This window comes from Gopherus flavomarginatus, chromosome 1, assembly GCF_025201925.1.
Source record: "Gopherus flavomarginatus isolate rGopFla2 chromosome 1, rGopFla2.mat.asm, whole genome shotgun sequence".
In the NCBI taxonomy this organism is placed as follows: domain Eukaryota; kingdom Metazoa; phylum Chordata; order Testudines; family Testudinidae; genus Gopherus; species Gopherus flavomarginatus.
In genome coordinates, this window is record NC_066617.1 from 50,175,179 (window position 1) to 50,419,011 (window position 243,833).

A 243,833-nucleotide genomic window follows, 5' to 3' on the forward strand; every position below is an offset into this window, starting at 1 on the left:
TTGGCTGAGGTCTGAGCGAGTCAGTAATGTGCACCAGCGCGCCTTTAAATGGCCAAATGCACATTCTACCACCATTCTGCACTTGCTCAGCCTGTAGTTGAACAGCTCCTGACTGCTGTCCAGGCTGCCTGTGTATGGCTTCATGAGCCATGGCATCAAGGGGTAGGCTGGGTCACCCAGGATAACTACAGGCATTTCAACATCCCCAGCTGTTATTTTCTGGTCTGGGAAGTAATTCCCTTGCTGCAGCCATTTAAACAGAGTAGTGTTCCTGAAGACACGAGCATCATGAACCTTTCCTGGCCATCCCACGTGGATGTTGGTGAAACGTCCCTTGTGATCCACCCGTGCTTGCAGCACCATTGAAAAGTACCCCTTGCGGTTTACGTACTGGGTGCCCTGGTGCTCCGGTGCCAAGATAGGGATATGGATTCCATCTATCGCCCCCCCACAGTTAGGGAATCCCATTGCAGCAAAGCCATCCACTATGACCTGCACGTTTCCCAGAGTCACAACCTTTCGTAGCAGCAGCTTAATGCTTGCTTTGGCTACTTGCATCACAGCAGCCCCCACAGTAGATTTTCCCACTCCAAATTGATTCCCAACTGACCGGTAGCTGTCTGGCGTTGCAAGCTTCCAGAGGGCTATTGCCAGTTGTTTCTCAACTGTAAGGGCTGCTCTCATCTTGGTATTCTGGCGTTTCGGGGCAGGGGAAAGCAAGTCACAAAGTTCCATGAAAGTGCCCTTACGCATGCGAAAGTTTCGCAGCCACTGCGAATCGTTCCACACCTGCAAAACTGTGCGGTCCCACCAGTCTGTGCTTGTTTCCCGGGCCCAAAATCGGCGTTCAGTAGCTAGAACCTGCCCCATTACCAGCAGGATCTCCAAAGTGCAGGGGCCCGCGGTTTGAGATAATTCTGTGTCCATGTCCTCATCACTCTCGTTGCCACGCTGCCATAGCTGCCATAGCCGCCTCCTCTTCCTCGCTGGCTTTCCAGGTCCCGGTTCAGCATAGACTGCACGAGAATGCGCGAGGTGTTTACAATGTCCACAATTGCGGTATTGATCTGAGCAGGGTCCATGCTTGCCATGCTATGGCATCTGCACAGTTCACCCAGGAAAAAAATCGCGAAACGGTTGTCTGCTGCTTTCAGGGAGGGAGGGGTGAGGCTGTACCCAGAACCACCCATGACAATGATTTTTGCCCCATCAGGCACTGGGATCTCAACCCAGAATTCCAAGGGACGGGGGAGACTGTGGGAACTATGGGATAGCTACAGGATAGCTACCCACAGTGCAACGCTCCAGAAATTGACTCTAGCCTTGGACCATGGATGCACACCACCGAATTAATGTGCCTAGTGTGGCTGCGTGCACTCGACTTTATACAATCTGTTTTACAAAAACTGGTTTATGTAAAATCGGAATAATCCTGTAGTGTAGACGTACCCAGAGACTAGAAGGGATTTAGGTGCTCCAGTGCCCGAAGCCCCCACAATGGCAGGAAAATGATTACAGGTCTGTCACAATTTACGCACATTTAACATGCGTGATTTCAACTTTACATGTACGGCCAGAGTCGAGGGGCGTGGTCTCAAGCAAGGGGGAGTGTGGCCTCAAGATTTAAAGGTCCTGGGGCACCAGCTGTGGCTGGGAGTCCCAGGGCCTTTAAATCACCCAGGGGCTTCCAGCTGCAGAGGTGGCTGGTAGCCCCTGTGGCGAACTAAAGGGCCCGAGGCTCCAGCCACCGTGGAGCTCCGGCCCTTTAAATGCCAGCCCCAGCTTGTGGCGGGAAGCCCGGCAGAGCCCTTTAAGCCCCGCCCGCAGCTCTGGCGGTGGGGCTAGGGGGGCATTTAAAGGACTTCACCGGGCTTCCCACTGCGGCAGGGAGCCTGTAGGAGCCCTTTAAATGCTGCCCCGGCCCGGCCGCTGGAGCTGCGGGCGGGGTTTAAAGGGCTTGGGAATATAATTTTGACTATATGCAGTTTTCGCTTTACACGATAACCGTGGAACGGAACCCCTGCCTAAGATAAGACTTGCCTGTACATAAGATATATTCAGATAAGCTTGGCAAATGACCACCTGTACATGTGTTGCGGAGGAATGCAAACCCCTGACCTGGGGTATATTTCCTTCCTTACTCCATATATAGCGATCAGTTAGATCCTTAAAGGAGCCTGATTTAGAAAGAGCGGGAGCTCAGCAATGATAATCAGATCTCTTTCAGGTGTCTCAGGTTGGGCACCCTGCAACTGCAGCACCCAAAAATCACTAGACATTTGATAAGCTAGGCCTTTTGCCATAGGTGTTTCTCTTTGGCGGACAAGAACGTGAATGAGCAAAGGAATGAGGACATATACAATGTATTTAAAAATACGTTAATGTCGCCTTCAACAGGTGGATGCCAACAAAGTCCAACTGGCCTGAGTCCCGCAACTTTAGTGTTTGTGCAAATAGGAGGAGGCTCCCATTCACACTGGATGGGCAGGAAAAGAATAAAGTGACATCCTCAATTCAGCTGATCAATGGCTTGTGAATCAATACCAGAAAATGCAGGAACTGTACAGTGAGACTTAGGTAATGCTAAGAAATACAGACTGGGAGTGTCTCTGCTGTCTGAATAACTGTGGTGTAACAGTGCAACTGCTGGTGAGCACTATTGATTACCTGGCTTTCTGCTGAGAGTGAGATGCAAGGGGAAGTTCTTGAAGCTGTTGGAGATTTCTGATATCAGTACTCATCGTTTTCATGTATGAGCAGAAAAGGTGTTTTAGTTCACATGCCAACATGAGATTCTGTTCAGCTGTTTATGACAGTAATTCATTTTTATGGGATGCTTCCAAGATTTTTTTTATTTTAAAATGAGTTAACTATGCTGACAATGGAAATGGGCCAGATTCAAAGCAGGGTTACACCAGTTTCCACTGGATAAATTCAGGCACAGGGTTTCCAAGATAAAAAGCCTGCCAGAGAAGAAATTAGGGCAGCTCAAATCAGCTACAACTTCAACTTCCTTTGTATGAGCCCAAATATTCAAATACATGGGATTTGCAAAGAATCCTAGGATTAGATCTTGTATTTTTATTTCTAAATCAGTCTTGCCTCTCTATTTCTAATATAGAAGCTACCACCATGGCATCAAAGCACTTCCTCTCCGTAATCCAAATATTATGGAAAGGTATGTTCTAGAATTAAGCTCTGTTTCACAGGATCTAGTCAGCAGAGAACATTTAAAGTAGCAATTGGGTATAAAGAAGTTTTCATCATTTTGATTGAGTGCAGCGTGTGAATTAATTACCCTTTGATGTCATTGCAATTGATGCAATATCAACACAGACATCCCCACAAAGAAAGAGATCATTCAAGCCATCAAACCCTTAAAAATGGGAAAGCTCCTGGCAAGGAAAACTTGAATGCAGACTTGTTCAAGGTAAATCCTGAGTTAGCAGCATCTACCCTGACCCCTCTATTTACAACAGTCTGAGAAAGGGAAAAAGTGCCAGATGAGTGGACCAATGGGGTTATAGTGAAGATACCAAAGAAAGGATCTCTCTGTGAGTGTAATAACTGGCGTGGTATCACACTTTTATCTGTGCCAAGCAAAGTATTGTGTTAGATCATAGTCCAGCGTATATCAAAGGCAGTTGATAGATTCTCAGAAAAGAGCAAGCCGGTTTTTGGAAAGGGTGTGGATGCACAAAGCAGATCTTCATGCTACGAAACATAATAGAACAATACAGAGTGGCAACGGCAGCTCTACATAAACTTCATAGACTTTGAGAAGGCTTTTGATAGAATTCACAGGACCAGCCTTTGGCACATTCTTTGGGCATATGGAATCCCTCTCTGTATAATCAACATCATCAAAAGCTTTTATTTCAACTTTACATGCAGTGTTGCTCACAGTGAGCTCAGTTTTGAAGTCAAAATAGGAGTACAGCAGGGATAGGGGCAGGGATAGCTCAGGGGATTGAGCATTGGCCTGCTAAACCTAGGGTTGTAAGTTCAATCCTTAAGGGGGCCATTTAGGAATCTGGGGCAAACCTCTGTCTAGGGATTGGTCCTGCTTTGAGCAGGGGGTTGGACTGGATGACCTCCTGAGGTCCCTTCCAACCCTGAGATTCTATGATGTGTCATGTCTGCAATTCTCTTCAACATTGCTATCGACTGGGTAATGCAGTGTACAACAGAAGACATGCCAAGAGGCATTAAATGGACAACATTCTGATCCCTTGAAGACCCAGACTTCACAGATGCTCTCACTCTCCTATCACATACCCACCATATGCAAGAAAAAACAACTCAATGCATTCAGCCAGCAAATTGGACTGAAAGTCAACCACAATAAGACACATATCATGACCTTTAAAACTGCCTCACCATTACCAGTATGGATAGAAGATTATGTTTTCACCAATGTAGAAACATTCACATACTTGGGTAGCACCATCAGCCTGGATGGTGGAACAAGCCAGGACATCCAGAACAAAATCAATAAAGCCAGAAACACCTTCAGGAGCTTAAATACACTCTGGAAATCATCAAAAACACCAAAACCAAACTCAAAATGTATCAGAGCTGCCTACTTTCAACATTACTTTACAGTGCAGAATGCTGTGGAATGAGAAAGTATGACATGTCCAAACTGTCTTCCTTCCATACCACCTGCCTCAGAAAAATCCTCCATATCTTTTGGCAATCTCAAACCAAAATCTATTGACACAATGCAGCCAAGAGGATCTGAGCACCATCATTGCCAGAAGGCACTGGAGATGGATTGGCCATGTGCTTCGATGGAAACTGATTTGATCACCAGAGTAGTAATAAGATGGACACCTGAAGGCAAGCAAAAATGAGGCCGCCCGAAAACAACATGGCGAAGAGCTGTGGAAGCCGAGCTGAAAAAGGTGGGGGCACAGCTGGGGAACCATTGAAAGACTTGCCAGAAACAGACAGGAGTGGAGGAGATTCGTCGCTGCCCTAAATGCCAGAGGCGTAATGGGAACACAATGATGATGAGGATGCAATTGCAGTAGAACCAGTCCTCTTTCACAAACTTACCTCCAGGCTGGATGGGAAGGTGGTTCTGAAGCATAAAGAAGTTTTAAAGCTTAGGTATCTTTGTTTAGGAGCAACTTCTTGTGATGAAAGTACTATACCTGTCTCTGATTCCTCTGCCTTCCCCCAGTTTTTTTGGCTTTCCAACCACATTTTGCTATTTTTTTCCCCTCTCCCGTGTGGTATGGAGCTTTCCACACAAAGAACAGAGGAAACTGCTTAAGTCCTGGGTCCCGCAACTGCTTCTCTGCAAGTGAGTCCCTGAGCCAGTGTGATGCTCTGTGGTGCAGAGACTGATGCCTATGATGCCTCATGGCACAAGGATCTGCCCAGTGAATGCAGCTGTAGGTCCTAATCTCTATACAGGGGAAGCAGTGAAATTGACTAGTGCATTAAATGCTCAGAATAAACAAACTGAAAAAATAAAGAAAACTTCCTTTTTTCTCTGTTCTCTTTTATTTATTATAAGCTTAGGGGTTACTTGTAACTATATTAGCAATAAAATTTTCAGCATGCATGGGTGAAATTCTGGTGCCACTGATGTCAATGGCAAAACTCTCATTGACTTCAATGGCACAATGATTTCACCAACAGTATTGTGGTTCTTAAATTGAAGGCATCCTAGTGCCTTCAGCCATATGGAAAATGGAGATGATGATACTTTCTATTGCTACCTACTGTGGTAAATTGTTTGTAAAGTGCTTTGAGATCTTTCAGTCTGACTGGCAGTATAGAAGTTCAAAATATTTTTTTAGTGCTTTTGTCCAGAATAAAACTAAAGCTTTATTAGAATTCAAGGAGGAAGGTTTTAGGCAAATGGGCCAGGTGTCTAGGAGATTACACCAAGTTCTTCTTTGAGTGTTTGCCCATGTCTATTCCAATTTAGGTGTGTGCGCACCCTGAGCACAGCTGTGAGAAATTTCCCCCTAGTGGTATCCATTGGTACCCCTTGGTGTCACGCACTCATAGCACTAGTATATGGGGGCCCCGCTGAGCCCGTGCTCCTCAGTTCCTTCTGATCGTCCGTGCGGCTGTTGGAACTTCACCTCTTTGCCTTGAGCAAAGTGTCTTAGTGGTTTCTAGTATTTTTATTGTAAATAGTTTATAGTTCATAGTGTGGTAGTTTTAGTAGTGTTAGCTTGGGACTCCTCTCCATACTCGGAGAGGTGGTCTGTCTGTCCCCTGGAACCAGGGCATCTCTTGGGTGCTGGGGTTTAAGCAGTGTTCTTCATGTGGCAAGCCTGTACTAACTAGTGACCCTCACTTGAGTTTCCTCAGGTGTTTGAGAGAGGGGCATAGAAAAGAACGCTGCCACATTTGTAAGGAATTTAAATGCAGCAGGACAGAGTGGTGAGACAAAGTCCTTATGGAGGCAGCACTGAGATCTGTCTCAGACCCAAGGTTAGACTCAGCACTGAATACTTCAGCATCTGTGCACAGTGCACCGCCAACCACTAAGAGCTCTCAGGGCTATTCCTCCTCTCTGGTGCCAAAGAAGAGACATCGAGGCCACCGGGAGAAGACCGGGCAGAACGGGATAGAGAGAGACCCGAACTGGGCTGCTCTCCCTTCCCGGCACCGCAGCAAATGCCAGTAGAGGCGCCTGCCCCAGCACCACAGAGCCCAGCTGTCCAGCCAGCTGTCCAGCACCGGGCAGACCAGTTTGTGGTACCATCGACCCCAAAGGCCTACACAGCAGTGAAGGACTTATTAACTTTATCTGTACCAAGTCCAGCCAGGAAGCAGGACACAGCACTGCCAGCACCACCTAGCGGCACTGAAGCATCAACCAGCTTCAGACTGGTCTTAAATCCAGCCTCCAGGGGCAAGCCCACTTTCATTGTCTCACTGGAGATGTCTGCATAGCACCAATCACCGGCATTGGGAGGATTGGTGCTGCCATGGTCACCACAGTCCTCCTCCACCTCCAGTTTGGACTCGGGGTCTGATTTTCCAACACACTGGAACCGGCGGGAGGGTCCGCATCAGTCCCTGCGCCCAGCTATACCTTCGGGGGTGCCGGGATCACTGATGTCACAAAATACATGGCTTGTGGGACTGTGGAGTCTGGAACCACTAAAATGGCCCTTTTGGAACCCATGGGGGTTTCTCCAGGGCCAGGGCACCAGCTCACGGCACTCCTACTTGGTGCGCTTGGTGACCACAGTGGCACCATGGGAGCACTGGGAGATTCTGGTACCAATCTCTGGACAATACATCAGCCATGTACTACATCAATAGACAGGGAGGGTCTTGTTTTTCCCTACTGTGTTGAGAAGCAGTACATCTACGGGAATTCTGCATCAAATACTCAATTGAGATCAAGGTCTCATACCTGCCAGGGGTACAGAACCAGCTTGCGGACCGGCTCAGCAGGTCCTTCTTGACTCATCACAAGTGGTCACGATGAGCATCTTCCACAGATGGGTTTTTCCCCACTTAGACCTGTTTACCATACGGCTCAACGGGATGTGCCAGCAGTTCTGCTCCCTGAGGGGCCACAGCCTTTGCTCCATGACAGATGCCTTCCTGAAGAAGTGGTCTCATCACCCGTTCTATGCCTTTGCACCATCCTGCTAATCCACAAGATGCTGACAAAGATCAAGCAGGATCGGGCTCAGGTCATACTGATAGCTCCGGCATGGCCCAGGCAACACTGGTACATCTTGCTCGTCCTTCTCTCCTGCAAGGTTCTGATCGAGCTTCCACTGTGCTCGGGCTTGATCTCACAAGACCATGGTTGGTTACTCCACTTCAATCTCAGCTTCCTGCATTTGATGGCCTGGAATCTGTGTGGCTGAACCCTGAGGAATGGGCTTGTTCAGAACAGGTTTGCAATCTTCTCTTTCGCAGTAGGAAACCTTCCATGAGGTTAGTTTACTATGCAAAATGGAAGAGATTCTTCCTCTGGTCTTCAGCTCATGGAGTCCCACCAACGCAAACGTCGATCCAGCTTATCTTGGACTTCCTTTTATCATTGAAAGAGCAGGACCTGGCCTTCTCCTCTCTAAAGGTCCACTTGGTGGCCATTTCAGCATTCCATCTAAAGGTTGTCAATAGGTCGGTGTTTTCTCATGAAATGGCAATCCGTTTCCTCGAAGGCCTATGTGATGGGGTCTGCCCCATACTGGCCTGAAAGGGGTTAAAGCAACCCTAGAGAGGCTGTGCAACAGGCAGCCAATTGGAGAGGACCCTAGGGAGGCTGTGCAGGAGACATCCTATTGGAGAGGGGCTGCAAGGAGCAGCCAATCAGGGCCAGGCAGGCCCATATAAGAGGACCTGCAGGGCAGAACAGGTCAGTCACTCCCTGGAGCTCGAGGAGGGAGGAGAACTGGCTACCTTGCAGCTAGCACCTTGGACAGAGTAGTGCTAGGCAGGATCAGGTGAGTGAGAGTGAGCTCCCCGCTGACTGCGGCATGTTGGGGCCCTGCAACAAGGGTGGAGGAGGTGCTGGGGCTGCGGGAAAGTGGCCCAGGGAAGTAGACTGGAGGGTTGGAGGGGATGCAGCACATGGCTGCCATCTGCAGGGTCCCTGGGCCTGGACCCGGAGTAATGGGCAGGCCTGGATCTCCTCCCTGCCCACACTGAGGAAGTGGCTGGACAGTGGACTATGTTTCCTCTGGAAGGGGGGAGAACTGAGGGCTGTGTCCTGAAGAGGATACTGTGTTCTTTGGTACAACGTGCTTTCTGGAGCAAATGGGACGGCGACAAGACATCACCAGATGAGGGCACACTGGTGTACTGAGCTAATTCCCAGGACAGCCAGCAGGAGGCACCACAGCGGTGAGTCCACCCTCTCACAGCCTAGAAAAGACTTTTCTGCAGATAAGAGAACCTCTCCTCCATAGGACTTATACCTTGTCCTCGCCAAACTAAAGTTCTCAACACACAGCAGGCTAGAGACGATGCCCACTTTGGCAGAGCAATTCTACAGTTGGCTTGTCCTTAATCTCTGAGCCCACCTAAGGTCATCTAGTCCAGTCCCCTGCACTCATGGCAGGACTAAGTATTATCTAGACCATTCCTGACGGGTGTTTGTCCAACCTGCTCTTAAAAATCCCCACTGATGGAGATTCCACAATCTTCCTAGGCAATTTATTGCACAGTGCTTAACCACTCTGACAGTTAGGAAGTTTTTCCTAATGTCCAACCTAAACCACCCTTGCTGCAATTTAAGCCCATTGCTTCTTGTCCTATCCTCAGAGGCTAAGAAGAACAATTTTTCTCCCTCCTCCTTGTAACAATCTTTTATGTACTTGAAAATTGTTATCATGTCCCTCCTCAGTCTTCTCTTCTCCAGACTAATTGAACCCATTTTTTTCAATCTTCCATCATAGGTCATGTTTTCTAGACCTTTAATCATTTTTGCTGCTCTTCTCTGGTCTTTCTCTAATTTGTCCACATCTTTCCTGAAATGTGGCACCCAGAACTGGACACAATAGTCCAGTACTGAGGCCTAATCAGTGTGGAGTAGAGTGGAAGAAATACTTCTCATGTCTTGCTTACAACACTCCTGCTAATACATCCCAGAATGATGTTTGCTTTTTTTGCAAGAGTGTTACACTGTCGACTGTATTTAGATTGTGATCCACTATGACCCCCAGATCCCTTTCCTTTCTAAGTGGAGTACTTTGCATTTGTCCTTATTGAATTTCATCCTATTTACTTCAGACCATTTCTCCAGTTTGTCCAGATCATTTTGAATTTTAATCCTATCCTCCAAAGCACTTGCAGCCCCTCCCAGCTTGGTATTGTCTGCAAACTTTATAAGTGTACTCCCTATGCCATTACCTAAATCATTGATGAAGATATTGAACAAAACCAGACCCAGAACCGATCCCTGTGGGACTCTACTCATTATGCCCTTCCAGCATGACTGTGAAACACTGGTAAGTACTGTCTGGGAACAATTTTCCAAACAGTTATGCACCCACCTTATAGTAGCTTCATTTAGGTTGTATTTCCCTAGTTTGTTATGAGAAGGTCATGTGAGACAGTATCAAAAGCCTTACTAAAGTCAAGATATACCACATCTACTGCTTCCCCCCATCCACAAGGCTTGTTACCCTGTCAAAGAAAGCTATCAAGTTGGTTTGACATGATTTGTTCTTGACAAATCCATGCTGACTGTTACTTATCACCTCATTATCTTCTAGGTGTTTGCAAATTGATTGCTTAATTATTTGCTCCATTATCTTTCTGGGTACAGAAGTTAAGCTGACTGTCCTGTAATTCCCTGGGTTGTCCTTATTTCCCTTTTTATAGATGGGCACTATATTTTCCCTTTTCCAGTCTTCTGGAATGTCTCCCATCTTCCATGACTTTTCAAAGATAATTGCTAATGACTCAGATATCTCCTCAGTCAGCTAATTGAGTATTCTAGGATGCAGTTCATCAGGCCCTGGTTATTTGAAAACATCTAACTTGTCTAAGTAATTTTTGATTTGTTCTTTCCCTATTTTAGACTCTGATCCTACCTCATTTTCATTGGCATTCACTATATTAGATGTCCAATCGTCACCTTACCCCCTGCTTAGCAACTGAGGTTCAAAGTAGGGTGACCTCAGTCAGGACATGTTAGGTACACTTCTTCTATCATTCAGTAAGATAACATTTTGTTACCCCTGCATTCAATAATAAAAAAAAAATTGTAACCTAAAACTAGCCAAAACTGATCACTTTGGCAAAGCTGCTCTGTCTGTTGAACACCTAGGCAGAGGAGGTGTGTCTATGCAAATACAGTCTCCTCCTGAAGTCTTTTCCCTCCATTTGTCAGAGTAGAGGTTATTCAGACCCTGCTTATAAATAAAAGGCCAGCCGTAATGCCTCCTGCTTCTCTCACTTTCCTCAAGTGGACCCTGCAAAATGGTTCTCCCTTCCCACCCCTCTCCCCAAGTTCTTTGAAACTCATCATTGGGCCCCTGCCCTGCACGCCTCCCCAGCTGCCCCTGACATGCTACTTGAGCCAGCTTCATGACTTCCAACTGGTCTGCTTTCAAACTGCAGCCAGAAAACATCTGTACATGCTCGTGCGTCATACCATTCACTTCCACATCCTTGTGTCCTGCTCTGACACCAAGTGATGGGACCTGCTGCCACCAGAGGTGGGCAAGTAACCCTGGTGAGCCAGCCTGTATTCCACTCTGGTTCCACGCCCTGGTGGGGATATTAGTTGGCAGTTCCTCCACGAAGCTGTGAGCATGAGTGTGTACCTGGTGCAGTTAATGAACTCCCCTGATACCTGCCCCTTTGGAGACGAGCAGGATACTCTGGCACATATCTATGTGTGTTGCATGCAGTGACATCCTCTCTTCCGACTCCTCTTCCCTGCATCTCCTGATCTATGCACACCCCATCTGTGGCCTCACATAGTTGTGGGACCTCTTGTCAACCTGCTTCTGGTGCTGGCCAAGACGACCATCCATCATACCAGGAGGAAGATGGATGAGAGGCTGCTCTGTGACTGTGGGGCCTATTTTCATTCACTTGTATGAATGTCTCCCCTGGGCTGTGTCCACTGACTCCTTAAACACCTTTGAGGAGTGGTGGGCGCTGTCTGGGGTTCTCTGCTCATTGTCCTCTTCTGGTTCCCTGATTTTCAACCTTTGACCTCACTCCCGTTCCTGTTTTTTCATTTGTTGACTCACGTATTCACTTGTGGCCTGGGCTTAGCAGTTCCTGCCCCTGAGCTAATTGGGTAGGCCTTTAGTTTTGGGCAGGCCTAGACTGGTCTTAGATCTGCAAATAACAAAAAAAGGCCAGTTGTAAGAATTGTCCACTCCATGGCTGTACCTCAGTGGTGCTTCAATCTGATTTGTTTTGTAGGTTTTATATTGACAGCTCTTTATTGTTTTTCTTTGTAGCTCTAAAGATATTTCCAATGATGATTATCTATATCAGGACAGTTTTCATTAATATGATAATTCATCCTATAGCCAATGGAACAATTAAAGAAAATAAAAGTGATTTTTTTTTGTCCTGGAAAACTGTGTTGGTATTGTAATCTAAATGTCTCCCTAGCTTCTAAAAGGAATGCAGAGCAATTGACAAAGATCTCATGCAAACCAAGGGGAAATAAATCTCATTACAGTTCAGTCAAGAACATAAGACTTTTGTTAAGGAGGACAAATTGTGTTGGTTTTCCTTCTTTCTCCCTGCTATAAGAATGCACACAGGAACAAGCCTTAATGCTAGTTCTAGCAAGAATCACTGCATTTTTCCTCTTTGAAACCCTATAATAGTTGCACCAGAGACTTTCAACAACTTATTGGACTATCAGACAATATTTGTTTTATTTAACAAATGTCTTATACATCTTGAAAAGGAATGATGTTATCCACAATTACTATAAATTAGTTCCTCAATTCTTTATAACCTTTTGATTTATTTTTTCCTTCTTCTGTGAACCTGTGCTCATCTGAACTCCTGCAGATGATGATATAGTGACATTCCAAGCTTCAGCACTGAATATACCTTGCTAATATCAGAGGGTAGCCGTGTTAGTCTGGATCTGTAAAAGCAGCAAAGAATCCTGTGGCACCTTATAGACTAACAGACGTTTTGGAGCATAAGCTTTCGTGGCTGAATACCCACTTCCTCAGATGCATGTAATGGAAATATCCAGGGGCAGGTATATATATGTGTGCTAGCAAGCAAGCTAGAGATAACGAGGTCAGTTCAATCAGGGAGGATGAGGCCCTGTTCTAGCAGTTGAGGTGTGAAAACCAAGAGAGGAGAAACTGGTTCTGTAATTGGCAAGCCATTCACAGTCTTTGTTCAATCCTGAGCTGATGGTGTCAAATTTGCTAATAGTGATCATTAATCCAAAGTATCTCTCTTTTTCTAACAGAAATTGGTTCAATAAAAGCTACAGAGCTATAACTACACATTTTAGCACCCGGGGTGAACAAGCATATTTGCACCCCCTGCAGATGACACGTGGCGGGGGGCCATGCAAGGTCATGTGTCCCCTCTCCCCCAGTTTTCTGCTTTTTAATTAGCACAGAGGTTTTCAAACTCTGGGGTGCACCTTCCTAAGGGGATGCACCTCATACTTTGAAAACCATCGCTATTCCTGAGGACATTCTGCACCAAAACATTAAAAATTCTGTGCACGATATTTTAAAATTCTGCAATTTTTGTAAAATTAATGTGGAGGCTCCAGCACGGCGTTGGGGAGCACAGGCCCCTGGCTGCAGAGAGATAGGAGATGACTGTTCAACCTGGGACATGGACTCAGCGGTGAGGCTGCGCCCAACCCTGACAGAGCGCAAGGACTGGGCCTGCCCCAGAAACATCCCAGTGCCTTGTCCCTCCATGCCAGGTGCACCACGTGTAGGCAGGCAAGATCCAAGTGTGGGGGGATCCAGTTGGGTTGAGAGGGTTCTATGTGGGGTAATTTGGGTGTGGGCAGCTCAGTGTGTGATCCGGGTGCAGGGAGGATCTGGAAGCAGGGATTGTTGACGGTTCTGGGTACAATGGTAATGGGACTTTGTGGGAGGGTCCAGGTGAAGGTGGTTGGAGCTCAGTGTGTGTGGGATAGAGCTCAGCAGGGGACTCTGGGTGTGGGGGCTCACTGGAGGGTCCAGATGTTGGGGGAATGGGGCTCAGTGGGGGTGGGGATCCAGGTGCAGCTGGTTGGGGCTTGGTGGGGTGGGGATCCAGGTGCAGGTGACTCATCAGGGTAGTTCAGGTGCAGGAGGAGTGGGGCTCATTGGGGGAGGTTCTGAGTGTGTGTGGGGGGCAAGGTTCAGTGGGAGGGTCTTGGTATGAGGGAGTCTGGATGCATGGGGATTGGGTGGATGGGGAGCAGCTCCCTGTACTGAGGAGCGATGGATGCAGGAAGTGGTGTGGGGAGAGAAGAGGTAAGTTTGCAGAGCTTCCTGCAGCCCAGAGAGAAATCTGGGGGTGGATCTAACCCAGCCCCGGACGCCATGAAGGGGATGAGGAAATCCCATGCTCCCCAGCACAGCTAGGACTAGCAACTGAGCTCAGTGCAGAAGAAGCCACCAGCCAGGTCTTCCCCAGTCTCGCTTCCTGTCCCACAGTGATTTATCTCTCTGCCATTTGCTCTGGGCACCCAAAACATACTTCTGGGGAGGGTTGCATGATCACTCTTGTGGCTTCCCTTTGCTTCCCCATCAGAAAGTAATTTTTCTGTGGGGAAGCAAAAAAATCTGCGGGGGTCATAAATTCTGCGCATGTGTAGTGGTGCAGAATTCTCCCAGGAGTAATCACTGGCTGCCAGGAGCCAGGATGTAACGTCAAAACCTTGCACTGACAGGTTTTTGCTACCAGTAGCAGTTACTGACACCCATGGATGCGCTCTTTTGCTGCTATGTCACAATTTGCTACCTCTAACCTTTGTCATCCTCTAGTCCAGGAGTAGCAAGTTGTGGCAGGGCTTCAACCATCCATTGTAATTTGCTACCCATAGACAAAGGATGACAAAGGTGAGAGATAGCAAATTGTGACAGATGGCTGATACATACTCAGGATGCACTGCACTCAATCATTACAAGCACTCCTGGAGAGTACACTCACCACCAACAGAAAGAGCCAAGTAGGCACATGCACAAGTGACATACTAACTGACGTGATTCTATGCTGCCATAATTTGAGTTAACATAAGTAAGGCTAAAATTTTGTCATGGATATTTTTAGTAAAAGTTAGGAACAGGTTACAGGCAATAAAGAAAAATTTGTGGAATCCCGTGACCTGTCCGTGACTTTTACTAAAAATGGTGAGTTCAGCTGCAGGGTCCTCATACTGCCTGCAGCATCTGGGCAGTGCGGGGACCCGCTCCGAGCTCTGGGGTACCTCCACTGTCCTCAGTGGCCAGGAACTTGCGGGGAGGGTGTCTCTGCTGCCCACAGTGGCCAGGAGCTTTGGGGTACTGCCACTACCCACGGCAGCTCAGAGCTCTGGGGGCCCCTGCGGTGGCCAGGAGCTGCAGTCCCACTGCCCCTGGTGGCTCGGAGCTCCAGGTGGCCCCCACCGGGTGGCAGGGGAACTCCACAGCTCCTGGCCATCACGCTTGGTGGGGGGCCCCTGCAGCTCCTGGCCACCTGGGCTGAATTCATGGCAGTCACTGGAACTTATGGATTCTGTGATCTCTGTGAAACAATTGTAGCCTTAAACATAAGTCTGTAGTGTAGACATGGCCTTAGGTATATGAATAATTTGGAAGCAGTAACAGCAAAAGTATGAGACCAAGCCAAGATTCACTCAGGGGGTTAGGCTCCTACTTTTGTGGATCTGGGCCTTCTGCACCATAAAGTCTCAGGAACAAAAAAGTACATAAAAAGAACCCCAAATCATGTATTTCTTTTTTTTTTAAATTTTCATGATTTGGGATGTATAACTCATGCTTTTTGAATTCTTGTAGTTGTCAATCAATCTTGGGGTTGTAAATGTGTGTTCATTATGTTGTGAAGGCCAAAATTATAACTGGTTGAAAAAAGAATTAGGTAAGTTCCTGTAGGATAAGTCCATCAATGGCTATTAGCCAAGATGGTCAGGGATGCAGTCCTAGGTGCTCTGGGTGTCTGTGTCCCTAGTCTTTGACTTCCAGAAGCTGGGAGTGGACGACAGGATCACTTGATGACTGACTGACCTTTGTTCATTTCTTCTGAAGCACCTGGCACTGTGAGAAGACAGGATATTGGGATAGATGGACCATTGGTCTGACCCAGTATAGCTGTTCTTATGTTCAGTAAAAATTACAGTAGATGTTTGCCTTTGAGACTTTTGCCTTTGCGAAGGGTTTACATAAATATGATATAGTATAGTGCCCTTAGTGAATATTTGGGAACCAAGTTCTACACACAGGCAATGACGTGTGAAAAAGTGGTAAGGGCTGGATTGACACGCAAAATAACCGTTGCGAAAGGCAATCCCCATAGGTGGATCAAATGAAAATGAAGAAGTTTTGACAGCAGCCCAGAAAAATCAGTCAGACTAGAAAAGACATAATCCAAGACAATAAACTCATGCAATAAAAAGAAAAAAAAATTTGGAATTAAAAATTCCAGATTAAAAATCACAGTAAAAGTATAGGAAGTGCTATACTAGAATCAGCTGACATTGCTAAAACTACTAGCAACTATTTACTTATAAATATTTTCAGTGATTATTTGCTATTAAAATATAAATTAAATAGCACAATGCCATCCATCTGCACAATGTTGAGACAGGTAAATGATGAAGTGTTAAGAGCAATAAGAATAATAAAAATAGCATTTAAAAAAGTTTAAAGGAGCAAAATAACATTTAAAATGGATGACAAGAAAGGGAGTGCAATTCAAGGAATCAGTAGCAGACAAGGTAAATTTGTGAGCTGCTAGGAAACTTTATGCAAACATGCAAGGGATTCATTTAAACGCTCAAAATCTGACACACATTTTTACATATGCCTCCAAAAACTACTTCACTGAATCATCACCTGTAGCACTTCAGTACGTTATCAGATAAAGAGGAGCTGCTTTGTCTAGGCCTTGGAAAGCCCTGTGCCTTTGGGGACACAGACCAGAGAAGCGCATGCTGAGATGTAATGTCCTGTGCAAGGGGAAATCCAAAAAAAAGAGGCCCTTGGCTTCCCCACACCCTGTTTTTGCAAGCATGGCAGGTGGCTCACTCCATCTGGGGTAACTGTTATCCCTTTTGCTCCTCCCTGTGCTGGGGTTTTGCCTTCTGCCACTGTCTGACAGCACCTCACCCCTGGGGAGAGTGGGGACGCTGAGCATACCTGTTGGTATCAAGAAAGTGGGCGGGCGGAGACCAGGGTGTTGAGCTGGTGCCAGAGCATGGACAGGACTAGCTGATTGAGCACCAGCACCCTCCCTTGGAGGGAAAGGCACTGGAGTAGTCCTGTCCATCTCCAGAGCCACTCTACCACCCTGTCCTCTAAACCTTACTAGTTCTCTGGCGGAGACAGATGTGTAACAGAAAAGTAAACTCCAAGATAGAGCGGTGGACCCGTGCTCCACCGGATGGCCTGAAGCGTGGGTGAGAGGGAGCTCGCCTGCCACCCATCCCTGACCATCAGGCCAGAGCTCTTGACCCAGTTGACCTGGGTGAAGGAGGCCACCAAGTAGATGGCCTGGCAAGCCTCCACCCACACCAAGTCGCCTGGCTCCTAGACCACAAGGAGCATGTCATCAGCGTATGCTGACAGGACCAGCCACAGCTCCGGCTCCTGCAGCACCAACCCCTCAGCCTCTGGTGGAGGAGACAGAGGAAGGGCTTGATCACCAGAGTGTACCACTGGGCCGAGAGGGGGCATCCCTGCCATACTCACTGCCCAAAGCCTGACCAGACACTCCATGGAGGCGTACAGAACCTGGAGAAAACCCACAAACTGCTTTCTGAAGCCGAACGCTTGCAGAGTACCCAGGAGATACCTGTGGTATACCCTGTCAAACACCTTCTCCTGATCCAGGGACAGAAAGCGAACGACAGACCATCCCTACACCAGAGCTCCAAGAGATCCTGGACCAAATGGAGTTTATCAAAGATGGTATGGCCCAGGATGGTGTAAGTCTGGTCTGGATGGACCATGTCCATTAGCACGGACCCAGCTGCAGCGAGATGGCCTTCGCTACGACTTTATAGTCCGTGCTGAGGAGTGAGATGGGACGCCAATTCCGAAGGTTGTGGGGGTCACCCTTCTTTGGGAGCAAGGCGAGCATGGCTCACCTACATGACAGGAGGAGGACCCTGCTCTTCAAGGACTTGGCCCAGACGGTGACAAGGTCTGGGCCGAGGATGTCCTAGAACACGAGGTAGAACTGCATGGTCAGTCTGTCCATGCCCGGAGGTTTATTGCTGGGCATGCGGCAGATGGCTTCCGAGAGCTCGGCCAGAGTGAGAGCCAGCTCTAGCCAGTCTCGGTCGCCCGCACTGACCGTCAGGGGTTTGTCCCAGAACGCTTTGCAAGCATCAGGATCGGTCAGATCCAGAGAGAAAAGGCCTGCGTAGAAGGCCCTGGTCTTCCCGCACATCTCCGCCGGATTCGTGAGGGGGGTGCCATACTCTGCCAGGAGGCAGGTGATGTGCTTCTCAGCCCCCCTCTTCTTCTCCAGGGCATAGAAAAAGTGAGAGCTGTGATCCATCGCTCAAAGGAGGTGGATGTGGGATCGAACAAAGGCACCCTGGGCCCGATGGTCCTTGAGGGCCCGGAGCTCCTCCCACTTCTCCCTGCATGCTCCGCAGAGGGATGGATCCTCGGGGCTGGTGGCCAGATGCCTCTCCAGCTCTAAGACCTCCCGTTTCAACTGCTCTATCGTCGCATCTCTCCGTTGGCTGGCACCCTGGGTGTAGTTGCGGCAGAAGAGCTGGGCGCACACCTTCCCCACGTCCTACCACCACCGCGCTGAGAGAAAGGCATGCCTCTACCCTTGCCAGACCAGCCAGAACTCCCAGAAGGATGCCACGAAGCCCACATCCTCCAACAACCTGTTATTAAAGTGCCAACAGGCCGGCCCCGGCCTCTCCGTGCAAAGAGAGGCCATCACAGTTGCTAGGTGGTGGTCTGAGAAAGGGGCCAGCCAGATGCTAGAGTGGGCCTGTGAAAGGTGGCAGCATGAGAAGTAAATGCAGTTCAACTGGGAGTGGTGCGACCAATGGGCCTCCAACCGGACAAAGGTGAATGTCGAGACGTCATCTGGGTGGTCGTCATGCCAGACATCCACCAGGGAGTGATGACTGACAATCTCGTGGAGGATGTCTGCCGAGGCTGGGCACTGCAGGTTGCAGGTCTGCTCTCTTTCCTGGTCTATCACCAAATGAGCTGTTCCCCTGCCTTTTAACTCTTCCTCTAGTTGGAGCATTTCCTACAGGTATGGCAGGGTGGAGCTGGCTGGGCCCAGAGTAGTTCCTTAGCCCCTTGTTGCCAAGTGTGGGGTTTGTACATCCTATCACAGGCTCTCAGTTTCTCAGGGTCCATCTGGAGTCTCTCAGAAGCTAACAGGTATCTCCTCAGCTTCAGCCTGTCTGCATTCAGCCTAGTATTTGGCTCCTGGCACTTGCTTAGGAATGTCACAGATTGGTGTCATGCTCCTGGATTGCCTCTCCTTTGTCATCTGCTTCTCCTACAATAAGAATGTCATCATCTACATCAGCCTGAGAGTTCCTCTAGTGCCTGGTTCAGTTTACGCTGGAACACCTCTGCAGCCGGGCTGTTGCCCGTAGGCATTTGTACCAGCAGTACCTGATCATTAAGTTCAATATGCCAGAACCCATTTTTGACATTTTGAGTGTGGCAGGGCTAGCAGCTTCTGCCAGAGATGACTGGTGCCTGCTGAGCATGGGTGGGAATACAATTTAAAGGTTTGGGCCCTACCAACAGCTTGAGGGAGGCCCCGCTAGGCAGGACCCCCTCTTACCCTCAGTGGCCCCTGCCTACAACTCCCAGGTGTTAGCTCTGCAGGGAGAGGCTGCAGCAAAAGCAGCAGTTCTCCCTGCAGCTCTCAGCTGTTCGCCGCTGCCTCTCCCCATGGCCGCAGCTCCCAGCTTGCCAGGTCCAGCAGCTGCCATGCATGGAGTGGGGCTCAGAGGCACCATGTGACTGAGCGAGGCCAGCAAACCCTGGAAAAAAATCTGGGGGTGGGGTGGGTCATGTGATCCCATGTACCCCCTCCTACCCCCACTCATTGTCTCTGGCTTCTGCCTAGCTAGGAAGTGGGACTAAGGGCTTCAGGTCTGTGGGACGCACCTGCCGGGGCTCAGGACTTTAGCCCCACTTCTGCTGAAGCCTTGAGTCCCAGCAGGTACGCCTCAACTCTTGAACTTTTGAAGATTGTTGTATGCAGCTCAGAGGGTCGGTAAGTTTGGTCACCCCGATTTATACCTTAAGGTTCTGGAATATCTTTACTTTGCATGCCTAAGCAGTGCCTCACCGTCTACATTGCTAGGCAGGTGTGGAGCATCTGTATTCTATATGCTACCATAAGTGTAGACATAGCCTGAGAGACATAAGGCTTGAGAGACTTGAACTGCAATCTTGCCTAGAGAATAAAATATGAAACCTAAATAATGCACAGTTGACTATTCTTTTTGTCATTTGCCATATACAGCAATATGTTAAATGTCATTTGAGTCTTATCCTACACTATTGCCCCTGGGCGTAAGATTAGTAAAGTCAAGAGGGATGACTAAAAAACACTGTGAAATATGAATCCTCACGGTAGAAAGGAATCTGAGGCAATTGGCATCAAGATTGTAATCTTTCTCTTCCTGTTACAGGATTTACAACCTTTACCTTGGGCTTCTTTTTATGGTACGGTCACTCGAAGTTAACAATAGACAATAAATATATATCTCAGGCTACTGTGAGGCGCCAAATATAATCTCCATGTTGTACTTCATGAGAACTGCAGAACATCAGGAAAGGGAAGCAAAACTAGTGTAGAGTGTTCTTGAAAGGCAGCATTCTTATAATACAGGCCTGCACAACTCGTAAGGCGGCGAGGGCCACATTACTCCAAAGAAAACAGCTGAGGGCCGAAACTCCCTGGCCCTGCAGAAACACCTCCCCCCAGGACCCCCCGCCCACGGAAACACCCTGCCCCAGCACCGCCCAGCCCTGCAGAAACAAACCCTCCTTCCCCAGCGCCGCCCCACCAAAACAGCTGTGGGCCAAAAAGGAAGGTTGGGGGTGGGGAGGTGATACTTGATTTTAAATCAATCAGGGGCTCCCAGCTGAAGAGGTGGCTGGGAGCCCTCAGGGTCAAATGAAAGGGCCCGGGGCTCCAGCGGCTGGGAGAACTCGGAGCTTTGCGGGGCTGGGACAGGGATTTAAAGGGCCCAGAGCTCCTGCTGCTGAGGGGAGCCCGAGCCCATCCGCTGGAGCCTTGGCTGGGATTCAAAGGGCTCTGGGCTGCCTGCACCCCCCCCGGGAGCCCTGAGCCCTTTAAATCTCAGCCGCGGCCGGGAATCTCTGCGGGCAACTCAGAGCCTTTTGAATCCCTGCAGCGGCAGGGATTTAAAGGGCTCTGGGCTCCCCACGGCTGCTGGCAGCCCAGAGCCCTATGAATCCCGGCCGCGGCTGAGATTTAAAGAGCTCTGGGCTTCCCGCTGCTGTGGGCAGCCCAGAACCCTTTGATTCCCCATCGCGGGCCGCACAGTGAGCCTCCGCGGGCCGGCCGTATGTTGTGCAGGCCTGTTATAATAGGAGACACCTTGAATTAGTCATTTCAACAGTGCGTCTTAAATCAAGTATAAAACAAAACAACAGCAAAAGACAAGAGTGCAGTCCTGCTAACCCGTTATTCATGCACGTGGCCTTGACAGGATTCAGTCAATGGGGCTATGCACTGACTAAATGTGGGATCGGTCCCCGTCATTTTTATCAACACTGTTTTGGTTTAACCAAAGTTATTGGGCTCAATTTAGGAGTATCTGGGTGAAATTTAATGGCCTGTGATATACAGGAGTTCAGATTAGATGATATAATGGTCCCTTTGCCTTAAACTCTATGAAATCAACAACATTTCCTTTATATAAAATGAAATCATTTTATTTAATTACTTATTTTTTTCTGATCTAGAATTGGTCCATAAAACCCTCTATGATAATAGCTAGAGAAAAGGATCAAAAGGTAAATCTGTCTAACATATCCCATTATCCACTGAACTACTGATCAGAAAATGTTGCCTTCCTTTCTCCCTTCCTATTTTAACTCCCTGGGATAGCTTCTCAAGATACACATCTCCGTATCATAAGAGTCTTAGTGGGACCCCAGTCATAAAACTCCAAAAGATAGTACTGCAGTGCGGAATAAATAGTTCAGTGTAATATAATTATACTATCTAAAATAGACAACAAGGAGTAGTTCAATTTCAGTTTTCTGTAAAGATGTAATCCAATTGGCTGAAAAGTTATTGTTAATGTAGAGTTAGCTATAGCAGTTATTTAACAGCTGCAGTGATAATCAAATAGACAAGTTGTTATATTTTTATAACAGCTATTATTAATAATACAAAAACAAAGATTTTGTGAGCCTAGAAGCCATTTATTTTATGTTGGAAGGACTTTGCGAGGGGACGGGGACTTTAAGCCCACTGAATCATTTTCATTCATCAGTCATTAGCCATTTCTATTTAGTATTAGGAGCACCATCTGAAATGTAAAATCTAATACACAGAGGTTGGTTATTGTTTAAGAACATGTTGAGGCACTAGATGGCACTGTTGGTTTTAGTTTAACTACTACTTTCTCTTCTGCTAGAAAGAACTGGTCTTTGAAACTTTAATTAGCTTTCTTTGGAAAATAAACATGGTGTTTCAACAAAAGGTCAGTGTACATTGTTCTGGGCGGCTGCTTTTATGTTTATAGTCATGTAATCAATATGTTGGAAGAATAATTAATTTTTAACTCCAGTCCAATTGTAGATCAAATGCCAGTGAAGTCACTGGGTGGAGATGGTTTAATTTCTTTTGAATCAAAGATACTGATTAGCTGAAAAAGGAGTTTGCAATTAGTTGTTTGGGTTACACGAGACCTTGTGCTTTGAAATAGTGGAGCTAAGCTTAAACTAACATTATTAGAACAGATTCAGATTATTGATTGGGTGCTGCAATACTGATAAAGTTACTGTAATACATCTGCTATCAGTCTCCTGCTCTAATCATATTTTCTGGAACAAACAACAACTTTGGTTCCTTTGACTATCATGGTCACTATAGTCATAGGTGCGGACCCTGTGGGTGCTCTGAGGCGGGAAAAAAAAATAGTGTACTCAGCACCCACCAGCCAACCACCGATCAGCTGTTCGGTGGGCCCCGCCTATAAGCTGTTTCACGGTGGGCAGGAGGTGCTGGTGGGAGAAGGTGGAGTGGGGGCAACAAGAGGCGGAGCATGCTTGGGGGAGGGGGTGTGACGGGGGCAGGAAGATGTGGAACGAGGTGGGGCCTTGGGAAAAGTGGCAGAGTGGGAACAGGGCCTCAGGGGACAGCGGGGGTTGCAGGGAGCACCCACTCAGAAAGAAGAAAGTCGGCGCCTGTGAGTATTGTGATGGAATACTATTAAAATACTGTGCCACCCTAACTTAATCAAGCTCCCCCTTCTCCTTTTCACCCATTCTTTCCCAATCTGTCATCCCAGTCCCTATTTTGAGGTATCTTGATTATTCCCTGCTTCCTTCTGTCCCACTTGGACTTTGTCTTGTCCTTTCTGTTGATCTCCCTTGCTCCTATTCTCATTCCCCACTCCTGTCTTCATCCCTAACCTCTTCCAGTGCCCTGGCTCCCTTTCTTCAGCAGTCAGGCATGCTCTAGCATTTCTCATCATCAAACAAACAAAAATCCAGTAATCTGCAACTCCACTTGTTGATCCACTTACCTTTTCTCTCTTTCCCCCTTTATCGCTAAGATCAGTGAAGGGGCCTATGATGGGGTAAAACCCATTATGGGCTCAAAAAGGTTAATAGTTAATGATGGCATAGGTGCAAGAGATGTACCTAATTAGCCATGGGGACTAAGGAAAAGTCAAGTGGGAACTTAAACACCTGGGCCAAATAAAAGGGGAGAGAATTCAGTCTGAAGGGAGCAGACAGACGGGCTGGCTCATGTGAAGTGCTGAAGAGCCAGAGCCAGTTGGAGGCTGGAGGCCTCTGGAAGACTTTGGTTGGGCAGGACAGTGCTTGATGATACCAGAGCCAGGGAAAGGCAGTGGAATGCCAGGAAAGTTCTGAACTCAAGTCCCAGAGGACAGGTTGATTCCTTGGGACTTTGGACTATACCTAGACATTTGTTACCCAAGAAGGCATTTGTTTTAGCTGCTTCTCAGCCAGAGGGCTGATTGGCATGCAAAGGTAGACAGCCTGCAACGGGGGCCAGAGACAAAAAACCCTGCAACATCACACCCTGATGCACCGGCGTGCCCTGGTAGTGAGTAGCTATGTAATACATGATACCAAAAATGGGATTAACCATTCCCTACTCTGGGAAAGGAGGAAAGAGAGAGACAGCCAAATGGAGAAAAATATCCTCACGTTGGCTGCACAACAGGAGCAGACTCATGTTATTATGACTTTCACAGGACAGCAGAGGCCCAACCGCTACAGCAAGAACATTTTCTCCAGTGCCTTGAGATATGGGGACCTGACAGATGGGTGGCTCCATGGAAAGAGGACCCTAGTAGACCAGTCCTGATCCCATCAAAAGTAGGCCTCGGCGATAGGGTGACCAGATGTCTCGATAACATTGGGACTGTCCCGATATTTAGGCATTTGTCCTTCGTCCTGACCAATGTTTGGTCGGGACGCAATTTGTCCTGATATGTCACGGCACTCTGCCTTTTTTTTTTTTTTGCTCCGCTGGCAGCACTCTGCCTTTTTTTCCCTCCCCTGGTGACCCCCACCCCCACCCGTGTCCCGATATTTTCTTCCTCTCATCTGGTCACCCTGCCTGGAGATGACAGGGAGACATTTTTATATGCTTTCAAATGAGTGGCAATAGTGTCAGATTGGGCCTAAATAGTGGGCATCCCTGGTGGCCCTGTGCCCTCTCGGATGAAGAAGCAAAATCATATGTTATCAGAAAGGAGACTAACTGTGGAAGGCCACAAACTATTCCTGAGAGCAGAGCCTTTCCCATGGGTGGCTCAGCACCTACAGAACCTGGCAAAACAGCAGTTATATCCATAAATGAACACATTGGATAAAGTGCTGCATTTTGTAGTCTTAGAACAGTTTTTACAAGTTCTGCCTGTTGCAGAGTAAAGTTGGATCTGAAGGTTTCAACCACAATCCACCAAAGAACTGTAGAGAGGACAAAGGCCTAACTAGAAGCCAGTGGCATAAAACAGCCTGAGCAATGGCCTAAATTAAGGATATTTTACCAAGGGAGGGAGGATGAAGGAGAACTCCAAACTCTAGAAGGTAAGGGAGATGGATGAGGAAAGACACTTCTAGATTTCTAATATTAGGGACAAGAGGTGCTAAAAACACCCCAACAGTTCCCACAGGCCTGCAAGGGACCATCAGAGGGCAATTGGGAACACTACGTGGTCTGTTTCTGCTGTGGTCAGCCTATTCTGCTGCCTTATGGAATACAGCTCTCTGGGGTGCTATTATAGCCATGTTTGTGGATGGGGTGGTCAAACCCCACCATATGTAGTATCCGCTAGACTATGGGACTGAGTAGCAAAGGGCTTGGTGTGATCCAGGAACCTCTCTGTGCCAAAGGTGGCATAGAGTCTTACAGGAATCCCCTGGGCCAAGTATATGCACAACAATTCACCAAAGGGTGGCATGTAAGGTCTCTGCCAAGAGCCCACTGGTCATCATAATAACTGCCAAGTGAATGTACAGATATATAACTTCTTAAACTTTATCTGTAGTGGAAGCTACGTTCGTCATGCCTTGAAGTTAAGGCAGGTTACCAGAAGATGACCTGCCTCGGTCAGGTTCTATTCTGGCAGGGGATAGCAGGCACTTATCTCTCTGTCTGGTCATTGGGTATTGTGTGTCTCACATGTATGCCTGTTTGCACATGGAACCAGATGCTGATTAAAAGTTGCAAAGTCAACAAGAGAGGGAGGCCACAGGAAAAAAAAAATAGCAGCGAGGCTGACCTGTTTACAAAAAAGGGCTGTTCTTATATATCTAAAGGTACCAGAAGACACCCTGGATCTTTCACCTAGGAAGTAAGCTGACATCATGACTTGTGTCATGAATGGAAGATCAGTCAAGCCTGGCTGAAAAACTCTGGATGGATTTTGAGTGAGCTTTTTTTCATTAAGACATGAAAATATCTAGCTAAATAAGTCGAGGGTCTAGAATGTGTGTTATGATTTTACTTTATAAGTAACCATTTGTTTCTAATATTTCTACTTGCTATCATTTGACTCTCTATACTTGGTTGAATAAACTTTTACTTCTTTTCACTATAAACATATTGAGATGTTGTGGGTTAAGTGGGGCTGTGATCTGAGATGTAACAAGTAGGCCGGGGTCTACTGTTCATTTGGGAACAGCCAGTCTGAATACTGTAAGTGTCCAAAGGAACAGGGGCCGGACACTCCAGGGAGCGGTCACGGGTTGGAGTATGCCTATTGCTAACCTGCAAAGGAACCTGCATGTGCTGAGATCGGACTGGTTGTGGGGCTCATGGATGGTGGAGTCAGGGTGCTGATGCAGGCCAGGCACAGACAAGGCTTCCTCATGCTAAGGACGTGTGGTAGTGAGGTGCCTCACTGCCCTCGGAACACTGTAGAAGGGTCACACCTAGTTGACTTGGGCTCTGGACAGACATCAGTCTGGGGGCAATAGCCTTCTATTAATAAAGATGGACAGACACTTGCTGGTACACATTTCTTGTGTGCATGGGAAGAGCCATGTGAACCGGAGAGCAGAGGCAGATATTGAAGTACGAGGTTGGCGGTGCTGGCTGTGGGTGGGGGTGGTAAGGTAGCTCCCCGCCCATGACTGTGGGCTGAGACAGGTAGGGTTTTCCAAACCTGAGGCAACACTCAGTATTTCCTGAGTTGCTAGGTGACAAGTCAGCCCTGGCCCAGGAACCAGGCTTGGGGTCACTTAGCCCTGCTGAACAGAAGGGAAGTGATCAGAGAGACCTGACTGTCCATGCAGGAGATGTTGAAAGGGCCAAAGAGAAAGCTTGAAAGTATGTTCAAAGCCTGGGGGTGAAATGACAAGAGGTGAGGGCCAGAGATGGGATAAGTGAAAGCCTCCCAGCAGAAGATTATGTTCGGAGCAGAGAAATGGGAACAGGAGTTGATACAAACCAAGGTGGAATTGGATCATGAGAAATTTATCCATCAGCGGAAGTGCCAAGACTCAAGAAGTCAGGAACAAGCCTCCATGGGCACTGAAGGGGAAGAAAATTGGGCAGACTTTTGGGAAAAGGACGTTCTCTGTGAGAGGGCAGAGGCGTCTGCACTAACCATAGAACCTGATTCTCAACCTTGGGAGAAATCAGAGAAGGCTGAGGGAAAGGCTCAGGGTACACAGACTGGGAAACTGCAGAAAAGATTGGTGTCTGCCAGTCAGGCCCTACAAAACGTCACACAAGAAAGAGAATGCCTGGAGATATAGCAAGAGATCCTGGAGGAAAAAGACCTATGGTTTATGTGGGTGCATGAACTGGAAGCTGAAACAGTGGTTTGGACCACCTGACGAGGTATCCTGAAGAGTACCCAGTTGGGTACTGTCTAGGGATGGGGGTGGGAGAGAGATGTGTGATGGGGTGAGAGCATCATGGGCTGGAAAAGGGTTAAAAGTTAATTGTGGTGCAGTCGGAGTACTAAAATTAGCCACAGAAATTAAGGAAGGACCAGGTGGTAATTAATGGACGCTTGGGCTCTATCAAAGGGGAGAGAATTCAGAACTCACAGGGAGGAGACAGGCTTGCTTGCTTCTGTGAAAGGCTGAAGAGCCAGAGATGGTTGGAGGCTGTAGATTGCAGGAAGACTTTGGTTGGGCATGACAATTCTTGATACCTGAGCTGGGGAAAGGCAGCAGAAGCCCAGGAAAGTGTTGAGCACAGCGCTCAGATGACAAGATGATTCCTTGGGACTTTGGACTATACCTGGACATTTGTTAGCCTGGAAGGGGTTCAACCAGCTGCTTCTCAGCTAAAGGGTTGAGTGGTGCACAAAGACAGATGGCCTGCATCACAGATGAAAACCCCTGCAACATCACACCCTGACACTGGTGGTAAGTTAACTATGTAACAACGAATGGGCTATTGACTTCTCTTCTAGTTGTCTCTAGATCTTCTCTGAATTATATTGAAACTACTAATGCTATGGGCTCCAACAATCTATTTCCTGTCAGGGTCTGCACTCTGTTCTCATCATCCTTGATCTCTCTTGTATTTAGCTGTGACACTCTGAGTAAGTTTCCTAGACCTGAAGAAGAGCTCTGTGTAAGCTCAGAAGCTTGTCTCTCTCACCAACAGAAGTTGGTCCAGTAAAAGATATTACCTCATCCACCTTGTCTCTCTCATATCCTGGGATTGACAACGCTCCAACAACACTGCATAATTCCCCAGCAAGGCAGACTGCCTAAGCAGGCCTGCTTTGTCATCTTGTCAGAGGATATAAACAGCATAATTGCCCATGATTTTAAGTTACCACACAGCTCATTCTCAGACAGCACGTTTATTCTTGAGGTAAAAGAATTACAGAGAAAACATATTAAAAACAATAAAAGAACATGCATGCATGCTAATAAGCTTACCAGCGATTACTCCAATTCCAACAAGTGCTCTGGTAGGAGTGAGTTCTTCCAACTCTTCCCTAAGGAATGGGCCCATTGGAGAGAAGGTCCTGTCCATTTGCTGGATGAGATAGAAGGCCCTGGGTCAGTTTAAACTCAGGCTATTTATCCAAAAGTCCTTTCTGTGTCTGTTGGCTTCTGGAGAATCCAGTTTGAACCAGTATAGGAAAGCATCCCCAGGAGGTAGCATCTCTCTGGAGGTGTTACAGCACAGTTTCTCAAACAGGGGATGCCGCTTGTACAGGGAAAGCCCCTGGCGGGCCAGGCCAGTATGTTTACCTGCCCCGTCCGCAGGTCCGGCCGATCACGGCTCCCACTGGCCGTGGATTGCTGCTCTGGACCAAAGGGAGCTGCTGGAAGCGGCGAGGGCTGAGGGACTTACTGGCCGCCACTTCCAGCAGCTTCCATTAGCCTGGAACAGCGATCCATGGCCAGTGGGAGCCGCGATTGGTCGGACCTGCGGATGGGGCAGGTAAACACATCAGCCTGGCCCACCAGGGGCTTTCCCTACACAAGCGGCGACCCCTGTTTGAGAAACCCTGTGTTACAGCCTGAGTGAATTTGCCTAATCACCCCCCCCGCCCCAGGGTTCTTGGTTCCTGAAGGAGCCGTGGTTATCCTCCCATATGCAATTACATATAACCCCTGGTCCACATTAATTTACTTCAATACAGTTTGTCCAGGATATTGCGGGAAATTACCATACCTGTCACAGTTGCATCAACGTTTACACAAAGGAGAGTTTTGGTCAGGAGTATTAATTGGAGGAAGTGGAAAAGTCTTTGTTCATCATATTACCCTGATGTCTCCTAATTACCTTGCGGAGTTCCCCTACCTTTCCTTCTCCAAGCCCAGAATTTCACAGCCAATTTTGATCTCCACTTCCTTAGATGTTGTTCTTGGATCATGCCTTCATGCTGGATGTGTTCATGTGATCTTAGCTGATCCCAGATGTAGCATGGATTTGCCTATTTTAAAATATTATCAATTTTCCCTTTCAATAAATTAAAATTATTGTTACCCCTTTAGACCGAGCAGCTAACCAATATTTGAGACCTTGTTGGCGGTTTTTGTTAGGAGGAGAAATTGATGGAGTCAGATTATTTCTTGGGTGCTTATTTACCAAAACTGTATACAAAGTCCTGTTTCCTTGACATAGTAGGAACAAACAATAGGATGCAGTTTCCTTGCTCAGTAATTCAAACCTGTTTCCAACCAGCATTCTATCTAAAAGAATCTTATTCTCTCTCTCTCTCAAGTTGTTTTTAGTGCCCAAATACCAGTGTTTCTCTCACTGTCTCCTGGCTTTCTCTAGTTTTTTTTTTTTTTTTCCTCTACCTCTTTCATACACAGGCACACACAGCTGTCCTGTTTGCAATCAGTTCCCAGGGAAACCCCTCTGACCACATAGCTCAGCTTCTGATCAGCCTTGCATGCAACCTAGTTTCTTGGGCAGTTATGTTTATTGTTTGTTATCTTATTCCTTAAAGAAGTTTAATTACTTTGTAGAGTTTAAGGCCAGCAGGACCACCAGATCATCTAGTTTGACATTCTGTGTTTAACAGGCCATCAACATCACCCAGCACCCATACTCTAAATCCCGCAACCGAAATTAGACCAAAGTAGTACAACTCACAGGATACTAGACTATTTTATGCCACAGGAAGAGAATAGGAGGGACTGAATTACATTAGGGCCCATGCCCGGTGTTGTGTTACCAGGTTTGCCCTTTACTTTGGGGTATGCTTATTTATTAGGGTTGCTCTTTGGTGGTGGTGGTGGGGGGTCGGTAATTCTATCAATGTACTTGCTTGTGTCATGTGTTCTCATACGGAGCTCTACTTTTCCCTTCTGCAAGTCCCCTCCCAACGGACTGCAGGGTCTAAGTTCCCCAGGGCTGGGTTCTTCCAGCCCTAGAATCAGATGAACACACACACACACACACACACACACACACACACTAACAGAGCACGTCTGCGAGGACCGGGTTGATCAACACGCTTAAGCTGACCCCTTATACGTCCCTGGACTCAATAGGTTGGGTCAAGCAGCATTTCCAAGCTGCCACCCGCATAAGCCATGGGCACTGCACCAGAATAGAGTACACCTGAGCAGCCTGGGTTGAGCAGCACTTTCAAGCTGCCACCCTTATATGCCCCTGGACTCAGCAGGGTGGGTCAAACAGCACTTCCATGCTGCCAGCCTCATATGTTCTAGGTTCAGCACATCCCTATCCCCATTTTCATGTTACAATTGTTCTGATAGTAACCCACTTGATGAGCAAACCCCACAGGATTTTTGGGCACTGCAGGGATCTTTAGCTTAGGTATGAGGAGCGTAGCTGCAGAGCAAATGGGGAAACCAAAAAACACCCATGAGGGGGAGAGAGAGAGAGAATCAACCAGCTAAACCATGAAAGATGGGGCTACTATAAGGTGGGTGCATAACTGGCTGGATAACCGTACTCAGAGACTAGTTATTAATGGTTCCCAATCCTGCTGGAAAGGTATAACAAGTGGGGTTCCACAGGGGTCTGTTTTGGGACCGGCTCTGTTCAATATCTTCATCAACGACTTAGATATTGGCATAGAAAGTACCTTGTGACAAAGTTCTTCCTCTACCTTGGTGGGTCCTGCGCTTATTGGCAGACTTGCTCACTTCAGTGATCTTCCCCTCTGGTGGAACCCACAGTCTGGGTCAACTCCTCTTGTGTCTGATCAGGAGTTGGGAGGTTTGGGGGGAACCTGGGCCCGTCCTCAACTCCAGGTTCCAGCCCAGGGCCTTGTGGATCACAGCTGTCTATAGTGCCTCCTGTAACAGCTGCATGACAGCTACAACTCCCTGGGCTAGTTCCCCATGGCCTCCTCCAAACACCTTCTTTATCCTCACCACAGGACCTTCCTCCTGGTGTCTGATAATGCTTGATTGTCTGATAATTCCTCAATCCTCCAGTAGCACACCCTCTCAGTCTCAGCTCCTTGTGCCTCTTGCTCCTAGATCCTCACATATGTCCCTTACTGACTAACTGGGAGGCTTTTAACTAGTTCCAGCCAGCAGCCCTTGATTGGCTTCAGGTGTTCCAATCAATGTAGCTATCTCCACTGCCTTCTAGAAAGATCTTAATTGGCCCCAGGTGTCTTGATTAACCTGAAGCAACTGCCATTTGGTTACCATGGTACCAGGGATTTGTTTGGCCTTGGGCTAACATACCTATTCCTCACTACTTTACTGTAGCCATCTGGCCTTGCCCTATCACAACGCTTCTTAAGTTTGCAGATGATACCAAACTGGGAGGGATTGCAACTGCTTTGGAGGACAGGGTCATAATTCAGAATGATCTGGACAAATTGGAGAAATGGTCTGAGGTAAACAGGATGAAGTTTAACAAAGACAAGTGCAAAGTGCTCCACTTAGGAAGGAAAAATCAGTTTCACACATACAAAATGGGAAGAGACTGTCTAGGAAGGAGTATGGCAGAAAGGGATCTAGGGGTTATAGTGGATCCCAAGCTAAACATGAGTTAACAGTGTGATGCTGTTGCAAAAAAAGCAAACGTGATTCTGGGATGCATTAACAGGTGTGTTGTGAGCAAGACACGAGAAGTCATTCTTCTGCTCTACTCTGTGCTGGTTAGGCCTCAACTTGAATATTGTGTCCGGTTCTGGGCACCGCATTTCAAGAAAGATGTGGAGAAATTGGAGAGGGTCCAGAGAAGAGCAAGAATGATTAAAGGTCTAGAGAACATGACCTATGAAGGAAGGCTGAAAGAACTGGGTTTGTTTAGTTTGGAAAAGAGAAGACTGAGAGGGGACATGATAGCAGTTTTCAGGTATCTAAAAGGGTGTCATCAGGAGGAGGGAGAAAACTTGTTCACCTTAGCCTCTGATGATAGAACAAGAAGCAATGAGCTTAAACTGCAACAAGGGAGGTTTAGGTTGGGCATTAGGAAAAAGTTCCTAACTTTCAGGGTGGTTAAACACTGGAATAATTGCCTAGAGAGGTTGTGGAATCTCCATCTCTGGAAATATTTAAGAGTAGGTTAGATAAATGTCTATTAGGGATGGTCTAGACAGTATTTGGTCCTGTCATGAGGGCAGGGGACTAGACTAGATGACCTCTCGAGGTCCCTTCCAGTCCTAGAATCTATGAATCTATGAAAGTCATTTATTGCCAGGTAATAACCATACGAGGGGAGCCAAACATGCAAAACCATTACAATATTAAATCTAACTTAAATTTGATTACAAAAGTCAGGTTTAGAAAACTATAACTGATCACACAAGTCAGGATCAGAAGGCTGTACTTAGAGAGAGTTAGGTTCTCTCCACTACATGGTTTGAATCGATTAGGGATCCCAGGTGGTGGTGGCCGCTGAGGGTCTGGCGTGCTGGAGAGAGGCAGAGCCCCCAGCATGATCAGTCAGGAGAAGATGAAGTCCCAATGGAACTGATGCAGAGTTTGGATCCAGGCATCAGAGCACTTACTTGAGCCTGGGTAGGGGTTTTTGTAGGGAAAGAACAATGGTTCAAGGGAGAACACTAGATTTGTTTATGTGTAAATAAGGGAGAATACCAAAGTTGTTTTGTTCAGTTTAGACAATGGGAGCTGATCATTCCTGGCTATGGGCTGTGTTCCTTGGAGGGAGCTCACAATGCAATTAGGCAGCTTTAGTATTTTGTATATCAATCAAGGATTCATTACTAGTCTGATAACTGCTGAGCTGGGTGTGTGCAGGCATAGGTTCATTAGCATCTGGAGCAGAGACCCCCCATCATGCAGTGCATCCCTGCTTTTCTGGTCCCAGAGTTCAGCGCGGTTCTTGCCTTGGAATCTCTGTTCTCCATTCTGTATGCTAATAGAGATGCCTCCCTGTCCTGTCTTTGATGCAGATGAGGCTAGGGGAGTTTCCTTAATCCTGTCCATCCTTATCCGGAGGGGTTTAGGTGTGTCTTCCACCACCTTTTCATTGCTTTTGGACATCTTTCTTCTGATCAGCTTTGGTTCAAGCAGACGCTTGGGGTGGAGGGGGAGGTCTTTCATGAGTCAGGCAGGCTGGATTCTGCACGCTGGTTGCCCAAGAACATAGAGCTGATAGCTAAGAAATTAGACCAAAGTATTACAGCTCACAAGATACTAGACTATTATATGCCACAGGAAGAGAATAGGAGGGACTGAAGTGCACCAGTGCCTGAGCACTGGTGAATTAACCACTGGGCCACCAGGGCCTGTGCCCAGGGGCCGCAGCCAATTTGGGGGCCCTGGAAAAATGGGTGACCCCATGCTCTGACCCCGCTCCCTGCCCGCCTGCCCAGCACTCCTGCTGGGGATCAGGGTGGGGGTGTGGGGGCTTGTCCCACTCCACCTGTTCAGCACTCCTGACGGGGAGCAAGGGAAGCCCTTGTGCCCCGACCCCACTCCCCAGCAGGAGCGCCAGGCAGGTGGAGCAGGCAAGCACCCTTGAGGATGGGCGAGCATCCTGTGGTGGGGGTGGGGTACAGAGCAGGCTGCAGCCACCAGACAGCACCCTTGGTCCAGGTGCAGGACTCAGCCCATCAGGGGGCTGGTGCGCTGCCCCCACCCCAGTGCCCTGGTGGAGCTGCAGCAGCCAGTGCATCCCACCCACTCCTAGCCAAGCATAGGTATGGTAACCCCTCTCCAGTGTCAGCCGGTTGCATCTCTGTGCTTTGTACCTGATCCCCCACTGCACTAAGCGCGGAGGCCACCTGTCCCTGCTGGGGCTCTGCTCCTAGTCCGTCCCCTCTCTGCTGAGGGTACGTCCCATCACCAGCTGCCTGCGTCACTGCCGGTTCAGCAGGAAGTGGTCCCTGTCAGAGCCTGGCTCCAGCCCTCCTCCGATTGCTAGCCCCAGTGGGTGTTCCCTTAGTAGAGGCTTTGGCAGGACAGTGACCCCCACTCCGGTGGGAAGCTGGGAAGTCAGCACAAGGGGACAAGATTGGTGATGCTGGGCAAAGCCCTGGCAGGATCCTGCCAGTCTCTCCCAGGGGGCCAGGCCAGAACAGGGCTGCTCCCTTCCCTCCCTGCTGGACAGACTATCCTTCTTTCTCTCTGCTCACAAGGTTACAGGGCCCCTTCAAGCAGAGCAGTAACCCCCTGGCACTGAGACACCCCCTCCCCCATGCAGCTGGGCACAGGCTCTGGGCTTGGAAGGGATTCCTTATCCTAAAGATATCGCCACTTACAAGCTGCATGCAGGCTATTCTAATATTGTTGTGGCTTGTGCCCTGACCCCGCTCCCTGGCAGGAGCCCGTTCCCAGGTAGGAGCGCTGGGCAGGCAGGGAGAGCCCCCGCACCCTGACCCCATTACCTTGGTAGGAGTGCTGCAGAGTGGTGGTGGAAGGGGGAATGCAGGCAGGAGTGGGGAGGGGCCCCCAACTTGCTGTGGCCCAGGGTCCACAAAATCTTAATCCGCCTCTGTACCTGAGGCCCCTGCAATGATCAAGTGAGATATAGCCATTTAGTTTTGGGGCCATACCTAGATTATCTTTAATCTCCTTCTCATCCACACTGCACTTATCTTTCTGGAGTTTCTTTTTATTTATATAATATACCTCTTATTTATTTTAATTTCCTTGGCAAGAGCTAATTATGCTTGACTTTTAGCAATTCTCATTCTACATTTTCCAACCTTCACAGCATTCTTTGCTGATTAGTCCCTTTTTTCCATTTTCTTGGGGCTTACTGCTTACTCCTAGTAAGCTTTTTCAGGTGGTTATTTATCCAGCTTGGTCTGGAGCCTTTCCCTACATGTGTTTTTCCCCCTTGCCTGGATGCAAATTTCAGATAGTTTTAGTATAGTTGATCTGAAGACATTCAAAGCTTCCTCTGGTTTTAAGTCCTTGAGCTTTTCAGTCCAGTTGACTTCTTTAACTAATTTCCTTAATTTTCCAAAGTCTGCCATTTTGAATTAACAGACCATAGCTGACAACCTGGTTTTGATTATCCTTCCATTTAATTTAAACTGGATGAACTTGTGATCACTCGATCCAAGGTTATTTCCTCCTACTGGCTCATCTGGTAACAATTTGATAAAGAAAACTGTCATCTGTCACATCCAGGAATAACTGTGCCCTATTGCTATTAGTAGCATATAGTCTCGAATCTATAGATGGGAAGTTAAAATCTCACATTATGACACAATCCGCAGTGGTACTTCTCTCTCTCTAATAACATTAAAGAGATCTCTATCCATATCTGGTCTGATCCTGGGGTATGAGAGGGGGCCTATAGCAGACCCCTAACAGTGCAATAGAACAGCTTTTACAATCCTTTGCTACAGTGATTTTTAACCCAAACAGATACTGTTTTGTCCATATTATTGCTTATTTCTTTACAGTTTATTGTATCTTTGATGTACATTACTCAACCACCATTACCTTTCTTTCTTTAACTGCCCAGAGTCTGCATTTGTGTACATTGTTTCCCTTGGACCTCACCCAAGCTGGGTTAGATGTAGTCCTTTCACTAACTGTGACTGCTTGTCCAATCAATATTTGTATTTTCTTTCTTCATGCTGTCCATGCTATTACTTCTGAGGTGTTCCAATGTCTCTTATTATAGTTTCATTTAGTTGATTTTCCTCCTCCTGGGTATTGATGGCAGGAGTGGAGAGTTCAGGAATCTCTCCCAACCTTCTCCCTTCATCTCCTAGTTTAAAGACCTGATCAGTCATGCCAGACTTGATCCCAAAAGATTAGTACCCCAGGTACTCAAGTGGAATCTATCAGTCGGGAAGAGTCTTCTTTCCGTGAATGTTTCCCAATGATCGATCATCCCAAACTTTCCTCATAGCACCAATCCATGAGCCATCCATTGATCTTCATTATCTTATCATGCCTTCGCCCTCCTTCTTTAGGGACTGGAAGCATTCTGCTGAAAATCACCTGAGCTTCCACTTCCTTAAGTGTCCCACGCACCCAAGCATAGTCATCCTTGATCCATTATCTTCATTGAATGGTGGCTAGAATTCCCATCAGCTTCAGAGTTGTCTGTGATTGGCTATAGATCAAAGACACACCTGCAGATAGCCACCGTGCTCCAGCATAACATTATTGGCAGAACCAACGACACTCTGCTCCTCCAGATGTTTTATTTATTTACTCAGATATTGAGGGAATGCTAAAAGACACTCTACTTGCCTTGCACCCATCCTTTGAGTGCCTTTCATGTACATTTAAAAACACCATCAAAGGCATTACAAAACATAAAGCATCCAATGCAACAGTGCTTCTCCTTCCTACCACCCATCATTTACTTACCATTCATGTGACCAGTACAGCTTAAATCAACATTGCACTTTCCCACCCTCAACGTAGTATGTCCATTGCTTCATGCTCAGACATGTGGAATTTACAATGTATCCAGAAGGTCAAAAGACTGGGGCTAGGAGAGGGGAATGGGGAATGAGGAAGAGAGTTATTCAGATCTCAAGGAAGTAGAGCATTCCAAAGGAAAGGATCCTTACAGAGAATGTTCCTTCAGCAACTTTTATAGCTGCTGACATTTCTGTGCCAGTATGTGACCACCGAGACCTAAACATTAGTGATGGTAAATAAAAACATAATAGAAAAAAGCAACAATATTAAACTACAAAAGATGACATCGGGCATCTCAAGCAGTGAAAACCTCTGATCTCATCTTCTTCTGTAATTTCCTGATTGTGGCTGAATGTGTGAACAATGAACAAAGATTCTATATCATCATTCAGGCATTTAAAAAAAAAAGGAGGAGGGGGGCTAGTTTTCACTCAAATGAAACAACTCTATAAACTGAATTCATGCTGAAAACTATCACAGTGATTACATTGCTAGCATATGCCACATTTTATGAATGACTCTCTGTTTTATAATATCTACTCAGCAGAACAAGCACATAAATATTGCAGATATTATCTAAACTAAGCATTGCATAAAGCCTGGACATTTCCTAGTGTATTTTTAATATGGGCCATTAACCCCTAATGGACATTCATTTTTCAATGGCATGAAGGTATTATTATTATTATTATTATTTTAACCTCCTTGGAGTTTTATTCTGCAAAATATAGGACCAAATAATCCTCTACAGAGAAGGATAAAATCCTGTGTATCCCAGAAGGAGAGCCATAGCATATCAGGGTTAGAAGGGACCTCAGGAGATCATCTAATCCAACCCCTTGCTCAAAGCAGGACCAATCCCCAGACAGAGTTTTGCCCCAGATCCCTAAGTAGCCTCCTCAAGGATTGAACCCACAATACTGGGTTTAGCAGACCAATGCTCAAACCACTGAGCTATCCCTCTCCCCATGGATGGGGAGAGCTGCTTTGGCACAATTACTACTATGCAGGGCTGGGCATTTGAGTTTATGGAGAGGCAAGCCAGGATTAATAATTAAGACCCAGAAACCTCCCTGGTACCAACTGGCACAGGGGTACAAGGATCCCCTGGATGCACCAAAAGAGGTTATGTAAGGGCTCTATTTGAAGCATGTGTCATACTGGTCATCATGATTAGGGCTTCGTGTCTGTCATGGAGATCGTGGTTCTATGACCTCCGTGACTTCTGCAGGGGCCAGTGTGGCTGATCCTAGGCCCGCTCAAGCAGCTGGCACCAGGGCCAGCTTCTCAGGTGGCTGTGGGACAGCCACACCAGCCACTGCTGGAGCAGCCCTGGGGACAGTCACACCAGCTGCTGCTCCGATGGCCCTGGGCAGTGGTCCCTGGCTGGCCAGAGCAGCCCCTGGCAGCTAGTGCTGCTGGCCCCAAGTGCCACCCCCCCAGTAGTGCCCTCATCACTCCACCCCGAACAGCACCCCCCTCCTCAAGATTTTTTGTGTATTGGCCATAACTTTTACTAAAAGTACCTGTGACTAAATTGTAGCCTTAATCATGATTCTTGTGAAGTGGATGTGCAGATAATGTGTAAGGAGTTATGTATGTCTACTGAAAGTTATGTTCTTAAAGTAGGTAAATTAAGACAGGTAACTAGGTAAGAAACAGATTCCAGGTAGGAAGGGGTTACTAAACACTTATCTGTCTGGCAGACCTTCGTGTATCGTATACCTCTGAGCCAACTCAATTGGTGTAAAAACAATGACTGTTCTTGGAGACACGGTCTGTTTGCTGTACGGGCCAGGTACAGACCTGAGGATTTACAAAGACAAGGGAACCCCAAGATGAGTGTCTGAAGCGGGGACCTCCTGGGGTAAGGGACCATGTTCTGTAACTGCGTAAGAGAAGTGGAGAGGGGACAAGATTTCATCCTTTGGAGTGGGAAGAGAAGCTGTGAGCAGGCCTGATCTTATGAAAGGAGTGTCTCAGCCATCCTGGTTGAGAACGCTAGGAAAAACACTTGGGATAAGCTAGCCTGTAGGAGACAGAGGAATGTCTTGTGTGTTATGTTTAGACTATAGAATGAGTGCCGTGAGTTTGTTTTATATGTAACTCCTTGTTTTCAGTAGTCTGAGTTAGTATCATTTGCTTTCATAAACTTCATTCTTGTTTTCGCTATATCTAAGTGATGGGTGTCAAGTGCAGTGGTGAGTCTGAGGTGAAACTAGCAAGCTGGTGAGTATTTTTCATTTGGGAGTAGAGAAGCTGAGAGTTCTGTGAGCATTCAGTGCAAGAGAGACACTTGGAGAACTCGGGAGTTGGTGGGTGCCTATTGCTAACTTGTACAGAGAGCGAGACCTGTGGAGGCCTGGAAGGTAGGGCTTGTGTTGTCAGAGGCTGGTGGAGTCCGGGAGCTGACCCACAGACATCCTCACGGTAAGGGCAAGTGGTAGTGAGCTGCCTCACAACCCTACATACCCCTTGGAAGCATCACAACAACATCCCAGGCTTTGAAAAACCATCTACCAATTTATTGGAACTTGATGTGACTTCCATTCTGACCAGTTTTGCTGTCAGTGTCTATATGTTTACACTAATGTATATGTCTATTCACCATTAAGTTCATACGGTCTCCATACTCACATTACAAACTTCCACTCATTGTGGAATTGTGCTTCAGTTTTAGAGCCGTAAGTGTGATGAGCGAGTATAGGCCTCCCTAGCCTGAAGTACTTTTTTGTGGCTTAATAAGTCAGTAAGCCCCCCTGTCAACGTGTACAAAGCATTCCCTTTGGCACAGGCTCCGTATCCTAAAGTTTTTGGTAGTAGCTCTTATTACACTCTAGGGGAGCATTTTCAAATCTCATTTATTCTGAGGAGGGTTTCAAATGTACTTGGTAATTAAAACTGGCAAATTTGAATCTCTTGTCAAATTGCCATAACCAGACAAGTTAGCTCTACTCTTGGTTTCAAGGAGGGAGAGATTTAGGGTCAAATCATCCCTATCTAGGTTATGCCACTCATGGAGTTTCCTGTGTATCATTCTGTTGAGAGCCACCTCCCATCCTGGAATTGATAGGGGGTTCAAAGAAAGATCCCTCACACATCACTGAAGCCAGATCATGGCACCGTAGCCCGGTGTGCAAGGATTACCCCTGATTCCACATGACCTTTTAGTTCCACAGAGTTTCCCTGAAAGGCTGTGGCAGGGTCAAGGTCTATGTCCCTGAAGAGAAACTTCACAAAACTCCTCTGAGGGTTCACATTTATTTTTATGTTATGTTACATCCAAGACCACACAAAGTCCAAACTCCATCTCAGTCTCTGGCCACATTCTCCTCATATATCTTACATCCTTGAACACCTATCTTTTCCTGATTTACAGAGATGGGGCCAAATTTCACCTCAAGTTACACATATGATTTATGAGGGTAGAATTTGTCACATAGATTAAATTCTTTTTAAGCTGTTTTAAAGATTCCTAAACCTTACTAATCCAGGAAACTGTAATAGAAATATTGGCATACATTTTTATATAAATTAAGTTATATATGTCAATTAGAATGATATTATCTAATTAATATTTCAGCAATAACGAACCTGCAAGAATACCAGTGGAAGGGAAAGAAATATCAGCGTGCAACACCTAGCCAGCTCAGTGTGGTGGTAGAGTATCGCCGGTTCCCTTGTTTTTAGTAGAAACTTTATTGTATTTTTATTTCATTTATTAAGTGTCTACTGTAAAATATAAAAGCTGTGTAAAAGGGCTAAGTAAACATTACATTAAAAACATGGGTGAAATCCTGGCACCATTTAAGTCAATGGCAAAACTTCAGTGCAGTCAGGATTTCACCCCTTGGTTTCTAACCTCTTGGCTTTTGTGGGCTTGATTTCTCAAACCTTAGTACTGCTTTCATGTTAGCTTTTGCACTAATGTGCCAGACCTACAGATGGCATTAACTTTAATGGAGCTATGCCAATTTAGGCCAGCTGAAGATCTGCCCCACTATGTTATGTGCATGATATAAAGAAAGTTACTAGAGCACATAACCAAGGGTGTTAGTCTTGTGATTCTGGTGTCCTTTTAGCAGAGCAGCAAACTTCAAGTCTTAACAAATCATGGCAAGGAAGCAGAGGAATGCATTACAAATCTGGTATTTCAGCTAAGTACTTCATTCTGCTTTACATTGTAACGCAACAGACTGATGACATTGCCGTTGATTTTTGACTGCAGTAAAATCTCCAGGTTCATCAAGAAGTTTTAGATGACTTTTTCCAGTGCAATCCTCAATCCCAACATGTAAGATGTACTAATGGAGAATAATTCACTGACATGAAAAATGGCAACACTATTAGTTGTACTGGGCTTATGACATAGCAAAAGTGCAGTTTCATTCTAAACCCCTATTTTCAATAACTTTTTTTTTTTCAAAATTACCTTTGGGGTTGAAGTTGCTCATTCTTGTCCTCAGTCAACAAGTCAGATTTTCTCCAAACAAACTCTTCAGATATTTCTGAGTTGGAACACACAAATGTTATTTTCGACCAATTAGACATTGATTTTTAACCCCTTAGTTAACTCAAAAATGGTTTGGATTTAAAACTTAGGCAAGTCACTTAGGCCAGGTCTACACTACAAAGTTCTGCAAGCATAACTATGCTGGTAAAGGGTGTGGAAAATAAGAGAAACAGCTGTGTGGCAAAACCCCCATGCAGATGCAGCTTATACAGGCAAAAGTGCCTGGCACAACATATGTCATTTTGAAGGTGGTTTATGGTTTAACTATACTGTCCAAAGCACTCCTTTGGCCAGTATATGCTGCATCTCCATTAGGGGGCTTTGCCGGTATATAGCTAGCTATACCAGCAAAACCTTTGCAGCTGTGATACTCAGATCTCAATGGTTCAGGAGCCAAATTAGCGATCAACATTATCCAAGAGCCACAGTACTGTGAATTAATTGTTTCATTTACTTACTCTGTCTCTCTCATAGCTATATATATCTATAAATCACAGCAAAATGACTGACCAAGAATTCTACAATTGGTTAATAACATAGTAAAAGCAGCCTAATTGGTTAATAATTAAATCATAGTGTTTTAATATCATGTGCTGCAAAGAGCCACTTGCAGCTTGCGAGCCAGTCTGAGTAACACTGCTTTACCACATAGACTAGCTCATAGTCTCTCTGTGCCTCAGTTTCCCACTTGTACAATGGTATCTAGTACTGTAATAGTAATTCCTTACCTCACAGGGGTTTTGTGAGGAAAAACTGCGTAAAGATTGTGAAGAGCTCAGATCCTATGGTAATGGGGCTATGTAAATACTGAGGATAGAGCTAGATAGTAGAAGTGTCTTAGAAATAAGAAGTGTATTAAGAAATGAAATCAGTGCAAAGCACCACAGACTGTATGTTCTCTCGCTGCCTGTCTTCTTCAGTATTTATCAGATTCAGATTAGATATCCAGTTTTACATGTTATAGGGCTAAAATTGGCCTTGACTTCATCTGCGGTCTGTGAGCACTCTGTGAGACCCTTCAGAGCAAGCCACATAGCACTTAAAGAGCTGCCTAACGTCTCCCCTTTGAATATCTCAACCCTAGCCTGTTTTCTGCCAAACATTTCCCACCAATGCTATCGCCAGCTCAGCTCCAGCATCACTAGATGCAATATAGAATAGACAGGCCAAGGGACCATTGGCATCTCAGGCACTGTTGCGCCAGGTCTACACAACATAGGGGTTAGAACTCTGGCAGCCACTGGTGCCTTATCAGTAGTAGCACTTTCACCACTGCATACGTGAGATCAGACCCAGAATCAATGCCACTGAATTAGTGACTAAGGCACTTACATCTTGCTGAATATTGCATTCCTGCCCATGCTCCCAGTCATCCTGGAGATGCTGTAACTGGGAGAAATCTAAGGGGAAAAACACTTTGTTTCTCCGCTTTGTGCATCTGACAGCACTTCAGCTGATTCCACCCATCTTAGAGCAGAATTAACTCTCACTCAGATAGCCACCTGGCTTAGAGAGGAGCATGCTAGAAAGTGTAGTGCTAATGTGGCCCTCCCTCTGTCGCCACTCTCCTCCCACCTCACAGAGCTCTCATTGACTTGGGGAATGAGGGGGGGAAATGCAGCAGGAGAAATCCTCTCCCGCGCCCCTGACCTACAATCATGCCTAATTAACCTCTGGCACTCCCTGACACAAATTGTCAGTGAGACCTGGAGCTTAGAGGGATTCAGGACTAGATAAATCTAGTTACATTAAATAGGACAAAAATGTAAAAGATACAAACCTTCCTGCTCCAGAACAGAAGCTGAGCACCAAATGCCTGCTGTCTGGAAGAGACTTACTAATGGACAGGCTGTGCCACAATTGTCCATCACAGGGCATCTTGTGCCTTACTTTGAAGCACCTAGTACTGGCCATTCCTTGGGATCGGATACTGAACTAGATGGACCATTTGTCTGATCCACTGTGGCAATCCCTATTTTTTGTGTGTCTAAACTGTTCCCTCCCATCTGCTCCCTCAGTCCAGTTCCACAAGTTTCCAATCCCCCTGCTCATATTAGTGGAAAGGAACATAAAGGCCTATGTCAGCTTAACAGTCAAATACAAATAGTAGTAACATGAATTATCAGCACACAGAATGTTACAATACTGCATTTTAATAACTTTTATTAGGTCACATCAACAGCTATCACCATAAGTACCATTCAGCTCATTTGCAAATGCATGAATTGACAAATATCAAATCCTTACCAGAATCACATACTCTTACAGGTGTCCCAGACACAACATTAACTATACTAGGCAAAATTCATAAATAGTAAAAATGTTTTTTTTCACATTGCAGCCTTCCTTGAGTATGGATGTACGGCTTTGGAGAATCCTCCCCAAATCCTTGTGTCATAAAGTTTCTTAGCCATTGTTAATGACTGTAGAGATGATTTTTTTCCTTGTAGTAGAACCTTTTGTCCTTTAGCAATTTATAGATATATTTGCATCTGAAATGAAAGTAGTGGTGTAATACAATACAGTATTATCAGCTCGTAGTTTGCCCACACACTCCACCCTCATTAGAAACCTTTCAGTTGTAACACTCTTTCTGAAGAACAATACATCTCCCTCATAATCAGCTCCATTCTAAACACTACCTCACCTTGCACATGTTAACATGTTTGACTTCCAGCAATGGTTATATTATAGTTAAGGTGGAGTATCAATCAGTTCTTTTCCTCCTTAATATTTACACAGTCATTTTAAATCTTGTTACAATGTATGACTCAAACGCTGACATACATTTTCTGAAAGGTTCACAGTGCAGTATTTTGTGCCCTGACCAAACCGGGTATATGTCATTAAAAATAAACATTTTTTATAAAAATAGAATACTTTAAGTGTTTACACTAACAACCAGTTATATCCTACACCAATCAAGCTATACAGTAATACGCACAGAATTCCACAGGAACAGAAATGACACATGATGCTTACCCAAAAGCTACAGTACTCTTCCCTAAATAACAAAAACTTTAATTAGTATCTCTTCTGAAAATCACTTCTGGTCATGATTTAGGAATATACTATGTATCATAACTCACTGGGATGGATTAACTGAAGGAGCAACTATGGGCACTAAAAAAATGTTTCTTCTTTTGTCCAATTTTCTTAATCCTTCAGTACTGGCATGCAAAGGTTGGCAGCAATCCCACCACACTGCAGCCTTTTTGGTTCAGAGTTGGCTTTCCTCAGCTGGCTCAGCATCTCTTCTCAACCCCTTACACACACTATGTGGCAGATCCTTTGCGTGGTTAGCTGGCATAGCTGCAGCTACTAAACATATGGTCATACCAGCCAGCAGCTCCTCAGAGTTGCTTGGCTCCTCGCACTGTTACTGCTCCACTGTTTACTTGACTACCTCTCCAAATGGTGCTTCCAAAACTGCTGCATCCTAGGTTAATATGGAGTCCTTAAATTTTTACTCTCATGGAACAGTTAAAACACTTTATTGACAGAAGAGAAGCCTCACAATTTTCAGTAAGAAATCTGTACATACAGTTTCTCCAAGTAGTGATTGAATTTTGGAACGACAGTGACATTAACACTGAGATCGCTTTTTTCCCGGGTGTGTTCCATTACATTTTATGTACGGCATAAATATACTGCTCCTCAAAAGCTGACACACTCATTTTATTTCATGGCATTTTGGAATGTTGAATATCATTTCAGAAACTTGCCATGAGACTGGCTCTAAGGAACCTTATTGATATAATGGGCAAACAAAGAACAAAGGTAGAGTCCACTTTATACAACAGGAGACATTGTACAGTCTTGGAATTCTCATGATCTGGCCTGGTCTTTCTGTGAAAACCGTTAGTGCACTCCCCACTGCCCAACAGTACATGCAACAGGAATGGTACATCAAGCTTGAGCGATTGGTACTCTAGCTTTTCCCTTCTTTGCATTAATTGTGAGTCTCTGTACATCTCTGCTGCTCACCTCTCATTTTGTTGTACATGCTCTAAACTAGAACAGAACCCAGGATGCAAATGGTGAGCACATTCATTTCACAAATGAATGAGAGCTGGTGGGTACTAGCACTAGATGGTGGTAGATGTAGTCTGGTAAATAGATACAGCTGCCCCAAATATTTGGGATTTACCACAGTAGTGTGTAGCATCCCATAGCTATAAACAACATATCATCTCATCAACAGTGCAGTTTGGACAACATCAAACATGTGCAACAGTGTTTTCACAAAAACTGGGCAGTGAAAAAGTAGTGGACAAAACAAATTTTTGTTCATAGTACTACTAATGGATTTCTCTCTGACAAACCTGGTCATGTATCCACATCCCTGTCTATGTTATCTTGTGATGACAAAAGAGAAGGATAGGGAGCAACGCATTTCACATTGACATATGTAGCATTGACATGAACATAATGCTCTCCAATAAAAGTGGAGAAGATTGTTGATATATTTGAAACCAGTTCAGAAAATGCTGGGCGCATTTCAGGTTTTGGATGCCAACACTTTAGCATGACTTCATACCTGCCATTGAAATAAAAAGACAGTAAGTGCTCATCTATGAAATATGTAAAATAAACCCAACAACCTAGAATCAATAACATTTGCAGGATATGTTGCAAACTATTTACTTACAGTGGATCAGGGCAGTATTCCGGTTGCAATAGCCTTCTTCCTTGTAATAAGTAAACAGTGATATCAAAAGAATTCACGTCAGGGTAGGGCGGTGCTCCTCTCGTCATAAGTTCCCACAACAACACACCAAAGGACCACTAATAAAACAAACCAATAATAAATCACAGGGGAGAGAGGGTTTTGACCTCCACTTGTAGAATATGGTCTGACAGATTTGATCATATCCATTTTCCCTGTGAAACAAGCTATTTTACCGCATGCAGCTTATAATGCTGCAAAGAATCGAGGAACCACTTACACCAGAACCAGAGAAACTGAACTAAGCAGGTTAAAGAAAAAGACAAGTCTATGGGTCAGCTACTCAGCTGGTGAAATTGGCAGAGCTCCTTTGAGATCAACGGAGCTCCACCAATTTACAGCAACTGAGGACTGGGCTAATGCTATATAAATACATATTGGAGAATACAAATGGCTGAAATTCTATACATCCGACTAACCTGAATCTGAACCGAATTTAGGCTAAAATGCAAAGTGATGCAGCCAACTAGTGACTTCAGCTAGTAACTTTTTTTCTTCATATGTAGTCAGGTAAGATTTGGTCGCAATGGTCAAAGTATTTATAAAGCAAATAAAGCCTCTTCAAGAGCTGTTATCTTTTAAGAATGTGCAAGCTAACCTTGTGTTTTCCACAGCTGCAGACCTAGGATCCAGTCCTGCTCTCAGTAAACTCAGTGACAGATTTATCCTCCGTTCTGCTGGGAGTGCGATTAGACCCCTGTTTCTTTCCTGACTAGTGACTGACAGACATGCCAAACTGCTGTTGCTTTGTGATGAGCACAAATGTCCTCTCTGTACTTCCATAACACCAATTTCACATTCTTTTATGAGCTGGAGTAGGATTCCACCCTAGTCTTGGCTTGGACATATTCTTAGTGGATTAATCAAATGCCATAAAGACGCATTTGGTGGTATTTCTAGGAGTGTTTTTAAGCGAAGAAATGTAGTAAATATACATAAATAGGCTGTACATTACCACATCTGATTTTGTAGTGAACTTCTGAGTTTGCAAACTTTCTAAAGCCATCCATTTCACTGGCAGTTTAGCTCCCGTTTTATTGTGCACACTGTAGTATTCTTTATCGTAGACATCTCTAGCAAGACCAAAATCAGCAACCTTGACAGTGAATTTTTCATCCAGCCTATGAAAATGACAAAAAATATTATCTGTAGCTGAGTAGACAGGATTTACAATGGCTGTGAATATTCTCTAAACTATAATAATAAGTGACTTGTGTGTTTGAGACCATAACTTTTGAAGTCAGCATTCTATCTTGCATCTATTAACTCACGCTAAATTAAAACAAAAGACGTGATATCCATTTAACAAATTGAATGAACTCCGGAATATTACTGCTGTTGCCCTGATCATTCAAATTACAATTCTTTAAAAACAGCTGCATCATAAAAAAGGTCTCTAATACTGCCCTGTACATCCAGACAGTGAATGCCACACCATTTCTTATATAGTTGCTTCTTCTTCCAGCTACCTGGAAATCTACTAGTTTTCACAATGAGATGCCACCTTTGCCATTAACTGATAGTTTAGACAAGACAACTCCTCTTTATCACACTAATTGTTCAATTCGATGAGGCAAAGGAGATATTAGGTATACATATTGAGATAGATAGAGCGGATCCATTGGTTGGTGTATTTTTGTTATTTAATAGATAAGTAACACTAGATGGAAAAGGGCCTTCCCCCTTCCTTTCTGGCTTTGGAGGGTCCCAGACACAGTATTATTGGTGTGGTTTTACTGGGTGGGAAGGCAGCATTTGGGGAGCCCACACAGGGGGTTCATATTTCCTGTGCCCTGTGAAGCCCAGCTCTATGTGTGCTTCCAGGTTATTCATAAAGCAGGGCTTGGGGTAGGGAAGGATTTGGGGTGAAGGTGGACCCACCAGCTGCTGAGAAGAGTCACTGGCCATTACCCTGTATGGAATGGAGGTGGATGAGCAGCAGTTACTAGTGCAACAGTAACAGCCATGTTGCATCTGAGGGAGAAGGATATTTCCACCCAAGCCCCAGTAGGACAATCTTACAGCACACCTGGCCACCGGGATGAAGGGAGACATTTTATCCCTTACACTGTAACTAAAATCAATTTTTGGAGTAAACTTGAGATTGTTTGCCTAAGAAGGAGTCCTATAAGAGGGAACAAAACAGAAGTATGTAAACTAATGCATGTTATAGAAGAAGTTCTGTTCTTCCTTCCTCATGAAGAACAAGGGAACATTCGATAAAACTGAACCATGGCAAATTAAAAACTGATCAAAAGAAATTATTTTTCACACAACATATGATTACTTAGACAGTGGAACTCATTGTCACATGATGTCGTTGAGAGATCTTGCTAGTAAGATTCAAAGAGGGATTGAACATTTATAGGGATAACAAAAACATCCAGAATTCTAATAGATAATGCTAAAAAAGGAAGGGACATTAAACCTCATGCTCAGTGCTTGAACCAATCTCTAATTATTAGTGACTGCGATGAGACCTTTATGGGGCAAAGTATCCCATATGTGCCGAAAGTGGGAAAGTTACTTGCACATTCCTCTGGCACCAGAGACAGAACACTGTACTAGATGGACCATTGGGTCTGATCCAGTCTGGCAATTCCTGCGTTCATAAAAAGCCTGAAAAATATGTAACCCCTCACTCTTCATTACAAATCCCTGGATCTGCAGGATAACTGAATTAGGAGATGCTTTCCACAGCAGGCACACTTAAAAATATTATATAGCAGGGGTGAATAACCTTTTTGCTACCAGGGCTCCAAGTCCTCACACGTACAGAAAGTAAATTCTAATGATTAATACTGTAGCACATTAATTCCTACTGTAGGTGATGAATCAGCATAACATGGGCAAGTACTGTGTCAGTCATTGTGCGAACTAAGCTGTCTGGTCACCCAGACACTAATAAGATTCTTTGCATAATTTTGTTTCATGCACTGTTGTGTAGAATCAAGCCAAAATGATGTCAAGTCCGTGCAATGAAAGACCCACTGTCAAGCACTCTCATTGTTACTGTTTCTTTGTTTTCCCCATTTTGTGTTCCACACAATTTCACCATATTTACCTCCTTACTGCCAGGTGAGGCAGCATAGAAAGGCAGTTTTCTGGGTAGCTTGGGTGAAAGCACAGCTTTAAAAGAGGCAAGCTGAGACAACACAGTTTAAATTCCCTCAAAAGATTCCTTTTTAATTCTCTGGCAGCCCATCTTTGAGAGCTGCCATCCTCCCTTTCCTTTTCCTTCTGCCTGCACACAACATGCTTATGTGTAACCTTAGATCTTTAACAGGCTAAAGCAGCTCATTTGTATGAGAGATTAACAGTATCAGTATAACATAAAAAATACATTTCTACTGCAATATATAGTCCAGGAAGCTTTACATTTACAGGGTTACTCTCCCCACAATAATGTGATAATGTGGCATGGAATTAGAGTATTGTACTTACATACAATTTCTTGCAGCCAAATCTCTATGGACAAACTTTTTGCTTGCAAGGTATTTCATACCTTTTGCTACTTGAAGGCCAAATCCAATCAAATCTTTAACTGTTGGGTTCTGTAAAACATGGACATTGACAGGCATTAAAAGTACATTATTGAGAGTACTGATTGGGAATGCAGTTGGCCATCTAGACGGTCACTGTTTGCCACGACCTTAATGTTTTGGGGCTTTGTATCCTGCCTTCAATTTGTATTAAAAACTCCCAGTAAGAGGCAGAAGTTGGCAATGAAACCAGGTACAAGCTTAGATCAGGCTCTAGCTAATAGCAGCTAAAAACAACTTTGATCTTGATAGGAAGACAACATAAGCAGCAGCAAGTAAAATCAGCAAAACTTCCTGTCTGTGGGTTCATGGACTATATAATATAATGGACCAGAACCCCTGGGCTAGTCAAGCTCAGTGCAGTACCAAGGGGATGGGTTAGGCAAAGGCTGGCAGGGGGCCAGTTTGACCCCTAGTATAATTCCAAGCAGCCTTTAGGCTGCATTAAGTTACACCTGGCTGCCATGGTCCCAAAGGCTCATCCCAGCAACTGGAGGTCACCAGAGCAGAGAGGACTCACACTTGGTCTTACCAGCCTCAATGCTGGGGCTGGGGTCACATGGCATTACTATGCCAATTTACACCGGGAATCCCCAGGTAGCAGATTAAATGTAAAGTTCACATCAGTAAGAGAACAGCATTTGCTCCATTCTCTTTACATACTCACTTCCAATATCGCCCGCACAGTCATTACAACCTTTTGTTCCCTGTCACAGTGACTGTATCAATTTATGGATTCTTTTCTGTTTTATGAACAACAATTAGGATTGCAACCTTCAGTGTGGATTAGAACCTCTGTTTTGGGGGAAGGAACAGACTACGGCTGGGAGACTGAAACAGGCCCATCAACAACTGAATAGTTCAGCCCTGGCAGAACAATAGGGTTGCTCTGACACAACCACTGACTTTTAATGACTCTGCCACAGCAATTCCAGTTGGGGTTGGAGCACGGAAAATACCCACTGGAAGGGCAGAAAGAGAAAAGGCTTCACATGCAGCTTTTAAAATGACATGCTCTCCAAGCAAGGAGAGTCATTCCAACCTGAGAAACACGACATAGCTGGATGAGTGGGGGAAGTAGGACGTGGCATTCCCCCAATGCCAATGCCAACTGACCAAATCCCAGCAACACTCAGGAATGGTAAGGACTTGGGGTGCGGGGGGGTGGGTGTGTGCATTCAAGATGTCGTTTTGCTTAGATTTGCCTACAGGAGTATTGCTCCTGTGCTGCGAGTAAAGTGTGTATGTTAAAGAAGTTCCTGTGCAAAGCTTGTGTTCCTTACTTTACCTGTCATGTGTTCACAAAGACTTACACCATACACCAGTGTGCCCCTGGGGGTAGAGCCCTGGGGAGAGTCTGCATAAATTAGGGTGACCAGATGTCCCAATTTTATAGGGACAGTCCCGATTTTTGGGTCTCTCTCTTATATACACTCCTATTACCCCCACCCCCATCCCGATTTTTCACATTTCCTGTCTGGTCACCCTAGCATAAATGACTGGGAAGGCTTGGGAGGTCCAGCACTGGTTTCAGGGCCTAGGACAGTTGAACTGCAGGGTCCCACATGTCAAGGAGGGTGCCAGATGGGGAGTATGCACTCTGGGAGTATGCCCTGAAGACCAGACCTAGCAACAGTGTCTGGACACTGCCCAAACCCAGCTAACCTTGAAGTATGTGGGATCCAAAGGTTCAGATTGATGCAGAAGACTGGAGAGCATCCACTTGGGGGCTCAGCCGGCATTGTCACAGTCATTATTTTCAGTTCAGTCTGAACATATTGCCTACAGGGCCGGCTTTATGAACGGCGGGGTCCAATTTGAATACCTGGCAGCGGTCCGGGGCTTCGGTGGCACTTTGGTGACAGGGGTCCACTCCGGGCCTTCCACGGCATCGAAGGACCCCCCACCGCCGAAATGCTGCCAAAGACCCAGAGCAGACCCCCCCCCGCTACCGAAATGCCGCCAAAGACCCAGAGTGCCCCCCCCCGCATGAGTAAAAAAAAAATTAAAAATTAAAAAGACGCCTAAGGCACGGGCCCCTCTTAGGCGCGGGGCCCGATTCCAGGGAATCGGGGGAATTGGTTTAAAGCTGGCCCTGATTGCCTAGGCAGACCTGATGCCAAGGCCAGCAATCCAATTTATTCAATCAGAAATTACATAGACTCAAAAGTTTAATACCAATGTGTAAATTCTGTATCTGACTGCATGACTGTTTGTTATACAACTATAACACCCTCCAGGCTTCTATGAGGTTAAGCTTGCTCTGGACAGTTCTTTCTGTGAAACAATACTGTTCCACTGGCTTGTTTCTTTATTATATTATCATTGGCATTACCGTATTCATTAAGAGCCCCAGACACGGACCAGGACTGCACTGTGCTAGCTGCTGCATACACCCAGAGCAACAAGTCTGCCCCAAAGAGCTTACCATTCTAGCACAGGTCACTGTTTAACTGAATATTTACTAAGTGAACTGACTATTTACTAACTGTATCTTGCTACACATATATAGCCTCAGGGCTGGTCTACGTTATGGGAGGGGATCGATCTAAGATACGCAACTTCAGCTACGTGAATAACGTAGCTGAAGTCGAAGTATCTTAGATCGAGTTACCTACCGTCCTCACAGCGCGGGATCAATGTCCACGGCTCCCCCGTCGACTCCGCTACCGCCGTTCGCGTTGGTGGAGTTCTGGAGTCGACAGGAGCGCATTCGGGGATCGATATATCGTGTCTAGATGAGACGCGATATATCGATCCCCAAGAAATCGATCGCTACCCACCGATAGGGCTGGTAGTGAAGACGTACCCTCAGTTACCCAAAGGCTCCTTTACACTGCTATAAATGGGCGAAAATGCACCAGAGTTGTGTAAAGGAGCCTTAACAGAATGGAGAATCAGGTCCATTATCTTATACTTGGTAAAAGTGCTAAAACACATTCTACTAACTTGTACTCTTAGTGCAAATTGGAGAGACTTGATCTTGTACCAACCATTGCTCTGTTTCTCATTTCTTAAAAAAAAAAAAAAAGCTCACAAAGACTTCGTTGTGAGTGTGGCACTGACAACAGCAGCCAGATACGATAGTCCCTTTGCATCAAACAGCCAGGGCCAGATCTGCAATGGGTGTAAACTGGCACAGCTCCATTGAAGCTAATGGAACAGTGCCAATTTATAGCACCGGATGGTCTCGCACACCAACTTTAATCTAAGAAACAAAATGTGTTTATAAAAAGGGGTTTATGGATGGCATTGGTAAATTTTTATTGTCAACAAGTTTGGGGAACATATTCTGAAAAAGAATATAGGACTCTCAGAACAGTGGTTAATATACAGAAATAATACCATTTTATAAACAGAATGTAGCTGTCAGATTTATAATACTGTTACAAGGAGTGCTCAAATGTCACCATTTAGCAGATCTGATAACGTACTTACATGAGTCTCGTTCCTAATGAAGTTTCGAAGATCTCCATGTTTCATATACGGAAGCACCACCAAAGGAGACCCCTCACTGGGCAAGCAAATTCCCAGTAGTGACAGGACATTGGGATGAGTGAAATCTTTCATGATGATCCCTTCTTTGAGAAACTGAGCTACTTCTTCCAGGTCTGTAATTCCTGAGAGATCCAGCAGTGGGGGGTTGGGGGAGGGGGAGAGAGAGAGAGAAATCAAACTGCAATACATCTCAGGTGCAATAAATTCTAACTTACCAGAAACTAGAGGGGATAGATATAATTTTGAAAGCTGGCCATTTTCTCCCACTCCCCAACCAGGGAGGTATAGTTGAAATAATGATCCAAATCTGATTGTGGAGTTCGACACATGGTTCACATTGAAGGCAGTGGACCTGATCCCATAAAGCAGGGGTTCTTAAACTGGGGGGTGGCAACCTCTCAGGAGATCATGAGGTTATTTTATGGGAGTTATGAGTTGTCAGCCTCCTCCCCCAAACCCTCCTTCACCTCCAGCATTTATTATAGTGTTAAATATTTTAAAATGTGTTTTTAATTTATAAAGGGGGTTGCATTCAGAGGCTTGGTGTGTGAAAGGGGTCACCAGTACAAAAGTTTGAGAACTACTGCCATAAAGCATGACTTTACTCATGAACATGCTCACGAACTACTCATGTGAATAGCTTCATTGAGGTCACAGTTATCTGTATGTATAGTGTTTTCAGGCTTGGGCTCAGTTTGAACTGCATACTAATATTTATATTTAGAGTATACTCCAGTAAGTTTTCAACACTGTCTGATTCAAAGCAAGCTGTGTTATAGAACATATTCAAAAATCCATCATCTGGAGGTATCTGTCTCGCTCAAATACTTTATTATTTTTATTCCCCCCTTTTAATAGTAATTTTTTTAAAAACAATGAAGAAGATAAAGCCAGGAATGAATCATTACTACACTATGTACAAACTTCCTTCTGCTGGTTTTCAATTTCATTTATAAAAACCAAACCAAAGCCAAGTTAATGGTGTGCAAAATGCTATTTCCCCTCCCCTGCCTCTTCCCCCTACATCCATGTTTGTATTTGGGGAAGATGTAAATGTTCGCTTTGACAAATTTACAGAGCCAAATTGATCCCTTCTGTAGCTGAATTGAAAGCAGTGGATTTACCCCAGGGATGAATTTGGCTCTTAGTAGCTGCAGCTGAAGTCAATCTTTTATAGGTGAAAGTGGAACTCTATAGTGCAATTTCCTATTTTGGGTTACTCTGGCTGCCTTACGAGCTATGATGATATCTCACTATTAAAAAATGTAACTCACTGTTCAAGGACTTCACAGCACAATGAATTTTCCTGCCATCATTATCCAACAATGTCCCATGGTACACACACCCAAAATGCCCTGTGTGAAGAATGAGTAATGTTAGCCTCAATCTCAATAAGTAAGATTAGCTTTATTACTTTTTACTTTATGGACTAGCGATTATGCTATAACATAGTCATTATAGACTCTGATTTCAGACATTTGCAATATATACTTTATAACACATTAGGCTGCAAGTACATAAAGCTAAAACTCTATTTCCAGCATAATTGATATTTCTTGATTTAGATGGAAAGAATAAATAAATGCACAAGGCTAGCTCCACAACTGCCTAATATTCTTGCAATGACTATTTAAAAACAAAACAAAACAGCATTTCTTCTCCCCCCCTTCCTCTGCTATTTGATGTGTTCTGGAGGGAAGGACTGAATGGCTCAAGGGAGTGATAAGGGGGAACTGAGCGTTTCACCTGCAATTCACCAGTTAAAAATCCAGTCAGTAGGGCATGATCAGAGGTCTCTGTGAAATAAATTGGGCATCGTGCATAGGGTCAGAGTCAAAGCTCTCTGAAGTCAGCTGGAATCTTCCCGTTGACATTAATGGGCTTTAGAACATGACCCTAGTTTTCAAATGGTATATCACTGAAAAATGATAATCACAATTTGCCTTTCTTGCCGGCAGTCTCAGCAGAGAAATGAATAGGTGTGTAGAGTAGATTGAAATCCTCTCGCATCCCTGGAGATGGGCCTTTGGGTTAAGGAAAGGGCAATGTGGAGAAGCATATCCTGTGACAGCCCATGCTAACCTGCTCTGTGGATCAACAGAGAACTTAGAGCTTCAGGGTTGTGCATTTTCTGAGAACACTTATCACAGTTAATAAAAATAGATACCCTGGAGGATCCCAATCAATGAGGTTGCATGTTCTTAAATAGGTCTAACAATAGGGTTTGCCTGCCGACATCATGAATGCATATTCACTGGGCACGAGAGGTAAAGGATCATTTAAAATTAATATTAACATTTGCAGTCACAGAGCTGAGGCACTTTTTCAAGCATTAGCACTTCAGAAAATAAGGCTGAGGAATTCTACTTAGGATCCAGAGCCACAAGTTCTGGGCAAAACCAAAGGTGGCTTCGATCCTGCAAACTGGAATTGGTCAGGAGTCTGTTTTGCAAAAGCAACCAAAATTTCCCAAGTTTGGAACCTGGGCACATTTTATGCAAGCCCTCAAGTATGAGTCAGTTCAATTTTTCTGGCATTGGCCTTTTCTACCAAAGAAAGGGGCAATTTAAAAAAGGGGATGAGGGGGCATAGTAAATGAAATCAGTGACATTTTCTGGCAGTTTTCCAATATTTAAAAAAAATGTAGGGAATTTTTTATGTTTGTTTGGGGAAAAAATAATGCCCTGCTCTTGCTATGGGAAATATGATCTATAACTAGGGTTGGTTGAATTCAATTTTTTTAAATAATTTCAACAGATATTAATGTTTTAGTTTTAAGCATTTTTTTTATTATCAATTTAAATTTTCACAGTTGTGGGAAATTATGAGGGCATCAGACAACAATGATTTAATGACAAATATTGAGATTCAAAAAGTTAAAGCTACACAACCGTTAAAACATACAACATAAACATCTGTAAGTCAAACACTATTAAGTTCTCAAGCAGCATTTTTCTTATTTTGCTCATCTGTAAATGTTGATTATTATCAATGGAAATATTGTGAGGTACGGTGAAATCAACATTTATGAATTTAGAACCCAATCGTCCCCAGTCTAACTATAATGCACTGAGGGGGATATAGTGTCTGTTTGTTTGATTTCAGAGGGGTAGCCGTGTTAGTCTGGATCTGTAAAAGCAGCAAAGAATCCTGTGGCACCTTATAGACTAACAGACGTTTTGGAGCATGAGCTTTCGTGGGTGAAATACCCACTTCGTCAGATGCATCTGACGAAGTGGGTATTCACCCACGAAAGCTCATGCTCCAAAACGTCTGTTAGTCTATAAGGTGCCACAGGATTCTTTGCTGCTTTTGTTTGATTTGTGACTATTTTCCTGCACCACAGAAATTGGACAAATGATTTACAGCCAAGTTTCCATCATTGTTCACTGGTTTTCTACCCCTCGGTTTTTGTGCGCGCTAACTGGAGACATTTTATGCCTGATTTTGAGAGGTGCTGAAAACCCAAAACTTTCACTTAAGTCATCCAGGTATATTGAAGTGCACAAAATTAGTGAACACCTCAAAAAATAATGACCTTGGCATGGGGGTCAGGAAGAATGGGGGATCCTGGTGTATGGGGGAAAGAAGGAGATGGGGGTGGGTCAGGCACACAAAATCTCCGTCATTAATGGGAAGAATGGGGGCATTTCTATAGTGGGAAGGGAGAATGAGAAGACACAGAGCCCCTGGCATGGAGGGGAAGGGAGCAATGAGGGGAGAGGGACATGGTGGACACAAAGCCCATGCCATGTGGCAGATGGTAGAATGGGGGAAGATGACATAGAGTCTCTTGCATGGAGGATAATGCAGGGGGTCCCTGAAATAGAGGGGGATGGTGGGTAGCACACAGGGAGATTGGAGTTGGGGTGCATATGGAGGGATGCAAGATGTCCTTGGTAGGAGCAATGTGCTCAGCCTATAAAAACAACAAAGTGTGCAAGCGTCTAGTTAAATGATTGCAGTATCTTTCAGTGATAGGTTAGATGCTGTCTTCAGAAAGGAATATGATGAATGGCTGTGCAAAAATGTTAGTTAGCAAGGTAAGAGTTGAAATACTTACCTCTTCCTATTATCTCACTAAAATGCACAATCAGGCTGTCAGCACCAATGACTACATGCTGAACTTCTTTGACCAGGTCTGGATTTAAGGCACCGATGTCAATGTGGACATTAGTTTGCAGCAGTGGACTGGCTAAATCTGAGTCCCCACTGGACAGAAAGGATGCTAGTTCTGTGTGAGGATACTGTGCTGGTCTGCATGAGCCATTCTGAGACAAATTTGGGAGCTGATCTGCAAGATGAACAGAAATTATTTTAATTCCTTTAAGCTTCCTGCTGTGCTCACTGGAAGATCAAGAGGTGTATTTAACTGGTACTTGTGCAAAGTCAGTTATACTCGATCAGTCTGGAAGTTAGCCTGCTTTACAACACACTCCGTCACAAAAGGGAAAAGGAAAATACAGGTAGCCAAAGCTCAACTACGTCACCGAAGACAGAAATTTACTCTGGGTCCAACCCAGCTTCTCTTGAAGTAAATGGCAAAACTGCCACTTACGTCAGAGGGAACAGTAACAGGCCCTTCCACTTCTAGCCAATGTTAAAAAAAAAAAAAAAAAAGAGAGAAGTATGTAGTATGTCTAGACTATGCAGCTATTGGAGTAAAATTGGAGAACACAGATGCAAGTAGGAAGTAGTAGAGGATTCAAAGTACAAAACTTTGGGTTATTGTCAGATTATAATTTGGTAGGCAACTTTACATTTCATGAAATTTGATTAAATTCCCAAACTGCCTGTGATAAGCTATATTTATCTAATGGGCAATATTCAACCAGGGAAATGTCTAAAGGTGAGTCATATCCTGTAGCTTCCAAAGATAATACAGTTGGTGTAACATGAAAAAAAAAAAACAATTTGTCAACAGATTTTAAATTACAGCAATTGCAATGTTTCAGTTAAGCACAGTAAATGCTTTGGGAATTGTTTAAATCAATATAACATTCACTTTGTTGGCATTGTTTCTTAAACATTTTACTACTGTTTTGTATAATAGAGTCAAAGAGCCAAATTTTACTTTCAGTTACATATGGAATGAGTCCAGCAGAGTCAATGAGCAGAATTTAGCTCACTGTCAAAGAAAACTCCTAACAGATGAGGCTACTTTATCAGAGAGAAAAAAGGAATTGGACACAGATATGTTACATGAAATTATAAAATGCAAATAGTGCTAAAATTATTCATTAGATTCCAGATACTAACTCCATGCTGTTATGTTTAGAAACACAAATCTCTCACATTTATGCTGCACAAGGAGGGAATGTATCCAATTATCACTATGTAACTGAGGTGAGTCTTTCCAGTTTTGTAAAATAATGTTAATAGCTGTTATCAGTGTACCTTGAAGTTTTCCAATGTTCTTTTCATTGTATTCCTTACAGTAACTGAGATGCATATCAAAGGCATATTCAATATTAATTTAGTTCTTGTGATTTTCTAGGAATAAGCTATAGCTTTCTTTTATACCAAGAAGATGAAGGAGGCTTGTAGGAGAGCATGGCAAACATGTCCTGGACAGAGTGAGGTGAATAACTGATTTTTCAGTTTGCTGGTAGTTCAAAAAAAAATTGAGGGAGAGGAAAAATCAGTTTTACCCTAACCAAAGTAGAAAATTCTGAAAAATTTCAGCAATCAAAAAAGTCCACAAAAATTATTTTCTGGTTGAACAAAGCATTTACTTTGACCCATAATGAACTGTTTGGTGCTGTTTCTGGACACTTTTATAATATAAAAGCAAAGGAAATTAAGGGCTAGCTTCACCAAACAGCTGGAGGAGGAGTAGGCGGTATCTTGAGGCCAATGGTTGGGGCAATCATCAAGGATGTGGGAGACCCACATTCAATTCCCCCCTCTCCCTGATGTAGACCAGCAATCTGAACTTAGGTCTCCCACATCATAGGAGAGTGCCCTAGCATAGGCGCCGACTCTGTGGGCCGGAGCACCCACAGAAAAAAATTGGTGGGTGCTAAGCACCCACTGGCAGCTCCCCGCGGCCCCACCCCACCACCCTGCTCCAGCTCACTTCCGCCTCCTCCTGTTTCTCCTCCCTCCCAGCCCTTGTGCCGCGACACAGCTGATTTGCAGGGCAGGGAGGGAGGGGGAAGGGGGGAATGCCGAGTGCTGAGGGCAGAGGTGGGGCTGGGGGGGGATTTGGGGAAGGGATCCAGTAGGGGCGGGGCGGGTGCAGTTAGGGCTGGGACTTTGGGGATGGGGTTGGAATGTGGGCAGGGCCAGGGGCGGGGATGGGGTGGAGTCAGGGCAGGGCCAGGAGTGGGGAAAGGGCAGGACGTGCAGGGACCCACCGGCACCAGAGAAAGTTGGTGCTGATGTGCCCTAGTCATTGTGGTCTGGTGGTCTTGATTTCTCCTGTATGTCTCCCTTGGTGAATGCCCTGTCAGGCCAGTCTCCATCCCAGTGACTATTCAAGCATTTTGTACAAAGTGGAACAGCTTTGACAGGAGAGACTGAGAAGACCCACATAAGTAGATTTAATCGTACAGCTTGATTTTTGAACCATCAGCTGAGTTGCAGTGTTGGCCAGTTAGAATATACGTCATTTCATTTTTAAGTGAGCATAACTGATGTGGAAGTCATTGAGACACACTCTAAGTTATTCTTGCAGGATCTTTTTGGAGTAGAATTGCACCTTTTACCTGGTAGACCTACATAAACATATAAGAGTGAAAAATTCATAAATCCGCAGCTCCTCATTAAGGTTTGGAATATGGTATTTTTTTCTATAAATTTTTACACTGATTTTATGTGTTCACTAATCTCTTTTTGTAACTTAGTCTATAGTAAAAATTAAAAAAAAACACCAAACCCTCAGTTTAACCTGGTGAAATACCTCTGAAATCTACCTTCTATAAAAAAGCAGGTGAAGGTCCCTAACAAAAAACAGGCAGGTCTGATGAAAAATTGAGCAATAAGATATAGTTCAAAACAGGTGGTCGTATGAAGATAGCTGAAAAACAACGAAGTTAAAATATGGCAATGTCTGCTCAGATTAATAAGAGAGACGCACCTTCTAGAAACGTTGATCTGTAGTCTACAGAGTCACTAGAAACCATTTCTGTAGTTGGACTTACGCTCCTTGCACTCACAAGCCTATCCAAATGAGGAGTGTGCACTCTTCCATCATAACGAACTAAATCACTACCCAGATCTGAAAGCGGGTTTGAAAGAAACAGCGTCAAACACTCATGTATAGTGTGTATCAGTCCTAATTTGGAACATGCATAGGGGCTAGATTTTTGTCTGTACTGAGAAGGGGAGCCCCCAGGGAAATTCAGGAAAATGTGCTGTCCTGAGCCGCAACAAAAGTTAGAGCAGCTTGGAGGCTGCTTTAATTTATAACAGTTGGCTATAGTCCCTAAGGGACCTCACAACAGTTGAGTATAGATGAAGAACAGTTCACTCCAGCCATGCCCTCTTCCTGCCCCTTAGGCCAAGACTGACTAGGGGAGAGGACTGGCTAGGGTTCTACCCCCTTGAGAGCTCCCCCACCTCAGGGGAATTCTCAGCTGGCCAGATCTGCTTGCTGGCCCTTCACACAGCCCTGGCACCAAAAAGGCGCTGAAATGCAAGCAAAGATTGGACCTATTTTTTGCAGTTTCTACTGGCAGGGTATATGAGAAGGATATTACATTACATGTAGGCAGTGCATAAAATAGTTTAAGTTTTAAAAGAACCCACATATTTTGCAAATTACTTCATGAAGTTAACACTGATGCACCTTTAATTTGTTTTTTCTTCTTCATCCATAGAAAACCCCCCAACAACAATAAAAATAACACTGATGTTGAGACAACTCCAGCAATCAGTCCTGTGAAATTCTGATCTTGCAGAACCAGCACTTTCCCAATAAGCATTGATGAAACTTCTTGCTTCCACTAACAGAAATAAAGAAAAAGATATTGTAATTCTATGAAGATTTAAAATAAAAAATCCACCAAAGATATATAAGACATATTAGCACTGAAATAGTGAGTCTGGAATACCCATTATGGGCTAAATCCTGGCCTGAAAGGCTCCACCATGGAAAGAAGTTTAAAGTAATGAATTTGCACTGGTGGAAATGAAATTGGAATCTGGCCCTCTGTGGTTCATCGCATCCTTTCAAGAAGCCAAGTAGCCATCACACCCACAAAATGATATTGTACACATGAAACCCAGCATTTGCACACATGGACAATAACTTTTTTCTTTGCATTATGTAGCGCATAGGAGCCACAGGCCTGGACCAGAACGCCTTTGTGATAAGCATAGGCAGCAGGTGAACATCCCCTTTGGGGAGGCTAGCCCCCAGCCCCGCCCCTTCTGCCTGAGGCCCTGCCCTCACCAGCTGGAGTCCCAAGCTGCCTCCCCTGCAGCTGGAAGAGCCCCATCCCCTGTGGCTGGAAGAGCTCTGGCCCACCTGTTTCAGCATGCTGGTGGGCCTAAGCACCGGGCTGCCAGTGGGCCTGAGCACCAGGCTTTCAGTTGGTCTGAGCACTGGGCCACTGGCTGGACTGAGCTGCCCCAGGCCGCTGGCCACAGCAGAGCCACTGCTGGCTTCAGGGGAGAGGGGAACTGAGGGTGGGGCCTTGGGGCAGAGTGTAGGTGGAGCCACAGGCCTGGGTTATGGGAGACTTAGCCTCTGCAGGCCTACGATACCTGCCGCACATGGTGATAGGCATTGCACAAACACAGAACAAAGATGACAGTCCCAGCTCTGAAGTGCTTACAATCTAAACTGTCAGTTTGTGTTAATCACCTTTTACTCAAACTGCACTGGCAAAAGTGGGGGTTTATAGGAAAAACCACTATATTTGATTTTAAAAATCCCTAGAACATGCCCGTCTGGCTGAAATATGCTGCAGGTTCTGTAGTATAGTTCCCAAGGTCATGTGATTCTATCCTTGCCAATTTTTAGCTAGTCAACAAGTTTTAAAAAAAAACAAGCAAACACACTGACCAGCTACCAGGGCAAAATTATTTTAGGACACATGGCACTATCTCAGTCAACTGGAATGCACTGGCAATCCTTCACCTTTCTTGTGTGGAAGTCAGTCCTTTGGGTACTGTAATGAAGGATTTGTCCATCAAAAGTGCAAAATTTCTTCTTTGCTGAGCAGACAACAATTTCCAAGACTTTTTGCCAGTAAACAAGTAGATAAAATGATTAACCCCTTCATTACTGAACTCTTTGCTTCCACATGTAGAATGTGCCACATCTGTGGTTGTTAGGAGTCAAAGGATTAAGGAAATATGACATAATAGAACTGATTAAATATGTTACATAACCAACGACATAAATGTAAAAGTGTGTGTGTGTTTAATATGATATATACATAGATAAAATATGAGAGACATGGCATTTTCAATCTTCTATGAAAATGTATTTGCCAAAGGGAAAGCATAAGGAGAACCTTTGATTTCATAGTTTGTCAGCTCTATATCCAAGAATTAGCACCTGTGCATTTAACAGAAATTGTCTCTTACAATTATTTTATTTGTATTGAGCTACAGCCTAAGAGACACCATGGACCAGGACCACACTGTGATAAGTGTTGTACAAACACATGACAAACAAACTGTCCTTGCCCCAAGGAGCTTACCATCTAAATCAGTGGTCCCCGAACTGCATGGCGAACCCACTACAGGGGCATGGAGAAATGTTAAGAGGGGCATCACAGGGCTTGGGCCAGCCCCCACAGGAAGTGGGGAGGGAGTCTCCCAGCTCCACTTTGGCTCCGCCTCCAGCCCCAACCCCTCCCGCAGCTGAGGCCCTGGCTTTGGGTTCTGGTCTCGACCGAAGCCTGGCCCTGGCCTCGGCCCCCGACCGCGGCCCGGCTTCCAGCCCTGGTCCCACTTCCACCTGCGACTCTCGCTCCCAGCTGTGGCTCTGGCTGCAGTCTCAGCCCCGCTCGTGACAGGGCATGGACAAACTGCATTATGGGTAAGTGGAGGCCATGACATAAAAAGTTTGGGGACCACCGATCTAAATGAAAGTCATACTGTAGGTTTAAATCCTATTCACTCTAAAGTCATTGTTGATTTCAGTGGAGCAGGACAAGGCCCATAATGTACAAGCTGCATAATTTAAAGGAACATCATTTGTGATTTTTGTCTTTTCTCAACAATTCTATCAACAATTATGAAAGATGCTTATAACGCCACATGAATCACCACAGGGTCAGATCGTGGACTTATTTAAATCAATGGCAACACCCTTAGTAACTCAGTGGGACCAAGTTTGGGTTCATAGAGGGTGACGGACTTGGATTCAAGTATTGTTCTAAATATCTGCATTTTATCAAACTAACACAACTGAATTGTGCATGTGGAGAACAGGTTATTTCATGCTTTTTCTACACTAAGTGCCTGATCCCATTGACTCCAAGGAAGGCCTGCAGGAACAGGACCAAAATGATTGCCTCATCATTTCCACATGCTTCCCTGTCTATCTGTCCGCATCCACCTGTTGTCTCTTGTCTTACAATTTGATTGTAAACTCTTTGGGGGCAGGGACCATCTTTTGTTGTTTGTCTGTACAGCACCTAATATAATGTTCACATTTTTCTGAAGAAAGCTGGAACTTAGAAATAATAAGACACACACACACACACAAGGAAAAGTTCATGAACTGAAACCACTACCAACATGAGGATTAGAGTTGCATTTTAAGTTTGCAGGCACCATAATTCCAATGGCGTCATTATTAGCTATATCATATATGGAGTGAGGGTATCCCACCTCTATATTTAGCTCACTGTGGGATTTCAGCAGATCTCTGGGAACCATACAGAAAACTGATTCAGACTGTAGGCGGATGCTCTCACAACTTCTATTTCCAACTTTTAGCACTTCGCCTTTAATAGCTTCTGAATCAATGTAATTTCCCTAGAAAAAAAATTACAAAATATTATGTTAACAATCATTTAGTATAATTCTTAAGGAGATGCTCTACTGCTAACTCAGAAAACATTATTTTAAGGTAGCAAAAGCAACAATTATGAAATCAAACGAAATACTACACAATTAGTCTTTTATTGCCTAGCCAATGCACATGTTTAATTTCTGTTTATGTAAATAGCAGTTTGGCAGAAAAACAAGAAAGGATGTAAAATGTTTAAGGCCAAATTCTGTTCTCAGTTACACTCATGAAACCCACATGATTTCTAAAAATGTAAACATCCAAGGAACATATTCTGCTGGGTTTTTTTACTGTCTCATATTTTTGCATAATTCACATGAGAAAGGAAGCATTATATAGCCCTATTTATATAAAACTGGCATTCTGTTATCCACTACATTGTAGGCATCTCAAACATTTTGTTTTGTAAGTGGCATGGGGAGATACATTATATTTACAAAGGGAGTGAAATCTGACAGCGAACTGCTCTTGTAGAATTGGGCAAATTGTAGGACCCATCCTATTTTGGCTGGGATAGTCCCCTTTTTAAGTCCTATCCTGGATGTCCTGACTTTTTTGGCAAAACTAGGCATTTGTTGATGATCAGTTGGCAAGAGCAAATGGGACAAATGCCCAGTTTTGCCAAAAACGCAGGGCACACCTCCCTTGGCAGAGTGCAGAGGAACAGTCAGGAGGACGTGTGGCAACACCAGGTGCCAGGACTCAGGCTGTCAGCCACAGGTGCCAGGGCTTGGGCGAGCAGTGATGCCAGGCGACTCAGGCCAGCCCTGTGCATGGGTGCGGGGGGGCTTGGGTCAGCCCCATGCAGGGTGGGAGAGAACACAGGCCAGCCTCTTGGTGTATCCCATTTTCTCTTTGGGAAATATGGTCACCTCAGTAAATTGGATAAAAAGAAACACGTTCAACAAACCAAAGATGAGCATTAACCAGTAACAATGACAACATTAAAAGGACCCCATTCTGCACTCCTTACCCAGGAAAACTGCCCTTGACTACATCCCAGACTAAGGTGAATCATTATTATTATCAGGGGTGGCTCCAGGCACCAGCACGCCAAGCGTGTGCCTGGGGCGGCAAGCCACAAGGGGAGCTCTGCCGGTCGCCGCGAGGGCGGCAGGCAGGTTGCCTTCGGCGGCATGCCTGCGGAGGGTCTGCTGGTCCCGCAGCTTCGGCGGACCTCTGTCATAAACAGATAGCTAAGGGTTAATGTCTCTTTCACCTGAAGCACCTGACCAGAGGACCAACCAGGAAACCGGATTTTTTTTCAACTCTGGGTGGAGGGAAGTTTGTGTCTGAGTCTTTGTCTGTCTGCCTGCTTTCTCTGAGCTTTGGAGAAGTAGTTCTGCTTTCTAATCTTCTGTTTCTAAGTGTAAGGACAAAGAGATCAGATAGTAAGTTATATGGTTTCTTTTCTTTGGTATTTGCATGAATATAAGTGCTGGAGTGCTTTAATTTGTATTCTTTTTAAATAAGGCTGTTTATTCAATATTCTTTTAAGCAATCGACCCTGTATTTTATCACCTTAATACAGAGAGACCATTTGTATGTATTTTTTCTTTCTTTTTTATATAAAGCTTTCTTTTAAGACCTGTTGGAGTTTTTCTTTACTTCAGGGAAATTGAGTCTGTACTCACCAGGGAATTGGTGGGAGGAAGAAATCAGGGGAGATCTGTGTGTTGGATTTGCTAGCCTGATTTTGCATTCCCTCTGGGGGAATAGGAAAGTGCTTTTGGTTTCCAGGACTGGGAACGGAGAGGGGGAGTCACTCTGTTTGGATTCACAGAGCTTGTGTCTGTGTATCTCTCCAGGAGCACCTGGAGGGGGGAAGGGAAAAAGGATTATTTCCCTTGGTTGTGAGACTCAAGGGATTTGGGTCTTGGGGTCCCCAGGGAAGGTTTTTCAGGGGGACCAGAGTGCCCCAAAACACTCTAATTTTTTGGGTGGTGGCAGAAGGTACCAGGTCCAAGCTGGTAACTAAGCTTGGAGGTTTTCATGCTAACCCCCATATTTTGGACGCTAAGGTCCAAATCTGGGACTAAGGTTATGACAACCTCCCACAGGCGTGCTGCCGAATCCGCGGGACCAGGGACCTCCTGCAGGCAAGCTGCCGAAGGCAACTTACCTGCCGTGCTTGGGCGGCAAAATACCTAGAGCCGCCCGATTATTATTGTTACTTGTACTGTGTTAGTGTTGTACTGTAACACTTGTACTGTGTTAGTGCCCAAAGGCCTTGTTCTGGATTAAGGAGGGTGGCCACTCTTGCATCCTCAGAATACTAGACATTCGGGTTTGGGTACTTCTGGAAATAGCCTGGACCTGCCCCCGGCTGTGAGACTCCACCTCGCCAGTGTGACCTTGCATGCACAGCATGTACAAAGTCAGGATGGTGGGGGAAGAGCAGTGCACTCTTCGAAATGGTGTCCCTGTGATAGTGTGCTGGGCAACAGCAGCTGTACTGATGTATCACCAATTAAATTGCCCCGGACTGAACGTGAGGGGCAAAGCTGTGCCTAGTTAATAGATTGGGGATGGGCAGGAGAGAGCTGCAAGGCTATTTGGACCAGAAGGTAGAAGGGCACAGGAAGGAAGTGCCCATGGGGGAAGAAAGACTGGTAGCCTTTTCAGAATCAGAGCCAAGAGAGAGCTCTCAGGTGGAAGACACCTGCTAAGGAGTGTATGCTATTGTAAATACAGAGCTGTGCAAATTTGTTAGGTTGGTGGGGAGACACTAAATAAATTGCAAAGGTGTTTGACCAGAAGAAAGTCTCTGAGTGGTTTGTGGCTAGAAAAGGGATAGGATCGGGACTCCGTCCTATCATACTCCCCCATCCATGGTGGCAGACATAACCACGGCAGGTTTTGTCTCTGTACCGACAGGGACAAACCATTTAAAAACAGGGCTGTCCAGCTTAAAGCCAGACAGATACCCTGTCCAGGATTAGTGTTCCCTTGGTGCTGGGCAGCATTCAATATTTAAGAAGATACAGCTCCTGCCATGAAGACCTTTCAATCTAATTTGAGACAAAACACAGAGTAATTTTAACAAACAATTGGAGGGAAGTGGGGCAGGCAGGCTGAGGGTAACACTAATAAGAACACACTTTACCATTGGCTGGCTATGGATTTATTATTATTATTATTATTATTATTTTTCCCTAAGAAAGAAGTGCTGAAGACCACATAGCCCTGACCCTGCAATGAGTTCCATGGGAGCAAATCCCTGTACCCAGGCAGAGCAGAACATAATAAATATAGGATAGTTTTGTAGGACTAAATTCTAAAATCCTAAATCAAGCCTCTTATTCAATGGGAATTCTGCTCAGTTAAGGATCACAGAATGTGTCAGATATTTTAGGGATAGAATGGAGTGCCTATTGATTACTACCGGGGTGGCAGAATAAGATTCCCTTTCATGTTAGTTCTTTTGTTTTTTAAAAAGAATCTGTTACCCATCCCCACCCTGTTTTTAACAGTTGGTTCCCCCTCAAGCCACATGGGGCCAGTTAGTTACTACTTGGAGTAACTATCACAGATCAACTCTATATACCATCTGCTCCCACAACTATGAGTATCTGAAGCATGTTGAACAGCACTGAAGGTTTAGAATGGTCCTACTGATCATAAGTAGGAATGATGGAACACAATTTAAGAATGGAAGATGCAGGCTTACTGTCAGAATAATTCCTAATGGGGAGATTCAAGACTGTTACAATCTGCTAAAGGACATGGAAGGAGATCGATCAATAGTCATTTAAAAATGGACTGGACAAGTTTCTTAATATAATGGTGTCTACAAACTCCATACTGAGCATAGACAGAGGGGGGAGGAGAGTCTCTCTGATTTACAAGGAAGCAGCTTGATCTCACCCCCACACAGCTACGAGAATTACCAATCCTGGAGGCAGGAACCCACAGCTACAACCAATAGAGAAAACAAGCTCTGCTAAAGGGGAGAGCACACAGAAGGGAAGGGGAGGCAGAAAGGCCTGAGCTAGCAAAGTAGTGACAGTCCTACAGGAGGCTGCCTCCAAGAAAACAGCCAGGAGACTGAAGGAGACTGCAAGCCCTAAAATTGAAGGGCTGATAAACTTAATTGGATGGGAGGATCCAGGAACTGACCTGATTGAGACTAAGCTCAGAAGGGTCAGCCAGAAGATGAGACCCCTAAAAAGACCACACCAAGAGGCAGTGACACTTAAGATTACCCCACAGGGAACATCCTTCACTGGACTGGGAATGGACAAGGTGGCTTAATAGATCATTTCCATCTTTGATTTCTAAGGCAGACTTGTCAAGTTTGATTGTTTGACATGAAATTGTGATGGTCCCAATATTTTCCATGGCCAGAATGAGTTCTGTTTAAAAATCAAGTCCTGCTATATATAAGTAATACTTGTAGCCTGTCTCTGGTTTGGTATGTGTGTATGAGCTCTGATCAGGCAAAGCCTTGGGCCTGTTGCTCAGTCCCAGTTTCGAGATTGAATGGAAATGGGGACTGAAGCTGATAAAAAACTGCAGTAAGAGCATGAGAGGGATCCATGTTGGTGGTGAGGACAGTGAACTCAGACAATACTCTGGAATCTGAAGGACTGGCCCTACAGAGATACAACAGGAGTCAATTAGAACTACTTTTGGCCCAGTTCTCTGTTCCATTTACACTGTTAATTGAATTGTCTAGTTCTTTAAGCTGAAGGAACCGTGTAGAACAGCTGCTCCAGACACTGTAGTGCACTTGTGCACAATCTTGTAGAGGCTCAGATGCAGCAGCACTTAATTAAACAGCCTGCCTCTGACTCAGGACAGCATAGGTAGGCATTTTCAAGAGAATCTAAAGTAATGATCACATGCAGAGCTAAGATAAGTTAAAGTGTCTCACTGACAATTCTGACCTAGAGCTGCTATGGAGTCGGTTGCAGCTGTTTCTTCTACTTCTGTGTATTTGCTTATCACTTCCTACATGCTGGGACAAGCTGCTGACCTGATCTGATCGGCTGTTAAAATTCCTTGTTGCTTAAAACAAACATTGATCTGTTCCAGTGGCTTCCTTGTGAATGCCACTGGACTGCAGTTGCGTACTATGATAATGGATAACAGAAATAACCAAGAATAAACAGACAGATATTGCATTTGGGAGGCTGGAAGATGAAAATATGTATAATTAGCCTATAAGTATGGTATGGGGCAATTGGTTGAGTACTGCCGTAGAAGGAATTCAACAAAGGAGCCAGCCATGTGGACAAATCATCCATTCCTTCTGCAGTTTGGTGGTGTTCACAAGGGGGTCATTTTTCATTTACAGCTAGGATGCACTAGGCAGTCAGCAGGCTCAAAGCTCATAAGAACGGGTCACTGACTTCTTTTGGCAGGCAACAAGTAAATTACATTTTCTTGTCCAGACTGAGTTTTTGGTTGTCCTAGACTGACAGACAATAAGATTGATCCTAACTTGTGTGCTTTGCAAGTTGGCAGGAGATGGGAGTATTTCAGAAGCAGTGTTCTCAGCATATTGGGTGGGAATTGACGAAGAGAGTGCCTCGTGTCACTCTGCCATGACCCCTCTGACCAGCCTATGAGTAGCATTGATAAGACTTCAAAGAGAGTCACATACTTGGCAAAGGAAGATGGCTGTGATGAGGGACCTTGACACAATGTAATATAGAGTTTAGGAAGCCCTCCACTGAAGACAAAAAACATCTGGCACTTCAGGAACACAATGCCCAGATGGACAAAGTCCTAGATAAAGCACTTGAATAAATATAGTTCTGAGCAATATTTTCTTATAAAACGTCTTGTGTTCATCAAGGGAAACCAGAGAGAACCTTTCAGTCAGTATCCAGTCATTTGCTGAAAGCCAAATGTGTCACACTAGATTAGTCCGACTGAAAAACTCGTGATAAAGGCTTTCCCCCCTTCTAAAACTAATTAATAAAAAGATAAAAGAACTTTGGTTTGGTAGAACAGCTTGCTCACTGAAGCAAGTTACCATTTAATTTCATGCTGTGGTTGCTTAATTATTGCTCAAAATAAGACTATGAGGCATGTAAACTTACGTGTGTGTGATTTTGTCTGTGTTTAGGGGTGAGGGGAAAGTGTGGCCAGTATGGCTTATAATGATCTTTTGGCTCCTGAACATAAATTCTAAAAGTTGCCTCAGTGTTTCAATGGACACATCCTACTATAACTAATTTTATTTGGAGGAAGATGTTAAATTGCTGCCTGTTCATGCTTTATTCTAGGAGAGCAGCTTTGACTAACATCATTGTCTAGTTGGTTGCCAGGAAATCATCCAGGCATTAGGCTTCAGAAGGAGGCTGCCTAGGGCACCATGACTACAAGGTAAACCAACAGGGCTGAAGTGTCATTGCTGTCACCCTCCAATAAGCCAGTCCTTAACCAAACTCCTCTACCATCATCACTGCTTCCAACGAAGCAGAAAGAGGACATCCTCTTGGAGGAGGAAATGGTAAATATAGTTGTGGAGATTAAGCTAGGTGGGCAAAGGAAAGCATGGAGTGAATGGGGAAGCACCAAATCCCAAATCTTCACCTACGATAGCAGCCTGTCCCCCATGCAGTCAGTGTACAAGACCTGGAGTGCAATGACAATGCTATGTTGCCATGGCATGAAGAAGCTGGGCAGAGAGAGATTCCATGCTCTTTCTGTACACTGCATTGCTGAACACTGTTGAGGGTCTCTCCAGCTGAAGGAGAGAGGATTGTGTGGGCTGGAGTTCCATGTGAAGCTGGTTGGGAAAATGCCAATGAAATGCTCTTTTGTCAGAATTTGCTCATTTGTCGAAATCAAAACATTTTGTGGACATGGTTCAATTTTGATGAAGTTCCAAAGGAACTTAGACATGGGTCTGACAGAACCCTGCCTGATTTCCTTGCAGCTTGCTCACCTGACTCCTTGGCAGCCTACTTGCTGGACTGTCGTGGAGTCAGGGACTCCAGGTGTTCCAGGATTCATGGCTCCAGCACAGTCTGGCAGGTGGGCTGTCTCACAGCTCAGCCCAACCTCCCTTTTGTGGAGAATTTTGAAATTTTTGGTTTTCATTCTGAATCAGAATGAAACCAGACTTTGCTCTATCAAAATCCTCCGCACAGTGGAATTACCGTTCTTTGCCCTGCTCTAGTTCCAAGCATGCAGCCTGGACACAGTGGGCTATGTCTGCTAGTACACCCACTAGGACCAGGAAAGTCACCCTGCATTAACCCTGTATGCTGGGTTGGGACTGAGAATTCCACTCCTCAGTGCACACAGCCTGATTACTCAGAACATGCACTCATTATCAAGTTTGAACCCTTCATAAATTCATAAATTTTAAGGCCATAAGGGACCATTAAGATCATCTTGTTTGACCTCCTGCAACACACAGGCTACAGAATTTCACCCAGTAATTCCTGAATCCAAGATCAAGAATGCCAGTGCTGCCAAGACAGTTCCATTTTCCTCCAGTGGAAAGGACACAAAACCATACAGGAGGAATAGATGAGTCTACAGACCAACATTTAAAATTCTAAGCTAGATCCTTACACCTGCTAATTCTTAAGTGTGCAGCTGAAGATTCCCCAAGTGTTCTGGGGCTCATGGTGGGAATGAGATATGGCTGGAGCATGCTGTGCTCTGGGTTATACATTCTGGTATAATAGCTTGTAACAGGCTGTTAAAAGCTGGTGCAATTTAGAACAGTCCCGAGGCTGCTCTCACTTGCACTCAGGCTGAATTAGCCCCTGGCTCTCTTGCGGAAAAGGAAAGTCACCTTTGCATTCCCACTCAATGTGCCAAGTGTTCCCCAGGTATATCTGTGAATTCAGCTCTTTCTGTATAGTTCATGACAACTGGGACTTCAGAAGAATGTGGTAAAAGTAGAGAACAATGCTCTCAAGATATTTCCTGCTGAACATTTTTCTGCAGAAATCCTTTAGATCTTTTCTCCAAACCTTCATTAAACATCAGCCCCCTATTACACATAAGTGTTATGACAGATAGTTTGTGTTTTAGTACCTATTTGCTGGTGTAAGCTGAAATATTATTGCATAATATTGTTTATTGACTAGTGTTTCAGTTATCTGCGTAAAGTCTAGTAGATCAAAGCCAATTATTTAAAAGACTATCTCAACATTTCTTACCTTAATTTCCAATATATTTTGATTGCCCCTTGAGATCACCACTGGCTTTTCAAAAGGTCTAAATACAGGATTATTCACATAATCAAAATCGAAGTATTGTTTGCTGACTCCATCAAAAATGAAAAACACTTTTGTTGCAAAGGGTAGTTGCAGATTGAAGGATTTCAGTGAAGGAGTTGTGCAACAGATTATCTCTGTGTTAGAACGATGGTTACATGCCTGTAATAAGAAAGGGGTACAGAATAGATAGATGCATTTAATATACTGGAGGTGCATAAACATTTTCAAACACCATACAAATACTTACATTAAAATATATTCTTCAATGGCCAACTCTTTTCAAATAAAGTTTATAAAAGCTGCAGAGCAGTAGGTATCTTGCTATAAAAAATCTAAGTAAAATTCTCATGCATCTGATGCAGAATTTTTCTTAGATCTGAGTGATCAGTGCAAAAACTTCACTCTGATGCATTTGCACACTTTTGAGGAAGTATATTAGCAAACATATTTCCTAGCATTAGTGTGCACATTTTAGGCAAATATTTTGCAGATAATTAAAGGTAAGTAAATCTAAAAGCCAATGACCATCAGTATACTATATTCTGGCTACTTTGTTACTGCTCCACTGACACAACCCAGCCACAACCCAGAATAACTAGTCTCTGTCAGAGGGACTCCGATGTGGAGATCTGCTGGAGTGCCATTTCCTTAATACTGCCAAAGTGACATGAAGTGACCAGAACATGACTGCCAAAAATGCTACGAGAACCTGTTCCAAAAATTCACTAATTTTCTTTTAAAATTATATAGTTAAGACTCCAGTCCTGCAACATACAATCCTCAGGTGGACTAATGTGCCCATGCAGAGCACCACTGCAGTCTGCCCGTGTGTTGTATGCTACAGGATCCGTTTCAACCTGTATTCCTGACAGCAGCTGAGACAAAATGATCCCAGAATGAGCTTTTGAAGGGTCTTTGGTTATATCTTTTCTTAAAAAATAAATAAATAAAAAATAAAAATTAGAGAAGATGGTAGAACTGCCACTGGAGCTTGTCAGGAATATTTTTGACAAAAAAAATTTTCATTGGAACACACTGATTTGTTGGGAAGGTTTCTCAGGTTTAAGACGGAATTTTCTGGTCAGAAAGAGAGAGACAGACCTCCCACCCCACGATAGCCCACAGCTTCAGAGTGGACTTGAACCTGGGTCTGGGTGAGTACCCTAACCATTGAGTTATTGGTTATTCTGGGGTGGGTCTTTCTCTCAAATATTTTTTGAAAGGTCACAATTTCTTTCCACTGAGGGACGAAAACAAATTCTGAAATCTCGATTTTTTCCCCACCAATGTCTCCCTTATTCTGACCTCTTCATCTCCATTTCTCTACTGTGCACCTCAGTTAGGTGTAAACAGGAGTCAGCTAAGCCAAGGGTAGGAAATACACAAATACAAAAAGCACAGCGTTTAATATTTATTTCAATATTCACCTTAACAAAATACTTGGTATTTTGCAGTAGCAGTTGCTGCCAAAATAAGTGGTGCTTCCTCTGATACGTTGACCAGATTTTCAAATGAGGATACTGGTGATGGATGTCACAAGGAGGGGTTGGTGGAGGATGAGAGAGGTTGATTGGAAAATAGAAAGAAAGGAGCCCTGTCTTCCCCCTCTTTGCATCCTTCTCATTTTAGAATGAAAACATAGGGCACATTACAGTAAAGGGCTGGGCACAGGGAAAGGAGTATTTGTCTCTGTGGGACTGCTTGTACTCTTGCCTTCCTGCTCCCTACTGTATATCACTGGCTCATCTACACTCACCATCATTCACCAGTTCCCTCAGTCCCACCCCTGTTCCTTCCGTTCTCCCACCTCAGCCAAACCTTCCCCTTCAACTCCCTCCCAGAAACCTAACTCACTTCTTAGAAATCTTCTCCTTCCCCTAAACCCTCATCCTGGGCAATGCCCTGCTATGCACACAAAACCCCTCCCATATGATCATGACTCAAAACAACTCCCCATCAGAAAATCCCCTCCATCCCATAGGGTTGCCAATTTTCTAATCCCTGAAAAGCTAACACCCTGCCCCACTCCTTCCCCCAAGGCCCTGCCCTGGGACTCGCCTGCTGCCTGAAGAGCCAGGCTGGGAGGAGCTGATGCAGAGCCTGCCCAATCAGGGCACAACAGGGCACGGCAGGTGTCAGTTCTCAGAATGAGGGGCTTGGGTGGGGAAATCAGGGCTCAGCGGGGGTGGGGGTGGGGGTGTTGGTCCCTGGAATGAGCGGCTGGAGAGGGGAAATTGGGGCACAGGAGGGTGGGGGTTCTATCCCTGGAGCAAGGGGCTGGAGAAATTAGGGCACAGTGGGGCAGGGGGCAGACAGGTTACCCGCCTGGATGGTGCCAGTACCTACTTTGGAGCCCAGTCTAAGAGCCAGCCAGTTCTCTCCATCAGGCTGGGGGCTGGGAAAAGCAGCACCTGCTAGGCAAAGCCACTTCTCCAGGCTCCAGAACCAGCTACTGTTCTTCCCACCTCAACCCCCAGTAGTAGAGGCCGGTTACTGCAGGTAACAGAACTTTTAGTGTCCAGTCAGGACCTTGCCAGTTTCCCTTTTCGACCAGACCCCTGCCAACTCTACTGTCTCACATAGCACCCTCTCAGTTCAGAGCCCCCAGTTTTTGCTTGGCCTAGTCAAGAGGCAGAGGAAGCAAGCAAGGCCTATATCTACAGTAAATGTATCTAGGGGGCATAATGACTGTCTCTGAGCCTCTAATATGAGTCAGTCCTACAAAGGCCTATATTCTCTACTTTGAGTCCATTCCCTCTGCTGCCTGCAGCTCATAAGCAGATGGGGTTACTTAAACTCCACAAGAAATCCCCCAAAGGTAAGCAAGTGCCCTGCACCCTCCAGCTCAGCAGCCACCTCATAGAGACTACACTTGTCTGTAGTATGGCTGACAGTTGGGACATTAATAATGGTTCTTAGCACTACCAGCTAGGGTGACTGGATGTCCTGATTTTATAGGGACAGTCCTGTTATTCAGGGCTTTGTCTTATATAGGTGCCTATTACCCCCCTACACCAAGTTTTCACACTTGCTATCTGGTCTCCCTACAGCCACCCCACAGACCTAAAAGTTGCAATACTCCAACAAAAAAACTTCAAAAACAGACTCCAAAGAGAAACTGCAGAATTGGAATTAATTTGCAAACTAGACACCATTAAATTAGGCTTGAATAAAAACTGGGAGTGGGAGTTTATACCCAAAGTATAAACTATTTCCCCATACTAATTTTTCCCTTACTGTTACTCACACCTTCTTGTCAACTGTTGGAAATGGGCCATCCTGATTATCACTGCAAAAGTTTTTTTCTCCTGCTGATAATAGCCCACCTTAACTGATTAGTCTTGTGATAGTTGGTATGGCAACACCCATTTTTTCATGTTCTTATATATACCTTCTCACCATACTTTCCACTGCATGCATCTGATGAAGTGGATTTTAGCCCACGAAAGCTTATGCCCAAATAAATTTGTTAGTCTCTAATGTGCCACAAGTACTCCTCATGCTTTTTAGAAAACCAATATTACTGTTGAATAACTTGGTATATATAAATAGAGCCAAAATACTCCTTTTTAGTTATATTGGTTTTCATTATAAAATCCAATCTGAATGTTGCCTTGAAATTAATTTCCATTTGTTTCTTTCCAAGTTAATGTAGTACAATTTAGCTCTATATCAAATTAGTATAATAATGGTTAAAGCTATTTACTCACATTAGCTTGAAAAGTGGGATTAAATTATCTGTCTATAGATCAGCACTTTTTCTTATCACTACAATAATTCATGTTTTCATACATAACAGTGCGAAATCTTAGCCCTGCCAAGCAAACATACTTTTAAGGATCTGGAAAGGAACACTGGAGTTTTAAATCTGTACTACAAGTTTTACTTAGTTACGGACTATGCACCCAGTTCTGCTCTCAGTAAAATGTCAGCAGCTCTCACTGAAGATAATGGGAATTGCACTCATGTAACTAAGAGCTATATGGCTTTATGGACCATATTCTGCCTTCAGATATACCAGTGTTTCTCAAACTGAGGTCGCCACATGTGCAGGGAAAGGCCCTGACGGGACGGGATGGTTTGTTTACCTGCCCGTCCGCAGGTCCACCCGAACGTGGCTCCCACTGGCCATGGTCCGCCGCTGCAGGCCAATGGGAGCTGCTGGAAGCAGAACGGGCTGAGGGACTTACTGTCCACCACTTCCAGCAGCCCCCATTGGCCTGCAGCAGTGAATCGCGGCGAGTGGGAGGTGCGATTGGCCGGACCTGCAGACGGAGCAGGTAAACAAACCGGCTCAGCCTGCCAGGAGCTTTCCCTACACAAGCAGTCACCCCAATTTGAGAAACACTGAGATATACCTACGCATTCCTGTTGATACCAGTGTGATCTCTGGGGTGCCACAGAAGGTAGAATCAGGCACCATAATTTTATAGTACAACTAAACTATGCTCTTTTCTATATTTCAGTTGCATTTGTTACTTGGCTACCTGGTCACAAGGTGACCTACTGCTATTGCTGTGAAAACTGTATTTTAATCAACAGTATAACACTTATTGAACTTCAGTTCTGCAGTGAAATGCCCCAGTTTCTCTAGTAGTTACAGGGTTCTTTGATTTTTTTAAAAGAACTATCCTGGTGTCCTTCTGAAAAAACAACAGGTGGCAGAAATGTCCCAATGAGAGCTGCTCAGAATTTAACAGAATACATTTTAAATTCCCCTTATTTTTTGACCAGTGTTGGTCCCAGTGTTGCTATATTGCTCATTTTCCTGTGCACGGAGATCTGAGTTTTAAATCCTGCTCCGACCCCCTTCTTTCTGATTTACGGGTCGGTCTAAGGTAGAGCAGAATTTCAAAACTAAATTTGTATGCATGCTGTAGGGAGAAAGGAGATAGCTCTTCTTGCTGCTAAGACAATCTGGGATGCTGAAGATTAATGCAAACTCACATAGCAGGAACATATTATAAATGGGTGCTTCTCTCTCTCTCTTGTTGCTGTTGTGGGCCTCCCTGCAGATATTTAGGTGTGGGCTTTACTGCTTGCCATGTCAAGCTTTAACTGAAGGGCCTGTGAAACTCTCATCGACTTCAATGTTAGCAGGAACAGGGGAGAGGGATAGCTTGGTGGTTTGAGCACTGGTCTGCTAAACCCAGGGTTGTAAGTTCAATCTTTGAGGAGGCCGCTTAGGGATCTGAGACAAAATCAGTACTTGGTCCTGCTAGTGAAAGCAAGGGGCTAGACTCAATGACCTTTCCAGGTCCCTTCCAATTCTACAAGATAGGTATATCTCCATATATTATTTAACATCCTGGACCTAACTACATACAGGTGCCTTCCTTCCTGTAATGTCTTTTCAAATTCAGCTGGTTAAGAGCATTCAGAGAGTTAATAATTCATGATCGATTCCAAGGCCAGAAGGGACCATTGTGATAATCTAGTCTGACCTCCTGTATAACACAGGCCATAGAAGAATTCATAGAGCAGATATTTTAGAAAAACTTCCAATCTTGATTTAAAAATGGTCAGTGATGAGGAATCCATCATGACCTTTGGTAAATTATTCCAGTGGTTACCATCTCTGTCTGGTCCTTAACAGGTCCAACTCACTTGTCTCCTGCAACATAGCCAAGTTTCTTTGGCCCAATGGAACACTGCTGTAGGATTCTCTTTTTAACTCAAGTCTATGAACTCAGGTTTAACGCACCCTAATATATTAAAGTGACTAGCCTAGTATAAATCAATTGTTAAAAATAACTATTAAACAAGGTGGGGTCAAATCCTGAACTCATGTAAATCGTCACAGCAATTTACTCCAGTTGAGGATGTACTCTGGTATGTTTACTTCTGAATGCTGAGTGATGGGCCATGTACTGTAGTTCAAGTTTTATTGTGTCTAATGGACCTAGAAGATAATTTCAGTCAATGTGTTAATAACAAATGTATGATGAAAACATAGAATCAAGCTATTTTTTCCTTATTTATGACTAACCTTTTTAAAGATTCCTATAGCATTGTGCTGGTCAGCAAGTCATCACTAAAATACATATATTTATACAACTAAATATGTCTTAGGTAATCATTATACTTATTTGATTAATGTGAATTCATTACACATCTTATCTACTGTACAGTAGTGATGTCTTTTAAATCAATAGCAGTGGTATTCATAACTTTGTTTGTGGCTATCTGTTGGAATTGGTTCTGAAGCCATCTACTTTATCAGGCCGGTCTCTGAAGGGGATGCTCTCAGAGAATGATAAAAATCTAATAATACTCTTTAGAGGTGATGCAATGTGACTGATTGGTAAGGTCAAGATAAATCTTATTTGCAATGCCCTTTTTGTTACGTGATTTGACATGACATTTTTACCTTGAAATTGGTTTTAGCAATTGAAGAATATGATGGTTTAGTTTTCAAGAAATATTGAATTGAGAATCTATAAGGAAAGAATTATAATTCAATCAACTGCCTACTCAATTAAGATACTAGCTATCAGGCAGCACCTTTAACTTTAATTTAATTAGGTTTTAAAATACATTTACTTTAAAAGCTGAACCTGTGTTCTGCTTGTGACTATAATCTGCATCAGAAGAAAATGAGGAAGAAAAGATGCCAAAAATGTGGAGTGTTTCACAACTATATAGCAAATAAGTTTACCCAGCAGAGAATAATGACCCTTCACTTAATCCATTTGACTCACCACTTAAAGATACGTATTTTTGCCTTCATAAAATGTGACTCTTGTGGCAATTCATGAAAGCTTGATTTACAGAACCTGAACTTCAATCCACAGTTTGATTTTTTTTTAACAACAGGATAAAGAGCAGAAATCTTTCTCCACATTTAAGGGGTCACCCAGCAGCTGACCCAAATAACACAGGACAAATGTGATTTGAAACTGTCAGAGAGGGGCAGAGAGGAGAACTTCGCCTTTGACACAGAGTCTAAAATTTTGGAGTTTTCCAATGATGAATGAAAGATGGATGAAATCTACAGCAATTTGGGAGACTTTTATATTGTCTCTGCTCTCCTAGATATCTGTATCTCAGGGTCCAAAGGGTGATTTCTTAGTAATCTGGTAGACGACAAAATGAGAGGTAGGGATTCAATGGCCAGTTTGGGGAGTGCAGTCTCCCATCTCAACAGGATTTTCTCTCTTGGTGAGAACATCGGAGGTAACCTTACTTGGTCTGCTGGTCATGAAGATCTGTCACAAAATGCGCCATCCTTTGCAAGGACAAATGCTGCTGTTTAGGCTGGTGCACCATAGGTATTAATGATTCAGTGGCATCTGCCCCTATTTCTCTTCTAGTCATCTTATTGGATGAAAACACAGAAAACAGAGTGTCTGGTCCAGGTGGTACAAACTCCAAGCTGTCAGATCTCTGCATCAAACAGCAGATAGAGCTACACCCTCACCTGATTCTGGCTTCCTGATTCTGAAGGTCAGACCTGGCCTCAATATAAATTTCAGCTGCTAACAGTTCTACTGCTCGCTTAGGGTCTTTAATGGACTCTACATCTTTGGAGGATTGGTGTATCTTCAGCACTCCCCCTTTTTGCCCATACCAGGAGAGATGCAGGACCCACCAGCATATGCAGGGAGTTCCTCTCCAACAAGGGAATTCTCTGCTGGGCATTTGTGGCAGGCTTAAAGCCGCTGTGTATGACTGAGGTAATCCAGCTAGAGAATCTGACCCTCAGTATCTCTTAGGGGGAGGCAGTAAGTTTTTCAAGAAAGGAAATGATGTCATGATGGGTAAGGAATGGTGTCCCTAGACTGTTTATCAGAGGGTGGAGATGGATGGCAAGAGAGAGATCACTTGAGCATTAACTGTTAGGTTCACTCCCTCTGGACCACCTGGCATTTGCCACTGTCGGTAGACAGGATACTGGGCTAGATAGACCTGTGGTCTGACCCAGTATGGCCATTCTTATGAGCTTCTGTGATTTCCACGGAATGGAATAAACCAGCAAAGTTACCTCCAACATTATCTCAAAGCTACCCTAGACCCCATGATCCCAGGCTTTAGGGTTTGATGGGTACTACACACATGGATAGATTCAGGATATCCCAAATCTGAGAAAGCTTTTATACTATTCCTTTAATCTCATGGGAGGTGACTGGGAATAGATGTGAGAGAGCAGCATCACAGGGGAGCAATTAAAAGATTCTCAAGGCTATTCAATGGAAGGGGCTAGATATTGTGGGCCCAGTTTTGTAAATGCTTGAAATGAAAACATAATGAGAAAAGAGATTATTTTATGCTGTTACAATGCCAAAGCCACAAAATACCTGGCCTGATAGCAGGACAAATCCATATTGGATCATAGATGTGACAACTGACTATATTTTACAGATTGTGGAGGTAGAGGAGGGTCTGTCTAAAAATCTAAGTACTTCCTAATTTTGCACCTCAGACACCATGGGACATTCCTTGATAGAGGAAGTTAAGAGTATGAATATACTGTCCAAATCAATGGATGGGGATGAGGGTGGGCCAGACCTCTACAGTAGAAAATTCCCGAATGACCACTTGTTTGCTATTAGGGAATCAATGCAAAGTACAGGCTTTCAAAGAGAAAATATTGACCTCAAATGCTTAGGGGACAGAAGAGATCCATTAATAAGACTTACAGTAGAGGTTAGAAGGACTTCGTTTTGCAGGCAGGCACATGAGCTCAAAATTCGTTTCCAGACGGTAGGGCCAGATTATACAAAGCCTTTATATAACCGCACAAGAAAGAAGGAGCCTCTCTCCTCCTGCTATCCTCAGCCTGGGATGGGACATACAAGAGCTCTTCATTAGGGAATGCAAGGCCTCTGAAGAGCTAGTGCTATTCTTGAAACTAACTAGAGCTGGTTAGACAGTGGAATTTCCTTCCAAAAGGAAATTCCAACTTCTCAAAATCTGATTTCCATCTGACTTGGAAGGAAGGGTCAAAATTTCAACATCACAGAACAGAAATTCTGAAAAAATTCAATTTGGAAACATCAGAATGTTTCATTTCAATAATGCAGAATTATTTAGTTACAATATGGGGAAATGTTTTGATAATGTCAAAGTGTTATAATATTTAATATAAAACAGTAAATACAATATATGCAATATGAAAATTAACACGAATATAAGAAAGTCTAAGTGAAATAAATCAAAATGATAAAGTGGAAACGAAACACTTTCATGTTACTGAAATTAAATGTTCTGACATAAAAAAGAAATGAGAAAACCTAAATGATTCCTGTCAAAAATTTTGTCATGAAATATTTTGATTTTGAGAAAACAGCATTTTCTGATGGAAAACTATTCCACTAATTTTTTTTGACCAGCTCAAACACCGACTTCTTCAAAGGGCTGAGGAGAACAGGCAGAGCAGATCAAACTCTCTCCAAAGCTGGCTAATTACTGTGTTCCCTAAAGCTTCAGGCTGCCCAGCACTTCCTGCAGCTCCCACTGGGGAAGTCAACTTCTGTGCACACATATTGCTCATCATGGAGCTGTGGCTCTATGTCATATACATGCAGGGAACGTGGATGCTCTGGATCCTAGCTGAAGGAAATGGAAGGAAGAGTAATATCTCCTCCTCTTGACACTATCGTAGCTCCTGTGTGTGTTCCTCATAGTTTAGGGCTCAAAGTTCACAATGTGGGATGGGATAGGCAGCAGCCAAGCCCACTCTGCACCACCAACCACTTGATACGAGTCAGCTCTGTGTTCTTGGGGAACCAGGGTGCAGTATCTAGACCCCCTGTCCCGCACAACAGTCTCTGCTTGAACCCAAACTGATTAGAGACAGCGCTTGCAGAGAGCAGTGAAGAGCGTTGGGAGACACACCTAGACCTCTCCTGACAAGGGTGACAAGATTAAGACATCTCTATTTGCATATAGAATGGAGAGCAGAGACAACTTTAGCCTCATCTGCATGAAAGATGGGACAGGGATTAGCGTACAGAATGAAGAACAGAGAACCCACTGAACTCTGGGACCAGAAAAGCAGGCAAGCACTGCATCATGGGAATCTCTGCTCCAGATGTTAATGAACCTACACCTGCCCACACTCAGCAGTTATCAGACCAATTCTAGTAATGAATCCTTGACTGATATCCAAAATATTGAAGCAATAGTTGCATTGCGAGCTCCCTGGAAGAAAACACCACCCATAGCCAAGAGCGATCAGCTCCTATTGTATTGGAGCATGAGCTTTCATGGGTGAATACTCACTTCACCACAGGACTCTTTGCTGCTTTTACACCACCAGACTTACACGGCTACTCTTCTGATACTCATCTCCTATTGTCTAACCTAAAGAAAATCTTTGAGTCATCAGTTTACACATAAACAAAACTAGTGTTCTCCCTTGAACCACTGCTGTTACCTATGTTCAAGTAAGTGTTCTGATGCTTAGATCCAAACTATGCATCAGTTCCACTGGGACTCCATCTTCTCCTGACTGATTGTTCTGGGGGCTCTGCCTGTCTCCAGCACTCAGGACCCTGAGCTACCACTATTGCCTGAGAACCCCGACCAGTTCAAGCCTCATGGAGTGGGTGAGATCCCCCTCTTTCTTGTTCTCTTTTTTCCTTTCTATCTTAGGTATTAACCTTTAATAATGTATGTTATGCTGGTTTAGGCTCTCCTTGTGTAGTTATCACTATTATTCAATAAATAATTTTATGGTTAAGCTGGTTCCTTCTCTCTCTCTCTCTCTGAACTTTACTCTTTCGTGTTTTTAGCTTCCCCCATTTACTCTGCAGCAACGCTTCTTTTACCTAAGCTAAAGATCCCTGCAGCATCCAAAATACTGTGGGGTTTGCTGATCAAGTAGGTTACTGCCAGTACAATTGTGATGTGAGAGTGGGGATAGGGACATGCTGAATCTGGGACACATAAGGGTAGCAGCTTGGGAGTGCTGCTCGACCCAGTCCACTCAGACTTGCTCTGTTAACGTATATGTGTGTGTGTGTGTGTTCATCCAGTTCTGGGGCTGGAGGAACCCAGCCCTAGTGAACCTAGGTCCTGCAGGATAGCTCCACTGGGAGGGGACTTGCATAAGGGAGGAGTAGAGCTCCATATGAAAACATACATGACACAAGCAGTACATTGACAGAATTACAGAAACCTCCCTGCCCCAGAAGAGTAACCTGAATAAATGAGCCTACCCCAAAGTAATGGGCAAATCTGGCAATACCCTGCAGGATCTGAGTGCTGACCCTGTCAATATTAACTCCCCCTTCTTCTCCCTTTGCAATGTGGAACCTGCCGTGAGGAATAAATCAGGGGGCAGGGACTGGTGGCGGAATGACTGGCAGTGAAACTCAATAGGAGGTAGGCCGGCACAGAAGCACAAAAACCCAGGGAGCATAGCAACAGGCTCCAATGTTTTATTCTTCTTCAATGATTTAATTTAAAATGTAAAAAAAAAAGTGTGATGTGATTTCTTATTTGTGCTTATCTTTATGTTTGCTTTTTTGAACTGTGCTTTGCAATTTAACTTGAGTTGAATCATCACTCATGTCTCAAGCACAGGTCCAGTCTCACACCGTTAAAGTCAAAGGCAGTTTGGCAGTTGGCTTCAATTGGAGCATAATCTGTGCCTACTATTTAATTATTTTCTTTGCACTATTTTATTGCTCTCAAATTGCAAAGCTCCTCTACAGCATGCTTTATAAAATATTATTATTATTAGTGCTAAACAGATTTTAAAAATATAGTTTTCAAATGATCACTGAGCTTTGTTGCATGTAGTGGAATCAATCAGAATTATGCAGATAATAAAATCTGGGACTGATCCTGTTCTCAATGGAGTCAATGGAAAACCTCCCTGAAACAAGGAGGGGCTTCTCCCCAGCTTTCAAACACTCACTATTATGCCCAGTCTATTTTGGGAAGGTTCATTTTCTGACCCCAACCAAGTACCATAAAAGAAAACAGTCTTTTAACTCACTCCTTTCCCCCCTAGCATCAAATTCCACTGGTCTCTGGCCCTCCTTCTCCTGGCAGCTTTCCAATTTGGGTCCCCTCTATTTCCTTCCTGGGGCAGTAGCCCCAGGGCTGCTTCCCTGAGCACCTGGCCCATTGCTCCAGGGACCCAGACACAGCCTGTCCCACCCATTCTCTTCCCTCTCTTATTTCCTGCCCTTGGGCAGCCCTTTACTGGCCCACTTGTGGCCTAGCCCCCTTGAGTTGGCTGGATTGGGCTTATCTGCTCTGACAGGGGCACTGGGCCCAGTTCTACTCACAAGGACCAGTTCCCCTGTGACACTTCTGTTGACTCCAGTGGGGGCAGAATCAAGCCCCTAAAGTACAAGGTACAAACAAGCCAGGCTGACCAAAGAGAACAGAATCATTCAGGTTACGATGATGAGATGATATTTTATCATCCAGGAGGCTGACTCACCACAGTGAAGTTCTTTCCTAGCTTAGGTACAGTGATCACCATCTGAGGAAGATACACTGAATTCAAGTGGATTCCGTAAACTGTGATTGTGCTCCCACCACTGGTAAAAATTAAAAAAGAATCATTACTATTCTAGAAAAATCCATATAATCAAATATGTTTTAGATCAAATTACATCATGGAACCAAAATCAAAGACATACAAACTGAATAGGAAATACAAGCTGAAATATAGCTTATAGTAGTGATATTTATTTCTGGGAATTAAGTTTCTTTCACACTCAAGATAAAAAACAAACAAACAGGAACAAAAGCGAAAAAAATAATGTAACAAACTGAATAACTGTATTTAATTTCTGATACACCAGAACAAAAAAAGGAAATGTGCATTTAAAAGGAAGATAAAAAAGAATCCTAAGTATTTGCTAGCGTATTTTGCACATTGCTTTCAACTGCTGACTTGTTTGCAGACAGATGGTTGTGTTCAAGATAGATAATAAGATATATATATGTACAGTCCTGCATATCCGCAGATATGTGCTTTATATCTGCGGACCATGTTTGCGGATCGCGAATCAGATGCAGATATACATTTTGTATGGCGCAGGGCTCTACATGTGCGCACATGCAAAAATAGTATTATCGTGAAAACAGATCTCACATACGTATGATTGAGTTGTGCTGCCTTAGGACCCCTTACTTCCCTGCATCTTACTGAATTGTCATGTTAAAATTATTTACCACTGTCATCAATGGACTGTCTGAACATCGTAGCTGGATGCATGTAGTTTAGCTGGACATTGAAGATACACTCAGCAGCAGTGAAGTTAAATCATGTTCAAAAATTGACAGAAAAATCCACCCCTTCACCTTTATAAGGAAATGATCTATCCTCTGCAACCAGACCATAATAGAAGCAATTGGCATGGCAGCTAGAGATAAAACATCCAATTTCTCTTGACAGATTTTTGCCCAAAGGTGTCATTCTCCCATTCGTTACTTTCCTGTATCTATGAGACATTTTTACTCACCTAAGAAAAGATTTAGCTGGATGAATTTTAAAAACAATAGGGTCTTCCTTATATGTAAAATGACCCTTAGCTTCTCGAATAGCTAAATCAATCTCCATTTTAACAGGATATTCCGATGAAGTTCTTTGTGCAGGTGTGTAACACACGACAGTGTTATCAGATTCACTGAAAGGAAAGAAGAAGGGAACTTGTCTTGCAATAATCACAAAACACATAATCTGTTGAAAACACAATCCTAAATTAGGCCCTGATTTTGCAGGAGGATCCACTAGCACAAATTGCCACCGGGGCCCAAACAAGCAATTCACATTGCAGCATCAGGGCCTCAAAAGTAAACATGAGATGAGGATGAGACAATAATGTCATCTATGCTAAACAGTCTTTGAAATGTGGTTTCCTTGTCATCCCAGTCCTGCTCTGATGAGAACAGACTGACGTACAATCTTTGTAATGACCCTGGCCCTCCAAAAACTGGCTCTGTGACGTTAAACTGGGATTTTGCTCTTGGAGAATATTAACATTTTAAGCCTATTCCAACTACCTTGCACATATATGGCCACACAAGGCCAGAACTTTAGCTGTAGTAAATTGCTGTAGCTCCATTGAAACTGATGGATCTATCCTGATTTACATCAGTTGAGGATCTGGCCCATAGCCTTTAATAATGAGGCAAAGGGCTTTTACTAGGTAGGCTTTGAAAGTCATCTAATACTGTACATGTGGAAGTGGCCTAAGATGACTGTGTGTCACCCAGCACAGGTCACAGGGCCTTTCAAAAGGTGAAGGAAGAATGAACAAAGGTCAATACTAAAAAAAATAAGGACAAAAGACCATATTGTAATCACGTAGTGGTGATAGGGGTAGAGAATAAGACGGAGAATATCTTATTGCCCTTATATAAATCCAAGGTACACCCACGCCTTGAATACTGCGTACAAATGTGGTCTCCTCATCTCAAAAAATATATACTGGCATTAGAAAAGGTTCAGAGAAGGGCAACTAAAATGATTAGGGGTATGGAATGGGTCTCATATGAGGAGAGATTAAAGAGGCTAGGACTTTTCACCTTGGATAAGAGGAGACTAAGGAGGTATATAAAATCATGAGTGATGTAGAGAAAGTGAATAAGGAAAAGTTATTTACTTGTTCCCATAATATAAGAACTAGGGGCCACCAAATAAAATTAATGGGCAGCAGGCTTAAAATAAATAAAAGGAAGTTCTTCTTCACACAGCACACAGTAAACTTGTGGAACTCCTTGCCTGAGGAGGTTGTGGGTTTAAAAGAGAACTGGATAAATTCATGGAGGTTAAGTCCATTAATGGCTATTAGCCAGGATGGGTAAGGAATGGTGTTCCTAGCCTTGTTTGTCAGATGGTGGTGATGGACAGCAGGAGAGAGATCACTTCATCATTACCTGTTAGATTCACTCCCTCTGAGGCACCTGGCATTGACCAGTCGGTAGACAGGCTACTGGGCTGGATGGACCTTTGGTTTGACTCAGTATGGCTGCTGTTCTGTTCTTATGATTTGGCTGCAGTGGAGGCTAAGTTTGTCTTTGGGGGGAGGTGAGAGTCAACTTGTGCCTTTATGTATTCAGTAGTTTGAGAGATCAGTGGATGTAAGGCTCATCACTTTCTCTTACACCAATGAAACTCAGGAGTAACTTAACCAAAATCAGTGGAGTTACACTAGTGTAAAACAAGTACGGGTGTGAGGAGAATCAAATTCATTGCCTTAACAAACTGAAACAGGCTCCCAATGGGCAACAATATTTTTATTATTTTGAAGTATTTTTCATTCTTCCTGCAGTCACATTTGCAGAGGAGGTATGCCATTATTTTGCATGAGCAATTCTTATAATTTACAAAAAACCATACACGATACAATACTTTGCTTCCCTGCAAGGTAAGCATCTCCATTTTACAGACTGGGAAATGGAATTTCAGAAAGCTCAAATGACTTGGTCAAGAATGTACATTAAATCAGTGTCAGAGCCAGGAATGAAATACAGCCCACCTAACTCTGGGTCCTGTACATTAACGCATAGACCATTGTTCTCTCATGTGACCCACAAGTGTGAGTTTTTGCCATTAGGTTTCTCCATAACCATGTGGAAAAACTCAAAATTTAGACCAATTGTGCCCCCAAAAAAATGGGTACAATGTCCATTACCTGAAATATGCATCACACCCATTTAACCCAGGATAGGACTGGACACAATGTATGTAACAATAACTGCAACATCAGCGTTAGTACAGTGCCTAGTCCTGGTCCATGACTGGGGCTAAGCACTACAATAATACAAATATTATTATTGTAGATTAGCAAAATAGCCGGCAACTTCACGACATTTCTCAGCCCCAAACCTATAGCTATTATTTAACGATTACACGGAAGTAGCATGTAGGATACGTCTACACAGCAAAACAAAACCTGCAGCAGCCAGTCTCAGAACTCGAGTCAACTGAGCCCTGGTGCGGTGGGAAGTCTTTGAGATCTCAAGCAGGTCAGGCCCCCCTGTGCTAGATGCTGCACAAACATATAGCAAATACCTCAACGGTCTTAAAGACAAGATATAACAGATGGACCAGATGAACAAATGGGTTGGCATGGGGGTGGGGCAGACAAAAATAATAGGATGTGTGCAATTCTTATACAGTTAGGAGCTGTTATCACAACTTGCCATCACCTTTTTACTTCCTCTCGGGCTGTAGTGAAATGTACACATTACAGAAGAGGTGAAATCTTCTCCTGACCTGTAGGGCACAGGGACCACACCTGTGCCCTACACTGAAAGCTAGCACATTCAAATACTCTGCACATGTACTACAGTGCCACTTCTACATAGCATCAGGGGATGGGTTCATTTACTTTGTATGTTCAAAACATTTAATAAAACCCAGTTCATAATACAAAGCAAACACAGCCTTGTGAATATAATACCTTTTTAAGGTGCATGGTTTTCCACCAACGTAAATCTCTCTGGATTTTCCACTCTTTAAGTGTTTCCCTGATAATGTTAATAATGTTCCACCGAACTTGGGACCATAGGTGGGAGAGATACTTGTTATTACAGGATTCTGTAGGGGTAAAAAGAATAATTTGTCTTGTTAAATTGTGCTTCAATATCTTTAAAAAAGGATATTAAAATTTATAATCATAGTATTCCTAGCACTTTAATGAGGCAACAATGACACAAACAGGAACATAGGAATTGCTGTGCTGGGTCAGATCCATGATCCATCTAGTCCAGTATCCTGTCTCCTGTTTTAATTAATAATTAAATTAACTTTGGCATTACAATTTTAATCAGAGTGCTTACCACATAGGAAAATGTGTTGAAGGAAGATATGCCATGTCCACTTGAAACACTGCTTGTTATATTAAAACTTGGGTTCTTTGCAGCAGCAACAGTGCATTCTAGCCTTTGAAAAACAAAAATCAAGATGGTTTCTATTTTGTTTTCTGGACTATTACGTATGAAAATGAAGTCACATGAACTCACAACAATACAGCATCCATACTAAACAAAAATAAAAAAATCCATCTGAATGATGGATACTTTAGAAATAACAATCTAATGAACTGTAGTTATTTAGTATCACACTAAACTTCACATCACTATAGTGTTTGTATTTAGCCAGGGAAAATTATGTTGGTATATTGAATATTATACTTCTGAAAACACTGAACATGTGACAGAAAACCAATGTATCTTATACATGTAATGGTTACTCTGTTTTAAAAATTTCTCTTTACACCTGAATTTTGTCAGGCAACAAAACTGTACAATGATTAGCTTCTTGTTTTAATTGAAACCTTACTAAAAAAATAAATTAGATTGTAATGACAATATGCATCATTACATTATATATAGACAATAGATATAGTCAATTTCTTTTCATTAAATTGTTTTCTTTGCCATGTTAAACTATTCAGGAGAGTTATCATTGCATAGCAGTGACATCTCTTTAGAAAGGAAAGAGCACATCTTTGCACAGTTTAAGATAGCAACAGTGGCTATACATGGCATTTTCTATCCGGAACTAGATGGATAGTGATGTATCTAGCAAGACCCTGAGACAGCAGGTTGCTTTATCAATACATTGGCATATGTAAACAGCTGAAAGAGAATATTCATAGAATTTGCCAGATGCTAACCAACATCTCTGTCTTGGCCACAGTGAGCTTAAGACTTTCATCCTGGTCCCTCTGCCAACCATCAGGAAAATACAGAAACAGTTTTGTTAGTGTCTGAGGCAGAGGAGATGTCCAAAGAGTCATCAGACTATGGATGACAATAATGCATGTATCCCCTCATCATCTCCCCAGTAGCTTCTCAAATTTGAAAGAGAGAGATGGCAAAACTGAGTCGTATGGGACCTTGACAAAGGCATCTTAGTTATGAAGAGCAGTTATTCATTACCACCTTCTTGGATCTCACTAACAGTAACAAGCAGAACTTTCCTAAGACCCTTTCATCTTTGCCAGGTCCCACGGATGTGGCAGCGCACCTCATGGTCAATCGCAGTAAAGACTACTGAAAGAACTATCAGCCTTAGCTAGGATATCAGACCTCCGACATGGAGGCCCTCAATGGATTCCCCTTTTGTGAGGAGATTGTTGCCTAAGACTAATGCTGTTTCTATACTATTGTATGGGTCTGAAACCTGGGAACTGGAGGAAGCCAGATGTTGGAGAGCTACAATCCAGCAAGGGAAGAATCTAAGGGATTTACTATGCAGGACATTTTAAGTATCTTACTTGTTTTTGTTGCTAACTTTTGATTCCAGAGTACAAGGCTTTCCTCCTATATGGACTGCTGTATTTTTTAAGTCAAATCTATTATTTTTGCTGAATCCAAAGTCCCAGCCACACACAGTAAGTCTTGTTCCGCCTTCTAATGGAGCGCTCCTTGGGACAATCTATAAGAAAAACATATACTGTTATACCAGTTTTGCTAGAACTTCAGATGAATTTTACATAATGTGCAAAGGAGAAGAATAGTTTTATAGAAGCACTTTTTCTGGTAGACGGTATCCTACCATTTATCTTAATTGTTCATCACCCTTCACTCATCACATTATGGGCTCCCTCAGACAGTAGCAATAAATAACAAAACCTTTGCTAGAAATCTTTGAGAGATAGTGTTTAGGGGCACTAAACAAGCTGTGCATTGTAACAATCTTTTTAATCCTCCTGAATCTTGTCTTTTACGTCCCATTTCTGGTATGTTAAACATACAATGTATGTATTTTATTACAAGCTGAATGCTGAACAAAAAAGAGTCCAAAAATGACCATGTAACTTTTTTGTTAGCTTGATGAAAGGGCAGGTATGCACAATGGAGCAGCTTCAAAGGCATCTTAATTAGATATTGCTTTGGCAGTTACAAAGTTAATGAGACTTCTACTATTCTTTGACTAAAACCTGTTACATTTGGTTACTTCTAATTCTGAGTTAAAAATAAACTACCTCTGGGCAACATAGTGACAATCTAGAAGGAAATGCTTTTTTTCTGTATATTGTAAATTGTGTTGTAAAATAGAACAATGGTGGGAAAAATGTAGAAACACTATAGAAGTTGTACAAACCTCAGTTAAGGTATTCAGCAAAGCACTGCCAATAAAAGTCTAAAAGACACGGGGCTTTAGGGTTGATGTGCACTTTTAACAATACTGCCTAAGTTTGCAAACATTCCAGTCACTACCAGATAATCAACAGGGAACAAAAGACTTAACTTACACTTGTGATCATAGTAGTTAAATGTCTTTGGCTTAATGCTCCTAGTGATAGCACATTTGCCCTTAAAATCCAATACAATTGTGCCTTTCATAAACTCTACTTCTGCACTCTCAAGCTCAAAGAAAACTGCTGAAGAACTATGTGGCTATTATTTCATCTAAAATCCAGTAAGACAGGCTCATTTCCTTTCAACTCTCCTAGTAGCTATAAATGAAGATTCTCAGAAATGAAACTGTAGGTAAAAAGCTGTTGAGAAATACTTCACAGGAATTATATCATATATTCTATACTGTGAAATTTATTACTGTCATCAAAAAACAGAAGAAGCTCATTGAAAGCAGTGTGAGTCTTTCCATTGACTTCAACAGGCTTTGGATCAGGCTGTGACTGAGCAAAGCACAGGGGACCTATCCAAGTGCTGCAGGGAATGGAGTTAGAGCAAAATAGAGATGCCCACATAGCCACTCAGCACATTATACTACAGCCAGTATTACACCTTCTGCAGTACAGGGCACTAGGTCATAAGGGGTTTGTGTTCACTGGTTCTCAGTGTTACATTTTCCTTATTTGTTTTTTGTTTCTAGGTCCCCAAAGAGACTGACTTTGTATCGTTGCCCCTGATCCATGTAACTCAGCATGCACTCTGCCTCTGGGGTAACACTCACTATGGAGCCCTAGCAGGGAATGAAATTGTTTTGTAGAGGTGAGGGAAATCCCACTGTCTGAACAATAATGCACAGGTCAGTAGCATTTGAATATCCCTATTTGTAGCCAGTCAGCTATCAAATAAGGAAATTAAAAGCAAACTTTACAAAACTATGCAATATTGTAAGCAAAGGGACTTACTTGACCCCTCTCAAATTGCCTTATTCCTCAAAGGTAGGGTGTGACATCAGCCATATAATATATGCTGGGGGATGACATGAATCAAGGGATAACAAATCTAGCCATTACATCCTGCAAAACAAGCTTAAAAGGTAAGTTTTAGAAGTGGATATTAAAGGATAAAAGAAGTTTCTGATCTTGTGTGATTCTTTATGTTGAATAAAAGGGCCTGAAATGAGTTCTAATTCATTTATTTATTTTTATTCTGTTTGTTTTGTACCTTAAATATATCAAGAGTCCAGCCTTATTTTCCAGACTTTTTCTTGGAGGATTCACAGAAACTGAATTGTAAGTCTTCTGAAGGGTGTTTAACAAACAGGTCTTTCTGAGAACTCTCATAGTGCATTTGTATTAATTAGGTGTTAACAAAAGTAAACAAAAAATGAACAGTTCTAAACAGTCTGAAACTCAGGACTTGTCTACCTGTTTTAATTAGAAGAATTTACGGAAGAAGTGGAGAACTAGTAAGAGTAAGAAAACATCACAGATAACAACAATGAAACCCAGTTCACGGCTTGATCCAAAGCCCTTTGAAGTCAAAGGGGGTCTTTCCATCATCTTCCCTGGGCTTTGGATCAGGCCTTAAATGAAAGCAGAAGTGATTTTTATGCAGAAAGTTTAAAACTCAGTTTTTTCACTTGGTTTTAACAGCCACCATGTTTAACTCAAATACTCTATAAACTGTTGAAAGAAAAGATGTTAAAAATTCAACAGCTCCATCCCTTCAATTAAGGGACAAGAAAGCTCACAATGCACACCTGAAACCTTGAATGAGTCCTCCTATTAAACAGGGAAGAAAAGGCCTGACATTCTTGATAATTCTAAGATAAAAAGCCACCCTGTTTAAAAATAGCAACAAAACCTCTCAGGGCTTCTTTATATACAGTAAACAAGCAAGATTGGACACAACCCTATTTTTTCTCCTGTGCAGTTCACCTGCCACAGTGACCTGGATTCCACAATTAGAGCATTGCAATTTGTTCCATTACCAAGTTATCTCTGATGAGATCCATCCAAGACTCCCAGATTTGATTTAGCACTGTGTGTCCAGGCTGAGAAAATGCACTTATTTGTTGGTATAAGCAAAGCATTTCGATAGGTGTACTGTGCCAAACAGTTGAGTGTTCAAAGAAACCTGGTCTGTGAGAATTGGAGTTGTTTGTCTCACCAACAACTAGCTGTGTTTTTCTATACGGCACAATGGGGGGATTCCGTCTGTTTTTACCATTTAGAGAATGTTTGGCCAGCAGCAGTTTGGAGTGCAAGAATCCTGCAGAGAACTTTCCAGCTGGGCGAATGGTCACTGGGGCCCAAAACTTCAAGTGAAGAGCTGGGATATTTAAAGCAAGGGGGCAATAACTGGGAAATATACAAGGCTCCAGTAGAAAAATATTGGACTCCTTTCCTCCTCTCTATAGGGAGAAAATCCCCCAGTAGATTTTTCATTGAATAAAATGCTATGGAATACACTGGGAAAGATTTTTTCAGAGCCTGATCCAAATCCCACTGAAGTCAACAGTAGTCTTACCATTGACTTCAGTGGGCTTTGGATCAGGCCCTCAAAGCATCTCTTATAGACTCATAGACTTTAGGGTCAGAAGGGACCAATATGATCATCTAGTCTGACCTCCTGCACAAAGCAGGCCACAGAACCCTACCCATCCACTTCTATAACAAACCCCTAACCTATGTCTGAGTTATTGAAGTCTTCAAATTGTGGTTTGAAGACCTCAAGCTGCAGAGAATCCACCAGCAAGTGACCCATGCCCCACGCTGCAGAGGAAGGCGAAAAACCTCCAGGGCCCCTGCCAATCTGCCCCAGAGGAAAATTCCTTCCCGACCACAAATATGGCGATCAGCTAAACACTGAGCATGTGGGCAAGACTCACCAGCCAGCACTCAGGAAAGAATTCTCTGCAATAACTCAGATCCCATCCCATCTAACATCCCATCACAGACCACTGGGCATATCTCTTGCATCTGATTCAGGTGAAAGATATCATATAACATATTTAAACCCTCTGCCTCCCTGAAATCTTGCTTACTTTTTGTGGGATTTTAGGATTGAATGTCAAATATCATGCAAAGCAGGTTTCCTCCATTTGTTAGGAACAAAACATGCTTAACTTTTGTATTTTATGCACATGGGTTTAAAGATAGAACAGAAAAAGATTAATAATCTGTTTAAAATATTTTTTCAGTAATAATGTTAAATGTCATGGTCAAGCAGAGCAAGAAATTTGCCTTAACAGCTAGCAATCCACAGGGAATTAAGCACTTAGCTGCATTATTTTCCTTCCAAGACTCCTAGAAACAAGTTTCACAGACTTGTGCATGCTGAAATGTAAACCTTTAGGAGAGTCACTTTAAAGGTCAATCGCTGCCACATATTAACTGAAATTTAAAACACACACACACACATTTGAACACAGGGCACTAAATTATAAATAAGTATGAAAAAACGTACGAAATCTTGCGCTCTTTAAAGTTCTAGGGGTCCACTCCTGCAATCCCCACTTGTACTGAGAAACACTTTATTGAGAGGAATCATTGCATTGAACTGAAAGGGATTACCTTTATGAGTCAGCACTACTCAATGTACGGATTGCAGAACTGGGCTCTACAGGAGAGGTTTTAAGAATGGTTCAGTGCACTCAACTCTGTATGAAGTCAAAGTACGTGCTCAGCATATCTGAAAATCAGAACCTACGCACAAAATAAGTTATGTTGTATAGCTTTGAACAGTTTGGTCTTGTAGAAACATCATATGTATATATTTAATTATGATGGCAATGGAGACTCTCTGGGCTTGATTCTCCACTGCCTTGTATCCAGTGTTATGCACCCATGTACATGTGTGATTCACAAAGTCATAGACTTTTAAGGTCAGAGGGTCATAAGATCATCTAGTCTGGCCTGTATAACACAGGCCATAGAATGTTGTGCACTTGTACAAAGCGAGTGTAAAGCATTCTCATTATTATTTTACAGCCCTTTGCACAGATGTAAATGACTGCACAAGACAGTGGAGAAGCAGTGCCATAATAATTTTGGAATTCATAAGCCTAATATAAACATAAATAAAACTTTTGTAGGTTTGGTTCCCATTAAAATTTCATTGTTTGTTGATTGGGTTTTGCCTACTTTACCCCCAGAGTGACTTTGTATTTGAAACACAAATGTAGACTAGAAAAACAACCATTTAAAATGTTTTTTTTAATAGGTTATTAACAAAACTAAAACTTCTTTTAGCAGCTTTGCTTGGATATTATGTTTAAGCAGTTGCAGCATGTGAAATCACCCATCTCTTCTGGGTTTGGTAAAATATTTATTTTAAAAAGTGTCTCTCTCTCTGTGCTTAGTCTTTCAAGTTTCTAAGTTTCATCCCTATTTATAAGTTCAGATGTGCAAAAGGAATAAGAATTTAACACTGTATACATCAGTAAAAACAATGGCTATAAATGTTACAAGCAGGTTTTATGCTTGTTCTCTGCTCCATTTACTAGTATATTAACTGCTCCATGAAACAAGGCCTTCATAATTGTGTCACACTTAACACAAAACGATTTGGTTAAATGCACAGTCAGCCAATACAAATCTTGCCTTAATCATAGCTAAATGAAAACAGCAACGAGCTAGTGGGCTCTTTGATTATCAGTGTAATTTTGCTCTTGTGTACTTTTTAACATTTATGGTGTCTTCTACAACTGAAAGCCGCTTTCAGCTGTCCTCTTTCCCAGGGACAGAGCCACAGACTCTTCCCTACCCCAAGGCCATGCACATGGCAACCAGGTCTATGGGAATGACACTCAAGAAACTGTCAAAGCTGGGGAGATGTTTGAAAAAGCACCTGGCCTAAAGATGTCTCCTTGGTTAGAAGCTCTGTTACAGAGCTTAGGTAAGGAAGAGAGAGGATGCCATCAGGCCAAAGATGTTCCCTTTCTTTCTCATCAGTGCCACAAACCGAAAAGCAGCAGTGGTGGTAGCAGGGGCGGCTCTAGGGATTTTGCCACCCCAAGCATGGCAGGCAGGCTGCCTCCAGCGGTTTGCCTGCAGGAGGTCCACTGAAACTGTGGGACCAGCGGACCCTCCGCAGGCAAGCCGCAGGAGGCAGCCTGCCTGCCACCCTCGCGGCACTGGCAGAGTGCCCCCCATGGCTTGCCACCTCAAGCACGCGCTTGGCATGCTGGGGCCTGGAGCCGCCTCTGGGTGGTGAGAGGGAAGAAGAGAGAGAGCCATCCATCAAAATGTGATATGGGATGGGGAACTCCTCCACATCATCTCCAGCAGCTGTGAGCAGGAAGCGTCTTCCTACTCATTCTCCCTATGAGGAAGGCTTTGTGAGCTGACTTGCCCTCCTTCTCTCCACCAGTTGAAGAGAATTTCCTTTTTTAAAATTACAAACAGATCAGTTGAAACCCTGTCCCAGTTCCACATTTGAGACAGTAAACGGTAGTTATTGAAGACCAAGGCTTCTTCCACAGATCCCCAGCAGAGGGCAGAGAAACAAATCCAGAACAGGAGAGCTGTGAAGCACAGAATGTGGGGAATTTACTTACATGAGGTCAGCAGCCAGTTAAGGGTAATTAGGCTGAGGGGAAGGTAAAGACAGTGGAAACTTTATTTATCATAATTTTAAAAAGAGAAAAAAAAGTATATTAAAAATGTATCTACTTGGTTGTAGTCCACGTATAATTTGCGTTCATACACTGTAAGCTCTTTGGGGCAGGGCCATGCCTTCCTATATTTATACAGATCCTAATGTGAATACATCACCAATCCTGATATGGTTGGAATGCAGCATAAAGAGGAATAAACAACACAAATTCTCTTCAACACACTGCTCTGTGACTCCTGGTCTTGAAAAGCTCTGAGATTTTGTAGGGGGAAAAGGCCGCTTGCCCTTTTCACTGCATAGGCTGGCTAGCTGCAAAGCTAGCATCTGCAGACTTCCATGGTTCAGAAGGCTCAAGAAGCCTCAGGTACATTCTGTTGGACAGGTATGCTTGAAATACATGTGCAGTCCTACCTCTGAGATAAATTTACCTCATAAACTCTTGGCAAACATGTCTCCTGGGTCCACATCCTTTTAACACACTCCCAGGACCTCACACACCGATCACTACACCAGCCACACTGCATGAAAGGAGGTGCTGAAAGACACTGACTGCAGGACTTGAAGTGATCACAGCCTGGTCCATTCAAGGGAATCTTGGTTACCTATTGATAAGAGAATTACACACAGATCTTTACATAAATATCTTAACTAGCAAGGAGAACTCCTTATTTCAGGGGTTGGAAAACTCTGGCTCCCGGCCCATCAGGGTAAGCCGCTGGCAGGTCAGAATGTTTTGTCTACCTGAAGCGTCTGCAGGCATAGAGCCCCTCAGCTCCCTGTGGCCGCGGTTTGCCATTCCCAGCCAATGGGGCTTCCCGTGGCTCCCATTGGCTGGGAATGGCGAACTGCAGCCACAGGGAGCTGAGGGGCTCCATGCCTGCAGACACTCCAGGTAAACAAAACGACAATGTATTAGATAGTCAATTCAATGATTCCATAGAGCTTACAATCATCAAATTTTGGTGTAGACCCCTGCTCTTTGATGCATCACCTTTTTACCAAAACTATTTGGCTTACGAATGAGTATTTACAGTAATTTAATTGGCACATTCCTAAGTTCACTCTTAAACTCTAAAGCCATACTGATAATATCGATGTCACAACAAACAGCTGTTGCTTACAAAGAGGGGTTACCGTCTTGTGATTAGAACTTGGACAGAGTATCAGGAGAACACCTGGTTTCGTCTCCCAGCTCTGCATTAACTCACTTGAAAAATCAGCCAGTGTAAATCAGTTTACTCATTTGTAAAATGAACATAATACCTACTTCACAGGTATGCTGTGAAGCTTATTTGTTATCTGTAATCCATGTTAAGAGCTTTAGAGCAAAGATGCTCTGCAAGTGGTTTTCATTTTATGACTTTCATTAATATACAGTTACTTCACCATATTTCCATGCCACATTTAAGCCTATTTTGATCATACTTTGTTTGAAGGTTACATTTATATCTACCATAATTCTTAAAGGATTAGTAAACGATTAATAGATATTTCAAGAAATGGTTAATCAATTCTTATAGATTGTTAGAGAATTCAACAGGTCAAGAGGTTGCCTATAACCATGGCTTATAATCATCTATAACATTTTCTGCTGATGTGATTTCAATCATTTATAACAAGATGTACTCAGGCCTGTAACATACTTATATCATCTATTAATCAACCATTCATTAACCTTTGACAAGCTATTGCTCAATATAATCTTAATATGAATAGTGACTCTGCTTTTAAACACCCACAACCCCCTCATTTAAATAGTGTTATAATGTTACAATACCAATCTACAAAGACCAGGAAATTCTAAACACTATTCTTTACTCAAGCCATTGTGTATTTTTCTTCACAAGAGCTTGAATTCAGGACAGGGTGTCAGCCTTAAATTTGCATTTCCTGGCTTTTTGTCGGTTTCTATCACAATTCTCACATTATTTGCACATTTCTCAATGTTAATTTACTTGTTGGTTAAATAGAAAAAAAAAAAGCTTTTGAGGAAACAAACAACATACCCAAGAGACTAGAAAGGATGCAAAGGTTGCATGTTATGAGAACTCAAAATACTGTACTGACTAACCACTCTTATGTAAAGCTGATACTATGAATGTAGGTTTACATAATACAAAGCGTGATTAGATTATGAACCACTCACCTTCATTCCGGTGACAACTAGAGTATAGCCATCTGCTACTAATGAATGGTCAATAATAACTTGTGGGGAGACTGGGTGGGAGTCCAGGGGAAAATTCACATGTGGTAGAGTAGCTTCTGAACGGGAAATCACGATCTAAAAAAGAAAAACTCTCAAAATCAATAAATAGGCTGCATGTTATTTGTGTGCATATTGAACAGTGATCCCACATTCCCACTATTTTCTCTGTCTGATGGTTAGTACTAACCAGTGCTGTTGCACTAATCCCCTTGAAATATATTATGAAGCAATAAAGGCACTCTTTATAATGGGGGCTGGGCAAACTTTCTGGCCCGAGGGCCACATCTGGGTATGGAGATTGTATGGCTGGCCATGAATGCTCATGACATTGTGGGTTGGGGTGCAGGGGGGGACGAGGGCTCTGGCTGGAGGTGTGGGCTCTGGGGTGGGGCTGGAGATGAGGGGTTGGGGGTGCAGGAGGGTGCTCCGGGCTGGGACTGAGGGGTTTGGAGCGTGGGAGGGGGATCAAGGCTGGGGCAGGGGCATGGGAGGGGTTGGGGTTCAGGCTCTGGGGGACACTTACCTGAAGCAGCTCCTAGAAGCAGCAGCATGTCCCCCCTCTGGCTCCTACATGGAACTGTGGCCAGGCCGCTCTGTGTGCTGCCCCATCTGCAGGTGCCACCCCTGCAGCTCCCATTGGCTGTGGTTTCCGACCAATGGGAGTTGCAAGGGTGGCACTTGTAGTGGGAGCAGCTTGTGGAGTCCCCTGGCTGCCCCTATGCATAGGAGCCGGAGGGGGGAGATGCCGCTACTTCTGGGAGCCATGTGTAGCGGGGCTAGTCCCTGATCCAGCTCCCCAGTGGGAGCTCAAGGGATGGATTAAAACGTCTGGAGGGCCACTCTCTCAACACTTCAAAAGTTATTTTTCCTCCCTTGGTATTCTGCTATTATTTGATTTATCTCATTAGACTGACCTCACACTTGGTAAAGCAACCCACATCCTTTCATGTATTTATACCTGCTCCTGTATTTTTCACTTCATGCATCCAGTGAAGTGGGTTCCAGCTCACGAAAGCTTATGTCCAAATAAATTTGTTAGTCTCTAAGATGCCACAAGGACTCCTCGTTTTTAGTTCAGTGAGACTCTATTTGCATGATAAGCAGTAAAAGAATTGCTAAAGTGTAAAAAAGGTATCTGTTAGAGGTAGGTAAGATCCTCCCAGGATAGGGCTACAAGTGTGTTTGAGGTTAGAACCTCATGTTCATATGTCACTGCTATCCATTCTGGATCTGGTGACAGGCTTCTGCAGTGCAGGTTTATCTCTGCTGTTTGGGTGCATGCAGTTTACTCTGAGTAGAACCACAGGGGATTTCAACAGGTGTTAGGTACCTAGGTGATTTTGAAAATCCCACTAGATGCCTAGCTCCACATTTAGGTGCCTAAATACCTTTGACAATCCAGGTCTATGGTTCTGATCCTGTTAAAACATAGGCACATGCTTAACTTTACTACCATGAGTAGCCCCACTGATTTCAGTCACCATGTCCAAGAGCAAAAATGTGCAGGACTGGGCCCATAATTATATATGGTATGAGCTGGAAGGTGATACCATCATGCAACAAGGGCAGAGGCTCATTTAAACAAAGATTACAAGAGTACTTGTTTCCAAAAGTTACACCTCAGGTTATTTATTTATTTATTCGAGGAATTTAGAATATTAATATTTGATAAGAAAGTGAGACTCATTGGAATTCATTATTTAGAGCAGTCTGATAATCTTTAAAATACCTAATACACAAAATGTTTATTTTGTGACTATTAAAGTATTTCACCTGACTGGTAAGCCAATCCTAAAACAGCTAGGACAGGGTGGCCTGTGGCTCCAGAGCTACATGCGGCTCTTCAGAAGTTAATATGCGGCTCCTTGTATAGACACTGACTCCAGGGCTGGAGCTATAAGCGTCAACTTTCCAATGTGCTGGGGAGTGCCCACTGCTCAACCCCTGGCTCTGCCACAGGCCTTGCCCTCACTCCACTCCGTCCACCCACTCCCCTGAGCCTGCCATCCCCCAGAGCCAGCTGCACCCTACAAAACAACTGATTGGGAGGTGCGGGACGGGAGGGGAAGGTGCTTATGGCGGGGCTGATGGTGGGCGGGAGGCACTGGGAGCGGGGGAGCTGAGGGGGGCTGCCGACATATTACTGTGGCTCTCTGGCAATGTACATTGGCAAATTTTGGCTCCTTCTCAGGCTCAGGGTGGCCCCTGAGCTACGACATGGGTTTCGAGGACTGCCATTGTCTTTCAGCAAGATGGCCGCCTCCAGAACTAGCCATAGAAATGCCCACTTTGCTATAATTCAAAACTTCAATAAAATATGTTCCCAGTTAATTCATGATGATAAGTGTTTCACACTCTGCTGATGTTTAGACTCTTGGGCGGAAACAAATAATGGGAAGTTTTTCTTTAAGGTAAAACTATTTTTGTTAAAGAATTGCCATTCAGGTTTGATTCACAGCACAGAAAAATGCAGTTTTTAGAAATCAATAAGGTTTGATGGTTTTCTGCGACACAGAGCTATGATCTTTGGCACAATATATTAGGGGATGAGCTCTGTTTTTATATGCAGGACAGAGTGAAAAATGGAATGAACTGCAAAGCTGCATGGAAAAGCTTGATTAATGTTAGTATTATACGAGCAGAGGTAACATCACAGCTGCAAATACCTTTTCAGTTGATCATTAGCCATGTCTCCTCTCGAATACCCACTGCTATAAAATGCTAAGTATTCTTTTCTATCATTAATCCAGGCTTCTTCTTATTGCCAAACATTCTTTCTGATTGAGCAACAATGTTAACCCTTAAATACTTCTGGGTTTTGGCCAAAGATCAATATAAGAAATGGTATTATTATTACTGTAATTAAATATCTGTATTGCGATAGCACTGAGGAGTCTTAGTCATGGACCAGGATCTGTTTGTGCTAGCTACGCACTGTACCAACACAGAACAAAAAGACAGTTCCTGCCTCAAGGGCTTACAATCTCCGGTTATGTCTACACTTCGTGCTGCAGGTGTAACTTCCAGTTTGTGGAGACATACCCGTGATAGTTCTGACTGAGATAGCATGCTAAAATTAGAGTGTAGCTGAAGCAGTGCGAGCAGTGGGAGGGGCTAGCTGCTCCCATTATGATCCTGTTTGAGATGCTAGGTATGTACTTGGGTGGATAACCCCTCCTGCCACTTGCACTGCCATGAATGCACTTCTATTTTTAGCATGCTAACTCAATCAGAGATAGTGCAGGTATGTGTCCTGGAGCTGGAAATTATACCCCAGCTCAAAAAGTAGACATATCCTAAGTAAATAATACCCTATTTCTATGGTTCTAGAGAATGTTTGGTACTTAAAACACTGAATGATCTATTATTCACCACAGATAAAATTCACATCAGTTGCTCAAAGCCTGAGTAAAATGGTTTTCTAACTTGGTGACGTGATCTGAGATTGGAGGAATAGAAATACGACACCCCCCCCAATCTTGGGACTATGGTGTGAAATACCCATGCAACTGATCTATAGCCAACATTATGACTATGTCTATACTACAGAACTGATGTTGGCATAGCTATGTCACCACTGCCTCCAGTGTAAACACAGTATACACAGGAGTTTTTCTGCAGGTCCAGGAACATTAGCTACTTCAATGACATTAGCTACATCAACAGAAGCACTCTTCCATTGGCATAGCTGCATCTATACTGGGAGTTTTGTTGGCACAGCTGTGTCAGTCGTGTTTTTCCACACTCCTCACCAATGTAGCGTAGACCAAACCTGTAACTAAGGAACTGTAGAGGTAGCCAAGAGATGCAAAATACATAAATAAATAAAAAATTGGGGCCAACATATCTGTGTAGTTTGTGATCTTACTGGCCAAGTCCATAGAATCAAAGAAATGTACGTCTGAAAAGGACCTCAAGAGGTCATCTAGTCGAGCTCCCTGTGCTAAGGCAGGACCAAATAAACCTTGACCATCCAGGACAGGCAGGTGTTTATGCAACCTGATCTTAAAAACCTCCAGAAATGTGGATTCCACAATTTCCCTTGGAAGCCTATTCCAAAGCTTAAAAACCTTTATAGTTAGAAAGTATTTCCTAATATCTAACCTAAATCCTCCTTGCTGCAGATTAAGCCCATTACTCTTTGTCCTACCTTCAGTGGACAAAGAGAACAGATCATTGTCCTCTTTATAACACCCCTTAACATATCTGAAGACTGTTATAAGGTCCCCCATCATTCTTGTTTTCTCAAGACTAAACATGTCCAGGTTTTTTTTTGTTAAATCTTTCCTCATAGGTGAGGTTTTCTAAAACTTTTATAATCTGTGTTGTTCTCCTTTGGACTCTCTCCACTTTGTCCACGTTTCCTAAAGTGTGGCACCAGAATTGGATGCAGTACTCCATCTGAGGCCTTATCAGGGCCAAGTAGAGAGGGATAATTATCTCCCATGTCTTACATGCAACATTCGTGTTAATATACCCCAGAATGACATTAGCCTTTTTGCAACTGCAACCATTGTTGACTCATATTTAGTTGTGATCCACTTTAAGTCCCAGATCTTTTTCAGCAGTATTACCACCTAGCCAGTTATTCCCAATTTTGTAGTTGAGGATTTGATTTTTCCGTCTTAAGTGAAGCACTTTGCACTTTATTGAATTTCATCTTGTTGAGTTCAGATCAAGTCTTTAACTTGTCAAGGGTGTTTTGAATTCTAATTCTGTCCTCCAAAGTTCTTGCAAATCCTCCCAGCTTGGAGTTATCCGCAAATTTTATAAGCATACTCTCCACTCCATTATCCAAGTCATTAATGAAGATATTTAATAGCACTGGACTGAGGACTGACCTGTTGGAGACAGCACTAGATACACCCTCCCAGTTTGACTGTAAATAATTGATAAGTACTCTGAGTACTTTCTTTCACCCAGCTGTGCACCCACTTGATAGCAACTCCTAGGCCTGCCTTAACCTTGTCTTACATAATCCTACAGAGAGACAGCAAGAGAGACAGACTCTTAAGGTATGCTCTGCATCATGCAGCTGGGTTGCATGGTATTCCTGTGCAGTTACTCAGCACCTCTCTTCCCTATGCAGTGAGACGGGGAGGTGCGGCTGTGGTATGACCCTGGGAAGCGGGGTAGTGGAAGAGTAGGATTACTCCCTAAAAATAACAAATCTGATTGTCTATCTCCTGGGACACATATACCATTTTCATAAGAAATCAAACGTTTCCCCAGAGTACACAAAGAGCAGGAGAACACGTGTGCCAGCTGCCTTCCAGAAAAGCACGTTCATAGACAATAAGCAGTGCAATTCTTGGCATGCCTCTCAAGACAAATACAAATATATAACATTTTATCCCCTCCATCCTTGAAGCATATGGATAATTCACCAGTACATTGACTGAACTATAGACTTCAATTTACGCTGCTAGCTTTGAAGGTGGTTATGTTTTACTTCCAACATTCAAAAAGACACAAACAAAAGGAACCATAGGCACTGAAAATATATGTAGTAGCCTTCCAGTACAGCCCAGTGTATTTCAGTGATGCTGGCTTTAAAGATGATAGGCTTTGAAGACAGGAAGTCAATAGATTAATTAGTATCTCCTTTATACTGGAAATGAATCATCATTTTTATGTCCATGGATATCAGGTGCATTCTTTTAAACTCTATTTTATTATCACAAACCAATCAATGTTCAGTCAGAAGCCTTGACGTTTGGTTAATTTATACACAGCTTTGCATATTAAGACCATAATAACTTCAGCACAAAAGCATGCATGTAATATATATTCTACTCATTCTGATGATCAGTCCTGCTAGTCAGTAGGATTGAGTTACAAATGTTACTGTATGCATGTCAGAATATCTTCTGCAAAAATCAGAGGCTACTTAAAACAAGCCAGTCTCAGTATCATATTGTTAGTTTTCCCTAGATGTCTGGCAGGTGTAGGCCATTATCCAGCAGAGATAGGTTCAGGGTTAATGTTATTATGTAACCCCCAAGCGCCCCAGGATATGCAGCATAGCCTTGTAAAGGGCACACATGTAGCTCTCTGGATGCTGTATATATATCATTGTAATCCATTGAGTATAATGGATCCACTTTGAAGGGCATAAGCTTTTCTACTGGAACTGAACAGTAAAACATGTGTTCTCTCAAAACAGTAACTTGGTTCCAGGTGTTAATTTTAAACTTCACTATAAAGATTTCCTCTCTTTTCTCTTACTATTTAGTTTACTTTGGGATTAGCTAGGCATGCTCTCTACCAGAGAAACAAGAACTACTATTCAAAACCACATTAAATATTAAGAAGTAAGTTTCAAATATTAATAACTCTTTACTAGTATAGATTATGACATTTAATTTCATTGGTTTAAAAACAGAAAGAAGCACTGTGATTGATTACACATTCACATAAATGCATATATTTATGTTTTTATATTTATTTTTTAATGTGCCAGATTGCCAACTCTGGAAAGTTAAGTCCTCTAGCCACAAAACATGGTATAACAAACAGGTGTAATATAGGAAGCTCGCTTTGAGCAGGGGGGAGGTTTTTCCATGGCTCCACCAAACTGCCTTAACCCCTTTCTGGAGGGACCACTTCTAGGGATGCCGGCATTGTTACACTCTGTGTTCATTCACTCCTTGGTCTCTTTGCCAATGCTACCAACAGAGGTTACCATTCATACTGGTGGATTTTGTTATATGTACACCTGACCAGTAGAAAAAGAATGGAGACCACTAACTCAAAAGCCACTGATCACCCAAAAGATGGTAATGATTTCCTGTTACTTTATATATGCATTGGATTTGAATGACTGACCAACAGATGAAAGGCTTTGTACATCATTACTCTGAACCATTGCCTTTTACGAATATATACCATGGGCCTGCCTTCATCATTGAAGTAATGGCAGTTCTGCCACTGACTTACTTCAATGTAAGCAGATCACAGCTTGTGAGATGCTAAGTGTTGAAGGCCCAATTTTGCTCCCACTGAATTCTGTGGTAATTCTCGACTTCAGTGGATACATGGCCAGGCCTCAAGTGTAATCACTGAGTTAAACACAGTTGTGATTATTTCTGTCTGGCTTTCTTCCGGAAGTATCTCTCATGCATGTAAGTATCTAAGCACTGAAAACAAGCACTCAGTGTCCATAGCAGTTCTCTGCTCCTCAGGTACGGAGAGCAAGACCTGCATGTGCTAAGGGTTTTCATTTGTTGGTTAGTTTTTAACCTGGGGTGGTGTCCTCGGAAAAGGGTTTTGTCAAACACGAGTGCCACACACTTTGAACTGAAAACGAACAGGTTTGGGATCAGCATGTGGAAACTCCACCTCTTGATTGGATATCAAATATATGGGAGAAAATGTATATCAAAAAAGATTCTCCCTTACCCAGGGCCTACTATTAACTATTTGTATTAAAGTAGCGCAGAGAGGCCCTAATGAGGGTAAAGGCACCAGTATGTTTCGTGTGGCATAAACCTATCAGAAGGTATGTTCCAGGCCCCAGGGAGCTTACTGTGCAGCCGCACTGCTGCTGTTCTTCTGCAGGAAGCAGGCAGAATGCAGACAGTCTGCAGTCGGGATCTCTCCGTTCCATGAGCACCAGAGGGCAGGGTTCTGCCGTGGTTCTCCTCAGCTATGGAGTGGGGTTTGTCAGCAGACCAAGGGTCAGTAGATCCATGAATGATATGGCTGCTCTGCCAAAGCCCCATATAGAGGGAAGATAGGGAACTGCAGCTGTTCCTACTGCCCTGAGAGGTTGTATGAATTGTAAGAGAGGTTTCCCATCCTGTGCTTCCACATGTAGGGCACCTACGCGAAGCCCATTTTCCTGGGTTTCACATAGGTGAGGTCAATTTCACTCATAGTGAGCATGCTAGGTGTGCAATTTCCATACACTGGGAACCTCACTGTTTCCAAAACAGATTTCATCAGGCACATCAAAGACATATTCCTGTCACTGACAATTAAGTCTATTGCAAATCTGAATATCATAGAGTGGCTGGCCCTCTACATGAAGATGGGTCCTTCCCTTGTGATGGATGAGCTACCGCTCAGCTGAGTCTGATCAGCTAGGGACCAGGTGGTTTAAAAGATAGGAAGCACCACAGTTGCAGTAGAGATCTGCAAGGACCAGGAAACTCCTGCAGAAGACCCTGGAGCATGGGAGATAGGATGGGGAGGTGAGGTGCGGTGGAGAGAGGAGAAGGGGAAAGCACTACAGGAAGTAGAGTGGCTCAGTGGCAGTGTGACTCTCAGGCAAGTGGCTGGTAGAGAGACAATCTGTGGGGAACAGACTGATCCCTGCAGCAGATCCTCCAGGGTTCCAAGGAAATTGATGATTATATGCTGAATTTGGCTTATTTGGAGGAAATAAAGCTAAGAGTCCGAACTAGACTCGTGACAGGATGTCACTCCTTCCTGGGCTGGGGAAACAGGCCAGCAGCCTACACTGAGCATTTAAAAATAAGTCATTTTTATGCCCTCCTCCAAGGCCCCAAAAATCAACAAAATCTCCCATCAGTGAAATAGACTGTTCGCACTGAGAGCTCAAAAATGGTCAAACAGAACATTATCATACTCAAGGGAAAAAAGTTTGTCTTTGGAGTCCAAAAATTTCAGCTCAATTTATTATGGTAACTTTTGTGACAAGCTCTAAATGCCTGAAAATAAAGGCTTATTATTAGACTTGGGAAGATTAGATTTTTTTTTTTGGTAAATGTTGGTAAACCTCACCGCACAAACACAAACTACTCAGAATTTACCAATAGGCAAAAGAAGAAAAATGCTGTTTGAGAACTTATTAGAGCTTGATTTAAGGGTATTTACACTGTATATTTTGACGTGATATTGATGTGTTTTAATGGTTATAAAGCTTTAATTTTTTGAATCTCAATATCCAAAGACAGTAAATTATTCTCTGAGGCCCCTCTCCCTATAATGTCCAACAATTGAAAATTGAAATACCGGTACATAAAAATAGGAAAAAAGACTAAAAATAAACACTGATATTATCCATAGAAATTATAAAAAGAAAATCAAATTATTTATAATGAAAGAGTCTTTTCAGTAATGAGCCAGATCTACAGGTGGCGAAAGATGGCGTAGCTCTTTTGACATCAGTGGAGCTATACTGATTTACACTAGCTAAGAATCTGGCTCCATAACTATAGCATCTCCAATGTGACTTTATAATCAAATAACCACTGTGAAATACCTGATTCACTTTGCACCCAACAGCTGTACTTATGGCTTGTGTTCCCAGCCACACACTCAAAATAAGGACAATAGGAAAGGCAAAAACAGCTGCAACCACTCAGAAGGAAAAAAAACTGTTAAATAAAGCTTGTTGTCAGACTCCAGCTTAGGAAGGAAGTCAAACCATTTTTCTTTTCCTTCTCATGCGTGTCAGCTGTCTTAGAAAAATTATTACTGTTCCGTTTTGTAACAGAAAGTCCATAGTATTTAGTAAACTATGAACTCCAAACTACTCATGGCCCAACACAGGTTTAACACTTTTGATCAAAACATTATCAGTGCATCAATGGGCTGTGACTTCTCTGCTTGAGAACATGGAATTCCCATCCCCCCCAATTACTTGCGTTCAAAGAACTCGTGAGTTTTCTGTATCTAGACCATACAGATCAATTTAATGAATCTTAGCTGGCTGAGTAAAAATGCACAACTTTCTACATTTAGTGCAGGAGAATGTGTCTCCTTTTCAACCAGTTAATCCTCAAATAAAATCATGGAAGGTAAAGAATGGGATATCTTTTACTGACTCAATCAAATATATAAGCTTTTGGGCCACATGCAGATGCATTTTTTAAACAAACAAAATACGACTACATTCTGATACTCTTTCTCTAGTTTAGTAGCACTTTACTCCATGAGTAATCCCATTGACTTCAATGGAACCACTCAGGAAGTACAGTTAACTCCTCACTTAACGTTGTAGTTATGTTCCTGAAAAATGCAACTTTAAGTGAAACAGTGTTAAACAAACCCAATTTTCCCCACAAGATTTAATGTAAATGGGGAACGGGGGGTAGGTTCCAAGGAATTTTTTGGGGGAAGACAAAAGGCATTATATACTGTACTGTACTGTGGTTGGGAAGTGCCCCTGGCTTACCCCACACAGGCACAGACCGCTGCAGGTAAGGACACTAGGTAAGGAAGCGGCAGCTTCCCCAGAGAAGACCAGGAGCCGACTTTGCCGGGAATATTCCAGGCCCGCCTCTTCCCATCCCCACTCTACTCCAGGCCCACCTCTTCCCACCCCCACTCCACCTCCTCTCCAGAGCATGCTGCATCCCCGTTCCTTCCCCCCTGAAAGTCAAACAGCTGTTTGGTGGTGCTTAGGACTTTCTGGGAGGGAGGGGGAGGAGTGTAGACACAGCGCTTCCCCGCTTCTCCCCCTCCCTCCCAGAAAGTCCTAAGCACCACCAAGAAGTTGTCTGGTGGTGGGGGAAGCACTGGGAGAGAGGGGGAGAAGGCGGAGAAGAGGAACTTGTGCAATGCTCCCTTGTAAAGTCACTGCTCTTTCACAGAATCTTACAAGCAATGGACAGAGTAGGCAGCCAAACGATGTTATAAGGGAGCACTGCACAACTTTAAATGAGCATGTTCCCGAATTGAGCAGCGATGTAACTTTGAAACAATGTTAAGCGGGAGGACGTTAAGTGAGGAGTTACTATAAGATACTGTACCTTGTGAGTAAAGGTATCAGATTCTATCCCTAAATAAATACATGCAGCAACCACCACCACTACTGTATAGTAATTTGGGCCACAAAATCAGTGTGTTAGAGATTACATTTGTTTTGTAGTAGTGTTCTACTACAATTGTATGGAGAGCAGAGGGAAGGTGGATGGAGACAGAAATGAAGAATCAGAGAGAAGAGAGGTCGAGACACAGGATACATATGAAAGTGGGAGGGAGCAAGCAGAGGAAATAGTGAAGGGTTGAGAGAGAGGAAGGGAAAGAAAAAAAGAGAATAAGAATAACATGGCTGGTTACCAAGAGACTGATGGAAATGGTTTCAAATGCAGGTATCTAAAGTTAAGCCCCTCGGGGCTTGATCCAACTCCTATTGACTTCTATGGTGCAGGATCAGAGCCTCCATCCTTGTTAGTGCTGGCCAACATTTCTCAAATTTTGACAAAAATTTTCATTGAAATTTCAAAAAGAAATAAAAACTGAAAAAAAGTTGACAAAAATGTTCACTAATATTTCCCCTGGTTTTTGACCAGCTGTAATATTTAGGCACTCAAATAAACTGGTCCTGATTTTCTGAGATGCTATGTAGCCACAATTCTTATTGATGTCACTGAGAACTATGGGTGCTGAGCAGGTCTGAAAGTTAGGCCACCTATTTAGGTACCTCAATATGAATTTAAGGCCTGGATTCACAAAGAGGCTCTGGCATTGAAACACCCAACTTTTAGGCATGTAGAAAATTACAAGGAAAAACAATGGGAACCACCAAAGCCTGAGTTAGGAGCCTTTATACGATGAATGGGGAGAGACAGGCACCTAAGAATGGGATGCATAAAAACCACCACAGTAGGCAGGGCATCATCTCAGTGAGCCAGTGGGAGATGCCAATGAGAGGAGTATGTCTTAAACCCAACCTCTTTCAAGAAATTAGGCATCTCAATCCATGCTGCAGAGAGGCACTTTTCTCTACTTGTGATCCACAGTCAGAAACTCCTCTCTTGGAGTCGGGCTGCCTAGGCACCTAAGCTGTTTCTTGTAAGAAACACTGAAGAAGGAGGTATTGGTGCTGCCTCTCTTATTACCTTTTAGCTAGCACACTCACCCAGGATCTGGTAGATCCAGGTTCAGTTTCTCCCCTACTACTAGGGAGAAGGGAGACCTCTGTTCAAATCCTACCTCCCAGGAAAGTGCTCTGATCAATGGGCTATTGGGTTTTCTGACACAGTGTGGAGTGCTTCCTCAATCTCTCTTGTTAAAGCTGTTCTGCTTGGGATAAATAATTAAATAGTCATTGGAACAACAGGATTGGACCCTGTGTCTCCCATGTGAGTGCTCTACCGCTGGACTGTAGAACATTCTCACTCTCTCCCCAAAACAACAACCCTTTAATATTTATGCAAAGTAGAACAGTTTCTACGGGACTCAGGAGAGACTGAGAAAGACCACTCTCCCCACACATCAGAATACCCTACTCACCTGGGAGATCCCTGTTCAGATCCTTTCTCCCCAACATACAGAGGAGGGAATTGAACCTGGGATCACCCACATCCCAGGTGAGTGCTTTAACCACTGGACTAAAAGTTATAAGATAGGCACCTCCTCCTTCGTGGTTTTGAATGGGACTCCATGCAGGCTGACTAGATAGGGCCCTGCAGGCAAGATAAGCAGGTGAATGCCTAGCTCCTCAGGCTTTGTAGATTGCACTGTGTTTTATGAAGGAGATTGGTGTTGGAACATCTAGTGTGAGGCAGCAGTGCACATACCCAAAGGCAGAAACTTAGGCATCTAGGAAACTCTATAGTGACAATTTAGGCATGTGGTGAGTTTAAGCACCTACAGGATTAGGTAGCAGCCTAGTGGGGCTTAGATGCTTAAATCCCTTTATGGATTGGGGCCTAACATTAGGCATCTACATTTGAAATTTTTTGCTTTATGCCATTAATAGTTGTCTTGAAAATGTATTTGGTTGAAATAGCATATAGGGACATATTTTCAATGCCTCTCCTGTGTTTGTGTGCACTCAAAGGGTAGAAATTTTAGACCTTGATCCTGCAGCTGACTGCCCATTGAAGTTAAAGTGGCTCTGCATGATCACAGTCAATTTGGAGGATCAGGGTCCTAATATGCAAAATCCATTTGCTTGACAGAAAACACATTTTGTGCATATAAATTCAATCATTTACATACACAAATGCTACTGCACTAAATGAGTGCAAATGACTTGTGAGAGCAAATATGGATGTGTACAAAGACAGGGCAAGTTGAGGTCCATTGCAAATTTAGCCCATAAGGTAGGTATGGTAAATAAAATCACTATTATGAAATGTGGCTTTTCGCTATACAATTTGAATACAATATTTGGGAAGTTGAGTGGTACACTGAATTGTTGCATTGTGAGGTTATCCTGATTTTTAGCAATTATATCCCAGCAACACTAAAATAAGTGGCCCATACATTATGAATTTATTTCTATTCATTGCAGATACCAGACAGATTACTATAGAAATTCTATTGCAATTCTGCTTTAGTTGAAAATTTGCTAATGAACACGTTTGGAAGTAATACCCAGACAACTATAAGTAGAGTAAAAAAAGATTTAATTTGCGTGTATTACATTCTGGAAAATGCTGTAATTCCTGTATCCTGGAGACATGGTACCTTTTTTCAAGGCAAGAAATATTAAGTTTGGTTATACAGATGTGCTGTTACCAGTCATTAAAGGCTGTCTGAGTGTTCACTCTGCTGTTGGAGGTACTAGACCCTAAGGCTGTTCAGGATAAAGAAAGGTTTAGAGTGTTATTATAGTATGATCTTCATGATAACTTCCCCCTGTAACTCAAGCCAATCTAATTCAATGATGTGAATATTTCTGTTAATGGCAAATACGCAGCTCACACAATAGCCTTTCTTTACATCTATGCCTGGCCCTAGAATGGGAAATGTAGACTGGAACTATTTTAATTGTTATATTTTATTGTTCTGTGAGATGGACAAAATCCTGAATAAAAAGTCTGATTCAAGACATGAATGCATAATAAAAATAAAATAAATAAAAGTACTGCTTTGTAGTTTCCTCCAGAGATCACCAAGAGCTTTATCCAAAGCCCATTGAAGTGCCACAGTGAACCTTACAAAGAGGGCAGTAAGCATTATTGTCCATGCTTATAGATGGGAAAGTGAGGCAGAGAGGTTAAGTTACTTGCTCAGGATTACACAGTGAGTCAGTGGTTACCTTCAGGAATAGAATTTGAGTCCCATGGCTTGCAGGACTCTGCTCTAACCATTAATCCCTGTATGAAAGCAATCTCCATCCTTAAGGCAGTGAGTTCATCATGGGGACTGCTAGTAATAATTACAGCGTAATCACTTCATATTTTACTAGTGTGACCAGATATCCTGATTTTATAGGGACAGGCCCGATTTTGGGGTCTTTTTCTTATATAGGCTCCTATTACCCCTCACCCCCATCCTGATTTTTCACACTTGCTGTCTGGTCATCTTATGCTAAATTCAGATGAGATTCATACTGATTTTTTGTACAGTGTCCCATGTGTCCTTTCCAGTAGGTTATTTCCTAGACCTCCCTTCCCATCCCCTCTTTAAAGGATGACCAGCAGGACCAACTTCTCCTCTCTGCAGGGATATCAGGGTGTACCATCTATTCATTCCCCCATAGGGCAGAGAGGGTAAGCAGCAGCAGCATTCACCCCTGCAGGAGACCTTGGTAGGGTGGTGGGATTCCTTCAGCCCATGAGGGGGGCAGGACAGCAAATATGACACGTACATGAATGCCCTGTAACAATCTGTTGATAATGTATGTGGCCTGGCTCTGGCATGGTTTTTTTCTGAACAAATATCTTTGATTAAAATGCTTCCCAATAGGGGGACCATCTGGGATGGGTCAGATGGGAAGGAGAAAGTGGCTCAAGATCCATTTCCACTTCCTCTGGTCAGCTTCCATTTAAGGATGGTAAAAAGAAAATGCCAGAACTATTAGCTCTGATGACTCAGTAGAGTCCCCAGACAGTCTATGGAACTAATTTGACCAGGAGGGGCCAAAGTCCACCAACAATTGATGAACCCTCCTGGAGAACAAAGAACACTGGCAGGGTTTAAAAGGAGATTTTCACTGTGTTTTAGGGGGCAGGGAACCTGAGACACAGGAATCTGCGGGGAGTGTCATTAAGCCTGGCCTAGGTTGCCATTATTGGTACAAGCTTTCTCTTCGTTTAACCTCCTTTTTCCTCTAATGCCTTCTTCTGACTGCTAAATAAGAATATTTTGTTTTAAGAAAGCTATCAGCGCTATAATACTGATCACAAGTCCCAGAAGGGAGGAAACTCATATGCCCAAAATCCAATCAGTCCTGCAGAGTGTTAAGTGATTAATAAAGGTGGAGCAGCCTGACCCTGGTCCCAGTCTAAGAGCAGGAGAATGGTGATATTTCACACAGAAAAAGGTAAGAGCAAGAGGCCTAAGATCCAAGGGGGTGCACTCAGTGAGACCCGAAAGGGGACAGACTAACCTTACTGCCATGGTTATAGGGCTAAAAATAAGAAAGTCATAAATCCCTCGAGTCTTGTGATGAACTCCTTCAGAGATGCTGTATCGGATATTCTGTCTTATGTTTCCTTACAGATGCTCCAATTTATTCAGCTCACCTGATTTTCCATTATTGCATTAATCTGTGGCTATATTGTCCCCACTCTTTCCCCAACCCCATTTATCTATAGTCAGCTTCTTATGGTTCTAATTTATCCTGCTTACTCTTTGCGCTCACGTTGAAATGTGCTAATGTCACAGTTATATTTACCTGCATGAAGCGGCCCTCAGATGTTCCCAGATTAGCAACAGTAAGATTCCCTTTGGTGAAGACGGTTATTGAAGTTAGCAGGACACTGTTGAATTGCCCCATAAACAAGTCAACCCGTTGCAAAGGAGTCGTAACCTCTAGACGATATTCATCATCTTGTGCTTCACAGTACGAGGCATTTCTTGAAAATGTCTGTCAAAAATAAAGTAGACGTGAATAGTGTCTCTTCAGCAGGGCACAGGCAGGAAAAGTTCTTTGTCAGAAAAAAGTCTTTTGGCAAGTGGACACAAATGTATTTGATCAGAACTCCTTAGAGGTTTCAAACTGTAATTGTTTCACCAGTTATCACGTTCCACAGGGAAGATAATGATTTCTTAACATTATGGGAATATTTCCCATTTATTTTAGTATATTTTGTCTGGATGCCCAGAAGATAATGATGGTTTTTCTATTGAATAAGTAGATATATGTAAGCATTTACATTAAGATATAGTATAGTACACGCAATATGTTTTACAGTGCTTTTCATCTGAAGGTCTCAAAAATGCTTTACACTTAGATCTGCCTCAAATATAGTATATTTTGCAAAAATATACAGGAAAAAACTGGGAAGGAGTGTTCACAACATTTTGAAATTTTCAACCCTTTCCCCCCCGATTTTTCCTTCTTTCCCTCCCCATTTTTATCCTTCCCCCTTTTTCAGTGACAAAAAGTAAAAAAGAAAAAAAAAAAGGGAGGGGAGAGGGCAAGAGAGGAAGTGAGGGAGATAGAACCTGTGTCCTGATTCAGATTAAAAATAAAACCAGGTCAATATAATTACTTAGGCTGAGATTATTTTGATCATCTACTGCTCATACATTATTCTTTTCAATTTCTTTTTATATTTATCATGAACATTATTAGAATAGATGCTGCATTTGCAGACTTTTAAAAAAATTATGTTCTGATTATTAATGGAGAATACATGGATTTTTCTTCCCATTGGAAACATTTATTGAACAATATATTTTAAGCTAATCTTTAGAAAAGATAACTACACTGTAGTGACAATTCAATAGTAATCTATTAACTGATAATTCCATTACTATTGATGTTTCATCTTCCATTTTGGTGAAATAATATAGATAATAAACAGGGATCCCTTAAAAGATCTATAACCACTTTAAAATTGGAAATAGTCTAGCTGGGTTTCTACTAGAACATGTTCTATGACTACACATACAAAGAAAGCAAAATATCACGGATATCTCTTTTGAAACCAGTGTTGAGCTTGTGCTTTTTTTCTTTCAATTTTTTTTTACTGATTTTTTTTAAAAAGCAATTTTTTGTGGGGGATATTAAAGTTTGATCCATCTATTTTGACTTCAATAGCAAGCCAGAATAAGCTTTTACTACAACATAGTTATTCTAATTCTCATGGTGCAGATGATTTATGTTATATTACTTATAAACAGAATATTATCAAAGAGAAGGCAACCAAATACGTAAATAAGCTAGTTCCTTGAGGCTTGTCAGTCAGTCAGTGCTGGATAAATGGTCAAAGGCATTTAAGGCCCTTTTCCAGCCTACTCAACATTTTATTCATTGTCGTGTTTATGAAGAGACCCCCAATGGTAGCACTAGAAAGTTAAGATTCTCTTGATCCTCGGAACAATTCCAGCACAAGTTGTAGCAGTGCCAGCTTCCCCCTGCTGCCCAATCAATGTGTTTCAACTGTGACCTGAAGAAACAACCACATATACGGGTGATGGAAGGTAGTTTAACCATGTAGAACTGTATGCATCTCTACAGCAATACTGCCAAGGAGGGGTTCTAAATTAGGCCTGGTCTAGGGAATGGGGCATGGGTGGTCATGCCTAATGGTTTGCATCAGCAGCCTGGAACTAGAGCTAGGGTCAGAGTCAGGCCCCAAGCCAAAGGTAAGAGCCAGAGTCAGGTTCCAAACTGAAGGTCAGAGCCAGAATCAAAGCCAGGCGCCAAGCCAGGGGCTGAAGCTGGAGTCATCATCAGGGGTAAGGAGCAGGGACCCGGAGTGAGGCAGGAAATCAAGAACTGGGAACAAATGGGGGTCTGGAATAAGGAGGAACCAAGAACAGACTGGGAGGCAGGGCTCAGGAATCAAGATGGCAGGCTCTATAGCAGCCATTAGCCAAGGACTCCTCTAGTTGCTCAGCCAACTTCTTGTGCCTCTTTCTGACCTAAGTAGAGCTTCCTAGCCAATGAATTGGGTTGGTCTCTCCCGCAGTCAGGAGCTTTGTGGGCAGGGCCGTTTGCAAGCTAGAGCTTTGCTGGCCCCTTTCTCCAGTCATTCAAGTGACCATGGTCTGAGCACTGCCTAGGGATATGTGGGCCTAGGTTCAAGGCTGTTGATTCCTCCCACCTTGTCCAGCACTGATTTCAGTGGGACTGTTTGTATGTTTGAAGTGCTTTGCTGGATCAGTTTTAGTGCTGTTATTGTGATGTAATGTGGACACCTGCCCACTAAGAACTGTTTTGGACAATAAGCTTGTTCCATATAGACCACCAAATAATCATCAGAGGGTAATAACTTTAGGTAATTACCACTACACTTCCTCTAAAGCTCGTGTTTGATTAATACATAACAAATTTAGCCTCTCTTCTCTTCTGTCCTCGAAAGCACGGTTATTTTGCAGTTCTAGTCTGGCCAGTCTAGATGGGTCTCCAAAACATCTACACAGAGATGCAATGAGCACAAATAGTTCCAGCAGAGGATACACCGGGGCAGAGTGCTCAGCTGTACCCCCTCTGAACATGTATCCATCTCAGCCTCTATTCTCTTGAGAGAGGAACTTCCCATACTGAGAGAGGAACTTTGGACTCCTCTTCATTTGTGCTGCTGACCTCCTTTGAAGATTTCCCTTCTGGGGCACAAAATGTACATCAAAACCTCATCTACTACAATTTGAACACCCTGCCAGTCCTCATTAAACATTTTCCAATCCCTTATTAATAGCAAGTGGCCTATATTTTCCCTCCTGCTCCTAACAGATCACACCTTCTTGTATCCTCCTAAAGACAGAAGTGACCAGACTGACTCTCCTCCCAGATGTCCTGGTTTTGGACGTCTCTCCAAGGACATGCTGAACACAAGACCTTTCCACAAATCCTGGCTCTGCATGGGATAAACACAAAGCTGCTCTTTGAATGGAGCAGAGAGGCAAAAAGGCCACCCCAAAAACTAGAACAAGGAGTTGGATGGAAAGTTTTAAATGGTCTCATCTATTTCTCTTAGTTCTTGCTAGGCAACCTAAAGTAAATCACTGTTTGAGCTAACACAAAATACTACTGGGAAAAGGAGGTGCTGTTGTTTTAACCCTTTGACGCTGTGAAGACTGTGTCCCTTCCTGACACAAATACTCTGCCAAGTATTCTGTGGTAATATGGAAAATAACTGATCTCTGGGTTACACATTTACAATATTACGGCAAATACTAGTGACAAATCACACAAATATTGAAATAGCCAGGGACCCTGCTGATATGTGTTCGGGTTTGGATACATTGTTTTTATGCATGACTAGGAGTGAAAGTGTGTATATGACTCAGAAAGAAAAATGTTAATGTGATAGAGGTGCGCCACTGGAATGTGATAAGGTGTAGTAGGCAAGTGTTGCATTCTGCCCATATCCAGTATGGACATGAGGTAATAATCCTATTTGCTCAAAGGGGAAATTGTAAGTACTTGGAATTTGCCCTGAATCCAGTCTGCAAAATACATGTTGCCAGCTGGTCAAAAAAGTCTCTGAGCTAGGCTAGGCAAGAATTGTCACTGCCTGAAGATTAACTGATGCTTGTACATTCAATATAGCTGACATAAAATTAAAATTTATTGACATAAAGTTGCATATTTGAAACCAACTGTCCAAAATGTGATAGCCTCAAAATATTTGCCACTCTCTTCCCTCCAACTCCTCCAGAAGTGCCTTTTTATGAAGCTACCCAATTAGACAAGTATCAGAATTCAAAATATCCAATATAAACCAGACTGGAAGAAATAAAGGCTTTAGTTAAGGATTTCTACTAAGTCTCTGTGATAGCTGCAGATCCTGCAATCCCCAGGTGTCTGTACTGGGCCCAGTCCTATTCAACACATTCATAAATGATCTGGAAAATGGGGTAAACGGTGAGGTGGCAAAATTTTCAGATGATACAAAACTACTCAGGATAGTTAAGTCCCAGGCAGACTGAAGAGCTATAAAAGGATCTTGCAACACTGGGTTACTGAGCAACAAAATGGCAGATGAAATTCAATGTTGATAAATTGCAAAGTAATGCACATAAACTATACATATAAAACATAATCCCAACTATATATATATATAAAATGATGGGGTCTAAATTAGCTGTTACCACTCAAGAAAGAGATCTTGGAGTCATTATGGATAATTCTCTGAAAACATCACTAAATGTTCAGCGGCAGTCAAAAAAGGGAACAGAATGTTGGGAATCATTAAGAAAGGGATAGATAATAAGACAGAAAATGTGATATTGCTTCTATATAAATCCATGGTACACCCACAACTTGAATATGGCATCCAGATGTGGTCGCCCCATCTTGAAAAAGATATATTGGACTTGGAAAAGGTTCGGAAAAGGGCAACAAAAATGATTAAGGGTACGGAACAGCTGCCATATGAGGAGAGATTAATAAACTGGGACTTTTCAGCTTGGAAAAGAGATGACCAAGGGGGGATATGACTGAGGTCTATAAAATCATGACTGGTGTGAAGAAAGTAAATAAGAAAGTGTTATTCATTCCTTGTCATAACACAAGAACCAGGGGTCACCAAATGAAATTAATAGGCAGCAGGTTTAAAACAAACAAAAGGAAATATTTTTTCATACAATGAACAGTCAACCTGTGGAACTCCCTGATAGAGACTGTGTGACAGCCAAGACTATAACAGGGTTCAAAAAAGTACTAGATAAATTCATGGAGGATAGGTCCATCAATGGTTATTAGCCATGATGGGCAGGGATGGTGTCCCTAGCCTCTGTTTGCCAGAAGTTGGGAATGGGTGGCAAGGGATGGATCACTTGATGATTACCTGTTCTGTTCATTCCCTCTGGGGCACCTGGCATTGGCCTCTGCTGGAAGACAGGATACCGGGCTAGATGGACCTTTGCTCTGACTCAGTATGGCGATTCTTATGTTCTTATTATGTTCTAATCTGCGATCATTAATGGTCTCTTCTGGCCTCTGCCATCCAAAATCCTGCACCCAAATTAAGTGAGTTTCTCAATCAGAAAAAGACATAATATTTAATATCTTGAATGAACTAGAAATAAATGACTTAATCATGGCAACAGGTCTCATGATTCAAGTGAATGGTGAATGTGTAAAAAAAATCACATTTACTTTTCAATATAAAAGTAAAATAATAAATGTGCAGGTAGCAGTACTTAAAGGTTTGGGGAATCTGAAACTGAGGTACAAGATGAGCATACAGTTGGGCAGGGAAGGATGACCTTTTTTATCAAGTAAAAAAAAATGGATCCCTAGGCATTCCCACAGAGTAAAATTTGAATCAGAGAAATCTGGAGCTCTCTCTGAAGTAATGGAGAGTTTTAGGTACGAGTGAGTGGATCTCCAGGTTTTTAATTTGATAGAGAGAAATGGATTAACATTTTTGAAAAGGGGCAAAAAACATAATTAGAACATGGCAGATATGAAGACTTTCTATTTCTATGTTTTTAACTAAAATTAGTTAAAATTATGAAACTAATCAGTTATGTTGCATCTTTGTGCAGTCTGTAGTATGCAGCCTGAGGTCAGCTTCATTAAGCACAAATGGTAGTGTAGTCTTTGAAGATCTAAACAATTAAACATTTTGTTAATTCTTTTTTTTTATTATATGGAAATATACCTATTGCATAGAACTGGAAGGGACCTTGAAAAGTCATTGAGTCCAGTCCCCTGCCTTCACAGCAGGACCAAGAACTGTCTCTGACAGATTTTTGACCCAGATCTGTAAAGCCCCCCTCAAGGATTGAACTCACAACCCTGGGTTTAGCAGGCCAATGCTCAAATCACTCAGCTATCCCCCCCCTTTTTAAGGCCCGTACAGGAAAACAGATTCTTTATGTTCCATTGAATTATGTTCCACTGAATGGTCCAATTAAGCACATGTTCAAATGCTTTCTTGACTAGAGATGGACTTAAACATGTGCTCTTCAAGCAGGGATTGCCTTTTTCTTCTCTGTTTGTACAATTCCTAGCACAATGGGCTCCTGGTCCATGACTGAACCTCCTAGGCACTATGGCAGTGGTTCTCAACCTCTTTGCCATTGTGGGCTCTCTATTTATAACATGGGCCGCACCCACACAATATATATACTACCTCTATGGCACTGAGGATGTCACATGGGCTGCAGCTGTGTGCTGATTGGGCTGCAAGTGGTCACAGGCCACAGATTGAGAACCACTCTGCACTACAGTAATATAAATGAATAAATGTGCTTAAACATTTCGCTGAATCAAAGCCTATATTTTTAACAAAGAAAAGGCAAGAAAAAGTTTGCAATCTATATCAACACAAGTACCGTCTCACAATAACATCTCCACAATCAGGCACTCTCATCCACACAGAGAGTGGGCGGGATCACCTGCACTTAGTGGGTCTGGAAATTTGTCAATGATAGGATAAATATTCAAAAAATAAATTTGGTGTAAAATGCACAGAATAGATAGTCTTAGATATTGGACTGATTTCCTAGCCTATTTGGAAGGGAGAAGGTCAAGGTTTCTGTAGAGATAACTCTCCAAAACAATGTTTTGTCTTTATGCTTCCAGGAGGTCAATGAATTAGGATTAGTGATAAAAAAAAGTACTGTCACCATAGAACACAATTTTCAAGAGTGTCTGCCCTCATGGAATACAGTTAAGAAAAAGTTGCAATCAACACAGTCTCAGGAGAAAGGGCAAATAAGGGGAAAATAGGGCAACCGTGGCAGTTCTCCTCTCTAAACAGTCTTGTATATTTTTAAAAATACAAATACAAATAAAATACAAATACTTTGCTCCCCTATAGTGCCTTCCATCTGAGATTTCAAGCCAGTATACAAACACTTAGTTTAGTTTATTTTCACGACCCTCCATTGAGGTAGATGAGTATTATTACTCCCATGTTTCATGATGAAACTGAGACACAAAGGATGAAAACCTGGCCCTGTGGACTTCAGGGAGGCCAGGATTTCACCCAGAGAGCTTACATCATTTGCCCAATGTCACACTGGAAGTCTGAGGAACAGAACCCATATCTCCAGTTTCCCGGTTCTGTACAGAATCCAAAACCCATTACAAAAGTGCCAAAAAGAACTGGACTTTTGGTCACTGCTAGCTTTGGAAGGAATTATTCCTGAGGTGTTACATAACTCATAAATCTCCATTTCTGTCACATACCAATCTGTTTAATTCTGGGTTCTGGTAGAGACAACTACCCGGTTCTTGTAGTTATAACTCTGCAACCAAATGAGAAGAAGGGAAAAACAATAATGCCAAACTTTCCCATTTCTGGCACAATTACAAACCCTATTTGCTTCATCCTTCTCAGGTCTATTTCCTTAACAAAGGAACAATCTCCTTTTTCACTTCCCAAGTGGTGTCCACGGCACAGTTGGACAAAATGAATAAAATACAAGGAAAAAGGTAAAGCAGACATGTAAATGGATTTCCCCTTTCATCCCTCAAAGGCAGAAGGACGAATTTTTTCTGCATGATTAAGTAGTACAGACTGTTTCTGAAACTGGACAAAATGCTATTTAAAATCTTGAAGATTTCCTACCTCTGCGGGTATATAAGCTGGCACTCATGGTCTGAATTCCTTTCAAGTTACTCACATGACTAATTCACATGATTTGCTTTGGAAGAAAGCAGATTAGAAGAAATCTCTATAGAACAAACATCTACAGTACAATAGACCAAACCTCAAGAAATAAGTACAGTAAATAAATGAGACATGCAAATTCTGCAGCAACAGAGGCAATTGCAAGGTCCTCTTCTAGAATGTATGCAAATCCTCACTCAGGGGCACATTCAGATCCAGCCCCCAGTCCAAGGAGCTGGGTGAAGCACTTGTGAAATGCACTGGGGCATGAGACGAGATTTTCCTACCTGTGCACAACTGCTAATGTAATCTCTGTGGGGAACCTATGCTGACTGAAGGATCCATGAAACACTGGGTTCCCTGATCCTAATCCTGACCTACCTCCCTCCATATCAGCCATGGAAAGGACTCATGCTGAGCCATCATTTATGTCATGCACGGGGCACATGCCCTGTGCAGACCCTTCCACTCATTCAATACTGTAACCAGTCCAGTTCTGCTCCTTAGTAAAACACTGCACAACAACTTATGCATGTTCCAAGAACAGACTGGCATGTTCCCAAGAAAAGCTGCTGCATGTAAATAAGCAGGAAGTGCCATATAAACAATACTTGGATTTTGTTTGTTTTTCACTAATCCAGAGTAAAATGCTTATGATAAGAACAGTGTAACTTGTTGGTACCGAAGTTATTGCTGGTGCTAACTTCATGTTCATATCCTCCCATCTGGCTTTCTCAACAAAATATTATGAATAAAGGCTATGATTCACTCCCATTGGTACACTGCACCCTCCTTGCACTGATGGGCTGCTGTGGGGGGTTAAATATCAAGGAGGGCAGGCACTATCCTTCCTGGGTATCCTGGCTTGAAAGGGCAGGTTGAATTTGCAACAGAGACTTAATAGACGCCTGTGCAGTATAGGCTGTCTGGGGGACTCAATGAATTAGTACATGACTTAATAATGCTGCTTGGTTTTGAGGTAGCACTGGACTGTTGCTCATTCCTATGGCAAAGTAGGAGTTGTGGTGCCTTGTACCATGTCGTACTCACCCTCAGGCAGGCAGACTTTTTGCCACCAGGCACTTACAGCCATGAGTGCTGGAACAATACATATAGTGGGGGTGCTGAGAGCCATTGAACAAAATGGTAAACCCTGTATATGATGAAAACCACTTCAAGCCAGGCGGTGCTGCCACACCCCTAGCACCTCTAGTTTCAGCACCTATGCTTAAGGCTCCAATCCAGGACCTGATTGTTCTGCATGTGTCCCTGTCATAGGTGAATTCCACCCAGGCAGAATTTATTGGCAGTCTGTTGGGATTAGAGCAGTGGTTCCCAAACTTTAACAACCTGTGAACCCCTTTCACTAAAATGTTAAGTCTCGTGAACCCCCTCCTAAAAATGAATATTTCCAGGGATTTTCTTCTTTACCTGAGTGTAAATTATAGAAGAAGTGATCTTGGAAAAATAAAATTTGTTTTTATGACACGCTTATTACACACTGTTTATTAATTATTATTTGTCATTACAGTATTTTTATTATATTATGAAAATAGCTACACTTCCAAGATCTCACTTTCGTTGCTTGTATCACTTTGAATAAGCTTGTTATAAGACAAGGCTCCTATGTTTCATCAAGGAGTATCAGATGTGAAACAGCATGAAGGCATTTAAGAAGCCAACTCAAAGAGTTCCTCCTACACAAGCATTCAGGTCTTGAGCAATCCAGGCAAACAATGCATGTTACAACGAAACTTAAATTTGTTCTTCATAATAATTTTAAAAATATTAGCTATTTAATTTTAAAAACAGCAAAAAATATCCACCTCCCTTTCCATTTCTTATAAGGAGTCTTGAAGTTTAAATCTCCTCAGTGTGATAGACATGCTTACTTTGATCTGCTTAACTCTTGGAATTCCAGGGGCTCCTGGCTACTGGCCCTGTGCTGCCTGGGGTCCCTAGGGACAGCTCTGTTTGCCATTACGGAATTTTTTCCTGAGAACCCCGTGTAACATTTCACGAAACCCCAGGGGTTCACGAACCACAGTTTAGAGAAATGTCCATTTTCAAAATGGGGATCAAACCACATGGAATATTTTCCTTGACTTCAACAAAGCAGCATCAGGCCTCACGCTTCTTTGTCAGGTCTGTACAGAGGGTTTTGGAAGCCTGGATCAAAATCTGAAACTGAACTTCCCCCACCTCCATCCAAAAAATTACCATCGAGGTAAAAGACTTTAAGAAAAGGGGGAAAAAGTGGAGTTAAAGAGGGCCCAGGCCTGTGGAGTTGCTGCCCTCCTCACTGGGATGGGTGGGGCTCTACCCTGCATGGGGCATGCTTGTCCCTGAGCTCTGGCCCCACTGCTGGTGGGACTGGTATCCCCCAACCTGCTCCTGCCTCTGGGCTCCTGGCCTGGTGTGTTGCCTCAGGCTTGGCACAATGATGCCAGCCATGGCTATGATGGGATCTGAGCTCCACTAGGGCAGGCGAGTCACTCCATGCAACACTGAAGGCAGGCACCAAACTTGAGTGGCACTGTGACCCAGTGTGCCAGGTTGCAACCCCACCCACTCTAGTTTGGCCCCTCTGTAATGTTGGAGACTCTCACAAATATGAGGCCTGGGCAAACTGCCCCTTTTGCCTCCTAAACCCAGCCCTGCTCCTTGTGACAAATGATGTGGTGAAACAGAGAAAAATATGCAGAATGGGACAGATTTTATTCTCATACACCTAGGCAAATCCACTAGGCTAAATTCATCCCTGGTATAAACTGATATATCTTCCACTATTTTTGGACAACTCAAATCTGAGTTTCTATGAACCAATGAAAGCCACATTTATGACTGAAGAACTAAGGGGTTGATCCAGCACTCATTTAAGTCAATGGAAAGAATCCTACAGATTTCAATATTTTGGATTGGACCCTCTGCCTCTTTCAAACATCAGGTTTCTAACAAGCTTCAACGGAAGCACTAGAGCTTTTCTTTAAAATATAAAAAAAGTTGCATTTTTTTTAAAGTAGAAAATTGTTCACATCCCCTACTCCTTTTGTCCCTGAAAATGACTCAAATGTTTTTGATGAAACTTTCAGGGGAAAAATACATTCCCTGAGAGCAAGTACTTCATATTTTGGCTGCAAAGGTAAACCTCTGAGAAAGCTATAAACAACTGAAAATAATCCTTTAGAAAGGAAATATTTAGGCAACCTTAGCTATAGGTGATGCTATGTGTGTTCCCTATAATTACAACCACACATGCAAAAAGTCACATGGAAACAGCACCTTGTTGCAAACCAAAAAAAAAACAAAACAAAAACAAAAAGCTAGAAAGGAAATATTACATTTCACACACACTTTAAAGGCCTGATCTCAAATCCACTAAAGTCAATAGAGAGTTTATTTAAATTACTCATACTCGCCCCCACAAAGGTAGTTCTGTGAAAAAAGTCACCGGTGTACATTTCATATAGTAATAGCATCATTTCAGTCAACTCTTAATACTTTTTGCTTTGGTCTATTTCACTGCTGAATAACAGAAAAAAAGAGGTGAGACTGGTAACAAGGTAGAAAAGACATACATGTTACTGTAATTAGTTAATACAAATTAAAAACATTGCACATTCTCTTGTCAAGATCATTCAAAGAGTTGTTTTTGTCATTGACCACTGTTGCATTAGTTCTTGTAATCTAGTTAGTGCATTAGCACTAAGTAAATACTATTGATTCAATCAGATATAATGGACCTATGCAATCTTTGAATTTTATCCATTTCCTTTATACTAATTTTATGACGTTTCACTCACTACACAAATTATCATTGTGGAAGTGTTGGTTCATTATTCAGTTTAATGAATTAAAAATAAGACACAGAGGATGCTGGTAAAATATCCAGACTTGGTGTAGCAAGTGCTTCTCCCATGGAAGTCCCTAGGACTCATTTATTTGTGACTTATGGCTTATCTGCGAAAGTTATTCCAGAAAAAGGTAAGGTGTGAATTTACAATGGAATCGTTATTGTGGAATAATTCCATGTTTAGAGAAGCCCTTACACAGTGGTGTAAGAGACCTGTGGGATGAAAGTAGTTCAGAAAATGGGTATGAGTTTAAAGGTTAAGTGGTATAATTTGTACATATTTCCATTCAGTCAGTGTGCAAAAGCAGAACAACATACACCAGTGGCTCTCAAACTCTTTTACTGGTTACCTCTTTCACATAGCAAGCCTCTGAGTGTGACCCTTCTTATAAATTAAACACTTTCAAAATATATTTAACACCATCATAAATGCTGGAGGCAAAGTGGGGTTTGGGGTGGAGGCTAACAGCTCGCGTCCCCCCATGTAATAACCTTATGACCTCCCAAGGGGTCCCGACCCTCAGTTTGAGAACCCTGACACGCACAGAGGAGGCAGAACACACCTTATACTACATCCTCCTGTTGGGTGCTTTTTTTTTTTGGCTGCAATCTCTTCTTCTGCTCCCTCAGTACTTTCCTTGCTACAACCATTCATTCCGCTCACCTGCTGCAAGTCAAATTGCACAGCTTGCACTGCTTTGCCACCTGCGTTTGTCTTCTAATCCATTTATGTCACTGCTTAAGCCACCAATAAATTTGGCCCATGGTATCCTTTATAAAATACAGGATCTGATTCTGATTTCGCAGAATCAGGCATAAATCAGGAGTCGTGGAGTTACAATGACGTCAAACCTGTGTGAGAGCAGAATCTGTCCCAAAGCATACATTGCACAATTGCTTACTTCTGTGACAAGCCAATGCATTTACTGCGAAGGTGCTGAAGACAGACCTGTACTAAGGAATTGAGGTTCCTTCAAAGTCTCCTGATGCTGAAGCCCAGTTTCCTATTGCTGGCAGTTGTGAAAGTGTCAAGCGATCACCAACTCAGATAAAACTACAGCTCAAATTGGACTGGACCTGACTGGAAGCAATGTTGAGGACAGCTGAAGCAGGATAGGTACTGAGGGAGTTGAAGTGCCATATATATGTCTTTGCATGATTTAGACTTTCAGTTCAGACATGACAAAAAGGGGGAACTGGGAGTGGAGGGACATGGGTTATAATACCAACCATCAGAGGGGTGAGATTCTGGAATAGCCTCTTGTTGACAGTTGTAGGGGCAAACAACAGTTAGTTTTAAGAGAGAGCTGGACAATTATGCATGCATTTATAAGGTGGGGTTGTTTGTGATGGAAGAGGGCTGGGCTCACTTCCATAAATTATGTTCCTAAAAGCTCATGCTTCAGGGTCTCTGCTGGTCACCTGGGGTCAGGAAGGGCCCCCCCCAGTGTATTCTGGGTAGGTTTTTAAAAAAATCTTCTTCCCTATAGCATCAGAAGAGACAGTGTCTATGGCTTGAGACAGTGAAGGGGGAGAGCCAGGGCTCTGAGGTGAGAGTGAGCTCTCTCTCTCAGGTGGCTGGTTGTTACTCACATGTTCAGAGTCTAACTGATCACCATATGTGAGGTTGGGAAAGCATTTTCTCCTAGGTCAGATTAGCAGTGACCGGCGGGGGCAGGGAGAAGGGGTTCATCTTCCTCTGCAGTGTGTGAGTCCCGGTCACCTGCCAGGATTATCTGTATATATTTCACTTAATCATTCCCCTGCTAGCGCAGTGTCCATGGGCATTAGTGCACCTTGATCCCTCATATTCTCTTCCTGTGGCATATAATAGTCGAGTCTCCTACGGGCTTTAATATTTGGGTCTAATATGCGGGTTCTGGGTGGTTTCAGTACCTGTGATGTACAGGAGGTCAGACGAAATGATCTGGTGGTCTCTTCTGCCCTTAAACTCTATGACTGTATACTCAGACAATGTGGTTATGCAGTAAGGCACATGTGACATTTGGACAATGCAGTGCCTTATTATGTTTGTTCATTTTGCTTCATATAGATGACACAGCAAAAGTGGGTTTTCAGGAGGGATGTGACTGAGGAGAAGGAGGTGACTTTAGAAACAGACATAGGGGGAGTGTCCCAGGCATAGGGGATGGGATGGAAGAAGGGTCAGAGGCAGGAGTGGGACAAAGGATGGCATCATTTGTGGAATGGAGAAGATAGGGGAGGAACTTTGAAGGAGGCAAGGCTGGAGACTGGCTTCAGCCTGATATGAAAAAAATGGTTATTTTGTTATTTAATTAATGTTCACATGCTTTAAGAGACATTTAAAGGCATTTTACAAATCTGAGACATAAAAAAAAAATCAATCCACTGATCAGCATCTAGAAACTGTTCACTGAGCTACTAGAAGTTTGGGCTGTGCATTTTCAGAGTATGCAGTACATTTTCTTGCCACACTAGTGACCAATGAGCAGCCTTCTCTTCAATCAAAGGATCTGATTTAAAAGTCTGGAAGTGAGAGTTACTAGTTGGCTTTCCTGAGAAAGCAGCACCTTTGCTAGAAGATGACGGAGAACAAATGTCAGTTTTACAGAATAACACGACTTTCAGAAAGAAAATTATTTAAAAAAAAAATCCTCATCATATTGAACAACAGAGTAGGAGATAAACAGAGACCCAGCCCCAGTAGGGAGCTCAGGAGGAGGGAAATTCAGCAAGGTTCTCTTTGCAGAGCTTTCTCCCTATCAGGGTAGCAAGCAGCAGCCCCAAACTCCATGGATCCCAGGGATCAGCAGGAGGACATTTCTGCACCACATCTGGATCTCCAAAAGTCACCTACTACTGGCTGCCAGTGTGGTTCCAATGGAATGAGAGGACTTCTATACCTGGTTCCTTCCCTGGGGTCTCCCTTTTAATGGCATCCATGGAGAATGATCACACAGAGATAATACACCTTTAGACTGCATTATCTTTTTGCTGTGAGCTAAGCATGTTTTCCTAGAGGACAATGCACATTTCCCTCTGTCCCATCACAGCCTGTTTACGCATCCAACAGATGACCTACCGAGAATCCTCTACAGATGCTGTAAAGGCGGGAGGGGATGCTGCAGCATATGCTGGTACCCTCTATGTATATATTTAGTGGATACAATCAGGCCCTTAACTTTTACAGCTTTTTAATTTGGATTACTATGGCATACCAACCTTAAGGAAGGTTACATGCCCAAACTTCTTTTTAGCATCACGAGTGAGGATCTCAGATGATATTTTTTATGTTTTTTAATATATAGCATTTTCAAAAGCATCAGCTAATGAAAAAATCAAGAAACTAGTGCCCGATTCTTAGGAGAAAAATTTCAGCCTGTATTGTATTCTACTTGTAATAGAAAATCCATTTCCTTTATTGTATGAGATTGTTTAAATGAGCCCCTCCAAGCCTTTATAATCACAGAGATGTGGGGCTATTTTTAATTCTGCAAAAATTTGTAATCCAAATGGTGTGGGAGATTATAGGGCCTCTAAAGAGTTATTTGTCTCTGTTTATTTTATTAAATATTACTAGACATACCCTGAGGATGACAGATCAATAAGGGTCTTTGTGGTTTCCTGATGGAAGATCGCAATTATTTTCTTCCATTATAATATAAGCATAACTCAATTTAACTCATCTATCATCTTTGCAACAGTAATAAAGAAACATCACTGCATGTTTATTTTACTGTTTTTTTTCCATTTTGTTTTCATTTCACTTTCTTTCAAAATTATTTTTATCTATTTGTGCTCTTCCTTTGATAGGAGTGGTGACCAGTTTGTCTGGCCACATCCCAGGGTACTTGGTGACAAAGAACAGCCTATGGTTTTTTTGTTTGGTTGCAAAGCATTTTGCCATGCTTTGGATCAAAGACACTGTATGGAGTAACTTTGGATGTGAAAACCCACAGGAAAAACAAAACAAAAGGAATCCCCCTGCCACAGGAAATCTAGAGCTGAATTCTGCTTGCACTTCCACAGGCACGCCTCCATGGGAACTAGATCCACGTAACTGAGAGCCAAATTGGCTCACAATTGTTTACTACATAAAAAAAAAATGTGAAAAAACTCCCCAAATGAAAAAATTCTAAGCTTACTGCTTAGTAAAAATATTATAATTTATAATACATCTGTACCAGTTGAGCCCAAACCCTGCTCATCTTACCCACTGAAGGAGTCCCATTGAAGTCAGAACTTAGATGGGCACCTTGGGACTATGTGCATAAGTGAGGAAAGGCAACTAGGATTTGGCTCTTGATCTGAATCTTCATCTATTTTAGTAGCTGAACATGACTAATTTTGAACCAGTGACTAAGGCTCAATCCACTAAAACCGACACCCAGTTTCCACAGTGGGTGTGGGTGAGGAGATGCCAGAGCAATGATTCGAAAACCTCCAGGAGAGATTTGCAACCACTTCACATCACTCTTTTTGCCCTGGCTTGGGCACTAGAAAACACTTAGTTTTACTCCACTTTTTAATTTCTGATTCAAAGCTGATTCTAATTGCTCTGCTATTCCCATTGAAATCAATGTCAAAACTGGAGCAGATCCTCATCTGGTGTACACTGTCGTATCTTCATTGACTTAAACGGGGCTATGACAATTTATACCAGCTGTGGATCTGCCTCCCCCCCAACTTTTATGGGCTGGGTCTTGTATGAGCTTTTCTGAAAGACAGGGAAAACTGGAGCCAGTTTTGATTCATGTTTTGTAAAAGCTAATAAGTTTTTACAACCAAAACCAGTTTTGTCAACCAAACCAAGGTAAACTGAAGCATTTTAATTCAAAACACTCAAATTAGGGAAGGAAGGGTAGAGGGAAAATTTCAGATAATTTGTTCTGGTTTGGGCCCATTTCTAGCTTCAGCTGCTTCACACCAAACAACAAAAGCACCAAGGAATAGTCATTCAAAGGGTTAACAGAAACAAAGGCAATGTGGTCTTGCAACTCTGTCTGCTAATGTGATTTGTCCTTCACCTATCAGCCTTTGACAGTAAATGATCAAATATTATAGGATTGCCTTGAAAACAGTGCCAAAGACACAGCATTTGGTTTGGATGTTGCTAACATGACACTTCTGTGACTGCGGTATTGTTTGAACTCTCTTATTACTTAATCCTGTAGAAGTCAGTACATTTTCTCTTGCATCAGAGGACTGTGGTTTGCATCTCTCATAACATTAAAGAGAGACATCATTTTGGCTAAATTACACAAAATAATATTCTGATTCGCCAAAATAAGCTATGACAAATTGTCATAGTTTACAGAAAGTTTTATATCAAGTGAAAGGTGACCTACAAAGGGAAAAGTTGGGTTGTGGCCTTTTAAACTTCTCTATGACGCATAAAGAATGCCTGAAAAGTGCTTTTGTTTGATCAGTTTTAAAAAGGAAATTTTTTCTCTGCTTGTTTTTTACATTAGAAATTTACATCCTTCTAGACTGGAAAAATATGTGAAATGGTGATATTACAAGAGTCAAAAAAATGAAAGCTGAGTAATTGACAGAGAAGAGATTTTCAGCCAGACTGTTTAAAACGCTTTGATTTTAGTTTGTTTTTATAATCTCGTATTGAACTTCAGTGATTAAAGAACACTCCAGATAAAGGAAACCGTGAGATAAATATTCAAACTTCCAATCTCTTCAGTTAAGGTGTTGATGTTCACAGTAAACGTCCCTAAAACCACCCAGAGGTTCTCCAGCAAAATCTGAGATCTGACATTCTTGATATTTCTAAGATTAAAAGAAAAGAAAAAAAATACATTTACTTCCCTCCCAAAATCAAACCAAAACCTTTTATGTCTTCTTTATACATCATAATGAAGCAATGAAAGGGTACACTCCCAGTTTTTAAAAATCCTTTGCCAATCACCTATCCCTTCAATCCAGGGCCGAGAAAGCTCACAATAGATATTTAAGCCTTCCAATGAGTTCACTACCAAAAAAGGAATGTCAATCTTGACAACCTTGATATTTCCATGGTAAAAAACTATCAGAAGTACATTCAAGCCTTCTTTATACAAAATAAAGGCACACAAAAGGCACAGACCCATTTTCCTCCCTTTGAAGCAATCTTTTATCAATGTTATATAGCTGAAATAAGAGCAGAAATCTGCAATTCTGATGACATTTCTTGGAAACGTACAACTGTAATAAACCCTCTATAGCCATAATACATTCAGCTCAGATATGCAAAACAGTGGCAGAGTGTAGAAAGCATTTTGAAGCAGGAAAAAAATTCTTAGTGTGTGACAACTCACAGATTATTCTATCAATATATTAAAGGGACACTTTGCACTGAAAAGAACATCTTATTAAAGAGATTTGGCTGGGTAACAGGAGAATGAGATAAGTTAAAGGACAAAAGGATCCTAAACTCCCCCCCCCACACACACACACAAATACTGAGAACAAGGAAAAAAACTATTTTCAGAGAATAAAAATGGATACTCAGAGTGAAACACAAAATGAAAAACAAAGGAATATTAAGGTCTAAGAAAAGACGAGGACAAGGCACTAGAAAAAGATAATAGAAGCTACTATATTAAGAATTTTCTAAACTGTATTTATTTTCCTGAGAATTAGAAAGAAAAAGAGTAAAATATAGTGTGTGACATGTTCACAGTGCCAGCAGTATCTCAGCTCAGCTCTGGGAATCTCTAGCAAGGAATCTTGCACTGAAGGCTGCAGAATCATAATGGAGTCTATTTAGAGATTATTCTACCCCAGTGGTTCCCAAACTTTAACAACCTGTGAACCCCTTTCACTAAAATGTCAAGTCTCACAAACCTCCTTCTAAAAATGAATATTTGCAGGGATTTTCTTCTTTACCTGAGTATAAATGACAAAAGCAGTGATCTTGGAAATATAACATTTGTTTTTATGATACGCTTATTACACAATAATTTATTATTATTTATCATTACAGTATTTTTATTACATTATGAAAATGGCAACACTCTTCCAAGATCTCACTTTCATTGCTTGTATCACTTTAATTAAGCCTGTTATAAGACAAGGCTCCTATGTTTCATCAAGGAGTATCAGATGTGAAACAGCAAGAAGGTATTTAAGAAGCCAACTCAAAGAGTTCCTCCTACACAAGCATTCAGGTCTTGAGCAGGCCAGGCAAACAACGCACATTACAACAAAGTTTAAACTTGTTCTTCATAATAATTTTAAAAACAATACTAGCGGCCTATTTAATTTTAAAAACAGCAAAAAATATCCACCTCCCTTTCCATTTCTTATAAGGAGTCTTGAAATTTAAATCTCCTCAGTGTGACAGATATGCTTGCTTTGATCTGCTTAGCTCTTAAAGTCCAGGGGCTGCTGGCCCTGTGCTGCCTGGGGTCCCTCGGGACAGCTCTGTCCACCATTAGGTAATTTTTTCCCCAAGAACCCCATGTAACATTTCATGAACCCCAGTTTGGGAACCACTGTTCTAGCCCAATGGCTATGCCACTCTCCACGGTGGAGCATGCCTCTTCCACAAGGGAAATGCCAGTGGATCTGTGCGGTGATAGATTCGCCCAGTGTGACCTTCACCCCATCCTGGCGCTGAACGCCTAACACCCGTTGCCATCGGGAGGGACAGCACAAAGCCTATAAGGTCTCAGGTCCTTAACAGAATGTGTTACAAATATGTTTACATTTTAAATATTTTGTTTGTAAAATCCTTCTTGTCCAGTCCTAAATACAGGATTCCATATTTCCACTGACATCACCACAGACCACGTAATAGAGAGGTAGGAGGGGTTTTTCTTTTGTTTCCTCTTCGTTGTTCCAATTGCTTAGGATGCCACCAGCACCATCGGGGAAACCCTCAATATGTAGCAGATTTGTGAAAGCACAGATGTAAAGATATGGAACCCTTCATTATCTGAATTCAGGTTGCATCTTTTGGTAGACAACATTTACCACAGGAAAAACCCTCTTACCCAGATTCCCATTTATCTAATAAACCCTACATTGCACTCAGAAAAAGTGAGCTTCCAGGTTACTTCTTTAGGACCCAATCCTTCACAGAGAAATTTGCAGAGACAAGAGCACATTTGCTTAGTCCTCACTGCAGGACTGGGACTGCATTTGGGTAGGGTGAGATTCAGATAGCTTTTTTCACAGTAAATAGCATCTCACTCCACAAAAAATCCCATTGATTGAATTAACTAAACTGACTTCAGCGGGACTGCTTGTGTATGAAACATGAGTAAGGGTACCACAGTCTGTCCCTTAATGATTTATATTATGAAACAGATTTTTTTCTTAAAAAAAAAACAAAAACAAAAAACCACCAGACCTTTATTTCACCTTTAACATTTTCTATGACTTTTAATTTTAGGGGACTCAATGCACAAGGGGACTGATAGTAGTGAATCCTTTTTAATGGCAGCAGGAAATCTAATTCCCTCATTGTTCCATCTATGGTCTAATAGATCCTTAGAAACAAAAGAACACAAAACCAAAAAACAAATTAATTGTTTTTAAAAGAGTTTTTTCAGTCCCTTTAATATTTTATTTTATCTCCTTAAGCCCCTCATTGACTCCTTCAGTAGATTTACTGTAATTGCTTCTTGCAAAGATGAATCATTGGCAAAGCTGACCGGAACTAGTGCTAATCATTGCTTATTTAAATGGACAAGTCAAATAACCTGTAAATGATTAGGGGCCTCAGCCAGCAATGACTTGCATCTCACTAGTGCAATCAATGGGACAATCACACAGTAATGGAGTAGTCAATGTGAGTAACGGGTGGCGGGATCCAGTACCAAATTTATATGTGACAAAGTAATTTTCACTTACCCTTTTCAAACAGTATTTGCTATCTTTCCCATAAAAGTGCTGAAGACATTTCATGTTTTGCTTGTCTACAATCTTGTTGAAGAATTCATTGATTGTTCGGACAGAGACTGCACAGACAGCAGATCTGTTTGTTGGTTCTGAAGAGTCTGGCTTGCTTTGTGCAAAGACACCATACAGAATGTCATCGTTCACGCTAAGCCCCATTTCATGGGCCAGAACTGCACCTGGCTTACTGACATACGCAGCCTGCAGAACATTAAATATCTCATTTCGAATTGACCTCTTTCTTCGCTTTTCAGTGAAAATGCACTCAAGAGGCATCTCCATGTAAGAGCGCAACTCAGAATCAAAAGAGCAGAAACGGATGATTCTTGTGTGAAAAGCCTGGGAGTCAAGAGATTCACGCTGGACTGTTAGGAAGTAGACAAAGTGGTCATTTTCAAATGCATGGACATATTTAATGGGATAAGAGTCCCTGAACTGTGGGAGAATGTCCATATAAGAATGATCTGTGAGAAACTCAAAACCATCCTGGGTTTCTTTTAACCTTCTAACCGACACTGAATGTAGTGCATGCTGTGGTTGAAATGAAGACTTGACAGTATTCCCAACAAAAAAGTTTACAAATCTGTCCTTTTCGGTCACCAAAACTTTGGTTCCTAAAGTGCTTACAACACAGTCAGGGCAGCTGTCTGACTCGCCATCCCTCTGCTTTGAGTACATGCAGTGCACTGCACTTTCTATGTCTGCAGGGTTGTCAGGGTGAATGATGTGACGTTGACATACACCTCGAGTTACACTACCACAGCTGATGAGCTGATCATCATAGTACGTTTCTAGGAGCAGAACCATGTTGACATTATCCTTCCAAAAACTATTGGATAAATTGGCTTTCTCGTTGCAATCTTCACATGGTGCACAATCAGGATTCTCCAGCACGGGTCCAGTCTTGTACACAGAAATGTTCTGGAGATTTTCATTTAAGACATAGATCTTGTTGACTGCTCCGATATAGATATAATGCTTATATAAAACTATATTCTGTATTGGCGTTTCTGTGATAAAATGAGGAAGATGATAATTGATGCTCACATTCATCTCTGACTTTATAGCTGCTTCTTTACATTGTCCACTGGTCCTTTGCACCAAAGAAAACAGGAATACAATAATCCCAGAAGTAAACACAGCAACAGTCTTCATTGTTATAGATTTAACCTGTCAAAATATATTGAAATAAATAGTGTTTATATTTCATATAGTATAGCTTCAGTTTATCTATTATCAAAGATCTGCTTCTATGCTGAATGTATATTAGCAATTCTAATCCATCTTGAGAAAAACTTGCAGTTTTGTCCTGTGTCCTGTTCTGAACTGTTGCCATTATGTCTAATGGATACCTATCTCAAAGCTCCCAGTACACTTCCCAGCAGCAATGGATTTTGAAAGACCACTGGTGCATTGTGGGGAGCTGATAATATCAGCTATTCTAATTTCACATTGATGCTAAAACAGTTTAGACTGAAATGGCTTAGATCAACCCAGTACTTAAATACTCTGAAAGCAATTCTCATCAGAGCAGTTCTTGAAACACCTATAAAGTGGCTGGAGAACCTTGTGTGGAAGAGAGATGTTCTGCAACATCTAGGGGTTGGAGTGATTTTTAGTACAGCTGGTCAAAAAAAAAAATCACAAAAAATGTTGACGTTTGCATTTAAGTGGACTCATTTTGTTCTTTGCTCAGTGTTTCACAATGTGTTTATCAACATCATTATTGAAATGGTTAATTAAATTTTTCACTACCAGAAAACCATTCTGTTTTCCCCTGCAAATTCCATAAAAGGCAAAAAATGTTTTGTCTGAAAAGAATTCAACCAGTTCTAGTTCTTGTAATGGTCATTTTCTCTCATGTAGACAAGACATTATAATATATCCTTAAAACATTTTATGTATTTTGTGGTTCTTGACATGTACAAGTTTAATTTTAGGCCCTGTACCACAGCAATAAGTCACTTGGGAGAACCTTCAGAAGATACAGGCAAAGCACTGTATTGTAAACAAAGAGAGATCAAATGAATTAGAGCCATGAAGTGATGAAATCAACAAACGTAGCACATTTCTTTCTTACTTATCTTCCCAATTTATTTGATGCGGCTTTAAAAATCAAAAGCCCATGACTGGTGTGATATTTAAAACTCTCTCATTTGACCAAGTACATGAATTGTGGTTGCTGTGTATTTTGGTCAAGAGTCTACATTATATCATAAATCATACCAGATATTGTTCTCTTAATATCTTGCCACAATTGCTAAGCTCAATTTGGCTTCCTTATGGAGAAAGCAATTATACTTTCTAAAAGAAATATGATTACATGCTGTTTAGAAGATTTTACAGAAAAAATTGCTTATAATTTGGCTATAGTTAAACAATTGTTTCTGATAGACAAATGCTCACAATAAATACATACTTGAAAATACAAAATATAATAAACAGGAGTTCTGTACTGATTTTTTTTAAAAGCAAAATGTTGGCTAAAATGACAGGATTTTACAAGTCATCAAAAATTTTATATAACAAATATATAATTTTTATATTTTCATTAGATTGGCTTAAACCAAACACAAATAATTCTGCTGTATTCTTCCTTTATTTCAACGTATATCGCATTCTTTCTGTGGCTTACATCATTAGTCTATACACTTAGTGTTTGCAAACTAGAGAATTGTCCCCTGTCCAAAAACCTCTCAACGGTCTGTCAAGAATCATGATCAAGAATGGAGAAAAAAATCAAAGATTATCAGCAACAGTCTCTGAAAAACTGCTAGGAAAGACAATCCACTCATGGTAGTGAGTAATGAGAGTATTATTTTTTAAGCAACTGGCATTTTCTGCTATTAATTAGCAATACAGTGGCAGAATATTGAGAAGAAAAAGAATTTGATTTGGGGGGAAAAAGAGCAGGGATATTACCATTACAAAATAGTGATAATTTGATTTAATATTTAGCTGTAGTATCTACAGAGTGCTGGCTCCTGGCAGAACATATAGGCAGACAAGTTCCTTGCCCTAATGAGATCAAGTTCTAATATTGAACATGAGACAAGAATTGAGAGCTGAAAACAATAGGTTGAGAAATTGAAGGGTGGATAGATGAAAGTTACAAAAATAAAGTAAAAAAGTTACTTGATTGCTATACACTCGTCTTGTTCCAATGTATTAGACAATACACACAAAACCTTCTCCCTACCCTGTCCCCTAAAATCCCCCTACAGAATGCAGTTACCTTACCCAAACCACCCTCCTGGTCCCTCAGATAGCTGAGAGGTGCAGGGAACTCCTGCAGAGGTTGTTCTGGGTGTTCAAGACCAAAAGAGCAAAATACCAGCTTTTAATGACACTGGGACCCAGAAGCTGTAAAGACATGGACTATTCTTTCCCCATGCCACACTGGTGTTCAGGTCCCAGAGGTAAAGGGAAAGCCCCAGCTGGGTCACTGTCGCCACTTCTCCCTAGGTGTGGCAGCACTAGCTGCTACTAGCAATTATGTAGCTCCTGCCAGGAACTGGTCCTACCCTGGAAAACGTTTTGCCCAGGTGCCTTATGGTCTTGAAGAGCTGCTAATCACAGGTGCTAACTAATCTGCTTGCTGGAGTTCAAGTCCCAGGCTTGACCCTGCAGTCTGGAGCAGACAAATTCCTACTGAAGTTGATTTACAGAATCAGATCCAAGGTGCAGAGCTAAATAGCTCCCTTAATTCAGTGCAGTGCAACAGGGGGCACTAATAATATGTACCACACTCAACTCCATGAGCAAGGAAGGAAAATATGAACAATATGCAAGAACCAAACTTCATCCAGGCTTTGTAGTCTGAGAACCTCCCATCATGTTTACACTTTGTATTTGCGATATGTGCCAAGAAGTCTCAGATGCCGATTCCTGCTGAGTTCCATCTATACAACCCCTAAGGTCAATACATGTATACAGCTGCAAAAGGATTTGGCTCCCCATAAACCCATACACTATGGATTTCCTGCTTCACAGTGTCTAAGAGTGGGAAGCAGAAGCAAACTGCTGTAGGCTCAACCTTGGTGAGATAGGAATGATGCTGATAGGCAGGATGCAGGATTCAGAATGCACTAACTCTTGGACGTGTATATCTGGCATTTCAACCTTGGGGTTATATCATCTCCATTGCTGCTTTTGGATTTCAGGGAGACATTGATGGCACACAATGCCTCTTTTCTCCTAATGTTTGGCCCGGAGACTGTCACTATTCCTCTTTTGCAGATTCAGCACAGGGAGCCATCTTGTTATAACCTCAAGGCTGCAAAATGCTTTACTTGGTGATACCCTTGAAAAGTATTCAAAAGCATCAGCTAGTAAACAATGCAGCAGCTCATCTCTTGAGAAGTGTGAGCACCCCAGTTCAACAAAGCACTTAAACATGTGCTTAACTTTAACTTGATTTCAATGGGACTTTAGCACATGCTTAGGTGCTTTGCTGAATCAGTGCCAGAATACCCAGGCTATGGACTTGCTACATTTTCTCTTCTTGCTGCAGGTCAAGGTATCAGTTTATACACGGGGCCGGCTCTAGGCACCAGGAGGCGGCACTCCGTCTCCTTTATGTGTTTGTTTGTTTGGGGCGCAAAAAGCTGGGAGCCGGCCCTGAGTGGAGGTGAGCTGCGGTGGTGAGGGGCACGGGGAGGGTCGCAGGAAGTAACCCTGGGGGAGGGCAGAGGAACTGCTCCCCCCAGCTCACCTCCGCCTCCTCCTCCTCCAAGTGCACTGCTGCTCCGTTTCTCCCCCCTCCCTGCCAGGCAAGCCTAGGAGGGAGAGAGAGGTAGGAGGGGAAATGTGGCACTCCCAGGGGAGAAGGCGCAGCCGGGGATTTGGGGAAGGGGTTGGAATGGTGTGGAGAAGGGGCGGAGTTGAGGTGGGGCGAGGGGGGGGGAGGGAAAATTTTTTTTCTTGAGACAGCAAAAAACTTGGAGCCGGCCCTGTTAATACCTTCCTGTTGCGAAGGGAAAAAAACTAATCTGTTAGTTTGTATGTTGTGTTTCAGTGACCTCCCTTTGATCAGTTTATCCCCATCTGTGTCATTTGTCTAGATGAGTCTTTTAAGTTATTTGTGATGCTTCCTATAAAGCTAATTCTGTGGATAGATTCTGTCTTTTGTGAGTGGATATTTTCAAAGGTCCTGTCACAATGCCCCCATTTTTCCATCCCTCAGCAGACACTAGCTCATATTACCCATGAGAAATTGGGTTTTGGTCAGCCCATGGTGCTGGCAGTGTAAGTGCTGTGGTTGATGCTTCCCATACATATTTGGTACTTGGAGTTTGTGTGCTAGTGACTAATATCCATCACTGGGAACTTGATAGCTTTTTTCCATTGACAAGCCTCATTCACACTGCGTCATCATTTGTAAGAATACAAGTGCAACGCCTTTTCTTGAGGGTCATGAGGATGTTGCTTTTATTGCAGTGATATTCCAGACCAGCGCTAGTTGCTAGGTAATGTCAAGTTTGCAACATCTGAGGAAGCTAAATGCCATAGCTGTGCTTGGTTTTATGGCATTAATGTTAACATTTTTTCTTCCTTTTTAGTTTGATCACAATGCACTTCAAGAAACTTGAGAGAATGATACTGTTTAACCTACAAATCCTGGCTTTTGTATGTTATTTGGCACATCTCAATTCTCCTTGCTTTATTACCTGACAAGAAATGATAGGGGCCTGTTTGTGTCATATACAAACATAGTAATGCCCAGAAGTTGGGACTGGATGACAAGGGATTGATCTCTGAAAAATTGCCCTGTTCTGTTCATTCCCTCTGAAGCAACTGTTCCTGGCCACTGTCGAGATATTGGGCTAGATGGACCATTGGTCTGACCCTATATGGCCATTCTTATGTTGTTAATGGCAAGTTTACACTAGAAAACACATTCTTAAAATAGGTCCTTTCCAGTGGGATATAGCGGAGCTGTGGTAATTCACACTTCCCTAATCTGTAAACCCTATGATTAGCACACAAAAATGATGGCTTCTTCCCATTTTTAGCTAAGATTTAATAGAGCACTACAGTTATTAATTATGAGATGTAGATCTTATCAGTTGTGTCTCACATTACTAAGACACCATGATTTCTACAAAATACAATACAGTGCAGTTAATAGAGAGAACGGTGAAGTACTGTCATAACTAATCAAACCAAAACTGCACTTGGCAAATAAACTAGAGACACAGAGTCATAGAATTTACAGCCACCAGATCATTCAGTCCAACTCCCTGCACATCGAAGGCCTCCAACACCACCCAGCACCTGCACACCAACCTGAACTACCAAAATTAGACCAATTTTGTTGTCCAGAACAACAAACCCACAGGAGATTAGATGATTACGTAGCACAGGCAGAGAATAGAAGAGACCCAGGTGCACTAGTGTGCAAGGCCTCTGCAATGGCAGAGAAATGATTAAGTGACATATACCCTGGCAAGTGACAAAGAATGTTTTGTGCTGCAGGATTCTTGCTTTTTATATTGTTTACTCACTTGGGGAAAGCGCACTGTAACACGTTAACCAGCGGAATGTTAAACATGACTTAGCTCTTAGTGGGCTCATCTTCGCTAACTTCAGTATCTTGAGTTAACTGATTGCCAATTAATTTGAGGTACAAAAGTACAGTGAGGACATGCCTGGTGTGGATAATCACAGACAGTCATATTAAGAAATGTGTTAGGTGGTTGTGGTAAGCTGCTTTCTAACAAGACACATTTTTTCAATGTAGACTTACTCTGAGGGCAAATACAGCCCGTCCACCCCAACTGCAGGGAATCAGTTAGCAACGGAACTGGTTCTGTGGTAAAGTGGGAGCTGGGTAGGGTAGGTTTGTGTGTGCGCAAGCTCCATACATGGCAGAATAAACTGGATGATGGCGCAAAGGTGGGATGGGCGGAGGTAAGGCCAAGGCCGGAGGATGGGCATGCTAAATGAATCATTTTGTGTGTGTGTCTGTCTGTCTGTCTGTCTGTCTGTCTGTCTCTCTCTCTCTAGCTCAGGGGGAGTACCTTAGAGAAGTGCAGGTTTACTTCAGTCATTAGGCTGAAACAGCCTCCCTGGAATGGCTGTGGAACTTCTCCATGAACATGGGGAAGGAGGAGGATGGTTTCCCCTTTCCCCCTGCACATCTCCCAGCCCAAACTACTTGAATAAAACATTATGGCCTGATCCAACTCTCCGTTGACTTTAATGGGAGATAGTTTTGGACTTCACTCCTTACTTGCCAATTTTCAAAATGAAAGTTTTCAACGTCTGAGTAATTAGTGCAAATTAGTGAGATCCCACTCTTGTCAAATAAATCTTTATTCATTTATGAAGCAAGTTTAGACTCAAGTAAAGGTAATAACGTTAAGATGTATTTTGCCACTGCTGTCTATACTGAGACTGGCATGGCATTCGCTTCAGTTTCAGATTTTGGGAACTATTTGCTTGTGATTTTTTTCATAAATAACTGATCAGCAGCAAGCAACACTGGGGTCAAGGTATCTGTAAATGTGTCTACTTTTGAGCCAGCAGAAAACCATTAACTAGTTTCTCCCTGCTTGTAGGAAGGGTTTCATTGCAAAAATTTGGGAAGGTTTTGTTTGCTGAACCTTGGTCCAACTATTGCTTATATAATTGATGTGCAAGTGTCCAGAACATTTGATAAGCACATTTATTATATACATTGATATAAAAGTATAGGAAATCAATCAGTGTCCTGATTTATGTTAAAAATGAAATGCTAATCTGAACAATACTGACAATATGTGCAATTACTTTCCAAGAGATGAATTCATTAGCCTGTTGGGCTTATCTGGAAGATCTTTACTGTATTCATTCTAACATGAAAATCTAGTACAGTAGAAATCAGACAAATTTATAAACTCAGTGCATAAAATATATTGATATGCACAGTCCATTAGAAGGTCCAATATACTTTTGTAATTTACAGTGGTTTACAGTAAAAAGAGTATTCATTGTTTTTCCAGGTTTATTTTTAACACACTAGAACACAAGACAATCAATTTATCCTTTGCTAGGGAGAAAGATATATTATTTTACTTGTTTAATATTAATTTACTGTAAGTATACTGCAGTGCAATACAAATTCTGGCATTTCTTTTGAAACCTCCTGTAGTGCTTAACATCCTACGGACAAGGCAGGTTTTGAATCAGTGGCACGATTTTTGTTTTTAATTGCTTCTGCTAGTGACAGACTACAATGGCAGTACAGGTGCTCTCATAATGACAGAGCTGACTGGTACATTCCAAATGAATGGAGCAGATTGATAGAGTTACATTGTTCAAAAAGGGCTAATTTGGAAATTCAGTGTTTGTTGAGATTCACTGGGACTACTCGTGTGAGGAAGTACTACTCAGTGTAACGGTTGCAGAGCCAAACCCATAATGAGAAACGATCAGAAAGATGCTGAAAGTATTGAAAGAATAATTGAAAAACAAGACAAACACACAAGAATGGATAGTCCATATTGTTAATCTGTAATACTGCTAACATTTTCAGATGGACTGCGACTTGACAATACAGCAGTGTTTTCCACATCCGGAGGTACAAGGACATGGCTTTTCTTTTTAAAGGCGTTATTAGTTGACGACAGCAGGAAAATAGAAAATAGACTTTGAACAGCATTTATTTGGAATATACTAGTCAGTATTTGCTGAGGTTCATTATCGTAGAATTATAGAACTGGAAGGGACCTCAAGAGGTCATCTAGTCCAGTCCCCTGCACTCGTGACTAGAATTATCTAGACCAGTGTTTCCCAAACTTGGGACGCCGCTTGTATAGGGAAAACCCCTGGTGGGCCGGGCTGGTTTGTTTACCTGCTGCGTCCACAGGTCCAGCCAATCGCGGCTCCCACTGGCTGCGGTTTGCTGCTCTAGGCCAATGGGAGCTGCTGGAAGCAGCGCGGGCGGAGGGACGTACTGGCCGCCGCTTCCAGCAGCTCCCATTGGCCTGGAGTAGCGAACCGCAGCCAGTGGGAGCCGCGATTGGCTGGACCTGCGGATGCAGCAGGTAAACAAACCGGCCTGGCCCACTAGGGGCTTTCCCTACACAAGCGGCGTCCCAAGTTTGGGAAACACTGATCTAGACCATTCCTGACAAGTGTTTGTCTAACCTGCTCTTTAAGATCTCCAATGATGGAGACTCCACAACCTCCCTAGGCAATTTATTCCAGTGCTTAACCACTCTGACAGTTAGGAACTTTTTCCTAATGTCCAACCTAAACCTCCCTTGCTGCAATTTAAGCCAATTGCTTCTTGTCCTATCCTCAGAGGTTAAGAAAAACAGTTCTTCTCCCTCCTCCTTGTAATAACCTTTTACGTACTTGAAAACTGTTATGTCTTCTCTTCTCTAGACTAAACCACTCCAATTTTTTCAATCTTCCCTCACAGGTCATTTTCTAGACCTTTAATCATTTTTGTTGCTCTTTGGACTCTCTCCAATTTGTCCACATCTTTCCTGAAATGTGGCGCCCAGAACTGGACACAATACTCCAGATGTGACCTAATCACCATGGAGTAGAGTGGAAGAATGACTTCTCGTGTCTTGCTTACAACACTCCTGCTAAAACATTCCAGAATGATGTTTGCTTTTTTTGCAACAGCGTTACACTGTTGGCCCTTATTTAGCTTCTGGTCCATTATGACTCCCAGATTCCTTTCCACAGTACTCCTTCCTAGACAGTCATTTCCCATTTTGTATGTGCGCAACTGATTGTTCCTTCCTAAGTGGAGTACTTTGCATTTGTCCTTATTGAATTTCATCGTATTTACTTCAGACCATTTCTCCAGTTTGTCCAGATCATTTTGAACTATGAGAAAAACTGTGGTGCTCTTGTAGCTCTTCACCACCAGGAGCATTGAAATTAATCCAATTCTACCACAGGCTCAAGACCTGTCTCTGTGGCAAATTATTCAGTGAGACCACACACATAGGTCAGTGTCATTCAGTTGAAGGGTTGAAAATTGGGACCTACATACTGAAAACTGTAATAGGAGCTTGGGGGCAGGGGGCTTGAGGTCATGCTTAGTATTGGATCCATTATTGTTCAGAATACAGAGCAAGGATGGTCTTGTGGTTAAGGCCCAGGAGGGGGTGTCAAGAGATCTGGATTCCCAATTCCTCCACAAACTTATTGCATGAACTTAGGCATGTCACTTCACCTCTGCGTGTTCCTTTTTCCTGTGTCTATAAAATAAAGATGATAATGCCTGTCTAGCCTACCTCACAGGGGTGTTACACCACACTTGAAGAAAGATGTGTACAATCTGGAGAGAGTCCAGAGGAGAGCAACAAGAATGTGATAACAGGTTTAGAAAATGTGACCTATGAGGAAAGACTGAAAGAATTGGGAATGTTTAGTCTAGAAAAGAGAAGGCTGAGTCAGGACATGATAACAGTCTTCAAATATGTCAAATGTCACAAAGAGGACAGTGATCAATAGTTCTCCATGTCCACCAAGCGTAGGACAAGAAGTAATCATATGACTTTGCAGCAAGGGAAATTAAGGTTAGATATGAGGAAAAACTATAAGGAAAGTTAAGCATTAGAGCAAAATAGCTAGGCAGATTTAAGAAGACACAGGACTAGAACCCATGTCTGTGAAGCATAGATAGCTAAGGTCTCCACACCACCACCATGAGGCTATGCAGTCATCTTCAAGGAGTGATGTAGCTGCAGGAAGTACTGCCACAAGGGACCAGAGCAACAGCACCCTGTGACCTTCTGATTGGCCCACACTTTTATTTAACCTTGAGGAGTGCCTAGGAAATTGTCTGGGCAACGATGCAGGCTTCTGGCTTGCTGTGGTTCTAGACCTTGCCTTCCCTCCTTGTCTCCAGTCTCTGACCCTGACTCTCATCTACTCACTTCAGTCTGGTAACCACTCCTAATCTCCAGTCTTCAACCCTGGCTTGACTCTGACCCTGACTCTTGCCTACTGATCCCAGCTCTAGCAATTATTCTGATCACTGCTCATTGACTAGCACCTCATGGCCATCCTTGACTCTGACACTAGATTAGCAGTGACCACTAGGCCAGATTGCCTATGCCCCAACCCCTTACAGTAGGTTGTACAAGCCCCATCACTGGAGGTTTTTAAGAACAGGTTAGACCAGGGGTCAGCAACCTTTCAGAAGTGGTGTGCCAAGTCTTCATTTATTCACTTTAATTTAAGGTTTCACGTGCCAGTAATACATTTTAACGTTTTTAGAAGGTCTCTTTCTATAAGTCTGTAATATATTACTAAACTATTGTTGCATGTAAAGTAAATAAGGCTTTTAAAATGTTTAAGAAGCTTCATTTAAAATCAAATTAAAATGCAAAGCCCCCTGGACTGGTGGCCGGGACCCGGGCAGTGAGAGTGCCACTGAAAATCAGCTCTCGTGCTACCTTCGGCACCTGTGCCACAGGTTGCCTATCCCTGCTTAGACAAACACCTGTCAGAGATGGTCTATATATACTTAATCCTTCCTCTGTAGGGAGCGGGGATGGACTAGAAGACCTCTTAAGGTCCCTATATTTCTGTGATTCTAAAGATACATTGTTTGTAAAGCATTTTGAGATTCATGGATAGAAGGCACTAGGGATAAAAATATGTGACTATGTAGTGTCTTCTATAAATGAGCCCTGCATATTCCAGAACACTAAATTTCATCATAGGTAAACACTTCTTTTCCTACATCAGATCAAGGCTCACAACCTCAACTAAAGATGTGGGTCCTTTAACAGCACTTTTGGTATAAGTAAAAAAAGTCACCCTGCTAAGGAAACACAGTTTTCTAATACTTCAGTGTTCCTGACAAATTCTGTCCTTTTGAAGATCTGCTTGCATAAGTGCAAACATGTTGTGGTGGTCTGCACAGAACAGGGGCAGCCTAACTTCGTTGGTATGCAATCCTTGCTTTCATGAAGATCCAAGTAGGCAAGCCTGGCTGTAAGCAGAGTTTTATTTCCACCTATTTGACTATCCTGATGTATTACTTCTCCATTTGTGTTCTTGCCATATGCCTAGTTCTTGCATTGAACTAAAGCAGGTTTTGTACACCTTTCCATACTTGTAGTAAAGCTAACAGTTTTACATACTGGAATAATAAAGAGAAAGGAATGGGTCATTAAATGAAAGGGGAAAAAGGCAAATAATAAGTAACCCAGGGAAAGTACAGAGATGGTCAAAATGTTACAATAGCAATTATGAATGAACCTGGTGCAGGGCATTTCCTGGGGTTTAGTCATCAGTTAATGATTTTAACTGTACCAGAGCCAATAACTCTTCCTAGCCAGTTATTAATTTCTAAAAAATGTCGTTCACATCAATGTTTATTGCTCACAGATAGAATATTATCTGAACATGTAGCCAACATAAAGGATCAAATCTATGAACATAATAACATATATTAAGTTGCTACTTGTCTACATGCCTGTTTGATGCCATCTAATTATAATAATATCAGAGCCCCGAAGTCCTCTAAGATGCAGCACAAATGCTCAGAATAGCCAAGTGGTGTAATCATTTTCTCTGAAGCCTTGTCTACAATACAGGGAAAAGTTGATCTAAGCTACACAATTTGACTTACATGAATAGCATAACTCAAGTCGACGTAGCTTAGATCTACTTATTGCGGGGTCCACACCATGCGATGTTGGAGATGCTCTCCCGTCGACTCCCCCTTCTCGTTTCAATCCAGTGGAGTATAGGACTCGATGGGACCGTGAACTGCAGTCAATTTAGCAGGTCTAAGACCCGCTAAATCGACCACCAATGTATCGACCACCATGCATCGATCCCCCATTAAGTGTAGACAAGCCCTGAGAGTCTATAGTAATGTTGGTCAATTGCTTTTTTTGCCCTAAGGGCTGTCTATGGTCTGTGTCCTCACCCATCTTATTCAATATGTCTGTGAGGAGAGTTAGGGAGGAGAACCAGGGCAGGTCTACACTACGGGGTAAAGTTGACCTAAGTTACGCAACTCCAGCTATGTGAATAACGTTGCTGGAGTTGACGTACTTTAGGTCAATTTATTGTGGTGTTTACACCAGGCTGGGTCGATGGGAGAAACTCTCATCTAGCCCTGACACGATGATTGACTGCCGTCACTGCCTAGGTCAGTGCTTCTCAAAGTCGGGCCGCCACTTGTTCAGGGAAAACCCCTGGCGGTCTGGCCGGTTTGTTTACCTGCCGCGTCCGCAGGTTCAGCTGATCACGGCTCCCAATGGCCATGGTTCACCGCTCCAGGCCAATGGGGCCTGTGAGAAGAGCGGCCAGCACGTCCCTCGGCCTGCGCCACTTCCTGCAGCCCCCTATTGACCTCCATTGGAAAACCGTGGCCAGTGGGAGCTGCGATTGGCTGAACCTGCGGACGTGGCAGATAAACAAACCAGCCCGAACCGCCAGAGACTTTCTCTGAACAAGTGCCAGCCCGACTTTGAGAAGCACTGGTCTAGGTGAGATTGGTGCATAGATAAGACTGAGCTGATTAATCAGGTTGAGCCTTAAAGACTAATGTGATAATGGTGGGCTGGGGGAAGCAACCTGAGGAAATGGAGAAGCAAAAGTAATGGAGTTTGCTTACTTACAAACTCCAGGAATCTTGCTCTCAGGCTTCAAAAAGGCCTCAAAAACCAGGCATGTTTTGGCCTAAAAGGTAAGTCTGAACAAATCTGAAATTACGTGAAAATCATTTTACAAATGACCCTTAGGACTACTGGTTGTGCATTTTAGCCTTCTCGGATATCTAGAGCTGGCTGGAGAAATGCTAATGGACCATATTCTGTAAGAGTATGTGGTTCCATTGAAATAAAAATGATTTGTGAAATTGGATTGATTTTGCCAGATTTTTATTTTTGGAAGAAAACCAAGAAAAAGAGTTCTGACAATGGTGAAACATCCCATTTTGACATTTTAAAAAATTAAATATTTAAATTTTTCATTTGGATACAACTTTTTGTTTTGAATATTTTTAAATTTAGTATATTACAAAATAAAGTTGAAATAAAAAACTATTTTGTTGAAACAAAACCTTGATTGCCCCAACATGATTTCTCCCCCACCCACCCCCAGAATTTTCCTTCATAAAACTTCAAAATTTTCAGTGTTTTTTTTTATTCAGAACAAAGCCAAATGCTGAAATTGCTAAAGCTTTCATAAAAACAGAACTACCATCTTCTACGTACTGTTGGTTGGTGGTGTATATACATCATATGTTACCAAAATTAATAATTTGAGTTGTCCGGGTAGATTCCCAGTAGCTTTTGGATGATCAAATAGGTGCAATGTTTTTTTCCATCTGTGTTTAGGCTCAGTGCTTGTGACTTTCTCTTTTGAATGCTAACCTTCCCTTTCTCACAACAAGATTAGCTTATTACAATGTACTCTAGACAGGGTCACACACCTTAACTCAGTTTAGAAGCTGAGCTACTACTGACCCATTTGTTAAGAAAAACAGCACTTTGTGAGCATGACACCAGTGCTTACTGATCTGTTCTGAAAGATTTTACAGTATTGGTGATGACTTATACATCCCTAAATTGTCTGGGACTAGCCTATCTGATGAGCCAGCTCCTGCCTGTGCAACATTGTTGCAATCAGTGGAAATGGCTGAGCTGGAACTAACTTGGTTCTTGTTGGCAGGGTTTTCTCTTGAGGTCCATCAGCTATAGAATTCATTCCCACTTTTCTTCTGAAAGCCCCCCCAATCTGCTGACTTCAGGACCTGCTACGGTGACCAGACTGCAAGTGTGAAAAATTGGGATGGGGTGGGGGATAGTAAATGCCTATATAAGAAATAGCCCCTATAAACTCAGGACATCTGGTCACCCTAGGATCATCTGAAAAGCCCATTTGTTTGGTGCAGAGTTTTGGGATGCTGAGTGGTCAGAGTGCAGGGGTGGGTTTATTTTCATGCTAAGTGTCTGGCTTTGTGTTGGATCGGATCTGCTGTCATTTTGTTTATGCTTCTCCTTCCATTTTGGAACAGTTTAAAGCTCCTATCTGAGTGCCTAGCACTTGGGATAGATGTCTATAAAGTAGTAAAACTGAAATAAACAAAATATTTGCTCCTGATACTGCTTGAGCTGTGAAGAAAGACTTGAAGCCAGACAGTTCCATTGGCGAGATATCTCAGAAGGCTAAAATGCACAACAAGTAGTCCTAAGGGTTATTTGTAAAATGATTTTCACTTAATTTCAGACTTGTTCAGACTCACTCTTTAGGCCAAAATATTGCCTGGTTTTGGAGATCTTTGTGGAGCTGAAAAGCAGGATTCCCAGAGTTTGTAAGATAAGCAAAGAGGCTGCCTCCAGATTATTTATCTTTCATACAAGGGTGACATGAGGATAAATAAGTTCATGTTTGCAAAATGCTTTGAAAATATAATGTGCTAAGTATTACTACTTACAAGTAAAAACTGGAGAGTAGCCTTGGATCTGATGGCAGAGATTAGCCTTAAGCACAGTTTCTATAAAAAAAAATTGCATGTACAATCAATTTAAAAACTTCAACATCAAGGCCTTGATTTTACCCATTCCCACAACGAACAGACAGATGCAGCAGAGTTAGTTGAAGGGCTAATAAACTCTGGCCCTGCTGAACTAAACATTCCAGAGTTGAGGGCTTTCCACCAAAAGCACTCTACTTTCAGCACAGAGACTGCTTCGCAGTTCCGGGGCAGAACAAGAGGAGACATCCTGCCAGAGACATGCTGGTGGTTATTGATTGACAGAGTCCGACAAACCTCAGGGATCTGCATGATTTTGCATGTATATAAACAGATTATAAAAAGTACGGGTGAGTCCCAAATAAGGGCTTGGAATGGGCCTGTGTCTGACACTACAGCATAACAGCACCTACCCCAGATTGCTAACTTGTGCTCCAGAATCTCAGCTTTCATGAAATAAGGCTGCACTTTCACTAGGGAAAAAAAAGGTTTAACTAACTTGAAAGCAAAATCCTAATGAAGCCAAGGCAGTTTGTAGTTTTCACATGAGTAGGGCAAGACAAGTTAGAGACAAAGCTCCCCCTTAGGTTACATCTACACTTAAAACAATACAGCAGCATAGCTGCAGTGTTGCAGCTGCACCGTTGTAGTGCTTCAGTGTAGACACTTACTCCAGTGATGGGATGGGTTTTCCCATCTCTGTAGTTAATCCACCTCCTTGAGAGGCTGTAGCTTGGTCGACAGAAGAATTCTAGCACTGTCTGCACCGAAGGTTAGTTTGGCACAACTACTTCTTTCAGGGGGGTGGATTTTTCACACTCTTATGCTGATGTAAATTTTCAGGGTACCAGCCCTCAGTCTTTAACTTGACCTGCTAACTTGAAAGCAAAATAAAGTGACAGGGATAAAACTAGCAGATGCTCATTTGGTATATGAGCATCACTTAGGACTTGATCCTGCAATGTTTACTCCTGTGAGTAATGCTTGCTCAAATAAGTAACATCACTCAATTCAGTGCTTTAATAGCAGCCCCTGGCATCAGGCAGTGAACCCTGTGAAGTAGCAAGAGTATTGACTTTTGGATCCCTGACCCAGATCATGTAACTGGGTGAGGAAGTCAAGCTGAAGTTTCTTGCCTGCACTCCTGTGAATCAGACCTTTATCCCAAGTTGGACGGCTTGTGTGACTAAGAATTACTCATTAGAATAAGGGTTCAGAGTTGGGCTTTTAACTTGCACAGGATACAGCTGCCGGGAATGGGGGAGTGGCAGGTCTAAGTTACTATGCACCTGGATATTTGTAGAAGAGCCTGGGTTTGGAAGTGAGTAAACAACATGCCTGTCTGGGCAAGTGATATCCCTTTATTGTGAATGTGCCACCTTTTCCAAGTAACTAAAGGCCCAGTCCTGCAGCCCTTACTCAGACAACATTGTCACTGATTCCAGTAAGAGTTTAGCTGAGTAAGGACTGGAGAATTGGGCCCTTAAACATTCTAAGAGACAGAAGAACTTTTAAGATAACAAAATCTCAATATTTCATCATTTAAAATGAGCAACACTTGATACATGACAAACAATGAGATGTGCAGGGCATAAGTCAAAAGGATGATAGAGGGTAAAACAATAAATCTTTAAAAATCTTACATATTGTTTAATGAAGAAATTAATTATTCTCTAATGAATGAGTGAAAAAACATATTATTTCCCAGTAATATTAATAATGTACATGGGCATTGTTTCTTCAAATATCTTTGAATTCCCTATAAATAAGGCTCCGGGTTTGTCACAGAGGTCACGGATTCCATGACCTTCCATGACCTCCGTGACTTCTGCAGCAGCCAGTATGCCTGGCCCAGGGGTCGTCTGAGCTCAGGCAGCCACCCGGGCCTGGCACACCAGCTACTGCTGGGGCAGTCTTGGGGCCCTCCGCCTCTCAGCAACAGGAGTTTGGGTGTGAGGGGGCTCAGGGTTGGGGGGTGGGACGGTGCTTACCTGGGGGGGGGCTCCCTGGAAGGATAACAGCAACTCCCCTCCCTCAGTTCCTAGCTCCACGTGCTACCTCTGCCTGCAAGCATCACCCCCACAGCTTCCATTGGCTGTGATTCCCAATCAATGGGAGCTCCAGAACCAGAGTTTGGGGCAGAGCAGAGGTAGCATGTGTAGCTAGGAGCTGGAGTCGCCGCCACCCAGGAGCCTGCCCCAGCCCCATCAATTCAACCCCCCCAGCACCTGCAGTGCTCACCAGGATGTGACTTCCATTCTGACCACCTGTGGTGCCCCCCTGGGCCATGACTCCGCCTCAAGCACCTGCAGCATCCCCCTGGGCCACGCCCCTGCAAGCACCCCCAGGCCGCGCCCCCTGCTCCAGCACCTGAGCTCCCTCCCCACAAGTTTTAGTCGGGTGTATACAGTAAAAGTCATGGACAGGTCACGGGCCATGAATTTTTGTTTACTGCCCGTGACCTGTCCATGCCTTTTACTAAAAATATCTGACTAAAAAGTAGTCTTACCTATAAATACACTGACTTGTCAGAGACTTGACTCATTGGCTTTTAGCCCCATTAACAATGCATTTCTCAGTCAATAACTTATGTTCAGAATTGAATTTGAAAAATGCTAAAGATTCACCAAGAAGTAATATGGAAACAGGTCTCTTATTCTTCACCTATCTCTTACTGTTCAGTGTTGTTTCCTGGAAGAGGTTTTGTACTGTAGAAACAATTCACTTGTTGTATTAGCTTCTGTTGTAGCCAGAAGGAACTTCAAATATTGCTCGCAGATAAGCAGGAAGAACTCCCACCAAAACCAATGGAAGTTGTGTGTGCTTATCTAAAGGCAGTTTGGCCCAACTCATATTTAGTTTGAAAGTAGTGTGGTGGTAATTTCTGAAAAATATATTTTCTGAAACCATGTTAAGCAAAAATATCCTCAGTTAAAAAAAAAAGTTATTTTCTCTGGAAGCAGCAACATGACACTGAACTACTCACAAGCAGATTTTATGACGACAGCTTAAGGTTTATGAAACAAAATCATGTGATTAATCTTCTAAACATGTTTTCAGAAAAACTAAAATGACACAGATTCACAAGGAATTAGTAGTCCTTCAGACAGATAATGACCCAGCACTATGTTATCACTTTCCCACCTGCAGAAGAAACAGGGAGTTTAGCCTCACAAAGCAGTAGAACCTCTGAAGAATCTGGATACACATGTGATCTATGGAGATCAGTGTGAGGGTTATATACTTCCATGCTGACTTCCAGCTTTCCAGATTCCTCTCAGCGTGACTCCTACAAAACCTCCTCCTACTTAGTGTTCTACAGAATGAAGGGGAAAACCCAATAAGTTACTGCCAGCATGGGCTGCATTAACTTACCCATAAAAGTTCTAAGAGATTGATTGGGGGTTGGGGGACAGTGCTACTGCTATGATCTTCCTTCTCCTCACCCTGACACATATCCAGCAATTTGCCCCCTCCCTGAACTCAAGATGCTGACCCTTATGGAGTAATCCTATAGAGTTTGAGATACATGAAACCCATGAGGTTCCATAGAATTGAATAAAAAGTATTAACCATAGTACAGTGTGTGTGTGGGGGGGGGTATTTTGTTTTCAATCTGTAGACTTCTATAGCAAAAATATAATTCACTATTAAATTCAAGAAGGACTACTCAAAAAACCTATAGAAAGGTTCTAATTTAATATTAAATTCTATAGGATTTTTCCATAAGGGAAGCCTGGTTGGAGACCTCAAAGAGGGACTTTGATGGGGTCAGGAGAAGGGAGGAGCAATGTTGCAGAGTTGGGCCTCCCCAGGCCAGGAACTGCTTGATCCTTAGACCCTCCACTCACATAAGTGGAGAGTATAACATAGCTCCAAGAAATGTCACTGTGCTATCGTCCCCTGCCCATATTACTTGTAGGGCAAATGCCAGCAACACCAGGCAAAATAGTCACAGAGAAATTTTTTATTCAGATTTGAAACTGCTTGGTAAATACTAAATACTTAGGGTTGCCAACTTTCTAATTGCCGAAAAACAAACACCCTTCCTGAGGCTCTGGTCCCCACTCACTCCATCCCCCTCCCTCTGTTGCTCGCTCTCCCCTACCCTTGCTCAATCGCTCATTTTCACCAGGCAGGGGTAGGGACTTGGGATGCAGGGGGGGCTCTGGCTGGGAAGTGGGGCTGAGGGGTTTGGAGTGTAGGAGGGGACTCCAGGCTGAGGCAGGGGATTGGGGTATGGGAGGGGTGAGGGTTCCAGCTGGGGGTGCAGGCTCTGGTGTGGGGCTGGGGATGAGGGGCTTGGAGTGCAGGAGGTGGCTCTGAGCTGGGGCCAAGGGGTTCGGAGTACAGGAGGGGGCTCTGGGCTGGGGCCAAGGGGTTTGGAGTGCGGGAGGGGTGCAGGCTCTGGGAGGGAGTTTGGATGCAGGAGGGGGCTCAGGGTGGGACAAGGAGTTGGGGCATAGGAGGGGCTTCAGGCTCAAGGCGGCGCTTCCCTCAGGCACCTCCAGGAAGTGGCTGGCATGTCCCTCAGGCTCCGAGGTGCAGATGTGGCCATGGGGTCTCCATGCGCTGCCCCTATATGCAGGTGCTGCCCCTGCAGCTCCCACTGGCTGCAGTTCCTGGCCAATGGGAGCTGCAGAGCCAGCACTCAGGGTGGGGGCAGTGCAGGGAGCCCCCTGGCCACCTCCTAGCTGGAGGGACATGTAGCCGCTTCCCATTGCTGCGCGGAGCCAGGTAGGACTGGGACCTTGCCTGCCTTGCTGTGCCACCGAGACTTTTAATGGCCTGGTCAGCAGTGCTGACTGGAGCCACCAGGGTCCTTTTCAACTGGGCGTTCCGGTTTAAAATTGGACGCCTGGCAAACCTATATATACTGAGATTAGAAAAAATGGGGTCAAGGTGTAAATGAGGGCTCCAGCCTGCTCTCAGTACACATGCAACACTCCCACTGAAGATGGTGGGAGTTTCAGCTGAGTTTGGTGCAAATGTGGTCCTAAATTTGGGAGATGTAGCCTGTGTACCAATAAGTTGAGCATGTAGATTTAGTAAACTGGAGCAGCGTGTATACAAACAAGGACAAAATTTATTCAGCTGCAACACTCTTGCGCATTTGCCCAAAGGTAGTTGCGGAACACATAGGCAAGTTTACCCTCATCAGAAGGGTTAACCAATAATCAAGACAACCATTATGAACAATCAGTTACTATGGGCCAAGTTCTATCATTAAATGCACATGGGCATTTCCCAGTGACTTCAGTAGGAGCTAAGCACATGTCCAAGGCAAAACCTAGCTTTATAGTCTCTGATAATAGGAGGTCAATTGGATTTCAAAGTCCACAATGTTGCAATGAGCTTTAGATAGACAGATTCCTGGGTATCCCAAGGATGCCTGTGAAGGGCTCATTAAAAGATCGAGGCCCAATTTTGTAAGCACTCAACGTGCATAAACAATATTAGTGTTTGATTGTCTTAGTTTTAAACCACAGTTTTGGGAACATTTGGAAGGATGATACCTATGGTGCCACCAAACACAAAGCATTAATACAAACAACTTTTTTCAACAAGAAACAGAGCGCTGTTTTTTAGGAAAAAATGCAAAGAATCTAAAGATTTTAAACAAAGGATTTGCATCACCGTATTTTGTAGTATTTAAAATTAAAATCCATTTAGAATTTGCCAGAAAGCCTGAATACTAGTCCAGTAATTCGTTTATCATTTTCAATAACATTTTGGAAAGGTAATTAATCAACTTATGACATATATTCAAGTACTATCACCTTTCATCGTCTTTAATTAAACTCTCCTTCTGGTATTTATCATACTTTCTCTAAACTGATTTACAGAAACTGATTTTTTTGGGAGGTGGTGGGTACAGGTTATATAAAAATACATGTGGTAACTGTGTTTTTCAAAGAAGAGATTCTAGTTCTGTTTCAGATAAATATCAAGTCTTAAACAGATGGGGGTAAATTCTGCTCTCATCTACACCAGCATAAATTTGGAATAAACTGAAGTCTGTGGTTTTACTCCAGATTTATACCAGTGTGAGTGAAAAAATTTGTTCCTCTAGAAATACAGGATTTTATTACACTTATTGTAAAATCTACAAATAGGCCAAGCCACAAACTTCAGATTCAGAGGGGGATATTTAGATTTAGGCTTTTCCATGATTTCACCATAAAAATAAGGGTAGTATCAAAGTTTTGATCCTGGTTCATCTCCAAATATTCCTTCATTTTGGGCCTGATCTGCCCAGTTTGGGATGGGTGGTCAGCCTAACAGTAACAGGTTGTTGTTCTTATTGACTGTTTATTAGACTTGGGCAGAAAATGTTTTGTTTCCATAAACTTTTTTTTGAGAAATCCGCCCTTTTCCATGGAAGCTTCCATTTTGACAACAACAAAAAGAATTTTTTTTCTCATCAGAGAAATATTTCAAATGAAAAAAATTCATCCAGCTCTGCTATTTATATTGCAGATTGCAGCACCATTGTGCTTTGTACTGTACAAGCACATGCAAAGCATTGGGGTGAAATTCAGAGTCCATTAAAGTCAATAGCAAGACTTACATTGACTTCAATGGGGCCAGATTTCACCCATGACTCCTGTTCCACAAAAGTTACAATTTAAGGGTCAGATTGTGCCTGGCTCCTAACATGTCCACATAGGGCAGTAAGGAGAAATAAGTCACCATGTCCATGTTACAGATCCCTGCACTGTGGGTTTGGGCAAGGGAGGGGAAAAGAGCAGGGACTATTCCTCTTGTACTTCCCACTTCAAGTAGGCCCCTCTTCCTCAAGGCTCTAGCCAGCAGAACCGAGCTGGTCCAAAAGAGAAGGAACATACAGCTGGTAAAGGGCTATAGTGAATGACGTCTTCACAGGAGCAAAGGTGTGGGAGCCGGGGAGAAATTGTGACTTCCTCCTGGGGGCTCCTCCTAAGGCAGCACAGCTTTGTTCTGCTCCACACACTGTGGAAAGCTTCAATCTAGACCTAAAACAATTGACATATGGGGGACAGGTGAGGGAAGAGGGATGCATTCAAATGCATACAATGTTACTATATATTTGCAATTTTAAAAATTATTTTTATGGGTTGGATTAAACACTGTTGAAACTGGTGGGTGCAACAGCTCTCTTTCATTTAAAGTAGTGGTAAGATACCATTCAGCTCCTTTAAAAACCAGCTAGCTGAAACAGCACCAGCCTCCACTCAGAAAACAGGCATATATATGCAAGGCACATGGAGGCAGAGGGGGTTTACTAAGTATTGTTCTACTAACGGGGCATATGTGTGCAAGAGCAAAAGCAGCAAAAAAATCCACCACAGAAGCAGACCAAGAGAAGAAGCAGAAAGCCAAAGATGACACAGCCTGGACAAACACTGGGAGAGTGGCCATGAGGGGAAAAAAAAAAGCCTAGAGAGAGCTTTTGCAAATGACTGTTTTCTGAACGAGTCTTCAAACTGCAGGCAAAGAACTCTATCCTGTTTGATTCCTACTGTGTCCAGGGACACAGAACTTTGCATATTCCTGACTCCAACAATTTCTCCTAAATCTATTAGCCAGGATGGCCAGGGATGCAACTCCTTGTTCTGGGTATTGGTAGCCTTTGATTGCCAGAAGCTGGGAATAGACAACAGAGGATAGATCACTCTGATTGCCTATTCTGTTCATTCCCTCTGAAGCACCCCGCACTGGCCACTGTCAGAAGACAGGATATTGGACTACACAGACCATTGGGCTGAGCCACTATAGCCATTCTTATGTCCTCCTAACAGAAACAACTTATAGGACCCCAAATTTTGACAACTGCTCTGATCAAATGCTATTATACATAAAAGTAAGTATCAGCTATCCCCCTCTGCTGCTCAACTCAGCCAGGATTAAATTGGCTGATTTCTTAGAGGAATCTGAGTGTTAAAGAAGGATATAAAAGCATAGAGGGTGATAGCCTATTTATTACCTCTCAAAAGATATGAAGCAGCTGCTGCACATTGTTTAAAATATCTCTAAATATGTATTTTACCCAAATACATATTACCCAACATTATATCTTTATTTATTTATAGAAAAAATTACAACTAACTATTTACCCACAAAAGCCCTAACTACTGGAGCCAATAGGGCTTGATGGTGGAGGGGTTGCCCAAAATTCTCAGCACTGAATGAGAGCTGTTGGACCCAATCCTGAAAATCACTTCTGAGTGAGCAAAAATCAATGGGTAAAAGTAAAGTTTTAACCTTTCTGCTCTAACAGAGTCAATGAGTCATTAGGGGAGAACTGTGGTGAGAAGAAAGCAGACCAAGACAGACTCTGAATTAGAGCCCTGTGCGGGGACTATTTTTTTAATCCTGCTCCTGCCCCGCAATACCTGCTCCTGCACTGTTACCCCATTCCCACCTGCAAAAACATTAGATCCCGCAAGATCCTCATACACGGAATTCAGACACAATTTTTATCATTAAAAGAATAAAAAATACCTTGGCTCCTGTTATAACAGATATCAGATCTCTTTCTAATCCTCACTTAAATTTAAGTATTAAAACCTTTATTGTTTTTTTTTTTAAAAACTTGCTTTACATTGCTAAAATTCTGTTTATGACAAACTGATATGAGATTTAATGTTTTCCCACAAATTACCACAGTTGGGGTTTTTTTTTCCCATCAAAGAACATTATACCCGCTCCTGCTATTATGGCAGTGGGTGGGATCCTAGTCCCGCTGCAGGGCTCTACTCCGGACTCAGCCATGCATAGTATGGTTCAGGAACCCCACGCTTTGGACAATGTGACCATTAGTTTAAAACAGTCATGGTGCACAATGAGCACAGAACCCATCAGGCTTGGTTCTCCCACTCCCAGAGAGTTGTTTCAAATGAACATTGTTTGAAGGAACCCAAATGCCCATAAAATATATTAAATAAATAAAATAAGTATAATATATATTAAAAAAGTGAAAAGTTTCTGTATGTTTTTTTTAAGTGACTTTCTAGTGACAGCCAAAATTATGGTTTCAGCTATTTATTTTTTTGGAACAATTACAATTTGGCAACCATAGCCCCAGTGTAACACTGGAAGAACATACTATGGATCATTAGTATTTGTCTTCAGTCAAAAGCTAAGTGTGAGAAATGAGAAACTTACAATGAGTTACTGTATCAATAAAAGATAGTCACCTAAATCTGCCTTGGATTTACATCTGTGCAACCTTAATAAGCTCAGTCAGGTTTCGGGAGTGTAACCAAGGGCATAAGTTGGCCCCTATACTTTGTCATCAGCTCCAAATGAACAGTTATTTTGTAAAAATAAGTACTATGTCCTGTCCAAAAAAGTAAGTTCATGGGATAGCTTGTAACTATCATTTTGGATTACAAAGAAAAGTTTGGTCAACACAGAGGGGAAGGTTTAGTTCCAGCAAACACACACAAACAGGAAATCTCTCCACAGTAAGAAGGTGTTTTTCTTTACACAATAGAATGTAAAGATGTCATCATGTAGTTTAAAACAAAAATGGCTAAGTAAGTTCACCCTTTCCAGTAGGTTATGAGTATACTAGACTTACAGTACATTTCAAAACCTGTCAGAACTTGCATGGATGGCATACAAACACAAACAAATGAAACTTGTCTTAGTCTGTGCATGGTTTTTAATCAGTAAGCATGTCAAGCTTTAGGGGGGAATCAATTTTCAGAAGGCAAATGGTAACAACTGCAGATTTAATCTAATTGCATCTGCAATCCTTTACTATTCTCAATATGTTTGAAATGATGTAGCTCCGTGGTAAAAAATGAATTTCAATAAATGTCATATATTTAGTTATCTGCCTTATTTTTTTAAATTTACCAAGCTAGATCACTGATCCTTAGCAGAAATTATGCCAGCATATGTCAAAAGGAGTTGGATGCTGTTTAGTAGGATAGGCATTAATATGAAAGAGCTATAGTAGAGAAGAGTGACTAAGATATGAATCTTTATTTGTACCTTACCATACAAGAAAAAAAATTATGCAGACATAGCTCATAAGACAAGAATTGCAGCTGTGGCATACACAACAGAATGCTGCTGGGAATCAAATACCACAATGATGGGCATGGTATAAGAACCTGAATAAACTAGTAATTCTTTGAAGGCACAACATTTTTCATTTCACATAAGGTTTCATCTGAATTTGATGAATTCAAGGATTGCCTCCCCTACAAAAAAAAAAAATCTATTTCATGTTGATTTCCCTAGGGCTAATAGAAGAAGCTGCATCATACAACCGTAAAACATGCTTCAAAGGCTCTCTGTTGACATTCTTCTGCAACTATTATATATCACAGCAGTTCTCAAACTGTCGGTCGGGACCCCAGAGTGGGTTGCGACCCCATTTTAGTGGGGTTGCCAGCCCTGGCTTAGACTTGCTGGTACCCAGGGCCAAGGTTGAAGCCTGAGCCCCACCACCTGGGGCCAAAGCCTGAGGGCTTCAGCCCTGTGTAGGGGGGCTTAGGTTACAGGCCCCCTGCCTGGGATTGAAGCCCTTGGGCTTCAGTTTGCTCCCCCCCGCCGTCCGCCTGCATAGGGTGGAAGGGCTTACGCTTTGGCCCCCCATCCTGGGCTATGGGGCTCGGGTGGGCTCAGGCTTCGGTCCCTGCTCCTGGTAGGGTGACCATATGTCCCGATTTTATAGGGACAGTCCCTATTTTTGGGTCTTTTTCTTATATAGGCTCCTTTTACCCCCAACCCTGTCCTGATTTTTCACATTTGCTGTCTGGTCACCCTACCTCCTGGGGTTGTGTAGTAATTTTTGTTGTCAGAAAGGGGTCACAGTGCAATGAAGTTTGAGAACTCCTGATATCGGTATGTTATGAAAACCATTGTCATTGAAATCTTTTAGCAAAATTGTACACTACCAACTCCTGGGGGAATTCTGTGTCAAAAAATTTAAAATTCTGCGCGCAATATTTTAAAATTCTGCAAAATTCTGCATATTTTTTGGTCAAAATAATGTAATATAATCCACCTGTTTTCAATTATTTTTGTAATTTATCTAAACTACAATACAATGGATGAAGAATGGGAGTGGGGAGCACTGGAGAAATCACGAACCCCCCTCTGCCTAATAGTAATGTAACAAGTATTGAGCCTTTACTTCTAATTATTAGTCAACAAATATATGCAGCCATATGCTTAGTGTTACATCACAGGCAAATGAAGAGCAAGTGAGGGCTGTGGACTCAAACTCACAATTTATACTGGCTACTGACCATCTCCAAAAAAGATCAGTAGCAAACAGCTCATGGAGCACATTTTGATAGGAAATTTTTTCATTCCAAAAATTTAGACCAGTTCTAACCACTAAAGCACTATAAGCATTTAAGGCCATACTGTCCTTTACAGTAAGGCTCCTTTACATCACTCTGGCAATGTAAAAGGAGTGTAAAATGTAAATGTAAAATTAAAAAAAAACTTTATACCTGTTTTACACTCCTGGGGGAATTCAATAAGAACAATGGGAACAATTCACTAAGCAGGCAGGCTGCTACATTCTCGTGTGCCTGAGGGAACAGAGTCTGCCCCATGTCTCCCTCTTCAGAAACACCCCAAAGCCTTGCCCCTCCACGCTGAGCATGCCACAACAGCAGCTGAGAGGGTCAAAGTGTCTCTCTCACATGCATGACTACCCAGACCCCCCGCCAGTAGTGATTTACATCTCTACTGGCTGCTGTGAGTGTCCAAACCAACATGCCTGCACTGTCGGGAAGTGGGCGCATGACCAATCTTCTGGTTTCCCTTTGCTTCCCCACAGTAGTCATTTTTCTGCTGAGAAGCAAAGAAATCTGTGGGAGACATTAATTCTGCGCACGCGCAGTGATGCAGAATTCCCTCAGGAGTAACTTACAAGTGCCTCAAATTCTCTTGTTTCAGCTTCATGTCTCTACCCAAATATCTGTGCAAACAGTACACACTTGATTCAAAGCCCATTGGAGTCAACAGGATAGACTGCAATGGGCTTTGTATCAGGTACTATCTGATCACATCAGGTGGCATAACAATATCATAGTGTAGTTCAAAAACAAAACAAGAAATGGCCTTCAATCTCCTTGAGCAATATTCATCCTTAAAACAACACCTTTTCCTTCACAAGCATTACACCCTGGATGAATCTGGCCCAAAACCTTTACCTTTTATTTTATATTAAAAATACTGGAAAAATGCTCTATCTTCCTGTATGACATAATAGTATTCCTGAAGGCAAATAGCTTGGCAATTTGGGAGATTTGTTAATGCTAAAGGAAACAAGTTAGCACACATACCATGTGTTAGAAATTACACTGTAACCCTGATTAGATTTCCTAAAAGGTATTTGAAACAAAGAAAGCAACACAAAGGTAGCGATTCTAAGAGTAATGAGCATTTGTGGGATTTCAAACAGCTCTACATACAACATGCCCAATGTTCTGGGGAAAAGAGGTCACCTAATTATTCCTTTCTTTAAGGCCCTGTCTACACTACATTTCCCCTGGGTGACAAAACTGCTTTAAAAATGGTTTCTCCTAATATGCCTGTATTAGCTGCTGTGGATGAGCTATAGATTTGTTAAAACCATTGCTAAGATAAATATATCTTAACAAAACAGAACTCTGATGGTTTGGCTGAACTGCACTGGGGGATGGGCAGGCCATGTAGATCGACACTCTACAAAGTGGCCAGCTCATTTCCACAGGGGCTCACTCCATGTGGGAGTGGAGAGGTTTTGGTAGACTAGGGAACTAGAAAAAGCATGGCTAGAATCTGCAAACCGTGAATTCAATGGCTACAAACTGTATGAAGGAGGCAATCATAGACTGTAGCAATTACAGACAAGATGCACAAGATGATGGCTCTACCGACTGGTAATGGGCTGTTCAACATTCGGTCTCTGTGCCAATGCTTCAAATGAAGCCCAAACAGGCCATAAGTGTGGGAAACCTGGTCACATGAGTTTCATGAACTAAAGCTAGAGGAGCTGGTTTGCAGACAAGAAACCCATATGCATTTGTTCAGAGTGTCAGGTGGCAAATATCCCTGAGAATTCCCTGCTCTCTTCCCTCCCCGCCAACACATCTTGGAACTGGGATTCTTAAGGCTCCTTGGGGCCAGTGTTTCGTGTCTTCATCCTGGGATCTTCAAAGGATACCCGGTGACTGCTCTTTTATCTCCCCATTTTATTATTGGTATTATTAATATTTATTATATGTATCACTATTGCGCCCAGAGATCCCAGGCAGAATCCCATCGTGCTAGGCACTGTACAAACACGTGAAGACACTGTGTTTGTCCCAACGTACTCTCTTGAGTGAGTAGAGTTAAGATAGGTGCCTACTACAAAGGGATGTTGGGTCGTGAGAGAGACCTCAGAATTCCTTGTGTGGACACTGCCCTGGAGTCTGCACTGAAGCTAAGGAAGCCCAGATTTCTGAGGTATCTTTCAGGCATCAGGTTCCCTCAGCTGCTGTGGATTCAGGCATGTTTACAGCTGCCAGTTGGATGGGGTGATCTCCAGAATGTCTTTACTCTGATTTGGGGTCCAGCAGACTGAAGAGGCCATCCCCTTTCCCCTCTGAGATAAATAATGTGGAACAGCCACCTGGCGGATCACAGAAGGATGAGGAAAAGACATTTGACCCCCCCAACAGCACTGGACACAGTAGAAGGGGGTTTCAGGTCACCATTGCAGGCCCCCAGAAGATTGCAAATGAAGGACTGGTCTCAGAGCCAATAGGGAGGGGAAAAGGGGATGTTAGGGACTTGTAGACTTGGTGAGGTAAGAAGTCAAAATTTGATAACAATTCTCTGTTCATGAACCTCTCAATGAACCCGTGCTAAATTTTGGGTTTCTAATTGGCTTAAGTCTTAATTACTCTGTTTCCCATTGCATTACCATCAACTGTAAGCCATAGGCTGGCTTCAGAACGACCTTTGTAAAGAAAGAAATCCTCTAATAAGAACATCTGCAGTTGTGTGTCAAGAGAAACAAGTGTTATGGAATGGTCATTAATTCTGAAAAACACTAAGACAAAAAACAAGACAAAACTTCTGCAACCCTCTGGAAATAGATTTTGATGTGAATTTAAGAGGGATTGTTGTACATAACTAATTTTGTGTATTTACCTTTCTTCAAATTATTAATTGTGTACTAAATGACCTGTATTACTAATTATCTATGGCTACAGAAGGTTTAGGGAGGTAATGAGTAGTTATTCTCTCAGGTTATTTTGTTTTTAATGTGTGACTCTTGCAAAACAGCAGCGTTGTGGTCTTCATTGGATAACACACAGTGTAAATATTAGCTGCAAATATTTAAACATCTCTTAAAGAGAAGTGGGACATTTTGTACCTTGCCTAAGTATGATTTTATGTCTTTCGAATCTCAGAAACGATTCCCACCTATTTCTGCTTGCCAGCAATGCAAAAGGACATTTTGAATGAGATATCTCAAAAGCAAATGAATTACTGCAATATGCAAAGGTTTATTGGGAAAACTGAAAACATCCATATATTGCAGCTTCTCAAAGTAAATCCTGTAGATTATAAATGCAAAAAATCCCAAAGCACTGCATAGTTATTAAAGTGTTTGTATTATTTAAATATTATTCAACATTTTAGGGGGTGAGGATTAACCTAAATACTTACAGTTTCTAGAACATACATAAATATTTATAAAGAAGAGACAATCTAACTTAATGTTGATATGGGCACACTACTAAAGTTTCATTACAGAGTGTAAATTATTCCTAATTGTGGACAAATTGCATTTTTTAAATAAAAAATTTACAATACAACAGCAAGAAATATTTGAAATACACCAGATATGTAAAGTACATAATCTGGTAATCTGGAAGATAAATGCTTTAACAAAAAAAAAAAAAATTCCTTACTTAATGGAAGCTGATTGACTATGCAAGAATTTATCAATTAGCAAATATTTAACACCATTTTTTCTAAATTGCACTTTCAAGTTAAATTTGACAAAACTGTCTAAATAATCCAAAATTTTTGACTTCATTTGCATTTCTGCACCTCTTATGCCCCAACAGCACCGCTAATGGTCCACATGATCATATCAAATAGACAGTCACAAAGAGAAAGTGTAATAGTTGACAAGAAAAATAGTACACAAGATACATGTTAAAAGCAACATATGTATGGTAGGTGGCTGGCTCCTAGGGACTGAAATACAAGCCTAAATATTGTGTTATACAATGTGATGATTCTTACAACATTTCTGGACAGTGCTTTGTAAGTGTGGCATTTTCTTTCTAATGCCGCTTGGAACAATTACTCTAGTAGTAATTGACCAGGATATCTTAAAAATGAAAAAGAATATAGATAATCATCTGATGAAAGTTTAGAAGAACTGACATGATTCTGTCAAAATTAGACTCTGTGACACTCCACACACACAGGAGGGTGGTAAAGGGTTTTATTATTACATTTCAAACCCAGGAAGTTTCCAGCTGCTAAAGCAGCGATTCCTGTAAAATAAAACACGAGTGCAGAAGACACCAGAGTGGAGTTGACGTTTCCCTTGGTCGGAATTAATCTGAACCCCTTAACTGACTCCCACGCCACGGCGGTGCCACGAGCATACAGTACCTGTCTCTGCTAAAGCCAACAGCGCGGTATTCCAGCCGGGGTCCGCTCTAGGGGGTTCTAGCAGGACACCAACGCCTCCCGCTACATTGCCAAGCAGCGGGGTCATCCCTCTGGGAACGTGCGAGCGCAGAAGCCGCCCAGGATACCAGCAGAGGTGCACGTGCACCTGCAGGGCGGGCGAGGCGCTCCCCTTCCAGCGCTCAAGGGTGCGAGGGCTCCTCGCGGCTAAGCGGCCACTTGGCCGGTTCCCCGGCGCCGCAGTCAGGCTGAGTCAGATCGTGGTTGTTCCACAGTGGATGATTGTAAGCGCCGCACCCCCCTTCGTTCACCACCTCCCCCTGCCCTCGGCAGAGTCACTCACTCCGGAGTCATGCAGGCGCGCTCGCCCGCAGCACTCCCCCTGACTCAGCCCCAGGAGCGTGCCGCCCGCCCCCTGCTGTCCCCGGCCTTACTGACAGCTACAAGTGCACTAACCCCTCCCCCCGCCCCCCCAGCCGCGGGCTCGACTCCACTGCCACAGCCACCGGGATCGCACGAGTTTGGGGCCAGATCCTCCAGTCCTCGCTCCTGCTGAGAGCGGCGGGATCCGGCCCCTTCCCCGCCCCCGGGGCACTGAGGCTCCAGCTTGCGGAGCCGGGCGGGGGATCCCCCTCCCTCCCACCGCCGGGTGGCTGGACGGGCCGGTCCCCGGCACTCTCAGTTTGTACCTTCAGCGGGCAGGGAAGCCGAGGCAGCAGCTCTGTATCTGGGTCCCCGACTCCCGCGCTGCGCTCCCGCCACCTGGAGGCAAAGTCGCTGCTGGGGGGCGGGCGGGCGCAGCCCTGCTGCTCCCCAAGGCACCTGGAGGCGCCTCTCCCGCTCCTGTGGGGGCTCCCAGCGGTAAATCAGCGGCGGCCTCGGCTCCCCAGTGCCCCGCCCCGCCTGGTCCTGACCTGCCGGTGACTCACCGCCTGCCTCGCAGGGACCCGGGAGCGCGGAGGAAGCGGCCCTTCCCCCTCTCCCGGGGGTGCGGCCGGTGGCCAGGCTGCGCTGCCCACGTGGAGAGCCAGCCGCCCCACAGCTCCGCGCCCCAACTTTCCAGGTGAACTGGGGAGTTTCCCGGGACCCTCCCCCCCACCAGTTGGGTCAGCAGCCCAGGGACTAAGCCCAGACGGGCTCGGAGCTGCGGCCGGGGGCCGGGGTGCCGGGCCGGGCTGCCGAGCAGTGACGAGCCCGATTCAGCGGGGACAACAAGCGTGGCATTGGCTCGGGGAGCGGACGAGGGAGGTCTGGGGGTGGGGATCCAAACTAGCCAGCCCCGCAGAGCCCCAGTGGCCTTTTGGGCCCTGAAACCCATCGCGATCCCACATCCACTCAGCCCTTTGCCGCTGTTTGCCTCTCCCTCGTTGTGTACCTGCCCCAGGCATACCCGGGGGACCTGGGCTTTCCCCGAAGAGCCACGCACCGCACAGAGTACACTGAAAAGAGCTACACTGCTTTCCCTTTCCTCATCCCTAACCCTGAGCCTGCACCCAGCTCCCAGCGGCAGCTGCAGAGCCCCCACTGAACTCATTGATCTGGATCCTGCAAGCCCATCGGGAGAGACTTGCAGGATCCAGCCCTTAGGTGGTCCCTCTAAGGCTGGAAGATAAAACGTGTTCAGACAGAGATGTGCTATTTAGGCTGCCTTTAAAAAAAATCGGATTTAAAAGCAGATCTTCTCCCGTGTTACTACCTGAAAGTATTGGTACCAGAAGAAATATTAAGTTCTCACCCAGTAACTCAGTGCCAGTGTCCCCTCCCTGCTGTGCTACAGCATAAATCAGGCAGCCCTGAGAACCGAATCCGTCCACAGTCTCTCTACTGGGTGTGTCAGAGGTGGGAATTGTATTGTGAACATCTGCCATCTAGGAAATGGATTTAAGTAATCCCACATAGAATCAAATAGCCATCTATCAGTAAAGGTGCCTATGTGAGTTGCAAGGGATACTAAGTGCTCAGATACCAAGTACTGGGGATTTATCTTCAGAACGTCTCTGTAAGGTAGGTATCCTCTCCATTTGTACAGATTGGAAATTGAGGCACTGAGGGTATGTCTACACCTTAATGTAAGCCCATGGTTTGAACTCACTCTCAACTAACCATCCTTCCCATCTACACACAAATTGTGCTAACCCAGGGTTCCCAGGAGTCCACAGGAGTGGAGGGGCTGAGCCTGAGTGAAGCTGGGACCGAGGCTTCAAACCTTATGGCTTTGCACTGTAGATACAACCCCACTGGATTTGTGCTCTGGGAGTCTACCAGAAGTATTCCATACTCCCATGCGCTGACTTTTTTTGTCCACTTGACAGTCACATGTGGTGGACAGTCAAGTTTTCCCATACTGCACCACGAATAAAGAGCTAGAGCAGCTATGGTCTGGGAATGTGCTAGAATGTCTGAGATATACAGGGTTTAAATTCAGTTGGAGCTGTCTGGAGCAGAGCTCTGGTAAATATTTTCTGATTCCAGCCCAATTCTGTTGGTTTTCAACTGGGGGTCTTCAGCCCTCTGGGGGTCTGCAGGCTGGTTTCTGGGGGTGCATAGGGCTCCACAGCTGAAGCCTGGAGCCCTGAGCTACAGGGTGTTCCCCAGTGGGCCTGAAGCCCTAAGCGGGGCAGTCGATTGGGAGCTCAAGGAAATACTCTATGAGAATTTAAGCCCTGGAGATATGAGTAGTTGGATTGGGGCTTGCATAATACTGGAGCACCAGGTTGGGAGCCAGAGTTCAAAAATTCCTGACCTGGGGTTGCAAATGGTTGTAGATGCTCATGCCCTGTGTTAATGAACCCAGGATCTGCTATCTTGAGTTTACTAGTCCTGGGCTTACATTGCAGTGTAGGCATACCCTGAGAGATTAAGGTCCAATTTTACAAAGGAACTTTAGCTTTGCAACACTTGACTTTTAGGTGTCTACAAAAATCACTGCAATAACAGTCTGACCCACAAAGCCTAGAGGCATTCCCTCATAACCTTTAGCCCAGTGGTTATTTTTAAAAAGCCTTCTGCCAGCCTACCACTAATATGCATCATCATCACTTTCACAATTTGCTTGTGTGTCTGTGTTTCATACTAACTTGTTGGCTTTAGTGAGAGACATCTAACCTAGATGGGAAATGATTCATTGCCAAAAGCAAATGTGTCATAACACCAGAATTTTACCCTTTTTATTTTATCTGTTTAATTTGTGGAATCTCATTCTATAATATCTTGCACTTCCAAAAATAACATAAAGGAGATCATATTATTTTAATAAGAAAAGCCTACAATCCTATGGCTACTGGACAACTAAAAGATTATTTTTATTTGTTGTCTCATTATTTAATGAATGCTGACAAAGTGTATGGTGCTGTGCAAAACAAAAATAAAAACAGCCTTTGCCCCCTAAAACAAAATCAGCACAAAGATATCATTTTGATTGATTCAGGGCCTGATATAATTTGTTTCACAGTCAATTGGAATCTTTCCATTGACTTCATTGGGCTTTGGATCAGGCCCTTATATTGTAACAAAATGTGATGAGGCCCTTCATTAGTGCTTAAAATACTAATACAGATTAAAGGCTCTAGTCTATTGCCTCTGAACAGGGACCAGCCTTCCAAGGACGATAGGGAGGTAAAACACATAAATGCCAGTCCCCGGAGGCATTCTGTGGTGCTCCCAGGCAGGCACAATGCTTCCAGGGGTAGTGAAAAATAGTGCCATGATTTTAGGTGCCTTCTACTCCTTTATGGAATTGAAGTATGTGCACCCCTCTGCCAACCAGTGTGGAAGGCTCTCTTTTCCCCCCGCCCAATTCCCCTTGTGCTCCCATGCAGGACCAGTCATCATCCAGCACTAATAGGGCAGAAGTATAAACATCTACATCAGACTTGGATAGATCCTTATTCTTTTTAAAAGGAAAAGGTAAAGAAAAAGGATTCAATCTAATGATCACCCATATGTAAGAAAGCAAGTCGTATGTTCTTTATCTGCTCTCTAGATCCTGATGCACCTGCTTTGGCTGAATAATAGCCAGCACCAGAACTGTTACTAATGTTATAGTCAGTGCTATTCTAAAGTTAACAAATGGATTGTCACCCAGCATAAAAAGGAGAAACAGCTGTTTCCTTTCCATTTTTTACCCTGCCGATGCCATGTTATTTTAGGTTAGCAGTATGAGACATGAGCTGCAGAACAATAGGATATCAACAGTTCCCAGATATGTATTGATCCTAAAATCAGAGAGATGATTTATAAACACCTTAACTGGAGGCTTAAACCTCTTTCAGGAGAAAAAAGTTAGGTAAGCAGGACCTCAGCTTGATTCCCATTTATTTCAAGTTCTTCTCATGACTTCACTTTTGCCATCTGTCCACAGCTTCACTTTGTAAAGAAGGCTTCTATAGATACGATGGTGTGGAGCATTTTGGAAGCTGGCCCCACCTGAAAAACAGTTCTATAGCTGGTGCAATCTATTCAAATAAAAGAAGTGGAATGTACAAATTGTACTGTCAGAGAGTCCTGGCTATATGCTTTCCACCTGTACTTGCTTCAAGATAAAGGTAGGATGACCAAAGAACAGGATTTTATGATTAGACAAATGAGTCACAAGATATGAGTTTTCAAGCTGATCTCTCCAGGGTCAAAGATGGAGAATGAAAATGCAAAAATATGTATTTCTGAGTTACTACTGCTACTTCTGTGTTACTACTGTGACACATAAGGGCCCAATTCAGCCACCCTTATTTATTCCAAGTAGTACTCATAGAATACAGTATTACTTAACATAAGCACAGCTGACAAAATTGGGCCCTAAGTGCTTTTCTTGCCTAACTTCATATTCTTACATTCAGTATTAGAAATTGGCTATGGACATTTGTATAAAAATATATCATACTATATCTCCTGCAGACAGATGGCCTATGTGATGGGTTAGATCACAGAAACCCCCTTGGGGCTGCCAACTGATGTGCCAAGACTACTTCTGCCCCTGCTTTCCCTGCCAGCTTGGGACTCCAGCACCCTCTCTTGTTATGCCAGACACGCCAGTCTGCTCCAGCACGGACTCAGGGTCTGAACCACGTGCCCAAAAGCTGCAGACTTAACTGAAAGCAACTTAAGAAGTGTTCCTGTCTTTAACACTCAGATGCCCAACTCCCAATGGGGTCCAAACCTCAAATAAATCTGTTTTACCCTGTATAAATCATGATTTAAATCACTAGTCAGGAAGACTCAATTTAATCATGGTTTTCTACATGAAAGTGCATTCTTGTTGGTTGTTATAACCTTAGTACATATTCTTCACAACTCAGAGATAGATGTAGGTTTCATTTTTAGAAGATACACACTATACATTTTTAAACTGTGATTTATTTTGAAAACTTTTCAGATTAGTTTTACAACTATATCAGAAAACGAATGATTGTTTGGTTATTTCATTTACCAAAGGTAATTGAAGCAGATATTTATGAAGTCATTGAGAGGTGAACTATCTCCAATTCAACAGGTTAATCATTGATAGTTGGAGGATTTTCTTGCCATGCTGTAGTAGGAGGAGATCATCACCAGACAGACATTTAAATTGTTTTATTTAACTAAAACAACAACGTTAAGTATTCTGGATTTTTTTCTTCAACAGCAAACATATAATATTTTAACAAAAGAAGCATATGTCCCTCACTTCTCACATTTATCTCCAGACTTCTTCTCCTTGTCCAGATCTATTCCACCCTCAACTATCTTCTGTTCATTGATTTTATTGAAGCTTTGCACTTTTAGAGAGAGGTAAGGGATTGACTCTGTGTACACAAATTTGCAGAGGGACAACAGGGTTGAGGTCTGTTATTTCTCACCTCTATATATTATTTATTTATTTATTTAAAAACATTTTTGCTGTTAACAAGCATGTTAGCTCTGGAGACACAGATCCACAGTTTGAGAATTGCAAAACTAAGCATCTCTGATGGTATCTTCTAGACTGAGCATGGAGTCCCATTGGGTAGGTAGAATGATTAACCTAAATAATCTACACAGAAGCCTGTGGAACCCCATAAGATTGGGTCCCTAATCCATGAACTGTGGGAACTCATTTACAAAACTTTTCTTAAACATTACATGAATATATTGTCTCATACTATAGAATTAGAATTTATAATCCCTATTCCATGATGAGATATCTTTGAGCTATAATGTATCTTAATTAAAACTGTCTTTAGATAGGTTTTCTCCTCAAAACGCATTTTATCAAAAAATATGATTTAAATAAAAAAAATCCAATTATTAATTTTTTTTAAAAAGTCATTGATTTTTATCCACCCTGATTCTTTGACATTTTTTCAGTGTCATCCTTTTTTCACTGGATTTTTTTTGTTTATCTATTTTTACTACAAGGCAGATTGTATGGAGCTATGTGTTAAAGTCTTTCTGATTAAGATCTTTCCTATTTTGTGGGATTATTTTTAAGACATTATACCAAAATTGTCCATGAGCCTTTTCTAGTCTGATACATAAGGTTCAGGCGACAGCATTTTTTTTTTAAAGTTTGCTGTGACTGTTTACAGAGTTCATAGCCTGCATAAAGATCATTACCCAGGCTTGAAATAACAAATCCAACTATTTGAAAGCTTTTGGGGCAGACTGTGTTCTCAGTTACACAAGCACAAACTCATTTCTTGCACATGGTAAGGCGAGCTCTGTGCAAACATGCATTTGAATCTCTTTGCACACATGAGCAGTCCCATTGGCACTAATGGGACTATTTGAAGCCCTGATCCATCAAGATACATAAGTACATGCCTAACGTTAAGGGGCACTATCTTCATTGGAACTAGTTATGTGCTTAAGTTAGGCATAAGTACTTCGCTAAAGCGGGTCATATGTGTAAGTATTTGCAGGACTGGGCTGTACTGCACCCTATGCTTGACTATGCAGTTCCTCATTGTGTCACTTGCCAAACATGAGCCTGCACCACACTCACTCTACATTTAAAAAGACGCCATCAACTTAAAAATTCTCCTTTTTCTGACAATATTTTAGCATAATACTGCTTGCATTACTAGTGCTGCAAGCAACACCTAGAAGGAGTATAATTTACAGATATTAAATAAACAGTTCTCTTTTTCTATTTGTTTACTCTTTGCATTTAGCAGCACTTTGGGTGCATTCCACAAAGTTCTTAGGTTTCTATGTCCTGTTTTTGGGCAACACTGCATCCCAGAAAACTCCTGCATGGCTGCCGCTGAACCTTGTAGGCATAGAGTTGCCAACCTTCCAGGATTGTCCTAGAGTCTCCAGGAATTAAAGATTAATCTTCAATTAAAGATTATGTCATGTGATGAAACCTACAGGAATACAGCCAACCAAAATTGGCAACCCTGTTAGGTGCCTAAACTCACTCGGTGCCTACGATTTTGCCTCTGGGCATGCGCGCTGCAGTCTCACTCTAGGCACCTGGGTGCTTATCTCCCACCGGAGTATGCACACTGCTGTCTCCTGTGAGGTGTCCAGATGCCTATCTCCCACCAAAGCCCCAGAATGATTCACAAACCAGGAAAGATAGGCCTTCAGCCTAAACTTGTCGGTATGCTCAAACCTACTGGATTCAGCTCCTCAGACAAGTTCACATAAAACGTCTGGGGGGTGGAGGAGCAGAGGACCAAGAATAGGGAATTTCCCTTATAACCTTGTGGGACAGGGAACTCACCCAGATTAGGGGAAGACCTCCTGTTCAAATCCCCTATCTCCTGACAGGGAGAAGGGATTTGAACTGCATCTACCACCTCACAGGTTAGTGCGTGACTGCCTCACTCTCTCCTATGAAGTTGTTCCATTTTAATTAAATAACTGAATAATTAAATATTAGTTAGGAGAGTACAAGTGTTAGAATGACTCTGTAGCCTAGTGTTTAGGGCACTCACCTAAGGGGGTGGGGAGTGGGACTTAAATAATGGATCTCCCATATCCTGTGTGAGTACCCTACCCACTAGACTAGATGATAGGGAAAAGGTATGGCGCTACTTGTGGTAAAGCTAAGCATGTGCATACGTTTTTGCATGATCAGGGCCTTATATCCAAAGCAATCCCTAGCTGTCAATGTGGCCCATGAAGGCTGTTGGCAACCAGCATAGACTGAAGCAGCCTTTGGGCTGCTCAAATTTATGCTGAGGACTTGCCTTGCATCTCCCGTTTTGGGGAACTGTAAACAAGTTTCACAGACTTTTTTCACCTTTACAGTCCTGCACCAAAAATTCCTTGCTGGTCTGGAAAATCTGGCCCTTTAGATACTAATCTCTATATAAAATATATTTCAACACATTCGTGCATGTCAGAAGAGCACAACTCTGAAGAAGGTTATTAGCTTTTTTTACTTGATATCATAAATACTATGTACTTCCCAAATATAATTCAGAGTGTGTTCTCTACATTACCTATTTTGATGCAATTTAAAAGATAATGGGATATATTCAGCGATGAACCAGTGAAGTGTATGGCTAGATTTGGCTCATTATCTTTTAATTGTCTACACTGTTTGGGTTAACTTTTAAAACAAATTATTGATTCTACACAGATATAACTATGCAATACTGTATTTGCCAAAAGCTTTCATTCATAAGGCAGGCTTAGTATATAAACTAGTCATAGGAATCTTTATAGGAAACTTTTCCTTTTAATAACTACATAATTTAATTAGACATGCTGATAATGAATCTAATTCTACTGTGAGTGAAGTCAATATTAAACTCCCATTGATTTCAGTTAGGCAAGATCACACTCATATTATATAGCCTGCATTCAGGAAGCATTTGTTCCCTTAACATACTAATAGCAATATATTTTTTCACATTAAAATAGTTTCAAATTGCCCTAGTTCTGTTTGTTAGCATATCACTTGTGCTAGCCTGTCATGCAGGCAAAAACATTGCAGCGTAATAGTCATTAGAGAGCTAGGCTTAACAAGCTCTCTGGGACTCAGAAGAGTTTATTGTTTAACTTTGTGTTTGGGAACTCGTTCAAGTCAAACAGGATTATGGAAAATGTTTAACCCTTTCTAAATAATATTAAAGCCAGAGCATTGGTTACTAGTCTTGAAATGCAATTTTATGTTTTCACTTTCTTATGTCTGTCATGTTAAGGTGTTTGGACTTTGAACTAACATGCCAGTAGCCTTGAAGCAAAATTCCATGTTGAAATTTATGTTTATGTAACACTCGGCTTTTTCACCAATACCATCAATTTCATTGTTTACAGTAAAAAGAAGAAGAAAGAAAAGGAAACAATAAATAAGTCAGAACTAGGAGAATTAGAAATGAACAGCACAGACAACTTACATTCTCCAATTAAAAGCTACCAAGATGGCAGTTTTAAAATGCTGCTGGTAAAGGACTTTTGATTATTAATAGCATGCTTCCACAGATGCTGGCTTCCGCCTTTCCCCAGAAGTGCTCAACCCCTGCCCAGCCCCAGCCCCCCCCATTCCACCCCACCCCTTCTCCCAAAGCCCCAACCCCACCCTGCTTTTCCCACTCTGCTCCTGCCCCTCCTCTTCCTGTCCCTGCTCCACCCCCACCTGCCTATTCCTGGCCAGTTCTACCCCTGTCCCCACTGCTCCCTCTCCCCCACTGCCTCCTGCACGCTGTGGAACAGCTGATCACAGCTGGTAGGAGGCACTGGGAGGGTGGGGGATGAGTTGATTGGTGGGTGGGATGCATTGGGGGGAGGGACAGGGAACTGGCTGCTGGTGGGTGCTAGGCACCCACTAATTTTTTTTTCTGTGGCTGCTCCAGCCCATGGAGTCAGCACCTATGCTTGCTTCTAATACAGAAGGATTTTTGTTTATTAGACAGAAGATTTAAATGATCTTGTAAAGACTGGAACGACCCTCTCAAACCAACTCTACCTCTGACTTCTTCCCAAGTGTCGATTCCATAACAATGTTTTGTCATTTCTTTCTTATGTACTCATCTGGCCTCCATTACCTAGTATCAAGCACCTCAAAATGTGTAATGTATTTATCCTTACAACACCTCCGTGAGGTAGGGAAGTGCTATTATCCTCATTTTACAGATGAGGATCTAAGGCACAGACTGTGGCCTGGATGCACAAAGTTATTTAGGCTCCTAACTTCCATTAATTTGAAATCAAAAGACATTTGGAGCCTAAATACATTTGTGGATCTGGGCCCCTGAGTCTATCACTATAAGGCATGTTTTCTAATTCTGTAATCATTCTCGTGATTCTTCTCTGAACCCTCTCCAATTTATGTTCTTATCAACTTCCTTCTTGAATTGTGGGCACCAGAACTGGACAGAGTGTTTCAGCAGCAGATGCACCAATACCAAATACACAGGTAAAATAACCTCTCTGCTCCTACTTGAGATTCCCGGTTATGCATCCAAGTATTGCATTAGCTCTTTTGGCCAGAGTGTCACATTCAGAGCTCATGTTCAGCTGATTATCCACTACACTCCCCAAATCTTTATCAGAATCACTGCTTCCCCAACCTGTAAGCATGGCCAACATTCTTTGTTCTAGATGTATATGTTTACATTTAGCTGTGCCCACTGTTGACTCAGGCATCTAGATACTTGCCTATTTCAGGCCTAAACCCCAATGCAATCCACAAACCAGTGAAGAGAGACATTTCTCACCTATCTTGTCTACAGAGCCTGATCTGGTAGGTGTGCTCAAAAGCACCATTAAAAATCTGGCTAGTAGTACTAGCACCTTACTGAAAACTGTCAGCCCAGTGGTTAAACTGCTTACCCAGGATGTTGAAGAGTTCAGTTCAGTTCCTCCCTTTGCCTGATAGGGGAAAGAGAATTTGAAGAGAGGTCTCCCTCCTCTCGGGTGAGCGCTCTAGTCACTGATTTTTATGGGATATTTTGAGACAGGCTCCCTCAGACTCTCCTGTTAAAGCTAGTCCACTCTGGATTAAATAGTCATTTAACAAGAGACACAGTGTCCATTACACTCCTCTAATGATTCTTTATTTATAAAAAGTGGAACATCTTCCACAGGAGAGAGCCCAATTCCAGGATACCCTCTAGCATAGGGGTCGGCAACCTTTCAGAAGTGCTGTGCCAAGTCTTCATTTATTCACTCTAATTTAAGGCTTCGCATGCCAGTATTACATTTTAATATTTTTAGAAGGTCTCTTTCTATAAGTCTATAATATATAACTAAACTATTGTTGTATGTAAAGTAAAGAAGGTTTTAAAAATGTTTAAGAAGCATAATTTAAAATGCAGAGCCCCCCAGACCGGTGGCCAGGACTCAGGCAGTGTGAGTTCCACTGAAAATCAGCTTGTGTGCTACCTTTGGCACGTGTGCTATAAGTTGCCTACCCCTGCTCTAGCAAGTCATTAGGACACTCATTTTGGAGGGGGGAGATTCAAATTCAGGCTCCAGATCAGGGATTCAAACCTAGGTCTCACACATCCCTGATAAGTGATCTGGCTGTTGGGAATAATTCATCATCATGGCTGTCTTTCATGCAGGTTAGGTGTACTTAAAGCATGCCAAGCAAACTGGGACCTGCTGGGGAGACAGGCAGGGGAAACCTAGTTTGTGAATCCTGCCAGGGCATAGACATAAACTAGGGTGCCAAACACTTTGCATCACCAAGATTTAGGTGCTTTGCAAGTGCCCACTGACAGAAACCTAGGTGGCAGCTTGAGCAGGGATTTTGAGTGACTATTTGATTTTTCAGTTCAGCGGCCAAAACAAAAGAAAAAACAAAACCCAAAAAACCAAAATGATTAGTTCTGAACTGAAACTATTTTTTTGTTTTGTTTTTCTCACTGAATCAAAAACAACCCCAAAGAAATTTCATTTGGGTTGACTGAAATGTCTCAACATTTCTGAATTGATTTTTCATTTTTTTTAAACCAAAGCTATTTGCCAAATTAGACCCAAAATTGTAAATAGTTTTCGGGTCCCCAAAATGCATTTTTTGGCACATTTAGTATTGGCTGAAAAGATTTCACAACTCCAGTTCTGAAGCTCTCAGTGGTGCTAAATGTTGGATTTAATGGTAGTTGGCCACTTAAGTTCCTTTGTGTATCTAGCCCGAAGTTACTTACGCACATCTGAAAATGTTACCCCTTGCAAGAATGTATTGTTAATATTTTAATAATAAATATTTAACATTGTTCATCCCAAAAGATTCTAAAGTGTTCTCATATCACTTTAGTGGGCTAGTTGCATTAACTCCCATGTAGATTTCAGCTTGGAAATATGCTGAGTCCCAAGGTGAGCATGCCACAAAGAGGGTCTGTGTCCCATCTTCAGGCACATCCTGCCCCCAACATACCCCATCACCACACAAAATCACAGAACTGGAAGGGACCTCAAGAAGTCATTGAGTCCAGTCCCCTGCACTCATGGCAGTACTAAGTATTATCTAGATCATCCCTGACAGGTGCTTGTCTAATCTGCTCTTAAAAATCTCCAATGATGGAGATTCTACAACCTCCCTAGGCTTATTTCAGTGCTCAACCATCCTGACAGTTAGGAAGTTTTTCCTAATGTCTAACCTCAACCGCCCTTGCTGCAGTTTAAGCCCATTGCTTCTTGTCCTGTTCTCAAAGGTTAAGGAGAACAATTTTTCTCCTTTCTCCTTCTAACAACTCTTTATGTACTTGGAAACTGTTATCGTGTCCCTTCTCAGTCTTCTCTTCTCCAGACTAAACAAACCCAATTTTTCAATCTTCCCTCACATGGAGGGGCTGCCGTGGCTCCTCAGCATCAGAGGGCATGTACCAGACCTGCTGCTTTCATTTCTCAGACAGTTCCATTTGCTACCCCTTTGTCCACTTAATAAAAGGAAAACAACTAGCCACAAATCAGCAGGTGGAAGTTTATAACCCCCTGAATCAGATTAAGTCTCAAGGGGAATATTTCTAATAACCTTTGTTATCTCCAGTGATCAAGACTGGAGTTAGAAATTACTTGAGTGTTGTGACAACTTGTTCTATGGCAATCCCTCACCCAAAAAACAAACAACCAACCCAATAAAGCTTAGGGACTTATCCAGATTGACTGAAGATACTAGATATTGGATCTTGCTATGAAAGGAAGACATTTTAGATCACCGTGCAGAGTTCTCTCTCTTATTTACTAGTAATTGCAGAGAAAAGTAGATGGGGACATTATCATTGCCTGTGATATGGATCACAAGCAAGTTTTAGCAAGTGTTATTGAAGGCAGGGCTAATCAGGTGCAGTTGGAATCCTAATCTGTTTCTGCTAGAGTGCATTTGGAGATAGTTCCTAAATGAGCTCTAGAAGATAACATGGCTAGTTCAAGCGTTATATTGTTTCACTTTTGATATTTGTCAGGAAAGATCCATGTGTGTCTTCTGGTGAGGATATGACTGGTGGTTACTTTTATATTGAACCTACTGGAGTATTTTAAATTTGATATTTCAAATAAGAAATTGCTTCTTGAGATATCATTATTTATTCACAAATTTAAGCCTAAACTGTGCCTGTTTTGGGGAGGGTGCAGCCTGCATTCCCCTCACCTGGGTTCATTAATGGCGCTGCCATGCCTGTGCTCTCTGGAGAGGCTAATACCACGGTGGCCACAAGCCTTTTACAGACCTTGGGCAAAGCCCATTGTAGTGACTGAAAGTCTTTCCAGGCCCTGAGGATTGTTGTGGCCTCTTTCTCATATACTTATTTCCTTTGTACCCATTGTACAGTTAGGTTTTTATTTTTCACAGGGTGCACACTGGGTGTGTGTTTTTGATGTTTGTGGGCTTGTATGGGATGATGATCTCTTTTCCTTAAGGTGGTTAGTTGTTTTGCATTGATAATTTGTAAGAAAACATTACACGGATGTTTTAAAAAAGCATATTAATAGGCACATCCTGTATCCCAGAAGACTTTTGTTAAAGGGATACTGACAAACAGGTTAGGTCTAAATTCAGGGTGCTTGTTGGGGGTCTGGCTGGTTTTAGGGTCTGCTCCTATCAGGTACTGAGCACCTCCTGCGATGCTCTGTGCACCCATAACTCACTTAAATTCAGTGATAGTTGAGGGCTCTCAGCACCTTACAGAACTGGGCATTTACATATCTGAGATATACTGAACATATAGCATGATTGGGCCCAAAATATGTTACATAGAGTTCTAAATTACCATGTTTATATTTGACACAGTTGTGTTGGATCTTGCTGTGTGTTGAAGGTCATTGAAGTCAGTGGCAATTAAAAGCATTCAGCTCTCTTCACAGTGCTCTTAGAACCTCCCTTTATTGAACCCATGATAATTAGGGACATGAAAGATATCTTGCAGAAGCAATAGACCCTCATATAGTTACACAGCTAGTTTCAGTGAAACTTCCTTCCATTTATCTTCAACTAACTTTGCATAACTGGCAGGCTATAAAAAGGACACAGGCACCAGGAAATACTTCCTGAACATTCTTAAAACTAATTTTCAAGGTAAGGATAATGCTATGAATGTATAATTTAAATAGGTTTTCCTCGCAAGGAAATAAGTTAACTATAATAACGAAACAAGATAACTATGATACTGCCATCTGGTGGTTTCTATTACAGCGTCGAGTAGTATGTTTCAATTATTGATTATTTCTTCAATGGTGATACAAGTGTGCATAGCACTTTACGCATAAATAAGAAGCAGAGTTTCTGCCCAAAGAAGTTTACACTCTAAGGGCTAGGTTTTCAGAGATATTTTAGATCACCATCTGTTGGCACCTAAGCAGGTGAAGTGCTTAACTTCCCTTTATTTCAGTTAGGTTAACAAGTGACTTGTCCTCTTCTATGTAATGTGTTTTAAACCACTACTGGTTTAGATATGACTCCTACACTAATGCAGCCCCAACGTCCCATTAATGCCGGTTAACGCAACCCGAGAGTGGCCGTGACTCCTGCAGAGTGCGTCTGGGATAGGTTATGATCCTGAGAGAAAGAAGTTGTAGAATGTAGGAAGCAGAAAGCATATCCTCATGGAGCTCTGTGGTTTTGTGGTGTAAGAATGAGTACCAACCTCATGGCAAACTGTTAAAGGAGCAGGGCACAAACCCCAAACTGGCTGAGAATTCTATACCAACCAAGTGTCAAGTGTAAACTCCTCAGGCACTATACCAGGCTAACCATGGAATCACAGACAGTCCCTTTTGGTGCTCAGGTATATCTTGCCACATAAGCAAATTTGCCTTTGTGATAGATGGTCCCTTTTACACACACACACACACACACACACACACACACACACACTCTCTCTCTCTCTCTCTCTCTCTCTCTCATAATACTAATAAAAAATTAATAATATTCAAGTTACTTCCAATCCCAAAGGACCAGTCACTTACCCCAGGTCAACTTCACTTTAGATCTTACACTAAAGACAATGCTTGTAGACAATTCTATAATAAATTATCTAAAGATTTATTAACTAAGAAAAATAAATAATGGTTATTTACAAGGTAAAGCAGGTAAACATATATACAAAAATAAGTAGTGTCTTAAGTTCCAAAAGATGATATAGAGCTTGCATATTACAGTAACTTCTATGTCCTTTAGAGCTAACCTGAGCTAGGCAGCTGGGGATCCCTTGTTTATGCTTAGAAATCTTGCTCTCCCAAAGTCCAAGCAGCACAGAGATACAGTTTTTTCCTGTTAGGGATTTTTATTCTCTTCTTCACAGAGTTCACGGTGATGGGACAAGTTCACAAGCACGTCGCCGCTTTATGGTGCATGTGTGTGTGTGTGGAGGAATGCAATTCACAAACGTTTTTGTTCTTTGATGTTTCACAATGGCTCATTTGGTTTCAATGGGCTTTCTTGGTAGGCCAGACCTAACACCTTCTGTAGGAAGCCAGCATTTTACATTAATTAATGTTCCCTTCCTGTTTGATGACTTACACAATTACAGAGGATTAGACTGCAAACACTTAATATTACTTTAAAACATGGCGTACAGGTGTTATAAGTGAGATTACTACATGCAACATCCTACAAGCCTTTCATAAAGTCTAAATGCTAAACACATTCTTATAAATGTAACCTCTGTTTTAACAATACTAACATATATGTGATCCAGACTGATTCCAGCAATGTATTTGTCAGTGTTCAGTTGAGACATAGGATTCTTGGCAAGAGCTGGAATCTGGTTTGCCAGCGCCACAATCAGAATTCTGTAACTGGCTTCTAAGGTTTTCCAGGGCTTTCACAGCTCAAGAGTCCCCTGATCTAGTGTTGCTATGTACATAAACATGGCAGCCATGATGTGGTCAATAGTATTTGAGCAAATGTATCATGAAAATAAAAGGAAACACAAAGGAATTAGTCAGAAATGTCTGAGCCATTCCCTCAGCACATCTTCAATAATTGCCCAGTGAATCATGGTATTCAGAAAAAGACTCTGTCCTCCTAAATGCTGAATTGTTGTTGCTTGTATTTACTAAGAGTCAAACCAGAGTGGCAAATTCCCATAATAGAGAGAGAGAGAATATTTGAAACAAAGCTGCTCATAAAATGTTGCTGCAGTATGATGTGCAGCGTGAATTGTTTTAAGATTATAATTCATATTAAGAAATTGCTATGCTCAAAGTAGCAGAATTATTATTTCTGGCAAAACAACTCAGCCTTTTAGGGAAATGAGTAATAACCAACTCCTTTGAAAATCAGATTTAAAGAAACTTATGGAAGGAGGTTAGATTATGCTATATAAAGAAGAAACTGGAGGTCTTAGCCATGGTGAGTTAAAAACTCCTAAATAAATAATGCTAGAAGGCCATGTTAGTACAAAATATATAGGATAAAAATATATAGGATAATAGACCATGTCACCAATTGTTGGCATATGCTCCTTTTTAGTTCACGCTAAAGCCATCTTTTCATGTGCTGTAATACATATACTGCTTACTGTATTTTTCACTCTATGCATCTGATGAAGTGGGTTTTAGCCCACGAAAGCTTATGCCCAAATAAATTTGTTAGTCTCTAAGGTGCCACAAGTACTCCTCATTGTTTTGTTGATACAGACTACCACCGCTACCACTCTGAAACCTAACGCCAAAACAATGATTCATACTTTTTCACTAGACTCAGCATGTTGCAAAAGGCACTTGAAATAATTAACAACTGGAATTAAACTACTTAGATTTCACATCAAGCATTTAACTTTCTGTAATCACCACTTCAGCTAATTTATTATTCGCTCCATTCATCCATTTTAATTACAAGTAATATTTGTCCCATAGTTACTTTTTTAGTTGCTCATAATTCGTTCTTTTGTAAGTCTGAATAATGACTGAAAGCATTTCAACACTCCCCTCTTGTACCAGAAGTGTTGGGACATTTCCATTAACAAAATATAACACATAGTCCATCCGTTTGATTAGCAGTTGTCCACAAGTTCATAAGCTCATAAGAGTCATTTTCAAGGGAGTCTGTCTCTGCTCTGTCACCAGGGGTGGCTCCAGGCACCAGCACGCCAAGCCCATGCCTGGGCAGCAAGCCCCGGGGGACGCTCTGCTGGGTGCGGCAAGGGGCGGCAGGCAGGTTGCCTTCAGTGGCATGCCTGCGGAGGGTCCACTGGTCCAGCGGCTTCAGCTGAACTCCTGCAGGCGTGCCGCCAAATCCACGGGACCGGGGACCTCCTGCAGGCAAGCCACTGAAGGCAGCCTGCCTGCCATGCTTGGAGCAGCAAAATACTTAGAGCCGCCCATCTGTCACAAGTTCTGATACTGATGATGGAGGCCTCTGCATCTCTTTTCAGTTTATTTCACATTAAGCAGAAAGTTTCTGCAGCAATTTTAGTTCCATTCTCCAAATGACTAGTCAGTTTTGAACACCTTAAATCCCCAACTATGTTAATATCTTATGAAATAACTGTTCGTATGTACTCAATGGTTAACTATTTAACTCCAAGTTACTGAGCATATGGCAAGCTATTTAGAAAGTGTACCAAACTAACAATTATAAACTTTCCAGAACTATAAAACACTTCATTTACCAATATTACATCAATCTTGGATAGAACGCAAGATGAGGTACAGAAATAGGTGATTGGTATGGCATGTGACAAATACGAGGATAACCTCATGGGGCATTCACCAGTCCAATAGTTGAGACACTGATAAGTAGGTGTCTTTAATTGTTCATACGTCAGTGTCTGAGGGTCTCTTCTGTCTCTAGATGGATGACCTTGCTGTGTCAGTGGATTGTTGTGGTGATCTGCCCCTTTGCACTACTGGTTTTATGTTCTATTTTGGCATTCATGTCTTTCTACGGCTGATGTGAATGTCTTATCAGTCTGACCAGCAGTTCCCAAGTCTACTGGATCAACATCTTCATTTCCCAGATGTGGATGAAATGTCTCTGCCTCTGGATTCCAAGTCTCTGTGCCATGAGCAGTATCACTGAAGTCCAAATTTCTATCTTCCCTTTGATTTCTTCTGTGCTAGTTTGCGGTGGTGGTTGTAAAAGATTGTGGTGAAGAACTAACATCTTTATCTACCTTCTGCTTTTACTTCCTCTTTCCTTTAAAGTACTACAAGAAGCTCATCTTTCCAGTAAAATCTTAATTCACCTGGTCCCCCTCTCTTTGAAAGACCCCTGACAAATACTGTCACTTGGTAGTGCATGGCGCTTTTTGCTGATCATAGGGAGTCTTACCACAAGAAGACCATCATTTTGATGCCAGTTAATAAGCTTCTTTCATCTGCTGTTTCCATTTCTCAATGTAATGTTTATGATCCCCAAGTGCAGATTTAGAGTTTATAGGTAAACCAACTGTGATGTCAGTGGGCAAATGTGAGTGAGAGTGAGAGCTTCATTTGTGTACAATTATAGGCATAAATGACTTTATTAAGAGAGTTCTTCCGGTTTGACTTTTGTTCTTCTGACAAGGTTCCCAACATAGCCGCCAAGTTTGGTTCAGCTTTTCTATCTTCCCATTTCCCTGTGGGTGGTGTGGGGTTGTGCAAGATGTTTCAGTTTCACAGTACTGCTGTAATCTTCTTAATACACTATTTCAAACTCTAGTCCTTGGTCATGATGGATTCTTTTGGAGAAATCAAATTTTAAAACAAAAGTAATTGAAGCTCGTCTGTCCCAGTCTTGCCTGACTTGGTAGTGGTAGGGCAGGTTTGGACAAACCTAGAGAAGTGACCCACTATGACTAAGATGTGTACATATATTCCTTTGCTTCTGTCTAGATGCAAGGAGTCTATTGATAAAAGCTCAAACGGTTCTGTTGCAACTATATTAGCTAGTGGAGCTCTGGTAGGCTGGTGAAGTTTCTTTTGCTTGATGAATATACAGGCTCTGTGACAATGTTCAATGTTTCTCTTCATCTGCAGCCAGTAAAAGCAGTCTTGTGTGGGACTGATTACTTTCACTGCCCCTAAATATCCCATCCCTGCCCCTAAATATCCCATCCCTTCATGTAGTTCTTGATATACCTGCCTTTTGTAGTTGATTTGGTTACCTGATTTTCCAATAAAGAATTCCATCTGTATCCAGAGGCAACAGATACTATTCACACATCAGCACATCCTCCTGTGTTCTCTTGGTTATTCAGTTTGTGCCCAGAAGGCTTGTGATGATGAATTGCAGCAATTGCTGGATCTTTCCTGTGAGCTGCCAAAATGTCTTCTCATGGTATATATAGACTTCATGGAGAATTCTTCTACTGCCAAAAGATTGGTAGTAATAGCCACTGACCAAAACACCTTGCCATCTCTTCATATATCCAGGATTGTAAGAAGGCATTAACAACATCTTTGCTCATATCTTCTGTGCATTCTCTCATATTTTTCCATATCAAGGGGAATTCTGGAAAAAGCATCTGCTCCCACATTAAATTTCCCTGGACAATATTTAACTTTGAAGTTAAGGTCAGTTAATTCTGCAATCCACCAGTGTGCTGTGGCAGTCAGCCTAACAGAGGTGAAAACAGGTTAGCAGGCTGTTGTTTTCACTGTAAACCTTAAAGGATTGTGTGTAGTCAGTGGCGGATTAGTCACTGAGCTGATGGGGCCTGGGCCCAGGGGCCCGGGCCAACAGGGGAATCCCAGAAAAATGGGCACCCCCATGCCCTGCTCCCCAGCAGGAGCGCCGGGTGGGTGGGGCAAGCCCCCACACTTCAACCCCACTCCAGAAGCAACTGGCTGCGGGGGAAGCCCTTGGGCCCGGATCCTGGTTGCAGCCCCAGGACTGAAGAAGCTGTAGCTCCTTGCCATGGCCTCAGGCTGGGAGAGCTCTCACTCCCCACCATGGCCTCTGGCAGGACAGAGAAACAGAGCTTCTCTGGTCTTGGGGCTGCAGTGGGGGTAGGGGACAGAAAGGAGCAAAGTGGTTGCAAGCTGCACTAGTGGGGGGGGGGTGAATGGGACAAACCGTAGGTGCAATGGGGTGGGGCTGTGGGGAAGGGGCAGAATAGAGTGTGGACAGTCCCCCCCACTTGCTCTGGCCCAGGGCTCCACAAAACCTTAATCTGCCTGTGTGTGTAGTAGAAGTAAATTACAGAATTTGTCAGTTACAGCCTATTTTAAAGCTGGAAACTCCAGCTTTCCTGAAAGAAGGTGATAATTTTTCTCAGCTGCAGTTAGCATTTTTGACCCATAATCTATGACTCAGTTTACCTTCCTGATGTTGGTATAAGACTGCACCTACTGCCTTATTTGGAAACATCTATATGAAGGATAAAGGGTAAATCAAAACTGGAGTAGATTATTGGTGGTTGTATCACGCAGTTAATCAGCAGGTTTAAAACTTGTTGGCCAGTTACATGGACTGAGAAATGTCATTTGGAGGGTATCTATCCAGATCCCTTTCATTGCTCTTTGGCTTCCTTCTTCTTCTGAGGACACTTTTGGCAATGATGTTTGTCATAGTCCAGTGGAATAGTCAACAAGTCACAGAATGATTTCGCTATTGAAAAAAGTCTTGAATGTACCTTCAATAGTAAGTGATGAAACCAAGCAGCTTGTGAAGTTCCTTTATGGTGTTCAGTGGTTCTGTGCAAAAGCCTGAACAGCCAAGGTGTCAGCTGAATCCATTTTATCACCTTTAGCAGATTCCACCATTCCCAAGAAATGTACCTCTCTCAAAGAGCTCACATTTAGAAACTTTCGGCTTAATTCCATACTTCTGTAATAGTTTCAATACTCTCCTTATATTCTCCACATGTTCTTCAAAAGTGCAACTGTACACAAGGTCATCTTCCATGAAGGGAATACACACCTCATCCTTAAGTTCTACAGGGCACTCTTCCAAACACAGCTGGAAGACAGCAGGTTCATTTCTTAAACTGAATGGGATTCTAAACCTTTCACAGAAAAATCCATGGAGTAAAGGAGGCTGTGATGTGACAGCTTTTTTCACTCATGAATCCTTGATGTGAAGCCTTCTCTTGATGTAATCCGGAGAAACCAGAGAGTTACCTCGTAATGCATTCAGAGCATCTTGGATCCGAGGGATGGGTTGTCTGTCTGGTATTCTATTAAATTCCTGATAGTAGATGCAGAGTCTTGGACTACCATCTCTTTTCTGACAATGAATAGGATGACTTGATTTGTATAAAAGATTTTGCAGATATTACTTTACCTCTTTATATGGTGGGTGAGGAACTGGGATGTAAACCTTCTGTACAGGTTGCTGGTCATATAGCTTGAAACGCATCTGCAGACTGGGGATCTATCCCATGTCTCCATTATTTCTCGAGCAAATTTTGGACTCGTCTTTCAGATCTGCTAGGCCATTTTCCTTTGTGCCTTTGATGAATGACTCAGGTTCACTGCTAGTTTAAATAGATCTCAATTCATCCCATCTGCTTCAAAGTGGTTCTCTTTGTTGGCTTAATACTTGATCCTGGGTTCCACCATCTCTCTCTTTTGACTCCGATGCCACTTGTAAGGATTTTATCTGCTGGACTATCCACTGATATTTCAGATGTAATCTGTTGTAAATTTCTCAGTACAATTTGTCCTTTCAAAATGATGTCATGTTTTGATGAGTTACTCACAGGGAAATTTATCTGGCAAGATGATCCTTTAGGTATTTTGACTAGTGTTTCTTTTATGTTCAAATAATCACTGAGCAGCAGCATCTGGCTCAAATAGTACTTGTTAAAATTTCAGTATGCAGGCCTACCTGAGCCTAACGTTACAATTGTGGGTTTTTCTTTGGGGATAATTGCCATCCCTTCTCCCTACTTTAAGCATGCATAAGCTGTCTGAATTGTTGGTTTTGGTGTTCACGAGAGCATCTACTTTTGCTGTGCCAACATGAGGAAATACACTTTTCATATTGTTAATGAGGCTAGGTGCTGGTGCCTCATCAGGTGAATTGCAGCACTAGTATTTGACTATCTCCTCACCAACATTGTAGCCAATGACCAAGTACTCTGATTTGCATGGACTGACCAGCAAACAGTCAAGATGTTATCATCTGTGCTTAATTGGAACAGGACTTCACTCCACCCTTGGTAGGGGATTGAGTTCCATTGGCTGCTTTAAGATCTATTGCCAGTAGTGCATCAAGCTTTCTAAGGCTTGTTCTTTGGAGACTCTCTTCCACTTACTTCTTTGAGACTGTGCACACCTGTGCTTAAGGAAACACCACATCATACCTCTTCCCAACTAAATTAGCTATTCCAGTTTGCTGCTTGTGAGTTACATGGCAAAAGTAGGAGACTCCTGGTAAATCAGATGCAAGAGACAAACCAACTTTGTTTCTCCTCTCTTGTGATTTTCCTGTCCCAAATCCTGACTGGTAGTGTTCTTTACTGCCACATCTGAAAAAGTGGGCACAAGTATTGTCTCTGCCAGCATGCCTGCAGCTAGCACGCGCTCTTCTCTGGGGTTGCCTGTCAACTAATACCATTATAAATTATTTTGTCACGCTCTGGGAAAACTTGCTTTAATATAGTAATTTCAGCTAAAGGTCTTTGACTGGCATTTAATTCCTTTGTCTCATTCATCAATGAGTCATCTTTGGAGAGTTGTTGTAGCCATATTGGCTCTAGGATATTAGAGAGACAAGGTGGATGAGGTAATATCTTTTACTAGACCAACTTCTGTTGGAGAGAGAAAGAAGCTTTGCAAGCTTGTAGCTGAGTTGACCTAACTTTTTTGTTTAGACCAGGCCTAACTCTCTCTGTCATAATGCTTGGAAACAAATTTCCCTGGCACCTTTTCCTGGAACACTCTACAGCAACTTCAGGTAGGTTAGTCATTCATTGCAATTCAGCCTTTTCTTGCTGGCGTCTCAAATTTTACACTCCCAGACCAGGGGCACTTTTCAGCGGTAATAGCTACTCCTTTCCCAAAATGATTTGTCAGCATATCCAGAAAGGACTTCTGGTATAAAAAGGCTGACTTTTAACTGACATGAAGACTTCCTTTGATTCAGAAAAAGCACAGAACCAAAGACAGCCCCCAACCACTGTGAAAGTCTTGGGCTTAGTAAGATCCCATAAGACTGAGGGGGTGATGTCTGGTAAGCTTTTAGTAAGCAGGTAGGAACTTTTATTGTTATGTTTTCTCTGTGATACTTTTACCTTAAGAAAAAGTGTTCTACTGAGACAGGTGTGTGGTCCATCTTACCTACTTTCAATGCACTGTTCATAGCCCATACAGAGAAACCAAGGCACAGGCACTGGCTGTTTGGCAGACTGGCTCATTGGGGTATTGCAGTCAGTGTAAGGCGGGGGGCTATGCAGCCTTAAAACTCTGGTCAGAAGGAAATGGGACAAGGGTACCTACTCAGACAGGTGACCTGATTGGGGACTCCTGGAGGAGACCATGGTGTGTGTGTGTGGTGGGTGGGAAATACAGTGAAGTTACCCTTAAACTGTGACATTGACTGTTACTGTATTATCTTGATCTGATGATTCTAATTCTATCTCAATGGAGAATAATTTACTCATAGAAGTCTGGTTTAAGAAGGTTTCAGAGTAGCAGCCGTGTTAGTCTGTATTCGCAAAAAGAACAGGAGTACTTGTGGCACCTTAGAGACTAACAAATTTATTTCAGCATAAGCTTTCGTGGGCTACAGCTCACTTCTTCGGATGCATAGAATGGAACACACAAGCAGGAGATATTTATACATACAGAGAACATGAAAAGGTGGAAGTACGCATACCAACAGGAAGAGTCTAATCAATTGAGATGAGCTATCAGCAGGAGAAAAAAAATAGAAGGTGTGAGAACTTAACATAGCGAAATAGATTCAATAAGTGTAATGACCCAACCATTTCCAGTCTCTGTTTAAACCTAAGTTAATTGTATCTAATTTGCATATTAATTTGAGTTCAGTAGTCTCTCTTTGGAGTCTGTTTTTGAAGTTTTTTGTTGCAAAATTGCCACCTTTAAGTCTGTCACTGAGTAGTTAGAGAGGTTGAAGTGTTCTCCCACTGGTTTTTGAATGTTATGATTCCTGATGTCAGATGTGTGTCCATTTATTCTTTTGCATAGAGACTGTCCGGTTTGGCAAAAATGTACATGGCAGAGGGGCATTGCTGGCACATATCACGTTGGTAGATGTGCCAGTGAACAAGCCTCTGATGGCGTGGCTGATATGATTAGGTCCTATGATGGTGTCACTTGACTAGATATATGGACAGAGCTGGCATCGGGCTTTGTTGCAAGAATAGGTTCCTGGGTTAGTGTTTATGTTGTATGGTGTGCAGTTGCTGGTGAGTATTTGCTTCAGGTTGGGAGGCTGTCTGTAAGCGAGGACTGGCCTATCTCCCAAGATCTGTGAGAGTGAGGGACCATCTTTAAGGATAGGTTGTAGATCTTTGATGATGCGCTGGAGAGGTTTTAGTTGGGGGCTGTGGGTGATGGCTAGTGGCATTCTGTCATTTTCTTTGTTGGACCTGTCCTGTAGTAGGTGGCTTCTGGGTACTCTTCTGGCTCTGTCAATCTGTTTTTTCACATCAGCAGGTGGGTATTGTAGTTTTAAGAATGCTTAATAGAGATCTTGTAGGTGTTTCTCTCTGTCTGAGGGATTGGAGAAAATACGGTTGTATCTTAGAGCTTGGCTGTAGACAATGGATCGTGCGGTGTGTCCTGGATGGAAGCTGGAGGTATGTAGGTAAGTATAGTGGTCAGTGGGTTTCCGGTATAGGGTGGTGTTTATGTGACCATCGCTTATTAGCACAGTAGTGTCTAGGAAATGGACCGCTTGTGTGGATTGGTCTAGGCTGAGGTTGATGGTGGGATGGAAATTGTTAAAATCACGGTGGAATTCCTCGAGGGCTTCTTTTCCATGGGTCCAGATGATGAAGATGTCATCAATGTAGCGCAAGTAGAGTAGGGGCATTAGAGGACCAGAGCTAAGGAGGCATTGATCTAAGTCAGCTGTAAAAATGTTGGCATACTGTGGGGCCATGCAGGTACCCATAGCAGTGCCACTGACTTGAAGGTATATATTGTCCCCAAATGTGAAATAGTTGTGGGTGAGGACAAAGTCAAAGTTCAGCCACCAGGTTAGCCGTGATATTATCGGGGATACTATTCCTGATGGCTTGTAGTCCATCTTTGTGTGGAATGTTGGTGTAGATGCCTTCCACATCCATAGTGACCAGGATAGTGTTTTCTGGAAGATCACTGATGGATTGTAGTTTCCTCAGGAAGTCAGTGGTGTCTTGAAGATAGCTGGGAGTGCTGGTAGCATAGGGCCTGAGGAGAGAGTCCACATAGCCAGACAATCCTGCTGTTAAGGTGCCAATGCTTGAGATGATGGGGCATCCAGGATTCCCAGGTTTATGGATCTTGGGTAGCAAATAGAATACACCTGGTTGGGGTTCTAGGCATGTGTCTGTACAGATCTGTTCCTGTGCTTTCTCAAGGAGTTTCTTGAGTAGATGGTGTAGTTTCTTTTGGCAATCATCAGTGGGATCAGAGGGTAATGGCCTGTAGAATGTGGAGTTAGAGAGATGCCTAGGTTTAAGAAGATTTACTAAAATAATTAATCTTATCCACTGCTCTGAAAAATTATGCATAAACCCTTCTAGTAAAACAGAAGTGACAAAAGATCATTCCTTTTCTCCATTACTAACATGTTAAACATGTGCTCTACCTCATGCAATGTATTTATGAAAGACAACAAGAAGGAAGGGGCAGTCTTATTACACGGTGTGGCAAGGGAGCTCTTAAATTTGTTTGAGTCAAATAGAAGAATTTTCATATCCAGAGATGTGTGGATTGAAGTCATTGGCAAAGCAAAGAAGAAAAGCTTGCATTGATTCACCATCATTGGCACCACTGTTTAACACTGAGCTTCTGACAACATCAGATAACAATGTTTAGGAGCAGAGGTACAAATATTTGCACTCAGAATTAATGCTTTATTTTGCAATACATAAATAAATAAAAATGTATGCACTTCTTGTTCAGCTATAAATATGGAATCACATGTGAGACAGACCTTGAGACCATAAAAGCTCTTGCTCAAAATGGGAATTACATAGATCTCTCGGCTTCACCCAAATCCCAAACTGGCGTGAATAAGGGAACAACAAGTAAATATTTACAAAATGTTAAATCCAAACCAGGTTTCTTGGAACCACAGACACAAGCAACACAAAGGGACCAGATCCTTCACTATATCTAAGGAGCACACAGTGGAAGTTTGTGTAAAAAGGTGCAAAGGTGACTTGCTGATCACTCTCCTGACCTGTAAATTGCATCAGTTAGCAATGGCTGCAAAGGGCCAAAACACCAGCTGGTGATTGGTCAGGTGTACAGAAACCCTGGCCATACCCTTTTGCTCCAGCTATGCCTTTTATGTCTGCAGCAGGGAATTTGGATGACATAAAAGCCTTTTCATCACTGGATCCCGTTTCCACTGGAGTGATCCTTCTAGGGCTGGTTATGCTAGTTCTACAGCCAGATTTTGGCAGTAGTACAGTAAGTCAGCCAGACCATGCTATGTAATCTGACTCAGAGTGTTCTATCTAGTCTAAATTAACTGTGCACAAGAGACTTGGCAATGCAAATATTAGAGAGTACAAGAATCAGGATCAGGGAACTACTACAGAGATGTATAGTACCTGTTCCGCCCCTCAAAGATATAATTTCTCCCCCAAAATATGCACACATGCATAGAACAAAGCAGGATAATTGCTTGGCTTGGAATTGTGGAACATGTGTCTTTTAAAAGGTTTTCTAAATGATAGAGATTTAAAAAAACCTGGAACCTATCAAATTTTATAGATTATTCAGAGTACATATCACAGCAGGCGATCCCAGGAAGTAAGCTCTTTGGGCAAAGTATCACAAAAATTGCCCCTGCTCACTGATGAATAGAGGATGATGTTACTTCTGCCCTTTTGCAGAACAACAGAATGAGGCATATTTCGCTGTCAGGATGGTGACAGATTTTGGCACTCCAAGAGGTTGAAACCTATGTAACTGGGCTGACAATAAGTGGCAAACTCTGTGTGTTGTAGTTTACATCTTAGAATTCAAGAAGACTAACAGTTTCCTTCCAGATTAGGCTCTAGGATTTGAATTTCAACAGGAAAAACAGAAAGCTTCTTGTCTACAGATAGATGATCTTTAGATTGTAACACAGGAAATATTATGCTATCATTGAAATAATGTGAATAATTAGATAAAGTTGTGGTTGTATAAACCTCAAATGGTAAATAGATTTTGTTTTTCTGAATTAACATCAGAAGTCATTATAATTACCTCTGTTCTCTTCCCATTCCCCTCCCTACACATACTGTAAGTGAATTTAGAGCTCATGAAAGATGCTAGGTCAATAGCTTTGGAGAGTGAAACTCTTATCTACACAACAGTAAACTGCCTGGCCAGTATATGTCAATCTTGAGCTGGAGAGACCACCTTGGCTTCAGGGATACTGATGCCATTCAGTCTCCATGTCCATTCTCCTACTGACATTGTGTTGGTCCTCTAATGGTCCCCCTATTAAAATGCAAACAAAACAGCTAGTTGTGGTGGCGAATTTTGTGAACATAGTTCCCAACAGAAGTTAGAGTTTTTTCAGTCTTTCTTAGCAATTAAATCTTGGTAGATTATACAAATGTAGATTTATTTTTCCCTCGTGAATCTGTGTTTCAAAATTTGTGCCCTGTTGTCAGTGTCAGCAGAGAGGCAGGCCAGAGCAGGAAGGTTTGCTTTCCATGATGAGTCCCTTCTTGCCCTCTCCATGAGGGGTCTTTTCTAGGTATGATCTCTTTCTCTTAGCATTGTCTGGTCAGTGCAGGCACTGTCACTTCTCCCACTCAGTTTACTTGTAAAAATTAATCTTCTGTTTCCCTCACGGCTAATTTTACAAAGGGAAGGTTTGCAAATCTCATTGGGAATATATAGAATCATAGAAGTGTAGGGCTGGAAAAGGTCTCAAGAAGTCATCAAGTCCAGCCCCTTGTGGTGACATAAGAGCAAGTGAACCTCAACCATCCCTGACAGGTGTTTGTCCAACCTGTTTTTAAAAGCCTCCAATGATGAGGATTCTGCAACTTCCCTGTTCCAGAGCTTAAACACCCATATAGTTGGAAAATATTTCTTGGTAGCAAACCTAAATCTTCCCTGCTACAGATTAAGCCCAATACTTCTTGTCCTTCCTTCAGTGGACATTTAGAACAATTGATCACAGTCCTCCAGTTTTTTTTAACCTTTCCTCATAGCTTAAGTTTTCTAAACCTTTTATCATTTTTGTTGCTCTCTTCTGGAGTGTCTCCAATTATCCACAGTTTTCCTAAAGTATGGTGCCCAGAACTGGACAAAGTATTCCAGCTGAGGCCTCACCAGTGCCAAGGAGTATGGGACAGTTATTTCCTGTGTCTTACATATGACACTTGTTAATACACCCCAGAATTATGTTATCCTCTTTCTCCACTGCATCACATTGTTGACTCAGATCCACTTGGTGATCCACTACAACCACCAGATTCTTTTCTGCAATACTACCACCTAGCCTGTTATTCCCTATTTTGTATTGTGCATTTGATTTTTCCTTCTTAAGTGAAGCACTTTGCACTTGTCTTAATTGAATTTCACCTTGTTGATTTCAGGTTAATTCTCCAATTTGTCAAGGTTGTTTTGAATTCTAATCCTGTCCCCCAAGTAGCTTGCAACCCCTCCTAGCTTGGTGTCAGCTACAAATTTAATAAGCGTACTCTCCACTCCATTATCCAAGTCATTAATGAAAATATGAAATTAATAAAATGAATGAAAAGGTGTTCAGAGCCAAGTTTTAAGAGTGGTGTCTGAGGTTGCTCTAACTTGTGGTGGGGGGTTGAACTGACTGCTGGCTAGCACCAAGATCATAAGAGGAGTGTAAAGGTGGCATACACCCACCTTGTCCCCACCCCAAGCAAAGCTCAGCAAGATCTGAGGACCTAGCTCAGCAAAGAAGAAAAAAAATGTGTCAGCAAACAAAGTGGTATTTTTTTTTAAAAAAAATTCATATTCATTACTTCCCTGAATACTGTGATATTAGAGATATTAAGCTACAGAAGTATGACAGAAGAATGCCTATAAACTTTCTAGGAAGTAAATGTATGACAGATGAAAGTACCAGAAAAATCAAAGCTGAAAAATTAAGATGAAATGTGTCCTGCACACACTGCAATCCCTCTATTCCACTAGAATTCAACAAATCTCTCTCAGCATCAGCCAGTAAATATACTTAGGAACAGATTGTGCCAAGCTGTGAAAGAGTAGACTCACCACTGGAGCGCCTCCTCATGGCCAGTCATGGTATAGTGACTCTCTCCCCATCTGGGTTCCCCTGCTGACAGCTGCTTTGGTCTTCTGGTGGTTTGGCGCTTCCCATGACTTGCCCCTTCAGTCTTGTCATATATTCTATTAACCTGAAAGAGGTGGATTTAAAGTCAAACAAATCAAAGTCCAAAACCTTGTACTGGGAGTTCAGCCCTAACTCTGGACCCCATGTTCTTCACACTCTTTTCTCAGGGGCCTCTGTCATCCTTGTCCCCTTCTCCAATCTTGTCACAGTTCAGGGCAACTGCATTTGTATTCCTCCTCCATTGTCCACCACGGGCACCCAGTTTAGGCTCCTGGCTCCTCAGCCATCAGGTCCCTTGAGCAGAGACCTCTCTCTCTCTCTCTCTCTCTCCCCCTCTTGACTGGGTTATTTCCAGGCTGCATAGTTCTGGGCCTACACTGTGATATCCTCTGCAAGCAAGATTGCCTAAAAGGCCAACATCAGTGCTTTGCTTTTTCTCCAGAGGTTAGGGACAGCATAATTGCCCGCAATTATAAGTTATCATACAGTTCTTTATAAGAAAGAACATTTATTCATAAGATAAAATTATTACAGAGAAAACATATTAAAAACAACAAAAGGGGCCCTTTAACTAGCAGCCCAGATTGCTTCATGAAGCTCCTTGCTACTGCCTCCCTGGATTTTTACTAGCCAGCCTTTCTTGGGCCTTCTCTCTTGCAACATCTCTCTTGGTTCACCTTTCTCCCAGGGCTGGGAATCTCAGACCCTGGTCTGGAATGTCCTAACAAACCAAACGTACAAACTTAAACCAACTTCTGCCCTCCTCAAGCTTGGCCATTCATGCCTCTTAATTTCCCCTTGCTGTTCTCCATCGAATGCCTCCCAGAGCTCTCTCCCAAAAAGTCTAAATCATGTTTTACCAGGGCATACCACTGCCTGCTCCCAATGGCTGCTGCATCTTACTCCTGGCCTCCTGCCAGACTTCTTGGTTCAGAAGATGACTCCCCCTGGCCCTTGGCTGATCATGGCCAGACTGAGGCCCTGAAGCAAGGGCAGGGAGGGTGCTAGGACTACACAGGAAGTGGCCCAGGGAAAGTAGGCAGCGGGAATAGGAGGAGGAGCAGTAAGTGGCTGCCAGCTATAGGGTCCCACAGTAGTGGGTGGGCCTGGGTTCCCCCACTTTACCCCTACTTGCCAATGCAGAGAATGGCCTAAATCCAGACTGCAGTTTGCCCCTGAATCCAGGGGCTAGACTAGAGACTGCAGTTAGCTGCTGAGGCAAGTGGAGGGACGGAGGACCGTCTGACCCCCAAAAGAAGGGAGACAGAGGGCTGTGTCTTGAAAAGGACACCGTGGTCTGGGAGTGACATGGGTCCAGATGGTGGAGGAAGTGGAAGCAATGGCGAGTGAGACCCAAGAGAGCTAGTAAAAGGCCCAAGAGAGCTAATTCCCAGCATAACCAGCAGGAGGTGCTGCAGTGCTGGGTCTGCACCGCTATAGGTGCACACCCCATCACACTAGCTCTTTACACAGCTGTGCAGAGGGGAAGGTAGGAGGAGTCTTTCCTCTGTCCTCCAACCCACATATGGTTCTAGTGCTGGGGGAATGGAAGCATCAGTCCCACTGTGGAATGCCAAACAGCTGCTATGTATCTACTAATGAGATACTGCGTAGGGATAGCCTTCACATCCATGAACAAAGACTTTGTTAATTGTTTACCCCTATACCCTGGAGTGGAGATGTGCATGTGGACTCATCCCATCAGTCTGAACACCGGTGTGTATGTTTACCTGTTGTAACCTTGTAAAAACTCATTTTTTTCCTTTATTAATAAATTGTTAGTTTATTACAGGCTTGGCTACAAGCATTGTCTTTGGTGTAGGATCTAAGGAGCAATTATCCTGAAATAACCTGAATGTTGTTGTAAGTGACTGCCTATCAAAAGGGAAGTTTTCCTGGGAGGCAAGACAGACCGGAGTACAAAATGGGACTGCCTGTGGCTCCATGTTAAGGCTGTGACAGTGCTTGAGTAAGTCACACCTGATACTTGGTTGGTGAAATTTAAGTAGAACTCACAGCCAGTTTGTGGTGTGTGCACTGCTTCTTAACAGTCTTCCCTGATGTTGGAATTCATGCTCTTGAGCCACTCCAAACAGTCTGACAGGATGCAGAACCCTGTGTGTGATCTCTTGGCAGTGGTTCTCAAACTGTGGGTTGTGACCCTGTTGTAATGGGTTCACCAGAGCTGCCATTAGACTTCCTAGGGTCCAGGCTGAAGTCCCACCACCTGGGGCCAAAGCAAAGACCAAGGGCTTCAGCCCAGGGTGGCAGGGCTCAGGTTACACACCCTGCAGCCCTTGAGCTTCAGCTTTGCCCCCCCGCCCAGGCAATCGGGTTTGGGGGCCTCCCAGCCTAGTGTGGCAGGGCATGAGCAGGGCTTCGGTCCCATCTAGGGTGACCAGACAACAAATGTGAAAAATCAGGACAAAGGAGTGGGGGGTAATAGGAGCCTATATAAGAAAAAGACCCCAAAAAATCGGGACTGTCCCTATAAAATCAGGACATCTGGTCACCCTAGTCCCATCCCACCCGGGGTTGTGTGGTAATTTTTGTTGTCAGAAAGGAGTCGCAATGCAGTGAAGTTTGAGAACCCCTGCAATAGACCAAACTCGTTCCATTTCCTTTTTGGGCCCTACAGATCTGCACATAGAGACTGAACCTGGGACTAGTATGCGGCAATTTTATATACCAATCAGACTGTTCCAAACACCTGTAACTTACATATTTTTTTAAAATATTAGTGAATTAGCATTCATTAAAATCAATGCTTCCCCACACAGCTCTGTCATTTCAACCCCTCTATTATTCGAGCGCTTGGTCTGAGGCATTTGTTCAGCCCAGAATGTCAATTGTACTAATGGTGACTTTGTGATGTGGGCACTGGAAGAGACCACCCCACTCCTTTTCAGTTATGAGCTAAGATTTAGACATAGCTCTCCAAAGGGACTGCACTCACCCAAATTCTCTTCTCTTCTTTGCTTTCTAGTGCAATTATTTGTAAACAATATAAAAGCATTTGCTATCACATTGCTATGCACTCCTTGCCCACTTTCAAGCTCATACTTGTCTGCAAATCATTGAAGTAATACATGGAAAGCTGTATATGCTGTACAGATTCCACTGCAGATAAACATGGATTGGTATGTAAGTCTCATGTCAGGACAAGACTCTGTAGGTTTCATGGGGGGGGGGAGAGGGGGAAAGAAATTGAGGGTAAGCCAAATGTGAATGCACTTGTACTTAAACATGTTTTTCTGCAAGCAATTCTCCTAAGTGACATTAAACAGGAATAATTTCAACACCTGCTCCTTCCTGCTGTATTGACTTTATACATTGTAGTGATGCAGCCTTGAGAAAATAAATATTTTTAAAATATCTATATTTTTTAATACAACTAAAGCTGATATGGAGGGGCAGAAGGAGGAACAAAGGTGGTATATAAGTTTTCCCCTCCCCCCCATCTTCCATGGAGTGAACAAAGCTTGTATTTAGAATCGTATCTGGGGATGGTATAAAATAAAGGGAAAGATAATAGTTTTAAAGCCAGGACCATAATTACTATTTATTTCAACAGCAATTTGCCTTATTATGGTGTATAGCATTTGTTACCTAGGCAACAGGTTTCTGTAGAAGCCCTGCTCAAATTAAAGTAAGTCAGGCAAGATCTAAAGTCAATATCAATAATATATTTCAAAACCAAAACGCTGGACAGCCAGCAATTTGGCCTAAGTGTCCTGCTCTTTCTAGTGGCCCAGCAACAAAGGCTTATGTGCATATATGTGTTACATTTAGATATGACCCTGCAGCCACGGAGAAACAAAAAACAGAAACCCACCCCGCCCCACTTCCCTCCAAGTTCTGTAGCTTGTTATTGTAAGGTCAAGCACAATGCACAGCTTGATTTTTCTGTTTCTCATAAAAAGAGAATTCCACTAGACGGGAGGACTGAATGCTGTTTTAGTGGAGCTAATACTCAAAGGGTGGGATCCCACCCCTATCTTAGTCAATTGCAAATATCCCATTCCCTTTAACGGTGCAAGGTCAAGCCCCAGACCAGAATTTTCTTTATGGAAATTCTACACATTTAACCCCCTTAAAAGTAACTGTTGCTTTTCAAAATTCTAAGGGATTGGGGTTATTAACTATATTTTCAGATAGTCCAACGTTTGGGGTTTTTTTAATGTAGAATTTTTGTAAAGAAGGCAATACTGTTTGTAAGTAATGCTGTGTGGTTGTATGTAATATGGACACACACATACTGTCAATCTTAACTTTTAGAGTGAAGGGTTTTTTCTTAATGAATTTCCCTTTCTTGGAGGGGAGGGTTGAATGAGCATTAAACATGCAAATCAGGTTGGTGCATTAATTTAGTAGGAGGCGAGTCCCACTCTGGCCGATCTGATGAGACCTATGAAAAAAAAGACTCCTTTCTGCAACTTTTAGATCAAACACTGAGATTTGACAAGGCAACACAGCTTCTCTGCCACTCCTTCCTCTACCTGAGTCCATATCCCTTCTAGTCAGTCCATTTCATACCTCACCCTGTCTCCTCCACATTTCCCACCCATACTCGTCCTATCCCCATCCATGCATGAAGCCAGGTCAATTTATATTTACAAAGGTTTAAAAAATGTAAACCTTGCTCTGTATTCACATAATGGCTCTGTAAAAGCCTGGCCTGGGCTATAGTGAATTCCATCCAGTGTAGGACGGGCTGCACTGTAGATGTAGATAAAAGGAAAGGAGAAAAAATAAAGCTAAAACAATCAGAATATTGCAGCCTGCCATTTTAAGAAACATGCATCTCTGCAGAACATTTCACCACCTTTTCCTAATACCGGTGAAACTATTTTGCCAGGGGCTGCTGGGAGCAACAAGGGCCAGGTTCAATATCTAGGGATTCCTCTTAACATTACAAAACAGAACTGGCTCAAGCCCTAACCCAGTAATCTGGGAAAAGTAAACACCAGCCTGGGTGGTTCTAAGAGGCAATACTTCCCTACTCACAAGCACTGAGTCTATGTAAAACAAAAAAAAAAGGGAAAGGAGTCCCAGCATTAATTTGTGAGAAAACACCACAACTATGATTCAAAAGTGCGTAACTGTAAGCAAACACCCACCTCACAGTACGCTGGCAGCATCCTTTGGCTCAGTTTCCTACCTTATGGTGTGAACATCTGACGAATGCTCTTTTAACATGCCACTCCCCTTTCCTTCCACTGCACCCCCACTCACAGTTGGTTGTCTTTGGTCAGTGAACACCCAGAGGTGCATTCACATGGGTTCACCTCCCATCCCTGAAAGCAGGAGTGAGAATTGAGCAATGTCTCTGCTGCTATGCACCTTTGCAACTGGCTTCTTGCTGCTGCTGTTTGTTTTTCCCTGCTGGAGCTTGGCTCTCACTGCCACTTCTGTGTTCTGAGATTCTACCACTTAGCAAAGTCTTAGTGATTTCAGCTCTCAGTGATTTCACTGGGTAGCAGGGAGCCTCACTTTTAGTGCAGCCTTAACCGCGCCTTTTACTGCAACATTATCCCAGCACCAGTTCTAAGACTTAAGCCTTACACCTGCTTATCAGTGACCCAGCTCTGAATAAAAACAGACTATCAGTTAAGTCCCATGAGCTGTGTCTTTAAACATCAGAGGACTAAGGCTCAAATGACATCTAAGGCATACCTCTCTGCAGAACTAGGATACTCTAAGCCAGGGATCTCAAACTCAATTTACCTTAGGGTCAGTGCCAGTCCTCAAATTCTCCCAGGGGGCCAATAATGCCACTGAAGATGGTTTTCAGAAAAGAAAACATTTATATTGTATTTTTTATTTTGAATTTCTTAGAAATAATAAAACTCTTATACAACTTTATACAATTCTTTGCCTGCCAGAGAGTTTTTAGTGTTTGCCAGAAACCTGGCAATGCTTCAGTTCTGTCAGTTTAACTGCTCAGTCACTGAGCAGTTAAAACCTTCAGGATTGCAGCAAGGTGTGCATCAGATAGTTGTGTTTGGTATTTTGACTTGTTTATATTCATTGTGGAAAAAAGTGACGCTGCCCCCATGGCTGACTCTGCCTAGCAACTAGTGATAGCATCTCTGTCCTTCTCCCTCAGCCAATAGGAGTTATGGGGCTGCATGCATCTCTTCTCCCCAGGCCACAGTGGAGAGGTTCTCAGGCCACAGATAGCCCACAGGCTGGGACTTTGAGACCCCTGCTTGAAGCAGAATCCCCACCCCTAGATAGAAATACCTACCTTAACCCCCTTTGCCCTTCACCAGGATTTGTCATCCCTACCCCCTGCTTAGCAAGTGAGGTTCAGGTTAGGGTGACCCTCCCCCCTCAGGCAAGTCATGTTAAACACAGTTCTTTACTCATGCAATAAGGATAACAACACTTCATTACCCTTCATTCAATATGACCAAACACCAGCCAAAATAGATTACTTTGGAAAAGCAGATCTTTGATGATCCCCTATGCAAATACAGGCTGCTCCTGGAGTCTTTTCCCTCTGGTTTGTCATTAGATGTCAGGGGAGTGCTTGTTCAGGCTCTGCTTACAAAGGGAATCATAATTGTTCCTTTCTTCAGCCTGGTCCAAAAATGCCAGCAAGCAACAGATAAAACTTCGACAAGCTTAAATTTCCTTCAGCCAGAGGGAAGACAAAGAGTTCCTGACTGTCAAAGTCCTTCCATTGCCTAGGTCTCCTTGCTTCCTGGGATAAGCAAGCACTTCTTCCTCTTTTGCACAGAATCCTTTTCTTTGGCAATCAGTTGGCTCCTGTTTATAACCCTGCTTTAATGAGCCTCAATTAACCTTGCCCTGCCAGGGTTACTGCAGCTTCAGGGTTTGTCATAAACAGATAGTTAAAGGTTAATGTCTCTTACCTGTAAAGGGTTAACAAACAGGGAACCAAACACCTGACCAGGGGACCAATCAGGAGACAAGATACTTTCAAGTCTCAGTGGAGGGAAGCCTTTGTGTTTTTGGGGTTTTGTGTTGTTCTCTCTGGGTCCTGGAAGGGACTGGACGTGCAACCAGGTTTCTTGCCAATCTCCCTGCTACAGTCTCTTATATATTCAGAATAGTGAGTATTTTAGTAAGAAAGGCGGTTATAGTCTTTTGATTGTTTCTGTATTTGCAAATGTGTATTTGGCTGGAATATTTTAAATTGTATTTCTGCTGGACGAGGCTTTTTCTCCAGTTTCTATAAGCTGACAGACCCTGTAACTTTTACCATCTAAATTGCAGAGATAACTTTTACCTTTTTCTTTCTTTTTATTAAAAGTTTTGTTTTTAAGACCTGTTTGATTTTTTTCTCCTAGTTAAGGCTCAAAGGAACTGAGTCTGTACTCACCAAGGAATTGGTGGGGAGAAGGGAAAGGTGAATTTCCTCTTTGTTTTAGATTCATGGAGTTTGAATCTGTATTGCCTCTGGGTGAAGGGAAAAGAGGATGGGGGGGGGGGGGAAGGTAACATTCCTCTCTGTGTGGTAATTCAAGGAGTTTGAATCATGGTGATCTCCTAGTGTACCCAGGGCGAGAAAGAGCTGGGAGGAAGGAAGGAGGGGGAGGGGAAATGGTTTATTCCCCTTTGTTGTGAGACTCAAGGAATTTGGGTCTTGGGGTCCCCAGGGAAGGTTTTGGGGGACCAGAGTGTATCAGGCACTGGGATTCCTGATTGGTGGCAGCTTATTAGATCTAAACAGGTAATTAAGCTTAGAGGAATTCATGCTGGTACCCCAACTTTTGGACTCTAAGGTTCAGATTAGGGAAAGATACTATGACAGGGTTGCAGTAGGAATGGCAGACAAATGCTACAGCTTTTCTGTGGCCTGACTGGAGATGGGATTCCTCTTTCCCTCATGCATCTCCCCAGTACTAAGCACCCAGGCTAGGTACTTGAATGGTGTTCTGGTGAGTGGGTTTGGGCCTAACTGAATAGATCTGTTTTATTCTCACTGCTTTTAGACATTTCCTAGTGAAAGCTATGCCATTCCTTTGATCAGTCTCCTCATGTACTGACTGAGCATCTCAAAAAAATTATATAGGCCTTGGCTACACTGGCGCTTTACAGGGCTGCAATTTTCTCGTTCAGGGGTGTGAAAAAAACACCCCCCTGAGCGCAGCAAGTTACAGCGCTGCAAAGCGCCAGTGTAAACAGTGCCCCAGTGCTGGGAGCATGGCTCCCAGCGCAAGCTAATCCCCACGGGGAGGTGGAGTACCTGCAGCACTGGGAGAGCTCTCCCCCAGCGCTGGTGCTGTGACCACACTCGCACTTCAAAGCGCTGCTGCGGGAGTGCTCCTGCAGCAGCACTTTGGAGTTTTGAGTGTAGCCAAGCCCTTAGAGACAAGTGGGGTCCTTAGTGCTGAAGCCATTCTGCAGCAACACTTCTGAGGCTGGGAAGGATTCATTAGGATGCTGCAATCTAATCCTTAGGTAATGTCTACCCTCTTGGGTGTTTGTTTTAAAAGTTCACAACTGCCAATAAATCTAACAAACAATTAGTTTCCTGATGTCTGAAGAACTCATTTAGAGGTCTCTCTAGAGTTCTTTGCTTTCCTGTGCTCCACTCATTTCTGGGCATCAGGATGTTGCTTCAGTTTGCTCTGGTATAAATTTCTGGCCACTATGTCACAAATATTCATTTTAGCTGTTGATCCAGAGCTCACTGATAATACTAGGAATCAGACATAGAAGTTCTTTGTCTATCATGACAGACAGTTATCTTAATATGGAATGAGATCAATGAGAATAATGAATCCTTCCCTGATTGGAGAAAGAAATCAAAGGTTTGCATACCTTTGGCAAAAATAACCATTTATTTATATGTTTCCTCAGTCATTTCTGACTTAAGACTCCTACCATGTGTGCTTTGTACTGGAGGTGCCATGTTTTGATGAGGTAAATTCCTGGGATCCTGACCACTTATGGTCATCAAAAGTCCTCTTGTTCTTTTCCTCCAAGAGGGGAAGTATTAAACCTGATTGAATTGTTTACTTATATTGTTGCACGGTTGGTTTTAAAGCTGGTAAGAATGTTTTTTCCCTTGGATAATTTCAACATTTTGGAAAAAAATTGAAACCAAAAAATTCTGATTGAAAATTAAGTTTGATTGGAAAATGCCACCCCAGTACCTCATGAGAGTTTTAACTTGGGTGCCTCATGCCCCATTCTCCTCTATGGACCAGGATCCCTAGCCAGACTACATCTCCCATGATATATCACAGTGTTCCCCACACCTCTTGCATGATGGTGCATCATGGGAGATGTAGTCCTACTGAGGAACTTGAACTATAGATTAGAATGGGGGCACAAAACAGCTGAACTATAATTTCCATTGGGCTCTGCAGTGCTGTTTCCAAATTGAAGTGTTTTAGTTTAAGGTTTTTTTGTTTTTAATTTTTTTTTTGACAAAGAATTTTCTGCAAAAAGCAGACACTTTTTGTGACAAAATTTGTTAAGCCAGAAATCCAATTTTCCATCAAAAAACAATTCTGGTGAAAATTTTCGATCACCCCTAGTTGGCTTATATTTTTATGTAGCATTGTTGTATCCCATTAGAGAACTGCTGTATTTTGCATCAGACATATTAATGAAATCTGTGGTGTGTGAAATTATAGCTGTAGATAATTTACAAGGCATAGGTGAATCTTTCAGGAGAAAAGGCACTATATAAATGGGAGGAGTTGTTGTGACAAATTGTCCACCTATAAATGTATGATCAGAGTTTGTCAGGTAGTAAGTAGTATGATAACAGAACATACTAACTGGCTGAAAATGTGAAGCATTTACACACCAAAATAAGTGATAAAAAAAAATTCAGAACAAGTTCCACAGGAAGGTTCAAGGACAAGGACAAGAGGACCTTGAATGGATTTTATTGATTTACTTAGGTAACTATTTTCCTGGCAGTACTTAGCAGAGCTCTGCATGACCTACTGCAGCCTTCATCTCTTCTCCGATCTTTGTTTCTACTCCTTTACATTCCTTTCCAGTTCTCTCTCTTAAGTCCTCTCTTTAATTCTTCTAACTGTGTGTGTGTGTGTGTGTTGCTGCCCATGGGTGGCAAGTCTGTAGAAATTTTGGTGGTGCCCAGAACCTGCCCCCCAACTCCACTCCCACCTGCCTAAGGCTCTGGGAGGGAGCTTGGAGGAGGAGGTCTGGGGTGCAGATCTGGGCTGGGGATTAGGGTGCAGGCTTTAGGATGGAGTTTGGGTGCTGGGTGCAGGCTCTGGGATGGGGCAAGGGGTGGGTGTGCAGGAGAGGGTGAGGGGTGCAGGCTTTGGGATGGAGTTTGGGGGTGGGAAGGGGTGTGTGGGAAGGGGAGGGGTGCACCCTCTGGGAGGGAGTTTGGGGATAGGAGGGAGTGCAGGGCTGAGGGCTGTGGATGAGGGGTTCATGATGTGGGGAGGGCTTAGGGCTGGGGCAGAGAATTAGGGTGCGAGCGGATGAGGGTTCTGGCTGGGGCTGGGGGATGAGGGGTTCATGATGCAGAAGGGGGCTCAGGGCTAGGGCAGAGGGTTGGGGTGTGAGGTGAGGGCTGAGGATGAGGAGTTCATGCTGAAGGGGGGCTCAGGGCTGGGGATCAGGGTGCGGGGGGGATGAGGGCTCTGGCTGCGGCTGAGGATCAGGGTGCGGGGGGATGAGGGCTCTGGCTGGAGAGGAGGGTTTGGGGCATTGGAGATGCTCAGGGCTAGGGCAGGGTAAGGGCAGCCTGCCTTGCCATTAGTGGAGGGCAGGCACTAGGACCCTGAGGCGACAGACAGCAGTTCTGCCGGGAATCGCTCTACTCCCGCAGCACGAGCAGGCAGAGGAGAGGCTCAAGCTGCTTTCTGTCAGGCAGGGACAGGGCGCGGCGTGTGGGGGGGAATAACGCAGGGAGAGGGGTGGCAGGCGGGGGCTGGGACCTGCTCCAGGCAGGGACGCGGCTGTGTGTGTGTGTGGGGGAGACCCATGGGGGCCGGGCCCGATCCAGGCAGGGCCGGGGGAGAGACCCAGCTCCAAATATTGATGGAGCAGGGCCCCCAGCCCTGAATATTCCTGGAGCCTGAGCTCCGCAAATGTATATAACCCGCCGCCTATGTTAAGAACAGCTTTGCCTTCTGTGCAGGGCCGGCTTTAGCAATTTCGCCACCCCAAGCATGGCAGCATGCCACGGGGGGCGTTCCGCTGCTCGCTGGTCCTGTGGCTCTGGTGGAACTCCTGCAGGCGTGCCTGGGGATGCTTCACCAGATCCGCGGGACCAGCGGACCCTCCGCAGGGACGCCTGCGGGAGGTCCACCGGAGCTGCATGCCGCCCTCCCAGCAACCGGCAGAGAGCCCCCCGCGGCATGCCGCCCCAAGCACGCGCTTGGCGCGCTGTGGCCTGGAGCTGGCCCTGCTCCTATGTGTTCCTGTGCTCTCCCTTACAGTCTTCAAATTTCTTTTCAAAACTCACTTCTGTGAAACTTTCATATTGTTGTCCACACTACTGTGGCCTTGTCCCATTCCTTCATGTTTTGTCCTCCCCAGGCTGCAGTGGGGAGGTTCTGACGTAACAGATGGCCCGTGGGCTGGGACCTTGAGACCCCTGCTCTAAGCAGAATCCCCACCCCTAGACATCTGATATCTGTTTGAATAAGACTGCAAGCTCTTTAGGACAGCAGTTCTTTTTCATGTTTGCAAAGCACTGGGCACACTTACACCACTCTAGAAATACTAATAAAAATGGGGGCAAATTACTCGTGTTCACTTTCTACACTTTTAGCACCTTCCCTTTAAGCAACTTAGGTGGGTTATGTTCTGTTATGCTTAGCTGTGGCTTGCATGTGTTGTGCGAATCAGATTTTTTCACAGCAGAATGATTTGTTTGGGCTTGTAGCTGTTATAAATGTTTTATTTCTGCAAAAGTCAGGATTGGGTTTTTCAATTGCACTGTATTTTTGTGACCCTATTACAATTCTCACATTTCCTCATGTTCACTTACTGCTAACCGTAGCCCTTTAAAAAAGAAAAAGCCTTGAGGTTGTCAATAGGAAACTAGAGATAACATTAGAACAAACTGAGTTCTTAATAGATTCAGTTCTATTATCAAGCCTGACAAGCGCTTAGGAGCCTAAAATTCATTGAAAACCAATGGGATTTAGGCTCTTAGGCACCTAAATACCTTTATAAATTTGGCACCTAATTCTCATTTAAATCAATAGGAATTGGATGGCTACATTTCTTTAAAATCTGGCTCCAAGTCACTTTGGTGTTTTTGAAAATGTTACCTTATTAACAAGTTGATATAACTAATTAAGGTATTGTATGTCATTTCCCTCCCCTAACTGGCTTTGACACAAGCTAAATATGAGTCAACAGTGTGATGCTGTTGCAAAAAAAGCAAACGTGATTCTGGGATGCATTAACAGGTATGTTGTGAGCAAGACACGGGAAGTCATTCTTCCATTCTACTCTGCGCTGGTTAGGCCTCAAATGAAGTATTGTGTCCAGTTCTGGGCACCGCATTTCAAGAAAGATGTGGAGAAATTGGAGATTGTCCAGAGAAGAGCAACAAGAATGATTAAAGGTCTAGAGAACATGACCTATGAAGGAAGGCTGAAAGAATTGGGTTTGTTTAGTTTGGAAAAGAGAAGACTGAGAGGGGACATGATAGCCGTTTTCAGGTATGTAAAAGGATGTAATCAGGAGGAGGGAGAAAACTTGTTCACCTTAGCCTCTAAGGATAGAACAAGAAGCAATGGGCTTAAATTGCAGCAAGGGAGGTTTAGGTTGGACATTAGGAAAAAGTTCCTAAGTGTCAGGGTGGTTAAACACTGGAATAAATTGCCTAGGGAGGTTGTGGAATCTCCATCTCTGGAGATATTTAAGAATAGATTAGATAAATGTCTACCAGGGATGGTCTAGACAGTATTTGGTCCTGCCATGAGGGCAGGGGACTGGACTCGATGACGTCTCGAGGTCCCTTCCAGTCCTAGAATCTATGACAGCATGGGCCACATTCATTCTTGGCACAGACTCCTTTGATGTAAATGGAGTTAAAGCCAGGACTGTATGTTTTCAAGATGACTAAATTTAATTTCACAGGAATCTTGTTGAGAACACTGTCGCAAATCCCTGCTTTTCTGTACCCTTTCCATGTACTGTACCCATTCAAGAGCTGTCTTTCTGATAACGCTATAATGTATTTACAGAAAAAGCTCTGTTATCTGGCATGTTGGGAAAATGGAGGGTGCCGGTTAATTGAATATTCTGGTTAACTGAGTAATACTTTACCAATGGAATACCAATTTTCAAAGAATTAGAATACGATAAAATGACTAAAGTATAAAATAGCATACAGGTACTCACCAAGCCAGTAGTAATACTGCACTGCAGAGTGGTTGATTTCTTGAAGCACTTAGGTGTATCCAGGTAACCTACTGTATAGAAAACTATCTTATGACACTAATATCACTATGGGCAGCACATGGCATATACCCACATCACTAAAAATACACTTAACACCAAAACTATACTGAACATAATTTAATCTTTCTTTGATTCAGAAGGCACTTCAGGTTCTTGCAGTGACTCAGGATCATCATTATCAACATCAATTATCACTGTAGATGTAGAAGGTGTAGGAGATAGGGTCATTACAGATTCAGCCCAATGACACACCCCAGAAGCTGCTTTTTTGATTTAATCCCTGATATCCGCTTGCTTACTTGTCTTCTGCCTCTTTTGCATAAAAATAGAGTGCAAAATGTGCAATTGCATAACCTCCTGGGCAGTATACTAGTCCTGGTTACTAGATTGAAGATTTGTATTGGGAGATATCAGATGCGCCAGTTAATGCGGGCCAGATAAGAGCTTTTTTATATTGTGCCCCGTGAAACAATCTTGCTCTGCCATCTTTTGGGCTGCTCTCTCTCCATATTCATTTTGCAGTCAGTTTTGCTTTCTATGAGGATTTCATAGAATCTCTCACTTTGACTTAAAGAACCAGGATTAGCTGATTGAACAAAACTCAAAGGAAGCTCTACTCTGAAATGTGACTGCAAAAACAGAAGTTCCTGGTTCCATGTTTAGTCTCTCTTTATGGCTTAGTCAAATCTGATCAATTTACAAGTATAAAGATGTTTTCATAGCAGACAGCCCCGTGATCTGCCCTTGGAATCAGAAAGTTAAGCTGGATTTCTTCTGCCTAATCCGACTCTGCATTCAGAATGTAATAGTTTTGCTGATGTTGTGTGAACACAAACAGACCAGTTCACTCTTCCATAGCTGTGTTGGCTACTGCAGTTAAGAAAAAAGTAGTAAAATCTTATGGTAGCCAGACAAAAAAGCAGATTGTTGAAATACAGACAGGGATAAGGTTTCTACTGAACAAAAAGTATCATTTTACATGCAATTACTTTTCAGAGAACTGCACTTTAGATAGTACTTGCTTATTAGGTTGTTCAATCCAACATACCAGTTGTTGGAAAGTTCCTCCTCTACCTTGGTAGGTCCTGCGCTTATTGGCAGATTTGCTCACCTCACAGATTCACCATGTGGGTTGGGAAACAGCCCAGAGACCTTCTCCTCTAGTAGAAGCCACAGTCCAGGTCAATTCCTCCTGTGTCTGGTCAGGAGTTGGGAGGTTTGGGGGGAATCTGGGCCCATCCTCTACTCTGGGTTCCATCCCAGCTGTGGACTACAGCTGTCTAGAGTACCTCCTGGTACAATTGTGCAACAGCTACAGCTCCCTGGGCTACTTCCCCATGGCTTCCTCCCAACACCTTCTTTGTCCTCACCACAGGACCTTTCTCCTGGTGCCTGATAATGCTTGCACTCCTCAGTCTTCCAGCAGTATGTCTTCTCTCTCTCAGCTCCTTGGGGCTCTTGCTCCCAGCTACTTGCATGCATGCCACAAACTGAAGTGAGGTCCTTTTTAAACTCAGGTGCCCTGATTAGCTAGTCTGTCCTAATTGATTCTAGCAGTTTCTTAATTGGCTGCAGGTGTCTTAATTATCCTGCCTGACTTAATTGGTTTTAGCGGGTTCCTGATTACTCTAATGCAGCCCCTGCTCTGGTCACTCAGGGAACAGAAAACTACTCATCCAGTGAGCAGTATATTTGCCCTCTACCAGACTCCTGTACCCCACTGGTCTGGGTCTGTCACACTGCGAGCATTATCTTTTGCTCAACAGGGAGTAGATCTAAATGATTGGAAAAAATGAAAAGAGCATGTAAAATAGTTTGAGATTTGTCAAATTATCTAGAGCTTTTTTCAGATTAAAAATCAATCAATTTATTTTTAATTGAGCTGAGGTATAGAAATCACACCATGAGTCTTAACTTAAAAGGCACCTCTCCCATTAGTGCCTGTTGGGCACTATAACTGAAGTAGATTTAAAAATCACCAGAAAACATAACCACAGACTGTAACTGAATAGTACATAATCTTTTTAAAATGACATATTGGCTATATCCTAAGCTTAACATCTATAGCTGAATAGTCATATAATACAATATCAGCAAAGTTTTTCTTAGTAGACCCCCTATGTATGATCTAGAGCAGGGGTGGGCAAACTTTTTGGCCCAAGGGCCACATCTGGGTGGGAAATTGCATGAACGGCCATGAATACTCACGAAATTGGGGTTGGGGTGTGAGAGGGGGTGAGGGCTCTGGCTGGGGGTGCAGGCTTTGGGATGGGGCTGGGGATGAGGGGTTTGGAGGAGGTGCAGGAGGATGCTCCAGGCTGGAATCAAGGGGTTCAGAGGGCAGGAGGGGGATCAGGGGGGGCAGGGGGTTGAGGCATGGGAAGGACTCAGGAGTGCAGGCTTCAGGCGGCGTTTACCTCAAACAGCTCCCAGAAGCAGTGGCATGTCTCTCCTTTGGCTCTGTGTGGAGGCACGGGCAGGCAGCTCTGCATGTTGCCCTGTCCGCAGGTGCTGCCCCTGCAGCTAAATGTAGGAGCTGGAGAGGAGACATGCCGCTGTTTCTGGGAGCCACATGAAGTGGCTCCAGACCCCACTCCCTGGCTGGAGCGTGGGAGTGGGGCAAGCCCCAGACCCCACTCCCCACCAGGAGCTTGAAGGCCAGATTAAATTGGCTGGTGTGCTGGATGTGGCCCGCGGGCCATAGTTTGCCCACCCCTGGTCTAGAGTGTAAATTAATTCTTATTTTGCACTGCCAATAGTCCATTTAATATGCTGAACCACGAATGGCAAGATATCCCTGCAAAGACGAGTGTCTTTGACTTCTATGCAAAGTTCAATTGCTAATGTCAACTCAAGTCTTTCAAAATGTCATTCCCTCATCTCCCCAGCTCTTCAGACCCTTTCAAAATGGCCACAAGCAAAACTGCATATTAGCTCAGTTTAAATAGTGACTCTGAACTAGATCTTCATCTAAAAATTATAAGATTTGATATTTCTCTCAAGGCAGTTTTGTCCATCTCTAAATAATCTGTGTGTCAGGGCCAGATAGCGAGCAACCTCTTGTCATGGAGTGAACTATTCTGTATCAGGGCTGAAGGCCAGAGATCAATCTGAGGCCAGGCCAGCTCAAAACAGTCAGAGTCTGTTACCAAACAGAGAGCATGAGGTAAGAATCAGGGTTGGGTCAAGCCAGGATCTTTCACTAAGGTCAGCAGTAGTCTTAAGCCAGAGACAGTAAAATATCATAACCTAGTCCCAGATTTGGACCTTAGCGTCCAAAATATGGGGGTTGGCATGAAAACCTCCAAGCTTAGTTACCAGCTTGGACCTGGTAAAGCTGCCACCACCCAAAAAATTAGAGTGTTTTGGGGCACTCTGGTCCCCACAAAAACCTTCCCTGGGGACCCCAAGACCCAAATCCCTTGAGTCTCACAACAAATGGAAATAAACCTTTTCCCTTCCCCCCTCCAGGTGTTCCTGGAGAGATACACAGAAGCAACCTCCGTGAATCTAAGCAGAGGGATTCCACCCTCCCCCGTTTCCAGCTGGGAAACACAAGCACTTCCCTCTTCACCCAGAGGGAATGCAAAGTCAGGGTAGTAAATTTAACACACAGATTTCCCCCTGACTTCTTCCTCCCACCAATTCCCTGGTGAGCTGCAGACTCAATTCCCTAGAGTTCCCCACTAAAGAAAAACTCCAACAGGTCTTTATATAAAAAGAAAGAAAGATACATAAAAATGGTCTCTCTGTATTAAGGTGACAAATACAGGGTTATTTGCTTAAAAGAATATTGAATAAACAGCCTTATTCAAAAAGAATACAATTCAAAGCACTCCAGCAACTATAGACATGTAAATACAAAAAAAAACCATAAATCACTAGCTGATCCTTTGTACTTACAACTGGGAAACAGAAGATTAGAAAGCAAGAAATAGAAATCCCCTCATAGCCGAGAGAGCATACAGGCAGAAGACCAAGAACAAAGGACTCACACACAAACTTCCCTCCACCCAGAGTTGAAAAAATCCTGTTTCCTGATTGGTCCTCTGGTCAGGTGCTTCAGGTTACTTTTTTTTTTTTTTCAGGTGAAAGACATTAACCCTTAGCTATCTGTTTATGACAGGGCTGAAGGCCAGAGATCAATCCAAGGCCAGGCCAGCTCAAAACAGTCAGAGTCTGTTACCAAACTGAGAGCATGAGGTAAGAATCAGGGTTGGGTCAAGCCAGGATCTTTCACTGAGGTCAGCAGTAGTCTTAAGCCAGAGACAGTAAACCAGGAGCAGGGTTGAGAGCTGAGCCATGGTCCCAGGGATTCAGGCAAATCATAGCAAGCAAGGGCTAAGGCAGAAGCACACTGAAGTCCTGCATTACACAGACAACTCTCAGAAATGGTTTCCTGCGTTAACTTTATACAAATGCCAGCCAATCAAGAAACAACAGAGGGCTGTTGCTCATGTCCCTTTGGGCGGGGCTTCTTGCAGGACTTAACCTCTCAGTTCCTCTTGATAGTAATTCTACCAAAACCCCTAGTGGTGATGGGTAAGTAGCTTCTGCACCTGCATACACCAGTTCTAGGTCTGTGGTTCTTACACCAGGGCTGCTTAAGGCCCAGTCTGCAGAGAAATCAATGGGAGCTTAGTACAACTCGTAGAATTGGGCCCTAAGCATTTTTTTTTGTACAGTGTATGCTCCTCAAAGGACTTCCATTGTGTGTGACTGTTCTGATGAATCATTCCTCCCAGAGTATGTTTTCCAGTTAGATAAATATGTAGCCATCCACACAGTCTGCCACTTCCTATTTATTAACAAGTTTCTGAAAATACTTTCTATCCATATTATTGTACAAGCAAGAGTAAAATGGGATAACTGCCAATGATTCTGACACATTCAGATTCCAGCTCTAATATTGTGCATCAGATTATCACTAACTAAATTCCCTCTAAGCACAGGTGACAGATTATTCTTTTCCCTGGTTATGTTGTTACATTTGTGACTAGATAATTCATCTTCCCTGCTTCAGAACCTCCCTATCTCTGTCTTTCATTTTCAGTTTAGAACAGGGATGGGCAAACTTTTTGGCCCAAGGGCCACATCGGGGTGGCTTCTCTTTCTCCTCCTCGGGGTAGTACAAACTTCTTTCACCAACAGAAGCTGGTCCAATAAAAAAAAATATTACCTCACCCACCTTGTCATTTTTTTTAATAGATGAGTCATATTAATAGTATGTAGTCCCCCTATTCAAATATTGTAACAATCATTACACCTTTACAAAGGGAAGTAGGTCATAATTTTTAACTCAAGCGTCACTACACATTTATTTAATTCTGCAGCAAAAACATTTATATTTACACTGACATTTTCAAAAATTCTGAAACACTGTCAGACTTTTATCATTCCATTCCTTATTGTACACTTCAGAGCTGACACTGTTTTTTTATGGTCATGGTACACAGCACTGCCAGTGGCTTCCCACAATACTATAATTTTTAGCACAGTCATTCATTTTTCTGATAAACCATATGATCTGAACCTTCCCTAGCAATCCTTGTAGTATTAGGAACCTTCTTTCTTCCCTTAAGATCAGTGTGAGAGGGTCAGGTGCATATTTCCTGTTCCTCCTCTAAACTGGGCAGGGTAATTACATCTGTCCAATTTAGCTGTCGCACTGTTTGGATCCAGGACTGGACACTGGAGGCCCTGTTCTCTTCTCTCACAATGAGCCTTTTACCTCTTTATGTGCCCTGGCTTAGATGAACCTTGTGTGCTTAAGCTGGAGACATCTGTGCAGGATGTGGACTAACAGGTCCAAATGTGCTATGATGTCAGTTTCTTCTGCACAACACAATTTCTATGACAAGACAATGTAAAGCCAACTCATAATGATTTAACATAACTAAAGAACATGACTAGGAGCCTGCTCCTGCTCCCAGTTAAATCAATGAGAGTTTTGCCACTGACTTCAGTGAGAGAAGGATCGGGCTATTGATACTAATCACCCTTATGCTTCAATATATTGCTGAAATCTGCCAAAATTTGTATACATAGAAAGTTTAGGCCTGATCCTGCAAGGCGCTGAGCAACTTTTTCCAAGGTAGTGAATGCCCTCAACTTCCACTGAAACCAATGGGAGTTGATAGTGCTCAACCTCACAGGGAATGCTCAGCAATCACAAGTTCAGGCTCTGCATTATGCACAGACAGTGCAGTCTTGCTCCACTTGAAGCCACTGGGAATGATGCTGGGTCAGCAGGAACTCATATAAATAAACAAACATTGTTATGGCAAGTGTCACCAGGTGGAGCTGTTACAGGGAGCTTTCCAAGTTCTGTGTCTTGGAATGAAAACAAGCATCCAGTTGTGGGAAGACATGCTGTGTATTGGTGTCAGTTTTGTTTATGCAAGGCTCCCTGCAAAGGCAGAGAGTGAGCTGTGGGAGAGTTTGATCTTTACCTTGGTCTCTGATCAGCATGAGGTCTTGAGTCAGTTGTTCTCTGAGAACTAGGCATTGATGCTGGGCTGAGATTTCTGAAAGAAAGACTTGCCTGGAATACTGTTTGTGACCATCTCATTCCAGGACTGGTGTGAATGTAAAGAAAAGCAAATTATTATTAGAATACACCCAGATACCTCCTGTTACTGACTTTTCCTTCTGTGGAAAGCTAGCCTGCAAGGCCTGGATGTCTGCTACTGCTTGGTAGAAGGGCAATGATACAAAATACATTGATTGCAGAATGAACGCTCTTCACTATGTGCCTTTTTTTTAAACAAACCAGATGAGAGGGAATATGGGCCTTGAACCTAGGCAGTACTCAGCCCACAACCACCCACAAGCCCATAGTTTACTTAAGCAACCAGAAAGAGGAACCTGTGAGGTACTAGTTTGCAAAGGGCCCTGCCCCTGAAGCTACCAATTGGGGAAAACATCTGCACTCCTGATTGGCTGGGGAGCTCTTTTTAAACCAGTAAGAAGCACAGGAAGTTGTTTGAGAAACTACAGGAATCCATGGCTGGCTGTTACTATTGTCTCCTTCTGCTTACCTGACTCCTGCCTCCCTGTCTGCTCTTCATCCCTGTTCCTATCCCAGACCACATCTGTTCCTGCTTTCTAGCCTCACACTGCTCCTACACTTGGTGCTGTCTCTGGCCTGAGCTTCAGCTTGGCACCTGATGCTGGTGCTAACCTTTCGCTTGGCACCTGACTGTCCATCAGGCCTGGCTGCCCATGCCCTGGTCATTACACCTAGGAATCTTAAAACAAATATGCATTGTACATCTTGTACACAACCAAGGAAGCAATTTTTTAAAGGAATACAAAACATTTTTAAACACTTGGAGCCTGCTTGTCATGTAGGCTAAGGCCAATTTACACTATACTACACTTTAATGCCCCTTTACAATGCTAGAGTGGTGCAAAGTGGCCTTAGCACAAATGAAAATCAGGCCCTTAATTTCTGGAGCTGAACGAGCGCTCCATTGCATTAGCTAGCAGCTCCTTCCATTGCATTGTATTAATTAGCAGATTCCAAACCAGTAACTGAACTTACTGCTGCTATTTAACACTCAAAATAACAATTTCACAAGGGACTTACAAGCTGTAAATTACAATGAGAGCCAAGCTGTCTCCCTCTTTCCTTAGTTTTTACCTTAATTGTCTCATTACTTTTTGTAGTTGAGCACAGCAGTTAACAACCTCAGCAGTAAATCCAGCAAAGTGAGGTTTTAGATCACTGATGCAGACCTATGCTCCTGATTTGTCTCGTTTTTTCCATGTTGGTCTCTGATACCTTTATTTATATCATGCCCCTGCAACTTTTGCCACTCCCATCCTCGGATTTACCAGGCTACAGGTAATATTTAAATGACATTAACCCCTTCACTATGTATGCATCAGAAAGTCTAACCTCTTCAGCACAGAGAATATCTCTGTGCTAGGTGTATGTATAGTGCCTATAGTCAGGGTGCCAATGGGGGGAGGTCCCAGAAGCTTCCCCCCCCACAAGTTAACAGGAGGTGTGCAAGATTCCAGGTAGAGCTCTTTAAATACAGCACAGCATTAGTGTGAAATGTAAGGCCTGGTCTATACTGGAGGGGAATTGATCTAAGTTACGCAACTTCAGCTACATGAATAACTTAGACGTACTTAGATCAACTTGCTGTGTCTTCACCACGGTGAGTCAATTGCTGCCACTCCCCGGTCAACTCTGCCTGCGCCTCTTGCCAAGTTGGAGTGCAGGCCCTGATCTACACTACAAATTTAGGTTGAATTTAGCAGTGTTAGGTTGATTTAACCCTGCACCCGTCCACACGACTAGCCATTTTTGTCGACTTAAAGGGCTCTTAAAATTGATTTCTGTACTCCTCCGCAATGAGGGGATTAGCGCTGAATTCGACATCGCTGGGTCGAATTTGGGGTGGTGTGGTTGCAATTCAGTGGCATTGGCCTCCGGGAGCTATCCCAGAGTGCTCCATTGTGACTGCTCTGGACAGCACTCTCAACTCAGATGCGCTGGCCAGGTAGACAGGAAAAGATCCGGGAACTTTTGAATTTCATTTCCTGTTTGACCAGCATGGCGAGCTCATCAGCACAGGTGACCATGCAGTCCCAGAATCACAAAAGAGCTCCAGCATGGACTGAATGGGAGGTAGTGGATCTGATCACTGTTTGGGGAGACGAATCTGTGCTATCCGAACTCTGTTCCAAAAGACGAAATGCCAAAATATTTGAAAAAATCTCCAAGAGCATAATGGACAGAGGTTACAACAGGGACCCGCAGCAGTGCTGCGTGAAAATTTAGGAGCTCAGGCAAGCCTACCAAAAAACCAAAGAGGCAAATGGCCGCTCCGGGTCAGAGCCCTATACATGCCGCTTCTATGATGATCTGCATGCAATTCTAGGGGACGCCCTTACCACTACCCCACCTCAATCCGTGGACACCCGCAAGTGCGGAGTCTCATGCAACAGGGATAAGGATTTTGGGGATGAGGAAGATGAGGAGGTAGAGGAGGATAAGGATAGCGTATAGCACGCAAGCAGAGAAATCATTCTCCCTGACAGTCAGGAACTGTTTATCACCCTGGAGCCAATACCCTCCCAACCCTCCCAGAGCGGGCTCACGAACCATGAAGCCGGAGAAGGCACCTCTGGTGAGTGTACCTTTGTAAATATAATACATGGTTTAAAAGCAAGCATGTTTAGTGATTAATTGGCCCTGAATACTTGGGATGCATTCGTGGCCAGTACAGCCACTCCTTTTAAATGGCCAACCCAATGGGTGCTTGGTATGGGAAAGGAGGATGCTGCTGTTTGAAACCATTCCCACATGTTATGAAGGTTGAAGAAACTGAAAGACTGTGGCTTACCATGTCTGCTGCACCCAACCACTCCGCCCCAGAGGACTGCCCAAGCAACAGAAGGCTGGCATTCAATAAGTTTTGAAGTGCAGTGTGGCCTTGTCCTTCCCTCCTTCATTCATCCACCACCCCACCCGGTACTCCCCTCCTCACCCAGCCCTCCCAGGCTACCTTGGCAATTATCCTCGTTTGTGTGATGAATTAATAAAGAATGCATGATTTTGAAACAATAATGACTTTATTGCCTCTGCAAGCGGTGATCCAAGGAGGGTGGGCAGTTGGCTTACAGGGAAGTAGAGTGAAACAAGAGGTCGGGTTTTCATCAAGGAGGAGTAAACAGAACTGTCACACCATAGCTGGCCAGTCATGAAACTGGTTTTCAAAGCTTCTCTGATGTGCAGTGTGCCCTGCTGCACTCTTCTAATAGTCCCGATGTCTGGCTGCATGTAATCAATGGCCAGTGATTTGCCTCAATCTCTCACCCCACCATAAATGTCTCCCCCTTACTCTCACAGATATTGTGGAGCACACAGCAAGCGGCAATAACAATTGAAATATTGGTTTAGCTGAGGTCTAACCGAGTCAGTAAACTGCGCCAGCGAGCTTTTAAACATCCAAATGAACATTCTACCACCATTCTGCACTTGCTCAGCATATAGTTGAACAGCTCCTTACTACTGTCCAGGGTGCCTGTGTATGGCTTCATGAGCCATGGTATTAAGGGGTAGGCTGGGTCCCGAAGGATAACTATAGGCATTTCAACATCCCCAACAGTTATTTTCTGGTCTGGGAAGTAAGTCCCTTCCTGCAGACCAGAGTTCCTGAAGATGCAAGCATCATGTACCTTTCTTGACCATCCCATGTTGATGTCGGTGACATGTCTCTTGTGATCCACCAGTGCTTGCAGCACCATTGAAAAGTACCCCTTGCGGTTTATGTACTGGCTGTCAAGGTGGTCCTGTCCCAAGAATCAGTGTTCCATGACACGAACCTGCCCAAGTACCACCATAAGGTACAAATTGCCACGGCCCGTGCTTTGAGAGAAGTCTGTGTCCATGTCTTCATCACTATCGTGATTGTGCTGTTGTCACCACCTCCCCTGCTTTTGCAAGTTCTGGTTCTACACATACTGCAGGATAATGCACAAGGTGTTTACAATGCTCACAACAGCAGCGGTGAGCTGAGCAGGCTGCATGCTTGCAGTGGTATGGCGTTCTTCAGGAGAGCAGAGTTGCAGCGGAAGCAGTGGAGGATGACGGTTAGCACCGCATACACTTCCCAAGGAAGAACACACATTCCCGGGAGCCCATGACAAACAACATGGAGAAATTCGCTATTGAGACACGAGCAGGAGAGCAGAGTTGCAGCGGAAGTGGTGGATGACGATGGGATGCCACGAGAATATATAGTTATACAGAATGATGAGAGGACATGCGAGATCGATTCATGGCACCAGGAGAGCAGAGTTGCAGTGGAAGTGGTGGTTGGATGATGATGGTTAGCAGTCCTACTGCACCGTCTGCTGAAAGCAGTATGGTGTCTGCATGGAAAAAAGGCACATAATGATTGTCTGCCTTTGCCTTCATGGAGGGAGGGGCAACTGATGACATGTACTGAAAACCCCATCAGGCAATGGAAGCTCAACCCACAATTCCAATGGGCAGCGGAGATAGTGGGACCTGTGGGATAGCTACCCACAGTGCAACGCTCCAATAATCGATGCTAGCCACGGTACTGTGAACACACTCCGTTGACTTAATGTGCTTAGTGGGGACACACACAACTGACTATATAAAATCGCTTCCTAAAAATCAACTTCTATAAATTCGACCTAATTTCATAGTGTAGACATACCCTTAGAAGGTTTGGTGCTTTGTAAACCCCACTAGATATCTAGCTGCATTTGGGTGCCTAAAAACCTTTGAAATTCTGTCCTTAAAGCACTGGCCTGGGGTCAGATGGGAAGTCCATGGGGGGAGTAGAACCCAGGTCTTTTAGGGCTAGCTCCCTGACCAACCTCTCTCTCTGCTGCATGCTGCCAAAAATAAAATAAAATAAAAAAAAACTCAGATAGGAGCACAATCAAGGCAGCCAGGTCTCTGAGATTCCAGCAAATGGTCCCAGGATGGATGTCATGGTTGACAACATAAAAAGCTGCACAGAGGTTAGGGAGAATGAGAGTTAGATAAGAGGAGATCACTTAACTCCCAAAGAGTGGCTGCTGTGTAATTTTACATTTTAACTGAAAGCCATTTTGTTCAGTCATTTTTTTTGCTCGGAGTTTGAGAAAAGGAACGAATGAGTGTGTCATAAGTATCAGATGTGTTTATGCCGCAAATTCTTAGGGTTTCAGTTGTATTCAGGCCAATTCCAGAATAAAGAACAGAAACTACATCCACAGTCCACGAAGTCAATGATTGTCATGATTTGCATTATTACTGGGAACCATCTGTGTTCAGCACTGTTCAGAATATGCCAGAAAATCCAGTCTGAGCCAATGCATATAAGATGTGTAACTCTGGCTTAGATATTTAAGTATGAAGTGTATAGTTATTGACCACACATTTTATCACATGATTACTGTGATGTTTATATCTGAGTGGAGGCACTGATGGCAATAGAAGTTTTAGTTCATTAAGGACTAGAAGATTTGACCCTCTGACTTTCTTTCTAAAGGAAGAGCTGCCCAGAGCTCCAGTGCCTGTTTATTTTCCTTTCCTGGCCTGCAGTGGGTTGATGTCTGTTTTTTCCCTCAACTCTAAAATATAGAATTTTCTTGGTGTTTAGTTTAAAATATTCTCCTGTGAGAACTGCAACTCAATCACTGTAGTATTATGTTTAAGAACCTTCTGGAAAGTAACTAGCCTTTAAACAGAAGTAAAAGCAGTGTTGCCAACTCTCATGATTTTGTCATGAGTCTCATGATAATTGTTTTTCTTAAAGCCCCAGGTCCTGGAGTTAAGTGATTGCAGCCTTCATTTTTAAAGAAAAATGAAGTTTTTAGTCCTCATGGCTGTGGAGAAAGCTTCAAAATGTGACCCCAGTGTACCTTAAAGGCTCAAAAAGCAGACAGCAAATAAAAAGAACTCCAAATCTATTTTTTATATAATCTCATGATTTTAAAGCCAATCTCATGATTTTTGGTGAACCTGATTCATGAACATTTGGGACTGGCAATACTGTGAAATTGACTTGAAAGTGTCAGTTTCACTCCTGTTTAAGATTAGTTTCTAGTCTATTATTTGTGGTAGATAGCATCTCTAGAGCCCCAGGTAGGTACAGTATAAGCTCCTAGGGCTTTGCCCTAGTAAGATGTTTCCAAAGTTAAATGATCTATTCCAAGCTTGGTGAACTGCAAAAAAGTGATAGAAGGTAACATTTTTCTACAGTTTGTTGTATTCAAGAGTTAGTAACAAAGAATATTCATTAAAATTTTAAACCTAACCAGTGTTACTTAAGTGACTTGACACAAGATGTGAGAATGTTAGTATTAGAGCTGAGTGGGTCTAATATTTATTAAATCCTTTTTTATATATATATAGGAATTAGATACAGTGCTCCTATCAGCTAATTTCTAAGTTATCTGTGCAAAAACAAACAAACAAACAAACCCAACCCTAGAGTTTTCAGCTGCCTAAGTTGCCCTTGGAATCACAGTTAAAGTTGCCTCCCCCGCCCCCACTGCCAAAATCTGAAATGGCGCTCCTGCCTATAGTATTGCCAACATGTTAAAAAATCAGGAGTAAGTCCCCACCCCTTGTCCCCCACCAAATCATGAGATTGGCTTAAAAAGCGTGAGGCGATTTTGAAAAAATACATTGTGGGTTATTCTTAGTGGCCATGTGGGGATTAAGCCTTTATGATTCAAGTTTTCAAGACTTTTCTTACCAACCATGAGGGCTAGAGACCAACTGTCTTTTAAAAAGAATGCTGAGATTCTCATGTAACCATATGACTCCAGGAGTGGGGGGCTTTAAGAAAAACAAATATCCCAGCACTCATGATAAAAATCGCAAGAGCTGGCAACAATGTGCCTAACACAATGAGGCCCCGATCCAGGAGAGCACTTGGATAACAATAAATAATAATAATAAATAAAGGGATTTGGGGTTAACGATAAATAATAAATAAGGAATTTGGGGTGAAAGACCACTGCACTTAATATTCCCTTTCTTCCTCACTTTACAGATATTGAGCCTGATTCACTATTTTACCTATTGATTGCAACAGAGTTAAACTGATGTAAAACTGAAATAACAGTGCTGCATTAGGCCCTGCATGTGCTACTTATGATAACCACTAAAGTCTTATAATGCTGGCAAAAAAAAATCCAGAACAGTGACTTATCCAAAGTGTGGACATTTTATTTCAATTTTATTAATCTTGGCGGTATGTCCAAACCTTTCACGTTTTAAAAAGTGAATTTCAGCGGCTATATATTCCTTTATTCCAAACATTGTAACCTTTATTGATCTGCTCAGGCAGAAGCACAGAATGAAAGGTCTTTATGATTGATTTGGAAAACACTACTTTGTTTTCAGTCCACAAACGTCCATCACTTTTATGACAGCTTACCATAAATCTTCCCTTTTCCACACCTAGAAAACCCATACATATGCATTTGGTGCAATACTGGTTTTTTCCATACAGTTTAATTACAGCATAGATTTCCAGCACTTTCAGCAGCTGAGTGTTCACCTACCCTCTTGGTACCCCGCTATGTTTTCATACAAACTTTTGGGGGTCACATCAACCTGTCCACATCCAGAAATAGAGGGGGTGGGACTAGCAGAAATATATTTGGCCAGTAAGCACAGAAAAGGGAAGTAGGGTCTATGGGGCATCTTTCCTCCATCCTCTGGGCTCTATTTTGCCACTCTTACTCACATTGAATAATGCTTCATTATACAAATAGTTCCATTGATTTCAGGGGACTGTTTGTGGAGGGTTGTACTATTCAGTGTGAGTAAGGATGGTAGAACGCGCCCTCCCCACCCCCAAAACAGAAGCTGCACTGTGTGAACACCACAAGGCAGCCAGATATAGGAGGACCATGTGGGGAGGTTGTTCTATATGGTATTATCCCATACAGGTGCATTTTCCATTGAAAAATCCATTGGAAGCAAGTGTTGCTCAGAGCAGCACTAACTCCCATTCCTATCACCTCTCAGTGAGTGGGAGATGTGTGCTCTGCTGCATCTGGGCTTCCACTGGACACAAGGACTTACCCATGCTGCCTGGAGATGGGTACTCCAGAGAGCAGCATAGAGGAGCTGGATCTCTGCACACATGGCCCAAGATCTGTGTGTTTAACGATACTGTTAACAGTTTTCCCATTATCTTCCATTTGATACTTGATCCCTTTGCTCTTTGTATTGGAAAGTTCCAGTGTAGTAACAGTTTTTAAACCTAGCACAAACACCATGAACTTGCAATGGCCCAGTAAAGTTTGTGCATTGCTTTCACTATCCAAAAGCGGAAATTCGAGTGGCCTTTGCACTCTTATGACTTATGAGGCAGAACAAGCTCTCCAGGTATTTCGGTCAGTGCATGGCTGTCATGTTTCATTTCAGCTGATACACATCAAGGCGACATCTTCTGCAATTGCACTTCACTATGTCATTTGTTTACTTCTGCTTTCTAATTCCAGCTGCTGGGACCCAGGCAGCCACTCCATTGTTCAGAGAATTTAACTGGCTGTTCTATATGCCCCAGTTAGTACAATTGTTTCTTTGAAAGTCATCATTTTATGTCTTCTTATATGTCCTTGTATTTTCTCTCTCTGTGTTTGAGAGAGTGAATGCAGGTTAATATTATCATTTGTTCTTGTATGTAGTGTGCATGTGTCTGTATGAATGTTCATACTTGTTATCAGCCTGCCATTTGAGTCTCACACACTTAAGAGAAAAATATATTTTAGATTTCCAATTTCTGAAATCAATTTAAGACAACATCTCAGCAATATGAAAGACAATTGTTTTGTCAAGCTGTGTGTTTAGTGAGGTTTAGAATAATGTCATGTTTAGCCCTCTCGAGTCTTCAGCCAGGTTCTGGACACTGTGTATATAAGGACCATAACCACAGAAAGAAACTAGGGTTGCTGAAGTTCACCTTCCCAGATCTGCTGAAAGTAGGAGAGCTTGCCTTCCTCGGCCGATGAAGTGAGGCCTTCTAAGGCAGGGGATGATGAAGTCAGAAAAGCAAGAGGTGCTGACCTGATCCCAGCATCCTGCTCTGGGTCATGCTGCCTCGCCACACAATTTCCCCTGCAGTCAGGGCTCTCCAAGTCCGGGTTTGCCCCTGCTGCCCCATCAAGGTGTCTGGTATGGCTCAGGACAGACTGTTAAAAACCTAGGCACAAATCCCAAACTGGTTGTGAGTTCTATTATTAGCTTTCACCTATCAAGTGTGAACTCCTTAAGCACTATAACAACCTTAACATGGACCCACAGACACTCCCTTTTGGCTCTCTGGTCTATTTTGGCACCCAGGCAAACTTGCCTTTGTGATAGATGGTCCCTTACACTGAAACTCACATCAATATTCAGTTACGCCCAGTCCTAAAGGAACTGTCACTTATCCCAGGTCAATTTGTACCTTAGATCTCTCCCCAAAGACAACGTTTATAGCCTAACTAAAGGTTCATTCATTAAGAAAAATGAGTCATTTACAAGATTAAAGCAGCTAAACATACACACACAAATGAGTTACAGTCTTAAGTTCCAAAAGGTGATAGGAGCGCCTATATATGCAAGCTCTATATGCCCATTAGGGATAACCCAAGCCAAACTTGTGCTTAGAAATCTTTGCCCTCAGAGTTCAAGCAGCAGAAGGATAGTTTTCCTTAACAGGGATTTTTATTCTCTTCCCTCAGCATTCAAGCTGTCATAGGATAAGGCAGGGGTCGGCAACCTTTCAGAAGTGGTGTGCCGAGTCTTCATTTATTCACTCTAATTTAAGGTTGCGCATGCCTGTCAAGGTATGATTCCCCACTCTGAACCTTAGCGTCCAAAAGATGGGGTACCTGCATGAACCCCTCTAAGCTTAATTACTATCTTAGAAATGATAGAGCTGCCACCACCCAAAAATATAGTGTTTTGGGACACTTTCTGGCCCCCAAACCCTTCCCTGGGGACCCCAAGTTCCAAAACCCCTTGGGTCTCACTGCAAAGGGATAATATACCATTCCCCCCTCCTTTCTTCCTCCCAGATTCTCCCCTTCCTGGGTAACACTGGGAGATCCCTGTGATTCAACTCCTTGAATCTTAAAACAGAGAGGAAATTCACCTTCCCCCCCTTTCTCTCCCCCTCCCAGACTCTCCCTGAGAGAGAGACAGTGATCCTAACACAGAGAGAAATCAGGCTTTTCCTCCCCACTTCTCTCCTTTCTCCCACCAATTCCCTGGTGAGTGCAGACCCCCTCCCCTTTGGGACTTACACAAGAAATAAAAAAAAAATCAAATATTAAAAAGAAAAGCTTTTAATAAAAGAAAGAAAAAAAGTAAAAATTGTCTCTGTAAAATCAAGATGGAAAATGTTACAGGGTCTTTCAGCTTATAGACACTAGAGAGAATCCTCCCCCCAGCACAAATACAAGTTGCAGCAAACAGAGATACAATCCTTCCAGTAAAATACACATTTGCAAATAAAGAAAACAATCAAAAGACTAAACCGCCTTTCTAACTGGTACTTACTAAATTGAACAGAAGAGGCTGTTTCAGAAAATTGGAGAGTCTGTATACATGTCTGGTCCCTCTCAGAGCCCACAGAGAACAAAGAAAAAACCCAAAAAGCACAGACAAAGGCTTCCCTCCACCGAGATTTTAAGGTATCTTGTCTCCTGATTGGTCCTCTGGTCAGGTGTTCCAAGTTTACTGAGCTAGTTAACCCTTTACAGGTAAAAGAGACAGTAACCTGTAACCATCTGTTTATGACATGCTCCCCAAATCGCAGACAGTGGGGAACCTCACTGGCGGTGATTTTTTCCTAGAACTTTAGAATAAACAGAATAAGACAACACATGTACCTTTACATATACTACTAAGTATGTAAACTACAAGAGTTTTTACATTTGAAGGACAATTCTTAACCAGTTGATTCTGGGAAACTTTCACGGGAGAGTGCATCAACTACTTTGTTAGAAGCTCCTGAAATGTGTTGAATTTCAAAATCAAAATCTTGAAGAGTTAAACTCCATCGAAGCAGTTTTTTGTTGTTTCCCTTGGCAGTATGAAGCCATTTTAGCGCAGCATGGTCGGTTTGTAGCTGGAACCGCCGTCCCCAAACGTATGGGCGTAGCTTTTCCAGGGCGTACACAATGGCGTAGCATCCCTTTTCACTGATGGACCAGTGGCTTTCCCTCTCAGACAGTTTCTTGCTGAGAAACACGACAGGATGGAAGTTGTGATCCGGTCCTTCCTGCATGAGAACTGCTCCTACACCATGCTCAGATGCATCTGTGGTTACTAGGAATGGTTTGTCAAAGTCCGGGGCCCTTAGCACAGGGTCAGACATAAACGTCGCCTTAAGCTGGGTAAAGGCCTTCTGACACTCATTAGTCCACTTAACTGCATTCGGCTGGGTCTTTTTGGTCAGGTCGGTCAGTGGGGCAGCGATTTGGCTGTAGTGTAGTACAAATCACCTGTAATACCCGGCCAAGCCTAAGAAGGATTGGACCTGTTTCTTTGACTTTGGGACAGGCCACATTTGGATAGCATCCACCTTGGCCTGTAGGGGGTTTATGGTTCCTCGACCCACCTGGTGTCCCAGGTAAGTTACTCTGTTTTGGCATATTTGACACTTTTTGGCCTTAACAGTTAGTCCTGCCTGCCTGATGCGTTCAAAGACTTTTTCCAGGTGTTCTAGGTGTTCGGGCCATGAATTAGAAAAAATGGCCACATTATCGAGGTAGGCAACTGCATATTTTCCCAATCCTGCTAGTAGACCATCTACCAGCCTTTGGAAGGTGGCGAGTGCATTTTGCAGCCTGAAAGGAAGCACATTAAATTCATACACCCCCGCCTGGGTGATGAATGCTGACCTCTCTTTGGCAGGTTTATCTAGTGGTACTTGCCAGTACCCCTTGGTTAAGTCTATTGTAGATATGAACCGGGCACATCCTAACTTCTCCAATAGCTTATTGGTGCGTGGCATTGGATAGTTGTCTGGACGAGTTACCGCATTTAGCTTACGGTAGTTCACGCAAAAGCGTATTTCCCCATCTGGTTTGGGAACTAGAGCCACTGGAGATGCCCATGCACTGGTAGAGGGGTGGATTATACCCATCTGTAGCATGTTTTGGATCTCCCGTTCTATAGCAGCTTGGGCATGAGGAGACACCCGGTAGGGTGGGGTTCTAATTGGGTGAGCATTACCCGTGTCAATGGAGTGGTATGCCCATTCAGTCCATCCTAGGGTGGCTGAGAACAATGGGGGCGAAGCTAATGCACAGCTCCTTGATCTGTTGCCGCTGTAGACGTTCCAGGGTTGTGGAGAGGTTCACCTCTTCCACGCCACCGTCACTTTTTTCTTTGTAGTAGACACCTTTAGGCCACTTAGCGTCATCACCTCCCTGGGCTGTAAAATGACAAACCTGTAAGTCTCTGGAATAAAAGGGCTTGAGAGAATTAACATGGTACACTTTAGGCTTTAGGGAGGAATTGGGAAATGCTATGAGGTAGTTAACAGCTCCCAAGCGCTCTTGGACCATGAATGGCTCTTCCCATGACGCTTCCATTTTATGGGCCTGTTATGCCTTCAAGACCATAACCTGGTCTCCTATCTTGAAGGAACGCTTTCTGGTATGTTTATCATACCAGGCCTTTTGCTCTTTTTGAGCATTCGTTAGGTTTTCTTTAGCAAGGGCTAAAGAGTGTCAGAGGGTGCTTTGTAGGTTGCTTACAAAGTCCAGAATGTTAGTTCCTGGAGAAGGCGTAAACCCCTCCCATTGCTGCTTCACCAACTGTAATGGCCCCTTAACCTCGTGGCCATACACAAGTTTAAACGGTGAAAACCCTAAACTGGGATGTGGTACAGCCCTATAGGCAAAAAGCAACTGCTGCAACACTAGGTCCCAGTCATTGGAGTGTTCATTCATGAATTTATGTATCATGGCCCCCAAAGTTCCATTAAACCTCTCCACGAGGCCATTGGTTTGATGGTGGTAAGGGGTGGCAACCAAGTGATTCACCCCATGAGTTTCCCACAGATCTTTCATGGTTCCTGCCAGGAAATTAGATCCTGAATTTGTAAGGATGTCGGAGGGCCAACCTACCCTGGCAAAAATGTCTGTCAGGGCCCGGCACACAGTGTTAACCCTGGTGTTGCTTAGAGCTACTGCTTCCGGCCATTGGGTAGCAAAGTCCACGAAAGTCAGTATGTACTGCTTTCCTCTGGGGGTCTTTTTTCAGAAAGGACCCAGGATATTCACAGCTACTCGCTGAAATGGGACCTCAATTATGGGGAGTGGCTGGAGAGGGGCCTTGACCTGGTCTTGTGGCTTTCCCACTCTTTGGCACACCTCACAAGACCGGACATACTTGGCAACGTTCTTGCCCATCCCCTCCCAGTGGAAGGACTTCCCCAACCTGTCTTTGGTTCTGTTCACCCCAGCATGGCCACTGGGGTGATCATGGGCTAAGCTTAAGAGCTTCCCCTGGTACTTAGTTGGAACCACCAACTGTTTTTGCAGACGCCAGTCTTTCTGGTGTCCACCAGAAAGAGTTTCCTTGTATAAAAGTCCTTGTTCTACAACAAACCGGGATCGATTAGAAGAACTGAGAGGCGGTCGGGTGCTCCGTGCTGCCACCCAAGCTTTCTGAAGGCTGTTATCAGCTTCCTGCTCAGTCTGGAACTGTTTCCTTGAGGCTGGAGACACCAGTTCCTCCTCAGACTGTGGACTTGGGCTTGGTCCCTCTGGAAGCGATGTAGGTGATGGAATTGTTTTCGTTGCTGGTGAACCGCTCTTCGCTGGTGCACCAGGTGGTATTTTAGGTTCTGGCTGAGCCTCTTGGGTATGGTTGTCTGCTGCTTCTGCCAGTTCAGGCCCACTGGCACCCTCTGGCGTTGGGGTTGAAGATGGGTTTGCAAGTGCTGGCGTCAGTGCTGGCAACGGTTCTGTTGCTGGTTGCTTTTCCAGTTCCGGGTCTGGGACTGGAGGCACTGTGGTTGTTGCCGTCATTGGCAGGGGATCCGGGTCCACCACCTCTGTCTGGGTCTCTGGTAACACAGACGGGGCCCGTGTGGACGGTTCAGGAACAGAAATGGGTCTGGAAGCTTGCCTGGCTTGGCTGCGTGTAACCATTCCCACCCTCTTGGCCCGCTTTACCTGGTTGGCCAAGTCTTCCCCCAGTAGCATGGGGATGGGATAATTGTCATAGACTGCAAAAGTCCACATTCCTGACCAGCCTTTGTACTGGACAGGCAGTTCAGCTGTAGGCAAGTCTACAGCTTTTGACATGAAGGGGTAAATTGTCACTTGGGCCTTTTGGGTTGATGAATTTGGGGTCCACTAAGGACTGGTGGATAGCTGACACTTGTGCCCCCGTGTCTCTCCACGCGATAACCTTTTTTCCGCCCACTCTCAAAATTTCCCTTCGCTCCGAGGGTATTTGAGAGGCATCTGGGCCTGAGGACCTTTGGTGTGATGGTGGTGTAATGAACTGCACTCGGCTGGGGTTCTTGGGGCAGTTGGCCTTTATATGTCCCAGTTCATTACATTTAAAGCATCGCCAGCTGACTGGTCACTGGGCCGAGGTGGGTTACTGGAGACTGGTGAGGTGGGAGAATAGGGAGTCTGGGGCTTTCCTTGGGTTGTAAGTGGGGTCTTGGGTTGCCCTCGGGGATAGGGTTTATTGTCGGTGTGCCCCCTGTGATATTTGCTCCCCTTGACAGTAGTTTTTTTCTTTTCTGCCACTTCCACCCATCTGGCTCCAATCTCCCCTGCCTCGGTTACCGTTTTGGGCTTCCCATCTAGGATGTACCTTTCTATTTCCTCAGGAACACCCTCTAAGAATTGCTCCAATTGTATTAGGAGGTGCATCTTGTCCAGAGATTTAACATTGGCTCCTGATATCCAGGCATCATAATTCTTTCCATTGTGGTAGGCGTGTCGGGTGAATGACACATCTGGTTTCCACCTTAGGGCTCTGAACCTCCAACGGGCATGCTCAGGTGTTAGCCCGATTCTGATTCTGGCCTTGGTTTGAAAAAGTTTATAATTGTTTATGTGTTCCTTAGGCATTTCAGCCGCCACCTCTGCTAGGGGTCCACTGAGCTGTGGCCTCAGCTCTATCATGTACTGGTCTTCAGAGATGCTGTACCCATGGCAGGCCCTTTCAAAATTTTCTAAGAAGGCCTCAGTGTCATCACCTGCCTTTTAGGTGGGAAATTTCTTGGGATGTGGAACAATAACTGGAGAAGGGTTGTTAGGATTGGCTGGCACATCTGGCTTATTCTTTGCTAAGTCCAGTTCATGCTTTCTCTCTTTTTCCCTCTCTTCCCTCTCTTTTTCTTTTATCTCTAGCTCCTTTTGTTGCTTTCCCATCTCTTGTTTGTGGGCCGCCTCTTTGGCTTGTTTTTCTCTTTCTCTTAGTTCTATCTCTTGTTGTTTTATTTTTATCTCCTTTTTTTTTAGTTCTATTTCTTGTTGTTTTATCTTCACTAAAGAGAATCCTCCCCCCAGCACAAATACAAATTGCAGCAAACAGAGATACAATCCTTCCAGCAAAATACACATTTGCAAATAAAAAAACAATCAAAAGACTAAACCGCCTTTCTAACTGGTACTTACTAAATTAAACAGAAGAGGCTGTTTCAAAAAATTGGAAAGTCTGTATGCATGTCTGGTCCATCTCAAAACCCAGAGAGAACAAAGAAAAAACCCCAAAAGCACAGACAAAGGCTTCCCTCCACCGAGATTTTAAGGTATCTTGTCTCCTGATTGGTCCTCTGGTCAGGTGTTCCAGGTTTACTGAGTTAGTTAACCCTTTACAGGTAAAAGAAACAGTAACCCTTAACCATCTGTTTATGAAAATGCCGGTAATACATTTTAATGTTCTTAGAAGATCTCTTCCTATAAGTCTATAATATATAACTAAACTATTGTTGTATGTAAAGTAAATAAGGCTTTTAAAATGTTTAAGAAGCTTCATTTAAAATGAAATAAAATGCAGAGCCCCCCAGACCAGTGGTCAGGACCCCAGCAGTGTGAGTGCCACTGAAAAGGAGCTCGCGTGCTGCCTTCGGCACCCGTGCCATAGGTTGCCTACTCCTGGGGTAAGGGTTTGTGCATGTACCCTCCTCAGAATATGGGGGAAACAATCAACAAAGTCTTTTGTCCACTGATGTTCCACAATGGCTTGTCTGGTGCCTATATGCCACTTTTTATGGGAGAGGAGATAACACTTTTTGTGGGAAACTAGAATTTCACACTTGGCAATTCTTCCCGACTGTAGGAATTTAGAGTCTAAGGCCCGGTTTACGCTACAGACCTATATTGGTGTAACTACATTGCTCAGGTGTGTGAAAAATCCACACACCTGAGCAACTTAATTTTACCAGTCTAACCTGTGTAGACAACGCTATGTTGATGGGAGAGCTTCTCCCACCGACATAGCTACCACCTGTCGGGGAGGTGGATTAATTATGCTGATGGGAGATGCTGTTCTGTCAGCATAGGCGCATGTTCACTAAAGCACCGATGCAGCATTTTAAGTGTAGAGCTATGTGAGTGGGTGGAGGGTCCCCGTCCAGTACAGGGTGAGTGCACCCTGTCTCTCAAGCTGCCTTCTGCCTCTCGGCAGCGAGGCCTAAGGTTTAAGTCCACCGATTGGCTCTTTGCTGTAAAGCTGTGCAGCCTAGGAGTCCGAGTCAACAGTGGTCCCTTGACTTCCTGGGCTGTAAGACCTAGCAGGTAGAGTCACTGCACAAATGCAGACTCCCAGGGCCATGAGGCCTAGCAGCTAGAGTCAACAGGTTCACACTGGTCCACAGGGTAGTTAGGCTTAGTGGCCAGAGTCAATAGGGTTGGGCTACTGCCAGAAGGGTGGCGGCTGTGGTAGGGAAACCCAGGCCTGCGCTGCTCGACCCGGTCTCAGCCCAGGGCCCTGGTAGTGGCAAATGGGCTCACCATTTAGTCAGCAGGTATCTGCCTGAAACACGCTGACTGCTGAAGGGACAATGGCTAGTCCCTCCCTGAGCTACTTCCTACCATGCAGTCCTAGTCTAGACATCTTCAGGGTCTCTTGTCTCCTCACGATATGCTGATGCCGGAGGCTCCAACCTCTGAGTGACATCCTCAGGTACCTGGGTGTCTGCCCGAGTCTTGGTGTCTCCAGGTCTCGCAGTCTGAGGCTTTGGCACCTGCAGCATCTTTCCTTTCTCTCCAGCAACTAGCCCAGACTGAGCAGGGCTACTCCCTCTTATACTGGTGCTACAGCTCGAGCATGCCTGGTAGGGATGTGGGGGTGTGGCTTCTTCAGCCCATAGGGAGGAGTTAATCCCTCCCCATCCAGTACATGGTGAATGCACCCCATCACAACCTGCCCTTAGCAAACATTTTATAGTTCCAGAGCAAACACTTAAACATTAGCTTATAACATGGGATACAGATATGACAAGTAAGATTAATACACGAAGCATCTGACAAGCATTCCATAAAGTCTAAACACATTCTTATATCTCAGATATCTATTTTAACAACATTAACACATGGGAGCCAGATTGGCTTCCAGCTATGCATTTGTCTGTTTAGTGAGGCCTAGTGGCCTTGGCATGAGCTGGCATCTGGTCTGCCAGGGCCACTTCCCCATTAAAGGGAGTGATTTGGGAACAAGTGAATTACAAATAGCACTGGCATTTGTCAGTATAGGCCATAATTAGCCATTTGAGAAGCTGAGGAAATAGCACTTGATCTAAAGTCCACTGAAGTCAGTGGAAAGATTCCTATTGACTCAATGGGCTCTGAGTCAGGTCCTACATGAGACTGGAGAGATATTTTGTGATCTATGATGGAGCTCTTTCCCAGACAGGTTTTGGACCCGGGGTGATGGGGTGGCGTTGAAGATGCTGTGTATTCAGGCTTGGCAGGATTTGATTTAAATCAGTGGTGATCTGTAAACGTCCATTTCACCTGACACACAGAAATGGTGGGGAAAAAATATCCCTCAATAGCATTGGGCGAGCATAACCTCTTTGTGCCTGCTGGGATTGATATGCCAGCCTTATGGTCCCACTAACTCACTCACTGGCTGGGAGTGAGGGGCCATTCCCTGGCAGGAGCTGGCTCAGCAACGGGATGGCCTTCCTCACGGCTGGAGGCTCATCCTCTTCCTCTCAGCACTGTCGGGGGTTTCTGTTCTGCCACTTCAGGATTGCAGCCTTCCCCAAACCTACTGCTTGCAGCACAGGGTATATGGAACCCTGTGGCAGCACAGGGTACACCCTGCAGCCCAGGGTTCAGCCCAGGGTTCAGCCCAGGGTATACCCTGAGCCCACCTTTAAACTGTGGACATTTGTTAATATTGATCAAAATTGGGGGGAAAAGGTTACAAATAAATATCAATATTAACAGTTGAATTTACAGGACCCCTCCCCCGCCTCCCAACAGAATTCTGCCAATCCTGTTTGCTGCCCACCTGTTCCAGGATAAACAAAGGACTTCAGTATTCAGGGGTGCATCATTCACAAGGATGAAGTTCATTTTAAAGAAATTGTGTGAGTAAAGCAACAGACCCCAGGAAATGAAAAATGAAGACCTACACTTTGTGAATGATCCATGTCATTTGCCTCCCTACCCACTATGGCATTTGATAAAGGAAGGGTGGCAGCCCTGAGTTACACTTGGAATGTCTTGGCCACTTTGAATGTTACTAGAAACAAATAACAGATATAGACACTGATTCAGCAAAGCACTTAAGTATGGGCTTAGTTCCCACTGAAATCAATGGGACTTCAAAAGATACTAAAAAAAAAAATCAAGCATGTGTTTAAGCACTTTGCTGAAAGGGACCATAGCACCCAAAATTGATGTCCTGAATTAATGTCTCGCAAAAGGAAGATCTGAGCTTTGCAATTTTAGGCCTTGATCCTGCATGTGAGCCCATCAGTAATATTATGCACGTGAATGTCCCATTGAAGTCAATTATGCATTTATCTGTAGAACAGGAAATCAATGGGACTACTTGTGTGTGTCAAGTCTCTGCTGTGAACAAACATTGGCAGGGGTGGGCACTAAAACTGTCCGTTCCAAATGAATTCTTTACAGAATCAATGACATGTCACTCCACTTACATCATTATCATTGTGAAGGGTGCCCCAAATAACTCATTCAGTGGGAAAAATTGGAAATATTTATATTTGGATGCTGATCCTATTATTTGGGGGTGGAATTTAGATAGACTTTGTATGGGGCTGAATCCATTTCCAGGCTTTAATATTAGTGTGTTTTAGATCTGGCTGATTTTAATATTCTAAATATGAAAATACATTGGATCAGTAAAGTCTTTATGAGGTGCCTAATTGTTTTTCTTTAATGTATCATTTTTAAATGAACTTTAGTGCATGTAAAAGCTGTCAGATTGTCAGCACTGGAGACTGAAATGCTCTATTTACAGAACATGTATCAGGGGGTAGCCGTGTTAGTCTGTATCCCAGGGCCGCCCAGAGGATTCGGGGGCCTGGGGTCTTCAGCAGCGGGGAATTGCTGCCAAAGACCTGGCACTTTGGCGGCGGGTCCCACGGCGGAAGGCCCCCCTCCGCTGTGGGTCTTCGGGGCACTTCAGTGGTGAGTCCAGGAGCAGAAGGACCCCCCGCCACTGAATTGCCGCCAAAGATCCAGAGCGGAAGAAGCTCCAGGGGCCCAGGCCCTGAGAAAGTTTTCTAGGGCCCCTGGAGCGAGTGAAGGACCCCACTCCAGGGGCCCCAAAAAACTCTCGTGGGGGCCTCTGTGGGGCCCAAGGCTTGGGGCAAATTGCCTCACTAGCCCCCCCTGTGGGCAGCCCTGCTGTATCCATAAAATCAATGAGGAGTCCAGTGGCACCTTAAAGACTAACAGATTTATTTGGGCATAAGCTTTCGTGGGTAAAAAACTCACTTTAGTTTTTTTACCCACAAAAGCTTATGTCCAAATAAATCTGCTAGTCTTTAAGGTGCCACTGAACTCCTCGTTGTATTTACAGAACAAGTAGAGTAGTGGCACTGCAAGTATAGCACCTAAAAGGCAATGTCTTCCTTCCCACAAAATACACCTCAGTCCTTTCTGTTTCATTAGCAAAGAAATAAGCTGAATACAGGATAAATTGAATAAGTGGAACTTTATTAAACCCTGTGCACTGCTTTGTCCATGTGGCTAAGCTGCTTCCAGCCCAACTTCCTGCGTTCCCTGATGTCCCATCAATAGCAGCCTCTCCAGGGAACATAGGCTGTGACTTCAAGTCCACAGATCACGATATACTTTATTAAATATCAAAGGTTGGAAAGGTAATTTTGAGTCCTTGCCTATTCAGTGCTCAGCTTGTCTGTTGAGATTGCCAGCTTGGGTCCTAGTTGTATGGTTGGTGTTATGATATGGCTTAGAAACTGGACTGACTCCACTATTTTCCATATGTCTCTAAAAGTTGACTGATAGTAATGTGACAGGTTGGAGCCTCCTTCCCCCTGGGATGCCACCTGATGTACTGGGGTTTAGCTGAGCCTCTCCTCCTCCACCAGCCTGATTCCCTCTCCCTATCTTGCAGCGCACACGCGCGCGCACACACACACACACACACACGTAGGGCCACACCCCGCTACAGACAGCTGAAACCAGCTCTGTGTGAGAAGGTTCACCCAGCACTCATGTGCACACTGCTTTTGGGAGATACACCTCAAAGTATATTGTTTTGCACTGTATAGAAAAATCTGCCCAGCACAAACTCATAAAATTTCATCCTCTTCCTCAATGTGAAGAGAGATATGCACAACTTCTTGCCCCCTCCAGTTAGAAATTTCATAAACTGGGTTTAATATTAAACAAAACAAATTGTATTAACTATAAAAGGCAGATTTTAAGTGATTAAAAGAGGTAGCAAACCGAACAAAGCAGATTATTAAGCAAATAAAACAAAACATGCAAACTAAGCTTGATTCACTAAAGAAATTGGCCACAGATAGTAATTTCTCACCCTCAAAGTATTGTCACAAGCAGATTACAGAAAATCTTGAAAGTCAGCTGCCCTGGCCTGCAGCTTGAGACTTCAGGTATTATTACTCACAAGCCAGATGACCTTCCAGCTTGGGCTCAACACTTCTCCCCTCAGTTCCGTTCTTCCTTCCAGGTGTTTTTCAATATCTCTTTTGGTGGGGATGCAGAGGAGAACCACGATGATGTCACACCCCTGCCTTATATAGCTCTTGTGTATGGCGGGAACCCTTTTTCTTCCAGTGGAAAAACACTGACATTCCATGGAGTGGATCCAATACTAGGTGACCCATGACTCTGCAGGGCTGTGGCAGCCATTACTCACAGGCTGTCTGGAGCATCCACAGGAAGACTAAGGCCTTTTACAGTCTATTCTCTTTGCTAATGGGCCATCAACCCTATCTGGCTTTTTCATTGTTGTACCTGAATCAGAGGTGAAAGTAAGTCGGTACACCATGCCGCACTGAACCGGCTTCTCCAGCTGCAGCGGGGAGCCCCCGACCCTTTAAATCACTGCTGGAGCTCCAGCAGCCGGGCTCAGGTGGGGATTTAAAGGGCTCGGAACTCTGGCCCCTGTGGGGAGCCCTGGGCCCTTTAAAGTGCCCCTGAGCCCTGCTGCCGGAGCTCTGGCAGCGCTTTAAAGGGCCTGGGGCTCCCCAGAGCAGCCGGAGCCTCTGGCCCTTTAAATCGCTGCTGGAGCCCTGGGGCTCCTGCAGCCGGGCTTGGGCAGGTATTTAAAGGGCCCAGGGCTCCTGCAACTGCAGGGAGCCCTGGGCCCTTTGAATCACTGCCGGAGCACCAAGGGTAGCGGCAGCAGGGCTCCTGCGGTGATTTAAAGGGCCTGGAGCTGTGCGGCGGCTGGAGCCCTGGGCCCTTAAACTTGAAAAGCTCTGTCTCTTCTGGTTGTGGCCATGCCCCCGCTCAGGACTCTGGCATACCGGTAAGTCCTTTAAGTTACCTGAAGGTTAGTTGTGGATGACACCCAAAGTAGCACATTTGAATACAGCTACATGGTCCATATTCCTAACTTCAGATACAGAAATGATACAGGCATACAAATTGGATAATCACATTCAGTAAATCATAACCTTTCCAATGATATCTTACAGGAGCACCTTGCATACAGTATATCTCTGTTATGTCATATCCATATCATAAGCATATTTTCATAAAGAACATGAAATGTAACATCACAGGTAATGAATGCCAATTTTGAATAATAAAAGGCTTATTCTCCCTACATGCATGTGTGTGCATGTGTAACATTCTCTAAAATGAATGGAAGTTGCATGCACACACTGAAAATGTGTTCCTCCCCTTGAGGATAAAAACATAATTCTGATTTAAATGTGCATATCACCATATCTTGCATTTAGAAAAACACGGTGAATACAATGCAGGCATGCCAAAAGGACATGCTATTGTATGTGTTAAAGAATTTCAGTGAACTAAACAACATAACTAAGATTCACTTGATGTATATTTTGCAGAGATTTTAGCACACACCAGCTTCATGTATTAGATTGAGAAGCAGAAAAATCTGTGATACATTCATTGAGTTTATAGTTTAACATACAATGACCAGACTCACATAGAGCTTTTGTTGGCTACTACTTCAAACCTTGTATATGACCAAATTATACATGCAGTCCATCTCTTCCTTGTTATAATTTAGGCTGTTTTTAATAGTTGTGAAGGCATCTTGAAAAGATTAAGCCTAAAGTATATCCATATAATGTCACTAGTTAAATGTACAGATTTAATACTTTCTAAAAAGGGGCATCTCTCAATGAAAACACACACTCCATATATCAGATTAGTAAATGTGAACACATGACCAACAAAGATAAGGATTATTTTGCAACTCTTGTGCTGAAAAGCAATGAAAATGGAAATTAAATGAAAAGTGGGAAACTGCAAATGTTTTGACCTCAATATGTCAATGGCTGGTTTTGGTTCTGGAAAAAAAAATGCAGAACGCATATGTTTTACAGTAACTCCTCACTTAAAGTCGTCCTGGTTAACATTGTTTCACTCTTACGTAGCTGATCAATTAGGGAACATGCTCGTTTAAAGTTGTGCAATGCTCCCTTCTAACTTCCTGTGGCAGCCGCCTGCTTTGTCCACTGCTTGCACGAAGAGCAGCCTGTTGCAGCTAGCTGGTGGGGGCTTGGAACCAGGGTGGATTGGCAGCCCCCTATCAGCTCCCCGCTCCCCTAAGTCCCCTGTGCAGCAGCTGCCAGCAGGCTAGCAATTGCAGCTATCCATTCCTCCACTGCCATGGGTTGCTCCTGCTCTCCGCCTTGGAGCTGCTCCCCGAGCCTCCTGCTTGCTGTGCGGGGGAGGGAGGGGGAAAGAGGGGGAAGCTAATGTCAGGGCATCCCCCTCCCCCCTGCTCCTACACCCCACTTGCCCATTCTTCTCTATATAGAGCAGGGTAGAGACAGAGAGAGCCTGGGGCAGCAGCTGCTCTCTCAACTTCCTGATCCACTTAAAAAGACAATGCACTTAAGAGTGGGTCAGCTTACTTAAAGGGGCAGTGTGCATCTCTCTTTCTCTCTCTCCCACACACAAGGTGTGTGTCTGCCTCTGTCTGCTATGCTATCTCCCCTCCCCTCCATTCCTGCTGCTTTGTGGAGTGAGAGGCTACATTAACAACGTGTTAACCCTTGAGGGATCAGTCATGTGCTAGTTCATCATTTAGCACAAGGGTTCTCAAATTGGGGGTTGGGAGCCCTCAGGGGGTCATGAGGTTATTACATGTGAGGGGTGTCGTGAGCTGTCAGCCTCCACCCCAAACCCTGCTTGGCCTCCAGGATTTATAATGGTGTTAAATAGAGTTGCATTTTTCAGGAACATAACTACAACGTTAAGTGAGGAGTTACTGTGTTTATTTCCACGATAAACAGTGAGATAATGAGGGTAGGTTTTGAGCATTGTTCTTGATCATCAGGCTAAAGGGCTTTGTGTTTTTGGTGAGGACTTCATTCCTTTGGATAATGTTGATTTGCTGGAGTGTGGTAGTTAATCAAAGAGAGCAATTGTTGTCTAGCATGGGGCCAAGGCTCTGTTCCTGCCTCTACTGTTGACATATTGTATGACCTGTTTACTCATCTGTATAATGAGGAAAATAATGCTTAACCTTCTTTGGCAATCTCTATGAGATTTGCAAATGAAAAAGCCTATACAAATTCAAAGCACTATATTTATTTATTTATAAATATTAAGCACCAATCTGCTCCTGCAGCTTTGTGCTGCTCTTGAAATGTCAAGCAACTGTAGACTGTATAATTGGCTGGGTAAACTGTGTTTATGGCTGATTTGCAACACTAGAGAAGCACAAAACAGGTAGCTTCTGGCTATCTGAGAATTTGGCTCAAAGTCTCCCCTTCTCACTCCCCTTTCAGGTTGAACTGTCTAGGGATTTTTGTTCTCAGTATCATTATTTAAGGTTCTTGTTCAAAAGACAGGGCTTCCCAAAGATACTCTTAGATTTATTAATTAGAATAATTAGATACTCTTAGAATAATAATTTTTTTAAAACAATTAGAAGAAAAACAATCTTTTATTTTTGGATTGTTCATTACAATTCCCTCAACACCACTTTGGTCAGAGTACTCCAGTGATACAAAGCAATTCAGTTAGGGGTTAACCATTCAGTTCAGATTGCTTTACAGCTGCTTTGTATGTCCAGAGCTCATCAGTCAGCCTGGTCCAAAATGGGATTTAAAAAGAAGCCCCACAGGAAATATCTCCTACTCAGGGTAATATTGCTTTGTTTGGATTCTCTACCCAATCAACAATTGTGCAGATAGGAGCTCTGCTTTCCAATATGTATTTCATGCTTTATTTTCTTGCTGTGTGCCTTTTCCTAGTGTGTAAGCTCTGTGTACAGGTGCATTCCACTCAAAGCAGAATGCCAATGTATCCATTTTTGCTGCACTCAGGGCAGGGGCGGCTCCAGGCCCCAGCACGCCAAGTGCAGGTTTGGGGTGGCAAGCCGCGGGGGGGAGCACTGCCAGCACCGCGAGGGCGGCAGGCAGGCTGCCTTCGGCGCCTTGCCTGTGGAGGGTCCGCTGGTCCTGCAGCTTCAGCGGAGCTCCCGTGCTTGGGGAGGCAAAATGCCTACAGCCGCCCCTGACTCTGGGGAGAATTAGATTAGATTTGCCTCCTCTCCACACTCACAGTAAAAGAAAACATTTATTAGGATGAAAGCAGAGGGCACCATTCCATTAGTAGAGTGGCTCACAAACATTTGTTTCACTAGATGAAATGCAAACTCTTGTGAAGTTGGCTGTTTTCCGACATGTATGTTCATAACTTTCCTTAATTCAGGAAATCAGGTAAGCATGTGCATATCTTAAAGCACTTGCTCAAGTCCCACTGAAGTTAATGGGAGTTAGCATGTAAGTAATTTCCTGTATTAGTACATATATGAACATGTTCTATTTTTTTATCTGTACTATAAATCAGTGGTTCTCAACCAGGGGTACATATACTCCTGCGGGTACTCAGAGATCTTCCAAGGGGTACATCAACTCAGCTAGACATTTGCTTAGTTTTACAACAAGCTACATAAAACACACTAGCCAAGTCAGTACAAACTAAAATTTCATAAACAATGATTTGTTTATACTGCTCTGTGTACTATACACTGAAATGTAAGGACAATATTTATATTCCAATTGATTTATTTTATAATTATATGATAACAATGAGAAAGTAAGCCATTTTTTAGGAAGTGTGCTCTGATACTTAAATACTCATACAATCAGACATAAAACTACAAAAGTGAGGTGAAACTTGAGTGTATACAAGACAAATCAGACTCTTGCAAGGGGTACAGTAGTCTGGAAAGGTTGAGAGCCGCTGCTATAAATGTTGTAAAAAATCTAAAAATGAATGTATTTATAGATTAAACTCTAGAGTTTAGTTCTCTGTGTCTAACCAGTTGATCTGCAGGGATGTTATTATTTGGTTTGTAGGCAGCCAGTAGGTGGCAGTCTCAGCATTATAATCCAGTAGGAGCCTTTATGAAAAAACAACAACCAAAAAACAGCTTTAGAATTTTGTTTTGTCAGCTCCTGGAATATCACAACTACAGTTCATTTAACAGAGTCGTAAACGCATTGGAAGATGCCTTTCAAGTGCAATTTTGCTAAAAGACCTTTATTTTTATACTACAGAACATTAAAATAAAATCTATCGTTAGTTCTCCATTGTAGAACATTTACTATAACAAATTTCAGGAGGAAAAAATAATTGAAAGCACTCTATTATATAAGGTGATCCATCATTCTGTCACCACTAGCTGTGAGCCTCATATTCCAGAGAGTGATTTCCTCAAATCTCATCTCAGACCACAAAGAAAAAACCGACCGATTGCTTGAAACCAATTAAACTGCATGAGCCTGATTTTGTTTCTGTAAATCAGGAGTTACTCTAATTTAGTCAGTGGAATCACACTGGAATAAAAGTGATGTGACGGATTTCATTTATGTTTTCATTTTTGGACACTAAGGGCAAGATCTTCAGCTGGTGTAACTCTTGAATCTCAGAAGAACAGGGCCAATGGTGCAAATCGGAGGGGAAATGGTGTAAAAATATGCTTGCCCTACTCATGCCAGTAACACCTTTCAATGATTCAGCTGACATCAGTAAAGTGAGCAAGATTTGGCTCAATTACTAGTTTTGGGATCTGATTTTCCATGGTCAAACTGTTTTGACTTCAGTGGGAGAAGTCAGGCCAATCTTGGTACTTTGAAATGCCCACCATAGATATACAAAGATTAGGGTAACCAGATAGCAAGTGTGAAAAATCAGGACAGGGGGTGGGTTTGTGTGGATGGGTAATAGGTGCCTATATAAGAAAAAGCCCGTATAAAATCAGGGCATCTGGTCACCCTATACAAGATACAGAGTCCTCTGAAATGTTTCTCACTTTAGGACTCAAATGAGTGACGTTCCTCAAACTTCCCTACGTTATCCCATCACTTTTGATGCTGAAAATTATTTACATCAGAAATAAAGACTCATGAAACAGTGGTTGTAGACAGAGCTGCTTACATTAAAGGAGCGAATCTCACATCATTGATACTCTTTGTGTCCCTCATTTTGTGACCTTGTCAGACATTTGTGCTTTGGCAGGTTGGAAAATACAAGGTACAATGTCTATAAGGGCCAAATGTGTCCCTAATGCAGCTCCAGTGTCTTCAAGCATCTGACGCGGTGTCTTAAAAATAGGAGAGCTCTTTGATTTTGTACAGTTGAACTCCAGAAATTATAAAGGTTCCTTCAGCTCTTGTATTTTTGTCATCATTGTTGTGAATTGACAAAAATCACACACTAAGCTGAGTTATGACTGGAAGTGTCTCTATTTGAGAAAGAAAACCTTGTATTCTTTGGTCTTAGTCTTCCTACATTTTTGTCTGTGAGACTTAGGGCTCTGATTATATGCAGTTTGAAAAATGTCCAGCTCACAAGCCACGTGGGGTGGGTTTCAGCTAGCAAAGATTTAGATGACAAAATGAAATATGGTCATAGGGTTACACTCCAATTTTTTGCCCCTTACTCAGACTATGGCATGTTGTGTATCATCCACCTCTTCCCTTTCTACTGTTGTAGATCTCATTCCAGACAGGATTTACTCCATGTTTAAAGATAAAGCAGTTTTAATTAAATCTCAGAGAGCACCATTTATACGAAAATATATTTTAGTGTCTACCTTCTTTCCTAAGAGAGAAGTTGAAAAGTGTATAAAAAAGAACCAGTATTAAAAATGAGAGGGACAGTACATACTGGGTTCACTTATAAGGCTCCATATTACAGCACTGACTTCCAGTTGTATGGATCGCTACTGTTTTCATATGACAGTCTGCCAAATATAGGATAACACCACGAATGGAACATGTTCTTGTTATATGAGGCTGTATATTTTCAGCAACAAGATGACTCAGGAGGAAAATTTTATAATTAGATAAAAGTACAGAAAA

At 43.1% G+C, this 243,833-nt stretch overlaps 1 protein-coding gene across 8 annotated transcripts; it reads right to left on the minus strand.

Annotated features, from left to right (window-relative positions):
- Nucleotides 1-43,310: 43,310 nt before the first annotated feature.
- Nucleotides 43,311-209,293, minus strand: MET (MET proto-oncogene, receptor tyrosine kinase). 8 transcript variants are annotated; one of them, XM_050936043.1, is made up of 23 exons: nucleotides 201,042-201,247; nucleotides 195,843-195,985; nucleotides 135,044-136,258; nucleotides 114,513-114,704; nucleotides 98,909-99,043; nucleotides 97,191-97,364; nucleotides 90,279-90,439; nucleotides 88,837-88,939; nucleotides 88,458-88,594; nucleotides 85,512-85,676; nucleotides 84,482-84,581; nucleotides 72,022-72,240; nucleotides 63,709-63,855; nucleotides 60,707-60,863; nucleotides 59,996-60,136; nucleotides 56,978-57,208; nucleotides 54,189-54,269; nucleotides 52,855-53,036; nucleotides 49,319-49,428; nucleotides 46,830-46,995; nucleotides 45,797-45,933; nucleotides 45,471-45,685; nucleotides 43,311-43,637 (listed from the first exon to the last, which is right to left on the minus strand). In XM_050936043.1, exons 3-22 carry the CDS (start codon nucleotides 136,241-136,243, stop codon nucleotides 45,475-45,477), a joined length of 4,149 nt encoding a protein of 1,382 aa, XP_050792000.1. In that variant the 5' UTR covers nucleotides 136,244-136,258; nucleotides 195,843-195,985; nucleotides 201,042-201,247; the 3' UTR covers nucleotides 43,311-43,637; nucleotides 45,471-45,474. The 8 variants fall into 8 exon arrangements, with proteins under 8 accessions (XP_050792000.1, XP_050791997.1, XP_050791995.1 ...); XM_050936040.1 differs by adding an exon at nucleotides 150,501-150,560 and having other exon boundaries at nucleotides 43,311-45,685; XM_050936038.1 differs by lacking the exon at nucleotides 201,042-201,247 and adding an exon at nucleotides 209,251-209,293 and having other exon boundaries at nucleotides 43,311-45,685.
- Between the last annotated feature and the right edge of the window lie 34,540 nt (nucleotides 209,294-243,833).

Bases quoted from the DNA above. Each gene is read 5' to 3' on its own strand.
- MET (XM_050936038.1), bottom strand. From the start codon at position 136,243: ATGAAGACTGTTGCTGTGTTTACTTCTGGGATTATTGTATTCCTGTTT. The intron at 90,440-97,190 runs GTAAATTTATCT...TTTTTCTTATAG, and splicing joins GTTTGCCAAGAGTTTATGAG to ATTGTCCCAAGGAGCGCTCC. The intron at 84,582-85,511 runs GTGAGTAAAAAT...AATTTTTACCAG, and splicing joins CCAGCTAAATCTTTTCTTAG to TGGTGGGAGCACAATCACAG.